Below are 288358 nucleotides of genomic sequence, written 5' to 3' on the forward strand. Positions count from 1 at the left end.
GCTGTAATATAGGGATCCCTGATGTGTGTCATGGGAACCTAGTACGTTTGTAGCCGGTGGAAGGGAGGTAGTAATCTCAGGTTGAAACGATGGTTCTCAATAGTGGAGGCTCACACGGTCCAGTGTGCGGCCGTGTCCTGGGACCGGAGTCGATGCGCTATGCTCCCGCAGTGCCCGCCGTGAGCACCGGGAGCCGCATGCAGATGACGTCACCAAAGAGGGCTGGAAGTCAGCCGAGAGTCAGCCACGGAGACGAACAGAAAGCCGGATGGAGTGGGGGAAGTGATGTGCTCGCTTCTCTGGAGCCTCCAGTTGCCACAACTACATGTTTCGCTACGATGTAGCTTTGTCAAAACTGGTGGGTGGAGCTAATTTAGCGAAAAAATTATCTTAATGCCCCAGCTGCTCTGTTTCCTCCACAATGCACCTGTGGTTATACCCCTTAAAATATTTTGAATGGTAAATTCCATATTTTGCTCGCTACTATGGAAATCGGGTCCTGCTAGAGTCAGGCTGGAGAAACTCCAGAGGTCCAGCAGCTGCTAAATGGCATGAATGATGTACCGGCCGGGGGAGAAAAACACATTGATTCAACATTAGCTGTGGCGTTACACTGTGTAGAGGCTCAGACTCTTCCGGAAGCCCTTGAGGCCCAGCTCTTCTTAAAGTCCAACAAAAGGTATCTCACGTATAGGCTACTACATAAGATATGGTTCAAAGCAAAACAACTACAAAGAGTGTCAGGATTTACTAGTTACTGCCCCATCTGGAATAACAATACTTACCTGGAACTGGCAAAGCTGCAGTGTGGCTAACATATGGTGTTACTCACCTCCATCACATTTTAAGCAATGGCAGGTTGCTTTTGTTTGCCCAGATGCAAGCCAGATATGGATTGTCAAACAAAATTTACTTCCCCTACCTTCAATTGCAGCACGCCAATAAAGCGCAAGCATCCTTAGAGCAGGCGGTGTTATCTCCCACTCCTCTTTTCAATATGATGCAGCAATCCATATCCACTAAGGGGGTCATCTCCAGGTGCTATGCGATGCTGCTGCCAGAGTACCAGGAAAATGTTCCCAACACGGCTATGGAAAAATGGGTGGAGGATGTAGGTGATATAGATCAATGTAACCCGAAGACTGTCCCAACTATATATATTAATGCGGGTTCATCAAACCCCACTTAAATTGTTTACTCTTGGACTCTGCCCAGACCCATTGTGTACGAGATGCAAGGGAGCTAATGGGGACCTGATACATCTCCTTTTGGCGGTGCCCAAAGTTGCACCGCTTTTGGACTGGCATAGTAAACACCATTAACCATACTTTTCAAGTAACTGTCTCTCTTGGCCCTAAACCTTACTTATTGGGTATATTGGATGAGGTTATAATGGACATATATGTCAGAGAGGCGGTGTCCAGAGCACTGTTCCAAGCCCAAAAGTTGATCTAGCAACATTGGATCTCTCAAACCTCTCCAACTTGATGCAGTTAGCCAACATGGGATTAACTTTCAGATATGAGCGCTTGATATATCAGCATAGAGGAAACCCGATCCGGTTCAATAAGATCTGGGGGTGCTGGCTGGCTACCCCTGACTTGGCTCTATTGGACCTAATTCTTGATAGGCTCTTATCCTAAAGTGGGAACTCAACCGCTCAGTAATGTCGTCCCCCCCTTGAATGAGTTTAATTTAAACTACTGGGGAAGAGATAAGATCAGAATGTCTTCATAAACCGTATCTAGGGATGCATACACTGTACACTGTGAGATATAATGACGAATGACATCTTAGGTTCAATTTCGTTTATAAACCTGCTTTGGCTATGTACAAGAACATTATTCTACTTTGTATTCTGCAAATATATTGTATAATGTAATACTTCAGGATTGTGTGTTATTTTTTGTACTGTTAAAAGTTGTTAAAGTGGAGTTCCGGCCTCAGAAACGTTTTTGCAATAAAAATACTCCCGGGACAGTCAGGGCTAGTACATTTCATAATGGATAGCCTCTGAACTGTCCCAGGTCCCACTTACCTTTTAGAAGAAATACTTACCTTGAAAATATATTTTAAAGCGCTGCCATCTCAAATGTGGGCAGCTGAAGCCAGGGCGTCCTCTTCGGTGTCCTCTTCGGTGTCCTCTTTGGTCCCAGAATGCCCTGCACCGGCCCCGCTCGTCACTTTCGGGGCATGCCCAGAAGCTGTTTAGCAGGGAATGACGCGTCTCCACCGGAAGTGACGAGCGGGGCCGGTGCAGGCGCATTGATTCCTGGGAGTGATGACGTTCAGCTCCCAGGAGTCAACGCAAGAAGGATGTGACGGCGCGGGCCGTGGCCGCAGAGGGAGGAAGTGGAAGAAAGGTAAGTATATTTTCTTCAATATCAAGGTAAGTAATTGAAAAAAAAAAAATTGGGACTATCCATTTCTTTTTTAGGTGACACTGAGCAAGCGGATGGCCCAAAGTGGATTTTGAGGCCAGAACTCCGCTTTAATAAACTTTATTCTGATTTTAAAATTATATACTGTATATGTAACATTTAGTGTATGTTACATTTTGTATATATAACATTTAGTGTATGTTGCATTTTGTAAATATTACATTAAGGGTCCATTCACACTAGCGCGACTTGTCAGGCGACTTGGTCGCCTGACAAGTTGCGGTTGGTCGCTCGCCATTGAGTAGTACAGGACCAGTTCTAATAGGAGCGACACAAGTCGCTCCGACTTAGAAAAATGGTCCTGTACTACTTTGGGGCGACCTGGAGGCGACTTGCATTGACTTCAATTATATGAAGTCCGTGCAAGTCGTGCCGAGGTCACTGTGCGCGCTGTGCACCGCGACTTCACAGGTCACCCCACAAAATCCTGTCGCGGCAGTGTGAATGGGCTGTTAGTGCATGTTCCATTTAGTATATGTTACATTTAGTGTATGATACATTTAGTATATGTTCCACTTAGTGTAATTTACATTTATTATATGTTCCATTTAGTATATGTTTAATTTACTGTATGTTCCATTTAATATATACTCCATTTAGTGTATGTTCCATTTAGTTTATGTTACATTTAGTTTGTTACATTTAGTGTATGTTCCATTTAGTATATGTTACATTTAGTATATGCTACATTTGGTATATGACATGTTCCATTTAGTGTGTGTTCCATTTAGTGTGTGTTCCATTTAGTATATGTTACATTTAGTATATGCTACATTTGGTATATGACATGTTCCATTTAGTGTATGTTCCATTTAGTGTGTGTTCCATTTAGCGTGTGTTCTATTTATTGTACGTTTCATTTAGTGTATGTTCCATTCGGTGTAGGTTCCATTTAGTTTATGTTCAATTTCGTATATGTTCCATTTAGTGTTCCATTTAGTATATGTTACATTTAGTGTATGTTCCATTTATTGTATGTTCCATTTATTGTATGTTCCATTTAGTGTATGTTCCATTTTGTATATGTTCCATTTATTGTATGTTCCATTTAGTGTATGTTCCATTTAGCGTATGTTCCATTTTGTATATGTTCCATTTAGTGTATGTTTCATTTAGTGTATGTTCCATTTATTGTATGTTCCATTTATTGTATGTTCCATTTAGTGTATGTTCCATTTAGTGTATGTTCCATTTATTGTATGTTCCATTTAGTGAATGTTCCATTTAGTGTATGTTCCATTTAGTGTATGTTCCATTTAGCATATGTTCCATTTAGTGTATGTTCCATTTAGTGTATGTTTCATTTAGTGTATGTTCCATTTATTGTATGTTCCATTTATTGTATGTTTCATTTAGTATATGTTCCATTTATTGTATGTTCCATTTAGTGTATGTTCCATTTAGTGTATGTTCCATTTAGTGTATGTTCCATTTAGTGTATGTTCCATTTAGTGTATGTTCCATTTATTGTATGTTCCATTTAGTATATTTTCCATTTAGTATATGTTCCATTTATTGTATGTTCCATTTATTGTATGTTCCATTTAGTGTATGTTCCATTTAGTGTATGTTCCATTTAGTGTATGTTCCATTTAGTGTATGTTCCATTTAGTGTATGTTCCATTTATTGTATGTTCCATTTAGTATATTTTCCATTTAGTATATGTTCCATTTATTGTATGTTCCATTTATTGTATGTTCCATTTAGTGTATGTTCCATTTAGTGTATGTTCCATTTATTGTATGTTTCATGTATTGTATGTTTCATTTATTGTATGTTTCATTTAGTGTGTGTTCCATTTATTGTATGTTCCATTTAGTGTATGTTACATTTTGTATATGTTACATTTAGTGTATGTTCCATGTATTGTATGTTCCATGTAGTAGATAGCGGATTATGTGAATGAGGCAGAGTAGAGGATGATGGTCGGTGTAGGAGATCGGTGCTGTCCTTGGTGCTGATCAGGGTTAATACTCTGTCTCTTCCTATGTGTGTGTTGGTGCTGAGCTCCGGGCGTGTCTGACCTCCGTAGGGATGCAATGAGAGATAGGAGGATCCTGATGTATGGTCCTCCTCCTCCCTCTATATCTCTCTTCATCCTCCTCCATCCACCCACCTCCCCACCCCCCTCCCCAAAAAAAAGCATTGGAGAAGAGCAAGCATCAGTCCTTCCAAGGGGGAGAAATAACGGGTCCCACCATCCCCATCCCCCTCCAATCATCCAGATGGGGACTATGCAGAGGCAGTGACAGGAGGAGGCCCCGGGGAGAACAGACTCCTGACTATTGTGTAAGACGGACTGCACACAGCCAGAGCCATCGCTGTGATTAAAGGTAAGAAGAGATGAGCTGCAGGGTGATCCATCCTCCTCTGATCCTCATCCATGTCTACAGCTTGTCTATGGCTCCTTCTACCTGTGTGCTGCCATGGTGGGATCCATCCATCCATCCATCTCCTGGATGATGATGATGTACAGTCACAGTCTGCATTGTGTGCCTGGCCAGGTTATGTGCAGCTATAGGCCTTTCCTTCCTCCAAACAGGACTGTGTAGGATTTTCTGATTGAAAATAGAAATCCAGCCACATTATTTCTAAGATATGGATTGTCAATGCTAACCTGCTACTGAGTACTGACCTTCATAGAATAGATCTGATTGCATGCATTCTGCAGATAAGGCAATGGCACATAAATATGCCCAATCATCCCCATGTACAGATATTCTGCTGATGGCTGATCACACATCAGGTACAGAGGTAGAGGAGACAGCAAGATGGACTCAGAGGGATGCAGCAAAATGGAAGGATAACAGCAGGCTGGGTTGGATGACAGATGGGTGAAGGTTAATGCACAGCTGCAGAGAGGGGGAGATCTGTTAGATTTCTTGTATGATGCCTGGGTTTAAAATGTAACAATCCCATCATGTGAAAATACTACTGGATAAATCCATAAGAAACATCAGACAGTCAGCCATAGCTTGTACAGCTTCATCATCAATCCTGTAAACAGCGCAGAGTTAGAAGAAGTACAACTTCTGGCTCTGCACCCCTCATTAACTCTTTAAATGGCACAGAATTGTCCTCCATGGGGTCTTTTTTTACTTGGAGGCTGTCATTCCAGATTTGGCCATGAAGGGGCACTAGAGGCTCATTCTTAAACAAGGGGGTGTGGTGTTGGATTGTGACTACACATAGCTGTTTGGACCACATAGGGGTGTGTGTGTGTGTGTGTGTGTGTGTGTGTGAGAGTGTGCACGTTTGGGTTCAATGGACTGAATGTCACTGGCGTGTTCATGTATGTGTATATGCATATGTCCATATGTGTTCATGTATGTGTATATGCATTTGTCCATATGTGTTCATGTATGTGTATATGCATTTGTCCATTGTGTTCATGTATATGTATATGCATTTGTCCATATGTGTTCATGTATATGTATATGCATATGTCCATATGTGTTCATGTATGTGTATATGCATATGTCCATATGTGTTCATGTATATGCATATGTCCATATGTGCTCATGTATGTGTATATGCATATGTCCATATGTGTTCATGTATATGTATATGCATATGTCCATATGTGTTCATGTATATGTTGTGTATATGCATTTGTCCATATGTGTTCATGTATGTGTTGTGTATATGCATTTGTCCATATGTGTTCATGTATGTGTATATGCATATGTCCATATGTGTTCATGTATGTGTATATGCATTTGTCCATTGTGTTCATGTATATGTATATGCATATGTGTTCATGTATGTGTATATGCATTTGTCCATATGTGTTCATGTATGTGTATATGCATATGCCCATATGTGTTCATGTATGTGTATATGCATTTGTCCATATGTGTTCATGTATGTGTATATGCATTTGTCCATATGTGTTCATCTATGTGTATATGCATTTGTCCATATGTGTTCATCTATGTGTATATGCATTTGTCCATTGTGTTCATGTATATATTCATGTATGTATAGGACATGGGTGGGGTTTTGACTTGTGATTATGGTTATGATAGGGTGGATTTTATCACATGCTGCCATATTTGTAAACAAATAGGTTTGGTACATAAAGCCGTATTAAACCCAAAACCAAAATGTAAAATACTGCAGTGCTATTAAGAGTTAACAGCACCCCCTCGCGTTTCTTTTAAAGCAGCGCATTTTGTTTGCAGCGGCATGTGGGTACGGGAACACATGGGATTTACACACGTTTCTGCACCCGCACAGATTGAACCTAGCCTAAGCTGCAATATAATAAATGTTTATTCTGCGTTTCATTCTGCTTAATTTAAACCCCCACTGAATGACACTTAACTTTGCTAAAGCACTGTGTATCATAAACAACTGACATTTATGTCTAAATAAATTACACCTTTGACCTTTGTTTAGTCCATTGCTGCTGATTTCCTGGGGTGCCTTCCTGTCTATATGTGCACCAAACATTGTTGCATGGCACTTCCCAGCATGCCTGGGTAATGTGTGTTGAAACTTGTAGTCTCCACTAGAGGCCAATGTGGCAACACAGGAAAAAATGAAGAGACAGGTACATGTCATTGTCGCTGTATGGGCTCATTCCCATAGGGGGCAGGCTCTACCACCCCTCTGAAAAGTGATTTGGGGTAGATTGCTTTTTCATAGGGGATTGCGGTTTAGAAGGTGAAAATACCACCTCCAGAATGCCAACTATTTATTTCAACCCCAAGGGGGATTTTAATTTGAACTACATTGCTGAAACTGCCATAATCGCATTTGGCCCTCGGTTACAGTGCAGGTCCATTGACATAAGTGGGGGAATTTGACAGGTGGTGTTACCTATTAAGCTCGACCTGCTTAATTAAAATTGCACTGTGAAGTAGGGATCAAATAATGTATTGAGGGCCGATCTGCACTTTCCCCGATATTCCCCACCAAGGTGACCGATATTGCCGATATTTCGGGAAAGTGCTTGTACTGGAGTGATGCCTGTAGCTAGAGGCATCACCCCGGTACTGGCATCCATAGCCGACAGTCGGCTGTCTTGTAATAACAACCGATGGGGCTGAGAAGCCGCTCGTCTGTCATTACAAGGAGTGGGAGGGGTGCCCCCTCCCCTCCTGCCGCCTTCCGCAGCTCATCCGGGTCTCCCATTCAACCCTGAGACCCAGGCAACCAGCCTGCACGGCAGACGAAGACCCGATCAAAGCCACATTCGGCTCTGATCGGGTCTCCATGCAAAAACCCGGAAGTGATGTCATGACCTCACTTCCGGGTACTCTGCGCCAGATTAAAAAAAATGACGGCATTTAAAACAGCTAAACTTGGCGTTCTGAATGCTTTTAAATGCAGAGGAGGGGTTTGGGGTCTTTTAGACCCCCAGATCCCTCCACAAGAGTACCTGTGAAAGAAAAAAAATTATTTTTTTTAAATGTACAAAAATATCGGCCAATACCGAAATGCATTGACCAAAATATCAGTATGGCCTCTTTCACACAGGCGTTCTGTATGTCCGTATATCACCCCATCCGTTTGCGGGTGATATACGGACATAATGCATGTCAATGGGATTGCGGATGTCAGCGGATGACCATCCGCTGACATCTGATTTGCATCCTTTCAGTTCTGTTCTTTGGAATGGAACAGAACCCTATTTTTTCTTCCGTTTAAAAAACGGAAAGGACGCAAAATCGGATGTCAGCGGTGTCATCCGCTGACATCCGCAATTCCATAGACATACATTATGTCCGTATATCATCCGCAAACGGATGGGATGATATGCGGACATACGGACCGGATGACACAAGTGTCATCCGTGCCCGTAAAAAAAAAAAAAAAGTGACTGAACGGACGACAAAAAAGGAGCGGCCGTGTGAAAGAAGCCTTTCGGTAACGAAAAACTGATATGTCGATCACTACTATGAAGCATCATAAACAGAACTGAGCAGCAGCCATGTCCACTTGTACGTAGTCAGTTTGGGGTGGTAAAAACACAGATCAACCACCTGTTTTTATTGCCCCTGGTCACCTGAGTGAACTTACCATACACTATGCAATCTGATTTTACAAACTCCTTTGGCTCTAACAAAATTTACGTAATGTAAACACCTGTACGATTGGATAACAATTGTTTGGATTGTGTAGGTTTGTCCTAATATTACATAGTTTTGGTAACTTTAAAGTGAATTGTACAATCAAATTATATTGTGTATGGCCGCCCTAAGGCCTGATTCACACCTATGAGATTTTCAGTGCATTTTCAGTTTTGCAGAAACACACTATAATCCATTTACCATGATTTCATATGGGTCATGTTCACATCTGTGCGTTTTTTGTAAAGGGTCAGGGACCTTTTTGCCAGCAGCAGGTTGCTTTTTTGAATGCATTTCTGCTGCAGTTTTGCTGATTTCCCCTGCATGACAACAGAAATCTCCAAAAAAGGCAAAAAGCATCAAAAACGCATGTCAAAAAACGCGGGAAAATGCATCAACTGCAACTTGCATAAGTGTGAACCTAGCCAAGTGCTTGGACAATGGACCTTTGTGGCAGGATGACTTTATATACTATGATCATCATATTCATTTATTATGGTAAAGATTTATATAACATTTTAGTGACTAGGTTTGCATAAACTTTGTCAATAATTTATATCAATCAGCTGTATTTCTCTTGCTGTTCTGACTACAGCTACCTGAATTTTGATTGGTTGCTATCGCTAACGGCGTTGTGTAAATCACCGATGTCTTGTGAAGGGTCTTATTGAATGAAATATTTGTAGAATGATGTATATATGAGGTCTCAGCGGAAATCTATATCAATATGCTGTGGTTGCATCATTCTCATTGTTCATATGCTTTCGGCTTTACGCATGTGTTTGTTAAAACAATCAGTTGTGTTTTTTGTTTTTTACAATTTACATAGGTCATTGCTGCTTTTCTTCATTCATTATTTGTTTTAATTTTGAAAGCAATGATGTGTGTGATGTTGTTGTATTTGTACATAGCTTGATCAGTGCCCCCTGTACAAGTCTGCCTTCTGAGACTAGCTCCTAGTGTTGTAGAAAAGATTTCTGGGACTAGATCATGGTGTTGTAGAGCAGATTTCTGGGACTAGATTATGGGGTTGTAGAGCAGGTTTCTAGGACTAGATCATGATGTTGTAGAGCAGGTTTCTGGGACTAGATCATGGTGTTGTAGAGCAGGTTTCTGGGACCAGATCATGGTGTTGTAGAGCAGATTTCTGGGACTAGATCATGGTGTTGTTGAGCAGGTTTCTGGGACCAGATCATGGTGTTGTAGAGCAGATTTCTGGGACTAGATTATGGGGTTGTAGAGCAGGTTTCTTGGACCAGATCATGGTGTTGTAGAGCAGGTTTCTGGGACTAGATTATGGTGTTGTAGAACAGGTTTCTAGGACTAGATCATGGTGTTGTAGAGCAGATTTCTGGGACTAGATTATGGTGTTGTAGAACAGGTTTCTAGGACTAGATCATGGTGTTGTAGAACAGGTTTCTTGGACCAGATCATGGTGTTGTAGCACAGGTTTCTAGGACTAGATCATGGGGTTGTAGAGCAGGTTTCTGGGACTAGATCATGGTGTTGTAGAACAGGTTTCTTGGACCAGATCATAGTGTTGTAGTACAGGTTTCTGGGGCTAGATCATGGTGTTGTAGAACAGGTTTCTTGGACCAGATCATGGTGTTGTAGAGCAGGTTTCTGGGACTAGATCATGGGGTTGTAGAACAGGTTTCTTGGACCAGATCATGGTGTTGTAGAGCAGGTTTCTGGGACTAGATCATGGTGTTGTAGAATAGGTTTCTGGGACTAGATCATGGGGTTGTAGAACAGGTTTCTTGGACCAGATCATGGTGTTGTAGAGCAGGTTTCTGGGACTAGATCATGGTGTTGTAGAGCAGGTTTCTGGGACTAGATCATGGTGTTGTAGAGCAGGTTTCTGGGACTAGATCATGGTGTTGTAGAACAGGTTTCTTGGACCAGATCATAGTGTTGTAGTACAGGTTTCTGGGGCTAGATCATGGTGTTGTAGAACAGGTTTCTTGGACCAGATCATGGTGTTGTAGAGCAGGTTTCTGGGACTAGATCATGGGGTTGTAGAACAGGTTTCTTGGACCAGATCATGGTGTTGTAGAGCAGGTTTCTGGGACTAGATCATGGTGTTGTAGCACAGGTTTCTGGGACTAGATCATGGTGTTGTTGAGCAGGTTTCTGGGACTAGATCATGGTGTTGTAGAGCAGATTTCTGGGACTAGATTATGGGGTTGTAGAGCAGGTTTCTGGGACTAGATCATGGTGTTGTTGAGCAGGTTTCTGGGACTAGATCATGGTGTTGTTGAGCAGGTTTCTGGGACTAGATCATGGTGTTGTAGAGCAGGTTTCTGGGGCTAGATCATGGTGTTGTAGAGCAGGTTTCTGGGACTAGATCATGGTGTTGTAGAGCAGGTTTCTGGGACTAGATCATGGGGTTGTAGAACAGGTTTCTTGGACCAGATCATGGTGTTGTAGAGCAGGTTTCTGGGACTAGATCATGGTGTTGTAGAGCAGGTTTCTGGGACTAGATCATGGTGTTGTAGAACAGGTTTCTGGGACTAGATCATGGTGTTGTAGAATAGGTTTCTGGAACTAGATCATGGTGTTGTAGAACAGGTTTCTTGGACCAGATCATGGTGTTGTAGAGCAGGTTTCTGAGACTATATCTTGGCGTTGTAGAGCAGGTTTCTGGGACTAGATCATGGTGTTGTAGAATAGGTTTCTGGAACTAGATCATGGTGTTGTAGAACAGGTTTCTTGGACCAGATCATGGGGTTGTAGAGCAGGTTTCTGAGACTATATCTTGGCGTTGTAGAACAGATTTCTGGGACTAGATCGTGGTATTGTAGAGCAGGTTTCTGAGACTATATCTTGGCGTTGTAGAACAGATTTCTGGGACTAGATCATGGTGTTGTAGAACAGGTTTCTTGGACTAAATCATGGTGATGTAGAGCAGGTTTCTTGTACTAGATCGTGGTGTTGTAGCACAGGTTTCTGGGACTAGATCATGGTGTTGTAGAGCAGGTTTCTGGGACAAGATCATGGGGTTGTAGAGCAGGTTTCTGGGACTAGATCATGGTGTTTTAGAGCAGGTTTCTGAGAGTAGATCATGATGTTGTAGAGCAGGTTTCTGGGACTAGATCATGGTGTTGTAGAGCAGGTTTCTGGGACTAGATCATGGTGTTGTAGAACAGGTTTCTGGGACTAGATCATGGTGTTGTAGAATAGGTTTCTGGGACTAGATCATGGTGTTGTAGAACAGGTTTCTTGGACCAGATCATGGGGTTGTAGAGCAGGTTTCTGAGACTATATCTTGGCGTTGTAGAACAGATTTCTGGGACTAGATCGTGGTATTGTAGAGCAGGTTTCTGAGACTATATCTTGGCGTTGTAGAACAGATTTCTGGGACTAGATCATGGTGTTGTAGAACAGGTTTCTTGGACTAAATCATGGTGATGTAGAGCAGGTTTCTTGTACTAGATCGTGGTGTTGTAGCACAGGTTTCTGGGACTAGATCATGGTGTTGTAGAGCAGGTTTCTGGGACAAGATCATGGGGTTGTAGAGCAGGTTTCTGGGACTAGATCATGGTGTTTTAGAGCAGGTTTCTGAGAGTAGATCATGATGTTGTAGAGCAGGTTTCTGGGACTAGATCATGGTGTTGTAGAGCAGGTTTCTGGGACTAGATCATGGTGTTGTAGAACAGGTTTCTGGGACTAGATCATGGTGTTGTAGAATAGGTTTCTGGGACTAGATCATGGTGTTATAGAACCGGTTTCTTGGACCAGATCATGGTGTTGTAGAACAGGTTTCTGGGACTAGATCATGGTGTTGTAGAACAGGTTTCTGGGACTAGATCATGGTGCTGTAGAGCAGGTTTCTGGGACTAGATCATGGTGTTGTAGAGCAGGTTTCTGGGACTAGATCATGCTGTTGTAGAGCAGGTTTCTGGGACTAGATCATGGTGCTGTAGAGCAGGTTTCTGGGACTAGATCATGGTGTTGTATAGCAGGTTTCTGGGACTAGATCATGGTGTTGTAGAGCAGGTTTCTGGGATTAGATCATGGTGTTGTAGAACAGGTTTCTGAGACTATATCTTGGCGTTGTAGAACAGATTTTTGGGACTAGATCGTGGTGTTGTAGAGAAGGTTTCTTGTACTAGATCGTGGTGTTGTAGAGCAGGTTTCTGAGACTATATCTTGGCGTTGTAGAACAGATTTCTGGGACTAGATCATGGTGTTGTAGAACGGGTTTCTGGGACTAGATCATGGTGTTGTAGAACAGGTTTCTTGGACTAGATCATGGTGTTGTAGCACAGGTTTCTGGGACTAGATCATGGTGTTGTAGAGCAGGTTTCTGGGACTAGATCATGGGGTTGTAGAGCAGGTTTCTGGGACTAGATCATGGTGTTGTAGAGCAGGTTTCTGGGACTAGATCATGGTGTTGTAGAGCAGGTTTCTGGGACTAGATCATGGTGTTCTAGAGCAGGTTTCTGGGGCTAAATCATGGTGTTGTAGAACAGGTTTCTTGGACCAGATCATGGTGTTGTAGAACAGGTTTCTTGGACCAGATCACGATGTTGTAGAACAGGTTTCTTGGACTAGATCGTGGTGTTGTAGAGCAGGTTTCTTGGACCAGATCATGGTGTTGTAGAACAGGTTTCTTGGACTAGATCATGGTGTTGTAGATCAGGTTTCTGGGAGTAGATCATGGTTTTGTAGAGCAGGTTTCTGGGACTAGGTCATGGGGTTGTAGAGCAGGTTTCTTGGACTAGATCGTGGTGTTGTAGAGCAGGTTTCTGGGACTAGATCATGGTGTTGTAGAGCAGGTCCAACTCCTGTAGAGAACAGACTGTCAGGTGTACAGAAGTGGTGTGTAGCCTGTCCACTAGCATTGCACTCTGTACATAATAAGAGCTGCACACTAATTTTCAATATGGCAGCTCCAATGGGGTGACTTTTTATGGAAATTGGTAAAATGCATTTCCTTGTTTTATTGTTACATGTCAAATGCTAATTCCATGGCACAGCTTGTTTATTTGTTCCCTAAGGCCCCTTTCATACGGGTGCCTCCAGTTTGTCTCAGCAGGGGATTCTTAACAGGATCCTCTACTGAGTCAGATCAAAAGGAAAACAGATGCCATACATGTGACATCCATGTCTGTTCCGACTCTGCTGTTTTTTTGTTATTCATTGATCATGAGGGAAAAAGTGACCCATATAATCCCTATATTCCTATATCCCTATTCTATAGGGATACATTGCAGTCCATTTGTGATTGGTCTAATTACAAGTCAAAAACGGACTGATGGAATGCCCTTGTGAAAAAGGGTATGAAACCCAAAACCAAAAATGTAATATTTTGCATCTTACCAATCCTTCCATGTGGTGGCTGCATTAGTTTTATTTTTTCCCCCTCTGTGTTCACCTGGTGATCTGGCCAGTAGCACAACTCTTGTATTAGGCCTCACGCCCACTGAACGTGTTTTCAGCTATTCCTAGAGGCATCTGGCATTTTTTTCCTGCCTCTAAACACCCCAACATGTTAGCCCATATGCACACATAGGCTTTTGGAGGAGTTTGGTGGCAGGGGGGAAAATAAACTGCTAGTGCTTTCAGAAGCAGCAGAGTTTTGGCAAAAAAAAAAAAAAAAACGCTTTCCACTTTTAAACAAATGTAAATGTGTTCAAATGCTCATTAAAGCGGAACTACGCTTTATCTGAACACCGCAGACCAAAAACACAATTTACTTCATTTTTGTTATTCAAATCAAACTCAGCCATCCATCTATGTCTCCATGCTTTATTTTGATGAGAAATCACTTTGAAAAACATCCCTCTATCATTTCTGGCTGCAGCCATCTTCAGTAAGGAGAGATGATTTATGTACCATTTACTTCCTGGAATCCATCTGCCCTTAGCTCATGCATATAGGCAGGAGGGTGTGCTTAGCTCATCCATCAATTCCTTCCCTCCTGAAGACTCCTGGGATACCTCATATCATTTGCCTAGGCATGGAAAGATAGAAGTAATTGTAAAAAGGCAAAAAAAAGTTTAAAACAAGTAAATAAGATATGCTTTCTTATCTAGTTACTAATGCTACCCGCATGAGTATTACAAATCAATGTTGATTGAGAGAGTGAAGTTCCACTTTACCTCTAGGCATGTTTAGTGCTTGAGCATTACTTAATTTAAATAAATTGTTATTCTGGCTAATCAAATAAATTAGCGCCCAAACATTTTACGCCTGTAAAATGCGCATAAACGCGGTACACACTTTTACAAGCGTTTTTTCTTCTGCCTAAATGCTACTGCCAGGCGCACAGGATTTTAGCAGAGGGGGCAAAAGGTCCCGTGTGCATGAGGCTTTACACTCTGGATGAAGGAGCACAGGGGGCACAGCAGTGTCAGTCTGGGAGGAGGGGAGTGTTAGATGGACTAGTAGATATAAATACACCAGCAAATTGAAGCCAAACTCCAACTAATGCTAGGTTTACATCTACACGTTTTTGTGTGGGTGCATTTTCAGAGGCACAGCAGCCCATTCATTTGAATGGGCTGCTGTACCTACAGAAAACCCAAGGATAAAGTCCCTGGTCCTTCTCCTAAAACGCAGCTGCAGCACCATGCGGTTTTGTGCATCTAAAAACACGCTGCATTTTCTGATGTGTTGAGGTGCCATTAAGAACTAGTGCCCCCCTGCACATCTGCTAAACAGCAGGGTATTTTGGCTGTGGGTGGGGAAACATGTGCGATTTACATGCGTTCCCGCGTATGAACCTAGGCTTATGCTTTATAAGAAATTAAAGCAAGAGCTTTGGTTATATAGGAATAAAAGTTTTACACAAATTAATTATGTATATATATATCTATATATATATCTATATATATATATATATCTATATATATGTAAAATTTTAAATATTTGCTGTTTGGATTTAATACCAGTTTAATGTGACCATACACAGGCAGATCTTTCATTGGGATGGAAATAAAAGATTTAAGATCCGCTGAGCTCCCTGTTTGCCAACTATTGCTGAGCACATCTGATGTTTATTCTTCCTAATGTTACTTTTCTGAATACATGGTTTGTGCAGTATGTGGAATTTGTGTCCAGCATGCTGGAAGATTTATTTTAATGGCAAAGTCAGTTTTCCACTCTCTTCCACCCACTAGTAATCACTCGGTCATTGAACAATTTGCAGCTCAGTTGTCACCTGCAAAGCTTGACGTTTCAACATAGTAAAGTACGGTAACTAATCAGAAATCCCATAACTGGTGAACATGGAACTGTAATCTATTTTCTGTACCATGTCCATCATTATCATTCTTTGCACTGCCTTCAGATACACCTGTGATGGGAGAAATATAAGGCCTGCCCCTGCTAACCTCCTCCTGAAAATGCTACTTTCCTGGCAGTGCCTGATTTATATACTTCCTAGTCATTATCCTAGAACAGAAAAAGCTAGAGAAAGGTTTGGATTCCCTATTACTGTACTTCAAAAAGGTCAGAAATGGCAGAATTTCTTTATTTAATCAACTCAGAGTTTGCATAGATCATTAGAGTTTATTTTATCCTTTAAATAAAAATGTTAAAGTGGTTCTAAACCTCTAAATAAACACAAAGCATATCCCTCTATAGAGTGTACATGTCTCAATCCAGAGCACTAAGTGCCATTTCTGTCTGCTGCTTCATTCCTCTGCTATCAGCATGAATCACTTCTGGAAAGTTTTCCTGATACCAGTGTTAATTTTGGCATCGAGTTATAGTCTTTTGACTAAAATGCCATTTTAGTTTTAGTCCCATTTTAGTTATCTGCAATTGTTTTAGTTTTAGTCAAATTTTAGTTGACTAAAATCTCCAGTACAGTTTAGTCTAATAAAATAATTATAGTCAACTAAAATCAAATGTGTTTAGTTAAATTGTAATGCATTATTTAAGTATTTCTATAGAATTTCCAAACTCCTTATTTACTCCTGGAGTAAAAAAAAAAAAATCTAATATCACGTTATTTATGGTATTAAGGTTTGAACAAACTCACAGATACAGATTTAGGCACTCTGGACGGTCTGAGGAGGCCTGTAATGCACACAGTGCTCTGGACATGGATAGTCTGAGCGCAAACCTTTAGACTGAGCAATGGGGGGGGGGGGGGGGGGGAGGGGGGGCGTCAATGCAGAGTGCCCACAGCATTGCCCCCAATCAATTGCAGAGTGCCCACAGCATTGCCCCCTATCAATGCAGAGTGCCACAGCAATGCCCCCAATCAATGTAGAGTGCCCACAACATTGCCCCCAATCAATTGCAGAGTGCCCACAGCATTGCCCCCAATCAATGCAGAGTGCTGCCCACAGCATTGCCCCCAATCAATGCAGAGTGCTGCACACAGCATTGCCCCCAATCAATGCAGAGTGCTGCCCACAGCATTGCCCCCAATCAATGCAGAGTGCTGCCCACAGCATTGCCCCCAATCAATTGCAGAGTGCCCACAGCATTGCCCCCAATCAATTGCAGAGTGCCCACAGCATTGCCCCCAATCAATTGCAGAGTGCCCACAGCATTGCCCCCAATCAATTCAGAGTGCCCACAGCATTTCCCCCAATCAATTCAGAGTGCCCACAGCATTGCCCCCAATCAATGCAGAGTGCCCACAGCATTGCCCCCAATCAATTCAGAGTGCCCACAGCATTTCCCCCAATCAATTCAGAGTGCCCACAGCATTGCCCCAAATCAATTCAGAGTGCCCACAGCATTGCCCCCAATCAATGCAGAGTGCCCACAACATTGCCCCCAATCAATGCAGAGTGCCCACAGCATTGCCCCCAATCAATGCAGAGATGCCAGCGTTTCCCCCCGCGAGACCCCCCCCCCCCATGCGACCCGTACACTTACCTCACGGCAGCTTCTCTTCAGTCCCCGCGTCTCCTCACTCCTCCCGCCTCCTCCTCGGACCTTGGCCAATGGCATGGGGTGGTTTTCCTTTCGGCCAATCAGGCTCCCTGATTGGCCAGGAGGAGGATCCGTGTGACAATAGCAAATTTTCATTCGCTATTGTCACACAATGGGCGAGCTCTCGGGGCGCACTGCTCACTACCTTCACCGTCTTCACGCGGCTGCGCGGTCTCAACTTGTGCTGCGCCGGACCGTCAATTAGACTGCGCAGCCGCGCATGCACGCAGCTTAAAGGGAACATTGCTCTGGACATGGATAGTCTGAAGTGGAGGCCTGTAATGCATTGCACACAGTGCTCTGGATGGTGGTCTGAGGAGGCCTTTAATGTACACAATTTTTTTGGACAGTGGTCTGAGAAGGCCTGTAATGCTTCACAGTGCTCTGGACGGTGTCGGCAATGCTACACATTGCTCTTTATGGTAGTCTGACTCTGAGGAGGCCTGTAATGCTGCATAGTGCTCCGAATGGTGGCTGTAATGCTATACAGTGCTCTGGATGGTGGTCTGAGGAGGCCTGTAATGCTACACAGTGCTGGATGGTGGTTTCAGGTCTTTGGGATGGCCTGTAATGCACAGTGCCCTGGATGCCAGTGGTCAGAGGAGGCCCAAAATTCACACACGGTGCTCTGGATGGACAGTGGCCTGAGAGGAGGCCTCGGGCCTGTAATTGTAATGTACACTCTCACAATGGGTGCTCTCTGCTCTGGACGGTCGTCGTCGTGACTCCGGAGTGGGACTCTCATCGGGACTCTGGAGGACTGTAATGCACAGTGCTGCTGTGGACAGTTGTCTGAGGACTCAGAGGCCTGTAATGCTGGCTGCACAGTCGTTTGCTTGCTGGGAGCAGAAGCAGGCAGTGCTCTGTGGAAACTGGAAATTAGTTCACGAGGGTAAACATACCTGCCTCACATTTTGATTTTGTTCACATTTAGTAATGAAAACAGAATTGATTTTTGTCATAGTTTTCGTCAGTGGACGAAAATGTGGTGTACTTTTCGTTTCGTTTTCGTCACTGTAAAAATGCAGCTGAGGAAAATTTTGACGAAAACGTTTTCGTTGACGAATCTAACACTGCCTGACACCAACAGAAAAATGGTGACAGGGGAGGGACCTCCAGCAGATTGACAGCTTTAGCTCTGTTCCTGTGTTCTGTATGAAGGGGAGCGTGTCTCTTTCATCCAATCAGTTCTCAGAGCGCTCCTTACTGAGCTCTGCAGAGTGTAACTTCAGCTCTCTGCCCCCTTTTTTTTCTGAACTCTTAGACAAGCTTATAAATTCAGGACGTAGAGAAGCGAAGACTGCAGATAAACAGGTATAAATTATATGTAAAAAAAAAATAATATTTATAACATTCTGGAGAGGACTGTGAGCGTGTTGGATCCTGAAGTGGTGCCTTTGGAGAGTTTTAGCTCAGTCTTGCCTGAAGCGTTTAACTGCACCGTTTGGCTGCATGAGAGGTAGCCAAATCTTTTTGGTAAGAGGCTGCATAATTCGAGTGTTGGTGAAGGATTCTTCTGTATATCCTTTCATCACACAGCCTATGCCTATCTTTTTGGATTAACTGCATCCACTTTTTGGGATTTCACATTTTGAGAGACTTTAATTTCACATGTTTCACTTGCTTACTTATACCCCCTTCCCGCTCACGCCAAGTTTCAGCTTTCAGCGCTGTCGCCTTTTGAATGACAATTGAGTGGTCATGCAACACTGTACCCAAACAAAACTTTTATCATTTTTTTTCACACAAATAGAGCTTTATTTTGGTAATATTTAATCATCTCTGGGTTTTTAATTTTTTGCTAAAGAAACAAAAAAAGACCGAAAATTTAGAAAAAAAAGATTTTTTTCTTTCATAGTTTGTTATAAAATTTTGCAAATAGGTAATTTTTCTCCTTCACTGATGTGCGCTGATGAAGCTGCACTGATAGGCTGCACTAATGGGCACTGATGAGACGTCACTGATATGTGTCACGGATGGGCACTGATGAAGCTGCACTGGTGAGGGGGCACTGATGAGGGGGCACTGATAGGAGGCACTGATAGGCGGCACTAATAGGCAATGGTAGGTGGCACTGATAGGTGGCAATGATGGGCACTGTTTGGCAGCACTGGTGGGCATTGATAGGTGTCACTGATTGGCAGCACTCATAGGTGGCACTGGTTGACCGCACTGATTGATGGGCATAGATTGGGACTGTCCCTGTAACAGAAGCTGGTTACTGGCTTTCTTCCTTTCTCCGAAGGACTCAATGATCACAGAGGGCACCTGTGGCGCACGAGCAGCGCGATCATGGGAGGACGTCTATAGAGGCCCTCCCGGCACTGGAAGCTCGTGCTGTAGCTGGCTATAGTGCGGGCAAAAAGTGGTTAAAGAGTTAGCACTGCATTTTTTTTTTCTTACTATATGATTTATTTGTATGGCCTACATATTGTGCTAGCTGCTATGTGCTTAGATTTTGGGAGGTCCCATCTAAGCGCTGGTTTATAAATTGTATTTTTTTACAGGTATAACTAAAGCCGGGTACACATGGATCGAATGTCGGGAGACATTTTCCATTTAAAAAATAAATAAATAAAAAAAGCAACGTCCGACATTCGGCTTGTGTGTATTTCGTTCTGTTGGATGTGCATGCTGGAAAACCAGCAGCTGACTGACCCCTGATCAGAGGTCTCAGCCAATGGCAGGGAGCGCTGATAGTAATGTTCTGGCGGGGGGGGGGGGGCATCCCACTTTCAGAACACAACTGATCAGTGGGGGAGATCGCGTTACTAACTTTGCATAGTTCACATAGTTGGTACAGCGGCTCTGACCCACTGGGTTGAACTGCGTATCACCTGAGGATGGTCCCGTCACAAGGTATAGTACAGTATGCAAGGGTTTACAACCACTTTAAGACATGAAGAAATCAGAATATATATATATATATATATATATATATATATATATATATATATATATATATAGTATATAGTATATCTTGTTTGCCAGTGCCGGCTGAGTAATGTTTTTAGTGTTGATGCAAAATGATGACGCTGTGTCTAGTATTGTATTTATTTTTACAAAGACTTGGAGTGTGCAGATCTCTAGAATTTTGGCCTCCGTGGAGATAATAATTTATGTGTATTTATGTGGCTAAGGGTAGAAATGCTGAGCACTCACAGGCTTGGATCAATGTTTATTGATTATTAGTAAGAAAACATTAAGTGACAGATAATATGAAAGCCTAGAAGAGCTTAGAGTGGGCGGGAGGAGAGAGACTCCCTGAATGATGAGGTTACACCAGCAAGCTTCCCATGTAAGCTCTTCAGCATGGGTGGGGGTCCTTTACTAAATCAATTACTCCATGCTCTGTTTTGTTCTCTGCTCTGCAATGTATAAATTTCTGTCCGTAGAAGACTAAAAACAGTCTGTAGAGGAAAAGGATGCATGTTTTGAATCCAGAGATCTCTACCCCATGTTAAATAACCGCTCCAAAAAGTCGATCTACAAAGGCTTTGGATTTGCTGGTGAACATTGGGGCTGGCAGTTGGTTGACATTAGAGAATGGTCAGATGAACCATCCGAAAGCCCCCCGCCACCCTGTACCTACAACTCATGGCTCAGCGAAGTGTTCCAATTTGTTCTTAACAGTGGATGGAAGATGAGAGCAATAGCAGCACTGGTAATCACAGATGGGAAGGGGCCAATGGTGCTCTCAAGGATCATGACATTTGGTCAGCTGTCATGCTTGTCCCGCAAACATGAAATTGTTCACTAATCTAACTGAAAACAGCAATCGGCAGCTTAAAATAAATCTGACACTAACACTTAATATGACACTAACGTAGGCAATTTCAACTAAACATAAAGAATGCATAGGTAGAGGTGAGAAGATCCGGAAATATGAGCAAGTAAACTTAAAGTGGTTGTAAAGAGGGTTCCAGTGGCAACCTGTGAAGCTCTGGTGAACTCCATGCCCTAGAGGGTTAAGGCAGTGTTGGAAAATAATGGTGGCCACACAAAATATTGACACTTTGGGACCAATTTGGACATTTTCACCTAGGGGTGTACTCACTTTTGTTGCCAGCGGTTTAGACATTAATGGCTGTGTGTTGAGTTATTTTGAGGGGACAGCAAATGTACACTGTTATACAAGCTGTACACTCACTACTTTACTTTGAAGCAAAGTGTAATTTCTTCAGTGTTGTCACATGAAAAGATATAAAATATTTACAAAAATGTGAGGGGTGTGCTCACTTTTGTGAGATACTGTAGGTACACAAAGTAATTTTAACAGCAGGAGGGGAGGAGAGGCACTGACCCCAGCTGACAGGCAGTGAGGGGAAGAGAGGAGAGACAGTGAATGACGGAGGCACGTAAACTGACCACAGGGTCAGGGTTTAGCAGTCATGATAAACGTGGTCAGTTTACAAAGGGGGGGGGCAGCACCAGGCAATGTCAGCCAGGTCAGGTAGGTAGAAGCAAATCAAAGCAAAAATGGTTTATTCTTCAATTGAATAAATGAACAGACAGTGCGATGGGGAACAGATGTCCAGGTTGACGCGTTTCACGGCTCACATGGCCGCTTACTCATAACCGTTATAAACGGTTATGAGTAAGCGGCCATGTGAGCCGTGAAACGCGTCAACCTGGACATCTGTTCCCCATCGCACTGTCTGTTCATTTATTCAATTGAAGAATAAACCATTTTTGCTTTGATTTGCTTCTACCTACCTGAGTGCGGTTCTTCTACCTTAACCTTGCAAAACTTCCGGATGACGGGTCTTACCAGCACCAGGTTAAGTGGACACACCTGAGCGGCTTTGCTTTTCCCCATTCCTAATGTCAGCCAGGTATTTTAGATGACACAAAGGGGTTTATTTACTACTAGAGAGTGCAAAATCAGTCACACATCTGCAGAGACACAAATCAGCTTCTAACCTCAGCTTGTCGAATTAAGCTTTGGCAATAAAATCTGGAAGCTGCTTGATTTCTCTGTAGAAGTGTGACTGATTTTTCACTCTCCAGCTTTAGTAAATAAACCCCAAAGCAGTGGCGTACTAACGGGGGGGGGGGGCGGTCCGCCCCAGGTGCCACGCACTGGGGGGGTGTCAGGCTGCTCGGAATATCAGTCAGTGTGAAGGAGCTGCACCTCCTTTAGTCCGCGCTGCTCGCGGGGGCGGCGGCCGGCGTGAAGAAGGTGAGCACTGAGCAGCCTCCTTCTGTGTGACTGTCTGGACTGGAGAGGAGATGGGACAGCTGGATATAGAGGGATTCATCTTTCCGTATTTCTCCTGCTGCCGTTGAATGGCTGATTCTCCTCTCCCTCCTGCAGTCAGTTAGCGGCAGCAGGAGGAATATGTAAAGATCAAATCATCTATATTCAGCTGTCCCATCCCCTCTCCTATACAACTTGCTGGCCCCCTAGTGCTCTCCAGCCCCCCCTCCCCCTGCTCTTAACACCCCCCCCTGCTCTTAACACCCCCCCTGCTCTTAACACCCCCCCTGCTCTAAACACCCCCCCCCTGCTCTAAACACCCCCCCCTGCTCTAAACACCCCCCCTGCTCTAAACACCCCCCCTGCTCTAAACACCCCCTTGCTCTAAACACCCCCTTGCTCTAAACACCCCCCCTGCTCTAAACACCCCCCCTGCTCTAAACACCCCCCCTGCTCTAAACACCCCCCAGTGCTCTAAACACCCCCCTGCTCTTAACACCCCCCTGCTCTTAACACTCCCCCTGCTCTTAACCCCTCAGTGCTCTTGCCCCCCAAAGCGCTCCTTAGCCCCCCAGTGCTCTTCAGCTCCCCGCAGTGCTTTCCATCTCCCCCTATGCTCTCTGGCTCCCCCAGTGGTCTCCACCCCCCTGTGCTCCCTGCCTCCCCCTCAGTGAGTTCCAGTTCCCCCCATGCTCTCCATCCCCCTGGTTTTCCCTGCCCCCCCCCCAGTGCTCTCCACCCCTGCGCCTTCCAACCCCCCTACAATGCTTTTCAAACCCCTCTTAATTCTCTCCAGTCCCCCTCCGCGCCCTTCAGCTCCTCCAGTGCTCTCTGCTTGCCCTGTGCTCTCCGACCCCCCTAATGCTCTTCTATCTTCTATCATGTCTGCAGTCTCTGACCTTCTTTTGTATCATGTCTGCAGTCTCTGACCTTCTTTTGTATCATGTCTGCAGTCTCTGACCATCTCTTGTATCATGTCCTCAGTCTCTGACCATCTCTTGTATCATGTCCTCAGTCTCTGACCATCTCTTGGATCATGTCCTCAGTCTCTGACCATCTTTTGTATCATGTCCTCAGTCTCTGACCATCTCTTGGATCATGTCCTCAGTCTCTGACCATCTCTTGGATCATGTCCTCAGTCTCTGACCATCTCTTGGATCATGTCCTTAGTCTCTGACCATCTCTTGGATCATGTCCTCAGTCTCTGACCAACCATCTCTTGTATCATGTCCTCAGTGTCTGACCATCTCTTGTATCATGTCCTCAGTCTCTGACCATCTCTTGTAATATGTTCACAATCTCTGACCATCTCCTGTATCATGTCCTCAGTCTCTGACCATCTCTTGTATCATGTCCTCAGTCTCTGACCAACCATCTCCTGTATCATGTCCTCAGTCTCTGACCATCTCTTGTATCATGTCCTCAGTCTCTGACCAACCATCTCCTGTATCATGTCCTCAGTCTCTGACCATCTCCTGTGTGTTGTCTGCAGTCTCTGACCATCTCTAGTATCCCGTCCGTAGTCTCTGACCATCTCTTGTATCATATCCTCAGTCTCGGATTTCTCTTGTATTGGGTCCGTAGTCTCTGACCATCTCTTGTATCATGTCCTCAGTCTCTGACCATCTCTTGTATCATGTCCTCAGTCTCTGACCATCTCTTGTATCATGTCCTCAGTATCTGATTTCTTCTGTTTTAGGTCCGTAGTCTCTTACCATCTCTTGCATCATGTCCTCAGTCTCTGACTATCTCCTTTAGCATGTCTCCAATCTCTTACTCAAACTTAAACACATTGATAATAGTATTAGCTATCTGTCTATGCCAAAGGTAGGACTGTGCAGGGGAGGCAGAGAGTGCAAAAGGGGGAACTGTGATTAGAGAGACAGGGGGGGGGGGGGCAGACTGCAAAGGGCACTGTGATAGGGGGGCTGGGAAATTTGTGCAATAAATATTCTTGGAGACATTACAAATTTTTGCGGGTGTTTTTACATTTTAAAGTGGGGGGGGGGGGTGCCAGATATAAGATCCGCCCCGGGTGCCAAATGCTCTAGGTACGCCACTGCCCCAAAGGGAAAATTACACAGCACAAGCACTGTGCTATTACTAATGCTTTAAAGGAACAAGATCCATTATTATTATTTTTTTTCTTTTTTACGGTTACAAAAATTAAAATGTCAGATTGGGCTCTCTCATACCAATAGAAGCAGAGCCAGAGGACCCAGGCCAAGCTCAGCTTTTCCAGGATACAATGCCAATATCTCTGAAATCACTGATATTCCACATGGTGTATCCAGTGAAGGTAACCTCTGCATATCATTTTTTTAAATTTTACAACCATTTCAAGCAGCTTGTACAACATTACGGGCTCATTTGCTCCAGAATACATGCTTTGACATGCACTGATCATGTGCTTTGCATTTTTGCATGCACTGCTATGTGGTTTTATATGTAGTGCTGGGTTAATTTTTTTGCTTTTTTAATAAAGACATTGTTATACTTTCACTAACATATACTACAAGCAAGTCACAATATGCTGCAGCATGATAAAAAGCTGCCTGCATCATTTGTTTGCAGCACACACCAATGCAGAACTGAAAAAAATATAAAATAAACATTTTTTAACTTGTCCATGTATTAGTAATGCGTTGATGATCCATTAAGGTTAGTGTATTCTGACAGCTGCGGGTACTGCTGTCAGGATACAATGTCCCGGTAAGGGGGGGTTCCTCCATCCACCTCGTTTGTGTGGATAGAGGAATCTGTTTTTTTATTTTGTTTTTTTATTTTTTCAGCCTATTTATTTGAATGCAAAAAAAAAAAAATGGCCACCCCCCCCCCCCCCCTTCATGACCAGGCCAGGCCATTTCTTGCTCTTTGGCACTGTATTAACTTAACTAACAATTGTGCGGTGATGCAACGCTGTACATAAATTAAATTTATATCATTCCCCCCCCCCCCACAAATAGAGCTTTGTTTTGATCATATTTGACCTCTGGTTTTTTCAATTTTTTTGTGCTATAAACAAAAAAAAGGACAATTTTGAAAAAAAAAATATTTTATACGTTCTGCTTTAAAACATATGCAATAAAATGTTTTCAAAAAGTATAATTTCTTCATAACTTTAGGCCAATATGTATTCTGTTACATATTTTTGTTAAAAAAAATATATCAGCGATATTGCGGCGGGCAATCTGACACTAACTGACACTTTGTGGGAACCAGTAACACTAATACAGTGATCAGTTCTAAAATTATGCACCGTCACTGTACTAACAAGACTGGCTGGGAAGGGGTTAAACATCTAGGGCGATCAAAGGGTTAAATGTGTGCCTAACCAGTGTTTTTGTATTTACTATGTGCTGTTTTTACTAAGGGATGTGCTGACAGAACAGTACTCTGTATTGTTTACATAGGCAGAGCTCTGTTCTGTGTCTCTTCTCGCTGATCAGAGGGTGCTGGCGGACATCCATTAGCCAGCACCCGCTGATTGGCTAGTGCTGTGTGTAATCACAGCACAGCTGTGGTGCGCATGTACGCTTACACCCCTAGCCAGAAGTGCCGGAATACAAACTAAGTACATTATCCGGTGCAGGAGAGTCGCTCTATCGCCGTACTCCTACGTGAGGCGGTCAGCAAGCAGTACTCCTACGTGAGGCGGTCAGCAAGCAGTTAAACAAAAAAGCGTATTCTGCATAAATGCAAATTTAGCTGCCGCCATGGATACGTATCATTAAAAACAGAAACACTTTTAAAACATCCAATCAAGTTTACATTTACCGTAGCTGATCTACAACATTTTAGAAAGATTACAGATTCACTCTAACGGGTTCACACTGAAAACGCGGCAATTCCCAAAGTCTTTCCCGCATCACATCAATGAGAACCGAGTCTGGCAGGTAGTTTGTGTTTGTTTTTTGTTTTAACTGGATGGACATGCGTCTACATTTTTAATAAGTATTTCAAATGTGTCTTTTGGATCACTGAGTTGAGTCATATTTTTTCCATTTCAATTATCCAGCTATTTGTTTACTGTCTCAGACTTATTATGATCTGGTAGATTTGTATACATACCTCACTTAAATGATTGTAAACGTTTGTTTTTTGTAAAAAAAATAAATAAAAAAAATAAAGGGTTTTGCACAGAGCATCCCTGATCCTCCTTTTCTGGGGTGCCCCAGCGGCGCTCCTGGCTCCTCCTCTTCATCGTGTGCCCCCACGGAGAGACGCTTTCCATAGAGGCACCAATGCGGGTACGCTCATGAGTCCTGCTGCTGCGTCCATTGACACAGACAGTGGGACTCGGCCCTGCCCCCCGCTCCTGTGTCACTGCATTTGATTTAGCAGCCACAGAACCAATGGCTTCTGCTGCTATCAATCTATCCAATGAGGACCCGAGACAGCAGATTGAGCTGCTGGGCACGTGCTCGTCGCTGAAGCGTCTGGGTTCAGGTAAGAATAACGGGGGGGGGGGGGAGGGTCTGGGGGGCAACTTCAACCAAGAAGGTTTTTCATCTTAATGTGTAGAATGTATTAAGGTGAAAAACCTTGAGACTTTACAACTCCTTTAAAGTTTAACTAAAAACATTTTTTTAATGTTTTGTCCACAGGCAGGCTCTTTTTTGGAAAAGAGACATGAAATGTTTCTTCCTGCAAAATTAATTAAACTTACATGCTTTTTGCAATCCTCTACATAATATAAATGGAGCTGTGCATGCGCAGCCCGTTTACATTTCTGGCATAGGGCCATTGTGCCGGGATGAATGACTCCCACGCATGTGCGGGAGCTGAAGACTGGACTTGGAAGAAGCCAGATAAAATAATTTTCAGGTGTCAGGGAACCCCTGCTCAAAATGATATCTACAGCTCACAATACATTAGTGTGTTTAGTAAGTTGTAGGTATATTATAAGAATAAATCATGTGGCATATTAGGGTATTTGACTCCACGGGTAGATCACTTTGTAACCCTCTCCATGCTCTATATTAGGGGTCTTCAAACTTTCTAAGCAAAGGGCCAATATACTGTCCTTCAGGCTTAAGGGGGGCTGGACTGTGGCCAGTGGGAGTAGAAACATCCTTGGTATCAGTAAATTATGTTCCATCATTGATTTTAGAGGTTTGAATAGTGCCCGATTACTGGTGTAAGTTGGAGGGATAGTGCCCCATAGATGTTGTCTATACGAGGAATAGTAACCCATTACTGGTGTAAGTTGGAGGGATAGTGCCCCATAGATGGTGTTTGTGCGGGGAAAAGTGCCCCATTACTGGTGTAAGTTGGAGGGATAGTGCCCCATAGATGGTGTCTGTGCGGGGAATAGTGCCCCATTACTGGTGTAAGTTGGAGGGATAGTGCCCCATAGATGGCGTTTGTGCGGGGAAAAGTGCCCCATTACTGGTGTAAGTTGGAGGGATAGTGCCCCATAGATGGTGTCTGTGCGGGGAATAGTGCCCCATTACTGGTGTAAGTTGGAGGGATAGTGCCCCATAGATGGTGTCTATGCGGGGAATAGTGCCCCATTACTGGTGTAAGTTGGAAACTTAGAGCCCCATAGATGGTGTCTATGCGGGGAATAGTGCCCCATTACTGGTGTAAGTTGGAAACATAGTGCCCCATAGATGATGTCTGTGCGGGGAATAGTGCCCCATTACTGGTGTAAGTTGGAGGGATAGTGCCCCATAGATGGTGTCTGTGCGGGGAATAGTGCCCCATTACTGGTGTAAGTTGGAGGGATAGTGCCCCATAGATGGTGTCTATGCAGGGAATAGTGCCCCATTACTGGTGTAAGTTGGAAACCTAGTGCCCCATAGATGGTGTCTGTGCGAGGAATAGTGCCCCCTTACTGGTGTAAGTTGGAGGGATAGTGCCCCATAGATGGTGTCTATGCAGGGAATAGTGCCCCATTACTGGTGTAAGTTGGTGGGATAGTGCCCCATAGATGGTGTCTATACGAGGAATAGTGCCCCATTACTGGTGTAAGTTGGAGGGATAGTGCCCCATAGATGGTGTCTATACGAGGAATAGTGCCCCATTACTGGTGTAAGTTGGAGGGATAGTGCCCCATAGATGGTGTCTATACGAGGAATAGTGCCCCATTACTGGTGTAAGTTGGAGGGATAGTGCCCCATAGATGGTGTCTATGCAGGGAATAGTGCCCCATTACTGGTGTAAGTTGGAGGCATAGTGCCCCATAGATGGTGTCTATACGAGGAATAGTGCCCCATTACTGGTGTAAGTTGGAGGGATAGTGCCCCATAGATGGTGTCTATGCAGGGAATAGTGCCCCATTACTGGTGTAAGTTGGAGGCATAGTGCCCCATAGATGGTGTCTATACGAGGAATAGTGCCCCATTACTGGTGTAAGTTGGAGGGATAGTGCCCCATAGTCCTGGGTTTAGTAACGCTTTCAAAACAGGACTTTCTATCCCACACAGGTAATTTACTGAAATTTGAATAAAACTGGGACAAGTACAGTAGAAATGGATAGTTTAAAGTGAATGCAAAGTTATACTTTAAGGGGGAGAACCCTTACTTTAAAACTTTCTTTATTTCATCTCTGTGCTATCATACTCTAAGGAGACTATGCATATCTGCTATAAATTAAATTTAAGATGGTCTTTGAATAAAATGTTGAAAATGAAAAAAAGCCCTGCATGCTGGACCTCAGAGAAGATCTACAGCGTGCATTATATTATATAGTTGTAAGATTTACCTGCATTGTATACAGTAAAACCATTGTGATATATGTGAGGCTGTTGTGAAATGCAGGAAAAGCAAAATAGAAGTGTTGATTCTCTTGAAGCATTGCATGCTTGTCGATATGATGCTGTTTTAGAATGATCAATGTTCCAGTATAATTCCCCTAATTAAATAAGCTTGCTTGCTACTGATGTCTTCTTGGCAACGCCAACCTGTTATGCATTAATCTGCCGTTTCCACTGCATGAAGATATTATCTTTGTGCTGTGTTCTTGCAAGCAAATGGGGTTATGATGGTAACATTTTCTTGGAGATGAAAATCAAATATTGTACCGTTGCGGTACTGGAGACTCAAGGGGTTAATGGATGAACACATCAGGGCCATATCTGCCACAAAGATCTTGCAGGTCAATGCCTCGGGCAGCAGAAAGATTGGGCAGCACCCATGCACAACACTGACATTGGGATTTCAGTTTTCCTTTATTCTTGTTTTTACTGCCTGCTGCTGGAGAAGGAATGATCTGCTCTTACCAGAAACAAAAGGGTAAGGGAGGGCATAGTCTGCTAAGAGAAATGATGGGATGATGGCAGCTTGTCTTTCCCAGCAAGGTGGTAGTTGGTGGGCTGTGATGTTCAATGACAGCTCTACATAGAAACAGGCTGCATGATGCCTCCAACAGAATATGCTTATCTTCATGTTCAAAATAATCAATTAATTCATCACACCGTCATTTCATAATCTTAAAGCCTAGGCGCAGCCAAAGCCAGGAAGAGAAAATCAGCACAAGGGGCACAACTCCTCCCCCACCCTGCCCCTGCCACTGTAATCCTCTGGTGCAACGGGCTTTAATACAACAAACAGTTTGTCATTGGCTCTCATCAAGAGACCTTGATTATGCCGACCCTTTCTGCTCAGCTTCAGCATTCATAGAAGCGGTACTACAGTTTCTATAAATGAAATGCAATCTATGAATGGAGGCTACGCCGATAATTGAAAGCTCCGTCCCCTCCATTCATAGATCATGTTCCAATCCATTAAATCTGTAGTACAGCTCAAGGAATGGTTGAACTGGGTGGAAAATGTGGGGATAGTCAAGCTCTCTTGATGAGAGCCTGTGACAGTCCAATAGTGGTATTAACCCCAACCCCACCAGAAGATTAAGGTGGCAGGGTGGGGGGGATGTCAGGATTGAGGAAGATTTTCACTAACAGAACAGGAATCAGCACAAGGGACACATCCTACTGACGTAAATCATTTCCCTGGTGCTGATTTTTTTTTTTTTTTGTGATTTTGCACTTAGGCTTTAGATTTCAATATGTTTATTCATTTTGCAAGAAAAAAAAGGCACAAAGAGGCTTACAGTTAACAAACATAGTATAAGATAACATAGAATAACACTAAACAATCGACATGGTCAGCAGAGGAGTTTAAGGCAGTGACATACACATCTGAAAAAACACATCACTGCCATCCGGGCCGTGCACTTAGGCTTTAATTATATGACCAAAATCTCTCCTATTTTTCTAGGAGCACAGTTGAAATTTTTTTTACTTGTGTGTAATCAGGGCTGCCGATAAGCGGGTACCACCAGTCCTTCTGTATCAGTTCAGCAGGGGAGCCCCAGCAGCACGGGGAATTGGATCATGGACTGACTGTCCCCATCCTGGGTGATCAGAACAACAGCTCAGGATTAAATGTAGGCAGCCCTGCCCTGATGGGATGGTAGCAGATGTGGAATAGATTCTTAGAAGGGTGACCTTTTACTGTGGTCAATGGCCGGCCCCAGCAGGTGGGCTCCCACATTCTGAAACAGAACCCAGGTGTAGCAGTGTCGATTTTGCCTGATCAGGGTGGCAAAAGTCAGTCTCTGGCAGTTCTATAGCAGCCTAGTCTGCTATACAGACAGCACAGCAAACAGGGAAACTTTTCTCTCTCTCTGTATGTCTTCAGCAACTTACAACCGCACAGAGGTCCTTTCTTCTCACTTCTTCACATGAGACAGTCCTCCTAGACTTGTAGTCGTGCTCCCCCCCCCCCCCCCCCGGTTTGGACCACTTTCCTGGGGACTACATTACCTGTAAGTACGCCTGAAACACCTGAGGGTAATTGGTGGGTTTATTTACTTCCAGGTAGCAGTTACAGCCAATCACAGTTTCCTTCTCTCCCTGGAAAAGGAAACAATTTTGGTCCCAACTGGAAAATCCGGACTATCTCCTTTTTATACAATTTAATAGGTGGGTGGCAGCACTCAACACCTAAGGACCGCTGCATGACCATTTATACGATATTGAAGAGAAGCGTTTACCTAATATTGCTTTACATTTCAATGAATGTCATGCCGGTGAAACTTAAGTGCTATATATTGGGGGGGGGGGGGGGGGGGCTGGGGACAAGTTCAATATCCTGTGTAAACGGGATGTTTTCTGGATTTTCCAGCCTGGATTACACAGAGCGGGGTTCTCGCGCTTACCCGGTGGCCGCTGTCATACAAAGTCCTGACAGCAGCCATCAATAAGCTATCATAGGAGGCAGGGCTTCGTATGACAGCGGCCGCCGGGTAAACGGGAGATCTTCCCACGTTGGGCCCCTCCACACCTCCCACTATCAGGCCCCGATAGCCCGAAGTTGTCTCTGAGACAACTTTGGGTGAATTAATTCTGTACTGGGTGGCGGGCCCCCTTTCCTGCCGGGCCCTGGGACCATGTCCGAAGTGCCCAACCGCTCAGTCCGCCCCTGGACAGGAGCCAATTACTACAACCGATCCCCTGTATGGCTCTCCCTGCAGCAGCTGAAAGCCGGCTGTTCCTCTTCCCTCCTGCCGGCTTTCAGCTGCACCAGGAAGAACAATGTAGGGGATCGATTTCTATAATTGCCCCCCAACCACCACACTGATCACCCCCTCCTGTCCATGATCCAATTCCCCCCCGCTGCCACCGGAGCCCCCTGTGTGCCCCCCCCCCCCCCCCCCAGCACTGCAGGCTTCCTCTATGTTGCACCAACTTTCAGCTGCTGTAAAACTACAGGGGATTCGATGTATTAAAGGCCCCCACCCCCCTCCTATAGATAACCTTGTTGTTGGGCCCCCTCTGTGTGCTCCTCCATCAGCATTTTCGGCTTTCTGTCCTCTCGAGGGATTGCTTTAGGATGAAAAGCGGGGAAGGGGCCAGTAAATATGTCATATTTCACATAATTTTCTGAATGAACACAGTGAGTGATCGATACTGTGTAAACTGTGTTTACTATGCTTCAGTTAATGAATGAACATGAGCCTCTGTACAGAGCGCTTCTTGTTCATTCATCTACAGTGTAGCTAAGGGTGCAGAGAAAGAATTTGGGATCTCTGTCCCCTGGTCCCCTTCTCTGTCTCAAAAGTGCTTTTTAGACCCCAGATATTTCACCCAAGCCCCCCAACAGCATTGTGAAAATAAAATGGTAAAAAATAATCTAGAAAAACGATGGGCACAAAATCTCTGGCCGATGCAGTGCGAATAAGCCATTGGATCATGCAGCTGGAGCTGCCTATTACTTTATGGGGATGAAGGGGCGTTACAAACACAACCACAGGTCCTAATTTGACAGATGCGCAGTGATGGTGAGTGGCCCTGATTGCACACGGTCTGTTCGGGGTCGTACACTTGCACTCACATGGCTGTCAAATTAGGACCTATGGTTATATTTTAGCATAACATAGGCTGCCAGCACACAGCTCCACCCACATAAAAAAAAAAAAATATATTTACATATTGTAAAGGCCACAGCGCCCGTGTGGATAAGTCCCAATACCTCATTCACACAAAGAGCTTTATTTTTTTTAACTAAATACAGTTTTATATTTTATATTTAGCAGGAACTTTGTAAGTTATGTTGTGCTTGTGCCAACTAATAATGATTTTAATGTATTTTTAGCAAAAATATAATTTTGATATTTCTGGGGGGTGAGGACCTATCAGGTGTCAGATTTATAACAGCCCTGATAGTAATTCCCCATCTTATGGGTGACTATAAGAAAAATGGTTCTTAGTTCCCTCTCTTCCCTCAGTCTGTGTATAGAGCTGTTTTGTGTTCTCCCCTAACTGTTACAGTGTTAGGCTTAATGCGGAACTTCACCCAAAAAGGGTTTCTGCTTTTCCTCCTACTCTCCCCCTCCTTTGACATATTTGGCTCATATTTTTTTTTTTTGGGGGGGGGGGGGGACAGGTACTTGGTTTTGACAGGTACTCGCTCCCAATTCATATGACAGCGGTGATCCACCAGAAGTTCTCACCCCTGCAGCTGCTGACTTTTAATTTTGGCTGAGAGCGCTGATCGGGAGCCAGTCAGCAGACGTTTTTCGGTCATGATCCTTCAATAGAAGGCAGCCGGCTTTTGTCAGACCGCCTGCTGTACACATGGGCTGAATGTCTGCCGGTTTCTATTGAACCGGCCGATGCCGGCTGACATTCGGCCCGCAATTACTAGGCTTTAGACTATATTCACAATATTCTGCATGGTAAAACGCAGTGTTTTACCATGTGGGAAGCTTTCAGCACAGGCTTTAGAGCACTGCAGAAAGAATCACAGCCCTGACTCTCAGAATAGCCAGTCTGACTGCTCCTTAGGGTCACCGGGGGACAACTGCAGCATGGAGGTGAGTATGTATGTTTGTTTTTTTATTCACTCCAAATTTCTCCTTTTTGCCCCTTTTACACGATCGGACTGATCAGGCCTGCCTGTCCGTTTTTCATCCATTCTCCTCTATCCATCCATCCATTCTCCTCTATGGAAAGGCGGATGTCAGTGGAGATGTCTGCTGACACCCATCTGTCATCCGACTTGACAAGATCCGCTGGTGATACGTTCGCCACCAGTGGGTCAGATCAGATGGGATCGGATGAAAACGGACATGATGTCCATTTTCATCCAATCTCCCCAATGAGGAGAGCAGGACTCTGACAGGTCCATCTCTGCACAGTGAACAGAAACACACCTGTCATCCGCCTGCTCAGTGGGGATAAACGGAGCGATCCCCGCTGAGCTAACGGCGTCCGCCGAGGGGATCCGCCCCCCGTGAGAAATGGGCCTTTATCATAAACAGTTATCAGAATACAATATTTCTTTTTTGCAATAGTGACCTTTTACACTTTTTGTAATAAGTACATCAATGGATTGATTTTTTAAAAAAATATTAGCCTGGTGTGTGGGGCTGCATTCTGCTGAAAAGTGAAGACTCCCTGCTGTGACTAGAAATATTGATGGTGGCATCACTACTTAAAGAAGAATTCAAAGAATGGATACTTTATACAGCTTGGACTAATGTAACTATGTGTATACCACATCTGGCCGAAGCCCCTGGAAGCTGGATATCACCACTGTTCCCAAGCTGAGTGGCTGGCATGCTGCATTGTAAAAATAGAAGGTCAGCCACTCAACACGGGCACCAATTAGAGAATACTTTGCATTTTATAAATGAGTGCAAAGTTTTTTTCTGAATGGACAAGGTGGAGAGGTGGGGCAGTGACATCATGCTGTCCATCTGGTCCAATTAGAGAATGCTTGCATGTAAAAATCACTTAAGTAGCAGTGTCTATTTCAGTGATTTCCAGCTTCCAGGGAGATTGGCCAGGTATGGTATATACATAGTTACTCCAAGCTGGACCAATGTATCTATGTATATGTAGTGTCTCCTGCTGAAATGGGTAGAACATCAGCCGGTTGAGATAGAGAGACCTACACCATCTCCTGAAAGAGGGACTGAAGGGGTTAAGCTAGAACCAGCTGACAACCCTGAAGTGCCAAATGTTGGAGAAGATCCAATCCCCTCCACCCAAGATGAAGGATAAAGAACTGCTCAATAGTTTAGAAGAACCAGAGCCTGGTTGTAGTTTTTGGCGCCTGGAACGTGAGCCTGAAACCATAGAAAACATGTATTCCAGGCTTAAAACTATCTACCCAAGAGACTAACATATGACACCTTTGGAGAAAGTTCTGATGAACTTATTTCTACAGCTCAGCATTCTAGTCAAGTGCCAGCCTCCTCTACCGAACCCTTTGGTGGAGGATGACCCTGTTCCACCCTCTGACACTTCTGGGTGGGCCACTAACCTGTTATTGGCCTGCTATCAAAATGATTTAACTTTGTCTGATGACTTGCACAGTTTACTGTTTGAAAATCCCTCTATTAGTCAGCTATTTGCTACTGTAGGTTCTGGTTAACAGAATTATAATTTACAATTCTTTTTGAGATATTACTTAGTAACTCCTTTAATGAAGGTATAATCTGTCTTTGAGGACCAAAGACTTTCAAGTGGGGGGATGATGTCGCTGGAAGCGGACTACCATTATCTGACACTGCAGACATTCTCTGCTCTCTCAGACTGCCTCTATGCTCCCCTAGTGTTTGTCTTGGATTTCATGCATCATACTCCTAAGACTGGAAGAAAAACATTGTGGGAACTGTAGTCTTCTAAAAGGATATTACTGCACTGGTGAACTGTTTATGAACTACACCTCCCAGCAGGCCATTTGCACCAAGGGAGAATTGTGGGAGAGACTATAAAGGGATCTGCTGAACAGGCCCATGCTCTCTTGCTTCCTGGGATCCATTGTGTGTGCATCGGTCAGAAAGAGAGAGAAGGGACTGAGCCTACTGCACGCCACCCAGCTGTTTGCAGAATCAGCCCAGGCAGGACGGATGACACTCGGTACATCGCGAACATCCCTGCAGCATCACTTATCGAGTTGGAGTCGGCGGGACTCACTGAAAGAGCAGAGCACAGCCATCTCAGTGTCTCATAGGGTGGAGAGTTTGCCGTTGCCTGTTCTTCCAAAACTCATAAGAGGGACATCGGGATTGGTGAGAGAGCGCCTGCTCAAAGCCCAGCTCCCAGGTGTTACAGTTTCTCTTAAACACTGAACACAGACATTCTACACTTGGACATGGGCTGACTGGCTAATTTTGGCCCAGGGGACAAGTACAATCCAGAGGCCCATGGTGCAGCAACTCAGCTCCCCTCCCGCTCTCCCTCTTCCTGGCCTCCACCTGACCTGCATCGCAGGCTAAAGCTCTGCTCCAGGTACTCTCTACACACTGATGCCAATGCTGGGTTCTCAACCTGGCCAGCAGGGGGTGGCTGGGGGGAGCTGGGGCACCTCGGTCATGGCTAGCCGGGGAAGGAGATTCTCTGATGGGGCATGGAACCGACCTCTGCTTGGACACAGTTTACACCATCCATGCCGAGGAGGAGGGGGGGGGGGGGATCTGCTCTCTATCCTTGTCTTCATCAAGTAGGTCACCAGCGGGGTCTTTTTACTTCTCTTTACCAGTAAATCCTTTAGGCATGTCTGTGCCTGAAGCGAAGCAGACTTTTTACAGGGCATCAGAGTAGCCCAGGGGGCAATTGTCCTCCCCTGAACTTGGATCAGTTAATGGATCATCATTAACCAGCTACCCTGCATTGCCTGTTTAACACTGTGCTACGCTGGGGAATCATTTGTTTTTTGAGCTCCAACTGCCGGTAAAGATAATAGCCAGGCCTTGCATTCTGAACATTGCTATCTCATTGCTTTTAAAGGGGACATGTCACTGGTATCTAGATTACCTCATCTCTCATTAGGATACAGGTACTATAGGCCGGCCCAGGGTTCTCCTTTAGCAGGAGTGTTCGAATAGCAATTTATAGCTTTCTGAGAGATTCATTCACTTACTGTAAGATACTGTGTATATTGGTTTATTTACTTGTTACTATAACCGGGTATTAACTGTTCTTTAGTGTTATTTCAACTGAGCCTTTGCTGTTTATCCAGGGCCTAGTGGATTAATACTCTTTTCAAGCCTTCTATTTGAGTAAAGCAAAGCTAAAAAGTTAAACATTGTGTCAGTGTGTTATTTAAAGGTATACAATTACACAACATGTCTGAACCTAGAGTGTCAGGAGGGCTGGTTGGTTTACAGGGTCAAAGCGGCACAGAAGAACATACAACTATAAGCAACCCCCCAAGGGGACTGTACTACATATAAAATATCAATACCTCAAATTCCTCTTTAACTTATCCCATAGCAAGTCTGAGCAGTTATGTGATTATCTGGAGAATTCGCAAGTTGTCCAATGTAGGTCTAATGATCTATAAAGCTATCTAGAAACAATGAGTGCTGCAAACATTTCTAACTCTAACATTGCTAATAAAAAAGATACAGGATAATGTTTTTCCTCAAATTTTCCAAAAAAAAAAAAAAGTAAGTACAGTTATTGCATGATATGGGTATTTGGAAGCCAGTACCCCAATAAAGTAATAACATGTCGCACCATATAAACTAAAACTACATATCTATTATACCATATATAACATATCGTTTAACCGCTTGCCTACTGGGCTCTTTTACCCCCTTCCTGTTGAGGCCAATTTGCAGCTTTAGGCACTGTCACGCTTTAAATGACAATTGCGCGGTCATGCTATACTGTACCCATACACAATTTGTACTATTTGTTTCACACAAATAGAGCTTTTTTTTGGTGATATTTAATCACCACTGGGTTTTTATTTTTTGTTAAATAAACAAAAAAATACCAAAACCTTTAAAAAATATATATTTTTCGTAGTTTTTTTTTTTTCTTCATTGATGTACGTTGATGAGGCTGCAATAATGGGCACTGATAGGCTGCACTGATAGACACTTATTAGGCGGTACTGGTGGGGACTGATGAGGCTGCACTGATAGGCGGCACTGATGGGCACTGATGAGGCGGTGCTGGTGGGCACTGATGAGGCTGGTGACACTGATGGGCACTGATGAGGCAGGACTGATAGGCAGCATTGATAGGTGACACTGATGAGGAGGGGCTGGTGGGCACTGATTGGCAACACTGATGAGCACTGATTGGCAGCACTGGTGGGCACTGATGGGACTGCACTGATAATCAGGACACTAATAATTAGTGCTCTGATTATCAGTGCTGATGTCAATTTCACACAAGCCAGTTATCTGTTCTACTTTCCTCTCCTCACACGGTCATCGTGAGGAAAGGAATTGCCGATAACCATCTTGTGTTTATATCCACGATCAGCTGTGATTGGACACAGCTAATCGCATGGCAAATAGCCAGTGATTGGCTCTTTACCCTGATCTGTGTCCAGAGGACGCAGCTATCACAGAGTGCGCCACCCGCATGCCCCAGTGGGTTTTTCGGCGGGCGTGATCACAGGAGGACATGATATGATGGCCTCTCAGAACTGTAGCCATTATTTGCCTATAGCACGGTCAGCAAGTGGTTAAAGAAACCCTTTCCTGAGAGAAACGTAATAGCTTCTCTTAGGGTTCTTTCACACATGTGTTGAAAATAGACGGTTGGGCTGTGTTTTTAACACTTTCCGAATGGCAATAAATGTCATACAGAATTGTTACATTAGGGAGTGGATGGAGCGTTAGCACTGCTTCGTGTTGCTGCGAGGCAACTGTCCCTATTCACTTATATTAAAATGCACCTCAAATGTTGCAAAGCATCAAAATTGATAATTTCCCATTTGAGCCTTGTAAAAAAAAAAAAAAAAAACAATACACGGGCGTTTGGGAAGTGTTGCCTGATGCAAAATGAACGCCTGTAAAACACATAAATGCTCATTAACGCTATAGGTGCGTTAATGTGCTTTTAGCCTGCTTTAAAATTTAACGCAAAGTTATAAGAGCCCCTACCAAAAATGTTCATTTTCTGGTGGTCAGGCTGAACCTCTTGCTTCATTTATCTGAAGCTGACGTGGCCTGCTGGGACATTGTATTCTGACAGCGGGACTCTCTGCTGTCAGAATATGCTGATCAATGAAAATTTTCAACCAAGAGTTTTCCAGCATGTTCCTTTCAACAAAAGTTGACCAAACGATCAACTTCTGTTGAGTGGGGATGGCCACACACTGATCGAAACTCACCCGGTCCACACTGAACCAGCCAAATTAAGGCTAGCTTAAGGCTAACCATACACATTAACCACTTGCCTACAGGGCATTTTCACCCCCTTCCTGCCCAGGCCAATTTTCAACTTTCAGCGCTCTCACGCTTTGAATGACAATTGCACGGTCATGCTACACTGCACCCATATGAAATTTTTATCATTTTTTTCACACAAATAGAGCTTTCTTTTGGTGGTATTTAATCACCTCTGGGTTTTTTATTTCTTACAAAAAAAAGAAAAAAGAGAAAAATTTTGAAAAAAAAAGTTTTTCTTATTTTCTGTGAGTAAATTTTGGGCACTGATGAGGTGGCACTGATGAGGAGGTACTAATATGCGGCACTGATGAGCACTGATAGGTGGCACTGATAGGCAGCACTGATGAGCACTTATGGGCACTAAGAGGCGGCACTGATGGGCGGCACTGATTGGCACTGAGAGGCGGCACTGATGGACACTGATGGGTGGCACTGATAAGCACTGATGGGCGGCACTGATGAGCACTGATGGGCAGCACCATCAGTGCCCACACTCAGTGCCCATAGTGCTGCTAGTCAGTGCCCATCAGTGCCTAGATGAGCAGGCACTGATGGGCACTGACTGGCAGCACTATGGGCACTGATTGTGGGCACTGATGGCGGGCACTGTGGGCACTGATGGTGGGCAGTTATGGCATTTTATTTCCTCTTGTGTAATCAGGGCACTGGTGATCAGTGCCCTGATTACATTTCTCTGTGTCCCATAACCGCTGATCGGCTCACCTCTTCCTCACACGCAGTCTCTGTTTGAGGAAGGAGAGCTGGCAATGAGAGATGATCTCATATGTTTACATTTGAGATCATCTCTCATTGGACGTTCCGATCATGTGGCAAATGGCCGCTGTGATTGGCCATTCACCACGATCTGTGATTGGCTGTGTCCAAGGGACACGGCCGACACAGATTTTCCCCGATGCGCGCTCGCGGGAGAGCGCGGGGAGCCTGTTACTGGGAGGCCGTTTAAAGACGGCCTCCCGGAAATTAGAGCCCGCGCTGTAGCCGTCTTTCGGCTATAGCGCGGGCGGGAGGTGGTTAAAAGAGAAATCACTTGATTCCCTCATCCATGATGAACAGCATAGTTGAAGAAGTCTCCCCTGTCGGCTATTGTAGTCAGACAGCTGCAGCACTTGTGGCTGTCTGAATACCAGAAGAGTGACTACATCTGACTGGATGCAGTCACTGTTCAGCCAACAATTTTCCATTTGAAGTTTGTGGATAGGGCCACCCACAGTTTGAATTCTAGATGATTCAGCAGGAATCAACCAAATTTCAAGCCGTATGTGGCCAGCTTTAAGTTCAGCTTTCCTGACCTACTGTATATACTTGTTCCCGGACATGGACCACAGGCAGACAGCCCACATTTCCTTAATAAGGTTAGCAGTAACTACCCCCTTCAATAAAAAGAGGTTTACTTTAAACTAGAGGAAAACTATACACTAATTCACTAATCAAACACAGTCTGGCATACAGTTTGTCCACCAGTATCCATAGCCCATACCCAATAAATGTATTATTATTACTGACAAATCACAATTCATCAGCACATACTGAATCAATAACTAAGCTAAAAAAAAAAAAACTGAATATACTCAAAAATATACTCAAATATTTACTGAACTGTGTCTAATAGGGATCGACCGATTATCTGCAAAGCCGATTATCGGAGGGGGCCTATATATCGGTATCGGCCCCGGAATGGACGATATTACCGATATTCCAAATATTATATATCACCCGGGTATCACTTACGGCAAGTGGATGAGAGATGCAGATCTGCTAATGTGGAATTGCTTATATCTTTTGTACACATTTCTAAACGGAATTATGCTATGTGACATCATTTTACCCTTACATGAGCATCACCACCTAATGGTTGGAGGAGGAGAAGACTAGTCGCGGACCCTAACATAGGATGTACAAAATATCGGCCCTTATCCGCTGATACCCATGCGTTGTGACCAATATATCGGTATCGGCCCCAAAAAAACCATATCGGTCTATCCCTAGTGTCTACCAATTGCCCCAATTTGCCTGTAGGTGTCATGTACTGTAGGTAAAGGACATGTTGACATTTCCTGCTTTTTGGGTACTGACTCTAAATTAGCATTTTAGGTGTTTTATTTCATGGCTCCATAAACTGTATAAAATGCCTGGTAACATAATTAACACCAAAGGTACTAATAAATGTGAACATTTGCAGTCACACCTGCTTTGTGGGAAATCATCGTCAATTAAGCTAGCTCTCTACTTCATTGCACCTCTGTTTGACAGATCACAAGATCCCAAAGACAGGCATTCATCTTCTATTCAGGCTGAAATAGGATAGATTGTACCGTGCTTGTCTTGTGTCTATGTGCAGCTTAACTATTGAATTTCCATTTCTTAAAATAGCTGTGTATGATTTTGAAGGATTATAAGATGCTGTACTTGTACTTCAGAATATCCAGGCTTATTCAGTAAGGCAATGAGCAATGTGCAAAAAGCAGCAAGCTGTTATGTCAATGACAACTTTTTTACAATGTGTGCATTATACATTGGGTATTAGATTCTTTACCCAATGACATTTTATTCCTATCTCCAGCTGTGTCTGGAATTCTATAATATGTTTATATGCACACCTGAGCTGATTCCTGAATAATATAAAGCAGTAAAGCCATAATAAAAAAAACATTCACTTCTATACAAAGTCCTGAAGCAGGGATATTTTGGGAAAAAAAGAGAACTTTTTTTTGTTGGAAATTGGCAAATGTCGTGCCCATTCACAAGAAAGGTAGTAGGGAGGAATCGAGCAACTATAGACCAGTGAGTCTGACATCAATAGTAGGCAAATTAATGGAAACCCTATTAAAGGATAGAATTGTGGAACATCTTAAATCCCATGGATTGCAAGATGAAAAACAACATGGGTTTACTTCAGGGAGATCATGTCAAACAAATCTTATAGATTTTTTTGACTGGGTGACTAAAATAATAGACGGTGGAGGTGCAGTAGACATTGCATATCTAGATTTTAGTAAGGCTTTTGACACTGTCCCACATAGAAGACTTATCAATAAACTACAGTCATTGAGCATGGACTCCCATATTGTTGAGTGGATTAGGCAGTGGCTGAGTGACAGACAACAGAGGGTTGTAGTCAATGGAGAACATTCAGAACAAGGTCATGTTACCAGTGGGGTACCTCAGGGATCTGTACTGGGACCAATTTTGTTTAATATCTTCATAAGTGATATTGCAAAAGGTCTCGATGGTAAGGTTTGTCTTTTTGCTGATGACACAAAGATATTTAACAGGGTTGATGTTCCTGGAGGGAAACGCCAAATGGAAAAGGATTTAGGAAAACTAGAAGAATGGTCAGAACTCTGGCAACTGAAATTTAATGTGGATAAGTGCAAGATAATGCACCTGGGGCGTAAAAACCCAAGGGCAGAATATAGAATATTTGACACAGTCCTGATCTCAGTATCTGAGGAAAGGGATTTAGGAGTAATTATTTCAGAAGACTTAAAGGTGGGAAGACAATGTAATAGAGCAGCATGAAATGCCAGCAGAATGCTTGGATGTATAGGGAGAGGTATAAGCAGTAGAAAGAGAGAAGTGCTTATGCCGCTGTACAGAACACTGGTGAGACCTCACTTGGAGTATTGTGCGCAGTACTGGAGGCCATATCTCCAGAAGGATATACAGTGGGTACGGAAAGTATTCAGACCCCCTTAAATTTTTCACTCTTTGTTATATTGCAGCCATTTGCTAAAATCATTTAGGTTCATTCTTCTTCCTCATGAATGTACACATAGCACCCCATACTGACAGAAAAACACAGAATTGTTGACATTGTTGCAGATTTATTAAAAAAGAAAAACTGAAATATCACATGGTCCTAAGTATTCAGACCCTTTGCTGTGACACTCATATATTTAACTCAGGTGCTTTCCATTTCTTCTGATCATCCTTGAGATGGTTCTACACCTTCATTTGAGTCCAGCTGTGTTTGATTATACTGATTGGACTTGATTAGGAAAGCAACACACCTGTCTATATAAGACCTTCCAGATCACAATGCATGTCAGAGCAAATGAGAATCATGAGGTCAAAGGAACTGCCTGAAGAGCTCAGAGACAGAATTGTGGCAAGGCACAGATCTGGCCAAGGTTACAAAAAGATTTCTGCTGCACTTAAGGTTCATAAGAGCACAGTGGCCTCCATAATCCTCAAATGGAAGACATTTGGGATGACCAGAACCCTTCCTAGAGCTGGCCGTCCGGCCAAACTGAGCTATCGGGGGAGAAGAGCCTTGGTGAGAGAGGTAAAGAAGAACCCAAAGATCACTGTGGCTGAACTCCAGAGATGCAGTCAGGAGATGGGAGAAAGTTGTAGAAAGTCAACCATCACTGCAGCCCTCCACCAGTCGGGGCTTTATGGCCGAGTGGCCCGACGGAAGCCTCTCCTCAGTGTAAGACACATGAAAGCCCGCATGGAGTTTGCTAAAAAACACCTGAAGGACTCCAAGATGGTGAGAAATAAGATTCTCTGGTCTGATGAGACCAAAATAGAACTTTTTGGCCTTAATTCTAAGCGGTATGTGTGGAGAAAAACAGGCACTGCTCATCACCTGTCCAATACAGTCCCAACAGTGAAGCATGGTGGTGGCAGCATCATGCTGTGGGGGTGTTTTTCAGCTGCAGGGACAGGACGACTGGTTGCAATCGAGGGAAAGATGAATGCGGCCAAGTACAGGGATATCCTGGACAAAAACCTTCTCCAGAGTGCTCTGGACCTCAGACTGGGCTGAAGGTTTACCTTCCAACAAGACATTGACCCTAAGCACACAGCTAAAATAACGAAGGAGTGGCTTCACAACAACTCCGTGACTGTTCTTGAATGGCCCAGCCAGAGCCCTGACTTAAACCCAATTGAGCATCTCTGGAGAGACCTAAAAATGGCTGTCCACCAACGTTTACCATCCAACCTGACAGAACTGGAGAGGATCTGCAAGGAGGAATGGCAGAGGATCCCCAAATCCAGGTGTGAAAGACTTGTTGCATCTTTCCCAAAAAGACTCCTGGCTGTATTAGATCAAAAGGGGGCTTCTACTAAATACTGAGCAAAGGGTCTGAATACTTAGGACCATGTGATATTTCAGTTTTTCTTTTTTAATAAATCTGCAACAATGTCAACAATTCTGTGTTTTTCTGTCAGTATGGAGTGCTATGTGTACATTCATGAGAAAGAAGAATGAACCTAAATGATTTTAGCAAATGGCTGCAATATAACAAAGAGTGAAAAATTTAAGGGGGTCTGAATACTTTCCGTACCCACTGTAGATACTCTAGAGAGAGTTCAGAGAAGAGCTACTAAACTAGTACATGGATTGCAGGAAAAAACTTACCAGGAAAGGTTAAAGGACCTTAACATGTATAGCTTGGAAGAAAGAAGAGACAGAGGGGATATGATAGAAACTTTTAAATACATAAAGGGAATCAACTCGGTAAAGGAGGAGAGCATATTTAAAAGAAGAAAAACTACCACAAGAGGACACCGTTTTAAACTAGAGGGGCAAAGGTTTAAAAGTAATATGAGGAAGTATTACTTTACTGAGAGAGTAGTGGATGCATGGAATAACCTTCCTGCAGAAGTGGTAGCTGCAAATACAGTGAAGAGTTTAAGCATGCATGGGATAGGCATAAGGCTATCCTTCATATAAGATAGGGCCAGGGACTATTCATAGGATTCAGATATATTGGGCAGACTAGATGGGCCAAATGGTTCTTATCTGCCGACACATTCTATGTTTCTATGTTAGAACCAAATGTTTGACATGTGCATAGTGGAGTCGCCTGACAAGTCGCGCTAGTGTGAATGGGGTCTTACACTCGTTTTTCCCAGAGCTAAGGGAATGTGCTGAAGCTTCCACAAAATCCTAACTTTTCCAAATTCATTAAATGTAATTTGTGATATTTTTATACAATAATCATTTGGATAATTTCATGGTTGTACGGTTATCCAGTATAGAACTATAAGTCTCAGCATGCAATGACATGCCAGCTCCAAGGGTGGACTCATTCAGCACACAGCATGTTTGGGATTTAGTTTCATAGACCTATTGGTTGTCTATCAACCTGCTGCAGGGTATCTGTCAGGATGGAGAGCAGGGAAGAGCCCAGTAAATGTGTCATTTACCAGCCCCTTCCTTGTCTTAATGAATAGAGTCAGTGATCGGTACCGATTACTGACTCTGCTTTTTTTTTTTTAATTCATTCATAGCTGAGGCATAGTAAATTTACTATGCATCAGTTTGCAAATGAATAGGAAGCTCTGTACAGGGCTATTCCTGTTCGTTCATTCTGTGCAGCTCAGGCTGCAGAGAAAGGGACTAATGAATCTGTCCTCAGTCCCTTTCTCTGTCTTAAAACGTAGACATCATGGGTCTGTTTAGACCCCTAATATTTCACCAAAACCCCCCAACAGGGCTCCTAAAAAATGTGTTAAAAATAATAAAAAAATAAAAATGGTCAAAAAAAAAAATAAAACAACAAAAATAAAAAAATACTTACTCCAGTGGCAGAACTACCAGGGTTGCAAAGGTCGCATTTGTGACTGGGCTCTGGTGCTCCGCCACCATGGGGGACGCCAAGAAGGCAAGAAGGTGGCCCGCTGCGGGACCATAATGAAGGGTCCCATGATGACACTAAAGGGCTCCGGGATCAGTAGGAAGGGGCCAGGGGTACCCATCATGGTTTCTTGCACCGGGGCCCTGAAGGTTCTAGTTATGCCTCTTATATGGTATATTTAATTTGTTTGTGGTGAAAACATTATTTTTAAATATTGTGATGCTTTTTTGCATTAGTATTATTATATTTATTTATATACATTTATATATTTATTTATAGATATGTATTATTATTATCATTATTATTATTATATGTATAGAGCTTGTCAAATAACAAATGTTCTTACAAGATGACCCACAAACTGGAAAGTAAAAATGCAGGCATTATCTATTGTTGGATAACTGGGGTGCAAACTTTTGAAGGCACCCAGTTCTCTGTCAGCTACGACAAAGAAAACTGATTTCGAAAAGCTTGCACGCCAAAAAAATATTTGGCTGGCCAATAAAAAGTATTGAATGTTTTGGTTGTCAATGGCTAACACAAATCAGCACTTTACTGCCAGCAAAAGAAAGAGGTTGTTTTGAGGTATAATTTTAAATCTACATTTTAAATTACATTTTTAACTGGTTGCCGACCACCGCAAGTACATATACTGCGGCGGTCAGCAGCAGCCAGGCAAAGTGACGTATGGGTACGTCACTAGCCTGTAAGCCAATAGGGGGCGAGCGTGCGCCCCCGGAGGCGCGCTCCCACCCCGGCTCATTCACAGACACCTCCGTGCGTGTGACCAGCGGACCCGATGTCCGCCGGTCACTCGCGATTGTCCGCTGTGAAGGGAAAAAGGCAGGCGGCTAATATAAACAAAGCCGCCTGTCATTCTTCCCTGTGTAACAGCACAGATCTTAAGGTCCTGCTATGTAGGGCCGTTGATCTGTGCTGTTACATGTAAAGCCACATCCAATCACAGTTAGAAACACGCCCCTAGGGACACACTTAACCCCTCCTTCCCCAATAAAGTTAACCCCTTCCCTGCCAGTGTAATTTTTACAGTAACAGTGCATATGTATAGCACTGATTACTGTAGTAATGTCACTGGTAACCCCAAAAGTGTCAAAAATGTCAGTCAAGGGTCCGATCTGTCCGCTGCAATGTCGCAGTCCTGCAAAAAAAAAAAATCGCAGATCGCCGCCATTACTCGTTAAAAAAAAAAACAACAAAAATGACAAAAATCTTTCCCGTAGTTATTAAACGCAATAACTTTTGCGCAAACCAATCAAAATACGCTTATTGTGATTTTTTTTTACTAAACATGTGTAGCAGAAAACAAATTGGCCAAAAACGTTTAAAAAAATTTGATTTTTACATTTTTTGGGGGAATTTCATATAAAAAATTTTGAAAAATATTGTTATTTTTGCAAAATTGTCGCTCTTTTTTTGTTTATAGCGCATGATCAAAAAATCGCACAGGTGATCAAATACCACCAAAAGAAAGCTCTGTTTGTGGGAAAAAAAAGGACGTCAAATTAGTTTAGGTACAGCGTCGCACGACCACGCAATTGTCCGTTAACATCACGCCAAATAGGCTCTGGTCAGGAAGGGGGTAAAATCTTCCGGGGGTTAAGTGGTTAAGTTCACATTTTTTGTTGTACTTTTTTTTTTTTAATTTTCAAAGACAAGGATATGTAAAAAAAATCAAGGTCTTTTTATGTTGACTGTATATGGAACTGATGTCTATTCTGGATTATCAGATGTTGCCTGTGTTACGTTAATGGTATTGCCATAAGAATGAACAATGCCGTGAGTTCTAAACAATAGATTTTTCTTTATATTGTTAAAGCCAATTGCTACACTGTGCCTAGAGCATGCGGCGCTATGTTGAGACACAGATCCTCTGCATGGCATGGATCACACAGTTTTCCAGGGAGGAGGTGTCCCCTTGCTGTGTGCATGGATCACACAGTTTTCCAGGGAGGAGGTGTCCCCTTGCTGTGTGCATGGATCACACAGTTTTCCAGGGAGGAGGTGTCCCCTTGCTGTGTGCATGGATCACACAGTTTTCCAGGGAGGAGGTGTCCCCTTGCTGTGTGCATGGATCACACAGTTTTCCAGGGAGGAGGTGTCCCCTTGCTGTGTGCATGGATCACACCGTTTTCCAGGGAGGAGGTGTCCCCTTGCTCCTGTGCATATAGCAGTACACTCATACAGGCTCGTTTAATAAAACAATGCAAAGACCAATGATTTGCAATCTAGACTAACCTGTCAGATTTTTCCCATAATCAGATTCAAGCATAGAGATTGGTAAAGGTTGATATCAGCAATTGCACTTTGCATATGTCTGATTGCACTTTCAACTTCACACTCTTCAAACTCTGAACCTAACGGAGATGTTTAGAATGGTGGCACAAATGCAGAGCTGCTGACACAGCATGCTGATATTCTGAAACACGTGCTCTCACGCACCCCCCCATTTATTACCACTTAATGCGTCTTTTCCCTCCACCCATCTCCCCAGGCCAACTCCCTTACCAGCCTTCCAATTATGGTCCGAAATCCTTGTGATAGGAGTACAGGGCTGCCTGGCGGCATTCTATGATTGGATGAGAGGAACATAGTCATAGACCTTGATTGGCTGTTTAAATGTCCCATATGTGTTCTTATTGGAGGGTGTCACCAGCTCACGTTGCATAGTGCTGTTGAGAGGCAAGGAGTGACTGTCCGGAGTCTTGTCGCTGCGAGGTCAGTCCAGGGGGAGGCAGACGGCTGGCGAGCATCTTTTATTTATAGTGTTTGGGTGCTCTGCTCTTTCTCTTTGGCTCTCCTCGAAGGGGAAACTCTGCAAAATTCCTCCCCACTCACTGAGCTCCAATCATCTTGCACCTTTTCACCACACCTACCAATAACAGAACACCTCACTTATAAACAGCCAATACTAGCACTTTGCCATTGGTGGGCGTAGGGGGTACTGTGTGCTGATTGGTAGAAAAGAAGCCGGGCACAGGTGTTGCTGAGAGATGTTGGGAGGCAGAGCGATGTCTTTTCTCAGAGATATGAAAAGCAAGTTCATAAAAAAAAAAGTAAAACTTCTTTATTCTCTGATTGGTTCTAATGCACATCTGCACCTGTCAGTGCGTATAGAGGGGGGTACAGCAGAAATAACCCTTTCACTGCTATACAGAAGCTCATACGTCTCCCACTTGTCACAGCGGCAGTCTTCGTTGCCCCCTTGACCTTCAGGTCTTGGATGAATAGACTCAATGGGACACTGGGAGAACACAGTAAAAAGTGGCTTTACTGAGATTTAGACAAGGAGCACTCGGCCATCGTCTCTCAGCAGCATTTGTAACAACTGACAAAACAGTGGGGGATGGCTCTTTAAGAGTAATTGGCACTTAGTGTGAAGATTGTAAGAATATGTCACAGGCGGTAGTCAGTGGCAATGTCATCATGGTGAAAGCATGTACTCAGCAGTACAACCTGCAAGAAGAAATCATTCAAAATATGAACGAGTGCCGCGAAACAACATTAACACCTTCTAACTGGCTTTCTGCTAAAGGCGGCCATAGTATGCTTGTCCTAGTGGGGTGTATCACTTGTTCAGACCCAAATTTATACCTTTTACTGCTCTGCAACAAACCCAGACTGCCAAGTCTTGGTGTCAAACTTCATAGCAAAGGGGCACATCCTTAGGGTGAATGAAGAGGCTGAAAGAGACAGTTTGCCCACTTTTTGTCGCACTGACGATTTTTATACCTTCACATCAGTCCCTACCTTCAAGGAGCTTACAATCTAAGGTCCCTATCCTGCAACACAAGAGCATTGACTAAAATAATCAGAATCTGGCTTGATTGCTCAACCAGCCAGGCTGGTAGACCCTAGAGCAGTGATGGTGAACCTTGGCATCCCAGATGTTTTGGACCTACATTTCCCATGATGCTCATGCACTCTGCAGTGTAGCTGAGCATCATGGGAAATGTAGTCCAAAACATCTGGGATGCCAAGGTTCGCCATCACTGCCCTAGAGCCTTTTATTACACAAAGGAATGTGAGTGCACCAATCCTGTCAAGCCTGCTGCTCTAGGCCACAACCTACACTCACCGGCCACTTTATTAGGTACAACTGTTCAATTGCTTGGTAACACAAATTGCTAATCAGCCAATCACATGGCATCAACTCAATACATTTAGGCATCTAGACATGGTGAAGACGATTTGCTGAATTTCAAACTGAGCAACAGAATGGGGAAGAAAGGGGATTTAAGTGACTCTGAACATGGCATGGTTGTTGATGGCAGACGGACTGGTCTGAGTATTTCAAAAACTGCTGATCTACTGGGATTTTCATGCACAACCATCTCTAGGGTTTACAGAGAATGGTCCAAAAAAGAGAAAATATCTAGTGAGCGGCTATTGTGTGGACGGAAATGCCTTGTTAATGACAGAGGTCAGAGGAGAATGGGCAGACTGGTTCGAGATGATAGAAAGGCAACAGTAACTCGAATAACCTCTCATTACAACCAAGGTATGCAGAATACCATCTCTGAACGCACAACACATTGAACCTTGAAGTAGATGGTCTACAGCAGAAGACCACACCGGGAAACACTCCTGTCAGCTAGGAATAGGAAACAGAGACTACAATTCACACAGGCTCACCATAATTGGACAATAGAAAATTGGAAAAACGTTGCCTGGTCTGATGATCCTTCGATTTCAGCTGTGACTATCAGATGGTAGGGTCAGAATTTGGCTTAAACAACATGAAAGCATGGATCCAACCTACCTTGTATTAACGGTTCAGGCTGGCGGTGGTGGTGGTGAAATGGTGTGGAGGATATTTTCTTGGCACACTTTGGGCCCCTTAGTACCAATTGAGCATCTTTTAAATGCTGACCATGTCCATCCCTTGATGACAACAGTGTATCCATCTTCTGATGGCCACTTCCAGCAGCATAATGCACCATGTCACATAGCTCAAATCATTTCAGACTGATTTCTTGAACATGACAATGAGGTCACTTTACTCCAATGGCCTCCACAGTCACCAGATCTCAATCTAATAGAACACCTTTGGGATGTGGTGAAATGGGAAATTCGTATCACGTTCTGCCGACAAATTTGAAAATTTGCTATCATGTCAATATGGACCAAAGTCTCTGAGGAATGTTTATAACACCTTGTTGAATCTATGCCATGAAGAATTGAGGCAGTTCTAAAGGCAAAAGGGGGTTCAACCCCGTACTAGCAAGGTGTACCAATTAAAGTGGCCGGTGAGTGTATATTGGCCATGTAGAAAATCAGCACTGAGCAGTGGTATTTGCAAAATAACTTTGAGGCCTGAAATTTAGGTAAGTCAATTAGTGGCTCTTCCTAAACACTCTTCCTCTCCCCTTTCCTTTGGTAGATACCATATTTAGGTATTTATCATCTGGTTAGTATCAGGGGCAGAAAAATTTAGAGGATTCAAAAACATGTCCAACAAAGTCTTAAATTGACAATTTGGATATGGTTTAAGATATATTTATTTAGGCCCTATGTTTAAAGAGAGTTTCCATATCAACAAGAATATCAGAACTCTTTTATGGATACAGAGTGGGTTTTCCCATCTTGGATCCACTACAATATACTATTTCTCTTTTTTTACATGGTATAGTGCAATCAGTTGTCAAAAGGCAAGTGTGAAGCCATGAAAAAAGTTGACTGATGGTGACTGAAGTTCAACCAATACTCAATGATGGTAAATACTCTTATGCATACATCTTATATAAATATATTTACCATGGTTGAAAAAAAATGGTTGCAATGCTATGAGGTAGGAGAATCATCAATATAGAAGGACAACTTAAATTTATATTTAACTGCTTGCCGACCGCCGCAAGTAGATTTACTGCGGCGGTCAGCCCCTGCCAGGCAGAGTGACGTTAATTAACGTCACTAGCCTGGGAGGGTCTGGGGAGCGAGCGCGCGCCCGCGGAGGCGCGCTCCCGCTCCCGCGCGGTCACGCACCCCCCCCGCGCGTGTGACCAGCGGACCCGATGTCCGCCGGCCACTCGGCGATCGTCGGGGGAAGAGGGAGAATGTCAGGCAGCTTATGTAAACAAGCTGCCTGTCATTCTCATCGCTGTAAAGACACTGATTACTCGGATCTAGTATGTAGATCCGTTGATCAGTGTCCATACAGCTAGAGCCACAGCCAATCACAGTAAGAATCACGCCCCTAGGGACACACACAGCCCCTCCCTCCCAAATAAAGTTAACCCCTTCACTGCCAGTGTATTTTTACAGTAACAGTGCATATGTATAGCACTGATTACTGTAGAAATGTCACTGGTAACCCCAAAAGTGTCAAAAATGTCAGTCAAGGGTCCGATCTGTCCGCCGCAATGTCGCAGTACCGCAAAAAAAATCGCAGATCGCCGCCATTACGCGTTAAAAAAAAAAACAACAAAAATGACAAAAATCTTTCCCTTTGTTAGTAAACGCGATAACTTTTGCGCAAACCAATCAAAATACGCTTTTTGCGATTTTTTTTACCAAACATAGGTAGGATAAAACAAATTGGCCAAAAATGTTAAAAAATTTTGATTTTTACATTTTTTTTTTGGGGAATTTCATATAAAAAAATGTGAAAAATATTGCTATTTTTGCAAAATTGTCGCTCTTTTTTTGTTTATAGCGCGTGATCAAAAAATCGCACAGGTGATCAAATACCACCAAAAGAAAGCTCTGTTTGTGGGAAAAAAAGGACGTCAAATTCGTTTAGGTACAGCGTCGCACGACCGCGCAATTGTCCGTTAAAGTCACGCAGTGGCGAATCGCAAAATACCCCCTGGTCTTTTAGCAGGAAAATCCTCCGGGGCTTAAGTGGTTAAAAGAAACAAATGAAAAACAAAAAAAAACCAAGTCGCCTGGCAAGTCGTAATAGTGTGAACCGAGTCTAAACGTGACTTGGTCTTTCTCAACACCATGTAGGCAAAGCACTGTACAAAATGAGTCAGGTCTGGTGGTGCAGTCTTCATGGCATTTCCTACATTGGAGCGGGGAACCCTGAGTGGGGAGACCCTTATGCCAATGTAATATTCTGTGTGCCACTTGGCAGTTTGGTATTGTTTTCGGCTGACTGAAAATCTCACCAGGGGAGTGGCTTGATCCAGTGGATTTACACCTATTGGATGGATAACTTAACTGAAGCCCTTTTTCTTCTATTTTTTAGTCTATTTTATTGGTTTTTATATAGATAAAGAGTTAAAAACTTGAAAGTCCCAACTTGCGCAGGAGAGGTAACTAGTAGGTTCACATACACAATACAATTAACAGTTACCAAAAGTCTAACGGGATGGCTCACATGCCAGTCCACAATGCCAGAATTCATGAGATAGAGCATCTCCTCATAATAGAGACTCCCGGATAGCCATGGCAGATTTAAGAGGGCCTTAAGCAGGCTCCATGTTAGATAGGGAAACATGTTCAGGGGCCCAGCCATTTTGCCCATACAATTATTGAACTTTTTCTTCCTGTCCCTGTTTTCAGAGGAATCCTGGGATAGAGGAAGAGTTGAATTAATTAGACATTTTCAGAAGAGTAGAGAAGGAGGTGTTGCTTTTTTCCAATGCATAGTATTTGATTTTCTAGTATAAAAGAGTAACAGACCCAAAATCGTTCTTTTGGCTACAGTGGGAGCCATGAACTCTACCAGGCCCAGTAGACACAATTTCACCTACAGGGTAAGGCAAGCCTAGTGAACTGCATTGATTATGTCCACTAACTCTGTCCAGAACCGAGGAAAAAGAAGCAGTTCAAAAAAATCTGAAAAAAGTCTCCATCTGGGTGGCCACATCTCCAGCAGGTGTAGGACAGAGCAGGGTTTAACCTGTGCAGCCTATGGGGAAGCCCTCTTGTTTTAATGGTTGCTGTTTCCTCTCAAAATAATGATCTTTTTGGGTACCTTGTTTGGTGTTAGCTGTCGTAGTCATTGCTCTTAAAAAATAAAGTGGCTATTTCAGTTTACTTTGTGTAAGTGTGAAATAAATTGTAGCTTAAAGTAAGTAACTCTTTTATTTGTCCATGCATTGTAAAGTAAAAGGAACTATGGCCATTTTTTATAAATGCATCAGCACTTACAGTTTTCCCTTAGTCCCCTTGCAAAGTTATACAAATATCTGTTGAAGCTGCTTTAGGTCATGGCTTGGCAATGATGCTGCACTGCTCCTGAATTCAGAGCACAGGCTGTGCCTGCTTGCACTATAGCAGGGGTGTCAAACTCAATTTCATCAAGGGCCGCATCGCCATTATGGTTTCCCTCAAAGGGCCGGTTGTATCTGTAAGACTATGTATGCAGAGTTCAGGAGGGTGCTACATAACGGAGTGCAGGGTTCAGGAGTATGCTCTGTACAGATTGCAGAATTCATGAGTGCGCTACGTGCAGAGTTCAGGAGTACGCTACTTGCAGAATGCAGAATTCATGAGTGCGCTATGTGCAGAGTTCAGCAGTGCGCTACATACAGAGTGCATGGTTAAGGAGTGTACTGTGTGCAGAGTGTAGAATTAAGGAGTGTACTGTGTACATGCAGGGAGATCCTTGGTCATCATCTGTTCCTGCCATGAGTGCATGTAGGGCAGGCACGTATATGTGAGAGCCGCGAGTCGCCAAGAGGAAAGCTGTCCTTGTAAACACATAAGGCTTCTGTGTTTACAAGTGATAGTGGTGAGCGGGGAAGAGAGGACGGGAGCCAGAGGTGGCGGAATAGAGTTTCGCTATGTTCTGGCTGAAAAAAAGCCCTGGCTGCAAGGCCCACATGAAATGGCCTGGAGGGCCGGATTCGCCTCCCTGGCCTGGTGTTTGACACATGTGCACTATAGTGTTGTAGGGGGCATGGCTGTTAGCATTGTCAGTGCTTATTCACAAGCTTATAGCTTTTCAGTCAACACCTGTCCACACATAGTCCACTGCTTTCTGGATGAACAGCACCGCCTGTGTTGCTGAAACCTCCCCTGTGATGTGCAGTGTCTGTAAGGGGGAGCACGTGAGACAAAAATGAAGGAGGATTTAGCTCACTCAAGGAGGGTAAAGGAAGATTTTGGTTTACTTTATGTGGCTTGTGCGTTACATAGTAACTGTGTTTGGGACTTGTTTAGATGGTCATACAGGAGCCTTTAGTTGTTCTTTAAATCCTCCCCTGCCCAGCAGTTTATACTCACCTATGCTTACTCCTGCGCTACTCTTTTAGGTTTTCAGGATCAGGAAAAGATAACTCTGCACAACCTCCAAACAGACTTCCTGTAGCTCACAGAGGGCTATGAGCTCCGTTCCCACCCCTGAGTAATAGCGACAGGCCATTCATGAGGTAACTAGCTCTGTCACATGAGAAATGACAGTGAGACACATGCTCACTCATTCCCAAAAGAAAGCACCTAGTACTTCACTTCATTTCTGGCAGCTAAACTGAGTGGCGTGGAAGCAAGGTAAGGTAAAGCATGTAAGCAAAAAAGGTAGTAGGTAGGAGGTTTTTCACCTCCTCTGTGTTTCCCTCCTCATCGGGCACCAAGCAAGGGTCACATGAGAGGCTTACCCCAAGGTGGGTTTTTCTGGGCTACTAGGCACTTGATATAGGGTTACTTTTCTACACATGGGGTACCTACGTTTTGTGCTGTCTTTATCAATGCCCTATGTCAAGGCTGAGGTTGCCATGGGGGAATACTTGACCTTAAGGTGGATCTCTACTCTCAGAGAATAAGGTACACCATGTACACTGACAACGCAACTGTCCTCTAGTTAACTCTCATTTTCCCATGACAATGTACACCTTCTCTGTAATCTACATTTAGGAGGGACATGCTAAGCTCTGTCCATATCCACCAGCATTTTTCACTCCTACTCCCAAGTAGTGGAGTGGGCCCTGCCATGCACTCTGCACGGGTTCCACACTTGCCCTTAACTCCTGAACCTCCATACCTCTGTACAGGTTGGTGAACTCTGTGGTGCTAATCCGCTCAAGTTGCCCTGGGAGACAGACCACTGGTGGAAAGTATGCCGACAACATCTCCCTCGCTGCTAGAGGCTGTGCCACCTATAAAAGGTACACGCTATCGACAGGCTGCTTGTTAAACTTCCGTTACCCTAGGTAACCACTTGTGTCTTCACACTACTCCACTCCACACCGATATATTCATAGCCCAATGTGTTAAGACTGAGTGAGCTATGTGTGTTCCAGTTATTTGCAATACACCTTTTAAGTAACTTCAGACCAGGCAGGGACAACGTTTCAATATTTTATTTAGAAAAAGTGCATAATTAACATTCCAAAGTTCAACATACAAGTGCAAGGTTATTCCTACATCCCTACTCCCAGCTTCAAGCTTGTGCTGCCACGACATACCTGCAAAGGTGAAGTCAAAGGACTCACAGTCCTTTAAAGGTACTCTCATGCAGATGTTAAGAGGCATTCTTGAGTGCTGGTGTCTTCGAGGCGAACCCCAGGTTTCCGATGATTTTACATCCCAATGGTGATAGGTAATCAGTGTGCTCAATAGTGATATTTTACTTGTGCCTAGTTGCCAGTAGGGAGATCTGTGAACCTATGTTCCTTGGTCTATTGTTGTAGGGTGTTAAGCCCCGTACACACGATCAGATTATCGAAAGATCTGTCATCCGTTTTTTTGTGGCATGCTAGTCTGATGTGGAAAGTGAAGAGGTTTTTTTCATACGAATTTTCCCGTACGACAGAATTCTACTTCAGAAGTGATGTCATGTGTTGGATTGCTTTGTATGTGTTCTTTCATCTCTGAGCATGCCTAGTCTTGCTCTTAAGATTTTTTTCCGTCGAAAGCTGTACTAATGAGACGAAAATCGGACGTTGTTTTGGCGGACAATAAACATTTTATAGCCTGCACATCAGGATTTTGTCAGCCGAAAAGTCGGAGTCGGCTGTCGAAAGCACCATACTTACAATCCGAAAATCGGCAGATAGGTCGTCGGACGAATTTTCCCTTCCAAATTTCTTATCGTGTGTACGGCGCTTTACTCTGGCTTTTGGAAGGAAGGAGAGCTAGAAATAGCAGTGCAGAGGTCTGTTGGATTCTCTGGGACAGGAAAAGAGCTTTTACCTGGACAGCACCCTTATTGTACCAGACAGAAGTCTGGTGATAAAAGTAATTAGCACTACAGACTCTTTGGATTTCTGTGTTCAGCAGCTGCCAAAGTACTTTCAGCAAAGTTTTCGTCTGCAGGATATTTAGCTCCTTTCAAACAGTTGTAAGAAAATGTAGCACAGAGCTGAACATTTCCCATGAAAATCATGAGTAAGTATTTGGAGGTCCGCAGACACATTTTCCTGGTTAGTAAAAGCACTACATGGAAATGCTGCCACCGCTCTATAGGAATCTAAAGACATGATATAATATTGCACAGTACCCCCAGATTTTACCTGCCATTGGTAGGACAGTGAGCAAGTGGACAGATTAGAAAGCATCTCCTGGCTACTAAATCGAAAGACAGAGCAGCGAGAATAATTTAAACCCTGACTTTATCTGTGCACTGCCTATGCTCCGTTGACCCATTTTTTTCCTAAATCCCATATAATTATCTTAAAACCAGACAGTACATCACAAAATCTGACTACTGGGACAAAATCCAGACAGACGGATTGCAATCCAGACAGAAGCTACGCCTAAGCACATGGAAACTAGTCTACAATTGACACAAACCAGAAAGATTAAGCATCTTCTAATATCCTCCGTATTAGGCAGGCTAGAGACATCAATAACAGCCACATGTGCATACATGTCTTACATTGTCTTTTTGGGTAGTGTCTCCCATGAACACGGGTACTATAGTTACACATGCACATCTGTTTTGGGCAGTAAGGAAAGCCGTGTACAGTCAGTTCCAGTGCTGCAGTAATTGCCAGGTGAGATATTGGAACCCTCCTGATCACTGTGTTCCCCCAAGTTACCTGTTAGAGGCTGCGGTGTTCTGCCCCCAGGGGTGTTGATAGAATTTTGCAAGGCCAAGTACATCCTTGGACACACTGAGAAGAGGAATGAGGCTCATTTTGGGTGTACTTTAAAGCGGAGTTCCGGGCAGAGAAACGTTTTTTTGTTGAACATACCCCCGGGACAGTCAGGGCTAGCACATTCCACAATGGCTAGCCTCTGATCTGTCCCGGTTCGCACTTACCTTTTAGAAGAAATACTTACTTAGAAATTTTCTTCCACAGCGTTTCCATCTTGGTTGTGGGCAGCTGAAGCCGGCGCGGTCCTCTTCTCTGTCTTCTTCCGCGTCTTTGTGTCCCAGAATGCACTGCACCGGCCCCTCTCGTCACTTCCGGCGCGGCGCCGCATTCCTAAACAGCTTCTGGGCATGCCCAGAAGCTGTTTAGCAGGGGAATGCGGCGTCGCCCGGAAATGACGAGTGGGGCCGGTGTGGCGCATTGATTCCTGGGAGCTATGACGTTTAGCTCCCAGGAATCATCGCGAGGCAGGAAATGACGGGGTGAGCCTCGGCGCTGGAGGAGGAAGCTGTCATAGGTGAGTATTTACGATCGTCAATTAAAAGGTGAGTAAACAAAAAAAAAAAAATAACTATCCAATTCCTTTTCAGGTGCGGCATACCTAGCGGAGGGGCACAAAAAAAAAAAATCTTTTTTGTGCCCGGAACTCCGCTTTAAAGTCGATGTGGCTTAAAGGTGCATGGATAAACAAAACCTGTGCCTATTCCCTCCCTCCCTACTCCCCGGCACAAAGATTAAATAATGGGTGTCCAACCTTTTGGCTTCTCTGGGCCACATTGAGTGTAGAGAAATTTTCTCGGGCCGCATATAAAATATGTACTATAGTTAAGGTATATAAGTAATAAAATGCCGCCGCGCCCTTCCCGCGCCACCGCGCCCCCCCCCCCCCCCCCCTCACTAATTTAACACAACTAGAGGATGATGAAATGAAATGGAATCAGTATACAGAGGTTTACTTCTTCTGAGAGATAATAAAGGAACACTCTAACCACCATGACCACTTCAATGATTTGAAGTGGTCATGGTGGTAGGAGTCAGAAGCACTGCATATGCCCCCCCCCCCCCCTCTGAGGCAGTCTCTGCCTACCGTTAGTTGGAAGCTGCTGTGACCGTGCCCCCCGACCTGACTTCCTTCCTCCCCAGCAAAAAAAAAATTGTCAGGTGGCAGTGGGCCGCATTGCTTGAGGTTCCGGGCCGCAGGTTGGACATGCCTGGATTAAATAATCTTTATACAGACAAATTATGCTTTACATACAGTGCCACTAGTGAGAGACTCAAAGTCCTATTTAAAAGTCTCATTAAAAAAAAAAAAAATCTATGAGCTATTCTGTACACAACCCCCCTTAATATAGTTAGGACTACTTAGCAACCAGCAGACCAGGAATATGTATTGTACAATAAAGCATAAAGAGTGCATGGGTCAGAAGTCTGCAATATATAAAGAAAAGGGGTCAGGTGTATGTGATGTGCAACATGGTATTTTTAATGGAAGGGTCAGGACTATGTAATACACAGAGTGTAGTGGACAGAAGTGTGTAATGCACAGAGAACAAGGGGCATAAATATGTAATGCACCGGATGCAGTGGTCAGGAGTACAAAATAAACAGAGTGCAAAGATTATGCATACCTAATGCATGGGGTAAGGGGTATATCATGCACAGAGCATAAGTGCATGGAGTATATAACACAAAGAGTGCAGAAGAAAGGAATACATAATGCACAGAGCGCAGGGGTCAGGAGTACATAAAACACAGAGTGAAGCTGTCAGAGATACATAATGCACAGAGTGTAAGGGTCAGAAGTACATAAAACACAGAAGAGTGGTCAGGAGTATGTACCGCACAGAGTGCAGGGGTCAGGAGCACATTATAAACAGGTTGCAGGGATCAGGCGCATGTTAGGAGTCAAGAACATGAAATGTAAACCCAGTGTACACAGTGCAGGGGTCAGTTTGTTTGGGTACAGCGTCGCCCGACCACGCAATTGTCTGTTAAAGTAACGCAGTGCCAAATCGCAAAATAGGGCCTGGTCATTGAGCAACCAAATCCTCCGGTCCTTAAGTGGTTAAACGTAACCATATTACTACACTTAGAGGCGCCTCTCTTTTTTTTTTATAGTTGTGATGTGACGCTACTTGTATATCAAGACATCGCTTGTTTATCATGTCAACATTTCAAAAAAAAATTTTGCTTGTCTTGCAAAACACTGTCAAACCAAGTTACTCTCAAACCAAGGTTTTACTGTATATATATGTGTATGTCAATTTAAAACAGTTTAGTAATATAAATTATTTATTTTTACTTGGGATTCCAAAGGCTGTTTTTTTTTTTTGAACACGTGACTAGCAGCAGAGAACTAGAAGCCCCCCCTGCTTATGTTTCCCTACAGACAGTCTGGGAAAAAGCTGGATTATGTGACAGCTGTATATAGATTAGGAAAAAGGTACTTTGATTTTTTTATTTTTTATTAAAATAATTACAGTGCCATCATCCACATACAGAAATAGAAGGGACAATGTAAATGAAACCGTGTGTGTTTAGTATCACTTTAAATTGAAAATGAAGGTAGAATAATACAATACAGTGAATACAATGAAGCATGTTCAAATACACGCACACTGTATTCATCTGCAATTGTATCCTACTAAAAACAAATGTACCATTCTGTAAAGTGATTAGTTTGTCTGCTTTTGCAGCTCCGGCTGCTGCATTCTTAACCAAATTAGTAGGGAACCAATCTTTGCATCCTTCCTCCATCACTCGAGTGCTTCCATCAGCACTATAGGTTAGGTGTAGGGAGGAGGTCTGATAAGAGTTATGGCCCATACCCCAGCTGTACAGTCAGGACAGCAACAATCGCAGCAATATTATTGGACAGGGGGAAGTGTTGTGGGGCAGAATTTAAAAAACTGCAGTATAGTGAGAGTAGAACATACAGCATGCAATAGGAGTTTACATTCAGTGGTCGTAAAACAGCGCAGAGAATGCACAGCAGAAATATATGTAGAATCAGGACCATTTCACAGCTCTGCTGTAATAAGCCTAACATGTCTATCAAGTAATCAATATGATTGTAAGCTCTAACGAGCAGGGCCCTATGATTCCTCTTGTTCCAAATTGTATTGTAACTGTAATGTTATGTCTGCCTTCATTTTGTTAAGCTCTGCGCAAACTGTTGGCGCTATATAAATCATGTATAATAATAATAATAATAAACCCTTTTTTTTCCACGTAAACTAAAGTTTTGTCATGGTTGCCTAGCCTAACTCTGTTGCTAAGATCAACCCAAATGGAGGCTGCTTACATTATCACTAATTGTAGAGCATGAGAGAGTTCTTTCTGTGTTGTCATTCCCCCAGAGGAGCCTGGTTGGTCAGATTATGATGATGTAAATGGCCACCATTTTTGTTGATTTTTGCAAAAGGTAAAGCAGAACTCTGGAGAAATTAAAAATCCTTCCTTACAGTTGGGCTGCCCCATACTGCAAGGGTTAAATCTTTTTTTTTACATTGGGATCCCCTTACATAGGGGATCAGGAAAAGCAGTTTTACTTACCTGATCCTTCCCTTTCACAGGGTCCTTCACTCTGCAAGACTGGTCCCCAGCCTCTTCTTCTCTATGCTCTGGCCATTGGATGCCCCTGACATCATCAGGACGTGAAGACTCAAGGGAAAGTCCACAAATGGTAGATTTGGTAAGTAAAATTGCTTTTCCTGTGCCCTAGACCTAAACAAATATTTAAAACTAACTTCCAGGTATTGAAAGTTTTGCATTGTTACATTGGTCCTCCATGTTCCATAAATAGAAGAGCCCTCTGGAAGCTGGAAACCACCAGTAGGTGCAGCTTCAACACTAATTGCCCTTAGCTTTCCAGGTCCTGAGCCAATTGGAGATCATAACATCACCAGCTCACCACTCTATGTCCTCCAATCAGAGAACAATTTGCATTCATTGAGAAGATGCAAAGTGTTCTCTGAATGGCGCCCGTGTTGAGTGAGTGACATGCTGTATTAACTGCTTGCCGACCGCCGCACGACTATTTACGTCGGCAGTCAGCCCCTCACAGGCAAAGCGATGTAGGGCTACGTCGCTAGCCTGTGAGGCTCTAGGGAGCTCCCGCGCGCCGCCGGAGGCGCGCTCCCGCGCGGTCACGGACCCCCCCCCCCCCGCGCGTGTGCCCGGCGGACCCGATGTCCGCCAGGCACTCACGATCGTCCGTTAGAGCGGGAGAAAGGCAGGCGGCTAATGTAAACACAGCCGCCTGTCATTCTTCCCTGTGTAAGAATGGAGATCAGACGGTTCTACCATGTAGGACCGTTGATCACTGTTCCTACATCAGTAGCCACAGCCAATCACAGTTAGAAACACGCCCCTAGGACACACTTAACCTCTCCCTCTCCAATACAGTTAACTCCTTCACTGCCAGTGTCATTTTTACAGTAACAATGCATATCTATAGCACTGATTACTGCAGTAATGTCACTGGTAACCCCAAAAGTGTCAAAAATGTCAGTCAAGGGTCCGATCTGTCCGCCGAAATGTCGCAGTCCCGCAAAAAAAATCGTAGATCGCCGCCATTACTCGTTAAAAAAAAAAAACAACAAAAATGACAAAAATCTTTCCCTTTGTTAGTAAACGCGATAACTTTTGCGCAAACCAATCAAAATACGCCTTTTGCGATTTTCTTTTTTTACCAAACATATGTAGCATAAAACAAATTGGCCGAAATGTTAAAAAATGTTGATTTTTACATTTTTTTTTGGGGGGAACTTCATATAAAAAAATGTGAAAAATATTGTTATTTTTGCAAAATTGACGCTCTTTTTTTGTTTATAGCGCATGATCAAAAAATCGCACAGGTGATCAAATACCACCAAAAGAAAGCTCTGTTTGTGGGAAAAAAAGGACGTCAAATTTGTTTAGGTACAGCGTCGCACAACCGCGCAATTGTCCGTTAAAGTCACACAGTGCCGAATCGCAAAATAGGCCCTGGTCAGGAAGGGGGTAAAATCTTCCGGGGCTTAAGTGGTTAACGAAGCAGCGGGGCAGTTGCTCAGCGCATGACCTGGAATCTAGCAGTGATTATTTTAGAAGCAGTGCATACTACAGTGATTTCCAGATTTCAGGATAAGCACATGCATGCTTTTGTTGGCGCATGCTGGACTTTGCAAGAATATCCATACCTGGGATTCAGCTTGTAGTGTGGGGGCAGCCTCACTACAAGGCACAACTTTTTAACTTTTCCTGGAGTTGGGTTTTAAGTTAGACTATGGCAAAATCTTTGAATGACCTAAATCCTTCCTAATGCTTTGCATAGTCTTATTAAAGTATAAAATAATGGGTCAGCCCCTCCCTCATGCAAAATATTAGCATTTTACCCTTAAAAAAAAAAAAAAAGCGGTGTAAAGTTTAAGCCCACCCCCCTCTCTCTCCCACCCCCCCTCTCGTGAGATCTCAAGGGTTTATGCTGGGACCTGTAGTCCTTAAATTTTGGAGGGAGTCACATCCATTAAAAAGGAAGGAGTGGGGCAAATTTACATAGGAGGGGGCACCCAATTTTAGTCTTGCCTAGGGCAGCACAAAGCCAAAATACACCACTGCTAAAACCCCCACGTGAACAGGAACAGAGCCAGAAAGTATGGTAGGTGGACCTCAATGTTGGAGTATTCAGGACATGTAAGAAGCCAGGGGCTGACACAGCCACCCAGGATCTAACTATAAATAATATATAATGTTTGGGTGGACTGACCCTCTAAATAGGGCTGTAAATCCAATCATGTCTTGTGGATGTAAAAAAGCTACTTGAAAATTAGAGTATGTTATCCAACAAGCACTGAATGCAGTACACAGAATAATCAGGACTTGATAGAACAACGGGCTGACCCTGAAAACCAGGGACAAAAAAAGAGCTGTCCCTAGAAATCAAGGTCTTTCGATGACTATAAAATCTTCTCTGCAGTCTGGTAACCTGCTATTTGCTGGAGAGAAAAATTATAGCAGCGTGCATCAGGAAAATAGAAGATTGCACTGCAGCACCCGAATGTCAAATGAAAGAATTATGTGCCGTAGAGAAGAACAAGGGCTGGGCATCAAACAATGAAGTTTTTTTGTGTGTTTTTTTCTTTTATTTTGCTTTTCCTTTCTGACAGAAGAGATATCACTCTGCCTCCCAACATCTCCCAGCAACACCTGTGCCAAGATTACAATTCACCAATAAGCACTTCGAACCACCATGTGCCCACCAATCCAGTTGCAGTTAACCAGCCTAATGTGCACTGATTGGTAGGAGTGGGCAGGAGCTAGCAGCTGATTGGCTGCTGTTTGTGTATGGGGGGAAATTTGCAAGGTTTCTGTGTCTGGAGTGAAAATCCAAGTGCGGAGAAACATTGGGCATGCAGTGTTAACCCCTTCAACCAGTGCTGAGAGGAAACAATGCATATACTGCTGTTTTACAGCTAATAGTGCACCAAGCCAGACGGGAACTAAACTCCCGACAAACCGATGACACATTTCTAAACAAGCACACACACGTAACATATATGTTAACAAAACTTATATTAAAGCTTAACTCCGGGGACAGGGAAAAAAAAAACTTCCAGTGGTGCCCCTCCGTACTGCAAGGGTTAAATGCTCAGTAGGTCTAGATGTTGAGGGTTAAGCTGTAATACTTACCTTATTCCTTGCTCTGGCAGGCTTCCTTCGCGCTGTTCAGCTGGTCCCCCACAGCTTTTTCTCAGGGGCACTCTGGCTGGTGATCACATGCTGACTTCTTCATGTACAATGCAGGGCCAATATCCAGCATTGTAGGTGGGGATGGTGAGGGCCCACCCATAAACCCGAAGTGGCGGAGAGGTGAGGGCCCACCCATAAACCCGAAGTGGCAGAGAGGTGAGGGCCCACCCATAAACTGAAGCAGCGGAGAGGTGAGGGCCCACCCATAAACTGAAGCAGCGGAGAGGTGAGGGCCCACCCATAAACTGAAGCAGCGGAGAGGTGAGGGCCCACCCTTAAACTGAAGCAGCGGAGAGGTGAGGGCCCACCCTTAAACTGAAGCAGCGGAGAGGTGAGGGCCCACCCATAAACCCGAAGTGGCGGAGAGGTGAGGGCCCACCCATAAACTGAAGCAGCGGAGAGGTGAGGGCCCACCCATAAACCCAAAGTGGCAGAGAGGTGAGGGCCCACCCATAAACTGAAGCAGCGGAGAGGTGAGGGCCCACCCATAAACCCGAAGTGGCGGAGAGGTGAGGGCCCACCCATAAACCAAAGCGGCTGAGAGAAGAGTGCCAACGTCCTGGGAAAGCAAGACTTACCAGCATTTAACCCTTGAAGAACATTTCCAGTTCAGCTTTAAAGAATCAATAAACTCAAAATACAAGTTCCCTTTACAAAAAACAGATACTAAGGTTATAAATAAATATTTTTGTGAACGCGTACTTATCTGTGCAAACCAAAGCATTAGTTAAATGTTAGACTTATTGTGAAGAGCACCTGTAGTGATGTACTATGAAGGCAGCCATTGCTGATACTTCTTGTTGCCTGGCTTTCATGCTCATTTAATGACTTCAGTACTTTCAGAGTATGGAGGTCTGGAGCTCTTACCCAACTCTGACTTTCCTGATTTGCATGCTTGTTCTGCATAAGTGACTCAGAAAGTATTAAAACCTTTGGGTCTGCATTATGGCCAAGTAACCCACATTTTCCCAAATCTGTCTGCAATGGTAGCCTCTGCATTCTTCTAAACCTAAGTAAAAGTATATTTTAGTCTGACACAGATCTCAGTGAATAGCAATTGAAAACCAACACACTGAACAAAACAATGGCTACTCTGTTATGGCTCAGTCAGATGAGATGCTTCATGTCCAGGTGTTTTTTTTTTCCTGCAGCTAACCTAGGACTAAACAAGCAATTTGAAATCCTCACGACTAAAGGGATCCCCTGGGGACAAAATCATGGTATATTACCAATGCAGGGATTGTTGAGAGTTTGGGCTCATGAAACCAATTATGTGGGGGCCTACCTAGAATGGTAAAAAGAAAAGAATTATCTTGTAAGAAAGTAATTCATCTCATCCCTAGAGCAGGGATGGGCAATTAATGTTCCCAGGGTACCACATGAGAAACTGGGATTGTTGTGGAGGGTCAAACCTGATTCTGTCCATTATTAATATTGGACCTGGGAAGGTCTGTAAGTAAATAAACATAGAGAAAACAAACACCTGGCGAAAGGAATAGTAGGTATGAAATAGGTCATGAAATAGGTCTCCTTCAGATGGGCAGTCAGGGGGTGGAAAAAAAAAGGCAGCTGAGTCACAGTTTTAACACCCTCCTGGCCACCCACCCGAAATGTAAAATAACAGCCAGACAACTGTTCACCTGCTGCAGCCATGGAATTTTTTGTTCAGGTGCAGAGTTTGGCAAGTGGCACGGCTTTTCACATTGCCTATTGAGTTCAATGGGGCATCGCCACAACCGTGTGCAATGCATGCAATTGCAGCATGGTAGTGTAGCATTATAGGATAAAGTCAGGCGCCGAGAAAGTGATATAACACCTTCTCACTGCTTGTTGAATGCCCTTTAAAAAACACTGTGACTGTAAGGAAAGAACCTGAGATTGGTACAGGTGGATGTCACGTACCCGACTGTGGAGTCAGAGATGATGAAGGTGGCCTCCTGCGGAATTCCCATCCAAGCACCCCTGATAATGGAGACAGGGACTGCTAGGGCAGTGGAAGGGTGCAGGTGCCAGGAAAGTGGAGTAGTGAACTGAAGATTGGAAACACAGGAGTCCTTCCAGTGGTAGTAGGGAGTCTGGTCACAAGCTATGTTCAGCAGCAGCCAGGCGAACAGGTGTAGGGTCAGGATCAAGTTCAAGGTCAGAAAAATGCAGGAGTCGGTAACGTGCTGGCAGCGAGGCACAAAGGCAGTAGGTGGAGACATGGTCAGAAATTCAAGCTGAGGTCGGTAAGTGAACAGCAGACATAACTGAGGTGATCCAAGAGAGATGTCAGACATAACTGGGTCAGGAACAAGGTAAACAGACTTTCAAGAACCAGGTATACAGGAACCAGAACTGAAGACAATCCAGCAATGAGGCCAGGTAGACTTTCAGTTTAAATAGGAAGCCAGGCGCCAGAATCTGTGGACATGTGCGCACGGATGCGCCAATGCTCATGCGCGTACGCATTCTGGTCCTTGCCTGTCTAGTGAGGCTTCTATGCTCACAATCTTGCACATGCACATAAGAATGAGCACCTGCAGCACAGAAATGAGCATTCGCCCTACAAGATCCCTGATGGGATTTCTGCAGATCCTCATCTGGAATGGTGAACAGGTGCACGGCTCCTGGGTTGTGCAGTGTGCAGGTGCTAACAAAGGAAGAATTTGACCAGGAAGCAGAGTGGTGGGGAGCAACATGACTTCATCTAGGCAATGCTCTCCTGCCGTAATTAAGCCTCCCCACTGTACCAATCAGCTCCCCAGGTTCTCTACTTCCAGTTCTTGAAGCTCTCCACATGGACATCTGTCAGGAAGCTGACAGGCTTAGGGAGACATGCTGACAGTCGAGGCATCGAGGGCCAGATATGGACAGCCAAAGGGCTGGATGTAGCCTTGGGGCTGCAGTTGGCCCAGGTCTGCCCTAGAGGATAGCAGATAAAACACTGGGGGCCCATTAACACCAGCAGGCGCCCATTAGGCATTGGTGAATGTTAGGTAGGGGTGGCGTGATGCGTTGTTTCTTTTTGTTTTTTTAAACTTTACTGAAATGTCAATAATGACATTTTAATTATTTCTATGCACTACAGCACTTTGCAATGCAGTCTAGCGCATCATAACACGCTACATTGCATAAAAAATGTCTTGGTTATGCATTGGGGTCACATTGGGCATATTGTGTGAATGGGCCCTAATATTTTACACATTGTGGCTTAAAGCTGAACTGCAGGTAAACAAACAAAATACACAGTTAACATACATATATGGAAGCTTTGTATTTCTGTTCATCTGGTCCTGAGATTTACACAAACCTTCCCGACTTTATAGCTAGATTGGTCACCTGACTTTTCTCAGCCGCAGTTGAAGACGCACTGTAATCAGGCAACACCTTTCAAGCTGCTTACATACATAAAATGTTTAAATTAGCACTTACTTATGCTGCCCTTGCTATAGCAACGTATTCTGCCTTTTGTCAGTCTGTCAGTCACCCTATGACACTTTTAGGGTTCATGCACAAGGGGCTTTAATAGGCATTTTATATGCCTAGTATCATTTCCTGGCATTTCCTGGGCCTCCATGTGTTGTGTACAGCCTGCCATACAAGTGAATGGCTGTGTGTGGCCATGTTCCTGCTAGCTGTGCATCTCTGCACCAGTGTTTACCTGCACCTGTGCATCCAATGTAACTTGGTTACTGTCTATTAAGCTTCAGAAGCTTGAAGCTCTGTGTGGGAGAGGGCCTACATATTATCAGGGACAGCAGAGAGTTGTAATGATCTGCACAAGCAGACCAAACTCAGTCTGCTCCCTTCTGTCACTCACATAATGCTGCAACCCTCACAGACAGTGGGCTGACACCCTGGTGGGCCAGCAGGTGGGAGGGAGTGTTTAATGTCCAGTAGTGTCAAAGGATTAAAAAACTTACCAATAAAAAGTACAATTCATCGCTATACAAGGGCAGCATCAGTAAGTGCTAACTGTTTTTTTAATCTGTTTAGGTAATTTTTTACAAGGTACACACAACATAGTACAAAATTACCCACGCAGGAGCAGGGCCATACAAAAGAAGTGCACTCACAAAAAATAAATGAAAAGCAAGCGGTAGAGAGAGGGGCCTGAGTGCAGATTCCATTGCCAGGTAAGGAACGTAATGACGTCACAGCTCCTGTCTCCTCCCATTTATTTTAAATGAAATGCTCTTTGGATATATTTTGCACTATAAGTCTCCCCTCTTTTTATACATACACCATTGTCTGAGATTAAAGGATAGCTAACCCGAGGCTTGTGGTGAGATCTGACATGGATGTGTGGAGGTTGAGGTGCCCATCGTTGAGCCTACGGTCTGTTCCTGCACAGTGCAGCCGTGTAGCGGGATTCGGGTGGATGAAGGAGACCCTCTATCTCATGCTGTTTATGATCTCCTATAACAGCCTTTCTCAACCTTTTCAAGTCAGAGGAACCCTTGAAATAAATTTCTGGTCTTGGGGAAACCCTACTTAAAAATAAAAATATACAACTCATGACACATTAGTGTGACTTGTCATCATTGGGAAGAATTACCCCCTTACAGATAGCTAAAAGGAACATTTGGGAGAGGCAGAAATTGCCCATTGCTCAAGGAACCCCTAGCAACCTCAGGAGGAACCTTAGAGTTCCACGGAACCCTGGTTGAGAAACCCTGTCCTATAATATAGAGATCATGATGATCCAGTAAGAGGCTACGTTTTTAATGAGCACTGGTGGAGCACGGATGCACTTCGTGATTTGATTATTGATAAACACTGGGAGCAGTAAGTGCGGGTTCACACTAACGCGGCACGACTTCGGGGCGACCTGTGAAGTCGCGTGCACCGCGACTTCGGCGCGACTTGCACGGACTTTATATAATGAATGTCAATGCAAGTCGCTCCGATGTCACCCCGAAGTAGAACAGGAACTACTGTCTAAGTCAGAGCGACTTGAGTCCGTAGCAGTGCATGGACCGCGACTTGTCAGGCTGACCAGTCGCCTGACAACAAGTCGCGGTAGTGTGAATGGGCACTGAACCTTCATCTATTTTTGTTTGAAAAACAATAAGGACACTTTGTGACACTTTGAGTTAATTTGTGTTTTGGACATCAATTTCATTCACTATATTGATGTTTTCATTATAATCAGATACTTTATTCAGATTTTATATCTGAGGTATATTACACCTTATGTTTAAAAACAACATGGACTCGGGGTGTCAATTTGTGTTTTGGACACTGATTTCATTCATTACAATGCTAATATTATAATCAGATATTTTTTATTTTTTAAATCGGAGTTACATTGTACATTGTGGATTTATTTATCTCTTGGGGTTCATTTGCGTGAGAACTTACCGTATTTTCTGGTATCAGAGGGCGCAATCTATTTTACATGTTTTTTTCTTTTTTGCTCTTTTTCCAGCAATCAGGAATTTGAAAAGTGCAGGAGTCTGTTCTATGGTTTTTTTTTTTTTTTAGCACAAGGTTTATCCTATATACATCATAAAAAAAGAAAGCCCAAAATAAAATAAACAAACATAACAAGTTAACAAAAAGTAAATAAAAAAAACAAAACCCCAGTGAGGAATATGAAGACGGTACAAAGACTTGAAGGCTCAAGTATCATACAAAGGAGTATATCATGAGAAACAGAGCATTGCAACCCTGAGTAATACACTGCAGCATCGCCTGAAACTCCAGTGCGGCCGTGAGGGTATCCTCCAACCAACAAGACCAGATTTTCTGGAATTTATGGGGGCATCCCCTATTAGAATATGTATCTCTGTAAAAGGGGCAAATTAGTGTTAATCAGCGGCATCCAGAAAGACAGTGTGGGAGGGCAAGTTTGTTTCCAGAACATTGTGATTGCTTTACGAGCGTGAAATAAGAGGAGGCTAATAAGGTTTCTCTTGGCCACTGCCATAGCCAGCTGTTCCACTAGTCCTAGAGGACAATATCCTGGGTTGAGAGGTATAGTTTTATGTGTCGTGCGACCAATCGCTGCCAAGATGTCTTGCCAATATTGCACAATAACCAGACAGGTCCAGAAGACATGGAAAAAAATCACCAGATTGGTGCAAACATCTCCAACATGTTGGGGAGAGTGAGGTGACCATTTTATGAAGTCTGTGCAGTGAGTAAGTACTAACTTTAATCCACGTAAGCAACTGTTAAGTATTGTGCTCCCACTGCAAAATGTAGGTAACATGATGTGCTGGAAAGATATGGACATACAAGTATGTGTTCTTGATGCCCACAGAGGCTGGAAAGTCTCCCTGATGGTAGGAAGCTATGACAGACCTGGTGGATCCTGTGCAACTTTTTCGACTCTAATTAGGATATTTAAAGCCTTAAAGCGGAGTTCCACCCTGAAAAACATTTTTTAGCTAAAAATACCCCCGGGACAGTCAGGGCTAGTGCATTTCAGCAACGATAGCCTCTGAACTGTCCCCAGTTTCACTTACCTTTTAGAAGAAATACTTACCTTGAAAATGTCTTGTCCAGTGCTGCCATCTCAGGTGTGGGCAGCTGAAGCCGGAGCGTCTTCTTTGGTGTCCTCTTAGGTGACGTCGGAGTCCAGGAATGCCCTGCACCGGTCCTGCTCGTCACTTCCGGGGCAGGCGCGTCATCACTGCACAGCTTCTGGGCATGCCCAGAAGCTGGTTAGCAGGGAATGATGCGCCTGCTCCGGAAGTGACGAGCAGGGCCGGTGAAGGCGCATTGACTCCTGGGAGCGATGACGCTCATCTCCCAGGAGTTAATGCAAGCAGGAAGAGACGGCACGGGTCGCGGCCGCAGAGGGAGGAAGAGGAAGGAAGGTAAGTAAATTTTCTTTAAATAGCAAGGTAAGTAAATCAAAAAAAAAATTGAAACTATCCAATTTTTTTTCAGGTAAAAAAAAGAAAGCGGATGGTGCAAAGTTGTTTTCGAGGCCGGAACTCCGCTTTAAGATCTAAAATTGGTTGAGCGCCCCTTCTGATTTTGGAATAGTGAAAAGGTTGGCATAAAAACCTTGAAACCTTTCTGCTTTTTGAACAAGGACAAATAACTTTGGCTCAGAAGATCTACAGTATATGAGCAACATTGAGGTTTGCTAGTCTGTGCAGAGACAGTGGCAGGTTGAACAACAAGTGGGCCGAGAGCAGCAGAACTCTAGTTTGTAGCTCCTGAAAACCACATCTCTTACCCAGGCATCCAAAATGCTTTCTGGCCAGGTGTCTGCAAAGGCCAATAGACATTGGGGCGTACGTCTACTGTTTTGCAAACCAGAATCTCAGCCACAAACTTCTCTACATTTTTACAGATAAGAGACTTATTCAGGAATTAAGATGTTGAATCAACTGTCTACGCAGGGCCAGGGCTATCTTACCGAATGGGCATGCTGGGCAGTTGCCCGGGGGCCGCTCTTTCCCAGGGGGCCCCACCTGCCCAGTGGCCCAGCTCCAGCCAAGCATTAGTCCAGATTCTCGAGTGTATCCCACCGCCGAACTTAGCAGGTGGCAAGCGCCTGTCGGCCCTGCACTGCTGTTAGGCCACTTGAGCCATGCAGAGGGAGACCACAACTTCAGGAATGTCTGTCCGCTTCCACTGGGAACAGGCACACATAGGACAGTCGAGTCTACTCCCGTCCGTGTGTGTGTGTTCACCGGAACCAGCCGCCGAACTTGGAAGCTGTCATTAGCCTGGCACTGCTGTACCAATAAATATCGCCTTATTGATAATTTGCATTTTTATTCTCGTGGGTGATTGTGTAGGCAGGGCCGCAGTGCACTGCATTGCCCGGGGCCCTTTAATGCTCTTAAGATGGCACTGCGCAGGGCTGAATACATAATCTGTAAGCAGACAGCATATATAATTATTTGTTTAATTCTATCAATTATTTAATTCCTAAGGGTAGATGCGAAAATTGGGCAGGCTGGTAGGGGCCCCAGTGCATTACTTTTCCCAGGGGGCCATGATGCTATTAAAATAGCCATGCGCTGGAGTAACAGACTAGGGAGGGGGCGGGAGCGGCTGGCACTGGCTCTCAAATGTGTGCTGAAATGTAGAGCCACATGCCAATCAAGCAGCAGGTAGATCCTAAAAATAATGTGAAGATCCTTCTCAAATTTGGTGTGGCGCTGCCACATTAGTCAAAATTCTCCTAGTACCACTATGCAGTCATTGTTAAAGCAGAACTAAAGTCTCCATACTGACCTGTCCAATGCGGGCGCCTGCATCTTCATCTAAGTGCTGGCCTTCGGGCCACTTCATTGGCTGGCATGGGATGCCATCACTTTAGTTCTGCTTCAAGCTAGCATACAGCCTGCCCCCCCCCCACCCCCCTCCATCGCTGCCCAACCACTCTGCTTACAAGGAACCAAATAACCAGGACTGATTGACAGCACTTATCTCTGGCAGCAGGCTTTCCAATCAGGTCCGCCTGTCAGTTTTTCAGGCGGACCTGATCGGATGCTCCATGTACCTCTATGGAGCAACGGATGTCAGCGGAGACATGTCAGCTGACACCCGCTGCTCTCGGATCCGATCCTGTCCATGAAATCCGGATGGATAGAAACCCTATTTTCCATCCGTCTGAAGGATCAGATCGGATAAGATTGGATAAAAACGGGCAGGCGGGCCATTTTCATCCGATCTCCCAAAGAGGAGACTGGGGATCTGACAGTAAGCGGAGACGGAGCTGTCATCTGCCTGCGGATCGATCCTCGTCAAGAAAGACGAAGTCTGCCGGATCAATCCCCGATGAGGAAAACGGATTCCGCCTGGCGCACCACTCATGTGAAAGGACCCTAAATCTTTATTAAAGTGGTTGTAAACCTCAAGGTTTTTCACCCTAAGGTATCCTATAGACCTGAGTCCCACTGTCTGTGTCAATGGACACAGCAGCGGGACTCGGGAGCGAGTCCTCACAGGTCCTCCCAGGGAAAGGGGCTTTCCATGGGGGAGCCAAACAAAGGGGAGGGGCCTGGAGCGCTGGTGGGGCACCCCACAAGAAGCATTGCACAGAGCAGGTAAATATAACATGTTTTACAACCCCTTTAAGACCCCCCAGGGACCAAGTGCATGGTCCGTTCACTTGGTCACCTGGGGGATTTACTAAAGATTTTTAATATGTGTAATATGAACTATATATTAGATGACAAGTGCAATCTGCTTGTGTGCTAATTTACCTATTACATTCTATGGTTATATCCAAATTTAAGATAGTGGTTTTAAGAAATGTTAAATCTCGACTCACACTTTTATTCATGTAAGAAAAATCATATTACCTTAAGTACAATTAAATCTCAAAACAGAACGGGGACTGGAATTTTTGGCATTTTTCTACCATTGTATGATTGATCAATTGCACCAAATGGTACATTTGCATTTCATGTACCTAGAAGCATCATTTCAATATTAACCAAACCATCTCATGTGTGTTTTTAAAAAAAAACATACTAATTCCTGCATAGATGACGTCTTCAGTGTTTTTATCCAAGAACCATTGTTGTCCTCAATATTTCTTTCAATTATCACTGTGGTGTGCGTAATCAAAGCATTTGCATAGAAGTAGAATAACTGACAATAACACATCGGCCATCAGTATGATGTAATATTAAAAGCCACTACACAAAAGCACAGACACATCCAGGGATCTAAGCACAGATAGTAACACACCGTTAAACACACACACACATAGTACACATCTCTTTCTTGGTGCTGTCAGTGCTATCTTTAGCTCTGACTTCATGCACTGCTGCTAGGATGCATCTCCCTGGTAACGCCGCAGCGTGCTCTATCCCATAATACTCCCATACACTCACTGTTAGGCAGTCATGTGACCTACAGGAAACAAGCGCAGGAGACAGCGCATCCCACAGGGGATAGTGCCTCCATAAACCACAGGAAAAAATCACTCCTTACTCACAGATCACCAAATACACCTAATGCGACAGGTTTACAAAGACAGATACAAGGAAATCTGCATTATTAAAGCTTCCCCACAATTCTCTAAATTCTATCATTTTTGCACAACACATTTATTAATCGCTAATAGAACAAATAAACTGGGGCACTCCTCTAATTATGGAAAAAATATGTAATTCAACATTAAATCATCAGTGTTCACAAATCAATATTAAAAATGTGAAAAAAAAAAAAAAAATGTGATCCACAAAAGTAAAAATGATGCATAGATATAGTCCTGTAAACAGTTCATAAATAACACTTCATATGTGAAAATCCAAACAAAGGATCTATTCTTAACGGGGCTTAACAGTGTCATAAACAGGACACAAAAGGAACCTCTACCATATTTATTTCACCGCTTCTTACCAGACATGTATGATCTCCAATGATAGAGATCTAACTCGCTTGAGGTATATCCAGAAAATTCATCAGCAAGAGGGAGACTCCATCCGTTCCACTCCCAATCACAGAAGCCACCCCAAAGTGTTAAATAGATGGAAATCGCCCAGTTTTCACTCCCGACATGTGCAGAGAAAAGGAAGACTTCGTAGTGTAACACGTTTCATCGCTAATGCAGCTACATTTTAGGATTTCACCAAATGCAAACTTTAAACGCTGTCTCCATTATTTATTTATAATTTGTATCACCACGAATTCTGTATGTCATCTTGATTGTTTAATAAATCATATTGGTATGATTAGTGAGATACATCTTTTACTACACTCTAACAAAAACATAATCCTTTGTCTTCTTATACATATCACAATTTAACTATTATATACCACCAGTGCCAGGACACGGTCACCTAGAGCCCAGGGTGAGCATGCCAAACTGCGCCCCCCCCCCCCCAAGATGTATGAGCATTATTTGCCAGCAAAAATCCCCCACCCCAAAAAATGTAGCACTCATTTGCATAATCACCCCCCCCCAAGCATACATTCCCCCCCTCCTTCCAGTGCAAATCTTTGCCCCTTCATACCCCAAATCCCCCCAGTACAAATGCCCCTCCAGAATAAAAAAAACCCTCCTAGTACAAATCTTCTACCGCCTAAATTTACTCACCAAGTACACATCCTCTTCCCCTTGCCCATTCTTCCTAGCACAAATCCCTCCCCTTCCCATAAATTTCCCCTCCTAGCACAAATATCCCCCCCCCCAATCATCCCTACTAGCACAAATGCCCCCCCCAATCATCCCTACTAGCACAATTGCCCCCCAAATCATCCTATTAGCACAAATGCCCCCACCCTCAAAAAAATCCCCTCCCTCCAACATATCTCCTCCTCAAACACAAAACTCCACAATCCCCTCCTCCCTTAAATTACCACTCCTAGCACACTTCCCCAAACTCACCCTTTCCAACACAAATCCCCTCAACCCCCTACGGTGCCCTCCCATCTCACATGATACCACAATGCCCAGGGCAGCTGCCCCTCCTGCCCACCCCTTGGCCTGGCCCTGTATACCACAATATGTCACCATACTGTACTGCAGGATTTCTCAACTAGGGTTCCCCCAGAGGTTGCTAAGGGTTCCCTAAACAATGAGTAATTTCCGCCTCTCAGATAAAATCCCACTGACACCATTGATCTTTTTAGCTACCTGTAATTATTCCCAATGACCAAAAGTGTAAGGATCATTCTTTCCACTGACCAGCACACTAATGTATCATGAGTTGTAGATACAGTAATTTTTAGCAGGGGTTTCCTGACACCGGAAAGTAATTTCAAGGGTTCCTATGTGTTGAAAAAGGTTAAGAAAGACTGCTATACTGTACGGCAAGTTATTGTACTGTATATAGCATTATTCTCCTCTATATAAATAATCGGGTTCCTCTACAAAAACATATTATTATTATACAGGATTTATATAGCGCCAACAGTTTGCACAGCGCTTTACAATGTGAGGGAAGACAATACAGTTACAATACAATTCAATACAGGAGGAATTAGAAGGCCCTGCTCGTTAGAGCTTACAATCTAGAAGGGAGGGTCAAGTGAAACAATAAGGCAATAACCGTGGGGATGGGCTGATGGAGAAAATGGAGGTATAGTTGTTAGGTGTGGGTAGGACAGGCTTCTCTGAAGAGGAGGATTTTCAGAGATCGCCTAAAAGCTAACAGAGTAGGAGATAATCGGACAGATAAGGGTAAGGAGTTCCATAGGATTGGAGAGGCTCTGGTAAAGTCCTGGAGGCGAGCATGGGAGGAGGTGACAAGGGAGCTGGCGAGCAGGAGGTTTTGAGCAGAATAAAGAGAGCGATTAGGTTGGTATTTTGAGACCAGGCTAGTGATGTAGCTGGGGGCTACGCTGTGGATGGCTTTGTAAGATGTTGTTAGTATTTTGAATTTAATTTGTTGGGTGAGCGGAAGCCAGTGGAGGGCTTGACAGAGAGGAGCAGCGGACACTGAGCGATTGGTAAGGTGGATGAGTCTGGCGGCAGCATTCATGACAGATTGAAGGTGGGATAGCCTGTGTAGAGGTAGGCCAATGAGAAGGGAATTGCAGTAGTTGAGGTGCAAGATGACCAGGGAGTGAACTAAGAGCTTTGTTGTGTCTTTGATTAGAAAGGGGCGTATTTTGGAGATGTTGTGGAGGTTGAGACGGCAAGATTTGGACAGCGATTGGCTGTGGGGCTTGAAGGAGAGTTCAGAGTCCAGGACAACCCCTAGGACCTGGGCATGCGGGGATGGGCTGATAGTAATGCCATCGATATTGACAGAGAAATTAGGGGAAGGGGCACGTGGTGGAGGAAAAAGTATAAGCTTGGTTTTGGCATGCGGGGATGGGCTGATAGTAATGCCATCGATATTGACAGAGAAATCAGGGGAAGGGGCACGGGGTGGAGGAAAAAGTATAAGCTCGGTTTTGGATGGATTGAGTTTGAGGAAGTGGTGTGACATCCAGACTGATATATCAGATAGTAAATTAGTGATACGTGAGGAGACTGAGGGAGAGAGCTGAGGGGTGGATAAATAGATTTGGGTATCGTCAGCGTAGAGATGGTATTGGAAGCCGTGGGAGGCTATCAGCTGACCCAGAGAGGAGGTGTAGATGAAAAATAGGAGGGGTCCAAGAACAGAGCCTTGAGGGACCCAAACAGAGAAGGGAAGAGGAGAGGAGGAAGTAGAATTGTACATAACGCTAAAGGTGCGGTTGGATAACTAGGAAGATAACCAGTGAAGAGTACAGTCATGGAGACCAAAGGCATGGAGTTTTTTGAGGAGGAGGGGATGGTCAACCGTATCAAAGGCAGCAGAAAGATCCAGAAGTAGGAGTACAGAATAGTGTCCATTGGTTTTGGCCGTTAGTAGATTGTTTGTCAGTTTTAGGAGAGCAGTTTCAGTGGAGTGTTGAGGCCGAAATCCAGACTGAAGGAGACTATTCTTGGCAAGGTGGTCGCACAGTCGGTTGTAGACCAGACGTTCAAGGAGTTTGGATAAAAAGGAGAGCAAGGAAATAGGGCGTAGGTTGTTAAGATTGGTTGGAGCCAGTCAGGGCTTTTTAAGTATGGGGCTGACTAGTGTATGTTTTAGAGAGTTGGGGAAGGTGCCAGAAGAGAGGGAGAGATTGAAGATGTGGGATAGAGAGCGTAGAATAGGGCCAGAGGGTGAACATAGCATTTGCGAGGGAACAGGATCTAGAGGGCAGGTGGTTAAGTGGACATTAACAAGTCGTTTAGCAACCTTATCTGTAGTGGCTGGGTTGAATGAGGGAAGTAGTGATCGCATCTGTGGGCATGAAGCGTAAAGCATGGAAGGTATCTGAACAGCAATGATCTCCTTACGAATTGTATCAATCTTCTGTTTGATCTCCTGGGCAGTGAGTGAGTCAGTGGGAGGAGGTAGTGGAGGATGGAGTAGAGAATTAAAGGTAGCGAAGAGTTGCCGGGGGCGTGATGACAGGCTGTTAATGAGAGTGATAAAATAGGTCTGCTTGGCAGTGTGGAGACTGGAATTTTATTTTTCGAGGGCAAATTTATATTGGTTGAAATCTTTCTCTATCTTACGCCATAGGCGCTCAAGAGCACGGCTATGCTTTTTCAGACTTCTAGTGTTATCTGTTTGCCAAGGTTGAAGGGGTCGGGGCCTGATTCGGTGTGTAGTGAGGGGGGCCAGTGTGTGCAGGGAGGCTAAGAGTGAAGCATTGTAGACAGAAGTGGCTAGGTTGGCACAGGACAGGGTGCGATTTTGTCATAGAGGTGGTCGGTAGCAGAGTAGAGAAGAAAAGGGTTGAGATGGCGTAGGTTTCTGCGGGTAACTGTACGGTAGCTGGAGGGAGAGGAGGTGGAGGAAAGGGAGAGAGTGAAACTAATAAGGTAGTGATCAGAGAGAGGGAAAGGATTGTTTGAAAGGTTTTGTGGAGTGCATAGGTGGAGTCTGGAGAAGTGAGTCCAGAGAAGACCACTTTGGGATAGGGCAGCAGAAGACATAGTGTCAGATTTGTGAAGCCAGGTTTCAAAATGGATTAAATACATTATTTTCCTCAAAATTCTACAAACAATACCTCCTAATGACAACGTGAGAGAAGTTTGTTTGAAATCTTTGCAAATTTATTAAAAATAAAAATCACATGTACATAAGTGTTCACAGCCTTTGCCATGACACTCACAATTGAGATCAGGTGCATCCTGTTTCCACTGATCATACTTGAGACATTTCTACAACTTGATCAGAGTCCACCTATGGTAAATTCAGTGGATTGGACATTCTTTGGAAAGGCACACACCTGCCTATATAAGGTCCCACAGTTAACAGTGCATGTCAGAGCACAAACCAAGCAATGAAGTCCAAGGAATTGTCTGTGGACCTCTAAGACAGGAATGTATGGAGGCACAGATCTGGGGAAGGGTACGGAAAATTTTCTGCAGCATTGAAGAGCACAGTGGCCTCCATCATCCATAAATTCAAGAGGTTTGGAACTACCAGGACTCTTCCTAGAGCAGGCCGCTTGGCCAAACTGAGCAGTTGGGGGAGAAGGGCCTTAAGTCAGGGAGGTGATCAAGAACCTGATGGTCACTCTGACAGAGCTCCAGCATTTCTCAGGGGAGAGAGGAGAAGGCACTAGGACTCACAGACTATGAGAAACAAAACTCTCTGGTCTGATGAAACAAAGGTTGAACTCTTTGGCCTGAATGGCAAGCATCATGTCTAGAGGAAACCAGGCACTGCTCATTACCTGGCCAATACCATTCCTACAGGGAAGGATGGTGGGGCCAGCATTATGCTATTGGGATGTTTTTCAGAGGCAGGAACTAGGAGACTAGTCAGGATGGAGGGAAAGAAAAATTGTAGGGAATTGGGGCATAGGTTGGGACTTTAAGGGGTACCGTCATGAAACTAATAAATATAATAGATAAATTATATTTGAAAATATATTTTATTAATTACATATACTCCCCAAAAAGGGGGAGAACGAAAATAGACAGAAATTATTACAAAAAATCATATAGACATATATATCACTAACAGACATATATACTTATTAAAATGTCAAAGCAAAATCACATCCTTGAATATGTGGGTGGAATCATCAGAGGTTACAGCTGGGCCAGGGTATACCGGTACCAATATGTATCTCTCTAATAGATCCATGTCCCACTACCCGACATGTTTCGCGGTAGAAACCGCTTCCTCAGGGGCACAAGGGATAGAGCTTGTAGTAAAAGAACTGAAAAATGATAAGGAGGATACAAAATACAAAATTAGTAAACATACAAATATCAAAGTTACATATTTAGAAATTCCATAAGGTGATAGTTCGAATATCAGTGTGTGTCAAGTATGGAGCAATAGGCAAAAGCCTCTCCAACTTATGACATATACACGTCACGTATTCGATCACATACTTCAGAGTATAATACATGCATAATAAATTGACCTACATTGGCATACAGGCCGAGGCAGACGTGGACAATCCCACCTGTGGGGCTGATGGTATTATATCCAGGGTAGGCTGTGCTGGAAGCCAACTATGTCACCCTGGATGGAGGGAAAGATGAATGCAGCAATATACAAAGACATTCTTGATGAAAACCTGCTCCAGAGTGCTCTGGACCTCAGACTGGGGTAATGTTCATCTTCCAACAGCATAATGACCCTATTCACACAGCCAAGTTAACAAAGGAGTGGCTTTGGGACAACTCTTTGAATGTCCTTGAGTGGCCCAGCCAGAGCCCAGACTTGAACCTGATTGAACATCTCTGGAGAGATTTGAAAATGGCTGTGCACTGACGCTCCCCAACCAACCTGATTGAGAGGTCCTGCAAAGAAGAATGGGAGAAACTGCCCAAAAATAGATGTCCCAAGCTTGTAGCATCATACTCATAAAGACTTGAGGCTGTAATTGGTGCCAAAGGTGCTTCAATAAAGTATTGATCAAAGGCTGTGAATACTTACTGTATGTTCCTGTGATTTATTTTTTTGTTTTTTATTTTTAATAAATTTGCAAAGATTTCAAACAAACTTCTTTCGCATTTTCATTATCGGGTATTTTTTGTAGAATTTTGAGGAAAATAATGAATTTTTTTTTTCCAAAAAGCTTTATTGAATAAAATACACATGAGAAAAGTGTACAACAGTTGGATCATTCCGATCAACATTCTCGGTGATCCAATAATAACTAAGGTATTAATAAACCGCAATTACATAGTGTCATAAGTAACACAAAAAGTTTTTACGAATGAAAAGGAACAATCTTATATTTTGGAAGTAGCTGTATGTGAAGCTCTAGTGAAAAAGATATAACAGGGGAGCATGCCAGCATGCTCCCCTGGGTGGGGGAGGGGGGGGGGAAGAATGGGTGGATATTGGGGAGGGAGAGAAGGGGGGGGGGTGGGTGTAGAGACAAGCAAGGGTCACACGCTGTTAAAACAAGAGAATATTTACCCCAAATGGATGTACGAGGGGATAAGCATTTGTCGGAATTAAGTAGTTTTGTCTCTTAGAATTAGATCATAATCTGAGTGAACGCTACTGTGTTTTTAAATGTTTGCCAAGGCTGCCAGATCTTGGCAAATTTGACAGGAGTGTCGTGTGCAATTGCGATAAGTTCTTCCATCTCAGATAATTTTTCAACTTGCGTGAACCATTCTCTGATAGAGGGAGTTGCCGCTGTTCCCCAATGCCTTGGAATACATAATCTCGCAGCATTAATTAGAAATGTTGTCAAGGATTTATATGATGGAGGATTGTATTGATGATGTAGGTGTAGGAGGAAAGTACTTGGTGAGAAGTCAACCGGTATGTTAGTTATTTGAATTAGTATCTTGTGCATATTAGACCAGAAATCAGCAATAAGTGGACAGGACCACCATATGTGTAGTAGATCCCCTCCAGGTAGATGGCATCTCCAACATTTGTCATTAGCGATGAGTTTAGCTTTGTGTAGGAGGTAAGGTGTGCGATACCAGCGTGCTATTAGTTTGTAATTATTCTCCTGTGTAGTAACATTGATTGACCCTTTGTGAACTATATTAAATATCGTCTTCTATTGGCTAGGCGTTAGGTTCACGTTCAAATCCGATTCCCATTTACAGCAGAAGAGACCCTCATCAGTCTCGACTCCATCCCAGAGTAAAGCGTAAATTTTAGAGATCAAGTGTGATTCTGGTTTAGCGTCAAGACATAGTTTCTCAATGGAGTTATTTCAGTCAGGTTTCCAACTTTTCTGATAAATGAGGTGGTGAAATGACGGACTTGAACATAATCCCAGAACGAGATGTGCGCGGTTGGTGGAAGAGTTTTCAGAGTTTCATAGGAAAGTGTAGTGCCTTTATCAATAAAGTGTGAGATTCTTAGGGATTTAGATTGTATAGACTGGTAAAGGTGTTGGTCACTAAGCCCTGGTAAAAAGTCTGGGTTGTTAAGTATGGGTGACATTAGACCCGGGTTAGTGGATATTTTACTTGTAATGCAAGTGTGCTGAAAACATTTGAGAGTAGCTCCAATTAGTGGGTGATTTGAAACATCTTGTGGAACGTCTTTTTGCTTGAGCCACGGTAATACAGAAATGGGAACATTGGAGAATGAGTTCTCCAATATAACCCAGTCTTTAGATTCAAAGTGTGTGTGCCATTCAACCACTCTTTGTAAATGACATGCTTGAATAATGAATTTAATCCATTTTGGAGCAATGCTGTAACATGACAAAATGTGGAAAAAATGAAGCGCTGTGAATACTTTCAGGATGCACTGTATATCATATATATCATTATAAATGGTTCTCCCTAGACCTCAACATTTACAGTAGAGGTCTACTTTACTTAAGGAGTTATGAATGTTCACTCAGTAAATTGTTTCAATATTCACTTCAATTATCCAATCATGTGTAGTTGAAATTACTAATTACAGTCGCTTAGTGTTTAGCACTCCTGCCTGACAGAGGTCTTGGTCAGGACACCATCTGTATATTATTTGCATGTTCTCCCTGGCTGGGTTTCCTCCGGGTACTCCAGTTTTATCCCACACATCAAAGACATGCTGGTAGGTTAATTGGCTCCTGTCTAAATTGCCCCCAGTATTTGTATGTATGCATTAACATAGGGACATTAAATTGCAAACTCCTTGAGGGCAGGGACTGATGTGAATGTAAAGTATGTAAAGTGTTGCGTAAATTGTCAGAACTTTTTAAATAAATAAATACTCACTTCTCTACCAAAGAATTTACTTAATTTTACGCACACATGTTAAAATGTGCATTTTTGGCAGGAAAATTACTTAAAGCTGACCTAAACCCTCAAAAATACTCACCTCCATCTTCCAGCGATGGGGAGGTTACATCCCTCACCTGCCACTGTCTTCTTCACTATTGATTGGACTATTGGTTTTCAGCCTATTGATTGACCAGTGGTGGAATGACATCATACAGCACACGGGAGAAGTCGTTCCGGCACAGCATGTGCAGCTTCATGTACATTCAGTAGAAGACTGTGAACATGTGAGGCAGGCAAGTGATTGCTATTGCAAAAGAGACATAGCATGTCTCTTCTGCAATAAAATGCCACCTGCTCGCAGTTTTTAAAATTAACTTCCCCTTTAAACCCCCCCCCCCCCCAAAAAAAAAAAAAAAAAAAAAAACATTATACATTTTATGAAAGCAAAGGCCCTGTAGAATAAAAAGAGGGTACTTTTTTGCAGTCACACAATAATTGTGCAACTGTGTTGTGTGTAGTAAATAGATAAATAATATATCAAGTCTTAAAATTCTGTCCACAAAACAGCAATAAATTAGGGCACTCAAAATTATTAAATGTGTGTGCATGGGGCACATGAGGTGATTTTATTTTTATTTTTTTTAATATACTTTAATTTTTTTAATTTTTTTAAGTTTTTACTTAACTTTATTGCTATCACAAGGGGGGTAAAAAGCCTTCTCTGTGATAGCATTGGGCAGGTGACAGATAATCTTTAGGGACCCCCAATGTCTCCCCTGCTCTCTGCTTTGGCTGATCAACCACAGACTGTGCTTGATCTGTGGTTTACCCAGCTGTGCAGCAGGGGTTTAAACATTTAAAAAGCTCTACACATGGAAGTGTTTTAAGCCAGGCGCATCATTGATCAGATGTTCCTCAATGTCCTTCCGCTAATCAGGCACGTGCAGAGGGGGCGTGGAGGGTTCTTGTGCACCTGCCCCTTTGCCCCTTGATGCCCAAAGTGCCCTTTTGTCAAGGCAGACATCCCAAGTCTCCCACGAGGTGCTGGAGTCTCCCGCATTTGGGCTGCGGCTCCCTGACACCTGCAAGTGCCGCGGGATGTCCCGGCTGCCCGGCTGTCAGCGTATCCCCGAGTCAGACCGGGTCAATGCTTCCTGTATAGTTCCGGCTCCAGCTTGTCACAGGCGGAGTGATATAAAATGTAGTCCCCCAGTGAGAGAAGACATACAGGAAGCATTGGCTCTGCATGCTTCCTCCAGCGCCGTTCATCATACTAAGGTGTTGATGTGTCTCAGAGGAGCCAGCATTTCCTGCCAGCAGTACTAGCCAGCAGTAACCAACAGCAGTACCCACCAGCAGTAACCACCAGCAGTACCGCCAGCAGTACCCGCCAGCAGTACCCACCAGCAGTACCAGCCATCAGTACCCACCAGCAGTACCAGCCAGCAGCACCTGCCATCAGTACCCACCAGCAGTACCCACCAGCAGTACCTTCTTTATTATTCTGTATAACAGAGGAAAAAAAAGTCTTCAGGTTGGCCCAACTTTTAAACTTAAAATAGTCTTTTCTGTTCTGTTTCTGTTTCAAAGCTGCATCACAGCATTTTTCTTCCATATCAATACAAAATCGTCCGTATCGTTACGCGTATCAGGAAGGAATGCGTCACGCTACATTGCTTTATTGATATTTTGAGCACAGCCCTATTTAAAGCCCGGTTCTCTGCGCCCCTTTTATACTTTGAGCACCTGCCCCTCCCCCTGCTGCTAATTACCCTAATATTTTTTACTATGATCCTGCCGGCTACTGCACCTGTGACCTTGTTTTAATCACTTTAAAGTGAAAGAAAACTCCCATGCATGACTTTTATCTATAGGTAAGCCTATAATAAGTCTTACCTATAGGTACTGTAAGTATCTCCTAACGTGCACCATTTAGGAGATATTTACTTTTGATGCAGCCTATGACATCACCTGGCACATGTTCTCTGAAGGAATGGCAAACTGTGGCATTCCTTTAGAGTCCTGTGCCGTGAACGGTGGCTCCCATGCGGGAGTGACTTCATCACGACTCTGGCCACTCACACAGCCGAAGTCCGCAAAACCGGAAGGAAGACCGGATCAAGATGGAAGTAAATTTAGCGGTGACAGCGCGCTGCTGGAGGGCTTTGTTCTAAGGTAAATTTCACATAATTTGCTAGTATGCATACTAGCACATCATGGCTTTAATTGTTGGATTTAAAAAAAAAACTAAAACAAAAAGTAATTTACTACCGCTTTAAGGCTGGACATAACAGTTACACCCAAGATCCTGAAACGGATAAACAGAAATGTGCTTTTCACATGATTGGAAAATAAAAAGTGAATATTCACACAATTTGTTGTGTGAACATTTTTTACTCCTTTAGACCTCTTTCACATGGACCTAGCTGCTGACTTGCAATCAGAGGTGGATTGCATTGTCAGCATTGGCTGGCCTGAAGGTAGTATGCTATCTCCTCTATGCCTGTTTGAATAGAGATTTCACACTGAAGTTTATCTTCCCCGTAATACATTGCACATGGTTACATCTCATGGTGCTCATTTTGGCCCCTTGGCCATTGGCAGTGGCTAGATAATTGCAAGAAATGCTGGAAAACACTTCTTTCTCTCATGGAACCAATAACATCCTACCTGCAATACAAAGTAAGAACTTCTTACATTATTTGTAACATACACTTCTCACTGGCTTTCTTCCCTTTTCTGGAAGGACTGATGTAGACCACTAATTCTGAATGTCCAAAGTCTGAGCCCCCTTAGAGTTGTGCTCCTTGGACTTCTGCCCATATTATTACCCTATTATGATCCAACATTTTCACAACCCGAATATGCAGAGTTAAAGCCTGAGTTTGGTATCATGCAGGGACATTTTAGCTTTTTGTAATCAGATAAAGTCATGCCATTGAAGAGCTTGTTTAGACATACAGAGAGTCAAGGAAATTGGTTTCCATGACAAATGTACAAATATAGTTGAAACTCTGCAATGTATTTCTGAGCAACAGAACTGATGTAAAAAGACTCAACATAACAGATGTTAGTCATAGAAACCAATAAAGTGCTTGCTTTCATTGTCTAGCTTTTACCACAGAAATGTCTTCTAGGTCTACTTGCTTCTATTCAGGGTAGAGAAACAGGTTCACTTTAATGCTGGGTTTTGGGGTGGATTATTCTCACCTTTCCCTTGCTCACTTGCCATGGCAGTCAGTAAGGAAGAGAAAAATCGAGTACATCCGGTTATGAAGGAGCATTTGATTACTTCCTTTCCTCTCACATAACAGTGCTGGTGCTTGGTAATTGGCTACTTAGGCTCCCAGGGTGATTAAAAAACATAGCTTACGCAGGACTTTTTCTTCTTGCACCTGCAGTGTGCATTATTTTCTAGTACAACAGTCGCTTGGCTATATACTTTCAAATAGTTACAAATTATAAACACGCAGTAAACAAGCTTTAAAACAAACCCTTCCTGACCTCTGGACCTGTATGTACTGTGGAGTAATTAATCCTCAAAATTTTCTGCAGACGTACTTTCTCTTTCATTCAAGGCAGTTGAGCTCATTCTGCCCTCACCTAATTTCCAAACACAGAGAAGTAGTAGTAATTCATTGGAAGAGCAGCACACAGAGTGAGTACTGAGAACCCACATGGATGGCTCTAACGTTTGAAGATGAATTGCTCCACAGTGTCTGCAGCAATAGAGATCAGAGAGGACTTGTTTTAAAAGCTCATTTACTACTTGTTACTGTGACAATAAACTCTGGTTTAAAAAAGAAAAATTCTATTCAAATACGTATTCTTTACTCAAAAATACACCTTCTGTTCAGCCTCCTCCAAATCTCCAAATTGCTTTTTTTTTTGCTGCTGTGATCCATCTTCCTGTTAGAGGTTGACTACATTAGTTCTCCATGGTTCTACTGTGTGTAGGAACATATCTACTCCTTCTTGCCTACTTGCTAGCTGGGCTAGGGACTATGGACTAAGGGATGTGTAGTGTGTAGTGCCCGTGATCCCAAATAACGTGCAAACAGAAAGTGAGGGGAAAAGGAGAGGTTATGGAGCTTATGAAAGATGTTACAATGATACAGAAAGAGTCAGTAATAGTAATAATATCATGAAAATCATATTACAGGGCCATTAAAGTGGAGCTCCAGGCCCCCCCCCTCCCCCAACAAAATAAAAAAAATCAAAGTCAGCAGCTACAAATACTGTAACGGCTGACTTTTAATATTAGGGCACTTACCTATCCAGGCATCCAGCAGTGTCCTCACCAGAGTGGATTCTTCAATCGGCTATAGGGTGCTGGTGCCGCCATCTTAACTAAGGGAAACCAGCAGTAAAGCCTTGTGACTTAACAACCAGTTAACTACTGCGAATGTGCAAAGCGTGCTGCGCTTTGTATATGGGCCACAGCCGTCTGGGACTTTTGAAATCTCCCAGAAAGCTGCGGGGACAAACTGAGCTAGAAGTGGGAGCAGTTAGCTGTCAAAACCAGATATCCGCTCCCCCCCCCCCCCCCCAAAGGTGCCAAATGTGGCAGCGGAGGGAGGGAGTAGGCAGACATACACAGCTTCCCCGTTTGGTTGGAGCTCCACTTTAAGTAGTGGATGTGTTTTGATGATTTTTGGAGAATAAGGATATTGTCAATATCACTTTAAGTATATATTAATACTCCATACTGCTATTGTCCATAGCTTGGCCACAGATTGACTTTAAACTAGGTTTTTGGTGAATCTTTCAGTATTGCCTATAGGCACCCTTAGGCTGATCATAATGAGTTGGATAGCTCAAGTGCAGGGACCTGCTGCATGTCACCTAGAGTAAGTGCCTGGTGTTTAATACTTCCCTTGCCTGCATAGAAGACAGATTGAATAAATCAGTAGAATTTATTTTACCCCACATCGATTTAAAGCAGAACTTCTGTCAAAAGCAACAAGATAAAAAAAAGAATAGCCCATTGAAGATAAAAAACAGCTTTTGCTCCAATATTCACTTTCAATCCAGAGATTTATTCTGCAGTTTATTCTTTCTTCCACTAGATGTAATCATTCTCATGGCCGGCATCATTCAGCCCAATCCTCTGAGCCCAGGTCATCTTAGACCCACCCCAGCCCGTGACTTGACAGTGAAAGGAGACGTAACACATAGATGACCTTATCTCTCCGTCACTCTGCCCTCTGCTCTTATCAGCATGTTTCTTGACAGCACATGAGCTGATTGTCTCCTTGTATGTGTAGCACCCTCCTAGGTAGGTGCTAGGCAGGGGAAATATAGTTGCTCTGTCTGCTTATCAGGGGAGCCTGATTAGTAGTTAGGCCTGGTGCATGTGTCCAGGGTGTGATTCATCTGGGCTGAATAGGGAAGCCTGTTGGACAGTGGAGGAAACCCAGCCAGTGACAGGAAAATATAGTTGCTCTGTCTGCTTATTAGGGGAGCCTGATTAGTAGTTAGGCATGGTGCATGTGTCCAGGGTGTGATTCATCTGGGCTGAATAGGGGAGCCTATTGGACAGTGGAGGAAACCCAGCCAGTGACAGGAAAATATAGTTGCTCTGTCTGCTTATCAGGGGAGCCTGATTAGTAGTTAGGCCTGGTCCATGTGTCCAGGGTGTGATTAATCTGGGCTGAATAGGGGAGCCTGTTGGACAGTGGAGGAAACCCAGCCAGTGACACACAGGCTTTTGTAACTATCTCAGTGGGTTGGCAAAAACAGTGGTGCATCCTGGGATACGTCATAAAAGCCAAGGACACATGTGACAGGGGTTCTTTGGGCGGGAATCCAGGTCCCAGGAGGAGGGTGACGGCTGTCTCTCATCATGTTTGCTGTGGATGGTGGTCACAGGCAGTAGGCCTAGTGGACCAGAAAGTGTGGCTGAACCCAGAGGTCCAGTGGAAGCCGACTGTGGAGGTGAAGGCAGAGCAACTCTGGAAAAAAAGTGTCTGTGAGTACAGGGAAGCTTGCCAAAGGGTCTGCCCAGGAAGGGGACCACTCCAGTGGCTAGAGTCAGCAGATGGGGTTGTCAGCACAAAGGCAGTGAGAGTAAAGGGGGTGCCAAGTTGTTAACCCTGAAGAGAATATTCAAGCGGGAACAGTCAATTTATCTTCACTTCAGTGGCAGGGTGAAGCAGCGGCCTTGCTGCATTCTGCAGTCAGTTGTCCTCAGAATTGTGCATAGTTACTATTTGGAGTATCCCACTCATCCCTTCTCCCGTCCCATTTCTAAATAAAGCACAAAAAACAAATCCCCTGGACTGATCATTGACTGAGCCAAGAACTTTGAATGCCGTTTATCTACTGTCAGTTGCTAGTGGTAACCCAGGGGACCTGAGAAGTGTAATTCTCAGCAGCCCTCAAGGGGGCAGAGCTACATATGGTTTCTCCTCTGACACTCCAGCTCTGCTGTACAGGGGCTGCAAGAGACTGATACTGGGTCAAAGTCAGGCACTTACACCTTGATTTTAAAAAGATGAACAAAAGATGGGGTTTTTATGGACCAATAAGAAAGGACGATCACATATATATTTTTTTAAAATAGAAAAAAATATTTATTTATTCCAAAACAAGTAGAACATACATAGACATATATATATTAACCACTTGCCGACTGCCTAATGCCGATCTACGTCGACAGTCAGCCCCTCACAGGCAAAGTGACGTAGGGCTACGTCACTAGCTTGTGAGGGTCTAGGGAGCGAGCGCGCGCCCCCGGAGGCGCGCTCCCGGGTGGTCACGGACCCCCCCGCACGTGTGACCAGCGGACCCGATGTCCACCGGTCACTCGGCGATCGGCGGGGGAGAGGGAGAAAGGCAGGCAGCTTGTGTAAACAAGCCACCTGTCATTCTCCTCGGTGTAAAGACACTGATCACACGGATCTACTATGTAGATCCGTTGATCAGTGTCCTTACAGCTGAAGCCACAGCCAATCACAGTAGAAAGCACGCCCCTAGGGACACACACAGCCCCTCCCTCCCAAATAAAGTTAACCCCTTCACTACCAGTGTATTTTTACAGTAACAGTGCATATGTATAGCACTGATTACTGTAGAAATGTCACTGGTAACCCCAAAAGTGTCAAAAATGTCAGTCAAGGGTCCGATCTGTCCGCCACAATGTCGCAGTCCCACAAAAAAAATCGCAGATTGCCGCCATTACGCGTTAAAAAAAAAAACAACAAAAATGACAAAAATCTTTCCCTTTGTTAGTAAACGCGATAACTTTTGCGCAAACCAATCAAAATACGCTTTTTGCGATTTTTTTTACCAAACATAGGTAGCATAAAACAAATTGGCCGAAAATGTTAAAAAATTTTGATTTTTACATTTTTTTTGGGGGGAATTTCATATAAAAAAATGTGAAAAATATTGTTATTTTTGCAAAATTGACGCTCTTTTTTTGTTTATAGCGCGTGATCAAAAAATCGCACAGGTGATTAAATACCACCAAAAGAAAGCTCTGTTTGTGGGAAAAAAAGGACGCCAAATTTGTTTAGGTACAGCGTCGCACGACCGCGCAATTGTCCGTTAAAGTCACGCAGTGCCGAATCGCAAAATACCCCCTGGTCGGAATGGGGGTAAAATCTTCCGGGGCTTAAGTGGTTAAAAGGGTATAACAACAACCAGCATGTATATGTGAAATACACTGCTAATAGGAGTGCCGGTGCATCTATAGCAATAATATAATGGTCTCTGTTTAATAATGTTCTAATGATTACAGAGCTGCATTAATGCACGTCTTTTACATCTGCCTAAAAATGTTCAGCATTTTTCTGATGCCTGAATAGGCTTTTGAATTTAGTTTGCCTCTATTCATGACATTTTTACAATCTGCATAACATATGCAATCCAATTATCTTTAATTCCATGAACCTGACATAAATTCATCTCCTGCATTTATTCTAAAGAGAAAATGATTTAACATATAATCCAGTGTATTTAAATCTCAGAGGACATGCTCAGCAAATATCAAGAAAAGGTACATGCAACCACAAGAGAAAGATTCCTGCCTGGTACTGTTATTATTCCAGGGACAGTCTATGCTGATCCTCTCATAGATATCACCAGGATTAGGAGGCTTCTGCAGCTGTTACTGATCCTTTAACTTATCCATATTAAAGCTAAGAGATGTGCTTTCTAGAAGACAAAATACACATCCCATACCTACCTTCCCTGCCTGCCTACCTTGAGGGCTCATTTACACTAGCGGTCAAACACTAAAATGAAAAACCCAGTGGTTGAGCAATGTTTTTACCCCCCAGCCCCCAGGAGCAGGGGGTGTACACATGCTGTGGCCTTGATGCAGTCACAGCAGGAATTATATGGCAGAACTCGGTGAAGGTAAGTACAGTATCTGACAAAAGTGAGTACACCCCTCACATTTTTGTAAATATTTTATTATATATTTTCATATGACAACACTGAAGAAATGACACTTTGCTACAATATAAAGTAGTGAGTGTACAGCTTGTATAACAGTGTAAATTTGCTGTCCCCTCAAAATAACTCAACACAGACATTGATGTCTAAACTGCTGGCAACAAAAGTAAGTACACCCCTAAGTGAAAATGTTCAAACTGGGCCCAAAGTGCCAATATTTTGTGTGGCCACCATTATTTTCCAGCACTGCCTTAACCCTCTTGGCCATGGAGTTCACCAGAGCTTCACAGTTGCCACTGGAGTCCTCTTCCACTCCTCCATGAGGACATCACAGAGCTGGTGGATGTTAGAGACCTTGTGCCCCTCCACCTTCCATTTGAGGATGCCCCACAGATGCTCAATGGGGTTTAGGTCTGGGGACATGCTTGGTCAGACCATCATGTTTACCCTCAGCTTCTTTAGCAAGTTGAAATACTGCCCTGCGACCAGGGAAGGACTGGGCCAGGGGACAGGAGGGTAATTGCCCCCTGGGCCGCTCTGATGCCCCGTAAAAAGGCTGCATCGCTTCTGCCACAGTCATGCCTAAAGGATTGCTGGGGAAGAGAAGTAAAAAGTCCCTGCCTCTGACCTACTGAGTGCAGGTTGAAGACAAGGACAGAGCCCATCTGAACCAAATATGTTTATCTTGGTCTCATCAGACCTCAGGATATGGTTAACCACTTCGTTATAGTGCATTTTCACCCCTTTCCTGCCCAGGCCAATTTTCAGCTTTCAGCGCTGTCACTTTGAATGACAATTGCGCCTTCATGCTACACTGTACCCATATGAAATTTTTATCATTTTTTTCACACAAATAGAGCTTTCTTTTGGTGGTATTTTATCACCGCTGGGTTTTTTCATTTCTTACAAAAAAAAAGAAAAAAGATTTAAAAAAAAAAAAAGGTTTTCTTATTTTCTGTGAGTAAATTTTGAAAATAAGTAATTTTTCTCCTTCACTGATGTGTGCTGATGATGTGGCACTGATGGGCACTTATAGGCTGCACTGATGGGCACTGATGAGGTGGCACTTATGGGCACTGATGAGGTGGCACTGATGTGGAGGTACTAATATGCCGCACTGATAGGCAGCACTGATGGGCACTGATAGGCGGCACTGATGAGCACTGATAGGTGGCTCTGATGGGCACTAAAGGTGGCACTGATGGGCACTGAGAGGTGGCATAAATGGGCACTGAGAGGCGGCACTGGCAGGCGGCACTGATGGGCACTGACGGGCAGCACTCATGGGTGGCACTGATGGACACTGATGGGCAGCACAGATGAGCAGGCACTGACTGGCAGCTCTATGGGCACTGATGGTAGGCACTGTTTTTTTACTTTTCTGTATTAAGGGCACTGATGATCAGTGCCCTGATTACCTGTCCTAGGCTTCCCTTTGAGGAGGAGCCGCTGATCGGCTCTCCTCGCGACGCACTCTGACAAAAATATGTGGCAGAATACAAATTGGCCTAAAATTATGAAAAAATTTGATATAGCAGAAAGTAAAAAATATTGTTTTTTTTTGTGTTTTTTTTTTTCAGAATAGCCGCTCTTTTTTATACTTTATAGTGCAAACAATAAAAATCGCACAGGTGATCAAATACCACCAAAAGAAAGCTCTATTTGTTCGAAAAAAAGGACATCTTTTATTTGGGTACAGCATCACACAATTGACAGTTAAAGTAACGCTTTACTAGTTAAGGGGGAAAACTATCCGGTCCAGAAGTGGTTAAGGGGCTGGCCATCAGAACTAATGTCCCCATTCGAAAAAGTCCCCTCTTTACTTTTCTGGGGAACAAACCAGAATTTGGGATTTTCTTTTACTTTCCCTTTCAATGATAATGGTAAACAGGACAAACAGAGAGGACGAGTCTCTCTAACAGGGTCACAGACAGAAATAAAAACTGACAGGGGTTCTAATCCCTTTCCACTCTATCCAAAGGAAACAAAAAAGTTTTGCCTTTAGTTATACTTTAACCACTTGCCGACCGCCGCACGACTATCTACAGCGGCGGTCAGCCCCTCACAGGCAAAGTGACGTAGGTCTACGTCGCTCGCCTGTGAGGGTTTAGGGAGCGAGCGCGCGCCGCCGGAGGCGCGCTCCCGCTCCCGCGTGGTCACGGACCCCCCCGCGCGTGTGACCGGCGGACCCGATCGCCGCCGGCCACTCTGCGATCGGCGGGGGAGAGGGAGAAAGTCAGGCAGCTTGTGTAAACAAGCTGCCTGTCATTCTGCTCTCTGTATGAGAGATGATCACATGGATCTACTATGTAGATCCATTGATCACTCTGTATACAGTTGAAGCCACAGCCAATCACAGTTAGAATCACGCCCCTAGGGACACACACAGCCCCTCCCTCTCAAATAAAGTTAACCCCTTCACTACCAGTGTATTTTTACAGTAACAGTGCATATATATAGCACTGATTACTGTAGAAATGTCACTGGTAACCCCAAAAGTGTCAAAAATGTCAGTCAAGGGTCCAATCTGTCCGCCGCAATGTCGCAGTACCGCAAAAAAAATCGCAGATCGCCGCCATTACGCGTTAAAAAAAAACAACAAAAATGACAAAAATCTTTCCCTTTGTTAGTAAACGCAATAACTTTTGCGCAAACCAATCAAAATACGCTTTTTGCGATTTTTTTTACCAAACATAGGTAGCATAAAACAAATTGGCCGAAAATATTAAAAAATTTTGATTTTTACATTTTTTTGGGGGGGAATTTCATATAAAAAAAAGGGAAAAATATTGCTATTTTTGCAAAATTTACGCTCTTTTTTTGTTTATAGCGCGTGATCAAAAAATCGCACAGGTGATCAAATACCGCCAAAAGAAAGCTCTGTTTGTGGGAAAAAAAGGACGCCAAATTCGTTTAGGTACAGCGTCGCACGACCACGCAATTGTCCGTTAAAGTCACGCAGTGCCGAATCGCAAAATACCCTCTGGTCGTTTAGCAGCCAAATCCTCCGGGGCTTAAGTGGATAACTGGTTTCTGTTTGACTTGTCCTTTTTTTTTATATTTGTGTTAAAATTCAATTTTTTTTCTCTTGAATGTGACTGGTTAGCAATACTATTCCAATTAACATTATTATGTCTACTTACCTCTCAAAAACTCTTTAGAACACAGAACACTCCACAGAAACCTCTCACCTGGTAGTTCACGTGTTGCTTAGATACATTTAGCAATTTCTTTACAAGTTATTTTCTTAACATAAGATCACACCACAATGCTACAATGTAAACAACATGATGCCGTGGATAAAAATGTTACTAAAGTCACACCGATCTGTTACAAGAAAATGACACTTTATTTTATGCATTCCACTGTACAGTATATATTGACAGCTATATAGATTATGTAACGTGGCTAGGTAAAGTATACTTTGTAGATAAAAGTTAATGCCCGGTACACACGATGCGTTTTTTTTCTGCTCAAATGAAAAGAGTAACATTCAGCTCTGGTCGGAGCCACTGTACTAACAATCTGACATTAGTACAGCGATCACCCCCGCTGAGCTGATGTGTTCTGACAGGGGGACACCCAACCCACCCCCCAGAACACTCCAATCAGTGCTCCTATTGGCTGAGAGTGCACATCAGGAGCCGATCGGATTTCGATTTTCCGGCATGCACGTCCAACAGCAGACAGGCTGGCATACACACCGGCCGAATGTCGGCCATTTTTGTTTTGAACCAACCAATGGCGCTTGGCATTCTGCCCGTGTGTACGGGGCTTAAGAAGTATATTCCTAAGAAAATAAGCACTTCTGTCCTATTGCTGTAGATTCAAAAAACAGTTCCTATGCCCCATTTGGGCATAGATGTAGAACAGATATCACCAATGACAAAGCATAAAAGGATTGCACAATGATACCACCTTCTGCCATTAAAGCTCAAGATTCTTTATGATATGCTTTCTCAACTTTTTTTTACCCCAGAAGAACCCTTGAAATAATTTTCAGGCCTTAAGGAATCCCTTCTAAATCCAATTCATTGTTGGTCAGGGTAAAATACCCCTTACACTGTGGTTAGTGAGAAGAATGCCCCCTGAGCCCTTGTTCAGATTGATTGTGGCTTTAAAATTGTGCGACTTCATCTGAATTCACATGATTTCAAAGCTGTATGTCAGTGCGACTTGGAAGACATCTGTGATGCTTCATACACAGATGTCTTTACAAGTCGCACCTGAAATCGCCAAAAGTATGGCACTGTTTTGGACACTGCCATTGCCGACAATAGGGTGCGACTTGTCATGCGATTTGACCTGTTAAAATGCATGACAAGTCACTCTGGTGTGAACAGGGGCTTAAAAAGGTTGTAAACTCATTTAACTTTTTTTTTTTTTTTTTTACAACCTGAAAGACAAACACATAATGAGCTAGTATGCATCGCATACTAGCTCATTATGAAATACTTACCTTACAACGAGCCCCCGCCGTGCCGCTCACTCACTTGTATGACGGGCGACATGTTCAGTCGCCCGTCTTCCGGGAATCTGATTGGCCGGAGCCGCGGTGACGTCACTCCCGCGCATGTGCGCGGGTGCTGACGGTCACGGCACGGGACTCTGAAGGAACGGTACCAGCGGCCGTTCCTTCAGAGCGCATGCGCCAGTGACATCACCGGCTGCATGTAAGGTAAATATCTCCTAAACGGTGCATGTTTAGGAGATATTTACAGTACCTATAGGTAAGCCTTAATATAGGCTTACCTATAGGTAAAAGTTACAGAGGAGGGTTTACTTCCTCTTTAAAGGAGAAATACAGCCAAAGCTCGTTTGACTGTACTTCTCCTGTGGACCACACGAGTACAGTCGGTTCTGCACTCCTGTGACCCATTTTCAGCAGACAGTGGGCTGAATCCTGCTGTCGGCTGGGGTCCCAGAGCTGGTTCAGGCAAAGGAAAAATCGTGACCATACGGTCAGGATCCACCCAGGAACTTGGAGCGCACCTGGCTCAGCCTCTCAGTGAGCCACTGAGAGCCTGAGCCGACTGCTCCCGCCCCCTCCACCGCCCAGCGCTTTAGTGCGGGGGTGGCTGAGCAGACAGCAATGACTGACAGTCAGCAGCTCTCGGCTCATGGAGAACCAAGCAATCACTGGTCTTTGATCACTCAGTTCTCAGTCTTAAAGCCGGTGGGGGACAAGTGCAGCATCCATCTAGGTAAGTATAATTTTGAAAAAAAAAACATACTTCTCTTTTAGATAGTGATGAGAATGCAAGGTCTCTACAGACAGCCAAAAAGATCACTGGTTTCATGCAGCTGGCTTTTTTTGACATTTTTTTTTAATCGAATGTGGCAAAGTGAACAAACAAAAGAAAAATCTTCATCAAATGATTACAATGACTCTTCAAATTGTAGATAAAAAAGAGGAAGAGATAACCCCTACCAAATAGAACAGGACTTTATAGGATATGGTGTTGTTGCGGAGATGAGCACATACACATTATAACGTAAATTTATTATTTTTTTTATACAAACATAGTTTCAAATCTCCAATTAGATGTAAAAACATGTATACAAAATCACAGCGCAATGGCTTGAATTATTACACATTTCGTGTAATAATTACACAATGCGTTTCACAGAACACTTTCTCTGCTTCTTCAGGGAACTTTAATGTATATCTAAATTATTATGAAATTTGAAGAAAAAAGAACATATTATACATCCCAAATTTATTAGGAATCAAAAACGTATTTCCAGCAGACAAGTGAATATCTGCGCTCACCAGTTTTGCCACAACATAACTGTTAGGACCTCCAGACGTATATGGTAGAACCCGGGTCATGAGATGACCATCTGGCCTCCGGTCGAAATTCCAGGGCCAGGTCTGATGGACACTGGACCATACACACGAGAATCGGGCAGACCAAATTATTGCCCAATTTCTGTAATGAGAAGATTCTTCACTAGATGGGCATATATCTATGCTAATGGGCCACTGATTAACCCAAACTACCTAACAAAGCAAACACGCATATCTGTAAAACAATATACCACCTATACACATTCACCCTCATCAATCCACATCCATAACGACATACAACCTGAACACGCACAACCTAAATCTATATTCATCCATACAAGCAAACAAAACCAAATCCTGAGCCATCTGCATCTCTCCCACATGCCCCACACACATCCAACAACCACACACTGCACCTAATACCTCACTACATCACATATCTCCATCCTACACCTCCCTGCACACAAGGCCACCACAGCAATACCCCCACACATCTACAGTTCCCATCCACCCCAGCCTAAACATTCACCAAATTCATACTATAAGTTCAGCTCCATGTACTCCTATAACCCAAAGAGATCACCCCCCCCCCCCCACCCCCTGAACAAGTCAGTGTTCTGCGAAACGCATTGGACCTTAATGTACTAATGAAGCTATCAATGCATGTACTGAAAATGTGTAATAATTCAAGCTGTTGTGCTGTGGTTTTGTATACATGTTTTTTACATCTAATTGGAGATTTTAACCACTTAAGCCCCGGAAGATTTTACCCCATTCCTGACCAGGCCCTATTTTGCGATTCGGCGCTGCGTGACTTTAACGGACAATTGCGCAGTCGTGCGACACTGTACCTAAACTAATTTGACATCCTTTTTATCCCACAAACAGAGCTTTCTTTTGGTGGTATTTGATCACCTGTGCGATTTTTTGATCACGCGCTATAAACAAAAAAAGAGCGTCAATTTTGCAAAAATAACAATATTTTTTACATTTTTTTATATGAAATTCCCCCCAAAAAAAAAGTAAAAATCAAAATTTTTTCAAATTTTCGGCCAATTTGTTTTATGCTACCTATGTTTGGTTAAAAAAAATCGCAAAAAGCGTATTTTGATTGGTTTGCGCAAAAGTTATCGCGTTTACTAACAAAGGGAAAGATTTTTGTCATTTTTGTTGTTTTTTTTTTTAACGCGTAATGGCGGCGATCTGCGATTTTTTTTGCGGTACTGCGACATTGGGGCGGACAGATCGGACCCTTGACTGACATTTGTGACACTTTTGGGGTTACCAGTGATATTTCTACAGTAATCAGTGCTATACATATGCACTGTTACTGTAAAAATACACTGGTTGTGAAGGGGTTAACTTTATTTGGAAGGGAGGGGCTGTGTGTATCCCTAGGGGCGTGCTTTCTACTGTGATTGGCTGTGGCTTGAGCTGTAAGGACACTGACCAACGGATCTACATACTAGATCCGTTTTATCAGTGTCTTTACAGCGAGGAGAATGACAGGCAGCTTGTTTACACAAGCTGCCTGACATTCTCCCTCTCCCCCGCCGATCGCCGAGTGACCGGCGGACATCGGGTCCGCTGGTCACACGCGCGGGGGGGGGGTCGGTGACCACGCGGGAGCGGGAGCGCACCTCCGGGGTGCGCGCTCGCTCCCTAGACCCTCACAAGCTAGTGACGTAGCCCTACGTCACTTTGCCTGTGAGGGGCTGACCGCCGACGTAGATCGGCGTTAGGCAGTCGGCAAGTGGTTAAGGTTCAATGCGTTTCACAGAACACTTTCTCTGCTTCTTCAGGGAACTTTAATGTATATCTAAATTATTATGAAATTTGAAGAAAAAAGAACATATTATACATCCCAAATTTATTAGGAATCAAAAACGTATTTCCAGCAGACAAGTGAATATCTGCGCTCACCAGTTTTGCCACAACATAACTGTTAGGACCTCCAGACGTATATGGTAGAACCCGGGTCATGAGATGACCATCTGGCCTCCGGTCGAAATTCCAGGGCCAGGTCTGATGGACACTGGACCATACACACGAGAATCGGGCAGACCAAATTATTGCCCAATTTCTGTAATGAGAAGATTCTTCACTAGATGGGCATATATCTATGCTAATGGGCCACTGATTAACCAAAACTACCTAACAAAGCAAACACGCATATCTGTAAAACAATATACCACCTATACACATTCACCCTCATCAATCCACATCCATAACGACATACAACCTGAACACGCACAACCAAAATCTATATTCATCCATACAAGCAAACAAAACCAAATCCTGAGCCATCTGCATCTCTCCCACATGCCCCACACACATCCAACAACCACACACTGCACCTAATACCTCACTACATCACATATCTCCATCCTACACCTCCCTGCACACAAGGCCACCACAGCAATACCCCCACACATCTACAGTTCCCATCCACCCCAGCCTAAACATTCACCAAATTCATACTATAAGTTCAGCTCCATGTACTCCTATAACCCAAAGAGATCACCCCCCCCCCCCCCACCCCCTGAACAAGTCAGTGTTCTGCGAAACGCATTGGACCTTAATGTACTAATGAAGCTATCAATGCATGTACTGAAAATGTGTAATAATTCAAGCTGTTGTGCTGTGGTTTTGTATACATGTTTTTTACATCTAATTGGAGATTTTAACCACTTAAGCCCCGGAAGATTTTACCCCATTCCTGACCAGGCCCTATTTTGCGATTCGGCGCTGCGTGACTTTAACGGACAATTGCGTGGTCGTGCGACACTGTACCTAAACTAATTTGACGTCCTTTTTATCCCACAAACAGAGCTTTCTTTTGGTGGTATTTGATCACCTGTGCGATTTTTTGATCATGCGCTATAAACAAAAAAAGAGCGACAGTTTTGCAAAAATAACAATATTTTTCACATTTTTTTATATGAAATTCCCCCAAAAAAATGTAAAAATCAAATTTTTTTAACATTTTAGGCCAATTTGTTTTCTGCTACCTATGTTTGGTAAAAAAAAATCGCAATAAACGTATTTTGATTGGTTTGCGCAAAAGTTATTGCGTTTACTAACTACGGGAAAGATTTTTGTCATTTTTGTTGTTTTTTTTTAACGAGTAATGGCGGCGATCTGCAATTTTTTTTGCGGGACTGCGACATTGCGGCGGACAGATCGGACCCTTGACTGACATTTTTTACACTTTTGGGGGTACCTGTGACATTACTACTGTAATTAGTGCTATTCATATGCACTGTTACTGTAAAAATGACACTGGCAGGGAAGGGGTTAACTTTATTGGAGAAGGAGGGGTTAAGTGTGTCCCTAGGGACGTGCTTCTAACTGTGATTGGGTGTGGCTTTTCATGTAACAGCAGAGATCTACGGTCCTACATAGCAGGACCGTATGATCTCTGCTGTTACACAAGGGAGAATGACAGGCGGCTTTGTTTACATTAGCCGCCTGCCTTTCTCACGGTGTAACCGATGATCGCGAGTGAGCGGCGGACATCAGGTCCGCCGCTCACACGCACGGGGGTCCGTGAGCGAGCGGAAGCGGGAGTGCGCCTCCAGCGGCGCCCCCCCCCCTTCCCAAAACCCTAACAGGCTAGCGACGTAGTACTACGTCACTTTGCCTGTGAGGGGCTGACTGCCGACGTAGATAGTCGTTAGGCAGTCGGCAAGTGGTTAATTGGAGCATTCGGTAAAAGTTGTTTATACTGCAATTTGGGTCGCAATCCGAACAACGAACAATTTGTCTGAATATTTATTCGGAACGTAACGAACTGCACATGTCTAGTTTTACTAACACATGTCAAAATTACAAAATTGTTTTACCCATAGACACGAGTGGGTTAATATCAATGCCAGAATTTTACGATTTCTGCCAGAGTGTGCAAACTTTTGAGCACAACCAGAGATACAGTAACCTAGGGCGTGTAACTAGTTACATAATTACATAGTTAGTCAGGTTGAAAAAAGACACAAGTCCATCTGGCTCAACCAATAAAAAACAAAAAAACAGTAATGAAAACCCAACCATACAATACCATATACACACTCCTATACCTGCAGTTGATCCAGAGGAAGGTGAAAAAAACCCAGCAAAGCATGATTCAATTTGCTACAGCAGGGGAAAAAAATTCCTTCCTGATCCCCCGAGAGGCAATCGGATATTCCCTGGATCAACTTTACCTATAAATTTTAGTACCCATTTATATTATGTACACCCATGAAAGAATCCAGGCCTTTTTTTACAGCAATCTAGTGAGCTAGCCAGAACCACCTCTGGAGAGAGTCTATTCCACATTTTCACAGCTCTTACGGTGAAGAAACCTTTCAGTATTTGGAGACAAAATCTGTTTTCCTCTAGACGTAAAGAGTGCCCCCTTGTCCTCTGTGTTGACCTTAAAGTGAATAACTCAACACCAAGTTCACTGTATGGACCCCTTATGTATTTATACATGTTGATCATATCCCCCCTTAATCCCCTTTTCTCAAGAGAGAATAAATTCAGTTCCTTTAATCTCTCCTCATAGCTGAGCTCCTCCATGCCTTTTACCAGTTTGGTTGCCCTTCTCTGCACTTTCTCCAGTTCCCGATATCCTTATTGAGAACTGGTGCCCAAAACTGAACTGCATATTCCAGATGAGGTCTTACTAATGATTTGTACAGGGGCAAAGTGATATCTCGCTCTCTGGAATCCATGTCTCTGTTAATACAATAAAGGACTTTGCTTGCTTTGGAAACCGTAACTTGGCATTGCATTCCATTATTAAGCTTATGATCTACCAGAACACCCAGATTCTTCTCCGCTATGGATTTCCCCAGTTCTACTACCCCTAGCTATATTTGATTTTGATTCCTGAATTCCCAGTCAAAAACTATTCCACTGCTTCCATTTTCAGCCAGTAACAACTTCTAAATCCTTCTCTTGACCTGACTTTGTTGGTTCCTTTACTAATAATTTATTTCCATTTATATTATAACAAAGGGGTGTTGGGTATAGGGAAATAGTTTTTTGGAGTGCCAGCTTTCTAGTTTAGGGTTCATTTATTATTAAGAGTTTGGGCAGCAACAAATAGGAAATATGTCCTATTATTTCTCTACAGAGGTTTATGTAGGTTGCCATTAAATGTTATAATTATGGAGGGATCTCATGATTTACATTCTGTGTCGCTGACCTTCAGTTATTATAGCAGAAGTTGTTGTATGTTCAGTATATCAGTGCCGAACCAAACAGCAAAGCAAAGTGACATCCTTTGTAAAAATGGAGAATAGACAATATTTTCAGCTTTGCATTATTATCCATTGTAAAAATAAAAAAATCTTCTCACAAGAGTCGAGTGACTCACTGGCCAACTAACAACAGTCTCCAGGGTATATGATTGCTGCTGGTATAGAAATAGCTCTTGTCTCTAACCAGGTAAATGCTTGCTGCCTGCTAAAGTGTGAGCGTTTCTCCTGGAAAGGTAAATGCTGATGGTGCTTACATCTGGTGTGCCGGTTCATTCACAGTTCCTCTATATAGAAAGGAATAATCGGGTATATATAGCTACATACAGTATAATTGGGACAAGCGTCACATGCTTATGCCATGTGCAAATCACATGCTGCAAGTATAGAAACGGGTGAAACTGGCCTGTAGTATACAAATATAAATTCAGTAATCTTTAGATTAAGAACATTTTTAGCTCTGCTAGGTACAGATGCAAAATTATTATCAAAGTTTTGGACGCAATGACAGGTTCCCTTGATGGCCCTTTCCTCCTAGCACTTAAAGTGACACTAAATCTTCATCCTTATTCTTAAAAAATAATCCATACACATCCTCTACATAAAGCTGAGCTTCACTCAAAAGGGTAAGTTCCGCTTGGCTTCCCCCCCCCCCCCCCCATTCTGCCACATTTGGCAGGTCATTTTCTGGGGAGGGGGGAGCAGGTATGTAGTTTTGAAAGGTACCCTAGGTGATCTGAGCAGAAGTTCTCCTCTCCCCCTGTAAAGCCGCGAGTAGTACAGCCGGCTGCCCTCCGTTAAAGAGGTCGTAACCCTAAAAAAATTAAAAAAGATCCTGTTCCTTTAACCTTTTCATTGCCAGAGTCATTTTCGGGCCTGAAGATTACACAAAACCCCCAAACATTATATGTTTTCTGAAAGCAGACACCCAAGAGAATAAAATAGTAGTAGTTCCACTATTTATGTCACATGTTATTACTGCAAAGGTCTGGGGAACGCAAAATTTCATTAAAAAAGACACTAAATTAAATTCTAGGGCAAACAAATGCATGAAACTACCCTTTTTTTGGTAAAATATAAAAGACAAGGTTAAACTGAGTAGATAGATACCCAACATGCCAAACCTTAAATTTGTGTGCGCCCACGAAATGGCGACAAACTTCAGTACCCTATATTTTCTATAGGTGACACTTCAAAGGCCCCCTATAGGTATCAGTTTAGTGTTAAGGAGGACTTCTTGTGTTAGAATGATTTCTCTCCCTCTGATGTGCGCGGTGATATGTACCATGTGCATTGCAGTCGGCGTTTTCACGCGTAGGCGCCCCCGATGTATGCGTTTACGTTCGTATGTGTGTATATGTGGTCGTGGGGGGCCTCAAAAAATTGGGGAATTTTGTACCAGGGGTGTGTGATACCCAAATGCTTTCACCTGACAGGCAGGAGTCTGCCTGTCAGTTTTACACACAATCCTGTTGGTTGCAGCCACCGGATTGTGTGTGAAACCCCCTGCTGTCGGGTCCGTACGACGTATGGACCTGGCAGCAAAAGTGTTAAAGCAGGTTAAACAGCATAGTGTTTGTGCTTTTAATTTGTCCCTTTCTATGCTGTAAAAAACCTGGTTGATCCTGACTGATCCATGATACCGTGATCTGCCTCCGTCATCTTGCTGTGTTAGAATCTCTTCTCTATTCGCCTGCTGGAACCCTTGGAAATGTCTAGGTGTCTGGTACTTCCAGGTATGAGGAGAGCATTTAACCTTCTCTGCCTCCTCTTACAATGAAATGGGTGAGGCTTGAGCGGCCAGTCACTAGGCTTAGCACTGTCATGTGCTATTATTATTATTATACAGATTTTATATAGTGCCCACAGTTTACGCAGCACTTTAAAATATGAGAGGAGGGAAAATGGCAGCAGTTTGGGGAAAGGAGGCACACAGGGGTCCCAGACAGCAGGGGGATGCAGAATCGCAGATCCTAGAACCGATCCTTCCGCAGTGCAGCCAGAGGAAGGAAAGAACATTAGAAGACAGCAGGACTGCACAAGAGTCACAAGTGTCAGGAATAAAGCAGTATTGCTGGCCCTCCTGCTCGGCAGGTGCCCAGGCCCCCCTTTTGAATTGACAAGGACTGGGCCCAGTACAGGAGGGCTGGCTGTACTGCCTTATCAGTGGCCCTGTCTGACACTATGAAGTTGAAGTTAGGTCAGATATAAGCAATCCTTCATGACCACGCTGTACTGATGCAGCCACAGTACAACAAGAGGCAAAGGAGGGGGTGACAGGTTTACATCATTACCGGCCAGCTAAACAGAGATTACAAGGCGCATTATGTAAAGAAGCTTTAAATGCATTCATATGTAAATATGTAGAAGTATGAGGAGCTTACACGTCACCAGAACAGAAGATGTTTAAAATGAAGGCAGTATAGAGAGAGGAAAGATATTCAAACACATGGCTGACCTCCTGCATGTATCCCAACAATGGGTAAAGCTGGATCACACTTGTCTGTTTTCCACCATTAATATACATTTCATATACAAATACCATTTACTGCATGTGCTTAGAAGTGGTTCATGTAGCTTTCTCAAATGTTTTCATGCTTCTTCATGTGTTTTTTCAGCAAAAGGCATGAAGATGCATAATAACGCACATGAACACGCACTCAAAACACATGTGCATGTGTTTGTTGGGGTAATCCAAATAATTTTAAAACCTAGGTTTAGTCAAAATTAAAAAAAAAAAATATATATATATATTAATAATCAGCACAAGGGACAGTAGTTACATTTAATTTGAAGTACCCCTTTGTGCTGTTGGCTAGTCTGTTAGTTGAAATCCAAAGTTCTCTGATGCTGCCCCCCCATCCCAAGCATACCTCTGCAGCCGTAATCTTGCAGTACTACAGAGGTTAATACGGCGGCTGAACCTACAACAAATAGTGCCAACTATGCCCACCCATTTTGCCCCCCTCTTCTACTACAGCTTCTATCAATAAAACATGAACATCTATGAATGGAGGATGGGTGGAGAAAGGGTGCATTCACATGGTATAATGCAGGTCTGCAATGCATGGGAGTGCACTGTAGTAACGTTAAAGGGGAATTTCAGCCTTATTCCCTAAACTTAAAGCCTTTCCTATTTCTCTCTTAGGTCCCAAGCGATTTGGAATGCAGTTTTGCAATTGTGTGAAAATTGCTGCAAAACATGCTTGAAAAATCACACCTGGCTAGTGCCAGAATTTGGTACATGAGCTTCTTTGGCAAGAGAAACGCACATAGGGCAGCCCATTGAAAAGTGGGATGTTCCGTGAGCAACGCGCTGAAACGCTTGTAAATTGTGCAAAAAAGTTGTGAGCTGGACTACATATTCCCGATATGTGAAATGTGAACGTAGCCTAACCTGTTATCCAGGGCTGTCCTCAGTTCAGATAGCCAACAAATCCAGCATTGTCCTTGTTAGCTCATCCACATCAAGAGACAGGTATAAGATGATTTACGACCCTTCAATTGCTAACTCTCCCTGTATAGTGAATTCTCTCTCCTCCGGCCAGGAGATGCGGCGACACAGAGCACTTAAGCAAAGCGTAGACACATCTAATTTATTTCAAGTTTCGCTCATATTTAAGGGAAGTTTTGAGCGGCAAAAACTGCTTTAAACTGGTTACAATTCATGGGTCAATTTAAATATAGAATATATCTCACAGAAAACAATACATGAAAAGGCCCTTGTGTTCCCTATACATCTGTGTCAATATGAGGTGTCTTGTGTCTGAAATTGTGTTTTGTGGGAGAGCCGATCCGTCTGTGTTCAGCTGTATGATGTGTTGACATGTAAGTAATTGTCAATGAGTTCAGGTGTTGTCTGTCATCTCTATGTGAAGCCTAACTTGTTAAGTGTCCAAACGAATGAATGGAGAGGTGTTTTAAATGTAAATACCTATCAATGTCTTGTCGTCTATATGCAAAATACAACTGCCAAGGGACCAGGGTGTATGAATGAGGTGTGTCAAATGGCTCGTTAATGTCATTTGCAAGAGCCCACATTCCATTGTAGAATGGGCCCTAGCTGAAATGTATCAAAATGAAATATAATATTTTAGTAAGGCACGGTGATACACTCTTTCAGTCCTGCTGTGATTTACTGCTCATGTCGCAGCCCAGGTTCATCTTTCTCTCCGACGTCATTGAGAATTCAGCTGCCTCTTACCGGGAAGTCAGGCCCCCATGACGATTCTAGGACAATATCCCCCCGGACAATATCCCCCCGGACAATATCCCCCAGACAATATCCCCCCGGACAATATCCCCCGGACATTATCCCCCCGGACAATATCCCTCGGGAAACATCCCCCCTGGACATAATCCCCCCTGGACAACATCCCCCCTGGACATAATCCCCCCTGGACAACATCCCCCCGGACAATATCCTCCCTGGACAATATCCCCCTAGACAATATCCCAACCCTAACCCTCTAACCCTAACCCTAACCCTATGTCCAGGGGGATGTTTTCCGGGGGGATATTATCCGGGGGGGTGGTGTCCCGGGGGGATTATGTCCAGGGGGATGTTTTCCGGGGGATAATGTCCGGGGGGGATATTGTCCTGATACCCCCCATGACATATGCCAGGACCTCTCACTTGCTGCTCTGAGTCCCTGCTCCTGCAACCTCCTGGGATATGTGACTTGCACATCCCAGGAAGCTGCGGGAGAAGATACCCATCATTTGTTCCAAGGTGAAAATAATCTGTAAAAAATGGCCATATCAGATTGTGGAGGGAGATTGTGGGGAGGAAAACTCTCTTTTGAGACTGAAGGTCCAAGTAAATCTCATCCCAGTGCACATCTACATTGCACTGCCACGTATTTACATTTAAAATGCATCTCAGTGCGCACAATATGCAGATTTTCCGTAGATTGAGATTAATTGCATACCACGCTATCGTGTGACCCTAACATGTTAGCTTATATTCTATATGGGTATGGGTACTTTTCTACATTTTTGTGAACATTTTAAGGAGTTATTTTATGTAACTGTTATTTTACAGGATAGCGGAAGTCTCAGAGACAGAACATTTTTTAAAAGTATCAGTGACTTTATGCTGAACTTTTTGTCTTGTTTGTTTTTTCCCTGTTTTTCAGTGTGCTCCATTTACTTTTGACTTTCTAAAGCTTCCACCTGATTAATCCTTGATGTTAAGGTTGCTCTGCTGTGCACAACAGTACCCAGCCCTTGTAAGACAAGACATTTTAGACACACCTGACTAAGTAAAAATCTAGATAATAACTAAAATAAAATAATAGTAATAAAAAAGTATAAATAAATGAAATCTTATCTCTCTCAGCGTTCCAACTCAAGAACAAGGCATGTTGCCTTATGTCCTACAGTATGTCAGATCACACCAGAACATTGTGTTGATGTGCTCTGAAAAAAAAAGGACATGTTGCAGACAGTTATGCTGTAGCACATCGCATCTCACTGCAGTGCATAGAATTGTATTGGATTGTAAAAATAAAGAAGGAAAAACGTAAACATTGCAATGCATTTTTACAACACATTGCAGTCCACAGCATTGTGCATTCACACTGCACACCAGAGCTCATGCATTCTAACGCGCTGCTGCTGTGTGGTGTGAATGAGCTCATGAGTGCTAGGTGCAGGGCTTAGGAGTGTGTATTATGCAGGGTGCAGCGCTCAGAAGTGTGTATCATGCAGGGTGCAGAGTTTAGGGGTATGTATCACAGGATGCCGGACTCAAGAGTGTGTATCATGCTGGGTGCAGGACTCAGGGGTGTGTATTATGCAGGGTGCAGGACTTAGCAGTATGTATTATGCAGGGTGCAGCGCTCAGAAGTTTGTATCATGCAGGTTGCAGGGCTCAGGAGTGTGTATCATGCAGGATTCAGGAGTGTGTATCCTGCAGGATGCATGGCTCAAGAGTGTGTTTCATGCAGGGTTCAGGGCTCAGGAGTGTATGCATCATGCAGAGTGCAGGACTCAGTAGAGTGTATTACACAGGGCTCAGGATTCAGGAGTGTGTATTATTCAGGTTGCAGGACTCAGGAGTGCATATCATGCAGGGTGCATGGCTCAAGAGTGTGTTTCATTCAGGGTTCAGGGCTCAGGAGTGTATGTATCACGCAGAGTGCAGGACTCAGTAGTGTGTATTACACAGGGCTCAGGATTCAGGAGTGTGTATTATGCAGGGTCAGGGCTCAGGAGTGTGTAGCATGCAGGTTGCAGGGCTCAGGAGTGTGTATCATGCTGGGTGCATGGCTCAGGTGTGTGTATCACAGGGTGCAGGACTCAGGAGTACATATTGTGTAGGGTGCAAGGCTCAGGAGTGTGTTTCACGCAAGGTGCAGGGCTCAGGAGTGTATGTATCATGCAGAGTGCAGGACTCAGTAGTGTGTATTACACAGGGCTCAGGGCTCAGGAGTGTGTATTGTGCAGGGTCAGGGCTCAGGAGTGTCTAGCATGCAGGTTGCAGGGCTCAGGAGTGTGTATCATGCTGGGTGCATGGCTCAGGTGTGTGTATCACAGGGTGCAGGTGCAGGACTCAGGAGTGCATATCGTGCAGGGTGCAAGGCTCAGGAGTGTGTTTCACGCAAGGTGCAGGGCTCAAGAGTGTATGTATCATGCAGAGTGCAGGACTCAGTAGTGTGTATTACACAGGGCTCAGGACTCAGGAGTGTGTATTGTGCAGGGCACTTGGTTTAGGAGTGTGTATCACACAAAGTGCAGGGCTCAAGAGTGCATATGTCCCAGAATGCAGGGTTTGGGAGTGTGTATCATGCAGGGTGCGGGACTCAGAAGTACATAACACAAAGTTCAGGGCTCAGCAGTACATATCACGCCGTCAATTATCAAGTACTCAGTAGAAGATTTGAAGAGAATAGATCTTTTGGACTAGAAGTGAAATCTAATGGACTAAGTCACACATTGGCTTCTTTGGAATGGACTGTCAATGAACCTTAAAGCGGTTGTAAACTGTGGCTGGTTTAAAAGAAAAAAACCTGTAAGGCAATTGTATTGCATACTAGCACATTATGAAATACTTACTTACCTTAGAACTAAGCCCTCCAGCAGTGCGCTATCACCACTGAGAGGGCTGACATCTTCTCCCCGATCTTTCTTTTGGGTTTGCACGCTCCGGCTGTGTGATTGGCCAGAGCCACGATGACATCACTCCCGCGCATGCGCGCAGGAGTCCTCGGTTCCAGCACGAAGCTCTGAAGTTCAGGCAAGTTATGCTGGACCTTCAGAGCGCATGCGCTGGTGATGTCACCGGCTGCATCCATGGTGAATATCTCCTAAGTAGTACACGTTTAGGAGATATTCATTTTACCTACAGATAAGCCTTATTATAGGTTTACCTGTTGGTAAAAATCACAAAGCGGGCTTTATTACCACTTTAATCCATGTAAAAATGGATCCTGCACTATTTTTTTTTAAATGCAGCACACTGCAGTGCAAAGAACATACACATCAGTGTGTTGTTGTGCTGTAGGGCAGGTGTGTTGCAGGGCACTGTAGATACCTCTGGGTGCAATGAAAACCACAAACCACAACACACATATACACTATATTACCAAAAGTATTGGGACGCCTGCCTTTACACACAAATGAATTTTAATGGCATCCCAGTCTTAGTCTGTAGGGTTCAATATTGAGTTGGCTCACCCTTTGCAGCTATAATAGCTTCAGGTTTTCTGGGAAGGCTGTCCCCAAGATTTGGGAGTGTGTCTATGGGAATGTTTGACCATTCTTCCAGAAGCAAGGTCAGGCACTGATGTGGACGAGAAGGCCTGTCATGGAGTTTCTGCTCTCATTCATCCCAAAGGTGTTCTATCGGGTTGAGGTCACAACACTGTGCAGGCCAGTCAAGTTCCTCCACCCCAAACTTGCTCATCCATGTCTTTATGGACCTTGCTTTGTGCACTGGTGCGCAGTCATGTTGGAACAAGAAGGGGCCATCCCCAAACTGTTCCCACAAAGTTGGGAGCATGAAATTGTCCAAAATGTCTTGGTATGCTGACGCCTTAAGAGTTCCCTTCACTAGAACTAAGGTGCCAAGCCCAACCCCTGAAAAACAATCCCACACCATAATACCCCCTCCACAAAATGATTTGGACCAGTGCATTGAGCAAGGTCCATAAAGACATGGATGAGCGAGTTGAGAGTGGGGGAACTTGACTCTCCTGTACAGAGTCCTGACCTCCACCTGGCAGAATACCTTTGGGATAAATTAGAGGGCAGACTGCGAGCCAAACCTTCTCATCCACATCAGTGCCTGACCTCACAAATGCACTTCTGGAAGAATGGTCAAACATTCCCATAGACACTCCTAAACCTTGTGGAGAGCCTTCCCAGAATTGATGAATCTGTTATAGTTGCAAAGGGTGGGCCAACCCAATATTGAACCCTACGGACTAGACTGGGATGCCAATAAAGATCATGTGCATGTAAAGGCAGGCGATCAAGACAAATTTTCCAACAAGCTCGTTTGACAGAAGTCGATCATTGGATCATTAGGCCACACATGGATTGAAAGGTGTCTGCTCTCTGTTGAACCGGCCAGATTTTAATCCAGCTATGACCAGCTTTAGTTGTCATTGTCCTTAGTATGTCCAGCACTATGTTACTGTGTACTGTATATCAGTAATAGTATATCAAGCTACAAATCTCTTCTATTGTCAACATCAACAACGTGCTGTCTACATGCTGTCTACATGTTGCCTATCCCTGGAGGCCACAAACGTTTTATTTTTGTTCAGTCCCTGGTGGTCCAGCCTACAACAAGGAGCATATTAAGGAAGGGCTGAAGGTTTTCAATAGCACAGTACTCTTTATGGCATTTATAAAACATGTATATGCAGTTCTCCTTATTACAACTATGACTGACATTGTTTATAACACCTAAACTCCAGGCAAACAGCTACATACACAATGTAAATATGTACAAACTGATGTACCTGCCAAAGGGTTTGCATTGCTAGCAATCCAGTCTGGAGGTTTACACAGCCTTGCCAGACAGCACAAGCAGATTGGTAACCTGACTTTACTTTTCAGTGGTTATGCAGTGCAGCTTTTCTGCCCCTGGTCTGTGATTGGGCAGTGAAAGAGCAGCAGCAGACTGCTGATGTCATCTCTCTGAAAACACATCAGATCTCAATGGGGAAAAATATTATACTGGATATCTATACTGATATGGACTGTGTAATGCGTTAGTAACGAAAGGATGCCACATTGTTTGATGGAAATGAAGATTATCAACCTACAGAGGGCCAAACTCAAAGACTCCCCGAAAATCAAAGTGAAAAAGTGATGCAGCAGACTAGTCCATTTTGCTAAAATGTCATTGCAGGACCTCAAAATGGTACTCAGTAGATTGTATGGCTCCCCACGTGCTTGTATGCATGCCTGACAACATAGGGGCATGTTCCTAATGAGACGATGGATGGAGTCCTGGGGTATTTCCTCCCAGATCTGGACCAGGGCATCACTGAGCTCCTGAACAGACTAAGGTGCAACCTGGCGGTGTCGGATGGACCCAAACATAATGTTCCAGAGGTGTTCTATTGAATTTAGGTCAGGCGAGCCTGGGGGCCATTCAATGGTATCAATTCCTTCATCCTCCAAGAACTGGCTGCATACTTTCGCCACATGAGGCCGAGCATTGTTGTGCACCAGGAGGAACCCAGGACCCACAGCACCAATGTAGGGTCTGACAATGGGTCCAAGGATTTCATCCCAATACCTAATAGTAGTCAGGGTGCCATTGTCTAGCCTGTAGAGGTCTGTGCATCCCGCAATGGATATGCCTCCGCAGACCATCACTGACCCACCACCAAACTGATCATGCTGAACGCTGTTACAGGCAGCATAACGTTCTCTGCGGCATCTCCAGACCCTTTCACATCTGTCACATGTGCTCAAGGTGAACCTGCTCTCATCTGTGAAAAGCACAGGGTGCCAGTGGCGGACTTGCCCATTCTAGTGTTCAATGGCAAATGCCTATCAAGCTCCACAGTGCTGGGCAGTGAGCACAGGGCCCACTAGAGGACGTTGGGCCCTCAGGCCACCCTCATAAAGCCTGTTTCTAATTGTTTGGTCAGAGACATTCACATCAGTGGCCTGCTGGAGGTTATTTTGTAGGGCTCTGGCAGTGCTCATCCTGTTCCTCCTTGCGCAAAGGAGCAGATACCGGTCCTGCTGATGGGTTAAGGACCTTCTATGGCCTTGTGCAGCTCTCCTAGAGTAACTGCCTGTCTCCTGGAATCTCCTCCGTGCTCTTGAGACCTTCTGGCAATGCTACATATTGATATGCCATCCTGGAGGAGTTGGATTGCCTGTTCAACCTCTATAGGGTCCAGGTATCTCCCTCTGCTACCAATAGTGACACTGACCCTAGCCAATAGCAAAACTAGAGTAAAACAGTCAGAAAAGATGAGTGGGGAAAAAATGGCAGTGGCCTCCACCTGTAAAACCATTCCTGTTTTGGAAGTCATCCCATTGATGCCCATCTAGTGCACCCGTTGTTAATTTCATTAATACCAAAGCAGCTAAAACTGATTAACAACCCCCTCTGCTACTTAACTGACCAGATTAATATCCTGGGAGTTTACTTGACTTAATGCTATGCTCTGATTAAAAAGTGGTTCTTTCATTTTTTTTAAGCAGTGTACATGTGCATACCTTTGTGGCCTCCCTGTTTCAGTATAAGTCCTGATGTCCAGTGAATTAGAAGAGGCTGATACTAAGGTCCATGTACACCAATGTGCTAACACATATTATTGCATGTAATGTACATTTGTGTTCTGTGGTGATGTTCATTGTGAATGACACCCCGTTGCATCTTCCCGGCACACCTCCATTGCACTTGCCAAATGTAGTTCAGGAGCAATTTTTGATCCGTTGTGATGGATTAGGCAGCCCATTCACATTGGATTTAACATTTTTACTTCCACCAAGGAAACTATTACTTCAGAGGCAGTAACCACATGACCAGACAAAACTCACATTACAATCTGATTGTACAATCAACTGGATTTACCAAAACTACAGTCTATAATATGAGCACCACCCAAACTATCCAATTCTTTTGTTTCCAATTAGTGAGGCCCTTGTACTATATTGTATGCTGGTTGATAGATCTAAAGGAGATTTTACAATTAGATTGTAATCTGTGTGGTGAACTTATAAGACCCCCGAAATCTTCATTAAGAGTACCTTCTAGGGATCGACCGATTATTGGCAATGCCGATATATCGGGGGCCGATATGCACTTTCCCCGATGAGGTTTCCGATATTGCCGATATTCCAGGAAAGTGCTGTACCGGAGTGATGCCTGCAGCTAGAGGCATCAGCCCGGTACCGGCGTCCATAGCCAACGGTCGGCTGTCTTGTAAGGACAACCGATGCAGCTGAGAAGCCGCTCGGCTGTCAGTACCAGGAGCCAAACTTGGCTGTTTTAAATGCTTTTAAGTGCAGAGGAGGGGTTTGTGGTCTTTTAGACCCCCAAATCCCTCCACAACTGTACCTGTGAAAAATAAAAAATATATTTTTTTAAATGTCCGAAAATATCGGCCGATATCCGATGACCAAAAATATATAGGTATAGGTATCGGCACTAAAAAAACGATATCGGTCGATCACTAGTACCTTCCATCTAAAAAGTACTTATTAGCCCCTTGTAAATGCAATAAAGTAAAAAAAAAAAATGTGAAAAAAATATAACATAAATGAATATAATAAAAACGAATAAACTAAATCGCCCCTTTGGTAATGCACTTATGCACGTGAACATGCACATAGGGTACACACATGTACAAAAACAGTGATTGTGCAACACGTGTTGTGTATTAGCATACAACCTGGAATAATAGGAATGATTTTTGGGGCATCATTTACGGTTAACTCTAAGGACTCATTCTGATGTGTGGAAGCCCTTGCCATCCCTCTGAAAAGCAATCTGTGGTGTATGAATGTGATGTGGAACCTTAATTTGTAAACTCTGTGGTGGACAGCTTTTCAGAGGACATTTGACAGGTGATGAGGACTCGAGGAGGCAATAAAATACCTCCTCACTGCCTGTTTTAACCCTGAAAAGGCCAACCCACTGTGGTACAGAGCAGCCTCATTCACTTGAATGGGTCGTGTTCAGTACTGCCCACCAAATGCAACAAAGGGTTTAATATTTGCTGCAGCCACGGTGCTTTGTATATGTGGGCAGCACAGTGGCTAGGTGATAGCACTTCTACCTAGGGTCATTGGGTCAAATCTCAAACTTAACACTCTTACATGTAGCTTGCATAGTCTCCTTGTGCCTGCATGGGTTTCCTCCTACACTCCAAAGACATGTTCGATTTTCTCCTGTCTAAACTGGCCCTAGTACGTGTGTGTATCAATGTGAGTTGGGGACCTTAGATTGTAAGCTCCTTGAGGGCAATGACTGATGTGAATGTACACTATAAGGGCTATTTCACACTAGCAGACCGTTCAGATCCGCCTGTCCGTTTTTTTGGCGGATCTGAACGGTCCCCCCATGCATCCCTATGGGGCATCGGATGTCAGTGGAGACATGTCCGCTGACATCCGATCCGTCAAATCTGGACGGATGGAACCCCTATCTTCCATCCGTCCAGCGGATTTCCCCCATAGGGATGCATGGGGAACTGACAGCTGTGTCTCCGCACACATCGCGGAGACACAGCTGTCATCCTCCTGCTCAGCGGGGGATCGGCGGACGGAGTGTGTGAAAGGGGCCTTAATGTAAAGTGCTGTGTAAGTTGTTGGTGCTGTATAAAATACCTTTAATGATGATCATGTGTACAGCTATGGGAGGCAGCATGTCTTTGTTTAATGGGGTGGTAAAACCTTGGCTTGACTGCCCCCTGGCTACATGTCTGAAGAAGCCCTAAGTAGATTACCTATGAGAGCTTTTACAGTGTCCCCTACTGATAATTTGGGGTATTGAAGTTTTGCGACGTGTTTCTGGCGCACTCGGTTTTTTTAACATATCTGGTAGATGTAACTTGACATTGTCTCATTTTGGCAATATCTTACAGAAGATCTGGAGATTTTATTGTCTTAGAGTGGAGAAAAAAATTATTGGAGTGTGCTTTTTTACTAGATTTGATAGTTGTGTTAATGTGTTGTGACATAAAAATTGCCCTGCCATGCTTTTCGTTTTCTGCTGTTTTGGGATTGAAAGTGCCTTTTCATGTGAAAAAAAAAAATGTTTGAGCAAGGGTATGCCCAACGGCTCTGTTTTTGTATGTTTTTTTTTTCAAAAATAATAAAAAGAATTTTAAAAAAAAAAAAAAATGTATTTCAGCACGTTTAAAAAAAAAAGAACCTTCTCAGTGAAAGGGTTAAATATCTGTGAAGATGAATATTTTTTATTTATAGACTTTATCTATTTATAGGTTTATTTATAATTATACAATATAAAATATTTATAATATACATATGTTATTAATATACTATTTGTAATTAATATGTTATTATTATATTTATATAATCTATCATTTATATTTATAATATACATATGTTATATATATATGTAATTAATATATTATTTTTATATTATATTTGAATAATCTATCTTTTCTAATAAACGTTATATATATATATAATTATTATTATATTATATTTTACTATATTTATACAATCTATAATATACATATACTATATGTAATATGTTTAATTCATATATTATTATTATTATATAATATTTATAGTAAATTTGATATTTAGTCTAAAATGTATATATATAATATATGATATAAAATAATATGTATATTATTATATATATAATTAGTATATGATTATATAAATATTTTATAATATATTGATTTCTATAATCTATTTATAGATGTATGGTCCAGCCTATTGCTTTTACTAATCAGGCTACAAGCTGAGTCCATGCCATGAACGGTCCCATAGTAGTAATGTCCAGAACACATTGCCATCTCCGGGGACACGTGACAGCTGCAGACTCCACATCCTAATTGTCCTTTACCTGGCATGTGGCAGAGCTGTGCGCTGGTCCCGCCCCCTCCCCTCCCGTCCCCTCCTGACCCCTCCTGTGTATGGCTACATCTCCCTCACTCCTCCCCCTCTCTCCACTTGCATCGCGGCTATCTTCTTGCAGCCCCGCCCTGTGCCATGACGTCAGAGGGGTGCAGGCATAGCTGCTGCGCTGAGCGCTCCCCTTCACCTTCAGCGTTGATGTGACATCCCTATGGCGGCCGGGGACCCGAGCAGCCTCCATCCCCCTGCCTGGGCTGCTGATTGGCTGCCTGGGATGATGGATGGTCACAACTGATGAAATAATAAGGGGGGGGGGGGGGTTGATAAGTATGGCTCAGTGTATGTATTGTATGGAGAGTGGTGGGTGACAGCGCTGGATGGAGGGGAGATGCTGTGTAAAGGAGGCAGTGTAGGTGACTGTGCACCCACCATAGGGATGGGGAGGACACACACAGGGCAGGGACGTGGGCTGATCATGGGGCAGTGTTGGGGGGGTTATAGGACACATCTCTGAGGGTGCAGAGGTTATTTTTTCCTGGACTTATAAGACACACACTATACAATCTGATTGTACAATCGCCTTAAAGTGGAGTTCCACCCTAAAATGACACTTCTGTCCATCTTCTTGGTCTGGGTCACCTTAAAAAGAAATGGATAATCACATTTTTTTTTTATTTTTACTTACCTTGGATTAGAAGAAAATATACTCACCTTACTTCCTCTTTCTCCCTCGGTGGCCGCGGCCCGTCGTCACTTCCTGGCTTTGCAATGATTCCTGGGAGCTGAACGTCATCGCTCCCAGGAATCAATGCTCCTGCACCGGCCCCGACGTCAGTTCCGGTGCACGTGCGTCATTCCCTTCTAAACAGCTTCTGGGCATGGCCAGAAGCTGTGGAGGGATGACGCTGCAGAAGCGGAAGTGACGGCGGGGCCGGTGCAGTGCATTGTGGGACAGAAGAGGACCCTGAAGAGGATCGCGCTGGCTTCAAGCTGCCCACACCTGAGATGGCAGCGCTGGACAATACTTTTTCAAGGTAAGTATTTGTCCTAAAAGGTAAGTGCAACCCGGGAAAGATCAGAGGCTAGCCATTGTGGAATGTACTAGCCCTGACTGTCCCGGGGGTATTTTTATGTCATTTTTTTTTTTTAGGTGGAACTCCGCTTTAAAGTGGTCGTATACCCTAAAATAAAACCCTGCAAGACAATGGCATATTGTGCTAGTTTGCCTCACATACTAGCACATTATAAAATACCTTATAACAAAGTCACCACTAAGGGGCCTGACCTGTTCCCCTCTTCCAGGTTTGCAGGCTTTGGTACTGTGAGTGGCCGGAGCCGCGAAGATGTCACTCCTACGTGTGGGGGCCCTTGGTTCCGGTAAGAAGCTCTGAAGTTCTGGCACAATATGCTGGATCCTAAAAAGCGCATGCGCCGCTGACTTCAGGGTAAATATGTCCTAAACAGTGCACATTTAGGGGATATTCATTTTACCTACAGGTAAGCCGCCTTATAGCCTTACCTACAGGTAAAAATAACAAAGCAGGGTATACTACTGCTTTAAAGCTGGGTAAGCACAGATCAAAATTCAGGAGGTCTCATTCCTGGAATCCCGGTCTTACAATTGGCTTCTGTCTATCAGGACTTCTGGAAAATCTTATTTGATCAGTGGCCTGCAACCAATCAGCGGCAGCGCTTATTAATATATTCTGACAGCGGAGAGTCCCTACTGTCAGAATACAATGTCCCAGGAAGGGGGGGGGGATTCCTGCATCCACATTGCTTGTGTGGTGTGGATGCACGAATCTGTTTTTTTTTTGGTTTAGCCTGATTGATGGCTAAATAAAAAACAAAGCAGTAGTAAACCGCAGTTGGTGAAAAAAAACATTATGAGAAACTTACCTTAGAACTTAGGGCTCTTTCACACGGGCGATCCGATCAGATCCGCCTGTCAGTTTTTTTAGGCGGATCTGATCGGATCCTCCATGCAGCTCTATGGGGCAGCGGATGTCAGCGGAGACACCTCTGCTGACACCCGCTGCCATCCGTATCCGATCCTGTGCTGAAATCTGGACGGATGGAAACCCTATTTTTCCATCCGTTCAGGGATCGGATAAAGCGGACAGGCGGTCCACTCTCATCCGATCCCCCATAGAGAGCAGCAGGGGCTGTGACACCTCCCTCTCCGCACTGCAAGCGGAGACGGAGCTGTCATCCGTCGGCTCAGCGGGGATCGGCGGATCGATCCCTGCTGAGCAGCACGGATCCGCCTACGGAGGCGGACCGTGTGAAAGAGCCCTAAGCCCTCCAGTGCTGCGCTGTCACGGCTGAGAGGGCTGATATCTTCCCCGGTCTTCATTCTCTGTTCGTGGCCTCCGGCATGCGTGGGAGCTTCCGTTTACGGCACAAGCTCTGAAGGTCATCCAGTAACGGCCTCCAGCAGGCTCCACCCACTACATGCTGCCTTTAGAAAACCACAGGAGGGGGCAGAGACAAGACCAGTCACCCTGCACAAGAAGAGGGATCAGCAGTGACCGGTCTTTATTAGAAGAAGCTCCTGCACAGAAGTGAAGTTTCACACTGGATTGCTACACAGACCTGGAAGAAATACACAAAGCACTCCAAGATTCATATAATAATAAACGTTTCTTGTATTTAGACAATAGTTACCTATCTAGGAAATAAATGGTAGATCTACTGGGGCTTGTACAATGAGATTGTAAAGTGTATGGCCAGCCTAATGGTGGTTATTCACACTTCAGTTTTAATATTTGATTGATGTGCAATTCAGAAACCGATCAAATAGCCATACCATCCCCTCTGATTAATTTATTTAGGATTTGTTCAAACTGAGCCAATCGGCCAGAGTGGAGAATTACTGATTGTGTTGCAACAATCGACAACATTTAGAGGATTCAGTCATTAATTTGATTAAATTATGAAGTTGCCTGGTGGATAAAGACATACGATGAATGACTTACGATCATATCTTCAATCTATTGATTGTGTAGCATATCGATCAATTGTGTTGTCGACTATAGATTGATTATTCCTATTGGGAGATGTTGATTGAAAAAGAAATCCATCATTTATCAAAATGTGTATGGCCACTGTAAGAATACACCCAATGCGAAGCAAATCATCAAAGATGAGTATAACATGGGAAGGAATGATGGGGGGTGTAGTACATTGACATGTATGAGGAGGCAGATCAGAGATACGTATATATATATTAGGAGGGATGTTGGGGGGATTTAGTACATGGACAGGTATGAAGATGCGGATCAGAGATGAGTATATACTTGAGAATGGATGATGGCAGTTGCAGTACATTGACAGGTATAAATATGCAGATCAGAGATGAGTATATACATGAGAAGGGATGATTGGGGTGTAGTACATGGACAGGTATGAGGAGGCAGATCAGTGATAAGTATATATACAGAATGGGATGATGAGGGTTGTAGTACATATACAGGTATGAAGATGCAGATCAGAGATGAGTATATACATGAGAAGGGATGATTGGGGTGTAGTACATGGACAGGTAAGAGGAGGCAGATCAGTGATAAGTATATATACAGAATGGGATGATGAGGGTTGTAGTACATGGACAGGTATGAAGATGCAGATCAGAGATGAGTATATACTTGAGAATGGATGATGGCAGTTGCAGTACATTGACAGGTATAAAGATGCAGATCAGAGATGAATGTATACATGGGAAGAAATGATGGGGGTTTAGTACATGGACAGGTAGGAGGAGGCAGTTCAAAGATGAGTATATACATGAGAAGGTATGATGGAGGTTGTAGTACATGGACGGGTAGAAAGATGTAGATCAGAGACGAATGTATACATGGGAAGGGATGATGGGGGTGTAGTACATGGACAGGTATGAGGAGGCAGATCAGAAATGAGTATATTCTCAAGAAGGGATGATGGGTGTTGTAGTACATATACAGGTATGAAGAGGCAGATCAGAGATGGTTATGTACATGGGAAGGGATGATTGGGGTGTAGTACATGGACAGGTATGAGGAGGCAGATCAGTGATAAGTATATATACAGAATGGGATGATGAGGGTTGTAGTACATGGACAGGTATGAAGATGCAGATCAGAAATGAGTATATAAATGAGAAGGGATGATTGGGGTGTAGTACATGGACAGGTATGAGGAGGCAGATAAGTGATAAGTATATATACAGAATGGGATGATGAGGGTTGTAGTACATGGACAGGTATGAAGATGCAGATCAGAGGTGGGTATGTACATGGGAAGGGATGGTTGCGGTGTAGTACATGGACAGGTATGAGGAGGCAGATCAGTGATAAGTATATATACAGAATAGGATGATGAGGGTTGTAGTACATGGACAGGTATGAAGATGCAGATCAGAGATGAGGATATACATGGGAAGGGATGATTGGGGTGTAGTACATGGACAGGTATGAGGAGGCAGATCAGTGATAAGTATATATACAGAATGGGATGATGAGGGTTGTAGTACATGGACAGGTATGAAGATGCAGATCAGAGATGAGTATATACATGGGAAGGGATGATTGGGGTGTAGTACATGGACAGGTATGAGGAGGCAGATCAGTGATAAGTATATATACAGAATGGGATGATGAGGGTTGTAGTACATGGACAGGTATGAAGATGCAGATCAGAGATGAGGATATACAGGGGAAGGGATGATTGGGGTGTAGTACATGGACAGGTATGAGGAGGCAGATCAGTGATAAGTATATATACAGAATGGGATGATGAGGGTTGTAGTACATGGACAGGTATGAAGATGCAGATCAGAGATGAGTATATACATGGGAAGGGATGATTGGGGTGTAGTACATGGACAGGTATGAGGAGGCAGATCAGTGATAAGTATATATACAGAATGGGATGATGAGGGTTGTAGTACATGGACAGGTATGAAGATGCAGATCAGAGATGAGTATATACAGGGGAAGGGATGATTGGGGTGTAGTACATGGACAGGTATGAGGAGGCAGATCAGTGATAAGTATATATACAGAATGGGATGATGAGGGTTGTAGTACATGGACAGGTATGAAGATGCAGATCAGAAATGAGTATATAAATGAGAAGGGATGATTGGGGTGTAGTACATGGACAGGTATGAGGAGGCAGATCAGTGATAAGTATATATACAGAATGGGATGATGAGGGTTGTAGTACATGGACAGGTATGAAGATGCAGATCAGAGATGAGTATATACATGGGAAGGGATGATTGGGGTGTAGTACATGGACAGGTATGAGGAGGCAGATCAGTGATAAGTATATATACAGAATGGGATGATGAGGGTTGTAGTACATGGACAGGTATGAAGATGCAGATCAGAGATGAGGATATACAGGGGAAGGGATGATTGGGGTGTAGTACATGGACAGGTATGAGGAGGCAGATCAGTGATAAGTATATATACAGAATGGGATGATGAGGGTTGTAGTACATGGACAGGTATGAAGATGCAGATCAGAGATGAGTATATACATGGGAAGGGATGATTGGGGTGTAGTACATGGACAGGTATGAGGAGGCAGATCAGTGATAAGTATATATACAGAATGGGATGGTGAGGGTTGTAGTACATGGACAGGTATGAAGATGCAGATCAGAGATGAATATATACAGGGGAAGGGATGATTGGGGTGTAGTACATGGACAGGTATGAGGAGGCAGATCAGTGATAAGTATATATACAGAATGGGATGATGAGGGTTGTAGTACATGGACAGGTATGAAGATGCAGATCAGAGATGGGTATGTGCATGGGAAGGGATGATTGGGGTGTAGTACATGGACAGGTATGAGGAGGCAGATCAGTGATAAGTATATATACAGAATGGGATGATGAGGGTTGTAGTACATGGACAGGTATGAAGATGCAGATCAGAGATGGGTATGTGCATGGAAAGGGATGATTGGGGTGTAGTACATGGACAGGTATGAGGAGGCAGATCAGTGATAAGTATATATACAGAATGGGATGATGAGGGTTGTAGTACATGGACAGGTATGAAGATGCAGATCAGAGATGAGTATATACATGGGAAGGGATGATTGGGGTGTAGTACATGGACAGGTATAAAGATGCAGATCAGAGATGGGTGTATACATGGGAAGGGATGATTGGGGTGTAGTACATGGACAGGTATAAAGATGCAGATCAGAGATGGGTGTATACATGGGAAGGGATGATTGGGGTGTAGTACATGGACAGGTATGAGGAGGCAGATCAGTGATAAGTATATATACAGAATGGGATGATGAGGGTTGTAGTACATGGACAGGTATGAAGATGCAGATCAGAGATGAGTATATACATGGGAAGGGATGATTGGGGTGTAGTACATGGACAGGTATGAGGAGGCAGATCAGTGATAAGTATATATACAGAATGGGATGATGAGGGTTGTAGTACATGGACAGGTATGAAGATGCAGATCAGAGATGAGTATATACAGGGGAAGGGATGATTGGGGTGTAGTACATGGACAGGTATGAGGAGGCAGATCAGTGATAAGTATATATACAGAATGGGATGATGAGGGTTGTAGTACATGGACAGGTATGAAGATGCAGATCAGAGATGGGTATGTGCATGGGAAGGGATGATTGGGGTGTAGTACATGGACAGGTATGAGGAGGCAGATCAGTGATAAGTATATATACAGAATGGGATGATGAGGGTTGTAGTACATGGACAGGTATGAAGATGCAGATCAGAGATGGGTATGTGCATGGAAAGGGATGATTGGGGTGTAGTACATGGACAGGTATGAGGAGGCAGATCAGTGATAAGTATATATACAGAATGGGATGATGAGGGTTGTAGTACATGGACAGGTATGAAGATGCAGATCAGAGATGAGTATATACATGGGAAGGGATGATTGGGGTGTAGTACATGGACAGGTATAAAGATGCAGATCAGAGATGGGTGTATACATGGGAAGGGATGATTGGGGTGTAGTACATGGACAGGTATAAAGATGCAGATCAGAGATGGGTGTATACATGGGAAGGGATGATTGGGGTGTAGTACATGGACAGGTATGAAGATGCAGATCAGAGATGAGTGTATACATGGAAAGGGATGATTGGGGTGTAGTACATGGACAGGTATGAGGAGGCAGATCAGTGATAAGTATATATACAGAATGGGATGATGAGGGTTGTAGTACATGGACAGGTATAAAGATGCAGATCAGAGATGGGTGTATACATGGGAAGGGATGATTGGGGTGTAGTACATGGACAGGTATGAAGATGCAGATCAGAGATGAGTGTATACATGGGAAGGGATGATTGGGGTGTAGTACATGGACAGGTATGAGGAGGCAGATCAGTGATAAGTATATATACAGAATGGGATGATGAGGGTTGTAGTACATGGACAGGTATAAAGATGCAGATCAGAGATGGGTGTATACATGGGAAGGGATGATTGGGGTGTAGTACATGGACAGGTATAAAGATGCAGATCAGAGATGGGTGTATACATGGGAAGGGATGATTGGGGTGTAGTACATGGACAGGTATGAGGAGGCAGATAAGTATATATACAGAATGGGATGATGAGGGTTGTAGTACATGGACAGGTATGCAGAGACCTTAGTCTAGCACGTGGAGGGAGGGGCCATTCATCATCCACATAGGATGGCTCCTCCCCCAGACAGACAGCCTAGCGCTTCCTATGGACACACAGCAGAAGGCAGGAGAGGACAGCGCCGGTCCTGTGAGCGGAGATCAGAGCTGTGATGGATGGGATGGAGCGCTGATCGGGCTGAATGCCGGCTGGTGACCGGCCATTGAGTGCTCGGTGCCGGTACCCCGGGAACACAGGTCAGTCCTCCCCTCCCCCCCGTGTGTGTACCCTTCTATAATAATCTACATCACTGACATGACATCATACTGAGCCGAGCTCCGGCCATGCGGTGTGTGCGATGTGTATGCCTCCTCTCATCACCACTGCCGAGCATCGATGTTTATACAATGACATTCCCCTCCATCCACCGCACTGTCTACATTGTTTTCTTACCTTTGTTACCACATCTCACCGCTTATACTTTGTCTGCACTCAGGGATTTGTAGGAAAACAAGAGCATGTCTGTGTGTGCTCCAGGCTGCAGGAACCCTTTATCATCATCATCATCATTATTATCATTATTATTATCATCATTATTATTATTATCATCATCATTATCATTATTATTATTATTATTATCATCATTATTATTATTATCATCATTATCATTATTATCATTATTATTATCATCATTATTATTATTATCATCATCATCATCATCATTATTATTATTATTATTATTATCATCATTATTATTATTATCATCATTATTATTATTATCATCATTATTATTATTATTATCAGCATCATCATCACAATTATTATCATTATTATTATTATTATTATTATTATTATTACTATCATTATGTCACATTACATGATGCAGAATGACACAGGAACACTGACAGGATGTATTTCTTATATTAACCATTTCCTGGATTCCTAGATCATTCACCATGTGGGGGATAGATAGATAGATAGATAGATAGATAGATAGATAGATAGATAGATAGATAGATAGATAGATAGATAGAATGATGAATGGATAGACAAATGGAAAGATGAGTAGGTAAATAAATAAATAGATAGGTAGATACATTAGATATAATAAAACAAATGGATAGATAGATAGATATAATAAAACAGATAGATAGAATGATGAATGGATAGACAAATAGAAAGATGAGTAGGTAGAAGAAAAATATCAAAAAATAGAACAAATAAATAGATATATACAGTAGCTATAATAAAACAAATGGATAGATAGATAGATAGATAGATAGATAGATAGATAGATAGATAGATAGATAGATAGATAGATAGATAATGGGTAATTAATAGATTTAGTATACTTTGTTTACCAGCCTATGATTGATACCCCCCCCCCCCCCCCATGTATACCATGGTGTATAATGTATATGTATTGCCTATTTAGGTCATGGTTTGGAAGGGACCCAGCCGTGTGGATGTACATTACCCGTATATCATCCATTCATTGTACCTGGTATGGACTCTATAGTATGGGGATGAAAGCAGTTAGTGCTAGGTGTAATGTATTTTTATTATAGACAATAAATATGTATGTTATATAAATGACAGAGTGTAAATATTATGCATGCTTTATGTTTGTAAATATTACGCATGCTTTATGTTTGGCACAGTCTGTAGGTATTCGGTGGAGGGATGTTTATGTTTTCATGCACACTCTTCTTTCTTATATATGTGCCAGTTGCTGTTGTTGATGTGCTGATTATAGTTTATGTTTGGGATGATGGAATATATTTAGGGAAATAACTGTAATATAATCATTATTGATCTGTACTGGAATAATAAAGCGGTTTTATGATTTAATCCATATGGTAGGAGTAGATGGGTAGAGGCTGTGGCTGTTCTCTGCACACAGTATAGTAGACAGAGCCGGTTAGGCAGTCTGTTGAGCCATTGCTGGGGGGGATATTTAATGTATGAGTCCTCACTTCTCTAGTGGTGAATGATGTAATTGTCATCTTCTAAAGCCTGGGTGCAGCTCGGGTGTAATGGATGGGACCGGCAGTCAGTGGGTAGCACTGGATGCTGCTGGGACTGTCTGATGGAGAAGAGAGCCGGTGCTGCAGATGGTAAACACACTGCTGTGTATGAATGGAAATCTCAGTATTAGTGGAAGGCAGCTGGTGCTCAGCATGCTGTGTGCTTTACTCCACATTTTCCCTTCACACACACTGCCTGTGGATCTGAATATTGCTGCTGCCATCATTTATATGAAATGTATCCATGAATGCTGTTTGGATTATGCTTGATCAGGGCTGTATCACGGGGGAAACCATAGCAAGGTGTTATGGCAGCATTGTCCAAGCAGCGGCATAGGCAAACCAAAGCACAGTGTGCAAAGGACTGTAACCCCCCTAGTATCCAATCATCTTTTATTGTTCTGACAGTTCCTAAATTCTGACAGGATGCTATGCGTTACTGCACGTTGTGTGCCTTCCTTGCTTTTTGCTGCCTAGTCGAATATCCTAGAAAAGATTTTGTTGATTACTTTGCTCACCAAGTATTCATTGGAGTGGTTTGAAAAATATGATTTTGATTTTTAGCTGAGAACAAATAAAGTGAAAAGGAGTATTGAGAGTGACATTTTTTTTTCTAGGTGAATGTATAACCAAATTTGATATGTGCCTCCCAATGGTCTCGGGATAAAAAAAATTCATAAAACCAATAAAAATATTAAAACAGAAAAAAATGATGGATCATCTGAATGGAATTGAGGGTCTGTGCACTTAGGATATTAAAGACAGCATAGACACATGTAAAATGTTTACACAGAATCCATACAATGTTTGATGCCTATTGATCATCCTGTGAATCAGTACTCCTTCTTTATATTGCTGTGCGTGATGTGTTCTGAGTTATATTTCATACTGCACAACAGTATCTGTACATTGGGACTTCTCTATAGAGACGGGGGATCTTCTCAGGCAAAGATTTGTTCAGTTTGGAAATATTGCCCCAGTATGAAAATGTATGTATAAAGTTTGTATTATTTTCTAGATAAGCAGAGAGCGTGCTTCTTATTGAGTGCCTACAAACCAGACCCTTTCTATTTAAATACAAGGAAGGCATCTGTGATAAATAACTCGTTTTTGCCATTGCTGCTTTCTTTGGGCATGTATGGGACTGACTGTAAAAAAAAATATATATATATATATATATATATATATATATATATATATATATATATATATATATATAAGCACTACTGACTGTTAAAAAAAAAAAATATATATATATATATATATATATATATATATATATATATATATATATATATATATATATTATAAAACAGTAGGGAGGGAGTAGGAGAAAACCTGGGTGACATTCTTAGCCAGGATTAAGGATTTAAGGACTGACTGTTAAAGAGAAAAAAAAAAAAAATATATATATATATATATATATTATATATATAAAAGGACTGACTGTTAAAAAAATAATATATATATATATATATTATAAAACAGTATGGAGAGAGTGAGTGAAAACCTTTATGACATTCTTAGCCAGCCCAGACTACTGGTCCACTTGGCATACCCATTAATACATTTTGTCCTGACTTGGTACAACCAGTGCCATCAGACAGTCCAGGTATGTTCTAATCATCCTACACAGACACTGCTTATGGTTTTCTATTGGTGTTTCAGGTACTGTAACTGAAAAATATCTGTAAGGTTCGGCAATGGCTGCTGTTGTCGCTGTTAGTGCTGCTGCATTGGCTAGCACTGGCAGACGTTGGGAAACCATGATGCAGTGGAATGTCCTTGCTTAGTACTACTGTCACTGGCATGTTTCTCTGTAGACGTTGACGACATTTTATTTTAAATGACAGGTTGCTTACTAAAACATAACAGCAATGGCATGTGCAATTATTTTTATTATTTTATTTATTTGACCATTTGTGTTTATAATGGGTGAGAAATAACGGACGCATAAAGTGCGTTACATGGCCAACACTTTAGGCGAGAGATGTCATTGTGACCGGAAAGTTAATGTACATGAAAATGTAGACTGCTTATGTCTGTGTGCAATTTTGTTGAAGAAAAAAAGATCGTCGACCGGTCACTGTTTGGGTGTTGGGCTCTTTAGTACCTAGGGTTGGTGTGCAGTCATTAACCACTTCTGGACCAGAAGGTTTTACCTCCTTAATGACCAGGCCATATTTGGCGATACAGCCCTCTATTACTTTAACTGACAATTGCGTTGTCATGTGACGCTGTACCCAAAAAAAAAAAAATTGATGTCCTTTTTTTCCCACAAATAGAGCTTTATTTTGGTGTCATTTGATCAACTCCTGCAGTTTTTATTTTTTGTGCTATAAACAAAAAAAATAGAGCAACAATTTTGAAAAAAAAAAAAGCAATATTTTTTACTTTCTGCTATAAAACACGGCCAGTTAAAAAAATGAAAAAAATTTATTATTTTCATCATTTTAGGCCAATATGCGTTCTGCTACATATTTTTGGTAAAGAAAATCCCAATAAGTGTATATTGATAGGTTTGCGCAAAAAGTTATCACGTCTACAAACTAGGTAATAGAGTTTTGGCATTTTTTTTCTTACTAGTAATGGCGGTGATCAGCAATTTTTTAGTGGGACTGCGATATTGCGGTGGACAGATTGGACACCTAACCGAACACTTTAGAGGGAACCAGTGACATTACTACAGTAATTAGTGCTAAAAATTTGCACTTTTACTGTACTGACACTGGCAGGGAAGGGGTTAACACCAGGGGCATCAAAGGGTTAAGTGTGTCCCTAGGGGATGCTTTCTAACTGTGTGGGGGATGGACTGACGAGTTGAATACAGAGATCCGTGTTCCTAAATAGCAGGAACACAAGATCCCTGTGTTCATCTCTGAAAGAACGGCGGCCTGCCTTGTTTACATTGGCAGACCTCTGTTCTGTCTCTTTTAGGAGCAATCGCTGGTGGCCGGCGTACATCGCATCTGCCGAACCTGCTGATTGGCTCCCCCTCTGGCCAATCAGCGCATGCGCCCTCACTGGCTATTGCACGAAAGGACATACAGGTACGTAATTTTGTGCAATAGAGCTGATTTGCCGCAGTATGTATACTGCTGGCCATTGGCAGGTGGTTAACTAACCACCCCAAACTGTGCCTATATAACACCTGCTTGTCTGTAGAGTCCTATCACAATTCTTTGTCTTCTTATAACACAATGGAGCTGATTTACTAAAACTGGAGAATGCAAAATCTGGTGCAGCTCAGCACAGTAACCAATCAGCTTCCAGCTTTTTTTGTTAAATTAAACAAGCAGAAGTTAGAAGCTGATTGGCTACCATGGATGGCTGCAGCACATTTTGCACTCTCCAGTTTTAGTAAATCAACCCCACTGAGTGGGAAGTAAGGAATACTGACAGTGAGCAGTTCATACTGAGAATTATAAAATGCAATGACTTATAAATGATGATAATGACTTCATGGCACTGAGCGGCAAGATTGCAGCCCCCAATGCTCTGATCAGTACTGAAATGAAGTATGCAGTATCAGCCGTGCTCTGGTGATGCTTTTATATGGAGTTGCATCTGATAGTATAACCCATCTTGATTGATTGCCATCTCGATGGGAAAAGGTGTATAGATACAGAGAGGATGGGAAGGCATGCAAAGCAGTATGTCCTAGCCATCTGAGGACACTGGGAACCAAAAATGAAGTAAACTTTTTGATGTATTTCCCCAAAGGGTCACTGATTTGCACATAGTTTGATTTGTTTTTTAATTCTACCACAGCGACAAGTTGACATGTATATTTCTACTTCTCTGTTGTAATTTCTATACACCAGCCATTCTCAGCCAGGGTTCTTCAGGAAGTTGCTAGGGGTTCCTTAAGCTGCGGTTGGTTGACTTCCCATCTGATGGTACCTGCGCAGTCCCAGGTCCAATGCCAGTTGGCAGAGCTAGCGGCGATACCAATAAGCTTTATAGCTGTCTGTTAGGCTCCATGTACACGGGACATTGTTAAAAGTCCCTTTGAATGCTGGAATTTTTAGGATGTTTGAAACGTCCGTTAGGTCGCGTTTGCACCCGCATTCAGCGGGCGTTTGCGTTTAGAACCGTTCCTAGAGGTCAAAAAAATGATTCCCCTTTAAAATGGAAAAACGCGAACGCTAAACGCGGGTCATCACATTCGGTCGCGTTCATTTGCGTTCGGTCACGTTTTTGCGTTTGAAGCGCCGGGAAACACAAATGTCAAATGACAAATGTCCCTGAACTCAACTGCCTGCAAATGACTGTAAACGACCCTGTGTACATGGACAGATAAGATAACATGTAGGTGGGTTCAGGGGCTTCTGAAAAAAACGTCCAACTGCTCCTAAACGGCCATTTACAACGTCCCATGTACATGGAGCCTAAGGGTGATACTCTGAGCACCAATGTGGGGAGGTTCTTCCTACTGACCACCAATGTAAAGGGGCATTATCTTCCTACTGACCACCAATGTAAAGGGGCATTATCTTCCTACTGACCACCAATGTAAAGGGGCATTATCTTCCTACTGACCACCAATGTAAGGGGGCATTATTTCCCCCACCCCCCAATGAAACAATTATAGAACAGATCCTTGAAAATAATTTCAATGGTTCCTTTGGAATAAAAAGAATAAAGGCTGATGCACATAAAGGTAGTTCATGTCATTGTTAGGTTACGTATAGTGTTGGGTATTTCAGCACCATGGACAGAACACTGCATTAGTGTGCTCAGAGTCCTTGTTCAGCCTGGCTAAGGCAGCTGTATACTAATCTAATCTGTAAATCAGTTTAGTAAGCAATGCGGCATTGCATAGTAGGCAGTTACTGTGTTATGTAATATGAGTTGTCAGTTTTCATAGGTAAACCATATGGCAACATATAATATACAGTGCACTGGTAGTAGTCTGTATTTTGTGTTGCGTTCCCACAATTTTGATAGCAGAACCATGATACATTGATGATTGGACATAAAACCTACTACCCTTAATACCATTTGACTCTAAGAGGCCCACTGATGCAATTTACTGACCATGTATTGTATAATGTGGTTAAAAAAAGACTTTCAAAGTAACCTGTCAGAATAGAAATATGGCAGTTGTCATGGCTGATGCATATTCTGGGGCTCAGCCTTTTCATCTTAGTAAGTTACTCACCCACAGCAAGCATGCAGCCGCTGCTAAAATGTTGTGACATTTCGCTTGGATACAACTTGTATCAGATCAGAGAGTCACTTACTAATAAAGAAAAGAATAAAACCTTCTCTTGTAGACAATTTTCGAATTTATGTCCTGCCAGGTTACCATTCAGCACTGGGGACAACATTTCTGGCACAATCAGGAAACTACGTATTACAATAGAATTCCACACTTCTGACCAATATGTTATTGTAAAGGCACAGCCAGGAAGACGGAAATTCAAAAATGTCATTGATTACCCATTTTAATCCTTTTGCTTTTGAAAATGTTTTTGTAGATTGTATTGTTATGGAAAAATTGCCTGGTATTAGGATCAGCTAACGGTTGGGAATGCTTTCAGGTACTATATTCCACAAACTTTACTTAAAGCGGAGTTCCACCTCCCCCTCCAAAAATTAAAAGTCAGCAGCTACAGATACTATAGCTGCTGACTTTTAATATTAGGACACTTACCTGTCCTGGAGTCCAGCGATGTCGGCACCGCAGCCGATGTTTCCGTCGGGTGCTGCCACCGCCATTGCTGGTAAGGGAACCCGGCAGTGAAGCCTTGCGGCTTCACGGGCGGGCACCTACTGCGCATGCGCGAAGCGCGCTGCGCATTCCTACTGGCTTGGCGGCGGAGGAGGGGGCCAAGCTTCCGAGGGATGGCGCTGCGGCGCCGTATCCCGGAAGTGGGGAAGGGTGCCTGTCAAAAACAGGTACCCGTTCCCCCCTCCCCCTGAAAGGTGCCAAATGTGGCACCTGAGGGGGGGAGGAAACAAAAAAGCGGAAGTTCCACTTTTGGGTGGAACTCCGCATTAAAGCCTATCTATCCCCCCCCCAAAAAAAAAAAAAAAAAGAAAAATGTAATATATTGCAGCTTACCAGTCCTTAGATGTGGTGGATGCATTTTTTTTTCTTTTATTAGGCTTTTCTCCTTTCTTAGTCTACAAAAACCTTCCCCTGTCCTCATCTTCATTACATAGAGAGGCAGTATCCTGCAGTTCACAAAACATCGCTGGCAAAGCTGATAACATTGTCTGAGCGTTCAGTTCATTGTACAGGAAGTTACAGGGACAGTAGAATTCTGGCAGGATTATCAGGTATTTTTCTGTACTTGCAGAAAATATTCTTGGTCTGAAACGGGAAAATATATGCAGCCACCGCATCTAGGAGCTTGTATGCTGAACTATATTGCATTTTGTTCTTGGTTTTAGATATCCTTTCAGAGATACACAATATAACAAACAATATTGTGCTAATTGCATTATTCCATAGCTACCAATCGAATTTCACCTTTTGTCTATGTAGGAGAAGTAGGATCAAAGTCAAAGGATCACTGATGTTGGACGAGAAGGCCTGGTTTGCAGTCTCCACTCTAAATTATCCCAAAGGTGTTCTATCAGGTTGAGGTCAGGACTGACTGTGCAAGCCAGTCAAGTTCCTCCACTCCGAACACGCTCATCCATGTCTTTATGGACCTTGTTTTTTGCACTGGTCCAAATCATTTGGTGGAGGGGGATTATTGTGTGGAGTTGTTTTTCAGGGGTTGAACTTGGCTCCTTAGTTCTAGTAAAAGGAACTCTTAGACAATGTCATGCTCCCAACTTTGTGGGAACAGTTTGGGGATGGCCCCTTCCTGTTCCTACATGACTACACACCAGTGCACAAATCAAGGGCCATAGAGACATGGATGGATGAATTTGGGGTGGAGGAACTTTAGTGGCCTGCACAGAGTCCTGACCTCAACCCGATAGAACACCTTTGGGGTGACTGCGAGCCATCAGTGCCTGACCTCACAAATGCGCTTCTGGAAGAATGGTCAAATATTCCAAAAGACACACTCCTAAATCTTGTAGACAGTGTTTCCAGAAGAGTTGAAGCTGTTATACAGTAGCAAAGGGTGGGCCAACTCAGTGGTCAAACATTCCCATAGACACACTCCTAAACCTTGTGGACAGCCTTCCCAGAAGTGTTGAAGCTGTTATAGCTTCAAATCATTTGGTGAAGGGGGGGGGGGGGGTTGTGGTGTGAGGATGTTTTTCAGGGGTTGGGCTTGGCCCCTTAGTTCCAATGAAGGGAACTCTTAAGGCGTCAGCTTACCAAGATCTTTTGGACAATTTCATGCTCAGAACTCTGTGTGAATAGTTCGGGGGTGGCTCCTTCCTGTTCCAACATGACTGCACACCAGTGCACAAAGCAAGGTCCATAATGACATGGATGAGTGAGTTTGGGCTGGAGGAACTTGACTGGCCTTCGCAGTCTTGATCTCAACCTGATAGAATATCTTTGGGATGAATTAGAGCTGAGACTGCGAGCCAGGCCTTCTCATCCAAAATCAGTGCCTGACCTCACAAATGCGCTTCTGGAAGAATGGTCAAACATTCCCATAGACACACTCCTAAACCTTGTGGACAGCCTTCCCAGGAGAGTTGAAGCTGTTATAGCTTCAAATCATTTGGTGGAGGGGGGATTGGGGTGGAGGGTTGTTTTTCAGGGGTTGGGCTTGGCCCCTTAGTTCCAGTGAAGAGAAATCTTAAGGCGTCAGCATACCAAGATCTTTTGGACAATTTAATGCTCCCAAATTTGTGGGAACAATTTGGGGATGGTCGCTTCCTGTTCCAACATGACTGCACACCAGTGCACAAAGCAAGGTCCATAATGACATGGATGAGTGAGTTTGGGCTGGAGGAACTTGAGTGGCCTGCACAGTCTTGACCTTAACCTGATAGAATATCTTTGGGATGAATTAGAGCTCAGACTGTGAGCCAGGCCTTCTTGTCCAAAATCAGTGCCTGATCTCACAAATGCGCTTCTGGAAGAATGGTCAAACATTCCCATAGACACACTCCTAAATCTTGTGGACAGCCTTCCCAGAAGAGATGAAGCTGCTATAGCTGCATAAGGTGGGCCAACCTAATATTGAACCCTACGGACCAAGATTGGGATGCCATTAAAGTTCATGGCGTGTAAAGGCAGGCGTCCCAATACTTTTGGTAATATAGTGTATGTGCAGTAACATTACATTTGCAGGATCTTTTCTTTTTCAACCATTTATATACATCTGGAGGTGAGCAACAAGAACAGACAGTTTGATGACTATATAAATCTACTCTAATAAAAAATCAAATGAAAGACTATTCAGAGAGCCAGTGCATTTCAATGGTGGAAACCTTGCCTGACCCTTTCATCAGGGCTTGAGATACTGTATAGGGAAGAATGTATGTGGAAAATATATAGATTACTATATATCGAATACTGCTTTAGTTGGTGCAATACTTGCCAGCATCTGGTTGTAGCAGTTTGATAAATAGGGCAAAGTAAAGTGCTGCTACACTGCAGGTCGTCTGCTTAAAAAAAGTCATAAAAACTGTATTGCCCTCCCAGCAAACACAATGTTCCTTGTTATAGCTTGCCAAAAGAACGTAGAAAGGAAGATGCTGATTGGTGTGTATTAGGAGCACAGACAGCTCTTTTAGTATGTTTGGTCACTTGGGCCTCCGCTTTGTGTCCTGACGCTGACCCCTGAGTTTACTTATGCAGTGAAAGGTTTAAAGTAAGTGTAATTGCACTAAGAAAGCATTAGTGTTATAAGAATTACAGGGATTAGTTTTATGAAGCATATATTACTCCCCAGTAGCTGCAGTCATAAGTCTCCGCCAGCCTTTGTGAGGTTAGCATTTTTTGTGAAATCCCCAAGATTGCATTATACACTTAGAAGAGATTACTAGTAAGATTTGAGGCTTTCAGACTGATAAATTTAAATGAGTTAATGGAATTCAAGTACAGTATAAAGCATGTTGCAATAGTGTACTGTATAATATGATTACGGTGTTCAAATAACAATTGTACTGTGATACTGTGCTGTAATTGTATTATCGGAAGATTACACATAAGCAATATAATCACTTCTAATACGACAACTGTAACAGCAATATTTCTGTGACCTGCCTTGAAAGATCCAGATTAGTAGGAGAGATGTGTATATTTACCGAATTTAAAAAAATGATTTATGGAGATTCGGTTTTAGCATATCCTAATCCTAGCACTATATAATGTTCGATTAGGTAATCATTTGTTACCTTGATGCTTTAGGCTTCGTTTCCAATATTGCGGCTACAAAGTCGCGCTACTTCTAGCGCGACTTTGTAGTCCGACTTGTTTACGGCTTCTTCTGGGGACTTCAATGGCACTGAAGTCGCCCAAAATGTAGTGCAAAAACGATTTTTCAAGTCGCTGCAGTTAGAACGGGCCAAATTGAAATGAATGGCTTTTGACTTGTTGTGCAACTTGACATAGTTAAGATGACAAAATGATGAAAAAGTATCTGTTTGTTCCATTGGAAATATCAAATATCCATCTAGTAAGTAAGATGTATTTCATCAGTTATTATTGTTTTAATGAATTGGCTTAGAAAATGTATATATTGTATGTCCTTAAATGTATGAATAATGATAGTAACCTTGTGCTTATTCTTTTTGTTTTAGGTTCATCGCTAAGAATTTAGCAGATATTTCTAAATTGAATTCTATATCTTGCCACATGAATTATAATGGCATGCCTACATGACACCCGCACCCCTTCTCCATCCTTTGCCAGTCTACTGATAGATGGACCAATCCGGAGGTTGGACACTGATACGCCACCTGGATGCACCCCAGAGCAAGAACTAACCCCCACACAATGTGTATTGCGTGATATGGTGCGGACAGAAGTCACTCTTCCCCATGAGGATTCATCCTCTCCTCTTACACACAGTGTTCCTCAAGATCCACAAGAACCCGAGGACAGAGGTGGTGGAGGAGCAGCAGCAGGCCTGGGAGATGACAGGCCATGTCGAGCTCTTGGGGAGGGACGCATGCAGTGTCAGGCTGGAGTTGGGTTCTTGGGTGGACTTTTTGGCTGTCTGAAGCCAGTTTGGGCTATGATTGGAAAAACCTATTCTACCGAACACAAACACGAAGAAGGTAAGTGGAGAAATGCAAACATGGAGTGGACATTAAAGTGGTTGTAAACCCTTCTATATACCTAGTAAAGTGACTGGCCTCAAATGATACACAGAGATTAAACAAAGCCTCCTACATAAGTTGTACCTTTGTCTCTACATCTGTTCAAAATGCTGAATTATAAAGCTTGTCTGAGAGTTCAGAAAAAAGGGGATGGAGAGCTGAAGTAATGGACCATACACACTATAAGATTTTCTGAAGACTTTTTCCTTAACAGCCCATTCAGACTGGCGCGACACGACTTGGTGGGGCGACTTCGGCGCGACTTGCACGGACTTCATATAATTGAAGTCAATGCAAGTCGCCTCCAGGTCGCCCCAAAGTAGTAGAGGACCCTTTTTCTAAGTCGGAGCGACTTGTGTCGTTCCTATTAGAACGGGTCCTGTGCTAATCAATGGCGAGCGACCGACCGCGACTTGTCAGGCGACTTGGTCGCCTGACAAGTCGCACTAGTGTGAATGGACTCTTAGACTTACCAAAACCATATAATATGAGGTCAAACCTAAACATTTTCAATTTGTATGCAATCTGGCAGGCCCTTGCACTACATAGAAAAGGTAAATCTGAAGGAAATCTAACCACAAAAGTTGGATAGTGTGTATCCAGGTTTACACTCTGCAGAGCTCAGAGAGGAGACCTCTGAGAGCTTACAAGGAACAGAGCTGAAGCTGTCAGTCAGCTGCAGATCCCTTCCCTGTCACCTTTTTTCTCTTGGTGTCAGGAAAACTTGTCAGAAGTGACCCGTGCTTAATAGCAAGGGAATGAAGCAGCAGACAGAAATGACACTTAGCGCTTTTAATTGAGACGAGTACACACTAAAGAGGGAAATGCTTTGTTCATATTTCATGTCTGAGGTTTACAACCACTTTAAGTATTAAACTCCAAGTGTATTTTGCCTAAAAAGAAATGGTGCAATAAAGGCTGATTGACAAAATAAAATCTAGGGATTCTGACTGTCAATCTATCTTCTGTATGTCTCCTAATGGACTAGTTACCTAAGAAGAGCATGAATGTGATTACCCATGCAACCTGAACAAAATACAAGACCTTCCCTGAAATTGGTCTCCTAGGACCTTTTGTGTGACAAGTAAAATGAGCGTTTGTGGTTTTTTCCTTTCTCCCTTTTTTTTTATAAACATATTCTTTTATGTTATCTGCTTCCATATATATGTAGTATCATTGTATGTGAAGAGGCCAATGTAGTCTGATCAGTTTTTCTAGCCTTTACATTTTTCTCTTAATTGAGAAAGTCAGTAAAATAGTATCTTACACAGCTGTGACCCAGAATAAAGAGATGTAACATTTCATTACATTCTCTTGGTGTTCTCTAAATTGCTTCATTGTAGGTCACAAATGTTCTTTGCTGCAAATACTAAATAGGGATCACAATGACAGACCAGCTTAGCAGAAAGCATCACTGCACTCCATCGTCTAATGATCGCAGTACCAGGCTTATTAAGGATGCTATTAGGGTGCAGAGACTGGTGTAAGAAGAACTTTATGGTTTTCTTCTTTCTCCTGGTGGGGTAACATCTTGAGTTTATGATAGCTTATCACTAGTGGAACAATAGGGACACCAAGGGATTCCATCACTTTGGAGGGATTTCTACTAAATTCCTGTGTTTGCAAAGGGACCGAGAGTAAAGGGAAATCTTGTCCATAGGATACAGATGTCAAAAAAAGAAGCTGACGGGTTATTACCCTGCCTTACGCTATCTAAAATGAAAAAAAAAAAGGGTTTAACCGGTCGCCGAGTGCCGCAAGTACATATACTGCGGCGGTCAGCCCCGGCCAGGCAAAGTGACGTACCGGTACGTCACTAGCCTGGGAGCCAATAGCAGGCGAGTGCGCACCACCGGACACCTCCGTGCGTGTGACCGGCAGACCCGATGTCCGCCGCTCACTCTCGATCGTCCGCTGTGAAGGGAGAAAGGCAGGCGGCTAATGTAAACAAAGCCGCCTGTCATTCTTCCCTGTGTAACAGCACAGATCTAACGGTCCTGCTATGTAGGACCGTGGATCTGTGCTGTTACACACACAGCCACATCCCTGCACAGAAAGAAGCACGCCCTTAGGGACACACATAGTCACTGCATCTCTAATAAAGTTAACCCCTTCCCTGCCAGTGTCATTTTTACAGTAACAGTGCATATGTATAGCACTGATTACTGTAGTAATGTCACTGGTACCCCCAAAAGTGTCAAAAATGTCAGTCAAGGGTCCGATCTGTCCGCCGCAATGTCGCAGTCCCGCAAAAAAAAACGCAGATCGCCGCCATTACTCGTTAAAAAAAAAAACAACAAAAATGACAAAAATCTTTCCCTTAGTTAGTAAACGCAATAACTTTTGCGCAAACCAATCAAAATACGCTTATTGTGATTTTTTTTTTTTTTACCAAACATAGGTAGCAGAAAACAAATTGGCCAAAAATTTAAAAAAATTTTTGATTTTTACATTTTTTTGGGGGAATTTCATATAAAAAATGTGAAAAATATTGTTATTTTTGCAAAATTGTCGCTATTTTTTGATTATAGCGCATGATCAAAAAATCGCACAGGTGATCAAATACCACCAAAGGAAAGCTCTGTTTGTGGGAAAGAAAGGATGCCAAATTCGTTTAGGTACAGCGTCGCACGACCGCGCAATTGTCCGTTAAAGTCACGCAGTGCCGAATCGCAAAATACCCCCTGGTCAGAAAGGGGGTAAAATCTTCAGAGGCTTAAGTGGTTAAGCTTTAGTTCCACTATAATGCAAAACCCTGTAGCTATTGTGCTTCCACACCCTTTGTTTCCAGGCATTCTGAGCTCTCTATTTTCCTTAGAACAGTCCTTTCTGTGCAGTAGACACCATACCTGTTGTCCCCAGACTACCATAGTGGATATTGGGTGTCAAACACATATAAAGTGTGCAAGAATCCCTTTTGTGCCAGGCCATTTCCCTTACTTTAGATTTTTGCGGACGGTGCACACAGCTGCATAGTACTGACTCCCAAACATGATCCCTTCCACTCTGCTTCTCTCCTGCCATGATTAGCTTCTACTTTCCCTTTCCTGGCAACAATCAGTTCCTTCTCTGCCTTCATCACCATCATTGCCACAAACAGCATCTGTTTTGTTTTCTTCCCCCATCACTGCTGCAAATAGCTTCCACTGCACTTTACTTCCTTGCCTTGACCATAATCACCTACCGTTGTGTCCCATGCTGAGCTGCCACTCTGCCTACCTTCCTTGTGGTTCTATAGCCTCCCTCCTAGAAATCCTATGCCTGTCCTTCTAGTGGTTTATATGCAACTGTTGCTTGTCCTCTTTCTCAGCCATGACCAGCTTCTGCTCAGCTTGATGAATTTCTTGCCCAGGGACAGTGGGAGATAATTGTTGCTGAGAGGTGGAGAAGCAGAAGCTAGCCATGGACCAGGAAAAAGGAAAGCAGTGTAAGAGACATCATGGGCCATGATACCTCTTACACTGCTTTCCTTTTTCCTGGTCCATGGCTAGCTTCTGCTTCTTCACCTCTCAGCAACAATTATCTCCCGCTGTCCCTCCTGTCTCCCCAGTCTACAGTTGGCCTGCTTTCTCTCCTCCAAGCCATGATTACGCCCACCGCCACCACTCGTTCAACCATCCTCTGCCTGTTATCTCTATGCCCTAAGTTCAGCCTCTGCATAGTCCCATCCTTCTCTCCCCATTCAATTATTGGACCATTTGTGCCTTCTTCCTCTTCAATTGATGATTTCTTAATCCAGGTCAACATGTTCCTGCTCTGCCTGGGCTAACAACGTTCTTCTGTTAGCTAAAATAATTTCTCCTGTCACTTCTCCCCCCCCCCCCCCCTTTACCCACCTACCATGCTCAGCTTCTCTCTATGCTCTCCTTCCTCTTCATTTTCCAAGCTCACAATCAACTGCCATTCTGACTCCTCTTTCTTTTTTTTTTTTTGTTTTTTGTTTCAATATGTTTATGAGAAAGATTTTGCAATGAGGTACAAGGATGCCTAATGCCTCGTACACACGCAACGATAGTTGGCCGTGAATTCTCGGCCAACGTCCGATCGGCCGATTTTCGGCTTGTTAGTATGATGCTTCCGACAACCGACTCCGACTTTTCGGCCGAACAAAATCTGGTGTGCATGCTATAAAATTTTTGTTGGCCGTCAACAGAACGGCCGATTTTTCGTCAGTCAGTACAGATTTCGGCAGACAAAAATCAGATGAGCAAGACTGGGCATGCTCAGAGAAGAAAAAACACACGGAAAGTAAACCAGCACATGACATCACTTCTGAAATTGGCTTTTGTTGGCCGATAAAATTTGTGTGCAGTCTAGAGCACATTTCAACAAACACAACAACACTAGACAAAAGACGGCCAATCGGTCGGCCAACAATCGTTGCGTGTGTAGGAGGCATAAGCATAGGCAACAGTAATTCAAACAAAAAGTACAGCAAAGTCAATGAGTGCATAAACCAATTGCCATGCAGAACATTACAATACAATAAAGGGTTTAAGGGCATGCAAAGTAAAACTCAGGCGCCTAAATTAGCTATATTCCTCGGCTGAAAGTCCATACATGCCCTTCACCCACATGAGTAATTCTAACCTTATAGGGTCCCTGAAGTCTAGGGGAGCCCAAAGACAGGGGTGGGGCAGCCCAAGAGAACCACCGCCCCAAAGAAATTTCGGTAGAGCCAAGATAGTAAAGGGAGAGAAAAAAAGAGCAAAAAGATGGGAGATAAATGATGAAAGGGGGAGAAAAAAAAAAAAAAAAACAGACATTGCTTGTGTACTGGACTGGTACTATGCATACTCCGCACCCAAGCAGACCCGAGCCACCCAAGGTACATCGACTCCTCTTTCTTTTAACATGGTCCACAATCATCAGCTCTTTAGCCGGGTCTTTCATCCACCCATAGTTCGCAATCATCTCTTCCTGCTCTTCTTGCTATACCATTGATCCACCTAAGTTCTCACACTGCCATATGATAAGGTCATTTTGCACTCATGGACTGTGCATATCAGCCACAAGTTGACCAAATATTACATTTGCAGTTAACATATTGTCAGATTTTTATTGTCTGCATATTGAGGTGTTATTAATGACTCTGCTTGAAAACAATTCAGCCTAAATGAACAGGTTCATAAAAGGAAACAAGCATGGGAAGCAAGCACACCAGCCTAGTGCATCACCGTAAGACTAATGAATAAAATAAATGCCAATTGACTCACAAAGAAACATAACCAAAGGCATGTAACAATTCTCATCAAGCCACTGGAAGCGTGTCCATCCACCAGGGTGCAGTTTGTGCGTTTTAAGGACGATGCCCTTTTCCTCAGAGCTTCTTTGTGAGTACATTGGCATTTATTTTTTTTATTAAAGAGTCTTACGGTAATGCACTAGGCTGGTGCTATTTCTTTCTATGCTTGTTTTGTAGTATTGGTTCTCCCCGAACTGAAGAAGGCAGCAAAGCAAATCCAGTGCGTGATGTTGAGGTCATCAGTGGGGGATACTTATGGCACTTTTCCACTGCAAGTACCGGCTCGGCCCTGCTTGGCCCGGTTTGCTTTTCCACTGCTGGTACCGCATGGTACGGTGTTGGAACATTTCGGTGCAGTACGGTATGGTTTGCTTTTCCACTTAAGTAGTACTAAAGTTAAGTGGGTGGGATAACAACGATTCTCTGACCAATCAGTGGCTAGTAGTGACTGCATGCAAAGGATTGTGGGATATGGTACCGGGTATGGTACCTCTTGGAACCACAATCGAGGTGGTACTGTTTTTGAGAGCCATACCGTTCGGTTCCATGCAGTGGAAAAGCGCCGCTGTACCGTACCGTACCGAACCGTTCCTACACCATAGATAATAGAAAAGTGCAGCACTTTCTATTATCTATTGTTCATTGGGTTTTTATCTATTTTACCTATGTGTCAGCTGCTATTTATTTTATTTTATTTTATTTTATCGTGTGCGTGCGCTGATATATCTCTGTTTTACGTTCCTACACCGTACCATGCGGTACCAGCAGTGGAAAAGCACAAAAGCGAGCCGAACCGTTCGGTTCCATGCAGTGGAAAAGCGCCATTATACATATCTATACTGACAAGATTGCAGAGGATCCTGCCCTGAGCTTTTGTGTGGACTATTGTGTCTTCAGGGCCTTCTTTACATGTAGCACTGACAAAAGTTCTGCTTATGTTCATAAAAGGACTCACATTTGCTAGTTTATTTGTGTAATATAAAGAGAGAAGCCCTCTTGTTCCTTTCTCCCACATGTTTCTTCTTGTACTACCCAGGTCAGCACCAGTATTTGCTACATTATATATTTGAGAAAATGCAGGAGTAATGCATGTCATCAGTAAACAGAGCGCAAAAGTGACGATAGCTAGTGATTCCTAGAAATAAAAAAACATATAGGGTTCTCCTATAACTGCTTTGTGTTTCTGTATTTCTGTTTTTATTCTGTGAAGACTCTTGGGAAGTGCCATTTGAAGAGATTCAGGACCTACAGTGGGTAGGCAGTGGAGCTCAGGGAGCCGTCTTCCTGGGGAAGTTTCATGGTGAAGAAGTGGCTGTGAAGAAAGTCAGAGATATAAAAGAAACCGATATCAAACATCTTCGGAAACTGAAGCACCCCAATATCATCACCTTCAAGTGAGAAAAAAAAAAAACTACTTATATAACAATTCAAAAACAATTCAGAGATGAAATCACTTTGTTGTTTTATAGCCTCTCAATAGCATATTAATGTCATACCACCCTAACCCTATCACATCCTGAATAAACAAATAATAACTAAAGGCAGGAATCCAATACAAGTGGACCGCTCAGGTGAGATGTGACTCAGGTGCAGGTTGGATCCGCCATCCAGATAGTCAATCAATCACAGACAAAGTAGTGACTGCACTCCGGTATAGTTGAAATCAAAGAATGGAGTGTTTTATTCTTCATCACAGACATCAATATATGACTGGAAAGACATGGGACAGGTAATTGGTTGACGCGTTTAACGACTAATCCAGTCGCTTACTCATATTCATACCAATGGGTATGAGCAGAGTTGTACTCGAAACCCATACTTGAGCAAAAGTACAAGTGCTCGATCAAAAAGTGACTTGAGTAGAAGTGGAAGTGCTCTATCAAAAAGTGACTTGAGTAGAAGTACTAAAGTATTCAACATTTTTTGTACTTAAGTATTGCAAGTAGTTTTTTTTTAAATTTGCTACTCAAGTACTGAAAGTAAAAGTACCAGTATTTTTAAAAAAAATTTGCTACTCAAGTACTGAAAGTAAAAGTACAAGTACTGTGTTATGTAGTTATTAAAGAAAGCCAAAAGTTTGAACATCATATTGTTTTTTATTATTTCAAATGATTAACCTAAAGGACAATCACAATTCCTTTGGCTGTAACTTTTTGTAAACAAAAACAGATAAAGTATGTCCCTCCCTTCCCCCCTTTAAAGCATCCCTCCTTCTTTTCCCTGCATGTTTTTTTTTCTCCACAGCTTATTGGTGCGCAAAATCATATATAAACCAATGTGATATACAACAATATATTCCAATAATGAAATAAAGGAAGAGTGTATGAAATCAAAGTCAATAAAAAGTTCAAAATATTGTGAATCTTCAAGTATATATATATATATATGTTACAAAACAAGATGAATATATTTTCAACGGTGCAGGAATCAAACAGGTGCTATTCCAAATAATAGGTGCAGACTTCCACCACAATTTTTTGAACTTCCTGAAACCTGCCAACTACTGTTCTGGCAGTGGTAATTTTTATAATAGTAACGAGTAACTATGCAGCACAAAAAAAAAATAAATATCTTAGTAGAAGTATTGAAATCATTGAAAAAATGTAGTGAAGTAAAAGTGGAAGTAGGAGACAAAAATTCTACTCTAGGAAAGTACAGATAACGCCTTTCGGTACTTAAGTACAGTAGTGAAGTAGTTCTACTTAGTTACTATACATCTCTGGTTATGAGTAAGCGACTGGATTTGTCGTGAAACGCGTCAACCAATTACCTGTCCCATGTCTTACCAGTCATATATTTATGTCTGTGATGAAGAATAAAAGACTCCATTCTTTGATTTCAACTCTACCGGAGTGCGGTCACTACTTTTTCTGTGGTTGATTAAATAATAACTAAAACCTGCTTGACGTGAACTCTTTCAACTTTTGTATCTTAAACCTGTCAAGCAAGGGATGTACCAAACCCGTCTAGGAAACAAATCAGGTAAGTATATTCACACTGTACACCCCCTGTGCAGTGTGAATACACTTGCTTGATTTGTTTCCTATATTCAAAGAATACATTGACTTTACTTATCCTGGATTATTACTGTTAATAGAGCCTTTTAAAAATCGGAACATCATAGGCTATCATTGCTGTAGATGTAATTTGAAAAAATGTGACCTGCAGTCAAAAGGCTGTAAGTTTTTTTTCTCTGAACAAACTACTCCTGTCCATCATTAGACAGGAGGCCTACTTTGCATTCTACTGAATGTTTTATCTCTCAAGAGCAGCTTCTGTATAGCAAAGCAAGATGCAAACACAGAGTCAGGAGGCTGCAGGTCAGGATGCTTTAAACATGTTGGCCTTTTTCATAGGCCTCAGAGACAAACATTAATACATAATTTATACTAAAAATGAAGTTATATTTTAATTCCAAGGACTTTGATAAATATTCCCTTGGACTGAAAGATTGCCTTATAGTGGAAAAATAAACTAAACTGAATGGAATACCATAGTTCAGTTGATTTGATTATTCTCTAACTTCTTCAGATAAAGAGCAACTCACCTAAAAGGCATTTTTTCACCCTGGGTGGAATGGATCGAGGTGTGATCCCATGCTAGGTCCTTACTGATGGTCTGGACCTTAGTGTTGTAATATCACACCATACCCAGCACAGGTGTGATAGGACTAACTTTCTCTAGATGGTAAATGATACAACAGTTGTGTATCTTCCAACTGGGAGGATTGACTCCTCCACAGAAGTATGCAGAGAACGTATTAGTTTGGTAGAAACGGCATATTGGTGGAAAGGTCAAACCAAAACTCACAGCCATACCAGATCGCTAAAGTCCTCCAAACGTAGTATACTACAGATGTGTGTTGCCTTTGTGTTTCAGTATGCTTTAATATAAGTTCAATTTTTTTACAAAGATGTGTGCAGACTCAGTGGTATTACAGTTAGGGCATGCTATAATACTTACAATACTTGAGAAGGAAAGGAGGAAAAGACAAGCTGTCACTTTATTTGGAGAATTCAGGGAAAAGTGCAGTTATTTAAAAGGATACACAGAGTTTTTCTGCCTACCTACACTGTATGGCCAAACGTTTTAGGACACATGATCATCACACCTACTATACAGTATGTCCAATAGTATGTGGAGACCCCTCCAAATTATGGGTAATCCAGATTATTTTTAAGTTTAGTTGTTTCTAATGAAGGGTACTGGGAATGCAACAGCATTCAAAGACATTTTAGACATTTTTCAACTTCTAATCTTGTGGATACAGTTTTGGGAAAGCCCTTATATTATTACAGTTTGAATGTGCCCCTGTGTACAAAGGCAAATACATGATTACATGGTTGGACCGGCTTGGCATGGAGGAACCTGGGAGGCCTGCACAGGGCTATCAATCCCACTTAATACCAATTACGAGCAACATCAATACCAATTACGAGCAACATCTGTAAACAAAAAGAAACAAAAAAAGGGCGCATAGACCTAGCGCATTATCCTCAATAATATGGCTTTATTTGTAAAACATAAAAATGGCTACTCACAAACAGAAGTTGAAAATAATCATATCAAACTCAATCGCTCGAGTGTCAGGAATAGTCCATGTATGTGTCCATAGTCCTGTTAAGATGACGGCCCAGGTGGCTCTGAGGAAGAGGCTAAGCCTCCAAAACGCGTCAGCCGTCATCTTAACAGGACTATGGACAAATACATGGACTATTCCTGACACTCGAGCGATTGAGTTTGATATGATTATTTTCAACTTCTGTTTGTGAGTAGCCATTTTTATGTTTTACAAATAAAGCCATATTATTGAGGATAATGTGCTAGGTCGGTGCGCCCTTTTTTTGTTTCTTTTTGTTTGTAGTACTGTTGGACTACCCCAGTCTTTTTAGGGCAGCAAGACTCTAGCCATCCGAGACACCAAATGTGAGTCCTGTGGGAAGTGCGGTCGGGGAACTTGGATTCTAAGCGCAGGAGAAAGGTGGCATCACCATATCTTTTTTGGAGCATGTACAACATCTGTACCTGACCTCACAAATACTCCTTATGCTGGATGGGTGCAAATTCCAACAGATATACTCCAAAAATTATGGAATGCCTTCCCAGAAGAGCATAGGCTGATATGGCCCCATTCACACTTGCGAATGGGGCCATTAGCGATTAGATTTGGGAGACCCAGCTTCCTAACTATTCACAGCCTCTCACATGTAATCGCTCAAGCAGCAATTATCTGTGAATGATCAGCCTTGGACACAGACTGTCTATGTCATGGCCACAAATAGCTGCAGTAGCTGTCAGCCTCCTATTGCTTTAATGGGGCTTCCAGCCTCAGCTAATTGCTGGGAATCCCTACCCGGTCTCCTGAATTTAATCACTAATAATCAGATTCGCAGGTGGAAAAGGGGCCTTTCGCTGCAAAAAGGGGTTTAACTCCATATCAGTGCCCATGGTTTCGGAATGGGTTGTCCAACAAGCACATAAAGATGTGATGGTCAGGTGTTCACCAACCTTTGGCCATATACTGTACTAAGATAAAGGGGGGATTTTAACAGAATTAGTATAATTATTTAGATGTGGAATTACATTTAACTTTGTGGTGATACATTCCTCCGGGAACTGCAGTGTTTGGAATGCTATGTGGTAATTGCACACTATTATGTTTGAAAAAAGGAAGCAGGAAAATGCGTCATTGTATATCAACACTTTTTAAAGATAACTTTACCACTAAACCTGGTAATTATAGTACTCTTAGTTGATGTGTATAAAGCATAAGCACAGTTTGCTGCCCTTAAAGAGTAACTCCACTTTTGTTGAGTAAGGATTTTAACAAACTTCTGCTTCTGTTTGACAATGGTTTTCAATACTGATTCTGCCTCATTCATAATAATCACCTGGTGCATTCTAAGTAGGCAAATATACAGCTATTCTTGATGACAACTGTGTTTGCCAGTTACAGTTGTAATACATTTATAAACATAGCCTCCAATAATCATTAAAGCAGAAGGTGAAGGGAGTCCAAGAGTCAAAGCACAAAGGGGAACAAGAGTAGGGTTTAGTTGTAGGGCTGAGTATAGCTGAAGTAGTAAGTGGTGTCCAGCATGGTCCTTTTACTGTTCATGTTCATTTGGTCTCCATGTCTCATGGTCTCGACTACATCTCCAAGAATGTAACCTGGCTCATCCCTGAGGTAATGCTGGAGGGCAGGAAGAGTTCAAAGAACCCAGACGTGGATCCAGCCAGTTTGAGATGGGAATGGATTCCACTTCTAGACACTGAAAAAGCACTAGAAGTTGCTCAGGAGTGGATAAGAGAAAGATGCTTTATGTCCTCACTTGTAGGTAGCTAAACTCAGACAGATTATTATTATTGTACAGGATTTATACTGTGCCAACAGTTTGCGCAGCGATTTACAACATAAGGGCAGACAGTAAGTTACAATACAATTGAATACAGGAGGAATCAGTCGGCCCTGCCCATTAGAGCTTACAATCTAAGAGGCAGGGTCAAGTGATACAAAAGGAAATAGCTGTGAGGGATGGGCTGATGGAGAAAATAAAAGTACAGTTGTTAGGTGGGGACAGAATAGGCTTCTCTGTACAGAAGGGTTTTCAGGGATTGTCTAAAAGCAAACTGAGTAGGAGATAGTCGGACAGACTGGGAAGGGAGTTCCATAGAATTGGAGAGGCTCGGGAAAAGTCCTGGAGGGGAGAATTGGAGGAGGCAACAAGGGAGTTAGAGAGCAGGAGGTCTTGGGAGGAACAAAGAGAATGATTAGGTTGGTATTTTAAGACTAGGTTAGTAATGTAGCTGGGGCCGAGTTGTGGATGGCTTTGTAAGTTGTTGTTAGTATCTTGAATTTAGTTTCTTGGGTGAGTGGAAGAGGGATTGACAGAGATGAGTAGCAGACACCGAATGATTGGAAAGATTCCTACCTGTCAGATTGAGCCCAAGAGGGGTTTGCACTCTCAATGTTCTGATGAGAAAAGTTGCAGGGTCTGCATCGCTTTCAAAGTAATTAACCATTAGGGAATATCTCACCAAAAATGAAATTTGCAGAGGATGCCTGAAATCTGACTCGTATCTTAGTATAGACTTTTGGGAAAATCGGTGAGCCAATCACACAAGCAGGAGATTACATTTATATAGATATATATATATATATATATATATATATATATATATTTTGTACAGAACACCTCCAGGTGGCTGTATTGCATTGAATTTTACAGAAAATGACAGAGCTGCAGATTGAAATGGAAAGGTAATTTTTAAATAACTTTTAATTACAAAAAAGCTTGGGTAGCATTTGTATATTTGCTATAAGCAATTGTGTATGTATGCATGCTTTATTCAACAAAGGTGGAGTTCCCCTTTAAGTTAAAAAAACCCTGAGATTACAGGGTGCACAGAGCATAAATGAGAATTCCAGGGCAGGGCAAGTTTCAGCAAAGGAGACTGGAGAGTACATACAGTTTATCTGCTCCTGAGTAATGTAACATCATCATGTCTCATGTTCCCCTGTTACGAGGTGGAATTTGTTGTGGTCATACAAGGGGTTAATGATCTTGTTGCATATTTTGCTTTGTAGGGGTGTATGCACGCAGGCTCCTTGTTACTGTATCTTAATGGAGTTCTGTGCTCAAGGGCAGCTTTATGAAGTGCTTCGTGCTGGAAGGAAAGTCACCCCCTCCTTACTAGTGGATTGGTCCATGGGTATAGCTGGGGGAATGAACTATCTTCATCTCCACAAGATTATCCATCGAGATCTCAAGTCACCAAAGTAAGTAGTGATTGTGGAAACTTGCTATACTGTGCTATAATGTGTACTTGGCTAATCATATCATATTTGTATCCAACAGGCATAGATAGCTTAAAATAATGTAAAATATTCAGTCGTCAAGTCTCTAATTATGCTCCCCATTACCATGGTCAATTTGTGCACAATCGTTGAAAAAGATAATCCCTATGACATACATCCCCCCAGTTAATATATGGACTCATATTGACTCATCCATGGGACACCTGGGTCCATGGCAGAATGGGGTCAGAATGGGGTCAGACCTGCAATCGCTGCAGACCACAGAGAGGCCTCTGCTGTTTGTTGCTGAAATAAATAGAACTTTGCTAACCATAAAAATCTTTCCCATGCAAAATAAAATACCTTCATAATAATGTCACTGCATCCACATTGATTCTTGACTTAATTAACAGCTGAGCTTGTAGCACTTGCCTCAGGCCTTCTCAGCATTCAGTAACGCAACACTTTATTCTCTCCAACATCACACTGATTCACAAGGGTTTCTCCATTCCAAATCAAAACTGACAAAATATTCCCTATGGAAGGACCGATACATTGTGGTGTCCTTATTCAAAGTATAAGAACCCGGCTGGCAGGATAGTGGGCGATGTATGCGTGTCACCCAGGTTTCTCAGCTACACAGGGTGAGGGGCTCCAGGGTTTATGGCTGATGTGGAAGAAACAAACTTTGATGTTTTCTTGCATCTTAATAATTCACCAAGGTCCTTGAGCCTGGAACCTTTGTAGAGCATTAGCTGGCATAAAGCCTCCATCCCTATGTCCACATCCTACCTGGTATCTAGTTTCAGATGTACACAAACCTTTTTATATGTGAGCTGACTTATTCTAGAGTCCCTCTCCCCCACTCTCTGTGCTGTGGGAGTCTGCTGCTTGGTGAAAATCCTGACTGCTGACATAATACCTTTAGTCTCTCTCTCCCACTCTCTGTGCTGTGGGAGTCTGCTGCTTGGTGAGAATGCTGACTGCTGACATAATACCTTTAGTCCCTCTCTGCCACTCTCTGTGCTGTGGGAGTCTGCTGCTTGGTGAAAAGACTGACTGCTGACGTAATACCTTTAGTCCCTCTCTGCCACTCTCTGTGCCATGGGAGTCTGCTGCTTGGTGAAAAGGCTGACTGCTGACATAATACATTTAGTCCCTCTCCCCCACTCTCTGTGCTGTGGGAGTCTGCTGCTTGGTGAGAAGGCTGACTGCTGACATAATACCTTTAGTCCCTCTCCCCCACTCTCTGTGCTGTGGGAGTCTGCTGCTTGGTGAGAAGGCTGACTGCTGACATAATACCTTTAGTCCCTCTCTGCCACTCTCTGTGCTGTGGGAGTCTGCTGCTTGGTGAGAAGGCTGACTGCTGACATAATACCTTTAGTCCCTCTCTGCCACTCTCTGTGCTGTGGGAGTCTGCTGCTTGGTGAGAAGACTGACTGCTGACATAATACCTTTAGTCTCTCTCCCCCACTCTCTGTGCCATGGGAGTCTGCTGCTTGGTGAAAAGACTGACTGCTGACATAATACCTTTAGTCCCTCTCCCCCACTCTGTGCTGTGGGAGTCTGCTGCTTGGTGAGAAGGCTGACTGCTGACATAATACCTTTAGTCCCTCTCTGCCACTCTCTGTGCCATGGGAGTCTGCTGCTTGGTGAGAAGACTGACTGCTAACATAATACCTTTAGTCCCTCTCTGCCACTCTCTGTGCTGTGGGAGTCTGCTGCTTGGTGAGAAGACTAACTGCTGACATAATACCTTTAGTCCCTCTCTGCCACTCTCTGTGCTGTTGGAGTCTGCTGCTTGGTGAGAAGGCTGACTGCTGACATAATAACTTTAGTCCCTCTCTGCCATTCTCTGTGCTGTTGGAGTCTGCTGCTTGGTGAGAAGGCTGACTGCTGACATAAAACCTTTAGTCCCTCTCCCTCACCCTCTGTGCTGTGGGAGTCTGCTGCTTGGTGAGAAGGCTGACTGCTGACATAATACCTTTAGTCCCTCTCCCCCACTTTCTGTGCTGTGGGAGTCTGCTGCTTGGTGAAAAGACTGATTGCTGACATAATACCCTTAGTCCCTCTCTCCCACTCTCTGTGCTGTTGGAGTCTGCTGCTTGGTGAGAAGGCTGACTGCTGACATAATACCTTTAGTCTCTCTCTCTCACTCTCTGGGCTGTGGGAGTCTGCTGCTTGGTGAAAAGACTGACTGCTGACATAATACCTTTAGTCCCTCTCTGCCACTCTCTGTGCCATGAGAGTCTGCTGCTTGGTGAGAAGACTGACTGCTGACATAATACCTTTAGTCCCTCTCTGCCACTCTCTGTGCCATGGGAGTCTGCTGCTTGGTGAGAAGGCTAACTGCTGACATAATACCTTTAGTCCCTCTCTGCCACTCTCTGTGCCATGGGAGTCTGCTGCTTGGTAAAAAGACTGACTGCTGACATAATACCTTTAGTCCCTCTCTGCCACTCTCTGTGCCATGAGAGTCTGCTGCTTGGTGAGAAGACTGACTGCTGACATAATACCTTTAGTCCCTCTCTGCCACTCTCTGTGCCATGGGAGTCTGCTGCTTGGTTAAAAAACTGACTGCTGACATAATACATTTAGTCCCTCTCTCCCACTCTCTGTGCTGTGGGAGTCTGCTGCTTGGTGAAAAGGCTGACTGCTGACATAATACCTTTAGTCCCTCTCTGCCACTCTGTGCTGTGGGAGTCTGCTGCTTGGTGAAAAGGCTGACTGCTGACATAATACCTTTAGTCCCTCTCTGCCACTCTCTGTGCCATGGGAGTCTGCTGCTTGGTGAGAAGGCTGACTGCTGACATAATACCAAAAAGGTACATGTGCTGCCAGTTTGTTTTGTTCTTGGACTGTCCTGGGTGTTTTTGTCTCATACATGGTTTACTGCTCCCAAAAACAGATAAAGCGAGTGCCATGGCTGGGCAGGAGAGGGTTAATAAATTAGAGAACAGTATACAAAATATACACATTTAAATGTTGCGCATTGTAAATTAGAGTAGCTTTGGATAGAGTTTACATTCTATAACTGTTACCATGGTTGCCAGATTCGTGTTGCCAATTTTATGTTCATTCAGGTCATCTGTTCATTAGATGGAAGAAATGTTGTGTTTCCATTTGGCAGGTTCCTTATTTTGTGCATATAACCCAATGTGTACCCTTACAGTACAGTTCTGTGCACTAGTGAAAATCTTTCTCTGAAATAGTTTGCAGCAATCAGTGGTGATATGATATACTGTACATAGGATCTATGGCTCATGCTGGCATTTGTTACAGCACTGGTCTCTGTCTTCTGTGTGGGTGGGAAGTGTGAGTATAGCACGCATGTTGCCTTGGCACATATTAGCTCTCATATTAGCGGGCACCTCTGTGCATTGAGCGGATGGGTCATGTGAGCTATATAGGAGGTTATTAATCAAAGAATCTGTAGGAAGATTTTTTCTTGTTGCCCATAGAAACAAATTCCTTATTTCATTCTCCCACACTGCCATCATAGAATGCAAGGTAAAATCCGCTTACTGTGGAAGAGCAGTTCTTCCCTCAGAAACAAAGACAAAAGTACAGTTTGTTTTTACTAAATAAATATTGTGCATCGATACTGTAAAATTTACCTGAAAGGAGACCAGTCATGTTTTACCTGCCAAATGATTTGTATTTCAATCCATCCAATTGTGCTGCCCTGTTCAGCAAAGAAAGGGACTTATTTTTTTTTTCTTGCAGTTAAGTAACACTTAGAGGTCTTGTCCCTCCCCCAGCCTGTGACTGGGCAGTGAAAGGAGAAGCAGCAGACTGATGAGCTCATCTCTGTGTCACTCTGCTCGCTCATCCTATAAGCATGTTCCATGTTATCACTTAGGCACTGCAGCACAACAGATTACTGCTTCTCCTGTACAGCAAATGAAGAGAATAGATTTTTTTCCTTCTATAGTTAAGTAACAGTTACAGGTCTTGTCCCTCCTCCAGCCTGTGAATGGAAAATGAAAGGAGAAGCAGCAGGTTGGTGAGCTCATCTCTGTGTGACTCTGCTCCCTCATCCTATCAGCATGTTCCTTGTTAGTACTTGAGCACTGCAGCACAACCGATTGCTGCTTCTCCTGTACAGCAAAAAAAGAGACTTGTTTTTTTTTCTCTGCTTCAGTTATGTTACACTTACAGGTCTTGTCCCTCCTACAGTCTGTGACTGGACAGTGAAAGGAGAAGCAGCAGATTTAAGCTTATCTCACTGTCCTATTTCATCCTATCAGCATGTCTCATCTTAGCACTTGGGCACTGCAGCACAATTGATTGCTGATTCTCTCTCCCCCAGTCTGAGCTCTGCAATACAGACTGCAAGTCAATGATACCAAGTTCAGTTCAGGTATTTACACTGATTGTTAAAAAATACATTAAAGTGGTTCTAAAGGCAGACAGTTTTTTTTTTTTAACCTTAATACATTCTCTGCATTAGGGTAAAAAAAACTTCTGCATGCAGCCAAACCCCCACCCACCCGGCCCTCCCCCATACTTATCTGAGCCCCATTCTCAATTCAGCGCTATGCACAAGAGAAGCAGCTCCCTCTGCTTTCTCCCTACTCCGTGGACACACAGAGCAGGGCTTAGGAGCGAGCCCGCACAAGTGCCCCAAAGCTAGCGGCTTACTATGCAGCACATGCTTGCATTCCAACTATGTGGATACAACAATCTGCCCCAGCAGTTACACAATGGCTTGCGTGGGTGAATGAAAATGAGCAACTAAGAGGATCTTCTTTCGCCCCCTTTCGGGATACAACCGAGGAACATAAGACCAGATGGTTGCACTTGAATCTTTTTAGCTTCTCATATGAATACCTGACTTACTCTTGTTCCACATAAGGGATTGATACCTTCATTGAACCTACTACCCTAAAAGCTCCTCAAGTGGTGATCTCCCTTCCCTACCTCCCCTCTACTTTTTTTTTTTTTTCTTTTTTTTTTAACCTTTCTTCCCTATCCCTTTCTTCCCCTCCTTCTTTAGAATATATTCTCTTACGTCCACATCTTCTCTCCCTATTGTTTACATTAAAATTAAACTGTTGCTGGATGCTCACAGATTCAAGCTTTTACTAATACATATGTATACCATATGGGAATAATTAATGGGTCTGGTGCTGCTAATTACCAATGCAGAGGTAGATATGTTGTTAAATAAATCTTATTAATTGATGGTCTGTCTCTTCCACAACTTCCTATATCCAAATATTAAGTACTCAAAGGTATGTGATACCAATACACAAATATTAAAATTGGCTAGTATAAAAATAAATATATAGTGCTATAAAAATATGTTAAAAACAATGGTGCTAAAATAATTAGTGTCAATATACATTAAATAATTCATAAAGGGTTATCCTACTCATAAAGTGACAATGTGTTGTCCACGGTGCTCCACAAAACAGTGCAATGGTGATCCTATACAAAGTGCTATAAAATCACAAAAAATGCATGTATAAAGGATATTTTCTAGTCCTTATGAAAATATTCAATTAATAAAGTGACAGGTGCTCTTCAAAGTGCTCCAAAGTGATCCGTGATAATTTTATTAAATGCGGCTGCTCCTGATGACGTCATTGTGACGAAACGCTTACTGCGGAGCCACGAGCGTCTTTTCGTCACTTCTGGCTACTTCCGGTTACAGGCCGTGGAACACACGAGACCCGAATTTCCTGTTTGAATTACCAAAGCCGCACTGTTTTTACATTGTAAGTAAGTGAGTAAGTGCTTTTATTTGCATTTAATAAAATTATTCAAAATTGGTACTCTATGGGCTGTTGCTCTTTATCTTTTCATGGAAACGAGCACTAAGAAGGGGAACTAAGGTGTTATATGATTATGGACCCTGAGTCGGCTGATCTGGTTGAAGCCACCATCCTGACAGGCCTGGGAACCCCTTGAGGGGACTGAGCTCTGGTGAGTGTGGGACTATCGGGGGAGCACGACTAGTGGAAACCATTTTTATCACGGATCACTTTGGAGCTGTACTCAGTGTCTCTCCCCCTTCCTACAGCATGTCTCCCCTACCTTACACAGACAGGAGGACTCGAGGCATAGCAGGTCTGGAGGAAGGAAGCTGCAAGATAGTGATTGGTTGTTTACATTGCCATTCATCTTGGCAACCAATCACTGGCTTGCTTACCTTTGGCAGTTCCCGCCCTCCCTCCAGAACTGTCCCGCCTCACGCTGTCGGCTCTGCAAAGAAAGAAAGCATGACAGCTGAAAGGAAAACAGGCTGATAAATGGCGCGACCGCTGCGGTCCGGCAGGGGGAGTGATGGGGGTCGGACTCGGTCCGCGGGCCGCCATTTAGTGATGCCTGTTCTATAGGATCACTATTGCACTGTTAATTGTGGAGCACTGTGGACAGCATATTGTTACTTTATGAGTAGGATAACCCTTTATGAATTATTTAATGTATATTGACACTAATTATTTACACCATTGTTTTTAACATCTTTTTATAGTACTATATATTTATTTTTATATTAGCCAATTTTAATATTTGTGTATTGGTTTCACATACTTTTGAGCACTTAATATTTGGACATAGGGAGTTGTGGAAGAGACAATCAATTAATAAGATTTATTTAACAACATATTTACCTCTGCATATGGTAATTAGCAGCGCCAGACCCATTAATTATTCCCATATTTCAATACTTTCCTTTAGGGTGGGCAGCAACACCATTTTTATATTTTGATTAATTTCTTATCAATTTGCACCCTTTGCGCCTGATTCTATTTTATTCTTTATATATATACCATACCTTTCTTCCTGTAAGTAGTATGCTCTGAGACTGTCCAGGAATGACTTCCAATTTCGAGACACACCATGTTTTCTCAGAGACCTTGGTATTGACTTTTAATGCATGTCTTTACCATGTTCAACAAGAAAATTTATTTTCTTACAATGGACATTCCTGGAAACCTTACCTCCACATGTTATTGGAAAAAACGGATAGTTTCATATATAAAACCATGTACTTTCTTGTCTATTGCATATCCTTTAAATAAATAAATAAAAAAGCAGCTTACTATGGTGGGCACTCCGCATTGAGGAGGAGCCAGGAGTTTCGGTAAGGGACCCCAGAAGAGGAGGATTGGAGTTACTTTTTGCAAAACCATTGCACAAAGCAGGTAAGTACTGTATTTTCTGGCATATAAGACTACTTTTGAACCTCAAAAAAATCCCCCAAAAATGGGGGGGTCGTCTTATACGCCGAGTATAATATCTCCAAGGTAACCTAAGTATAAGTATTACCGGTAGATGAAAATTAGGGGGGTCATCTTATACCCCCAGTCGTCTTATACGCCGGAAAATACGGTATAACATTTTTGTCATTTAAAAAAAAATATATGGATTTACAATCACTTTAAAGAATGTATTATTAAATATCAATCTGCATAAATCTGTGCCATTTGTATCTGCCTGGAGTTGATGATATGGTATGTATTATTTGTTGTCCCATGTTTAGCTTTATTTTCTTGTTCAGATGAGGAATCTGGAACTAAAGGATCCATAAATTCTGAAAGTCAGCTAACTACTTACCACTATTTATATTTCAGTGCATGCAAAATGTCTTAAAGTGCTATGCTTCTCTAGTGTATTATATAACTACAAATTTATGTACTGTACATAATTTACCTATGTACTAAAATTGAATAGTATTTCTAATATTTAGGGTATGCCTATGTCATGTTTATTCTTTTGTTACCCACAGCATGCTGATCACCTATGATGACCTAGTAAAAATATCAGATTTTGGTACTTCCAAAGAGTTGAGTGACAAGAGCACTAAAATGTCCTTTGCTGGTACAGTAGCTTGGATGGCACCAGAGGTCATACGCAATGAGCCTGTCTCTGAGAAGGTGGACATCTGGTGAGTGACTACACGATGAATCATAATCCGGTCATCTGCTTTTATCCTGTTTACAGGGTTTGAATCCACCAATCTCCTTTTTTTTAGTTAAATTCTTTTATTAAACAAATAGTCCCCCCCCCCCAAATCCCTAATGATACCAGTTGGCATACCAGTCTTCTGGTATGCTGATAATATAAGTATGCAGGTTGCCAGCTGCATTAATACCAGCCCATATGCCATTTATCAATAAGCTGCTTTTAAAAGAGGTTGGTTCCTTTTGGGATTGTTCCTCTATACTGCAAAGAAATCATTAAAATATTTACCCACACTGAAACATTACTATAGCATTGGTACATATGGTTTTCAGAGATTCCTTCAATTGGTTAATTTATCCTTAAGGCTGCATTCACATGTCAGCATTTGGATCGCGGGCAGAATCGCCGCGATTCCGCCCGCGATCCGGAGATTATTGCAAATCGCGGGACGCCTGTGCGTTGCCCGTGATTTGCAATAGCCCCCCAAACGCTGAGCGATGTTGCCGCGATTTCCACCTGCCGAATCGCGGTAACATAGCACAAAAAAAATCGCGGGACACAATACGCTCCAAAGAAGCTCTTGTACTTTTTTGGGCGTAATGCGTCCCTGAGATTTTTTTTTTGCGCGATGTTACCGCAATTCGGCAGGCGGAAATCGCGGCAACATCGCTCAGCGTTTGGGGGGCTATTGCAAATCACAGGCAACGCACAGGCGTCCCGCGATTTGCAATAATCTCCGGATCGCGGGCGGAATCGCGGCGATTCTGCCCACGATCCAAATGCTGACATGTGAATGCAGCCTTAGGTTCAACAAAAATATTGGAAAATATTTATATGTACTTGAGAATTCATTGTTTGATGTTTTGTTTAGTATGTAATTTTAATTTTCTTATGGGAGTGTGAATTGCATATCTGGGTGTTGTGCACCATCCCACTTATTATACTGGATGAAGTGGAGCCCACTTGGTGCATACATCTGTGAATGTAATCCATCAAAATCAGCACATGCAGCTCACCTCTTGATTGCTTTATATATATATAAAATAGATGGAAGTTCAAGCAAATCTACACTGTATCTGAGCACCACAAACCAAAAACACTAGTCAATTAATTTTTAATATTCAAAGCAAACTCCCCCATCCATCTATGTCTCCATGTTTTATTTTGCTGTTCAGTCACTTTGAAAATTATGTGAATCAAAACTAAAATCTCATGTGCAACATATGAGGAAAGTGTTAGTGCAAAATATGTGCTAACATAAAGTGCCTGTGTTCCAATAAATTAATATATATCAATAAATATTAAATTTCTCTAGCGCTCATTGACAGACGTAGTCCTCGGTGATACACCACCTTCGGGTTATGTTGCCTCCACAGGAGCAGGACTAGACAGGAAATTAAAAAGCTCTGGCCACACCCTAGGGGCAGTCCCAGAGGGTATATCCTCTCTCTCTCTGCCTCAGCAAATCAGTTATTTTCTGTCTAGTTAGGAGTAAGGTCCTAGATACCTTGCTGGGATCTTAGGTCCTGGCAAGAATTTTTTTCTTAAAGGATTGTTAGACAGCTTTTTTTCTCCAGTGTTCCTGTGAGATCTTCAAGCAAGAAAGCTGAACTGGGCGACGGGCTGGATGTTGAGATCCGGTGGTCACCCCAGTTCAGCCTACGAGCGCGTGCAGGCCATAGCTCCGCGCTGGGTTGGCCGCGACAAAGTCCCATTAAAAGGACTGAACCCGCGAGTTAAACGTCTCGCTGAAACGCCAAAGACCATGAGTCACGGCGTCCGTATCGGTCGACAGCCCTCCCGCCCCGGTGGAGAGGGGTACTGTCAGGAGTTGGTGCCCGCCTGGTTTCCGGTATGGTGAGTAGTATGTTCCCCCTTTTCCCTGACGGGTTTTGTGGTGAACGCGGGCCCCTCTCTGTATGGTAAGAAAGAGTCCTTTCTATCCTATAACATGTCACAAATCCTCCTACTTTGAGTGTGATTTTATGTGTGCAAAAGCCAGGAGGCTTGGTTTGGGAGCTAACAATCTATTGTATACATGTTTAAAAGATGTAATCTGTGGCATTCTGGGAATCTTATGGGTTAAGTATAAGCTACCTACCAGTCAGAAGCCACGGACATGTAGACTGCCTTCCAAATCAGATCTCCAGCTATTAGCAGGCCTCCCGAACGGCCATGCGGTCCGCCAGGGCCGGTACCGCCAACCACGCCATATCCCCATGAAGAGAGAGTGTTGTGTGCCCTGCAGCACACCGCTATTCAGTATAGGCCGCCGCCATTTTTTTTGCTGGATCGCACGAGCCGCCATTTTGGCGTAGCCTCGTGTCTCCAGCATGGGGGCGGCCATGTTTGAGGTGATCCTACACCTCGTGGAGCTTGGGGGGAGGCGCCGGAAGGCGTGCAGAGGGGCGGAGCCGCCTCCTTTCTTCCTGGGCAGCCAGCCAAAAGACTTCCTGTTTGTCAAGACAGCGCTGTAAGCTGTTGCAGTTTAACTCTGAGCATCAAGTGGTGAGCCTGGGGGTCTATCTCTCTCTCTCTCGATCTATAGGGATCCCTAGCAGGTAACACTAAGGGGCTTTTTGTGGCGCTGGGGGTCAGAAAAGAAAAAAAAAAAAAAAAAAGTTTTTTTCTTTACTTTTGAATTATATTATCCAGGAAGTAACTGGAGTTATTATGGACCCTGCCACACATATTCCCCCACCTGTTTCCCTCGAGGGGGCCTCGGGACCCGCCGGTGCACAGAGTATAGAGTCATTTACGGCAATTTTGGAGTCTATGGTGGCTCGGGTGGAGGCGGCCTGTCAGGGACGGGGGTCAAGGAAGCGACCCCCGCCTACCCCTATACTATCTGACACCTCTGACTCAGATTCAGAGATGGTCACGGCAGTTGCAGGTTCCTCTGCAAGGGCTGTTATCCCAGGTAAAGCCCCCTCAGACAGTGAGGAGGACGCTTCTTCTCTTGCTATAATTCAGGAAGAAGCATTGGTGGACGCACTAGTTGTGGCAGTACAAGAAACCTTAAAACTTGAGGCTTTACCGGCAGAGGCAACTGAAACAGAGAGGCCTTTTGGGACTAATAAGCCCATCAAGACGGCGAAGGCTTTTCCTGTACCTAAATGTTTCGGTAATCAGATTAAAGGAGAATGGGAGCATTCTAAACGTACTTTTACTATTTCCAAGCGTATTGCTAGACGCTATCCGTTTGAGGAATCCATCATTAAGAAATGGACGGTACCACCAGTCGTGGATCCGCCTATTTCCAGGCTGAATAAAGCCACGGTTATTCCAGTGGAGGACACTTCGTCCTTTAAGGATCCGGTGGATCGAAAGATAGAAGCAGAGTCCCGCACTATCTTTTCTCTGATAGGGTCAGCATTTAGACCAGTAATTGTTATTGGTCTAGTTTCCCAGACACTTACGGAATGGGCGAAAATGGTACGCCAAGATCTTAGGGGAAAAGATATTCCCCAGGAGACATCTGATTTGATGGAACAGATCATACAAGGGCTACGGTTTATCTGTGACGCAGCCTTGGACACTACTCCCTTGTTAGGGCATGCATCTAAGTTAGCAGTGATCCTCAGACGTGTGCTGTGGTTAAAATGCTGGTCAGCTGACCTAGGTTCCAAAAAGACCTTGACCAATCTCCCTTTTCAGGGGAATCGTCTATTTGGGGCCAACCTAGATGAAATCATCAAGGATGCCACTGGGGGCAAGAGCACTTTTTTGCCACAGGCTGCAAAAGCTAAGGAACCTCGCAACAAGCGAGGACCTTTCTTTACCGCCCATAAAGGGCGCCCGGCTGGTACTCCCGGGAAAGGCAAGACTCCTCCAGGAGGGTTCAAGAAGGGCTGGTCGGACAAGCAGAGGACCAACCCAGCCAAACCCGAAGTAAAGGAGTACACAGCCTGAAGGTGCGCCCCCACCCGGTTTCAGGGTGGGGGGACGTTTTCACCGGTATTCAGGACATTAGATCGAGCATCAACCACTACTACCGGTGCGATTCTTCCCTTCCAACATTTAAGTACCACAGGAAGCGGTAGTTACCGTTCCCTGAATAGATCTTTTCCTTTACCTTTTCCTAAGATTAGTCCCGATACCTCACAGGAATCGGATCTGATTGACCAGATAGGCCAAGTAGCCTCTAGTCGGGTGACTTCGGTCCCTGAGGTTCAACCAGAAAAGATCACCTTTCCTGATAACTATCAGGTATCTGATAAATGTGTGGAAACAGAAAACGACCAGACTTTCTCGGATGGTCGGGGCCAGATAGCTCTAGGGACGCCTGGTTCAGATCCAATCAGCGCCAGTGGTCCTAGAAATTCTAGGCTGGCCTCCTCAAGCCGGCCTGGCCGACTTGGACATGTTAGTCGCAGACGTTCCGTGGGAACTTCGTCTCAGGGAGTGTCTGTGGTCTCAAGGACCAATTTACCTTCGTGCTTTACAGTCGCTGGTTTTAATGGCCTGGCCATTGAGACCCAAGTACTGAAGGACAGAGGTTTGTCTACTTCAGTCATTCCTACCCTTATTAAAGCAAGGAAAGCGACTTCCAGCAAAGTCTATTATCACACATGGAAGACTTATATTGCGTGGTGCGAATCTTTAGGATTTCCTCCACGTACCTATTCGGTGTCTCGAATATTGGCCTTTTTGCAACAAGGGGTTGAGCAGAAGCTAGCCTTGAGCACCATCAAGGGTCAAGTTTCAGCATTAGCAATCTTCTTTCAGAAACCTTTAGCTACCAAATCCTTGGTGCGGAATTTCATCCAGGGGGTGCGGCACCTGGCTCCTCCAGTCCGCGCGCCCTTACCGCCCTGGGATCTTAATTTGGTTTTGTCGGTTCTACAGAAACCTCCCTTTGAAAACATCAGGGAGATTCCCTTGCTTACTTTATCCCAGAAGGTGGTCTTCTTGGTGGCTATTACTTCTGCTCGCAGGGTGTCAGAACTGGCTGCATTATCATGCCAGTCCCCATACCTAGTGATTCATAGGGATAAGGTAGTACTTCATCCTAAGCCATCTTTTCTTCCTAAGGTGGTTTCAGATTTTCATCTGAATGAAGATATTGTACTACCTTCCTTGTGTCCTCAGCCCAAGCATCATCGGGAACATGCGTTGCATTCCTTAGATGTGGTTCGGGCAATCAGGGTATACCTGAAAGCTACGGAATCATTCCGTAAGACGGATTCACTTTTTGTGATCACGGATGGCCCCAGAAAGGGTTTGCCTGCATCTGCCGCGACCATTGCCAAATGGATTAGACAAACGGTGGTACAGGCTTATTCTATTAAGGGTCAGAGTCCTCCGTTCCCTGTTAGGGCGCACTCCACTCGAGCGCTCAGTACTTCCTGGGCCTTTCGCCATCAGGCGTCAGTGGTCCAGGTATGTAAGGCGGCCACTTGGTCGTCGGTACATACCTTTACAAAATTCTATAAAATTGATGTGACGGCATCGGCGGATGCCTCATTTGGCCGCAAGGTTTTGCAGGCCGCAATTTGAGGAGACCGGTGGTCTACCTCGAGGGTTTTTTTTTTTCTGTTTGAAAAAAAAAAAAAAAAAAAAATTTTCTCTTTTTTGTTGAGTCTCATCATTAAGGATGAGCATTGTAAACGTCTAGTTGGCACCGGTTGGGCCTTCTAGATTGGGATTTGATTTCATTTTCCCACCCCTCAGTTGTGATACTGCTCTGGGACGTCCCGAAGGTGGTGTATCACCGAGGACTACGTCTGTCAATGAGCGCTAGAGAAAAATGGATTTTTGTAAAATCTTACCGTAAAATCCTTTTCTCTTAGCTCATTGACAGACGTAGTCCCCGCCCCTCTGTTTTTTTGAGTTGGGTTGGGTTAAAATCTCTAAAGACTGCTTTTTCACATAACTGATTTGCTGAGGCAGAGAGAGAGAGGATATACCCTCTGGGACTGCCCCTAGGGTGTGGCCAGAGCTTTTTAATTTCCTGTCTAGTCCTGCTCCTGTGGAGGCAACATAACCCGAAGGTGGTGTATCACCGAGGACTACGTCTGTCAATGAGCTAAGAGAAAAGGATTTTACGGTAAGATTTTACAAAAATCCATTTATTCATAAAACCCCCAACTAATTATATGCCAGTGAACAATTGATGTGATGCGATAAAGCAAATTAATCAAGATCAATATATATATATATCCGAAAATCCCAAAAAATTCAGAAAATTTTTTTTTGTGCAGGTGCAAAATCAAAAACAAAAAAAAAAATCAAAAATCTTGTAAAAGTGCAATGCATAAAAAGAAAAAATTCACCAGGTTAAATAATGCAATATCAATTGCTACATTTAATATTTATTATTTATAGATATATATTAATTTATTGGAACACAGGCACTTTATGTTAGCACATATTTTGCACTAGCACTTTCCTCATATGATGCACATGAGATTTTAGTTTTGATTCACTGAATATCCACTATTTAAAACACTACACAAATAATTATTATTAAGAATTATCCACCATTTAAAATAATATATAATTAATTATTTTTAATAATTCATTAACAATTCATTCAACAGATATTGCGCCTAATATATTTCTTCACTGTTCACATAGCCTGCTATGGATTAATTGCTGCATCTCTGTTTATTTATTCTTAAAACACATTTTTTGCAATTTTTGTACACAAGTGTCCTTGGCGCTGGGTCTTTAATTACTTTGAAAATTATCCCCTAGCATTTCTGGCTGTGTCCATCTTGAGTAAGCGCAGATGATTCATGTAGCATTTACTTGCTGGAATCCATCTGTCTTTAGCTCAGGCAAGCACACAACAGGGTGTGCTTAGCTGAGAACCTCCTCGCTAAGACTCCTGGGATGTATGACATAATGTAGTAAGTAACTTAAGAATGTAAAATAAAGTTTAATACTTGTAAATATGATATACTTTTCTATTTACTGAATAATGCTAACATCATAAGGATTAAAAATAGTCAACGTTGATTGAGAAAGTGGAGTTCCTCTTTAATCAATATAAAAATGGTAGTGCCCTCTACTTATCTGACATCTAAACATTAAAAAAATCTTCACCACTTGGTTGGACCCTTTAACAAAGTTTGTGGCATAAGAACATTGCGCTGGTTTCCATAGTAGCAAATACGATTACAGTTGTGTTTCTTTCTTTTAATTTCATGCTGATTAACATTACTAGACTGCAATCTGACTTTGTTTAGCAGCTATAAATGAGCTTTTTCCATTATCTATCTTGTAGAAATGTACTCTCATTATACATAGCCCCACCAATACTTACTAAGATTAACTCAGAACTGAAATATCTTTATGTAATGCAAACACTCTGAAATTGCAAGTTCGAAATTACTCACGCATACATACAGTTTATATATATATATATATATATATATATATATATATATATATATATATACTGTATATATATAAAATCTGTGTTACCTTTTCCCCATATTTCGTATTACTCATATGCTTTCTTGTCTAGTCTCTTCATTAGCATTGGTGGGAAGTGATAAAGGGGTGCTACTATCGTAGGAAAGTGATATATTATTCATCCATTTACTAGAGTCCCCTGTAGGAAAAAATGTTTATTCTTTGCCAGGAAGCAGCATGTAACAGGGCTGTTGTATCCAATCTTCACCCTCTCCTGCTCTTTTTATTTAGGCAATTGGTTACTTAAAAAAAAATAAAAAAATCATCTGCCAACAAATAAGAAGGGAGAACACAGGACTGAACCTGCTTTATGTAGTGATGGCCTTTATGCAAATATAGGAGCATAATGATATACTAAAAAAAGGCGTCCTCGACACACTTCAACTAGCAGAGCTGAAGCCAAGAGGTCATTGTGTATCCTTGGTCCTGCACTGTGCCGGCCTGACAGAAGGAAGACCTGGAAAAGCCAAAAGACACCTAGGTTTTACAAGTGTACATGCATGAACTATTTTTAATTTGCAATATCAGAAACTTTGCATTGAAAAACAAAACTCTGGTTCTGCCTAAATTGCATCATTGTAATGGCCTATTAGGTGTACGGCATGTTTTTTTTTTTTTTTTTTTCAAAAGCTTTATTTAACAAATGCATACACATGGCAATGAAAGTCATTAACATAGCAATGTAGTGGATAATGAAGACAAAAACGTCAATTACATGTTCGCTTTGTAGCGTATAGATCATCTGAAAGGAATTATAAGGTGAGCAAATATCTAGTGATGTGTTTCCTACAACCCTAGAGATAGGTAATTAATTAACATTCCAAGTATTTGGAGCCAGACCTATAATGGGGTCATGATAGCAGGGAGTGAAACAAAGTAATACATGTGAGGGATATCCTCCAGTATTGAAAATTGGCATGTGGGTGTTGCTGTCTGGTCTAATAAAAGCCTATATGGAAGTGGGTATGTTTATACAGTATCTGAGGTGTATACATCGTTTGGATCTTTCTAAACGTGGGATTGTGTTGGTGTCACAAAGAAGGGAAAAACGAGAGGAGCCCATAAGGTATATGGGGGTGGGGGTAAAAGAAGAGGGGGTAAATTAAATGTAGGTAGGTATATGGGTGGGGGATATGGAGGAGAAGGGAAGGGAATGCCAAACGTGGTAAAAAATAAATAAAAAAATGAGGATAAAGGGAAGAAGGAGAGAGAAAAGGATTAGGGAATCCATCCTATATGGCATGTTTTACTGTTACTTTGGTTCCTTGTAACTGTGGGGTCAATTAACTAATGGGTATTATATGCTATGTAGCACTATTCCCTTGGGAGCTGCTGGTTAAGGGTTCCCCTGGGTTACCATTAGCAACAGCATGACATAAACTGTACTTCACTGGAGAACAATCTTCAGGGCCCTTCCTGGCATCCCCTTTGTTTCTATTATTCAGGGTCAACTGCACGGCACCCCCTTTACTGTTAAACTTCCTGTGTGAGCTAGCTCCTTGATCCCCTGACTTCTCTGGAGTGGTCCCCTCTCCTAGGCAGACCCTGTGGCAAATCCCCAAATTCTTCTCTGAGAGACTTTGCCCCCAGCTCCACTGTCAGCACTCTGGATCCTCTGCAGCTCAGCTCCACACCTGGTTCACTAGGCCGACTGCTTGAACCACTTTCCTCACACTTGCAGGAGGAGAGACAGCCATCTGCCTCCTCCTGGGACTCTGCTTCCCGCCAAAGATGCCCTGTCACATGTCCCCTCCGTATTTATGGTCAATCCCAGGATGCATTGCAGGAATGCCCTCCCACTGGGACTGCCATAAAACATGATGTGTCACTGGTTGGGTTTCCTCCACTGTCCAACATGCTCCCTCATTGGATACAGTGGGGACACTCCCTCAGACCCAGTGAATCACCCCTGGAAACATGTGACAGGCAAACTAATAGATCAGGCTCCCCTAATAAACAGCAGGAGCAACAGATGCTTTTACCTAGCACCTACCTACCTAGGAGGGTGCTACATCTATATTTGTGTCTTTTTGGAAATATCGAATGTGATAAAAGATAATAAAAGAGTCAATTCATCAAAATATTGAATTTGTAGTAGATACCACAAATTCTGTAAATATATGAGGTAAATACCACAAAAAATGAACATAAATCATTAAGGCTCCGTTCACATGTAGGCGTTTTGGGGCGTTTTTGGGGAGTTTTTCTGCTCTAGGATCAGCTCTCAAAACGCCCAACAAGACAAATCCTATTCATTTCAATGGCCCCTGTTCACATCTGAGCGTTTTGAAGCTGTAAGCAAAATGCCCAACGCTCAAAAAAGTACATGAGCTTCTTTTTGGGCAGATTACAGGCGTTTTCCATTGGTTTCTATTCAATCTAAAAACGCCTGCACAAAAAACGCCTGTAAAAACGCCTGTAAATCGCGGTAAAAATCGCGGTAAAAACGCACGAAAACGCTACGCTCAGGTGTGAATGTAGCCTTAAGTCAATTCACACATTTGTTTATTATTTCATGGTACAAGCAGTCGATATTTTAGAAATATTCATAAAAAACATTATCTATAAAAAAATAAAAATGTGCCCTTGGACTTTAAATGAGGCACAACACGTACAACGATTGAATACATACATAATTGCCAATTTACTAATGAAGAAGTACAATTCTCATTATAATACATAAGAAACACATAAAATGATAAACTGATTTGTAATAATTCCATGACAGTATTTCATACATATTTAAAATATTCCCATATAAATACATGATTGGATTGAAGAGTGTATCCTAAAACTAAAAATTGTGGATGGGGGAATCCTCCCTGCTGAGCTATTGTATTCTAACAGCGGGGAGACTTCCCTGCCATTAGAATACACTGATCAGCCTTGCTGACTATAGCCTGCGGTGCTGATCGAGCCGAAAAAAACAGACAGGGCGGTTGTACAGAGGTCGGTCTGCATATCGACTTCTTTACAAGCAAAATGCCCATACACGGATTGAAATTCAGCTGGTCCCTGCTGAACCAGCCAATTTTCGCTCAACGTATTTATGATGTTTTCAGAATTTCATAATATCATTCATAGAAAATCTCCCTCAGTGATGGGCTAGGTTCTTGTGTGTGTTTTTAGTATGTTTTCAGATCTGCAGAAATGCACCACAAGCCGTTAACATTATTTCCAATGGGTCCCGTTCACATCTATGCAGTTTCCTATGTGTTTTTGGAAAGGTGCAGGGACTTTTTTTTTACATGTAGCACAGTGTACTTTTCGCTCCCTAGACTTTTATGGTACTGCATAAAAAACACATAAAAACATATATACCTTTGGGGCATTTTTGTTAGGGTTATGTGTTTTAACAGCCAGTCTCCTCCTGCAAAAAAATTCCCAAAAAACACAGAAGCGTGAAAACACATCAAAAACACGCTGCAAAAATGTATTAGTGTGAACCTAGCCTTAGCATGTGAAAAAACTGCAATAAAACATTGTAAAAATAACACCAAATTTACATGGATGGATGGGTGAGTTTGCTTTGAATATTAAAAATGACTTAAATAGCATTTTCAGTTTGTGGTGCTCAGATGCAGTTAGGTTTTACTTTAAGAGAATAAAATTGTCACCATTATCAAATTTGTCCATAGGGAAAGGAAATGGATTTTCACTTTTAAAGAAGAACTCCCAACATATATAACAGAGCAGTTTAAAACTCCAACTTCAACGTATAATCAATTTTTGTATTGGGCCCTGAAGCTGGAATAGATATTAATAAGCTATTTTCACTCCTTCTGTCTACCTCTGTACATTTTTGGCTAAAGTCAGCGAGAGAACTAATGGGGTTTATGGGAGCAGGGGTTGTTTAGAGAGAGTTAGAAGACTCTTTGTAGTTTTTAAAACCTAGAACTATCTCACTGTTCTCTTTTTTGGTTGTATTCGTTTAAAGCTAAATTACATGCAATTCCAGGTATGGATACTTTTTACATAGTTACATTGGTCTAGCTTGGATAAAAGTAACTATGTATATACCATTAGTAGAAAAAGACGATCCACAACTTCATACATGCTCTTAAAGCGGTGTTCCAGCCTCCCCCTCCAAAAATAAAAAGTCAGCAGCTACACATACTGTAGCTGCTGACTTTTAATATTAGGACACTTACCTGTCCTGAAGTCCAGTGATGTCGGCACCGCAGCCGATGTTTCCATCAGCTGTCGGATGCTGCCGCCGCCATTGCCGATGAGGGAACCCGGCAGTGAAGCCTTGCGGCTTCATTGGCGGGTCCCTACTGCGCATGCGCAAAGTGCGCTGTGCATTTAGATTGGCTCGGCGGCGGGGGAAGGATGAGGGAGCCAGACTTCTGAGGGATAGCGCCGCCGCGCCGTCTTCCGGAAGTGGGGAAGAGTACCTGTCAAAAACAGGTACCCGTTCTCCTCTCCCCCCTGAAAAGTACCAAATATGGCACCCGAGGGAGGGGAGGAAGAAAATGAGTGGAAGTTCCACTTTTGGGTGGAACTCTGCTTTAAATATCTTCAAAATGTTTGGTAGTCCATAAAAGACACTTGTAGTTACGGCTGATGTTAACACGTTTTTAGCATGTCGGCCTTGTTGGTTGTGAACAAAGCTGACATGGCTAAAACGCGTTAACATGTATGTGCTGTGCAGTGTAAGAACATGTATGCAGTTGCCAATCATCTACTAATACTAATTGTGCTTGCAGCTGTACGACTGCTCATCCTGCACCCAACAGCTCCAGAGTTTTTTCTCACATTCTAGGGCAGTAGCACCTCATTCTTATTTTTTGTATATACCATACTTGGCTGATGCCCCTGGAAGCTGGAATTCACCGAAGTAGACACCACTACTCCAAACATTTCCTGATTGGACGAGGTGGAGAGGCAGAGCAGTAATGTCATGCTCTCCACTTTGTCCAATCAGATATTGATTTGCATTCATTCAGAAAATGCAAAGCATTCTGTGAATGGTGCCTGTACCAAGCAGCTGACCTCCTGTGTTTAGAATGCATCAAGGCAGGTGCTCCTCACAGGACCCAGAAGCCAGTGAAAATCTTTGGAGTAGTGGTGTCTGTCTCAGAGATATCCAGCCACCCAGGTATGTTATATACACATAGGCGTTCACCTGGGCCTGTGCCTTGGCACACCCTAATCCACCCCATGCGCCTTGGCATATAATCCAGTGTGCAGAAGTATGTGGGGCGACCTGTGCATTGACACACACTACACACCCCAAGTAATCTATCCTATTTCATCAGCAGCCCTGCTCGCTGCATTATCTCCTTGCATTGCTGGCCAGGGGCATTTCTGCCTGTGAGTTGGAGGGCGAGTGCACTGTGCTGTGCCAATCCTGTAATATCTCACTCACAGTGAGATATTGAGATATACGATTGCCAGTGCCTGGCACAGTGTTCTATTTGAACAGGACAGAGGAGGCTGAATCTGCTCCACTTCACACCCCACCCCTGCTGTGTCTACCTTCACCCCCCCCCCCCCCCCAACCTGAACACACTGCTGTGAAAGGGCTTGCGATGGAGGCGGCAGATTTAATTATAGAGCACACAGCAGCTCTAGGTCCTGGCTGCCTGAGCCTAGGGGAGACCAGCCTGTGGCCATAATTGGTGATTGCAGGTATGATGAAGACCCCCCTCTCTCTCTCATCCCAAACCCCCCCCCCCCTCTCTCTCTCTTACTCCCCTCTAGCCTATGCGATAGGAGCAGAAGTGGGAGCGGGTACCTGTCAAGATTGGGTACCCCCTCCCAGAAAGTGCCATTTCTTTACCAGGAGTCGGGGAGGAAGCCTGTTTAGGGTGGAGCTCCACTTTAAGCATTCAGGACAAGGAGTAAATCTAAGGGGTCTATTTATAGAAATCTCACTGGATGAACATCCCAGACATTTCCCCTAGCTGGTATGAATTGTGATGTATTTTATGTGATAGTCAGCTACATCTAGTATCCATAACACAGTATTTTCTTGATTAAGGTATTTCAGAAAAATACCACATTGTTGCCACTAGATGGAGCTGGTGATCATAGGAAATACACATATTAGGCAAATTATGGTGATTATTCCTGATTGTCAGACAAATGCTTGTGACATTCATCCCATGTTCTTCTGTTACAAATAGACCCCATAGTGTTTTCTTCAAAGAAAGGGTTTTTGTTTTTCTGCAGTTACAATGGGATTACATTTTGTAAGCTTTTTTTATTTATTTTTTAATAACTACATTATGTCAATTCAGATGCAAACCGTGCTTACCGGAGTTTTTTTTAATTACCCAAGAGTCTTTCAGCACCAGAAACAGTAGTCTCCAGATCTAAACATCACGTTTGATTGGATTACTGCTATGTGAAGACCTGACTGCTGACTCAATAAACAATTAGTGTACCTGCTAGCAGTGCTGAGATTTTGGTTGTGTTGATGTAGTGACATTTCATGCTCTGTATACGGCATGCTTGAGATTTGCCAGTTTCGACGCAGGTTGCAGTCTAAGAAAACCTCTCCTATGGGAAAACAGAGCATGTCAGACATCTGGCTGGCTGGCTGCCCAGGCAAAGGGTCCAGGGAGCCCAAGACTCGGTGTTTCCACTTAATTATATTAGTCATTTTTTCCACTAAGTGTGGCAGAGCAGGAAATAGGGAGTTGGGGAGGCAGAGAAGGGAGGAAGAAGAGCATTTGGTAATGCCCAGAGGTCGTTTGGAAAAACCTTGGTATTATTTTTAACCTCTTTTGTTGAACAAGGCATTAACCATCGCCTTCACAGATAATTAGTGGGACTGGCTTCCATGCAGCTCTAAAGACAAACAGCCACTATAGATGTGACCCTCAGATGGTGCCTCCTGACATGTGTGTCTCAGATGCCAGCCTTTCAGCAGATACTCATCATCTGGATTTAGAAACACATGCTCTGCTTGTCAAAATGAATATATATTCGTAAACATAAAACTATATTTTGTCATTGGTATATTGAAAATTCTATGGAAAATTGGACATTAAAGGCATATTCATGTCGAAAACAAAAATTAAACCTTGTCATGCATGCCGGGAACACAAGAGAGGGCTTCAGTGTTTCATCCGGGTGTTGCTCCATTTTTCCAGTAATCTGATGTTCTGGGAACCCCTATTTCTGAGCTTTTTTAATACAGGAGATTCCCAAACACACCCTCTATAGGCCTATTGTTGTCTCTCACAAACATAAAGTCTGTACATCTAAATGTCAGTACTAAGACATTTATCTCAGTCACATGATAGACTCATAACTGAGGTTTGAATCTGATTGGTGATGCACCAGAGAGATAGAGTTTGCACAGAACAGGAATTAAGTCGGCCATACATGGCTCAATGCATTAGACATGTGCATGTTGTTTAGATTCGATATACTAGTTATTTCATTTCCTTAAATTCAGTTGATTTGTTCAATTCGTATTTGGGATTCATTTTATGTGTTTTTCAAATTTTCTTTGAAATCACTGATTTTTTTTCGATTTGAAACATTCATATCGATAAATTTTGAATCGGTCGAATTGAAAACTTTCGTTTTTTTTTTCCGATTCGAATGTGGCAAAGTGAACAAACAAAAAATCTTTATCAAATGATAACAATGACTCTTTACATCTCTTTTGACTTAACAAAAACAGCATTATTTCAAAATGGTACTCTAATAACACACAGTCTTTATTTTCAGGAATATGTTTACAGTTCTGTAAATTTGATGTAAAATTATTTTCAAATTTCAATTTGAATTTCTGAAACTTGGATGAATTTTGTTTCGGTATTCGGAGCATTCGGTAAACTTCGTTTATACCAGGGATATGCAAACTGTGGCCCTCCAGATGTTGCAGAACTACAAGTCCCATGAGGCATAGCAAGACACCCAGAGGCAGAGGCATGATGGGACTTGTCGTTTTGCAACAGCTGGAGGGCCACAGTTTGCTTATCCCTGGTTTATACTGTATTCGGACATATTCGAATCTCCGAATAATGAAAAACTAGTCCGAATATTTATTCGGAAAGAAACAAACCGCACATGTCTACAGGGCCACGTCTACAATACATTTCTGCTCCTCCAGATTCCAGAGAGTTCCACACATGTGTAGTGGATTTGTCTGCTTTCTGAATCAGCCCATAGATGATTTTCTTTTCTTCCACCCATGGCTCCATTTCCCCCGTCAACACAGTAAGTGGGGCAATGCCTCCCGCAGCACTACTGTGAGCAGAACACCAATAATGCTAGTGGCTCTACCCACCGGCAGTAATCACATGTAAAAAAAATCTGACAGGCTGGTTATACTCAAATCAATCGATGGACAAACTTGTGTACAAACAGCCTGCCCATAGATGGATCAAATCTCAGCCAGTTCCACTACACATGTGTGGAACTTTCTGGAATCTGGAGGAGCTGGAGTGCATAGAACTAAACAGGTAAACCGAGTGCAGATTTTGACTTCCTCACAGCAGACTGGTTCTACTTGTTACATGCGTTTATTTATCATGAGAGAAACATAGAGGGTGCCATTGCTAACCTGTCACTGACTTTCCTGATCATTACACTTTACTTATTCTGGGTCACTGACTCAGTAACTGCTGAAACCAGGCAACTAGCATTTTCAGGTCAGCAATGGCAGTCCCTGGTATTTCTCTTTAAAGCCTCTGAGTTTGACAGCAACCCATATGTAGAGCCTCTCAGATGAGTGCCTTATCCATCAAGATGTTCCAGCTCTCTCTAATAGCTTCTCGGGGGGGTGGAAGGATTCCAGAATTTGTACAGTTTTACAGACCCCCCCCTCCTTTCCCGGTGATATCACCAGATGGCATTGCTGAGAGCCAGCTTGAAGCACTAAACTAAAAAAGTAATTTATCAATAAGTTTGACAGTTAATGTCAATTTCATAGTGGTACTAATAAGTTAAGAGTTTTGAGGACTTAAACTTAAAGTAATTGTAAACGATCAGCTTGTGAAACAACCCATTCATTTTAAAATAGAAATAAAAGGCAAAATATTTTTGAATAGATATAGAAATACATTATAAATACCCTTTTTTTAGTGAATACCTTTGATGAGGAAAAGGGAAGCAGCCATTTTATTTATCAAACATTTATTTATTAATATCAAACATGGATTTATGATTAAGCAGATATATCGGATGTATATGTTGTGAGAAGTCATATTGTATAACAGCTGTTGTATTCAAAAGCCATTTACAGCTCCAGCTGTTAAGATTGCTATCTCGACCCTTGAAGACCTGTTTAGCCAACAAGCTTTGGAAGTGACACGTCTATGTTAAATGTCCAGCCGCATATCAAAGAATGTCACCAAAGACTCAGATGTGACTTTAAAGAAACTAGATAGCTAGGTTCCACCCACTTTAGAATGTATACATTGTATTAACCACTTTACCACCGGAGGATTTTGCTGTCTTACGTCCAGGCCACTTTTTGCGATTCGGTACTGTGCGACTTTAACTGACAATTGCGCGGTCGTGCGATGCCGTACCCAAACAAAATTTACGTCCTTTTTTTCCCACAAACAGAGCTTTCTTTTGGTGGTATTTGATCACCTGTGCGATTTTTACTTTTTGCGCTATAAACAAAAAAAGAGCGTAAATTTTGAAAAAATAACAATATTTTTCACATTTTTTATATGAAATTCCCCCCCAAAAAAATGTAAAAATCAAATTTTTTTTACATTTTTGGCCAATTTGTTTTCTGCTACCTATGTTTGGTAAAAAAAATCACAATAAGCGTATTTTGATTGGTTTGCGCAAAAGTTATTGCGTTTACTAACTAAGAGAAAGATTTCTCTCATTTTTGGTGTTTTTTTTTTTAACGAGTAATGGCGGCGATCTGCGATTTTTTTTTTTGCGGGACTGCGACACTGTGGCAGACAGATCGGACCCTTGACTGACAATTTTGACACTTTTGGGGGTACCAGTGACATTACTGCAGTAATCAGTGCTATACATATGCACTGTTACTGTAAAAATGACACTGGCAGGGAAGGGGTTAACTTTATTGGAGAGGGAGGGGTTAATGTATGCCTGGTGCTTACTAACGTGTGTGGAGGGAGGTGACTGAATGACACAGGGACAGATCGCATGTTCAGCTATGCTGAACCCTGCAATCTGTCTCTGTTTGTCACTTAGACAAAGCGGGCGGATCTCCAGACTCGATTCCCCGATGATCGGGGAAGAGCGGCGGCGATCGCCGCTGCTCCTCCCCTGGCCCGACTCCCGCAGTGACTGAAAACAGGGGGAGCGAGCCTCCGGCGGCGCGCGAGCGCTGACCAGAAGGGGAGGAGTCCAGCGACGTAGGTCTATGTCGCTGGACGGAATCGAGCCACTTTGCCGCAGTACAGTCCCAGTGACTGGTCGGCAAGTGGTTAAGGGCCCTAACCAGTTAGAGCAATGTTTATTGCTCTCCAAACATGTACCTACATTTTTGTCTAAATAAATATAATTTTCAATCTGGCTTCAACAGTCAAAATGTTACTGAAACCCATAAGTTTTGGGGTTTCCCTTACACCTTTACTCTGCTCTCAGCGGCATAAGAGCTGGTAGGAGGAGAAGCAATGGCACACTGTTCTTCCCAGTGAATGGCTGCGCAGGGAAGGCATGTCAGGACATGATGTATGATCAATGAAGGAGAGCATACTGATTTCCCAGCATAAGTAGAGGACTGACCACAGTGTGCTCTACTGCTTAGTGTGGCCAGTTTTTATTAGGAAAGCAGAGAGGCTGGCAGGAACACCAGGGATTTCACACAAAGAGAACAGGATACTTTCTCATACAAGTACATGGTACAGCAGCCACATATCAGGAATATGAAATGTTGTGGTAACAAACGTATTAAGCCAACCATAGGTGGATGAAACTTTGTTTGGTTCAGCAGGGACCGGCCGAATTTCATTCCATCTGTTGGCAGGCTGGTTGTATACAAGTCAATTTCTGGATGGACTTGTGTACAACCATCCTGTTGGAAAATGTTTGCTCAAACAGTGCCATCTGCTTTAGCCAGCAACACTGATCAGTGTATTCTGATGGTGGGGAAGCCTCCCTGCTGTCAGAATAGCTCTGCGGGAGGGATTCCCCCATCTGCATCGAATGTGTAGATGGGGGAATCCATTCATTTTCTTTTGTTTATCCTGGTGGTTGAATGAAAGAATATGAATCATGTATGGCCTGCCTTAGGAATTGTCTGTAATGGCTTGAACACTCCCTATTAAATTTCAGATGGCTACACTAGGACCATGTAATTGCACCAAGTATGAGCTGACATATTCATTAGGCACTAATTGACAGGTAGATATGCTCCTAATGAGGTTGTAAGGTTTTCAAATTCTGCTAACGTTGAGCAAACTCTTCTGTGGCGGGATCTTATCTAGTATTTTGTTGCCAGTATTTGCAGAGCATTTGGTCATGTAAGACCAAATGACTGTTTTGGGTCTAAATATCTCAGTCATGCTGACTGGCTGTAGACTGCTGCATTATGCCAACAAACACAATGGGGGTCATTTACTAAAGGCAAATCCACTCTGCACTACAAGTGCACTGCAAGTGCAGTTGGAAGTGCAGTCATGTAGATCTAAGGCCCCTTTGATACTTGTGCGACTTGTCATGCAATTTGGGACTGCAAAATCACATGACAAGTCATTCTCCATTATTTCCAATGAGTAACATTCATATCTGTGCGACTTGAAGTCACACCAACTTCAAAGTGCACGATTTTGATGCATTTTGAGATCCAAAGACATTCAAGCCCAGTCAAAATCGCTGCAACAAAGTTGTGGCAAAATCGCTGTAAAAGCGACTGCACTTCCAAGTGAACTTCCAAGCGCACTTGCAGTGCACTTGTAGTGAAGAGTGGATTTGCCTCTAGTAAATAAAGCCCAAAGTCTGCCAAGTTTCTGCTAGGGTTGATAACCCTCAGTTTTATAACTGCTGTTCGGGTCTTTAATTGCTTTGCAGAATGTTTGGTTTGGGCGCTCTTCATAGAAATCTGGACTTTCCCTGTGTGCTGTGCCTCATTGTATTTGAAAGTCTCTGCTATCAATGAATTAAAGCCGCGTCCTGTTCTGTGTTTTAGGACTACCAGCAACAGCCATGGAAATAATGTGATTTTTTTAAACAGGTTGTAAAATCTTTCAGGGAGATAACAAGCACCTCCAACTATGGCCTCTCACTGCAACATTCAAGACGCCCCAATGATAACAAGCAGTTGTTTATGGTCGTCTTTTCACCCAATTTCGCATTTGTGGAAAGTGACAGTTTGGCCTCATGCACACAAGGGCGTCTGAAAAAACAAGCTGCAAAGCTATTTCTGACGCCAGGAAAAAGCGGCGTCAAAAACGCGCTTTCAGGCCCCCATGCACACAGGGCGTTTTTGCAGCTGCTGTGGAGCATCAGACAGTTTTTTTTTTTTTGCAGCTTAAAAACGCCCCTTTATGTTATTCTATGGCCTCATGCACACACAGGCTTTTAGGAGCTCCAAGTGGCATAGGCGTTTTTAAGCTGCAAAAAACCCCAGGACCAGTGCGTTAAGCTGTAAAAACGCCCAACGCTGCTAAACGCCCCTTAACGATGTATATCAGCTTTTAGCAGCGTCAGGCATTTTTAAAATGTGAAAAATGTGAATGGTCACAAATAGAAGAGGGTTGTGTTTATTTAAGAACGCTGCTAAGCGCCAACGCGCCTAAACGCACATTGACGCCAATGCAAATGCTGCTAAAGGCGCTGCTTTTTCCTGGCATCAGAAATAGCATTGCAGTTCCTTTTTTCTGACGCCCTCAATGCGTCAATGCACGTTTAGGTGCGTTTAGCCGCGTCTGGCATTTTTACAGCTGTAACACTGGTCCTTAGAACGCAGGCCCTGGGTTTTTTTTTGCAGCTTAAAAACGCCTATGCTACTTACAGCTCTTAAAAGCCTATGTGTGCATGAGGCCATAGAATAACATGGAGGGGCGTTTTTAAGCTGCAAAAAAAAAAAAAAAAAAAACGCCTGACACTCCTAAAAGCAGCTGTAAAAATGCCCTGTGTGCATGAGGCCTTTATATATTTTTGTCTATATCATTAACATACCAGTTAACAATTGGGTGACTGTCCATCTTTGTTTGCATTACTATGATCCCTTCCCATATCTTCGTTTAGCTCACACGCCTTCCTTTTCTTTGTTCAGCGTGGTAGTCATCAGCCCACTTTAATCAGTGAAAAGAGGGGGTCATTATCACTGATGCGCAGGGCCAGACAGTGTTACTATGGAAATGGGTGTGGGATTAGTGTCCATCTGTCATTGTATGGCCCCTCTTGAAAGGGCTCCATCACATATTATCCCAATGCGGCTGGCATACAGGCACACATACTTGCACGCACGCACTTAGTCCTCATCTGCACTAAATAGGCTTCCCAGGAACATGCTGCAGATGGGACCTCATTTCTGGCCGGCTCTTTTTAATCAAGGCAGGGATGAGTCATTTTTTATTAGGAGCTGTAAATAAATCTACTGAAAATAAATGCCTAATGGGTTTGATTTCAAATTATTCCGAAAAATCAAAAAGATTTATTTATTCAAAGCTGATGCTTAAAGCACTATCTTTTATATAAATGAAATAATTAGGGCAGGACAGGGAAATATTCAGTTTTACAACCCGTATCAATTATTTATCTTGTTCCATTGATAGAACAGATTTTGGTTCTGGGATATGTAGTGGAGAAAGAGGGACGTTCCCTTTTCTTTCCAGGCATCTGATTTACTAAGGAAAGTAAAGTGGGGTGAAAAAAATGAAGTGAATCAGTGCTAACTCCAACCATCCAGTTATGGCAAGGGAGGGTCTATTTGTTAAAATTCCATGAAAGTTTGTGTTCACGTCATTTATTAGCACTTTATCTGAACTATATGGAGATAAAAAGCACCATTTAAACCAATAATATAGCTATTAAAAAATGTAAGGTTTTTACACAGAACGAACATATAGGTACCTGAACCTGTCTTTATATCAGCCTCCTGTAATCACCTGTAAAGCAGAGCTCAGACTAGAGAAAAGAAGGGCAGTACTTTGAGCCAATGAGGGCTCTACTGCTTTTGTACAATGCTGTCAGTCTAACACAGGGAACATGTTTACAGGAGAATAGAGCACAAGGATGACTTCATCAATGAAAAAGTGAAAAAACAAAAATACTGCGCTAACTGAAATAAGCTGATTGCACAAACAACGGACAAAAAAGTTGATAATTTTGGTTTATTGGTTGACTTCATCAATGTCCTGCTGCTATGTAATTATCCTAGCACAGGTAGGCGTAGGTCCTGGACCAGGCTGTTTCAGAACAATGCAAGGAAGTCTGCATGGAGGTCCAGGATTGGGCTGATGCCTAAATCATAAATCCATTGGCAGATAAAATAATTCCCCTATACATGTTTAAACTGTATATTTAGCTGTTTGCCTGGAGTTCAGCTTTAAGTAAATTGGACCCATGCAGGTAGCTAATACCAAATATAACTTCATGTAGCACACAGATGACCTTATTTATTGGAGAGTTCCTATTGCTAGGTGCCAAAACACATATAAACCAATCAGAACTCTCTAAAGGCAGAATTATAGATGTAATCTGGTTGGTTGCTATGGGTTATTGCAATTAAAGAGAATCTGTGAGCAGAGAAGTGTGAGAGCAGCCATTGCTGACTCGTTGTTTTAAATATACAGGGTCAAGGTTACATAGTTACATAGTAGGTGAGGTTGAATAAAGACAATAGTCCATCCAGCTCAACCTGTGTAGGTGTGTGTGGCTGTAGTCATCTCACATAGCCCTGAATGTTCTGATCCTTGAGATGTACGTCTAAGAGTCTTTTGAAAGCCACCATACTTCCCGCAGAAACCACCTCTTGTGGTAGAGAATTCCACAATCTTGTAGCCCTAACAGTAAAGAACCCCCCCCCATGTTGCCTGAGGTTAAAACGCTTCTCCTCTAATCGCATTGTATACCCTCGAGTCCTCATGCAATCCCTTCGACTGAATAGCTGATTTTCTATGCTGAGATCACCATTGAGATATTTATAAATTGCTATCATGTCCCCCCTCAGACGTCTCTTCTCCAGGGAGAATAAATCGAGCGATTGCAGACGCTCTTCATAATTAAGGTCCTCCAATCCTCTAATTAGTTTAGTTGGCCTTCTCTGGACTCTCTCCAGCTCCAACACATCCCTCCTGAGGACTGGCGACCAGAACTGGACAGAATACTCCAGATGCGGTCGGACCAGAGTTTTATAAAGTGGAAGGATTATAGTTTTATCTCTGGAATACATCCCTTTCTTTATTCATGCTAATATTCTCTTGGCTTTGGCAGCTGCCGCTTGACATTGCATGCTTTTGCCTAATCTATCATCAACCAAGACTCCCAGATCATTCTCCATTTTTGATTCCCCCAAGGGTTCCCCTCCTAACGTGTATTGTGCTTTTATGTTTTTAGTCCCTAAGTGCAATACCTTACACTTCTCCACATTAAACCTCATTTGCCAAGTCGTTGCCCACTCTGTTATTTTGTCCAGGTCATTCTGTAGGATTTCTGCTTCATGCTGTGCAGTTATTGCCCTGCCCAATTTTGTGTCATAATGATTCTGAATTTACTGCCTAGTGAATCACTGACCTGGAACAAACATGCAGCCAGTGAAGTCTGAAAAGTGTAAACTCCTGTGCTACATGCTTGCGTGGGGTCAGTGACTTACTAAGTAGAAATCAGATGGCAGCCTTGCACCCAATCCCCAATGATGATTTTTTTTTTATTATTCTTTTTTTTTCTATAATTATTATTATTATTATTTAATTATCATTGATTAAGGCCGCGTATCTCTTGTCACTCATTTTTACTGAATCGGTAGACTCCAGTCCCAAAATATTATTTGAAAAATGTCTCTGAAGTCCTGAAGTTCTCCCTGAAATATTTAACCAAAGGGTGCTTTCCAAACCCATCTTCTAGCATGCAGTAAGTCTGTAGATTCCATTGAAGGTTGGAATCATTGGTGTTTTTTTTTTCTATTTGTAGAACATTGAGGAATACACCACAAATCACCTAGCACCATCTAGAGGTAGCTAAAAGACACTGCACTATAATTATTAATGTTACTATCATTCTGTAATACTTGAATTGTAATTACTGAAGTCAAGGTGCAGCTGTTCAGGTCTGCACTATATTAACACAATATCTATGAGATGAAAGAGTATTTTAACAAAGTAAAAATATTCAAATTATATTGCAACAACATTTTATTATCACTCACCTACAGTAACCTCCTTCTTTGCTTCACCTGCATTGATAGAGCTGAATCAGGCTCATTAAATGAGACGGTTTAGAGGGCAGTAAGGACCTGTAAAGTGCGGTAATCTATAACCACGCAACAGAAAGCATCTGTTTACTGATCTCACCATAGGAAATGGAAACCTGATTAGTTGCAATAAAATACATTATCGATGTTGTTTGCACTGCTTTATTGAATAAGCTGAAATTGTGTTACTAGCCAGTTTCAATCACTGTAAGCATGATTTAGGGCTCATTTGGTGAATACCTGCTGGGATTTCCAAAGAAGAGAGGTATAGGACAGAAGCTGTAAAGGTGTGATTTAGAAGTGGTGACAAGGAAGAAAACATTTGGGTTGAAAGATATAAATATTTCAAGTCTTTGATATAGCGCTTGATACTTTGAAATACAAGGCAGCTCTTTTAGTTGATCAAATTGATCTCCAACTCACTACAACAATGGCTCACTAACATAAAATCATCATCAGAAAACCGCTGGCCCGAGAATCATTCAGGTTACAAGATTGTCTTTAACATGCGAACAAATAAAGAAATCTATCGAAACCACAAAGCTTCTTGTTAATGTTTGATAAAGGCTCCAAGATTATTTGATATTGTGAGTATAAAATATATATTTGCTGTTTTAGCAAATCTATGTTGGCTTCACTTACTATGCTATGCCAGAGCGTTCAGGTTTTCTGATATTAGTATCAGATATATCCTGGTGCATTTAAAGGAGCATGATAAAATGTTATTAAATCAACAAAATAATTTTGTAAAAAATTAGAAAGTAAAATAAATCCATATTTTTTATGTATCAATTTATTATTATTATTATTCTGTTAAACCTTTGTCTCTGTAAAAGAAACCAGCTTACTATGTTACTACCATGTCCAATCCGGTTTCAAGTGAGGGATTATGGGTAAAAGCCCAGGGCAGTAGTAACGATGGCCCCTGTACTCTAGCTGTATCTTCCCTGGTCCCCCTGAGATCCATCCGCTTGACCTTCCATAAGTGTGAGTGGAGTCATTTTGTGCATATGTGTTGTCCTAATGACTAATGAGTCACAGTATGAGACTCGCTGTTCCATAAGGATTTTCCCTGTGACCTCTACTCCTGGTGATATCATAGACAATCATTTATTTTACCAGATCAACACGCCAAGCCATTCTCTTCATGGTATACAACGAGAACAGATAGGTGCTAGTATAATAATCTATTTAATCTAACATCTGACCATAAACATGAGATGACCGCTGCAATAATCTCATATCTATTGCGGCAGCACATCCAGCTAACCTATTGCTCTCAAGAGGAAAAAAAATTGATCATATTGGTCTAAAGACTTCTTCCAATCATTGTTGCACCCCTCTCCACTCACGCATATCTAGGTATACAATGCCAATGCTGCCTGCAGTGCCGGGACAAAGCCATACAGCTCACAGTTCAAAGATGCAAAACAGTGCCCCCCTCCTTCCCTTATGGTTAGGATCAGGGCACCTAAATCCCTGCAAAAAAACATTGCACCCAGGGCAGCCGTCCCTGCTGCCCACCCCTTGTCCCTGCCCTGGCTGCCTGCCTGCACCTCCATTGCCCTCTACTACCTCTCCTCTCTGCTTGGATATAAACAGGAATGCTCTTATGCATTAAATGTTAACTAGCTGCAGTGCCACTAAGAGAAATGCCTTAGGCCATGGGTGTCCAACCTTTTGGCTTCTCTGGGCCACATTGAGTGTAGAGAGATTTTCTCAGGCCGCATATAAAATATATACTATAGTGAAGGTATATAAGTAATAAAATGCCGCCGCGCCCTTCCCGCGCTGCTGCGCCCCCCCCAGCACTAATTTAACACAACTAGTGAATGACCCCCTCCGCCTCTGCCTACAGTTAGTTGGAAGCTGCTGTGGCCGTGCCCCCAAATCTACTTCTCCCCCCCAGCAAAAAAATAAAAATTGTCAGGGGGCAGTGGGCCGCATTGCCTGCGGTTCCAGGCCGCAGGTTGGACATGCCTGCCTTAGGCCCTGTGTATCATGAAATTAAAAATTCCAAAACTTTCAAGAAACAAAATATCATGTAAATAAATAGTGACTGATCACATGTGAGTGCGCAGGCACCTGTAGCTGGATGCCTGATGCTCCAAAAGCTACAGGAGCTTTGATTGAGGCAGACTTTAATAATAATACTTATAAACACTCAAATCAATCATTTTGTAGCGTATTTTAAGCATTCTTTTTAGCCTGTAAGAACTGGTCTCCTCCCCCTGGTGTTTTCCATTAGTTAAAACAAAAATGCCAGAAGCTTGAATAGATTCAGTATGTAAAACACTTGAAATGCACTTCTGAAAAGCTCATATGCAAAAAAATAAATGAAATGAAAGTCGCTCTGCTCATGTTTGAATGCAGAAATGGTATCAGATCATACCTACATTACCAGCTGTCCTCATATGTCTCAGACCAGCTTTACGTCTTGATCTTTTGTACTTTGCTTGCCTTTCTTTTTGTTTACTTTGCAACTATATGCAGTAGGAAGATCAAAGTTGCGCACAGTGGTTGTATGCAGCGGCGTATCTACCGTGAGGCAAACAAAGCATTTGGCTCTTTTCAGGGGGTGGGGAGGCGGCACAGTCCCCTGGCCACTCTCCCTGCCCACTCTCCCTGCCACTTCACCCCGCTGCACTGATCCCCCCCCCCCCCCTCACAAACCTAATGCCCTAAAGCTGTTGGCTTCCCTCCTCTGCCCTCCCGCCGACTTTGGAAGCTGCAGGGCAGCAACAGAGGGATCTGTTTTCTCCGCTCCTCAGTCCCCCCCCCCCATCTTCCTGATCGCCGGGCGCCCCCTCCATGCAGCCGCTGGCCGGCTCCCCCTCCTCCCCCTCCCGCTGGCTGCAGCCGCTGCTAGTGTGGGAGATCACTGGATGGAGAGTGGGGGGTGGCTGGTAGACATGTGCTTACCAGCCCCCTTCCTTTCCTAAAAGAATGCAGACAGCGATAACAGTACTGTATTTAATAATCACAGCTTACTATGTGTCAGTTTGTGAATGAAATATAGTAAACCTACAGACTCCTATCTCATTTATCCACAGCTCAGGCAGCAAAAATATGGACTGTCTCCATTCCCTTTCTCTGTCTCTAAAAAGAGACATTAGAGGTTTTTTTTTTAGATCCCTGATGTCTCTCCAAAGCCCCCCCCCCCCCCTTAAAAAAAATTAAAAAAATATATATATTGTTCCTGTACAAAAAAAATTAAGTTGTAAAAAATGTTTAAATTAAATAAAAAACATAGTAAGAGCCCTTTCACATGGGTGGGCTCTGTAACGTGGATCCTCCTGCTCAGTGGGGGATCTGTCCACTATGCAGAGCAGACAGGGACACAGCCCACTCTCCTCTATGGAGCGGTTGGATGGAAACGTACCGCCTGTCCATTTCTATCTGATCCAATCCACAAGACAGATGGGGAATAGATCCCCCATCTGTCAACGGACAGGAAGGGGTAGGACAAATTTAGATCGGGGCGCGCCTGATTTTAGTCTTGCCTAGGGCAGCACAAAGCCAAAATACACCAGTGGTTGTATGTTTAAAAAAGTAGGAAAGGCTATATCAATTCAATGGAGTAAATTAGTCCTGGAAAATGTTCCCGTGTTGACCATATTTACAGCTAGTCCTTTAAAATACTGCAGAGATATTGAGTTACACATCTGAAGTGGGAAAAAAGTAAATACAGGCAGTCAACTTCTTCCTAATTTTAAGGTAAGAGTGATGAGAGAGATACTACAGAGTGCTCATCTTGTTTCTTACATTTTTTTTTTTTATGTAGTGACCATAAAAAAAATGTATGTAAATTATGTTACCGTTGTATTAGGAATGGCGTCATTTCTATTTAATTTCTGTTTTTGATCAGGTCATTTGGAGTTGTCCTATGGGAGCTTCTGACGGGCGAGATTCCCTACAAAGATGTGGATTCCTCAGCTATCATATGGGGTGTTGGCAGCAATAGCCTCCATCTTCCTGTACCATCAAGCTGCCCCGATGGATTCAAGCTTCTCTTGAGACAGTGCTGGTCAGTATGGTAGAGTGGGCATTCCCCCAACATGCCTATAATAACAGTTACTCTTTAGGCCCTTTCACACTTGTTCGACTTGTCCTGCGATTTGGGACTGCTAAGTCGCATGACAAGTCATACTCCATGATTTCCAATGAATCAAATCTGTACGACTTCAAGTCGCAACGACTTCAAAGTCCTGCACTGCTTTGGGCCGATTTTAAGGCATTTTGAGGTCCAAAGACATAGGCATTGCTTCAAGTCCAGTCGAAATCGCGACAAACTTGTGGTAAAATCGCGGCAACAAAATCGCAGTAAAATCGCACGACTTTTAGGTCACACAAGTGTGAAAGGGGCCTTAAAGAGCTGATGCACACAGAGGGAATGAATTACAAAATATGCTGTACGCAGAAAATATGCTCATACGAGTGCATGTGTAAACACAAGTACCTGTGTCTACACATACCTTCAGAATGCGCAAGTTTCACGTATATTATATTTTGACCCATGGGGGCAAAAAAAAATCAAAAGATCTGCATTGCTCCACCTGTTGTCATAAAATGAGGGATAACCCCCCCCCCCCTTTTTTTTTTATTTTTGTCTTTTATGATAGAGACAAGACATACTTTGTGTTTTAAGACCCTGTAACCAAGATTACACTCATAGGTGTTTCTTCTCAGACACAGTACAGGATAGCACATTACATTGTTTAGTCCATTGAACATTCTTACCCACTTTTACATGTTCCATATCCTATCATTGTATTGTCCATAATATAAAATAAAATCCAAAATATCAGGGACAATCGGAACCCATCATAATGACCACAGAGGGTATGCAGACTTAGGGACTCAAGCTCAGATTTCGAACCAATAGTCTTCCTGAGAGATGTAATAAATGCTTTACCTCTTTGCCATCTACCAAAAAAAAACAAAGTATCAGTTTTGGGTGGAGGACTCTTTAATTCACAAAAAAGTTTGGTAATGTCCTCACATTTACTATTATACATGGGGGGGGGCTGTTATTTTGTTCTTGGCAACAAATTATACAGTTTTTTGTTGTTGTCCTAAAGCTGAGCTGCAGGTTTATTTAAAAAAAAAGGTAAACAAAATCTTGCAGTGGGGCCCCCGCACCTCAATGCTTGTTAGATGTAGTGGTAGGGGAATAGGATGTAATGCTAACCTTATTCCTCGCAAGCTTCCAATGCTCTCCTCTTCTCTCTGATGCTCTGGGGTGGGGGTCAGGCACTTACTGCCTTCACTTACAGTACAAGATTGCTGGTCCTGCATTGTATGTGATGACATCAATGCATGACCATTGGACAGAGTACCAGCAATGCATGACCATTGGACAGAGTACCAATGAGAAGGAGCTTTGGGGGACTGGTAGCATGGCTTGGTGGAAGCCTGCCAAAGCGAGGAACCAGGTAAGTATTGCAGCTTATTCCATAACCTCTAGACATAACAAGCTTCAACCCTTGCAATGAGGGGACACCCCATTACAAAGGGTAATATTTTTAAAATTCTGGAGTGGGGCTTTAAGTCTATAATTTATTACTCTTAACTTAATATTAATATTCTATCTTAAACAGGAACAGCAAGCCAAGAAACCGACCCTCTTTCCGGCAAATTTTACTACATTTAGATATTGCCTCTGCGGATGTCCTGTCCACCCCACAGGAAACCTACTTCCAGTCACAGGTATGTGATTGTACATTCACACCTTGCATTTTGGTGCATTTTTTCATCTGACGCATTTTCCAGGTGAATCAATAGAAACACTTTACATCGCAGTTTGCCTTGAGGTACCATGTACTCTACTTTGCACATCATTGTGCACTGATGTGTACAATGATATCCATTACAACGCTTGTTGACACGTTTTTATGCATTTCCATTGATTTTATTCTAGCCTGTATTTGTTTTTAAAGTTTAGGTTTTAAACATGACAAATCGGGTGTATTGGACCCATCATAGAACTATTAGTGTCAAAAAAAGAAAACATAACCATAGTGATACAGAAATATTGTGAAGTTTTTTGTCTTTTATAAACCCATTTTTAAAACGTCTGTAAACCTTATAGCACTTTTGTTTGGATGCCATTTGCTAACTCTATATGATATCCATATCATCCAAAACACTGAAAACATTTTCTTTGGTTTAAATGGAAAACACAAACACATAATCACATTCAGTGCATCTGGAAAGTATTCACAGCACTTCACTTTTTCCACATTTTATGTTACAGCATTATTCCAAAATGGATTAAATTAAATATTTTCCTTAAAATTCTACAAACAATACCCCATAATGACAACCTAAAAGAAGTTTGTTTGAAATCTTTGCAAATGTATTAAAAAAAAAAAAAAAAAATCACATGTACATGTAAGTATTCACAGCCTTTGCCATGACACTCAAAATTATGCTCAGGTGCATCCTGTTTCCACTGATCATCCTTGAGATGTTTCTACACTTTGATTGGAGTCCACCTGTGGTAAATTCAGTTGATTGGACATGATTTGGAAAGGCACACACCTGTCTATATAAGGTCCCACAGTTAACAGTGCATGTCTGAGCACAAACCAAGCCATGAAGTCCAAGAAATTGACTGTAGACCTCAGAGACAGGATTGTATTCAGGTACAGATCTGGGGAAGGGTACAGAAAAATTTCTGCAGCATTGAAGGTCCCAATGTCCACAGTTGCCTCCATCATCCATAAATAGAAGAAGTTGGGAACCACCAGGACTCTTCCTAGAGCGGGCCGCCCAGCCAAACTGAGAGATTGAGGGAGAAGGGCCTTAGTCAGGGAGGTGACCAAAAACCCGAGGGTCACTCTGACAGAGTTCCAGCATTTCTCTGTGGAGAGAGGAGAACTCCACCAATCAGGCCTGTATGGTAGAGTAGCCTGACAGAAGCCTCTCATCAGTAAAAGGCACATGATAGGCCACCTGGAGTTTGCCAAAAAGCACCTGAAGGACTCTTGACCATGAGAATCAAAATTCTCTGGTCTGATGAAAAAAAGATTAAAACTCTTTGACCTTAAAGCGGAGTTCCACCCTAGTTATACATTTTTTTATAAAAATACCCCCGGGACAGTCAGGGCTAGCACATTCCACAATGGCTAGCCTCTGATCTGTCCCGGGTTGCACTTACCTTTCAGGAGAAATACTTATCTTGAAATTGTCTTCTCCAGCGCTGCCATCTCGGGTGTGGGCAGCTTGAAGCCAGCGCGATCCTCTTCCGCGTCCTCTTCGGTCCTCTTCCTCCTTCTTCGGTCCCACGATGCACTGCACCGGCCCCGACGTCACTTCCGGGTCGCGCGCGTCATCCCTCCACAGCTTCTGGGCATGCCCAGAAGCTGTTTAGAAGGGAATGACGCGCGCGCCCCGGAACTGACGTCGGGGCCGGTGCAGGCGCAATGATTCCTGGGAGCGATGACGTTCAGCTCCCAGGAATCATTGCAAAAGCCAGGAAGTGACGAATCGCCGTGGCCGCCGAGGGGAGGAAGAAGGAAGTAAGGTAAGTATATTTTCTCTAAAAGGTAAGTGAAAAAAAAAAAAAAATTGCGATTATCCATTTGTTTTTCAGGTGACCGGGAGCGAGAAGATGGAGGTAATTATAAATTTCGGGTGGAACTCCGCTTTAATGCAAGCGTCATGTCTGGAGGAAACCAGGCACCGCTCATCAACTGGCCAATACCATCCCTAGAGTGAAGCATGGTGGTGGCAGCATCCTGCTGTGGGGATGTTTTTCAGCATCAGAAACTGGGAGACTAGTCAGGATCAAGGATGAATGCAGCAATGTACAGAGACGTCCTTGATGAAAACCTCCTCCAGAGTGCTCTGGACCTTAGACTGGGGCGAAGTTTCATCTTCCAACAAGACAATGACCCCAAGCACACAGCCAAGATAACAAAGGAGTGGCTAGGGGACAACTCTGAACGTCTTTGAGTGGCCCAGCCAGAGCCCAGACTTGAACCCGATTGAACATCTCGGGAGAGATATGAAAATGGCTGTGCACCGACGTTCCCCATTCAACCTGATGGAGCTTGAGAGGCCCTGCAAAGAAAAATGGGAGAAACTGCCCAAAAATAGATATGCCAAGCTTGTAGCATCATACTCAAAAATAATTGAGGTTGTAAGTGGTGCCAAAGGTGCTTCAACAAAGTATCGAGTAAGGCTGTGAATACTTACTGTACAGTATGTTTGTTTTCGTGTTTAACTTTAAATAAATGTGCAAAGATTTCAAAAAAACGTATTTCACATTGTCACTATGGGGTATTGTGTGTAGAATTTTGAGGAAAATAATGATCAATTTTGGAATAAGGCTGTAACATAACAAAATGTGGAAATAGTGAAGCGCTGTGAATACTTTCCGGATGAACTGTAGGTGTGAATCCAGCCTTATATTGACATTTTCTGCTGGTAGAGTAAGCAGTACAGATTGAATGATATTATTTCAATTGTTTTGGCCTGTACTGCTTTCCAATTTTGCAGTCTGTATAGTGCATCCAGTTATTGTTCAAATCCCTAGCATAGGACAATAGACTTATCTTTAGTTCTGTGGAGCCCAAACAAGACAAGAAGCCCTATACAAAACAGAAGTCTGTCCTTCTCCACAGTACGACTCTCTTGGCATGAATAGAGGCAACGAAGCCAGGATATTATACAATAATCTTTTAATGAGAGCCAGAGCTCCTGTACATTAGTATTATTTTCCCTTGTTTAACCCATTTAAATGCGTATGCATATGACTACGTATTTTAATGGAATTGTTTGCTGATTCATGAAAGAGGCTCAATTATAGATAGTCTTAAAAATTATATTTGTATCAACAAAAAGCAATTTTAAAAAAGGAACTAATGAGGTTGTTGCTGATCATTACAAAGTAACCGTATTGACTTTATCAAATGTATGAGGGAGCCACAACTCTACACTGTCAGTACTGTGTTAGTTCTTACAGATGAGGCACCCTCCTAGTTAGGTAGGTGCTAGGTAAAAGCATCTGTTGCTCCTTCTGCTTATCAGGGGAGCCTGATCTATTAGGTTGCCTGTCACATGTTTCCAGGTGTGATTCACTGGGTCTAAGGGAGTGTCCCCGCTGCATCCAAGGATGGAGCTTGTTGGACAGTGGAGGAAACCTAGCCATGGACACATCATGTTTTATGGCAGTCCCAGTGGGAAGGCATTCTGCAATGCATCCTGGGATTTTCCATAAATACTAAGGGGACATGTGACAGGGCGTCTTTGGCGGGAAGCAGAGTCCCAGGAGGAGGTGGACGGCTGTCTCTCCTCCTGCAGTGTGAGAGGAAGGTGGTCTTAGGCAGTCGGCCTAGTGAATCGGGTGTGGAGCTGAGCTGCAGAGGATCCAGAGTGCTAACAGTGGAGTTGCTGGCAGAGTCTCTCAGGAAAAACAGTATCCGTGAGTACTCGGACTTGCCAAAGGGTCTGGCCCAGGAAGGGAGACCACTCCAGTGAAGTCAGGGGATCAAGGAGCTAGCTCACATGGACAGTGTCATAGAAAAGGGGGTGCCATGTAGTAAAAGCCCTGAAGAGTAGGAACAAAAGGGGGTGCCAGGAAGGGCCCTGAAGATTGTTCTGCAGTACAGCACAGTTTATCTCAATAGTTCATTAACTACCTCTTCACCACTACTGACAAGATGAAGCAGCGGCCTTGCACCATTCAGCAATATTCAGTCGTCCCAGCAGATTGTGCATAGTTATTTAAGTTGGAGCAGTGTTTCTCAACTCCGGTCTTCAGGGCACACTAACAGGCCAGATTTTAAGTATTACCTTGGGGAGATGCAGACTAGAATACTGCAATCACTGAGCAGCAAATGATATCACATGTGAAGCATTTCAGTTTTCTTGCAAACCTGGCCTGTTAGTGGGTCCTGAGGACCGGAGTTGAGAAACACTGAGTTGGAGTATCCCACTCATTTCCTGCTCCTATCCAAGTTCACAATAAAAACACAAAACCCAAAGCTACTGGACTGTTTCCTGACTGAGCTAAAAACACTTGGGAAAATGTTGACCTGTCATGCTGTTGCTAATGGTAACCCAGGGGAACCCATAACCAGCAGCTCCCAAGGGAGTAGTGCTACACATAATATGGCTTGGTTCCTGACATCCTCTACATCAGCCTTTTTTAACCAGGATGCCCAGGCACACTGGGGTTCCTTGAGGTTTCTTCAGGGGTGCCTTGGCAAAATGCCTAAAAATTGCCCAAAAATTGTATACAAGCCGGCGTGTGGATGAAGCCTTCCTTTTAGTTACTCAAACCCACAGGTTTTCATTGTGCACCATTACAACCTTCTAGCTGCCGGCATCCTAACTACCAATCAGTTGATAAGGAGGATGTCAGTTGCCTGCATAGCACCTATGTTTGACCCTCCCCTGCCCCTCTTCATCAGCAGTGGGGTCACATTAGCTGAGTGATGGAGAAACATTGGAAACTAGTCAGTATCAGTTTGCAAAAGTGTATTTGCTTTGGGAGAATAAATTACCTCTAATGTTGGTTGTCCTACTTGGATTTTGCTGCATTATGTAAACATTTTAGAATGGGGTGCCTCGAGACTGTCCATCATTTTTAAAGGGTGCCTTGTCTAAAAAAAGGTTGAGAAACACTGCTCTACATCATTATTGTGTCAAGCACAGGGTCGGAGGGATGAACCACAGTGTGCAGAGGGGGAACAGGTATCCAAACACCCCAATGATTCTGGTGTAACAAAGAGAGAAGTGATCAGATTCATGGGTGGGGGGGACAGGGGACAGGTAAGTATTGGTTCTCTTCTTTTAGCCCTTGTTCACACCAATGCGATGTGTCATGCAATTTGACAGCTTAAAATCGCATGACAATTCGCACCCTATTTTCTGCAATGGAACTGTTCAAATCAGACTTTGAAAAAGGTTCCTGCACTACTTTTCTGCTATTTCATTGCGACTTGCATTGACTTCTGTAAAATGAAATCACAAGCTGCTATAAAATTGGAAATCTATACCGCACTGATCTGAGCTGAAGTAGCGTGATTTTTAAGCTGCATTGGTGTGAACCAGGGCTTAGAGTGCTTTCCCGCTGCTTCTTTGACAAAATGCAGTAAAAACACTTATGTGTTCTTGCCACATTTTCTGGACTCCTGACTCCAATCATGCACCTGTAAAACTTGGACTTGTGACTAAAAAAACGCACCTTGGGTGCGATTTTGATGGTTTTTGGTGCATTTTCTATAGAAATCAACGGGAAATGCTTTTTTTGGTGCACTTTTGAAAATCGCACCAAGGATGCAACATGCAGGACTTTTAAAAACGCACTGCACCTGCAGTACACTGGTGCAAAAAGATAAATAGGATTTAAAGGGATACATTTTTCATTCATTTTTTTTCCCGCCTTTTGTTACCCCAAAAACACATAAAACATGGATCAGTGTGAAAGACCCCTTACATGGAGCTCTGTTTTCTTTAATTCAGCCTTTTTCAACTTTTTCAACACAGAGGAACACCTAAAATAACTTTTCAGTCTTAGGGAACCCCTGCTGAAAATGACTATAGCTACAACTGATGATAGACAAAAGTATTGGGACGCCTGCCTTTACATGCACATGAACTTCAACGGCATCCCAGTCTTAGTTCGTAAGGTTCAATATTAACCACTTGCCGACTGGGCACTTACACCCCCTTCCTATCCAGGCCAATTTTCAGCTTTCAGCGCTGTCACGCTTTGCATGAAAATTGCGCAGTCATGCTACACTGTACCCATATGAAATTTTTATTATTTTTTTTCACACAAATAGAGCTTTCTTTTGGTGGTATTTAATCATCTCTGGGTTTTTTATTTCTTGCAAAAAAAAAAGTAAAAAGACAGAAAATTTTGAAAAAAAAAAAAAGTTTTTCTTATTTTCTGTGAATAGATTTTGAAAATAAATAAAATTTTCTCCTTCACTGATGTGCGCTGATGAGGCGGCACTGATGGGCACTGATAGGCAGTACTGATGGGCACTGATGAGGTGCCACTTATGAGGTGGCACTGATGAGGAGGTATTAATATGCCGCACTGATGAGTACTGATAGGCGGCACTGATGCGCACTGATAGGCGGCACTGATGCGCACTGATAGGCGGCACTGATGAGCACTGAGAGGTGGCACTGCTGGGCACTGAGAGGCGGCACTGATGGGCACTGAGAGACGGCACTGATAGGCGGCACTGATGGGCACTGATGGGTGACACTGATGGGTGGCACTGATGGATACTGACGGGTGGCACTGATCAGCACTGATGGGCAGCACCATCAGTGCCCATAGTGCTGCTAGTCAGTGCCCATCAGTGCCTAGATGAGCAGGCACTGATGGGCCCTGACTGGCAGCACTATGGGCACTGACTGTGGGCACTGATGGCGGGCACTGTGGGCAGTTGTGGCATTATTTCCCCTCTTCTGTAATCAGGGCACTGGTGATCAGTGCCCTGATTACATTCCTGTGTGTTCCCTTACCGGTGTTCGGGCTCTCCTCTTCCTCACACTGCAGTCTCCGTGTGAGGAAGAGAGCTGGCGATGAGAGATGATCTCATATGTTTACATATGAGATCATCTCTCATTGCACGGCCCGATCACGTGGTGAATGGCCGCTGTGATTGGCCATTTACCACGATCTGTGATTGGCTATGTCCAAGGGACACGGCCAACACAGATTTTCCCCGATGCGCGCTCGCGGGAGTGCGCGGGGAGCCTGTTTCTGGGAGGCCGTTTTAAAGACGGCCTCCCGGAAATTCGAGACCGCGCTGTAGCCGTACTTTGGCTATAGCGCGGATCTGAAGAAGTTAAGTTGACCCACCCTTTACAACTATAACAGCTTCAACTCTTCTGGGAAGGCTGTCCACAAGGTTTAGAAGTGCTATGGGAATGTTTGACAATTCTTCAAGAAGCGGATTTGTGAGGTCAGGCAATGATGTTGGAGAGAAGGCCTGGCTACCAGTCCTCGCTCTTATTCATCCCAAAGGTGTTCTATCGGGTTGAGGTCAGAACTCTGTACAGGCCAGTCAAGTTCCTCCACCCCAAACTCGCTCAATTATGGACCTTGCTTTGTGCATTGGTGCGCAGTCATGTTGGAACAGGAAGGGGCCATCCCCAAACTGTTCTCACAAAGTTGGGAGCATGAAATTGTTCAAAATGTCTTGGTATACTGACGCCTTAAGAGTTCCCTTCACTGGAACTAAGGGACCAAGTCCAACCCCTGAGAAACAACCCCACACCATAATCTTCCCTCCACCAAATGATTTGGACCAGTGCACAAAGCAAGGTCCATAAAGACATGGATGAGCGAGTTTGGGGTGGAACATCTTTGGAATGAATTAGAGCGGAGACTGCAAGCCAGGCCTTCTCATCCAACATCAGTGCCCAACCTCACAAATGCGCTTCTGGAAGAATGGTCAGACATTCCCATAGTAACACTCCTAAATCTTGTGGACAGCCTTCCCAGAAAAGTTGTAGCTGTTATAACTGCAAAGGGTCGGTCAACTCAATAGTGCACCCTACGAACTAAGACTGGGATGCCATTAAAGTTCATGTGTGTGTAAAGGCAGGTGTCCCAATACTTTTGACAATATAGTGTATATTAGTATGATGGACATTAGGACAGTGAGGTCATTAGGAAGAAATACCCCCTTACAGATAGCTAAAAAGATTAATGGTGTCAGTGGGAAATTATCTAAAAGGCAAAATTTGCTCATTGCTCAAGGAACCCATAGCATGCTCTGGAGGAACCCCTGTGGTCCATGGAACCCTGGTTGAGGAAACCTGTTAATTTGACGACAGAGTAATTTTATTAGCATATCCATTATAGGTTAGAGAATTGAGCCTATAAAGTGTGTAACTGGAAATAGGCGAATTAAATGGATGGAGGATAGCCATAGCCAGAAGAAGATAATCTAATGACTGAGCAATACCTACCCATGGTCCTTGGTATAGCTGGGTCACTGTCATATCTCATACAACAACGTCTATTACTCCAGGCTTTCATTGAAGGTTCCGTAGCTACCTTTAGGCCTGCTAAGGTTTCAGCCTGTATAGGAGGAGTGTGTATAGTAAGCTTCTACTATGAATGTGCAAAGTTTTCAACCAGCATCCAACATTTTATCCAAATCCATCCTTCAGCTTCAGTTTGTGGAAGTTAAACACAGAGAATACTGACTGTCACTCTAAACAAGCTGCTAGCAGGCTTCGGTAAGCACTGATTCACAGTACAGTAAAATGTACTATTTACCTATTTTTTTTACTTTTATTGAAATGTTTCAGTGTGACATTTCATGAATTTCTATGCACCACAGCTCAGCCACAATGCACATAAATGCTATCAAATCAAAGCTATGGGTGAGCTGCAGTTGCAGGATGGAAAAACGCTGACATGTTGCAGATTTCTACACCACAGCTCACTCAAAGGCTGCTTTCAAATGTGAACAGGGCACAAACAAAACAATTGTTTTTGGCGTGCTTTAGTGGAGACCAGCGTTTTTTTGGTGCTGGAAATCGCAGGTCTTTGCAAGGACATACAGAAAACACTATTTGTTTTACAGCCTTTTCCGGAACTGAATTCTTTTTTAAATAATTCAACAAAGCTGAAAGCTTTGCAGATACTTTGTAAAACCTTGCTGTACAAAGTGGTCTTTCATATAGACTGTATTCATAAGGTCTTTAATACGCATTTAGCAGGTTTCAGCATCACCCTTATAAAAGGGTACCTTTGAGAATGCAGACTTGTTTTTAGATGTGCAGGGTCTGGTGCTGCCATCCGGATCTTTATTCTTTTCCTAGTGAGTCACTGATATAAGGAGGCATGCAGCTTGTGAAGTCTGGCTCCATCTATTTCTTCCATGTCTGTGGCTCTAAAGATAGTAAATGCAGGAAAATGATGACAATCTGTATCCTTAGAAACCTATGTAAATCTAGCTTGGAGAGGCTCCAGCAGCAGATGAAAGAACTGAAAATAGGAATGAGAGATAAAAAGAAATGCTGCTGTAATCTGTACACTATATAATGTGAGTACATAGCTGTGTATAAAGGAAAGCGGCCACCATAGCTGGTTTCTCTAACCGGGATAGTGGTGGACAGAGTCACCAAAGGGCCCCTGTGCAAGACCAATGTTTAGCTCCCCATTCAACTACAGTAAATGTAAAAAAACTTACATGCTTTGTAATGATTGGTACATAGATAGAGGGAGCTGAGCCTAGGTCTGTAAGACAGTCGGAGGGGCTCCAACACCAATCTGACCCACATCTGCTATAAATGGGCCCCTAAGTCCCAAGTGGCCCTTGTGCAGCTGTACAGTGTGCAAATGGTATACATGGAGCATCGTACCCTTTGCACCATTGGTGGTCTCATTCAAGGTAGCACACTAATGCCGCACCCCAGAAACCTAGCAAATTATGCCAAATTATGCCGTCTTTTCTGCTATAAATGGGCCCCTAAGTCCCAAGTGGCCCTTGTGCAGCCGTACAGTGTGCAAATGGTATACATGGAGCATTGTACCCTTTGCACCATTGGTGGTCTCACCCAAGGTAGCACACTAATGCCGCACCCTAGAAACCTAGCAAATTATGCCAAATTATGCCGTCTTTTCTGCTATAAATGGGCCCTTAAGTCCCAAGTGGCCCTTGTGCAGCTGTACAGTGTGCAAATGGTATACATGGAGCATCGTACCCTTTGCACCATTGGTGGTCTCATTCAAGGTAGCACACTAATGCCGCACCCCAGAAACCTAGCAAATTATGCCAAATTATGCTGTCTTTTCTGCTATAAATGGGCCCCTAAGTCCCAAGTGGCCCTTGTGCAGCTGTACAGTGTGCAAATGGTATACATGGAGCATTGTACCCTTTGCACCATTGGTGGTCTCACCCAAGGTAGCACACTAATGCCGCACCCCAGAAACCTAGCAAATTATGCCAAACAGATGATGTATCTTTACATGTGTACATGATACAATATGCACTTTCAATTCTAATTTCCTACTTCTTGATTTACAGGCAGAATGGCGGGAAGAAGTGAGACTACATTTTGAGAAAATTAAGTCTGAGGGGACATGTTTACAGCGCCTGGAAGAGGAATTGATAACACGTCGCCGCGAGGAACTCAGGTGTGGTTTTGAATAAGAATGTAAGACAGCTAATTACTTCTCACTTGACAGGGTAAATTTTGATTTCTCAGCAGTTTCCCTCATTACATCATGTTTTTGTTCCATGACAAATGGAAAAGGAACATAACCTGACAAGTGAGATTCAGTCTTCTTGTTCTTGATATATGAAATCAGCCTCATGGGTCTAAATGAGGAAAATGTTTTGGAAATATGGTGTAAGTCCATAATACGTATATGAAAACTGCACTGAAGGCAAAATATCTTGTTGCCTATAGCAAACATTAAAATATATAGATATGCCAATATACCTCAGCGGTTAATAAGGGCAGAAACTAGACTTGATGGTTGGATATAAAACATGTATTTATTGTATCAAATAACATTACAAAAGAGTTAGTTACTCATAGTTGCCACACAGTGCACCAATAACTTCCCTTAATACACAACTAAAAACAATGTCACCCAATATGTACATCCGGACTGAATGAACTATGTGTGCTACATACCACTGTGCAGATCACCGCTTGTGTACAGTGGGGATCGAAAGTTTGGGCACCTCAGGTAAAAATTTGTATTAATGTGCATAAAGAAGCCAAGGAAAGATAGAAACATCTCCAAAAGGCATCAAATTACAGATTAGACATTCTTATATGTCAACAAAAGTTAGATTTTATTTCCATCATTGACACTTTCAAAATTACAGAAAATAAAAAAAATGGCGTCTGCAAAAGTTTGGGCACCCTGCAGAATTTATAGCATGCACTGCCCTCTTTGCAAAGCTGAGACCTGCCAGTGTCATGGATTGTTCTCAATCACCGTCTGGGAAGACCAGGTGATGTCAATCTCAAAGGTTTTAAATGCCCAGACTCCTCTGACCTTCCCCCAACAATCAGCACCATGGGATATTCTAAGCAGTTGTCTAGAAAACTGAAACTGAAAATAGTTGACGCTCACAAAGCTGGAGAAGGCTATAAGAAGATAGCAAAGCGTTTTCAGATGTCAATATCCTCCGTTTGGAATGTAATCAAGAAATGTCAGTCATCAGGAATAGTGGAAGTTAAAACAAGATCTGGAAGAACAAGAAAAATATCAGACAGAACAGCTCGCAGGATTGTGAGAAAAACAATTCAAAACCCACGTTTGACTGCACGATCCTTCCAGAAAGATCTGGCAGACACTGGAGTTGTGGTACACTAATACACTATAAAGAGATACTTGTACAAATATGGTCTTCGTGGAAGAGTCATCAGAAGAAAACCTCTTCTACGTCCTCACCACAAAAATCAGCGTTGATCTTTGCAAATGAACATATAGACAAGCCTGATGCATTTTGGAAACAAGTTCTGTGGACCGATGAGGTTAAAATTGAACTTTTTGGCCGGAATGAGCAAAGGTACTTTTGGAGAAGAAGGGGCACAGAATTGAATGAAAAGAACCTCTGTCCAACTGTTAAGCATGGGGGTGGATCAATCATGGTTTGGGGTTGTATTGCAGCCAGTGGCACAGTGAACATCTCACGAGTAGAAGGAAAAATGGATTCAATAAAATTTCAGCAAATTTAACTTGATGCCATCTGTGAAAAAGCTGAAGTTAAAGAGAGGGTGGCTTCTACAAATAATATAGATATAAGATAATGATCCTAAACACACCTCGAAATACACGGGGGATTACATCAAGAGGCGTAAACTGAAGGTTTTGCCACAGCCTTCACAATCTCCTGACCTCAACATAATTGAAAATCTATGGACAGACCTTAAAAGAGCAGTGCGTGACAGACAGCCCAGAAATCTCAAAGAACTGGAAGACTTTTGTAAGGAAGAATGGGCAAAGATACCTCAAACAAGAATTTAAAGACTCTTGGCTAAGGGGGAAGTACAAGATATTAACTCTGCAGGGTGCCCAAACTTTTGCCGACGCCATTTTTTTGTTTTCTGTAATTTTGAAAGTGTAAATGATGGAAATAAAATCTAACTTTTGTTGACATATTATAAGAATGTCTAATCTGTAATTTGATGCCTTTTGGAGATTTTTTCATCTTTCCTTGGCTTCTTTATGCACATTAATACAAATTTTTACCTGGGGTGCCCAAACTTTCGATCCCCACTGTATAGCAGGGGGGGGGGGGGGCGGGAGAGGAAGATTCCCTTTAAAAAAAACACCAGAGTTTCAGCCCACATAGGCCCCGGGGCTCCTCTTGAATAGAACATAAAGCAGCAGGCACCACTAACAAAAGCAAATCAATGGAAAGGGAATCTTTCTTCCCCCCCGCCGCTTGTGTATAATGGGGGGTGGCGGGAAGGGGGGGAGAAAGATTCCCTTTCCATTGATTTTCTTTTGTTTTAAAAGTAAACTGTCACTTTAGGAACAAATATAAGGAAGGCCCCCTCCATGGCTTGCAAAAAATTTGGGGGAGCATACCCATGTATTTCTAAAGCTGGTGCAGCTATGAACCAAAAGACATGTATATTAAAAAAGAATAGCGCACACATGCAAAAGAAATTATTACCAAATTTGAATACAATCCATAAATAAAAATGGGGATTTGGTCCCACCATATGGCCATATAGTGCTCAAGCCCATCACTGCATCAAAGTACCCCATTATCAGTGGGTCCTACACTATCCATGAAAAAGAGATGAATCCAGCCTTTCTAACCCTTGGAGATAATACTCCTTGCTGGAAAAGATGTGCAAATGCACTACAGGGGACTCCTCCTATATCCACTTGATAGTGGACACTGATAGAGTACAGGTGTGTGTGGGGTGGGGCGGGTTGCTCAACCTCTGTAGTCTGGTCAGACCGAATACATAATAAACAAGCAAAAAATTTGGGGGAGCATACCCATGTATTTCTAAAGCTGGTGCAGCTATGAACCAAAAGACATGTATATTAAAAAAGAATAGCGCACACATGCAAAAGAAATTATTACCAAATTTGAAGACAATCCATAAATAAAAATGGGGATTTGGTCCCACCATATGGCCATATAGTGCTAAAGCCCACCCCTCCATGGCTTAGCCCTGTATTTAAGAAGAATAGGAGAGGAGGCACGTTATCTCGATGAAGCTATGCGTGGACGTAGCGAATCGCATTGACGTCACAGATGCCTCACCGTACCCTTGGAAGAGTAAGCCCTATTGGACATGCGCATGATCTGTGAACCCAGAGGAATACCCCAGATAGCAAGTCATCACTAGCGGCGATCAGTGCACTTCACGATGCACAGGTGGGTCAGCAGAGAGAGGACCTAGGGAACCCAGTTATTAAAATCTCCTGTCAGCCTGGCGGACGTTCTGTCACCCTCATCTGGACACTTTTGTCGGGCACACAGTAGATAGGAGCTGGAGCGGAGACGGACAAGTATGATCACCCGCCCTCTACTGAATCAGTAAGTTCAAACCGTCCTGACCAGTTTGGAGGATTGGCAAGGTAAGATGGCTCGCTCCATTAATCCTGTGTTTAGCCGCAAAATTGGGGAAAGGTGAACTTTAATGCCATGCTTTAAAGGGGACTTTTGAGAAGCGCTCTATCCATGGCTGAACTTTATTGCAGGTAGGGATACAGACATTTACAACTACCTATTAACTTTTAGATGGCTGGTATCCAATCCTGATCCCTGCAGTCTTTTTTTAATGCGCCCATACAGAATCAAGTCAGATAGGCTAAGTTAGCCATCTATTTCCAACATGGTTTACATACAGTAATGGTGCCTGCTGCTTTAAGTTCTATTCAAGAGGAGCCCTCGGGCCTATGTGTGCTGCAACTCTGGTGTTTTTTTAAAGGGAATCTTTTTTCCCCCCTTTGTTATATACAAGCAGTGATCTGCACAGTGGTATGTAGCACACATAGCTCCTTCAGTCCAGACGTACAAAGTGATATAAGAGAAAGAAGAGGGAGATTTGGGTGGAGAAACGAATTAAGATCACATGCAACTGAAATGCTATTGTAGTTGTTCATATTTCTTTGTCTAGTAGCAAAACATTTTGAATGGCTAAACCACTGGTGTGATATAGTCAAGGTACTTCCACTGGTAATCCTCAAATCTCATTGAGATCCCCTGGTCCACACAATAATTGACTCATTCCTACCTAAGAATGAAAAAGGTCTGACCACTAGATATACCACCTGTCTGTACAGTCTCTCTTCACGCACCCCCTTCACACTACTTCTTTCCTTTTTCTTACTGAATGGAGAATGTAGGACTCTATATACTGTAAACAAGAGAAAAATATGCATAGAAAAGGCTAGTAATATCCAAGAGATACTAAAGCACATCCACAGGATGGCGTTGTACTGTATGCCTGATGTGACTAACAGGTGGCACAACCACAATGGTTACATTCTCTAACAAGTTTTTCAAAAATCAGTTTTTTTATTTTTACATTTTTTAGTGGTGATGGGTTAGCACACCTGTCATATTTGTATTACTGTCTGTGTCCCGGGGAGATATAACTTATCTGTTTCTCCTGGTGACTATTGTCTCTAGTAAAGAAAGTGATGGGAAATTATAACTTTTTGAGTCATCACCAGATAAGAGTGGTAAATCTTCCAGCAAAGATACTTTATCTGGTGACAACTATATAAAAGTGGATTTGTACTCACTTCTTCCTATGTCTACAGTACAGGAATGAATGAAAATCTTCCTAGTGGGACACAGTTGGCAAAAAAATGAAAGTAAAACTGACAGGGGTGTAACCATTCCATACAGTACACAAAATATAAATGTTTTTCACGTTTGATATACTTTACAGTTTTATGTATCCTAATGTAGATCGCATGTTTACCTTTTTTCAAGGCATGCTCTGGATATTCGAGAACATTATGAACGCAAGTTACAGCGGGCGAATACACTGTATGTGGAACTGAATTCTCTTATGCTTCAACTGGAGCTAAAGGAGAAGGAGCTTCTCAGGTGGGTAAAGAGCAATTTGAATTTCTTTGGAAATTAAATTATATTTTACAAAGTAATGACATACTATGAGTTTAACCACTTAAGCCCCGGAGGATTTTCCTGCTAAACGACCAGGGGGTATTTTGCGATTCGGCACTGCGTGCATTTAACGGACAATTGCGCGGTCGTGCGACGCTGTACCTAAACGAATTTGATGTCCTTTTTTTCCCACAAACAGAGCTTTCTTTTGGTGGTATTTGATCACCTGTACACTTTTTACTTTTTGCGCTATAAACAAAAAAAGAGCGTACATTTTGCAAAAATAACAATATTTTTCACATTTTTTTATATGAAATTCCCCCAAAAAAAATGTAAAAATCAAATTTTTTTAACATTTTCGGCCAATTTGTTTTATGCTACATATGCTTGGTGAAAAAAATCGCAAAAAGCGTATTTTTATTGGTTTGCGCAAAAGTTATCGCGTTTACTAACAAAGGGAAAGATTTTTGTCATTTTTGTTGTTTTTTTTTTAACGCGTAATGGCGGCGATCTGCGATTTTTTTTTTACGGTACTGCGACATTGGGGCGGACAGATCGGACCCTTGACTGACAGTTTTGACACTTTTGGGGTTACCAGTGACATTTCTACAGTAATCAGTGCTATACATATGCACTGTTACTGTAAAAATGTTGTGTGTGTCCCTAGGGGCGTGCTTTCTACTGTGATTGGCTGTGGCTTGAGCTGTACATAGTAGATCCGTGTGATCAGTGTCTTTACACCGAGGAGAATGACAGGTGGCTTGTTTACACAAGCCGCCTGACTTTCTCCCTCTCCCCCGACGATCACCGAGTGACCGGCGGACATCGGGTCCGCCAGTCACACGCGCGGGGGGTTCGTGACCGCGCGGGAGCGGGAGCGTGCCTCCGCGGGCGCGCGCGCGCTCGCTCCCCAGAGCCTCACAGGCTAGCGACGTAGACCTACGTCGCTCTGCCTGTGAGGGGCTGACTGCCGCAGTAAATATACTGTGAGCAGTCGGCAAGCGGTTAACTTGACAGTTTTGTTTGATGAATGGGTATCTATTGGATATGTCAAAGGCTAAGATGCATTTATGCAACAGTGTTACTCTAAGACAGACTTTTTTTAACTAGGGTGCCTTCAAGTTTGTTCAGGGGTGCTTTGGCAAAATGCCTAATAATTGCCCACAAATTGTATGCAAGCCAGCAGGTGAATGAAGCCTGCCTTTTAGTTACACAAAACCACAGGTTTTCACTGTGCACCATTACAACCTTCTAGCCACTGGCATCATAACAAACAATAATGTCATCTGTTAATAAGAAGGACATTGGGTGCCTGCACAACATCCTTATAGCCCCTTCCCTGCCTATCTCCGTCATCACTGGGGTTACATTAGCTTAATGAGGGAGAGAAACTGAGGGAGAAGAGAAATATTGGATTACTAATCGTTATCAGTGTGCAAAGGTGAGTTTGCTTTGAAAGAATAAATCGCTTCTAAAAGTTATAATCCTACCACTTTATAAAACTCTGGTCTGACCGCATCTGGAGTATTCTGTCCAGTTCTGGTCGCCAGTCCTCAGAAGGGATGTGTTGGAGCTGGAGAGAGTCCAGAGAAGGGCAACTAAACTAATTAAGGGATTGGAGGAACTTAATTATGAAGAGCTTAGTTTACAATCGCTTGATTTATTCTCCCTGGAGAAGAGACTCCTGAGCGGGGACATGATAGCAATTTACAAATACCTCAACGGTGATCTCAGCATAGAAAAAAAACGATTCAGTCGCAAGGATTGCATGAGGACACGAGGCCATACAATGCGATTAGAGGAGAAGCGTTTTAACCTCAGGCAACGCAGGGGGTTCTTTACTGTTAGGGCTACAAGACTGTTGAATTCTCTGCCACAAAAGGTAGATACAGAGGGAACCATGGCTACTTTCAAAAGACTCTTGGACGTACTTCTCAAGGATCAGAACATTCAGGGGTATGTAAAATAATTACGGCCATACACCTACACAGGTTTAACTGTGTGGACTATAGTCTTTATTCAAACTCAACTACTATGTAACTATGTATATGTAAAAGTTGGTTGTGCTACGCATGCGGATGTTGCTACCTTCTGCAAAACTATTAGTTTCGTTTTTTACATTTTAGAATGGGGTGCCTCGAGATTGTGCAACATTTTAAAGAATGCCTTGAATGAAAAAATGTTAATAAACACTGCTCATTATCATGTTGGAATACTGCCCTGCGGCCCAGTCTCCGAATGGAGGGGATCATGCATTGCTTCAGTATGTCACAGTACATGTTGGCATTCATGGTTCCCTCAATGAACTGTAGCTCCCCCGTGCCGGCAGCACTCATGCAGCCTCAGACTATGACACTCCCACCACCATGCTTGACTGTAGGCAAGACATGCTTGTCTTTGTACTCCTCACTTGGTTGTCGCCACACACGCTTGACACCATCTGAACCAAATAAGTTTATCTTGGTCTAATCAGACTACAGGACATGGTTCCAGTAACTGTTTGGGGGCTTTCGTGTGTATCATCTTTAGAAGAGGCTTCCTTCTGGGACGACAGCCATGCAGACTAATTTGATGCAGTGTGCGTATGGTCTGAGCATTGACAGGCTGACCCCCCACCCCTTCAACCTCTGCAGCAATGCTGGCAGCACTCATACGTCTATTCCCATAGACAACCTCTGGATATGACGCTGAGCACGTGCACTCAACTTCTTTGGTCGACCATTACGAAGCCTGTTCTGAGTGGAACCTGTCTGGTTTAATCCCTGTATGGTCTTGGCTACCGTGCTGCAGCTCAGTTTCAGGGTCTTGGCAGTCTTCATATAGCCTAGGCCATCTTTATGTAGAGCACCAATTCTTTTTTTCAGATCCTCAGGGAGTTCTTTGCTATGAGGTGCCATGTTGAACTTCCAGTGACCAGTAAGAGAGAGTAAGAACGATAACACCAAATTTAACACACTTGCTCCCCATTCACACCTGAGACCTTGAAACACTAACGAGTCACATGACATCGGGGAGGGAAAATGGCTAATTGGGCCCATTTTGGACATTTTTACTTAGGGGTGTACTCACTTTTGTTGCCAGCGATTTAGGCATTAATGGCTGTGTTGAGTTATTTTGAGGGGACAGCAAATTTACACTGTTATACAAGCTCTACACTCACTACTTTACATTGGAGCAAAGTGTCATTTCTTCAGTGTTGTCACATGAAAAGATATAATAAAATATTTACAAAAATGTGAGGGGTGTACTCACTTTTGTGAGATACTGTAAGTCCTATACCTTTGTTAATTTTATCAATATTATTATATGTAATAAATGTCAAATTAATCTGTAGTGGTAAAGAGGGAATTTTCCACAGGAGTATAGTAGAAAATGAAACTATAGGAAAGCTGGTTATGCTCCCAAGAGATTTCATTGAAGTACATTGCATTGCATGTCTAGTGAAATGCTTCTGTTATTTACAGGAGAGAACAGAATATTGAGAAAAAATACCCACCCATTCTGCGACAGCAACCCCGGCCATCAAGCACTATGGAAAAACTAATCAAGAAAAGAAATGTACCCCAGAAATTGTCGCCACATGGAAAGAGGTCAGTCATCCCACAAGTCATTCCTCTGCTTATATGTGATTTGTGACATATCAGTAATTAAAAAGCATATCCACGGAATACTGGAGCTCTAAGAAAGATTTATATCACTTTGGGTATTAGTATATGTTAGTCTCTACCTTCCACTGCATCCAAGCATCTAGAAAACCCCTTACATGCAGTTATTTACAGTGCTTGATGGACTAAAATGCATCTACATAAATCAAGGGATATTTATTTTTTTCCTGGAAAGCCAACCTGTCTTGGAAGTAAAACAGTTCAGCTGAGCTAATTACCGGATAGTAGTCGCCATAAGTTTTCATATCATACCTTTGTTGTTGGGATAATTATCTGACAGCATCATCAGAACTTCTTTGAACCTCCTATGCAAATACCACTTTCTAAAAGTCAATAATTGCATAGGCATTGGCAGGCCCAAATGTAACAATGCTGTGGCCTGGCTATATGGGGTATTTCAGAGGGCTCAGTAGTATGTGTGGTATGGTAAGGGGACTTATAGAAAACTGGAATCGCATTGTTTTATTTGGAACCTTTTTCCTTCCCTCAGGTATTCAGTTTTGATGGGATAAAGATATGCGTTTAAAGATTTTCCTTGTAATGCCAACTTGTGATAAGAATCTGGTATTGTCTCTCAGGTCCGGTTCACACCGATGCGATGCGGGAAGGCTGCGAACTCGCAGCCTGTTCCCGCATCGCACACGCACCCCCGGCAGTTCACACTGCCATATGCGATACGCTGGGGGTGTCAATGTAATCTTAACGACACCCCCAGTTTGATCGCATATCGCAGTGCGATCGTGCAGTTCGCACAGGATCGGATCGCACAAGTGTGAACCGCTGTGCAATCCGATCCTGATGCGGCTGCAAAAATGCCTCCTGTGCGTGTTTGCTGCGGGTGCGATGCGAATTTAGCCATACAGTTTGTATGGCTAAACTCGCACCGCACAGCCGATCGCATGTAATGTCGGAGCAGTGCGCTCCGACATTACATGCGAACCCCGCACACGCACAAGTGTGAACCGGGGCTCAAGCTGAAAGCACAGTGATTTCAAATAATACTAAAGATTTGTTCACACAATAGCTCATGTAACAACTCTAGAAATTGTATTTCCGTGGGACCCACTGGGTAGCATATCCAATATATTGATTATATTTGATTTTTTTAACAACAAGCCTCAGTGCAGTAGATGTGAAAATACCCTTTCTTTAAGTATTAACATGCGTTCTGAATGATTGTGTTACTAATTACAGAGTACCACAAACAGCGTGAACCACCCCAAAATGTATTTCTGTAGTTGGACTAAAGTCCACCAGTCATTTCAAACATCAGCATGTTATCTCTATTACCAACCAAAACACTTCTGCAAATATTGTCTGTCTCACAGGGGAGATCTACTAATACTGGTGCACACAGAATCTGGTGCAGTTGTGCATATGTACCAATCAGCTTCCAGGTTTTATTATCAAAGCTTAATTAAACAAGCTGAAGTTAGGGCTCTTTCACACGGTCCGCCTCCGTAGGCGGATCCGTGTTGCTCAGCGGGGATCGATCCGCGATCCCCGCTGAGCCGGGCGGATGACAGCTCCGCTCTGCTTGCAGAGCGGAGAGGGAGGTGTCTCAGCCCCCGCTGCCCTCTATGGGGGATCGGATGAGAGCGGACCACTTGTCCGCTCTCATCAGATCCGATCCGATCCGATTACTGAACGGATGGAAAAATAGGGTTTCCATCCGTCCTCATTTCAAGCACAGGATCGGATGCGGATGGCAGCGGGTGTCAGCGGAGGTGTCTCCGCTGACACCCGCTGCCCCATAGAGCTGCATGGAGGATCCGATCAGATCCGCCTAAAAAACTGACAGGCGGATCTGATCGGATCGCCCGTGTAAAAGAGCCCTTAGAAGCTGATTGGTTACTATGCACAGCTGCACCAGATTCTGTGTGCACCAGTTTTAGTAAATCTCCCCCACTGCGCTTAGATTGTTAAGTCACTGAGTGCTGTTATGGGGGGGGGGGGGGCCATAGCACATTTCCTCATAACTGGAACTTGGGGTAAAAAGAGGTTCTGACAGTGCTATCAGAAAGATTTTTCTAAAAATAAAGGTATGATATAACACCATGGGGTGACCTCTATTCAGCACTCATCTTATTTTCTTTTCCCAGCAAAAGTACAATTTAAGGCTCCTATAGATGAATGATGGGGCTAATGCTATGATCCAACTACAGAAAGATGTTTTTCCTGTCTTGAATAGGCATGCATTACTTTCCTACATCATGTCTGCCATTATTATGGATTTAATAATATGCAGTAACAATAACAACATACCAGCCGAAATTATCCTATAAGATCAGATAACTTGTTCCATTGGCAATGGTGGCTTAAGCAAGTCAGCTGAAATTTCCCAATTCAGCCAAAAACATATATAAGTCTGGTATATTTTTACAATCTCTGTTGGATTTTGGTGGGCATTGCTGCATTGTTTTCTGACCTACATACTGCAGACAATGACGAAACATGTACCCAACCATGTGGGTTCTAATTTTTAATGGAATCATCAGTAGGGCTCCATTCACACCTAGATGAATCTGCACAATTCTGCCAGTGATTCCAAATCGCTGCAAAAGCGGGACGTCTGGGTGTGAGTGGAGCCTAAGATTTCTCTCTCAGTTTGCATCAGACATTTTTTGTAGCAGTAATCTGGAGAAGTGAAACATTAGTTAAGGCAATATTATTATTTTTTTTTTTGTTTTATTTCCAGGCCTGATATTTTGAAATCTGAAGTGTCCAAAGACTCTGTCTTGTCCCCCTCAACACCATCTGGTTGCCAGAAACTGCCACCTTCTCCAGGACGTGGTCGTCGGGGAAAGCCTCGTTATCGTAAAGCAAAAGAGATGGTCAACCTAAGGGCAGCAGTGACTCCAGAGCCAACGCCACAGAGTCAGCCACCCCCTCGTGACCCACACCCCTTATCTTCTTCCAGTCCTGACCTGCTTTGTACCCCTTTGGAAGCAGAGGCTCGTAGAAGCAGTCAAAGTGCAGAATGTTCTCCAGTCCGTTCACTACCTGGACCACCAAGCCCTGACTCCCCCTCAGGAAGAACCTCTGGGGGAAGAGCAGCTAGAGGTGGACAACATCTGACGCCAGCAGCAATGCTCTACAGAGCTGCTGTAACTAGAAGCCAGGTATTTATATTTCAAACTGCAGTTCCATAACATGGGATGTTGTTTGGGAAGGTTGCAGTTCTCTGACCCTTAAATAAGTAAGCAAGAAAGGGTGGGCGTTTACTGGGATGTGAGAGTGGCTGCGTGTATGTTAGTTGTGTCTGGGTGGAACAGTGAGGAGTCTTGAAGTTGTCACATATAGTAGCTGGTGTGTATTAGGATAATGTGTCTCAGCCCCTAAACAGTATTCTGGTATAAAAAAAAAAAAGAAAAAACAACAATGCCCAAGGGACTTTGAGAGACACAATGAAATTAATAAAAAATAAAATGTATTCAAAATACATAACCTGAAAAATTAAAAATCTAAAATTTAGAACATTACAATATGACTTTTAGTTCATAAGAGTGAAGTTCTTGTACATTATGTGTAAAAACAACAAAAGGAGTATGGGACTTTAATTGAGGTCAACTGGACATAAGAGTTTATTAAATAAATACATGTAATATAAGAACAATGTTACATAGGCACATCCAGAGATAAAGCACACAGTCGATAAAATGATACATAGTGAATCCAAAATAAATACAACATTTCTAGGACCAAACATGGATCATTTAAGAATATAATGAATACAATAAGACATCAGATCTCTGTATGCACACAATCTTTAAATATATCACAATTTATTGAAACGTCTGAGTATTTGTAGGCTCGATGCGTTTCATGGACCTCTGTCCATTCATCAGGAGCTTGAATGTAAATTGTATGTCTAAAAATGAGAGTATGGGTTATAATAATATACTTGTATAAAATCATGAACTATAATGGGGGATATAATGGAATGAACACTACCTAAAGCAGTGTCATAGATCCACGAGCAATCCAGTATAGGAAAAAGAGACCGAAGTCGATCCAGGGAATGCCTGACCCGGGGCTGAGGCATGGATAACATCCAGCACACTGGGGCAACAGAGAAGAGAGGACCATAGATGGAGTGAAAGGCAAATTAAGAAGCTCCAAGGGTATCACTCCAGGAAGTGATAATGAAGGCACATTGGCACCAAACGCAGTCTGAAAGTGTATATATAAATTAATTAAATAAATATACTGGGAGAATCAATCTTGAAATACAAGTAAATAATGAAGTGTATATAATCAGACGAGTGAGCCCAGGGAAAGTGCCTAAGAAGAAACCACCAAGAAAAATATCCAAATAAGAGATAACAAATGAAGTGCATATGAGAGATGCATGTGAAGACCAAAGTGGGTCGAAAGGGAAAGAAAGTGGACTGGAAGTGAGAGAAGAAAAAGAAGCGAATCCCCTAATAAAAAGGTGTGGGGGGGGGTGCCAAAGAGGGAGTGCTGGAATAAGAGTGACGATTAATGCATAAAAAGGGGTGACCACAGCAAGGCATGCGCTAGTAAAGTCAAAGTGACAAGGTGATCAGTAAACGTGCATAGTAGGCAGAGATAGTGAGGCTTTGTGAAAAGGTATTGCCAGAAATTCCAGAATATGAAGAGTGTAAGTGAAGGTAATCGCTGATCCAGTCCAGGCCGTGTGGCCCAAGGCGCCGGAGTAGGTCCACGCCAGCGCCATGCAAACCGTCCATGAAACGCGTCAAGCCTACAAATACTCAGATGTTTCATTGAATTGTGATATATTTAAAGATTGTGTGCATACAGAGATCTGATGTCGTATTGTATTCATTATATTCTTGGGTGATCCATGTTTGGTCCTAAAAATATTGTATTTGTTTTGGATTCAAAATGTATTGTTTTATCGACTGTGTGCTTTATCTCTGAATGTGCCTATGTAACATTTTTCTTATATTACATGTATTTATTTAATAAACTCTTATGTCCAGTTGACCTCAATTAAAGTCCCACACCCCTTTTGTGTTTTTTACATATATATATATAGGGATGGAGGCAACTAGACACCTTTTGCGGCAAATTATATATACTGCTTTCTCGTTCTTGTACATTATGTCTCAACGAGTTTCGTGAGACAACACTCGCTTCTTCAGGAGAAATAAAAGCTCATATATCGGCAAGGAGAAATCAGGTCTTTAGAGAAGAAAAAAAAGGGGGAAATTCCAAAGGTGTACTTATGGTTCAGGGAAATGCCAACTGGTCCACACCGTCCTTTCTGGGAGTTGTGGGGGGGGGGGCAAGGCCAATCACTGGAAGATCCCAGATGTGGGGAAAAGTCGCTATGAAACTGAGAAAACAAAAATAACCCATAAGGTAAAAAAAAGGAAGGTGACATACAAGATAAAGTGAAAAAAAAAAACCCCTGTTATTATTCTGTTATTGATGTGAAAAAAGAGAGATGGGAAAAATAGCAAGTCCCCAGCATGTGGCACATCTCCAATGTTTACACTCCTGAAGGATCCAACAGATGGATACCATCAGTGCAACTGACACACCACAGTGCCAACGCCCATATGATACTTCAGGTACCATTACTATGTGTACCTTCTCAAAGGCCCAACATTAGAGATACACTATGTGGGCATGAGGTCTTTTCTTTTGACACTTGTATCTATGGAGCCTCATACTAATGTCTGTAGACAACACGGAAATGTAATTCTAAACAATTTGTTTGTTTGTCAGAAGCGAGGTGTGTCCTCTGAAGAGGAAGAAGGCGAGGTGGACAGTGAGCTGGAGATGGAGAGGAAACAAAGGTAAGTGATCATGGTCTTGAAAGGTGGTAAAAACAAGCCAGAGGTTTGGATTTTTCCCCACTCTTCTGGGCATTCCACCTAAAGTGTGCCAATATAGTAGTTTTTGTATGACAAATTTTTACATACTTATTGGGGTTGATTTACTAAAGGCAAATAGACTGCGCACTTTGCAAGTGCAGTTGCCCCAGAGCTTAGTAAATGAGGGGAAGTTCCACTGACTTCCATCATCCAATCATGTGCAAGCAAAAATGCTGTTTTTTTTATTTTCCTTGCATGTGATTTGTAGTCTTTGCAAAGTGAAGCTTCACTTCATTTACTAAGCTCTAAAGCAACTTCACTTGCAAAGTGCACAGTCTATTTGCCTTTAGTAAATTAACCTCATTGTGCCATCATTTTAGCACCCTATTTCATATACAGATATAACGGAAAATTTATATCAAATACTTACCGTAATTTTCCTTTCCTGATGGACTCCATGGCAGCATACGTATCGGGTTTGGCCCCGCCTCCAAACCTACCCATAGGACCTCACTCCCATAAATCTTTGCTCCTGTTCAGCACACGTGTTCTGTAACTATCCTCCACAGAAATCCGGGAGGGAACTCCTGCTGCCATGGAGTCCATCAGGAAAGGAAAATTACGGTAAGTATTTGATATAAATTTTCCGTTTTCCTGACAGACTCCATGGCAGCATACGTATCGGGAAATAACTCGCCGTACACACAGGGTGGGCAGGTGCTGAACAGAAAAGTTTAATGCATTTTGTCAAACAGACAGGACTTGCAAACCGAAATTCACAGAAGAAAGAGCCGCTGGCTCAACACAGTAATGGGATAAGAAAGTGTTAATAGAGGACCACGACGCTGCTCTGCAAATGACTTCAGGAGCCACATGTCTGGATACTGCCCAGGAGGTAGAGATGCTCCGCGTCGAATGAGCTGTAACTACTGCTGGAGGGGTCAAGCCCTTAGCCCTATAAGCCCACTGGATGGTCTGGATGATCCAAGAGGAAATGGATCTCGTCGAGGCTCTTGAACCTTTGTTTTTTCCATAGAAGGTAACAAAGAGATGTTCTGATTTTCTGAAAGAGGAAGTGGCATCTAAATATTTCTTAATACACTCTCCAACATCCAGCGGAGGAACCGAAGATTCTTCCTCTTCCTGTCTAAAGGTTGGTAATACTGTTTCTATGTTTTCATGGAAGACAGAGGTCCTTTTTGGTCTCGCATCCAGCATGGGGATGAGCACCACTCTGTCAGGAAAAAAGGTTAAGAAAGGCTCTTGTGTCCCAAAGGACCCAATTTCCGACACTCTTTTTGCTGAGGTTATAGCTACCAGAAACACTGTTATCAGTGTAAGCTCTCTTATGGTCAAGGAATCAGACATGTCTTGAATCTGACTCGCCAGGAAATCCAGAACTAGTGGCAGATCCCACATGGGAAACCTGGGTTTTCTCTGAGGTCTGATTCTCACTGCCCCTTGGAAGAACTGACGAATTAGGGCATGAGTGGCCCAGGAGATCCCTGTAAAAGCGGAAATAGCCGAGACCTGGACTCTGAGCGAACTCACTGATAGAGGCAAATCCAGTCCTGATTGGAGAAAGCTCAATACATCCTGGATCTTAATTGAAGATTGAGGATCAGGCCTTGTATTCAGTTGTGCAGAAAATTTTTCCCAGATTCTCTGATACACCCTGTTCGTTGAGCTTCTTCTAGCACTAAGTAATGTCGAGATTGCCGTTTCTGGACAGCCTAAAGCCTGTAACCTCCTCCTCTCAACATCCAGACCCTGAGATGTAAACGGTCTGGGCACGGATGGAGTACAGACCCCTGGGACAACAGATCCGGTCTGAAGGGTAGCGAGATTGGGTCTCGGACACTGAGTAGTGTCAGAAGGGGAAACCATGGCCTGTTCGGCCAGAAGGGAATCACCGCCACTACCTCCACTGGCTCCGACCTGAGTCTCCGAAGGAACTGCAACACAATCGGAATTGGTGGGAAGGCGTATGCCCTGTGGAATCTCCACTGATCCGAGAGTGCATCTATCCCTGATGCTTGTGGATCTCTGAATCTTGAGTAGTACTTCGGCAGTTTGTGATTGCAGGGGGAGGCGAAGAGGTCTACCTCTGGAGAAAGCCCCAATGTTAGGATCCAGTTGAACGTTTCCTTGTGAAGGGACCACTCGTTGTTGTCCAGATCCACTCTGGACAAGAAGTCTGCTTTGACATTCTGGACTCCTGGAACATAAACCGCTGAAAGATTCGAGAGATTTTTCTGTGCCCAGGACATAATCGGCTCCACTTCCCTCAATAGGGACCAGCTGCGTGTTCCCCCTTGTTTCCTGATGTATGCCACTGCTGAGGTGTTGTCCAGGCGCAGCATGACAGGTTGGTCTTTTGTCAGGTGAGCAAATGCTCGAAGAGCTTGGAATGCTGCTCGGAGTTCTAGTATGTTGGATACTATTCCTCGAGTGGAAAACTCCCACCTGCCCTGTGCCACCTCCGACAGACAGTGGGCACCCCAGCCTATGTTGCTGGCGTCCGAGGTAACCACTACCCACGGAGCTGGCCTCAGAGAGTGGCAGTTCAGCAGGTGGTCTCTGCATAACCACCAGGGGAGACTCGCTCTCATTGAAGGGGTTAAGAAGATGCGTTGATCCAGATGCCACGTATCCCATTGCTGAAGGAATCCCTTCTGAAAGGGTCTCATCCTCCACAGGGCCCACTTCACCATGGGGACTACTGCGACCATAGTCCCGATCACCTTCAGGCATTGACGTGCCTGCAGATGAGAGGATGAGAGGGCAAAGCGAATCCTGTCTCGAAGAGTCCCTATCTTTTCCTCTGGAAGAGAGATAGTCGCCTTCTCTGTGTCGAACAGAGCGCCCAAGTAGATCAGGGACTGAGTTGGAATCAGGTGACTCTTCTCCTTGTTGAGTAACCAACCAAACTTCTGGAGAGTGGACACGACCTGCTCCAGATGAACTAATAGTTGGTCTCTGTCTTGGGACAACAGGAGTAGATCGTCCAAATAGTGGTGAAGACGGATACCTTTCAATCTCAGTAGGGCTACCACGGCCAATAAGATTTTTGAAAAGGTCCGTGGAGATGTTGAGAGCCCGAATGGGAGACAGATAAACTGAAGATGTAATCCTCCCACTTCGAACCGGAGAAACCTTTGAAAATCTTCGTCCACAGGGACATGAAAGTAGGCGTCTTTCAAGTCGATGGACACCATCCAATCTGCCGGCTGGACTGACTGCTGTATGGACAACAGGGTCTCCATTTTGAACCTTTCTTTTTTTATGAATTTGTTCAAGAAGGTCAAATCTATTACTGGTCTCCATGATCCGTTCTTCTTTTGGACCAGAAAGAGCGGAGAATATATTCCTTGGCCTCGCTCGGACTCTGGAACGGAGATGACAGCCCCTTGAGCAATGAGAGCTTCGACGTAAGAAAACAAAATCTGACGCCTTTCTTCTAGGCATGGTATGGCAGTAGGCAGGAACCTTGAGCCTGGCCTCTCCTTGAAGACCCACTTGTGGCCTGAAGACACCGTCCTGACGGCCCAGGGGTCCTGAATCGAAGCCGCCCAGACATGTCGGAAGGAGCGTAGACGCGCACCCACCCGACATGTCTGAGCGGGCCCACCTTCAAAAGGACTTAGTGGGCTCACGGTCCCCCGAGGAGACGTTCTTTGTCGTCTTCCTGGAAGACTGTCTGGATCTCCAGTTCCGGTTGAACTCCCGACCAGGTCTATAAGAACGAGCTTCCCTGGCCCGGTCAGGCACAAATTTTCTGGTAGGCTGTCCTTTCTTGACGTTGAACTGGCGCCGATCCTGGGGAAGAAACCCAGACTTACCTCGTCAAGTTTATTCCCGAAAAGGGAGGACCCCTCAAAGGGAATACGGCACCAAACTTGCTTTGATGCCGGATCCGCAACCCAAGGGCGGAGCCAAAGAGCTCTCTTAGCTGTGACCGAGGACAGCATAACTCTTGCCAATAGACGGATCAAGTCTATGGAAGCCTCCCCAAGGAACGACGCGCCCAGCCTAAGCTCCTGGATTGGAGCGCTTCTGGCCACCTCCTCCGAAACCGATCTGACCGATTCGTCTACCACATCAGCCCAAGACTCCATGGCTTTGGATAGAGCAGCCAAAGCCAGGACTGGTTTACAGGCCATACCTGCTGTAAGGTAGATTCTCTTCAAATCAGAGTCCATCCTTCGATCCAACGGGTCTTTAAATGAGACCGTATCCTCTAAGGGAAGGGTCACGTGCTTGACCAGTCTCATGACTGCTGCGTCAACTAGGGGAGGAGACTCAAGATGTTTCACATCATCCTCTTTGAAGGGGTAAAGTTTAGCCATCTTGGATACTAAGGAATTCTTTCGTTCCACCTTTTTCCACTCCTCCAAGATGATTTCACCCAACTCTCCCAGGAAGGGAAAATTAACACGCTCCTTATTGAGCTGTTTAAAGTACTTCTTCTGCTTGGGAGGGGGAACAGCTGACTCTTCCCAATTTAAGGTCTCTCTGACCGCTTTAACCAGGGAAGGCACCAAGGTATATTCAAAACCCAAGCAGGGATCTTCATCTTCAGAGTCGCTACCCGACAAGAGCATCGACTGATGGCTTGTGTGGGCCGACTCGAAATCTTCCTGTACCTGTAGTGCTACAGGGGAAGGGCTTGGGGAAGCCGTTGCAGTGTCTTGAGAACGACTGACACCCAACTCTGCCAAAGAGTCCTTTACCACTCTCTTGACCAAAGCCTCAATGCGTTGATCGGAAGTATCCCTTTCTCCCGCAGCCTGGGAGAAACATCTGTCACAGAAAAGCTTCCTCTCCGGGACACTAGCGCCACAGCCCCTGCAACCTGCTTTGTCAGGTCTCTGTGCGTGGCTGGCTGAAGTGGACGCTTTACGATGATGTGAGCCCGAACGGGACTTTCCAGTAGAGTGCCGGTGGCGAGAGCTTGAGCGCCTTTCACTTCTTTGAGAAGAGTGCCTAGTCTCTGAACGAGGAGGGCTGTGAACAAGAGAAAAAACAGAAAACACAGACAGGAAGCTAGGAACACTTGAGTTCCTACCCCCACCCCCTATAACCCACAACCCCACCAAGAAGCCCCAAATACCTGTTAGGGGCGGGCTGACCACCGGAGGGCAAAGTAGCTTCCATTCTGATGCTGACCTACAAGAATGAGCCGGACAGCATGTCAGAAAAACCAGCAAAGCGGGGGGGGGGGGGGGGGGTTGCTCCCAAACTGGGGCCAGTACTCACCAGGAACCAAGGTTAGCAGGCAGAGCGGCAGCGCACATCAAAATGACCACAAAAACAAACGATTTTCGTATGTGTAACACCCAGTATCAGCAGTGTGTACAAACACAACACTGCTGACAGCTCTGGGGTTTAAATATGGCGCCTGGTGACGTCATCAGCGATCGCCACCGACGCCAGCTTACTGCGCATGCGCCGTGCTTACACTGCGCATGCGCGAGAACCAAGCCTCGTTCCCGAGGCGCCGCACATGCGCAGTAGCGCGCACCGGAGGCCGGTCAGGAAGTGAATCGCTGACCGGCCCCGGACCACTAGCCACCAGGGAAGGCAGGAGAAAAACCAGGTAAGACATAAAGGCACGAGCAAGCAATAATATAAACAAAATAGCTGCCATGGAGGACTTTGTACTCACGGACCGCAGATCACCAGGGATGGATGCACACACCGGACTTGTCTCATTCTTAGGGTACCGGCCACCCGCAGCAGCTGGGCTTTTTGGCCAAGGCTGCATACATCTTCGCCCCTACTCCATACCCCGCAGCAGCTGGGGCTTATTGGAGAGCTCCATCCCGACTGGTAGAGCCATCCATCACCCGGAATCCATCTTCAGGTAGGATATCAGGTAATCCTTTGGAGGACAAAAAAAGAACACGTGTGCTGAACAGGAGCAAAGATTTATGGGAGTGAGGTCCTATGGGTAGGTTTGGAGGCGGGGCCAAACCCGATACGTATGCTGCCATGGAGTCTGTCAGGAAATAGGCTTTTCCCATAGTGGCTATCAAAAAGTGCATTTTATTCAATAATCTTTAGAGTTTAGGGATCTAACTAACTAATAGACTTCCTATAACATAAAGGAACCAGAAACAAATTGCTGTATTACTAAGTAAAAGCACAATACAACAAGCACAATAATTCAAGACTCCATGCACATACACAATACACAATTTAGAATAATAATGTCTACTAATTATTAATCAAATGAAATATGACACATATACACTATTCACAGCCAGCTAGCACCTCACATACTCTCACCCTGTGCTCAGACCTATGGGAAGTAGCAGAATTTGCCAATATACAGCCTATGAGTGGCTGTCCATCAGTTTTCTATTAGATTTACCAAAACCATATAATATTAGATCAAACCTAAACACTTTCAGTTTGTATGTAATCAGCAGGCAGTCCCTTTCACTGCATAGTTCAAGGTACATCGAAATTAAATTGAATAGGAAAATTGTATAATGTATGGCCAGCTTTTTGGGGCTCTTCTCCTAAAGTGGTTGTACACCGCTAGGCTTTTTTTTTTTTGTGAACCTGAAAGGTACAGCCATAATATGCTAGTATGTATTGCATACTAGCACATTATGTTAAACTTAGCTTAAAACAAACCCTCCTGTGCCGAGAAGTCAGCGTTGCAGGGGCTCCCATCTTCACCCATCTTGTTTCCGGGTTCGCGGACTATGGCTCTGTGACTGGCCAGAGCCGCAATGACGTGCAGGAGCCACTGTTCACAGCACAGGGCTCTGAAGGAATGCCACGGGTGGCCATTCCTTCAAAATGCATGCGCCAGTAATGTCACTGGCTGCATGTAATGTAAATATCTCCTAAACAATGCACAAGATATTTACACTTACGTATAGGTAAGCCTTATTATAGGTTAATATTACCTTTCGGTAAAAGCAAAAGATGGAAGTTTGCTTCCACTTTAAAAGGGTGCTAGCACATCCCCACGGCAGTATCTTACATTAAGCAACCCTCTCAAAGCTACAGAAGCAGGCTTCAATATCTTCTCCAGAGACAGTTTCCGTAATGTGCTCTGCAAGAGCTGGTGCGGAGTAGACATCAGCTCGTGCCACCATCTGTCCCTCTATCAGGGCCTGTATCTGCTGCTGTAGAGACAGGTTCACTTGCTGTTGTACCTTTATACCTTCAAAGAGCCCTGGAGGGCTTTAGTCAGTTGTTGCATCTGCTCAGCAGTTAAGCAGGTTGTTTCTTGTTGGTTAGTATTACCTGTCTTTAATTCATTTATAGCTGTGCATGACACCCACTGACAGATACCATGCTGTGCAGAGGGAGCTTGATGAGGCAGTGTGGCTTCCACATAGATTTGTAAATACATGCCACTGACACCTCTGCTTTAAATACATAGTGTTTAAGACACTCAGGTGTAGTAAGTTCCAAGGTTTATTTACAATAAGTTAAAAATGAATACTAAAGTATAAAAACCACACGTATGTATAGGAGGGGGAGGCACAGTCCTAAAAGAGTGCAACTGGATGGATGATGAGCAGCTATAGACACAAAGTCTGGATCTCTGTGCCACTGGCTGTTAATGGGAAAATGGCTCTGAGAGCCCAGTACGCATGTGTAGTGCTGTGGCTTCCTCGTTCCCGGTGTCAGTGGCCGATAGATGGTAATATCCACCTAGAGTCCAGGGTCAAGGGGACTCGTTTTAAGGGACCTTCCTCTTCCTCAGCTGACTTTTCTGTACTGGCTTTTGGCATCGATACATGACAACTTGACATGTTAAATATTATTGAATAAAAGCAGTTTTCATATAAGGAGCTTCTAGAATTTATAAACCTAATTAACATTTCTGCCAACATTGGATTAGGGAAGCAGGTATTACACAGACCAGGACCTGGCACTTTAAACAATGTTATGTCTGTGCCTGCTCCTTCTAAACATCATGAGTACACAGAAGATGATAGGCTCCTACTACATACATTATAGGAGCAGAACCTGTTCCAGGTCTGCTTAGATGTGATATGTCAAGCAAATTCTTCTTTCAGATTTTTGCTCGTTTTCCTGTTTTTTTTTTCATATCTTCAGAGATATGGTGAACATGTTGTAAAACCTAAAGTGTCCTGCTTAGTTAAGTATATTGATTGTTTCATGGTCCTGCACAGGTGGCAAGCAGGGATGTCCCAGCATCAGTCTCCAAGTTCAGAAAACCTATCAGATGGGGAAGAAGGGAACACTACAGACCTCTCTCACAGTGTCACCCCTGATGTGCTCAGCACCAACACAGATGAACGTCCAGATGAGCGTTCAGAAGACCTCGCGTCTCAAAGCTCAGAGCCTCCATTGGATCTCCTGACCCAGTCTGATGGCCTGTCTGAAAAAGAAGCTGCAGTGCAGAAGGTGAAGTCACAGCTTAGCAATGAACAAACAGCAGCAGAGGTGAGCTATAGGAAAAAAAAAAAAGTATGGTGAAATGATCCATGGATATAATGCTGAATTTCATGCAGATATAAAAACATTGGTTAATGCAGTAATATAAAATGGATGCAAGTACTAGATTTCATATTGTTAGCCTCCTGTATTCTCCTACTAGCTTGGCTTTGTGACTGGTAGAGGGAGGGCCAGCACTAGGAAGCAATAAGGCTCTATTGCTCCATACATGTGTTTACAGGGAGCATGCTACCCGGAGTAGAGTAGAGTGAATATAATAGCTCAACAACTGGTATGCTATGCAGCTGCAGCACTAAGAGGATCCAGAGACTGAAAGGATCTGAGTTTCAGCACCCTAGGTGGTGATTTTATTGGCTGCAGGATATTAAGGGTACTGTGAACAGCTTGTTGTTACTCTCCCAGATCAAAAGACTGACAATATAGAATTACATATTTTTGGCAGTTCTCTTGTACTATAACTAGAAATCATAGGATGCTGTAAGAAAATTAAATGGGATCTCAAAGAAAAAAAAAAGGAACATCCACAGCCCGCTTCTATAACATTGACAGCCAGGGGCCTATTGGATACATAAAGCTGGTTGTTTAGTGATGGTGATCAGTTTAAAGCAGACGAATCATGCCCATTAAAAGAGAAATATGGCCAAAGCTTTTTTGATTATACTTCTCTTGTGGGTCACAGGAGTGCACTTGTGCTCTACTCTGACCCAGAATCAGCCGATTGTGGCTAAATGGGTTGAAAAAGACTTTTATAGTTTATATGTTTTTCCTGTACTTGTGTACTTTGTTTTTCTCTCAAATGAGAATTAATTTCTAGAGTGTGTACTAATATAATTATAGTAAGAACATTCAATTGGAGGCTGTATTTAGGCAAAGATGTATTCAGGTCTGAATATTCTGTAAATAGCTAATATGTCAACTCTACATAAATATAGTAAATACATATATTCTGTACTACCTGGAAATCAGCTGAATTCAGCACCCAGTCTTTCTCTATAGAGGTTGATAGAAATGTCTAGTTGAGTTGTAAGCATCTCCTTTTATACATTAAATTAAATATGAATTCCTGTTGTAAATGGTAATTTTTCTTTGTGTCCACAGAATGTCGTTCTGTACGACGACTCTGACTGCGACAGCGCCGAACTTGACCATTCGCTGACTGCAACGACTTCATGATTCCAGAGTAAAGATACCTCCTGATTGTATATAAAGGAAATATTTATATAAATATTATCTATAAATATAATACATAATATGTGAATAGACTGAGCCACACCCCCAAACCCACACATCCTTCATTTCTCACCCAATGACAACACATACACAACCCTTCGCTCACCTAGCAGGGGATCAAAAGGTTGGAAGCACTGGGAATAAAAGCCTGCACACCAAAGCAGACAAAGACTACTAAATGATGAATCCTTGCTTATTAATGGGAGTTAATGGGCACTGAATGAAATGTTACTGCTTTTCACTGTACAGCTACAGGGGGTGGTGTGGTTTAATCTCACAGATTACCTCCTGTCATCGAGGACCCACGCCAGGTCTTTAAAATATTACTGTTAAGTAGGAGTGGTTCAGTCCCTGTGGAACTCAATTTAAAGGACCACTGTAGTTTAAATTTAAAGTGATCCCATATGAAGTGTCATCTTGTAACATTCACAAATGTTTTTACAAAATGAAATGTAGATATTTAAAACTGCATGCCTAATTTGTCTTCTGTACTCTCCCACAAGAGGAGAAGAGGCTCGCCGCACTCTGTGGACCTCTACTGTATTGGCATACATATAGAAAAAAAATCCTCTACTGAAAACAGAGTAACTTCAGTTCTAGCAAAGTCTAAATTTTTTCTTATGCATTTGTGAATGTTCTTTTAGGAACAATGAATACTGTAATTTAGCTATAGCTGCAGCTGTTTTTAGAGGACCACCACATGTGCATTGCCTTTTATATAATATATATTAAATATAAAGGGCAGAGCCTGCAGAAGGAGTCTGTCAAAAAAAATACTAGAGGCAAGTCATGGGTGTCCATAACTGCGACCCTAATGAAATGTCTGGTTGGAGCTCACTGGGGGGTTGCATTGTATCAGCAAGCTCATACCAGCTTCCTGCCTTAAGCCTGGTACACACTACACAGCGGGACAGAAAAACAAACTGACAGCTGCGGTTGGATTCACTGTACTAACATTCCAAAGTTAGTCAATGATCTCCCCCGCTGAGCTGTTGTGTTCTGACAGGGGGGCGGCCTCCTTGCCAGAACACTCCGATCAGTGCTCTCTGCCATTGGCTGAGGGCGCTGGTCGGGAGTCGGTCGGCTGCTGGTTTTCCAGCATGCTCGTCCGACATAAACACGGGTCAAATGTCTCCCGACATTCGGCCCGTGTATATGGGACTTTACGCCTGTTGCTGTCGACAGCCTGCCACCTTGTTCCTGGCATTTGTGTCTCTTCCCTAATATCACTAGTTGTGGAAAATGGTGGCTTTCTATCAGATTTCAACAATACTGGCTTCCTAGCTTCTAGCAATCAAATCATTGAAAATAAGGTGAAAGGTGATTCTGTTAACCTCCATTTCAGATTAATTTGCATAACTAAATTTTTTGTTTGCTTTAAATCCAGAAATGTATTTGGTTGAAAGCTGATTGAAAACAACAATGCATAATGCTGTCCACACTTAGTAATATTCAGGCAGTTTCAACCATTTTCAATAAGCTTTCTATTGCAAAGATAAGCAAACGGAAAATTACCACCAGAATTTTAAATAATTTCACAGTGCTGATGGAAGCTGATAGTAGTAGGTTAATAAAATTGTTGAATATCCGCGCTCTCAAAGATTAGCAGCCAGCATTAACCACAATGTGATAAAAAACTATAGACAAAAAATGCAGCACTCATAGAATAACATATGGTGTAAATGAATATATGAAAGTCCACTTCAAGCTGTCGAAATGAGTTGTATAGTCCATCGACAACACCCTTAACGTGTGACAATCCGTCTATGAAATCACAGGGACAGTGAAGACCTCCACCACACACAAAGTAGCCTGCTGGCCTCTTACCAGATGGGTATGACCACCGCTCTCACAATGGTCACACAACGCTTGTTGTTATAAAGCTTGATAATCGACCCTGAAAGCCTTCCAATAGGTGCTCCCAATTCAAATGTCGGATCCCAAAGTAGAAGTAGCCAGGCACAGTCACTCCCAAAAGTAAAAAAACAGGGGGAAGACCATGGTGAAGTACGTTTTCACAGGTGTATGTTTATTGAAAGTAAAATGCACTCACCAGATACATCATCATAAAACAGCCTTGAATCAATAAAACCACTGTAGCAGTAAAGCACTTCCAGCTTGTGACGTCGAACCATGCTGAAGCTCCGCCTACATGTTTCGCAGCCAACTGCGTCATCAGGGGGGGCTATACAACTCATTTCGACAGCTTGAAGTGGACTTTCATATATTCATTTACACCATATGTTATTCTATGAGCACTGCATTTTTTGTCTATATGATAGTAGTAGGTTGCAATCAAAAACTGGTGGAAAATAGTTAAAGTTGTGAGAGAATTGTGCTTCTTAGCGGAAACCTAATTAAACAGTTGATTGGTGGAGTGGTGGAGAACCCTATTTAAGCACTCCAATACTTTTCCGCTATTCTTCTGGGACCAGGGTGGAGCACTTCTGTATTCCTTGATAATCACATCAGGACCAGGGCAGAAAACTCCCATACTACCCAGGTGATCCCCTGAGTAGCACAGTGAAGCACTCCCATACCTCCCAGGTGATCCCCTGAGGAATAAGGTGGAGCTTTCCCATACGTCCCCCATGATCTCCTGAAGACCCCAGTTAAGCAATTCTTATACTTGCCTAATGATCTCCTGAGGCCCAAGGTGGAGAACTCCTATACTTGTCACCTGAGGATACCATACTTACCCGATGAGTACCACAGTGGAACACTCACATATTTCCCTGGTAATCTCCTGAGGAACTTCCCTGTCAATCCCCTAAGCACCCCAGTGGAGCACACCCATACTTCCCTGATCCACTGAGGACCAGGGTAGAGTCCTCACATGCATCTCTGATGAGTGCCTGAGGATCAAGGAAGAACACTACCATACAGTACATGGCAGATGATCCCATAAAGACCAGGGAGGGGCACTCCCATACTTCCCAAATGACCCCCCGAGTATCACAGTAGAGCACTCCTATGCTTCCCTGATGATCACCTCACTTGGCCTCTCACCTAGTGGGGCTCCTTTGTGGCAGTACAAACTACACAGGCAGTATGCCTACCTTGGACATCTAATAATGTTCACAGATTTTTGTGTAAAAGTTTGCACGCCTTTGCAGCACTTGAGATATTTGATACTTGGGTGCTTGTATAATTAATACGTTCTTATTTTTATTGTCCAGAAGCCTGATGTATATAGAGAAAATAGAACTTGCTATGTGGCTAGGGGCACATTTAAAACATGTAAAATGCCCAATCTAATGTTTGTTTTCGATTGGGAATTGGCTAAGGACACAACCTAATGTGTCTAGATAAAAGTTACATATTTCATCAATTCGTTGCATGAATTGTATGTATTGTTCATAGATAGTGTCTATAAGCCAGTGACTGAACATTCTGCTGCTTCTGGAACAATGCAAAGTATACTGTTGTAATATATATCCTACATGTACTACTTCCGTAGGCTGCTGCTATTTCACTACTGGTGATATACTGTGAGCTACTATTGTGGGATTAAGGGCAAAGTCGGACAGACGATTTTACATACAACTGAATGGTAACCAGGGATAGTCCTTAAGTATCATACAAGTTTTGGCTGTAGTGATCAGCTTCCTAAAATGCTGCATGCACCATTTTTGGCACGTGATAGATGGAGGACTCCCAAAAACTGAACTAATACAAAAACATTCAGTACTGCCTTTAGAATTGCCTATCTGACATTACTGGTAATATACACATCATGGTATAAGTAACTCTTTAATCTCTTTCTCATTGTATTTGGCATCAAGCCTCACTGTATATAGTTTTCTTGAGCAAATAGTTTTTTATGACTGTGTTGCAGGGTTTCTTACTTGGAGATTTTCCTGTAACAGCACTTCTTGTTGCAGGCTGACAACGTTGACCCAATGCTGTGTTGTCAGCTTGTCGCCAGTGCTCCTTCAGTTGACCGTTGAGCTGCCTATCAGGTCTGTCATAGAGGCAGAACACCCAACTGAAGGAGTGCTCATGGCAGGCTGACAATAGGAAGTAGTGTTACTGTCAGGATCTTCATGTGAGAGACCTTGCAAACACAGTCACTAAAAATTATTTGCTTAAAGTTAAATTCCAGGAGTTCAGCCAATATGAGTTAAGTCCAACGAGGTGTTCGCCACCTCCTTGACTTTTCTCTGTTATTTACATCTAACAGGTTTATGGTGTGGAGGAGAAACTCGGGACTCCGAGAGGAAAGACACACACACCTCAACTTTGCCTGCCCATTCACAGAAGTCTTTGTATTTTGTGAATGAGTACATATAAAACAAAGGCTTCTGTGATTGGGCAGATGGAGGAGAGGGGCAGGCATAGCAGCTGCATCCACTCTGCTGCTGAGGGAGCAGATCAAAGCAGCTGAATTCCTGGAGTTGAGCTTTTTATAAACTGTATACAGTACATGCCATATAATGTGAAATATGCTAAAAAAAAGGTATAGGGTTTATATATACCCTAAAGTTGTCCTTTTAAAAACACTTTGACTGTAAATATATTTTCGTATGACTGTCAGATACATTCATGCATTTTAGTAGAATATCATAAGCAATCATTGCAGCAGTGACACAATAACTCTTGCAATGGAAATCAATGACAAAGAGACAATATTTCATATTCTGAATGAGATTCAAGAATTTGTTACTTTCTCTACAAAATTCATGATGTTAGCTGTCACACAAATGCTATCCCGATGTGTATATTTGCCCATAAGTCCACTTTTAAAGGAAAACACTAAAACACACAAATCATTTTGTGTTTCGTAGAGAGTATTTAGAGAACCTTGCACATGTAATTCTATTTACCTGCGGAGCCTTGTTGTGCAGATCAATCACAACAGTGTTCCCCCAGTGATCTCTTTCTTGCCAATTGCGTGTCTATTAACGCATTTTTTTTAAAACCTTCTCTAATAAAGTCATAAAGGGGAGAAGCCTGCTGGAGGAGTTCACAGCAGAGTTCCGGAGGCAAATAAACATTGCCCTCTATTTTGAGTTTTAGGGGTTATCCGTTTCTACATTGGTGATGTCAAGAGGACAGTTTTTAGCTGGTTTCTATGCAGCAATCTAAAATGTATTTTTCGTATGCCTCAGGGTGAAATGGTATTTGATGACAATCGCTTGAAAGATATTTTGTTAATGTAGCATAATGAGGTACAATGGGTCACTAACTCTACTGTGAAAAGGTATTTTATAGGATTCACAGCTGGCTATCTAATGGTGGTTACAGCAGTTAAGAAAAGTTAAACTGGCAGGGGTCTTGAGTATATTTATACTGTTAACTTGTTATGTTTTCTGGGAGGTTTTGATCTGAACTATATAAATTAGTATATTCATTCCTTGAGAAGTGTATATACTTCATTTCTATTTTAAGCATGACTTTGATTGTAAAAATGTTAAAGTTAAAAGATGCCCTCAAAGTGGAATTAGCTTTTGCAGCCATCTGTAGAGAAATATATATATATATATATATATATATATATATATATATATATATATATATATATATATATATATATATATATATATATACATATATTTAACAATTACAGTGCATGATACTTAGCAATTCACTTGAATGGTGCCTCAGTGGTGTCATTAGTTCATAGATATAGTGAGTTGATGTGCACAGAATGGCTGATGCCACTGAATTTAGACAACAGGTATACAATATTTCACCGTGAATGTACCCATCTGTAATTAACATTAGTTGTCCACACTATATAACTAATGTTTTGTTACTGTACAGGTTACAGACAGAAAGGGCTTCCTCCTCACATCACAGCCATATCCACAGTGCTTAGTGTTCTTGTGTCTACAAATAGGTAGAATATTTATAGATGTGTTTGTGAATGTTACAAGAAGCTCATTTACATAACCGAAAATGTTTTTTTTATTTTTATTGAACCTTTAAAAAAGTCATTTTGTGCAGCGGTCATCTTGTTAAGAGATTCTTATTGGTGCTATGCTCTGTAGATGTTTCGCATGAAGCGTTTCATTGAGATCCAGTAATACGTCCATAAAGGGTATATGTCCTGCAACTGCCACATTTAATGGAGGCTGACATATTGTGGGTTGAACGCGTTCAGACTGTCAGGGCACTTTATGATATACTTGTTGCAAATTTTTGAAACCCAGGAACAAAAATATGATATATTGCAGCTTACCGGTCCTGTGTGAAAAATCTTGGTTGATCTTGCCAGAAGAGCAGCGTTCTTGTATTTCCTGTGCAATGAACTGATAGTTGAGAGATCAGCTTTCTCGGCTATCCTCTGTGAAATACAAATCTCCTCCTCCCTATGGTAAGGAGTTGAAAAGAGGAGGAGGCACTTGTAGTACGAATCAGAAATGCAGCCTAGGGTGACAACTCTAGGACAGGTGTGTTACTGGCAGGAGCACGAGGTGACCATAATGCCTAACAAAAGCAAACTAATTGAGCCACCATATCTAGGGACAAACTGCAGTATATAATTTATGTTTCTGGATTTTAGATACGCTCTAGGCTTCATTAGGTTAGCTCACAAAATGGTGTCATTCACATTCTCATTACTGATCGGTGTATGGCTCCAAGAGATATTTGCTAAAACAGCACCCACATGTTGAAAATGTACGTGGACTTCAGATCTCATTGTTAGCTATTTCTATTTGAAAACCGTTTTTATATTTACGGGGCAGCATGCACAGTACACTAAGACTAAGTACTGTCGCAGTGGGCACTATGGCCTATTAGCAACACAGGCCAACAGGGCATATTTGCCACAGTTGTGGCACTTTGCCACAAAGGATAATAAGGTGGATGTTTCGATGACACCTTCTTGCAGGAACTAGGCCAACAGAGCATTCCTCAGCACAGGGTGCTATTGGATGGCAAACTGTTCAAGGTGCTATGCTTGTATATTAAACTTGGGAAAGATACAACCAAGACTTTACAACATGCGTTGAACAGTGCTGCAGAGTTGTAGCAGCCAATCAGCTTGCAGCAGTCTAAATTCTAGCCGGATGCCATGGCATATAGTACTCCATTGGTTTGCTATTAGTGTATATTCACAGAAGAATGAAGGCAGGAGTTGTAAAAAAGACTTTACCAAGAGTAAGCTCACGTTCTTTTTTACATTGTCCCATTTGGTTCTAGACTATCCCTAGTTTACAACATTGTAGATCTGAGTATCAGTGGGAATAGTAATTAAAATCACCAATGCAAGTGAAAAACTGACAGTTGAGAAAACATTGCCTTTGTTTAGCTAATATAGAACTAAACCACATCTGCTGCTTTAATAAAGTGATAATACATATCATATAGATGCCATTCAGGTATAGGCATTCAAGGAGTGCCAGGGCATATTAACCACATAAGGGGTTCAGCTCAAATCTTGGCTTAAAATAAGCATTCCCTAATATTGTTTTACATAACAAAGGACATAAAAAAGTCTGTCATCGAAAGATGCTTTGTTTGACTGATATTTGTTTTTATCAAATACGTATGACATATCAAAAGGGCTATGGCTGTAAGTGCAACTGTGGATTTTTCGGGTCAGTAAACCAGCAGTCTATGTGAAGCTTCAGATATTTCCACCTAATGACTGACTTCACATCACTTTAAAATTATCACAACATAAACTTTTCTGCTATCATACAAAAGTGTTGAAAGTCCAGTAGCAGGCCTGTCCTCCTACGGCCCATTTAAGAAGTCTTATACTACATCTTTCTGGGTATGTCCATAGTCTGAAGATCTGTAGGAAACTCAAAACTGAAATTCAGTTTGCATGTGACCATATGGGTTCACCTGCTTATCACTGCTGGCATTCACAAAACGCCTTGTATTTTTTTTAATGAATAAGACATTGACTTATTTAACGAGGTGGGACGGCAATGTCACAAACTTCACCTCTTTTAATCAGAGAATGCCTTGTATTCATAAAAAAAAAATACAAAAGGGGCTTTTTGTAATTGATGGTGATGCTGAGCAAGTGACCCCCTCAAGTCACTATGCAGAAGGTAAACTTCTTGGCATAGGACCCCGAAGATCACTGTTATCACTGTAATAGCGCTGATAAAGTGATTGTCACCTTTTAAAGCGGTCCCTCAGGTATGAGATATGCATACTTATATTAGTTCAAGCTAAACCATGTATGTATGCAATAGAAGTCATACCTAGACTTTAGCTTTAGTTGGGTCAAACTACCACAGAGACAGATTCCAGCTTTGTCAATACATGTACAGCCATCATAAAGCTCTCTAGCATGCAAGGGGCTCCATCCTATAGTGCTAGGAAAATACACTGAAGATCCCTTAAGGGAAATCTGTACCGAAAGTATAGAAAAGCTGTTACTGCTGACCATACCTTCCAAAAAGGCGTATTGCTTGGCTGCTATGTTAATCCAGTGGCTTTAATACTTAAAAAAAAAAAAAACTGAGCTGGGACAAGTATACAGTTCATAAGGTTGATGTCACTCAGCATTGGCAGTCCACATATATCTTACAGTACAGGTTTTATTTAACATTAGGGCAAGGCATGTCGAAGTTATACAAAGACACCGCACCTCTGAGGTAAGTTCTTTTCTTTCTAGGTTCAGTGGAGATTAGAGATGGTATTAACTTACAGGAGGTTATATATATGACAGTTCAAATGGAGCTTTAAATGGATGGCCACCACTATCCACACAGATTTAGGTGAGCCCACTATGCAGTACCAGTAGCTCTGTTCAACTTGTGCTGAGTCTGGATGAGCTAGGACCAGAGACATAAGCATAGTCTCTGTGTACATGAAGCCAAACAACATTCTTTCTGGCAAGGGTGAAAGCTAGAATGTAGGTTATAGATATTGTAAAATACCACACTCGGCCCCAAACTAAGAACTTAGCACTCTAGAGAATGCAGTGTTGCATACGTTGCTTGGTATGGTGTACTGGGCCAAAATATCCTTCAAATGAAGTATATAGAACCATTCCATCTAGAATGTAGCTACCCTAGAACTTGTGATAAAGAATGTATTTATTACATAGACCAAAGAATAAAATATATTGCAGAAGACAAAGTGTAGTTTGAATATTAAAGAGTTACAGCATGTAAAGACACATGATCATAATATATATGAAGATCTTATGTGTTTGTGTATGGATGGAATGTAGACTGACCGGGATAAACTCTGGTCTGCAGGTGCATGAAGTAATTTCTTTAATACATATATTTAAATGGAGATTCTAATTATAGGGGAAAAGATATACAGAGGGATCCATCTTAATTATGATCACTGAAAAGAGTTACATTCTCCATCAAATGTGTTGCCATAAACTGAAATTCATGAACAAATTTACCATTAAACTTCCAATTCAAGATTACAAATGAATAGTTGTACTGCAGTAAAGCGTGTTGGAAAGATAGGAACAACCAATCATATGTAATTTTTCTGGTGCTGTTGAGAAAAAAAATAAACAAGCATTTGGATGCTTTGGGATAAAGAACATTGCAAACACTCTGTACATCACTTGGTTATTGAATAAGTGATGAGTGCTATCATCTTTTAGATAAATGAAGTTCTACCTGTATTACTAGGGGCAGGACAGAATGCTTCTTTATGACAAATAACCACATTTTCCATTCTGTATCCTACACTTGCATCCTATATCTTTCTGACTGCACCCTGGCTAGTGCTACTCTCCTTTACGTCTTCAGAAAAGACTTGTAAACACATAATCTTAGAAGATTTTGAAACACTCCCATAAGGCTGAATTCTTGATGTTCAACTCACAGTGCTAATCCATACCAGACTGGTGCATCTTAGTGTGTATGTATTACAATAATGGCAGGACCTTCATGCTGCCGTCAACCTTCCCTTCACATTACCTATTAAAATCAAGAATTTTGTATTTAAAATGATATGGGCTACTGTCATTTTTGTTCGCTTTTTATGTGACTTGTAAATGTAATGTCAACAGTGAAAGTTAAGTAGTTAAAGTGACACGACACAATATCCTTATTCTCCTGAAATAATCCATACACAGACACTATCCTTTAATTTATTACTTTTCATGAAATTGTTTCCTACTGTGTTTTTCTGCCTCCTTGTAATGTCCTCTGTAAGATTCCAAACTTCCCCTTTTCTCCCTCAATTCTGTTTAAAACAAGTGGTGCATGTTAGTTGTGGTCAAGTACACTGCTCTGTGTACACTACAAATCCCATAGTCCATAGTTCCTAGTCCATCTTGGCAGCAAGGAAGACAGGATGGTTACATTTCTACATACAGTGGGACCAGGAAGAACGAATAAAGCCACCCTCTAACAGGAATTTGTATTACAGCAAAAAAAAAAACTGGAATTTGTAAATTTGGAAGTTTTGTGTCACTTTTAGTAAACCATGGCTATGGGGAGTAGGCGGCTGTTCTTGCAATACAAAAAAATGGGTTTAAGGGATTTCAAGAAAACATTTCCTTGGTTAAAAGGCAATAAATAAGACATGGTAATGCATGGTACAGGATGTTCCTGCTACTCTTTATTCTTATGGGCCTTAAAAAGTACATTACTTGACCCAAAAACATTGCATGCAGTATTTCTCTTTCATTTATTAAAGGACATGGCCAGATCAGTAGATGGTGACCAGCAGGTTATTGCACCACCTGCAAGGGAAAGAGGCTAGGTACAATAGCAAAAAAGCAGAGAACAACTCACCGGAGGCCCTCCATCTGCAACACTCATATCAGTTTTTTGTTCCTGCTGACAATTTCTGTCTTCAGTCAAATGCAGGCCAGATATAAAGATCCTGGTAGTCTCCCCAACACTGCTTTGACGCATGCAGTTTCCTGCCTGGGGGGAATTGGCTGGTACAGCTTTGCACCGCAGTAGTGTAGCTCAGACAATTTTTGACTCTCATTGGGTACATACAAAGGATGCTTGATTAGACAGACAAAGTTTTTTTTTTTTTTAAATAAATATTACTCATCAAAAGGGCTAAGGCTGTAAACACAGCTATGGATTTTTTCTGGTCAATAAACCAGCAGTCATCTGAAGCTTCAGATATTTCCACCTAGTGACTGACTTCACATTAATTTATTATTACGACAACATAAACTATTCTGCTACCATACAAAAGTGTTGGAAGTCCCATAGCAGGCCTGTCCTCCTATGGCTCATTTTAGAAATCTTACACTACATCTTTCTGGCTATGTCCATAGTCTGAAGATCTTCTTTACAGGATGTCTCCAACTTACAAACTGACCTCAATGCACTGTTTCATTGGACAACTATGGGGCAAATGAGGTTTTAATGTTTATGAATGTAAAGTTATGCACTTGGGAGCTAAGAATATGCATGTTTTATACATACTATGAGGAGTACAATTGGGGGAATCCATAGCGGAGAAGGATCTGGGTGTTCTGGTAGATCATAAGCTTATTAAAAGCAAGCAAAGCCAGGCTGCGGTTTCCAAAGCAAGCAAAGTCCTTTCTTGTATTAAGAGAAGCATGGACTCCAGAGAGAGATATAATTTTGCTCCTGTACAAATCATTAGTAAGACCTCGTCTAGAATAAGCAGTTCAGTTTTGGGCACCAGTTCTCAAAAAGGATATCGGGGAACTGGAGAAAGTGCAGAGAAGGGCAACCAAACTGATAAGAGGCATGGAGGAGAGATTAAAGAGAAATATGATCAACATGTATAATACATAAGGGGTCCATATAGTGAACTTGGTGTTGAGTTATTCACTTTCAGGTCATTACAGAGGACAAGGGGGCAATCTTTACATCTAGAGGAAAAGAGATATAGTCTCCAAATATGGAAAGTGTCTTCACAGTAAGAGCTGTGAAAATGTGGAATAGACTCCCTCCAGAGGTGGTTTTGGCCAGCTTAGTAGATTGCTTTGAAAAAATGCCTGGATTCTTTCCTAGGTGTACATAGTATAACTGGGTACTAACGTTTATAGGTAAAGTTGATCCAAGAAATATCCTATTGCCTCACTGGGGATCAAGAAGACATTTTTTCCTCTGCTGTAGCAAATTGGATCATGCTTTGCTGAAGTTTTTCACCTTCCTCTGGATCAACTAGGTAAAGGGTTGTGTACAGTATATGAGATTGTATGGTTGTGTTTTCTTTTTTGTTTGTTTTTTATTTTTTTTATTGGTTGAGCTAGATGTCTTTTTTTCAACCTGACTAACTATGTAACTATCTGTAGGTAACTTAAACCTGAAGTTCAGGTATGATCTTTATTGCATAGTTACATTGGTCCAGCTTGGACCAGTGAAAGTATGTTTATCCCATACCTGAGAGACCACTGAGGCAGGGGGACAATCACTATATTAGTTGCTAGAGGAGTTGTCAGCGGCTTAACCTGCACATGAAAAGAGGCTATGATGGCCCCTTTTAACCTCTTCCCGACCGCCCCGCCGCCTATTTACTGCAGCAGTGCGGCCCTCCTGCGCAAACCGACGTAGACCTAAGTCGGTCGCGCGCCTGCAGCTCGCCCTGCCGGTGGCGCGCTCCCGCCCCCATTCGGCAGCGGGGATGCCGATGCACGGGCAGGCAGCTCCGATTGCCACCTGACACCCGTGATCGCTCCCCGCTGAGAGAGAAGAGCGGTCAGCCGTTGTAAACACAGCTGACCGTTCTCCCTGGAATGATTACAGAGCGCCTGTGATCCTTCTATATAGAAACACAGGTCTCTATGATCATTTCCCTCCCCTAGGCTCACATTTAACCCCTTGATCACCCACAGTGTTAACCCCTTCCCTGCCAGTGTCATTATTACAGTAACAGTGCATATTTATAGCACTGATTACTGTAGTAATGTCACTGGTCCCCCCAAAAGTGTCAAAAATGTCAGTTAGGGGTCCGATCTGTCCGCCGCAATTTCGCAGTCCCGCTAAAAATCACAGATCGCCGCCATTATTATTAAAAAAAAAAAAATCAATAAAAAGGACATAAATCTTTCCCGTAGTCAGTAGACGCGATAACTTTTGCGCAAACCAATCAAAATACGCTTATTGTGATTTTTTCACCAAAAATATGTAGCAGAAAACAAATTGGCCTAAATTTTTTTAATTTTCATTTTGAGAATGTTATATAGCAGAAAGTGAAAAATATTGTTCTTTTTCAGAATTGTCGCTTTTTTTTGTTTATAGAGCAAAAAATAAAAATCGCACAAATGATCAAATACCACCAAAAGAAAGCTCTATTTGTGGGGAAAAAAATGACATCAATTTTATTTGGGTACAGCGTCGCATGACCACGCAATTGTCCGTTAAAATAATGCAGTGCCGAAACGCAAAATATGGCCTGGTCATTAAGGGGGAAAATCTTCCAGTCCAGAAGTAGTAAAGGACGTAAGGGAGACCATTAAAGCTGAGGAGCCTCCTTCTACATCCACTGTCCCTTATGCACCCACAAGCGTAACAGGTCCCCTAAGGTTTTCCCCTATGATTCCTTCTTGGGTGATTTTATTTACAAAGACTAGACACTTCCAGCTAAGTCTTTTACTTAATCTAAACATTTTGCTGTACAATACTCTTTTGAGGAAGTGTTTGTAAAAAGCAGAGATGTATAGTAACGAAGTAGAACTACTTAAGTACTGTACTTAAGTACCGAAATGCGGTATCTGTACTTTCCTAGAGTAGAATTTTTTTCTCCTACTTCTACTTTTACTTCACTACATTTTTTCGATGATTTCGATACTTCTACTCAAGTATTTTCTTTTTGTGCTGCATAGTTACTCGTTACTTTTAAAAAAATTACCACTGCCAGAACAGTAGATGGCAGGTTGCATAAAGCTCAAAAAAATGTGTATAATGTCATTTGTAAATCAGCGCATACGAAAATAAAGGCTGTGTATAATAAAAGCTGCTATACCAAATCTTTCCAATAAAAAGAAAATATGAAACAAACAAATAAATGGTGCTACAGCGCTTTAAGTGCATCAAGAAACTACTAACAAACACAACTTGGCTGTGCGAATAAAGTGCCTGTGCAATCGATATAATATCATCGTTGCCCCCAGTGCCCTGCCCACACTCCACACAGTATCAAAAATAAAGTGACATGAATGTGCTAAAGCCTAAATGCAGTGAAAATAATTATTCCCACAATGGAACAGTAAATTCCATTCATATAAAATATGACAATAAATCACAATAAAATAAGTTATGAAATAAGTTAGGTCAGGTGCGTGCAACAAGTTGAAGTGTGTAAACCTATCTATAACGAAAAGTCCATAAATGAATTCCAGTGTGCAAATCTAAAGTGTCACTTCACTTGTCAGATGCTTCCACCTCCTTCAGTGCTCGAGTGACCGACCAACACACTTAATGGTGGTGGCACTGGTGGATAGCGTCTGGGTGGCACTGGCACTGACTGCACTGGTTCAAAAAGCCATATATATTTAATTATTTCAATTCTCAACCTCTGCTCATAAGATATTGATAACTTAGGTGATGAACTTCTTGGCGGCCCTGGCAGGATGACGGGGACACCGGCCACTTCTGGAGCCGAGCCGATGTGATTCCCCAACATGTGACAAAGTGACAGCCAGGAGATCTAGTGGCTAGTAGTGCTCAACAATACCGCTTTTATATATAAAAATGAAATAAAATATACTGACTCACAATTTAGTAGTAGGTAGCGTGTAGCAGTAGGCAGCACAACTCAATTCAATCAATCCCACGGCCTCGCTCGCGCCGCGGCCCACGGAATCACTGTCATGATCATCAAGTTAAGACCGCACTGGAGGAGCCGTGCTGCCGTCTTCCCGCTCGAGTTCTCCGCCTCTAAACGTGTTGTGTGTCACTCAGACTCCACCCCTTAGGGCACTTAGTGAGAGGAGTTGTGACGCGGGCGGCGGGACGCAGGAGCAGGACTCGGAGCATTTTCTTCGTTATCTCATCTTCTTCTCTATGAGGTGAGTGAGGTGGACCGTGGAGAGGGCCTAATCCTTGCCATGGCAAATGTGCCATTTGAGAATCAAATAATCAATATAAAATATTAATATATTATATACACATGGGTCATGGGTGGCTTTTTTGAACCAAGAAGAGTGAGACTGACGGCTATGATGATTATCCGACCATCCATGGTCCATAAGTGTTGTGTTGGTGGTGGTGCCTGTGCTTCCTGCGGCCTGCCTCTGCCTATGCGGCTGTGCGGCTGTGCCTGCACTGCAGTGGCCACTGGCAGTGGCACTTGACTTGAGCAAAGCAAATGAGCACTACTAGTGTGAAGGACAGGTGGTGGAAGCATCTTCTGACAAGTTCTTATAATGAAAATAATATAGACAGCTTTTTGAACCAGTGCAGTGCCAGTGCTACTAAGGTGAGAGGCAGAGAGAGAGGCTATCCAGTCCACCACTTTACTTGAGCAGATCACAGAAGAAAGGTGGAAGCATCTGACAGCAAGTGACAAGCACTTCTTAGATTGCACACTGGAATTCAGTTATGGACTTTTCGTTATAAAGTTTAGTTTACACACTTAAACTTGCACCTAACTTATTCACAATCACAACTTATTTTATTGTGGTATTGTCATACATATTTTATATGAATTAAATTTACATTGTGGGAATAATTTGCACTGCATTTAGCACAGACATGTCACTTTATTTTTGATACTGTGGGCGATGATTTTGAATACAAGAAGAATATATATATATATATATATATATATATATATATATAAAATTGCAGGCACTTTATTAGCATTTTTAGCACAGCAACTTTGTTAGTAGTTTTTGATGCATTTTTCACTTTAAGCGTTGTAGGTTTGATGAAGCTGGCCTGGCACATCATCATCAATTGAGCAAATCAAATCAAACCGCGATTAAGAAGACTGCGCATGCTCCTGTTCTGCCTTTTGATCAGCTGAAAAGATGGACGAACCAAAAACACCACCTTCCACCCCTGGCCCTTCAACTTCAAGTGATCTGCCTGGCTGTGAGAGTGAGGAAGCTCAGGAAGGAGACCACCCCTGGCTTTAAAAGGTGGATACTTTAAAAGGGGAAGGGAGGGACATACTTTATCTGTTTTTTGTTTACAAAAAGTTACAGCCTAAGGAATTGTGATTGTCCTTTAGGTTAATCATTTGAATAAATCATTTGAAATAATAAAAAACAATATGATGTTCAAACTTTTGACTTCTTTCTTTAATAACTACATAACACAGTACTTGTACTTCTACTTTCAGTACTTGAGTAGAATTTTTTTTTCAAAACTACTGGTACTTTTTACTTTTAGTACTTAAGTAGCAATTTTTTTGAAAAAACTACTTGCAATACTTAAGTAAAAAAAATGTTGAATACTTTAGTACTTCTACTTAAGTAACTTTTTCTGCGAGCACTTCCACTTCTACTCAAGTCACTTTTTGATCGAGCACTTGTACTTTTACTCAAGTAGAAATTTCGAGTACTTTATACAAGTCTGGTAAAAAGTGATATTATCCACCCAATCTCTAGGCTGAACAAGGCCACCATCATTTCAGAGTCTTCTTTCAGGGATAGAAAGCCGACAGCACTGCTCGTTCCATGTATTCAATTACGAGAGCCTTGATCTGCCCAGTTCTCACTTCTCACGAAATATAAAGGAATGGCGCCTCCTAATAATAATTTTCTACATATGTTGATACAGCAGCCATTCGTTTTTGGTAAACCAAAGCTGTAAAAATTAGAGAAATTTGAGAAACTGTATCTCAAAGTGCTAGGTACAATAAATGAACAGTAAGTATACCTATGTGATAAAAAGAAATACTGTAAATTAAGTAAGTAACAATCTAATTCATGTGAATACAGAATAAATGTGTTAATAAATAATATACTTAAAAAATTATTAAAGTGCTTGGTTAAAATAAATATAAAAAAGTCCAATGAAATTTCCTGAACTGCAATTCCACCAAAGTTGTGCCAAAGTGCTCAAATGGATTTTCTTGTTATAAGGTGCTGGTGCTTAATAATCCTTCACCCATTGATATAAGGGTCACTCACCAGACGGCTCGGGGCCTCTAGGACCCAACTCGTTTGTTATATATTCCAAACGGGATATCCTCCTTGGCGATAGGATGGACTCCCTAGATAGCCCCCTGGGCTCACAGTGGAGGTAACAGCATTAGTCCCACAATGAGATGATGTGAAAACGTCCCCCAAGAAAATAGAATAGGTGATTGCGCAATACCGCTTTTTTATAAAGTTAAAAGTGCACACAATTGTATTACTCACATTTAAAAGTGCCTATGCGGCATACAATGACAGGCAGCACAAAAGATATCCGGAAGGCCGCTCGATTCCGGTGTGCGTTCCAAACAAAAGGCGTAAGTGACGAAAAACCGGAAGTGATGGCCTCTGAGTCTACCTCAATGCATTTCGCAGGGTTGCGTCATAATAATTTAATAATTTTTAAAGTATATTATTTATTAACACATCCATTCTGTATTCACATGAATTGGATTGTTACTTAATTTATTTATTTTTATCACATAGGTATATTAACTGTTTATTTATTGCACCCAGCACTTTAAGATACAGCGCCACAAATTTCTCTAATTGTTACAGTTCTCACTTCTGCCTCAGGCTGTTACAACAAGGTTTGGCTATAGAACAGATTTCTCCCGCTTATGTGGACTTGGCAGATCACATGATTCAAGGCCTACAATATCTTTGCAATGTGGTCTTGGACTCAGGTGAGATGGTTTGGCTGCCCCAGCTGTTGTGTTGAGAGATTGGCTCATAACTGTGGGTCTGTAGATCAGCCCTCCCAAGAAGCCTTGACTGAAATATCTTTTGCAGGGGGACATTTCTTTGGTAATTCTTTGGATGAGATTCTTCCCTGGTCCAAGACTCACACTTTTCTGCGCATAAGTACATTTTACATGGCCAAATCTCTTCTACCAAAGTCAAATCCATAAAATCCACTTCTTCTCCAGGATTCAGGTATTCTTGGGAAAACAAAAAATCGAAGTCCACTAATAAGTCCTCCTCTGCATCATGTGCACCACTATTGTATCATCAAGGTGGGGGGATGTCTTCTATTCTTTGCAGGCCGATGGCTATCGATCATTTCAGACAAATGGGTTCCAGAAGGCTATGAGATAGAGTTCCAGTCATTTCCTGCAGAGCATTTTTTCCTTTAAACTTCTAGAAAAAAGCAACCACCTTACTTCTGGGTTTGCAAAGTGTGCGATGATTTCACCCAAAGCTGCTCCTGAATGTGTTTCATCACTCGATCATGACTTCCTCTGGAAGATCCCCTTTCCACCTCTAAAACACCTTCCATGATTGTTGAGGAGAATAGTAAAAGAAGGTATTCCTGTGATACTGTTGGCTCTGGATTGGCCATGCCAGGCTTGGTTCGCAAAATAAACTCAGCTAGTTGCCAACATGCTATGGTGTCTTCCTCTTCGCCTGGAACATCTGTCCTAAGGGCCATGCCTTCACCTTGCTCTACGGTTGCTTTAACTGCATGACTGCTGAAACCCAGGTTCTAAAAGAGAGGGATCTGTCTTCGTCTGTCATATCCACAATGCTTCGAGCATGGAAATCCACCTTTTGAGTAGGGGCAACGCTTATATCCAATCGACCTTTACAATGTTTTACATTACTATTAATCTAAGAAACAGATTTTGCTGATTGAAAGAAAATTACCTAATCAGTGAACTGCAGTCCCTTTACCATCCAATCACAGCCTTGTAAATTGTATTGTCTGCAGCGGAGAGAAGTGTAGCCCTCTTTAAAGAGGGGGTTATGAGAAATGCTCCCCCCCCCCCCAAACAAGATAGTGTGCTAACCCTGTAGGTACAGTATATAATAGAACCAGAACTTTCTCTAAGTGGAAAAGTGGGTTTCAAAATATAGTTGTCAGTGTCTTCACACAGGACAGAAGGAAATCCCTTTCTGAGAATTAATTAGTAATCAAAACAAAGTAATAAGGAGCAAAAGAAGAGCAGAGGCACCGCTAAAATGAATGTTGCAGCAAAATCCAGTTGCAGGGACCTCTGATGATGCAACGTCTGTCTTTGTGTTGGAGACCTGAAGACAAGATCAGCAGTCACATGGGTATCCTCCAAATGTTGTCCAACCAGCTTGGAATGGAACTTCTCGCTGGCAGGAAATGTGATGTGATACTGGACCTCAGAGCCTGCCTATCTATTCTGCGCTTTAGTCCCTTCCTGGAAGTTTATTAAATAACAAGAGCAGTATATAAACTCTATTGAAATAAACAGATTCACTTACTAATATGCAGAAAGATGACCACTTTATACATACAGTAGCACAGACCTAGCTATCTGGTACTGGGCATGTGAGATAATAACAAAACAGGGCAGAGATACACTGTCGCAAGAATTTAAATATACTTGTACTCTCAGCAGCTGTAGTTCAACCATTAGATCATAGGAATACTTGCATAATAGTCTCTTTTGGTCCAGGATTTAATAGCATGGACAGGAGATGTGGTTAAAACTTTCTCTCTCCTCTTCCTCCTTCCAGGGTTTCCAAGCCAACAATTCAGGAAGTGCATACATAATATTTTTACAGGCATTTACAAATTCAGACAGTAGAGGGCAGTAGATCGTTAGAGAAATAAATGGTCCGGACCTTGCATGATGTCATGCAAGACTGTCTAAGTGGTTGAACTAAAATGTTAAAAAAATTGCAATCCATCAGTATTTTTTATGCTTGTATATCTCTTCTGTAATAAATCAAACTCCCCTACCTGTTTGCATTCTCTTTTAAAAAGTACACTGAACTACACCTGTGTAGCTCAGTGTACATTATCACACAGTCCTTTACAGTTGAAATAAATTAACTCCCACAAATCTGCAATAGTTACATCATTCCACGTCAGCCAATCAAGAACAGCTGAACACCCAGCACCTGGAAGAAGCCAGTTAGAACATGCCAGTGAGGGACCTTGCAGACATCAGATCATTGCAGTGGAGATATGCATTGTAGAGTTAAGTTCTGCTTTAGAAGAATTTTTTTGGAAGGTTTTGGCTGCTCATTATCTTGTTGGTGACCAGTCCCCCTCAGGGCCCTCACCACCTCTTGTGGTTCTTCTGCCTCTAAAGCCTCTGTAATAGGACCTTGATTGAAGAACTTGGACCTCCACCAATAGGAAATGTCCATGTCACATAGGCATATGGTGTTTTGAATTTTTTGTTTTTATTTGTTTTTGTGATCAGCTAGATGGGGTGGGAGGTAGGGGAGGTAGGGGAGGAATGGTCTTCTTGCACTGGTCAGAATTAGACATTAAGCAGTGGAGCTCTCTGTCAAAGCATTTATATATTTTAGGGCTCGTTCACACCTGAGATTGGTGGGTTGTTAAACTCTGCGTTTTACCCCCCCCCCCCAACTGCTACCCCCTTTAGCTGCGGAGGCAGCAGCCAGGGATATACACATGGGAGTTGCCTCGGTGATTGGTTGCTAGAGGGTCCTAACAACCAACCACCGGCTTGTGGGGAGGGGGGGGGGTAGAGAACACTGGAGTGTGGGGGGGGCGGTGTGAAGGGAGGCAGAGGCAACTGTTTTGGGGGGTACAGGACACTACTGGGGGGGCAGAGGATACTACAGGGGGGTGATGTGAAGGGGGCAGAGGACACTGCTTTTGGGGAACACTACTGTGGGAAGATTGGGGCAGAAAACACTGCTATGGAGGGAAGGAGACACTACAGTGGTGGTGGGGGGGGGGTAAATGGGCACAGGACACTACATTGGGGGGGGGGTACAGGACACTACTGTGGGAGATGGGGGCAGAGGACACTACAGTGGGGGGGGGGTGATGTGAAGGGGACAGAGGACACTACTGTGAGAAGATTGGGGCAGAAAACACTGCTATGGAGGGAGGGAGACACTACAGTGGAGGGGGGGTGATGTAAATAGGCACAGGACACTGCATTGGGGGGTACAGGACACTACTGGGGGAGGGGGGCAGAGGACACTACAGTGGGGGGGGGTGATGTGAAGGGGGCAGATGACACTACTATGGGGGAGGGTGGCAGAGGACACTACAGTGGGGGGCGGGGTGATGTGAAGGGAGCAGAGGACACTATGTTGGGGGGAACAGAAGGGGGAGGGAGACGGGCAGAGGACACTACTGTGGCCCATGATGTGAAGGAGGGCAGAGGATACTACTGGGTGGTGATGTGAAGGAGGACAGAGGACATCACTGTGGGAGAGTGATGTGAAGGGGGGCATAAGAAAACACTGTGGGGGATAAGGTGAAGGGGGGCAGAGGACACTACTGTGACACACTATGTGTGTGTTCTTCATGCTTCAGGAGCTTCATCGTTTTTTATTTTATTTTTTTTTTAATTTTTTTTTTTTCTAAAGGGCGCTGCTTAGTACAACAACCCTCTCGGGATCTTTTCTTTCATCCATGTTGTCCAGGTAGTTATTAACCTTTACACAAGCATTTACACATCATTTGTGAGTAAAATTAGCAATTTTGGGCACATCTTTTTTGCCCAAAAAAATTGGACCTTGCCTGAAAATGGGCATGTAGATTTCTCCAATCTTTGGAGTACCACACAGCTTAGGCATAAGAGCAAGCAATTCATGAATTGTATTATTATTTGCTGATTGGAAACTAATTTGCTGAAAGAGATGAAATTCAGAAAACACATTCACTGATTTGCTCATGACTAATAATATGGTTGTAAGTTATTGGTAACTATTAGTTGACATTAAAGTTGCATATTAGTTGCATAAAACATGTTTTTCTTGCTTCTTGAGTCTAAAAGTGAAAGCTGCACAAAATAAACTCTTCAGAGTAATGTTCCTTTGGTTCAATCAGGGTAATATGTGGCTGCATAGCATAGTCTATATGAGACTCTATAGCAACAGAGAGTCAAGTTGAAGATAACTACTTCAGCAAAACAGTTCATAACACAACTACTTGAGATTATCATGTTTAAAAACCATGAAATGGCAAAATGGGACTTTTGCGGCACAACCATTGTTCTATTAAAAAAAAAAAAAATTATTAATTTCTCTACAATGCCATAGTGTTACATAAAGCTTTTCACGATACAGTACAAAACCAAAATGATTCACTAATGACAATGTGATGCATCTTGTCCACATGTAATGGTCTTTAAGGCTTAATGGGTTTCCTGGACTTTGTCCACTTCCTCAGGAGCCATTGATACATAATATGCACAGCATGCAATAGAATAATGCACTTCTTAATCATTTCATATTCCTCCTATCATCCATTGTCTAAAGAATCTCAAAAATGCTACGATCCACAAAAGGGTGGGAAGCAGGACCCACCGATGGAGCCAAGGGTGACCATCCCATGCCCACACCTCCCAAAGGGACGTCTCATCTTCCTTACAAGTTGGACATACAGTATATTGCAGAAGGCTAATCAAAGGATAGCTATATATAGAGCAAAACAATCCATTCCAACAGTCTAACAATATATATATATAAAAGTGTTACCTTAATAGTGTGGCAAAACGCCTTTGCTGCTTTTTATATCGAAAAAAAGATACTTTCCACTTTATCCAGAGAATAGGACTCTTTAAAATCTATATAAAATATAGCATGAAATAAGTGCAATGAAGCACAATCAAATGATCACCACAAAAGAGTATCCAGACTATGCAATTATTATTTAATTGAGCTTAAATTTCCCTCACAGGCTGTTTTAAATTGTTTATATGAAGAGAATGCGGTAAAAGTGTGGTATATAGCCACTCAAATTTGCAGTACACAGCATATTATAATGCCAAAAGGCCCAAGGACTGTAGTCCTATTTATAAGAACTCTAAATATTATTATATCATTTCATTTCTGTTGGTAGGTAGATGGTGGGTTTAAATGCTGCCAGGTGATATGTTATATGGTTTCTGTTGAATGCTTTGTTAAACTACCCCTTCATTGTTTGGCCAATTAAGTTCAGAGTGTGCGAGGAGGGGGTGGGATTGTCCACTGGATGGAGCTGGGTGCCGGAGCTGGGCCCAGTTTACTGGGCACAGGACACCGTCATTTTGTCTTCAGGATGGTGTTTATGCGACTGTCCTTCTTGACATACACACCTCTGGTCACTAGAGGGCACCGGCTCCTGCCCGGGTGAGCTTGTGCTATTTGGGCATGCAAGCGTGCGCACTACTCTTGGAGGCACTGGCGGCCATTTTGGAAGTGGCTGGATCCCCGGCCGGTATCCGGCTGGCTAATGCCGTCAGCTCTGGCTCATTAGGGGGACCCTACTTATGCGAGGAGGCACCCAGCTGGCATTCTCTTTCTTCCATTTTGTTGGATCTGAGGATAATTTGGTGACAAAGGTGGCGAGCTGCTCTAGGTATATTCAGAGATGTATAGTAACGAAGTAGAACTACTTCACTACTCTACTTAAGTACTAAAAGGTGGTATCTGTACTTTACTAGAGTACAATTTCTCTTACGTCAACGCAGTACCCACATCAGAGAAAGGAATCTTACATGCACCGTAAAAGAACCCACTGGGCAACAGAAAAAAGCAATGCTCAACAGGAGCAACAGCCCAGGAAAGCAAATACCAACAGCCAGGGACCCAGAAAAAACTCAAGGGTCCATTATGGCACTGCCGCACTGAGAACCTTGCGGCCAAAGGAAGCATCAGCTGATGCCAGAACATCTACTTTGTAGAATTTGGAAAAAGTGTGCACCACGACCAAGTCGCAGCCTTGCACACCTGGGCCACCGAGGCCCGATGCCAATAGGCCCAAGACGCACTCACAGATCTAGTAGAGTGCGCCTTAACAGGGAAGGGTGGAACCCGTTCCTTCAAGGCGTAATCCTGTTCAATGGTCTGTCTGATCCCTTTGGCAATAGTCGCTGCAGATGCAGCCATGCCCTTCCGAGGTCCCTCAGGAAGGACAAAGAGTGAATCCGTCTTCTGAAAGGATTCCGTAGACGGCAGGTAAACCCTGATCGCCCTGACAACATCCAAGGAATGCAGAGCAACCTCCTTAGGATGCTTAGGCTTCGTACAAAGCGAAGGCAGGACAATGTCCTCATTAATGGGGAACTCAGAGACCACCTTAGGAAGAAAGGAGGGATGCGGACGCAAGACCACCTTATCCCGGTGAATCACCAAGTACAGAGAACGGCAAGATAACGCTGCCAGTTCCAACACCCTGCGAGCCGAAGTGATCGCCACCAAAAAAGCAACCTTCTTAGACAGCAGAGGCAACGATATCTCCCGGATGTTTTCAAAGGGAGCACGCTGTAACACGGACAAAACCAAGTTCAAGTCCCACGGAGGTAAGGGCTCCTTCCTGGGAGGAGCCAAATGTCGCACACCTTGAATGAAGGTGCGAACCAGAGAATGAGACGCCACAGGGCGTTGGAAAAGAATAGCCACTGCGGACACCTGGCCCTTGATCGTGGCCAGCGCCAGGCGCTGGTCCACACCAGCCTGGAGAAAAGCCAACACTCTCGACACCGAGTACGAGCGAGGGGAGAACCCCCTAGACTTACACCAGGCGAAATAAGCCTTCCAGGTACGGTAATAGATTTTACCAGAGGAGGTTTTCCTAGCCTTGACAAGGGTAGGGATGACCTCAGAGGAGAGACCCCTGTCCCTCAGGACCTGGGTCTCAACAGCCAGGCCATTAAAGCCAGCGACTGTAAAGCAGGATGGAAGATCGGACCCTGAGACAGGAGATCTTCCCGCATGGGCAGCCGCCACGGAGGCGCCACTGCCAGGTTAACAACGTCGGGATACCAGGACCGGCGTGGCCAGTCCGGAGCCACCAGAATCACCAGGTGCGGTTCCGAAGCTAACCTGCGGAGGAACCTGGATAGCAACTGAATCGGAGGAAAAGCATACATCAGCCAAGGGGCCACTAACGCAACCGAGGCGTCCGCCAGCGGATCGCGCGTTCTTGCCACGAACCTTTCCACCTTTCGGTTTAACCGAGATGCGAACAGATCCACGTCCGGGGATCCCCACCTCGTACTCACCATTTGGAAGACCTACGGGTGCAGGGACCATTCCCCCTGGTCCAGGGTCTGGCGGCTCAGATAGTCGGCCTGCCAATTTTCCACACCCGGAATGTGAACTGCTGAGATCGCCGGGACATGAGTCTCGGCCCAAGACAGAATGTCGGCCACCTCCCGGGCCGCCCGAGCACTCCTGGTGCCCCCCCGGTGGTTGATGTAAGCCACCGCGGTAGCATTGTCCGTCTGTACCCGGACAGGACGGCCCCGAAAATGAGTTTTATCGCTCGCAATTCCAGCACATTTATCGGGAGGGAGGACTCCTCCTCCGACCAAGTGTCCTGGGCTGACAGGTTGCCCAGGACTCCACCCCAGCCCGACAGGCTGGCATCCGTGGTAATCACCGTCCACACCAATGGACGAAAGGACTTGCCTTCCGCCACCGACGGGGACTGGAGCCACCACAGAAGAGCCAATCTGGTCTGACGACTCAAGGAGACACTCAGATCCAGGGACTGAGGCAGTCTGTCCCACCTGGCCAGGATCTCCGGCTGGAGAGTCCGCGTGTGAAACTAAGCAAAGGGTATCGACTCGAAGGCCGATACTATCAGCCCCAGGCCCCGCATACAGGTCCTGAGTGACAAGGACGGGTTGTCCCTGAGGGACCTGATCTCGTCCTGCAAGGTCCGGAGCTTGTCCTCCAGCAAGAACACCTTTGCCTGAGCAGAGTCCAGAATCATTCCCAGATAGGGAAGACGAAGCGATGGAGACAACGTCAATTTCTGAACGTTGATGGTCCATCCGAACTCCTGGAGCGTCTGTACTGTAGTGGACAGATCGCGCACTAGGTCCTGGCTGGCACGTGATCTCAGAAGTAGATCGTCTAGGTAACCCAAGACCGCAATGCCCTGAGCCCTCAGCAGGCCCAGAACCGGCGCCAGCACTTTGGTAAAAACCCTTGGTGCCGAAGCGAGACCGAAAGGTAAAGCCACAAACTGGTAGTGGTCCTCTGCGATAGCAAACCGAAGGTACCGCTGATGACCCTCGAAAATGGGGATGTGCAGGTACGCATCCTTGAGATCTATCAAGGCTAGGAATTCCCCTGGGCCCAGGGAGGCCACCACCGAGCGGAGAGACTCCATGCGGAATTTTCGAACGCGCACAAAGCGGTTCAGCGCTTTCAGGTCCAGAATAGGATGCACTTTGCCCTCCTTTCTGGGCACAGTGAACAGATTGGAATAAAACCCCCGAAACCTGTCCCGATGAGGCACCGGGACAATCACCCCCTGAGCAAGAAGGTCCTGAACCGCTCGGTGCAGGTCCTGCAGACGCCCCGGAGGCAAATGAAGATGTGAGGGAAAGAATCTGTCCGCCGGCCGGGAAAGGAATTCAATCTTGTACCCTGATCGAATGATTTCCTGAACCCACTTGTCCGATATCCGGAGCAGCCAAGGCTGGAGGAAACCGCGCAAACGTCCCCCCACCCCTGAAACGGGTGAGGGCGCCCCTTCAGGCAGAGGCGGACTGACCCGCTGAGCCGGCATTGCCCGACTTCTGCTTACCCACCCAGGGCTTCTTCTGGCCGCCCTGGGCCTTGAAGGGCTTGCCCTTGGATTGGTTCCAAAAGGCACGAAAGGACCCCTGATTGGATCTAGGTGCAGAACCCCGCTTGCCTCGAAAGGACTTGTTCTTCGGGTTCTGGGGTAGCATGGTGCTCTTGCCCCCCGTGATGCCTTTCACCAGGGTATCCAACGCCTCGCCAAAAAGGCGAGAGCCAGCATAGGGAAAGTCAGCAACTGTTTTCCGCGAGGACTGGTCCGCCGACCAGCTCTTCAGCCATATCAGTCGCCGGTTAAGTACCGAGACACTAGACAGGCGTGCTACTAAGGGGGCCTCATTTAAGGCCGCATCCCACAGATACATGATTCCCTGGTGGATTTGATCCACCATTTCCAGTCGGGCAGGCGGAACATCATCAGACACGAGGTTGCTACTAAGCACCTTGGTCCAATCAGCCACCGCCTGAGCCACCAAAACGGACGCAAAAACAGGTTTGAGCAATGAGCCCGCCACCATATAGGAATGGCGGGCCAGAGACTCCAACCGCCGGTCCGTGGGATCCCAGAAAACCGGGGAATCCTCCGTAGGAATCAAGGTAGCCTTGTTTAACACAGCCACAGTGTGATCCACCTGTGGGGGCACACACCACCGTGATTCCGTAGCCGGTGCAAAGGGATAAAGCAATTTGAACCGACTAGGCACCAGGAATGGACGTTTTAAAGTGCGCCACATCTCATTAACAGTGTAATGAAACCCAGCTGGGCATGGAAACACCTGTGCCGACTTGCGGGTCCTGTGCGTCCCAAATGAGGACACAACGCCCGGAGGACTGGGCTCATCCTCCAAATGCAGTGTTTCCTTCACAGAAACAATTAATTCATCCATGGTTGCCCGCTCTTCAGGCGACCCCGGGGAGGAGGTATCAACCCCCTCCACCTCTGCCTCCCCCTCAGACCCCAGCGGGTCTAAGGATGAGCTGGGCCCTGAAAAGGGCACGCTCGCAGCACACATATAACCATTCGAATCAGAGGACAGAGACAATCTGGGCCTCTTTTTAGCAGCACGTTCAGCCATCAGCATTTCCATGTTTGACACCAAGGTCGCCACTACAGCGGCCAAATCAGGTCTCAGAGGGGCCACAGGAGAACTGGGGACCCCCGCTAGAGATGGGGGGGATTTGCTGTCCTGAGAATCCATTGCCCAATGTGACAAAAAACAACAGTGCAAGAAGTTTGTACTGTCCCTTTAAGAGCGCTGCGGAGTGCGCAGCCCACCGCTACAGCTACAGTGACAAAGACCCCCAAACAGGAGAAGAAAAAACTAAACCAGAAGTGACAATACAGAAAGATACTGAGAGCGATAACCTGCAGAGCTACGCAGAGTGTTGCCACCGCTGTCCTGCATCAGAGGAAAAGGAAGTGCTGCTAAAGTAGGCAGAACTTATAGTCTACATGACCCAGGGAAAATGGCTGCCCCATAGGAATTGCATGTAAGGCTCCGCCAAAATGGCCACTGAACATGCGGCTGGAACGATCGCTCTGCGACCGCAAAATGGCGGCGGATGGTGCCAAAACCAGCATGTAGTTTGCCCATAAAGAAGCCAAACATGCCTGCCCATACTTAAAATGGCAGACCGCGCGGATTCGCCCGCTGCGGTCGCCACACACTCAGTCTGCACCCCCACAAACACCGAAGTGATACAGGGAAGGGGACCCCCAAAAACACACAGCACCGCAGCGCATGTACAAGCGATCCCCGCAGGGACCGCACCAGGGAGGCACACAGGCACAGACATGGGGAACACACAGCAACACAGACTGCCACCCCAGACAGAGGCCCCACACAGAAGTACTTACCTGTACCAGATGGCGTTGGGAGCCTCTCAGAACGGAAAGCCGCTGTCCTCATCTGACAGGGAATGCCGTTAGCCAGGGACATTGCACTGCAGAATCGCAGATGCGTCCAGTGAGGTAGCCACCTCACGGCTGCATCCCTACTGCGAACAGGGATGGGTCGTTCCTAATGCCAGGGCGAACCATAGCTGAACGCTCGATGGCGGGCTGGGGGTCCATCTGACCCTCTGCCCTGAAGAACCAGGGCGGTCAGTCCGAATCCCAGCACCGCATGATCCATCTTCTTCCGAAGAGTCGACTAAAACTAAAGCTGACAAAATAAACAGCTAGTAAAGTAAGAAAAAAACTGACATTTTCAAAGAAAATCAAATAAAAGATTTAGATAGGCTGAGACGGTAGCCCCAGCACAGGGAAGCCTAACTACTCCTGACACTAGGCAGATTAAAACTGAGTTGGGAGTGGTCACTGCAGGGGGGTATTGACCAGATGGGACAGCCCCCATGGGTGTGTATATGCTAATGCCTTTTGTTTTTGACTAAGTCTATATGCCTAGCTACTCCTGCGGAGCGGAAGTCAATACCCAACAGTGATGACTTAGAGAAGGCGGCGACTGTCGGAGGACTCAGAGAAAGGAATTTTACAGGTAAGATTTTACAAAAATTCTGTTTTTTTTCTCCTACTTCCACTTTTACTTCAGTACATATTTTCGATGAGTTTAATACTTTTACTCCGATATTTTTTTCATGTGCTGCATCGTTACTCGTTACAATTATAAAAATGTTACGAATCATTTCATTCCAAACCCGTACTGCCGCTGACTTTTTTTACTCGAGTCTCACTGTCTCTGAGACTCACAAGTCACGACCAATCCCGGCCCCATGCAATGCCTCAGGGCAGAGCCTCGCCGCCTCTGCCCTCCCTCGGCTCGGCCCCAGTCCCGCCTCCCGCTCGGCTCTCAAGTGAAATGGTGGTGGCGAGAGAGGAGAGACACCTGCCTGTGGAGTGATCTCTCTGGGCCCTGGCTGGGGGAGGGACTGTGAGTTACTAGAGTCTAGACTACTAGACTGTCTCTGGGCACTGTGCAGTGCGGCCGCCCAGCGCGGGAGAACTGGATGGAGGTAGGAATATATTCTTCTTTCAGCAGGGAGGACTGGACTGGGGACTGTGGAGAGAGAGGCTGGAGGACTCGAGACAGCCTAAAGTAGGAGAAGTAAGAACTGTCTTGAAGTCAAGTCACTCACTAAGGGGATCGGATCTATTCAATGGGGGGAGGGACCTGCCCTCGCCTGCCCTACTCTAAGGGGGATCTAGGCCTGCTCTAAGGGGGCTCTATAATGGGAGGGGGACACAGGCCTGCTCTAAGGGGAATCTATAATGGGAGGGGGACACAGGCCTGCTCTAAGGGGAATCTATAATGGGAGGGGGACACTGGCCTGCTCTAAGGGGAATCTATAATGGGAGGGGGACCCTGGCCTGCTCTAAGGGGGATCTATAATGGGAGGGGGACCCTGCCCTGCTCTAAGGGGGATCTATAATGGGAGGGGGACCCTGGCCTGCTCTAAGTGGGATCTATAATGGGAGGGGGACCCTGGCCTGCTCTAAGTGGGATCTATAATGGGAGAGGGGCCCTGGCCTGCTCTAAGGGGTATCTATAATGGGAGGGGGACCCTGGCCTACTCTAAGGGGAATCTGTAATGGGAGGGGGACCCTGGCCTGCTCTAAGGGGATCTAAAATGGGAGGGGGGCCCTGGCCTTTTGACTACTTTCTTTAATAACTACATAACACAATACTTGTACTTTTACTTTCGGTACTTGAGTAGTACATTTTAAAATAAACTACTTGCAATACTTAAGTACAAAAAATGTTGAATACTTTAGTACTTCTACTTAAGTGTGGTGCTTAAAGAGCACTTCAACTTCTACTCAAGTCACTTTTTTGATAGAGCACTTGTACTTTTACTCAAGTCTGGGTCTCTAGTACTTTATACATCTCTGGGTATATTTTTTCTAATGATCGGTCTCGGTCTGTTATAATTAGGGATACATCAGTGAACAGAGCGTGTTTATGTTTTACAGATACTCTGAAATATTTCTAATCCACCTACCTAATATACAGAAAATACTGGGCTATTTACTTGGAATCTGTAGTGCCATGAGCATGTGTTTTTGATGCTTAAAGCGGCTCTTCGGTCATTTTTTTCATCTTTCCATCCAAAAAATCCTCTGCCCTTGTTGTTTTAACTTTGGATAGTAAAACATTTTTTTTCTGCCAGTAAATCCAGGAAGTGAACAGTCAGCAGCTTCAGCTGCCCACAGTTAAAATGGCTGCAGCCAGACTTAGTGGAGGGAGATTTCTGCAGCATATTTGGCAAGTACAGAATCACAGTATACATATATAAAATATTATGCAAAGTGGTTGGTGGGAATGGCAAAGATGTTTTTATTACAGAGCAGACTGCAGTTCCTCTTTAGGGTACGCTTTAATTTAGAGGCTGTAATTGAAAATATAGGCCTGTAGCATCCCAATTTAAAACAGCCTGTAAGGTAAATATAAACTCACTGAAATACTTAATACATAACCTGTATACTCTTTTGTGGGAATAATTTGATTGTGCTCCAATGTGAACTTATTTCATGCTAAATTTTATATAGATTCTATAAAGCTCCATTATCTGGATAAAGTGGAAAGTATCTATTTCCGATATAAAAAGCAGCATAGGCGTTTTGCCAAACTAATAAGGTAACACAGATTATATATAGTAGTGATCGACTGATACCGTTTTTTCGTTGCTGATACCGATATTTGGCCGATCGCATATCGGTATCGGCCGATATTGGCCAATATTTTCACACATGAAAAAAAACTACCCACAAAATCAACAGAAATCTCTTAATAAACATGTTAATCTTTATTTATTAACATTTTTAACATTAAGTGCTCGTTCTTCACACCTTAACTGCATAAAAACTGATATGAAAACTTAAATTCCAGGGACATATGCTTTGCATTTCACATCCTGATTGTGCATGAATGCATAAAACTGACTGCACTGCAGTAACATATTGCAGTGTGTGAGTCCACTACTGCAGCACTTGTACGATAAAAGTGCTGCAATAGTGGACTCACACACTGCAATGTGTTACTGCAGTGCAGTCAGTGCAAAACAGCTAGAAAAAAACTAGGCAACAACAGCTACACAAAATACACACACAGAGCGGATTGGATGGACTGGAGTCAGTAGAAGAGGACTACCTCTGCAGTAAGGCACTGACTGCAACTAATGCAGTGCAGTCAGTGCAAAACTGCTAGAAAAAGAGCAAGGCAACAGCTACACATGTCACAGTGGATTGGACTGGACTGGAGTCAATGGAGGACTACGCTCTGCAGTAAGGCACTGACTGCAACTAATGCAGTTCATTCAGTGCAAAACTGTTAGAAAAAAGCTAGGCAACAGCTGGACAGTGGATTGGATTGGACACTTAGGAGTAGGGCACTCACTGCAACTACAGCAGTGAGTGCAAAACTGCTAGAAAAAAGCTAGGCAACAGCTAGACAGTGGATTGGGTTAGAGTCAGTGGAATACCTCGGCAGTAGGGCACTGACTGCAACTAATGCAGTTCAGTCAGTGCAAAACTGCTAGCAAAACTGCTAGAAAAAAGCTAGGCAAAAGCAAGACAGTGGATTGGATTGGACTCTTAGCAGTAGGGCACTCACTGCAACTACAGCAGTCAGTGCAGAGCTGCTAGAAAAAAGCTAGGCAACAGCTAGACAGTGGATTGGATTGGAGTCAATGGACTACCTCTGCAGTAGGGCACTGACTGCAACTAATGCAGTTCAGTCAGTGCAAAACTGCTAGCAAAACTGCTAGAAAAAAGCTAGGCAAAAGCAAGACAGTGGATTGGATTGGACTCTTAGCAGTAGGGCACTCACTGCAACTACAGCAGTCAGTGCAGAACTGCTATAAAAAAAGCTAAGCAACAGCTAGAAAGTGGATTGGATTGGACTCTTAGCAGTGGGGCATTCACTGCAACTACAGAAGTCAGTGCAAAACTGCTAGAAAAAAAGGTAGGCAACAGCTAGACAGCGGATTGAAGTGCAGTGGAGTGGACACTACTCTTTTCAATACTCCAAGTTAAGTAGAACAATATTATAATGCAGAAAGCGGAACATTTCAGCATGTCCATGGTCACCTGTTAAAGGTCTTCTGTTTTGTTGAAACAATGCTGCAACTTCATTAACATGCTAAGGAGTGGAGGACAGAGGAGCAGAGAGAGAGAGGTATCTTCTAGCATGGGAAGCAAGTATTTTGTAGCGTGCCTCACTTTCTCTCCACCACTGAAGAGGATGACTTCTGTCAATTACGGCTTCTTTCAAATAGAGATGAAGTTCATTATCCAGGCTCATTGTTGCAGATTCAGAAGAAATTGAATCCTCCGCATTAGGCCCCAATAAAACACAGAAAATGTCCTGATCAATTTGACGACAAAGAAACAGATTCTCTTCTGTTCGTTGACGTATTTTTGGACATTTGTCTGTTTTTCAGCATACTGCTCTTCATAAAAGTAGTGTTCTGGACTTTTCTTTTTGGCAGGAACCTCCTGCACCTCCATATCTTCTGTCACCCATTGTTTCGCCTTAGCCAATACATCATCAGAAGAGAAAGCATGGTTCTTGTATCAAGGATTCAAAAGACTTGCAAGCCCACAACACTGTGGTGGGTGGGTGGCTGGCTTGCAGGAATAGTCTGTGGTGGCTGGTTGAATGGCTTGGTGTCACCCTGCTATGGGTGGCTGGCTTGCAGGAACACTGTGGTGAGTGGCTGGCTTGGTGTCACCCTGTTATGGGTGGCTGGCTTGCAGGAACACTGTGGTGGGTGGCTGGCTTGGTGTCACCCTGTTATGGGTGGCTGACTTGCAGGAACACTGTGGTGGATGGCTGGCTTGCAGGAACACTGTGGTGGGTGGCTGGCTTGCAGGAACAGTCTCTGTGGTGCCTGGTTGGCTTGCTTGGTGTCACCCTGTTATGGGTGGCTGGCTTGCAGGAACACTGTGGTGGCTGATTGGTTGCACCCTTTTATGGATGGCTGGCTTGCAGGAACACCGTGGTGGGTGGCTGGCTTGCAGGAACAATCTCTGTGGTGCCTGGTTGGCTTGCTTAGTGTCACCCTGTTATGGGTAGCTGGCTTGCAGGAACGCTGTGGTGGCTGGCTGGATTGGTGTCACCCTCTTATGGATGGCTGGCTTGCAGGAAGACTGTGGTGGGTGGCTGGCTTGCAGGAACAGTCTCTGTGGTGCCTGGTTGGCTTGCTTGGTGTCACCCTGTTATGGGTGGCTGGCTTGCAGGAACACTGTGGTGGCTGATTGGTTGCACCCTTTTATGGATGGCTGGCTTGCAGGAACACCGTGGTGGGTGGCTGGCTTGCAGGAACAATCTCTGTGGTGCCTGGTTGGCTTGCTTAGTGTCACCCTGTTATGGGTAGCTGGCTTGCAGGAACGCTGTGGTGGCTGGCTGGATTGGTGTCACCCTCTTATGGATGGCTGGCTTGCAGGAAGACTGTGGTGGGTGGCTGGCTTGCAGGAAGACTGTGGTGGGTGGCTGGCTTGCAGGAACACTGTGGTAGGTGGCTGGCTTGCAGGAAGACTGTGGTGGGTGGCTGGATTGGTGTCACCCTCTTATGGGTGCCTGGCTTGCAGGAACACTGTGGTGGGTGGCTGGCTTGCAGGAACACTGTGGTGGATGGCTGGATTTCAGGAACAGTCTCTGTGGTGCCTGGTTGGCTTGCTTGGTGTCACCCTGTTATGGGTGGCTGGCTTGCAGGAACACTGTGGTGGCTGGCTGGCTGGCTTGCAGGAATACTGTGGTGGGTGGCTGGCTTGCAGGAACACTGTGGTGGGTGGCTGGCTTGCAGGAACACTGTGGTGGGTGGCTGGCTTGGTGTCACCCTCTTAAGGGTGGCTGGCTTGGAGGAACACTGTGGTGGGTGGCTGGCTTGCAGGAACACTGTGGTGGGCAGCTGGCTTGCAGGAACAGTCTCTGTGGTGCCTGGTTGTCTGGCTTGGTGTCACCCTGTTATGGGTGGCTGGCTTGCAGGAACACTGTGGTGGGTGCCTGGCTTACAGGAACACTGTGGTGGTTGGCTGGCTTGCTGGAACACTGTGGTGGGTGGCTGGCTTGCTGGAACACTGTGGTGGGTGGCTGGCTTGCAGGAACACTGTGGTGGGGGGCTGGCTTTGGGTCACCCTGTTGTGTGGGTGGCTGGCTTGGTGTCACTCACTCACCCTGGCCTGTTGTGGCAGGTAGCTGCTGGCTTGCTGGAACACTGGTCACGGTGGCAGGTGGCTGGCTTGGTGTCATCTGTGTGGCTGGTTGCTTGGCACCCTGTTGTGGTGAGTGGCTGAGGCCAGGGCCTGTGGGTGGATGGATGGCTGGCAGCGTGACTGAATCGGACTGCTGCTGGCTGTAAGATGAGGCTGTGGGAGGCGGTCTTAAGTGCAGTGCACGCAGTGAAATGGCGTCACATACGGGCCGCTCAGGCGTGGGAGGCGGTGTTAGAAGGCAGGTGTACGCGCAACATACGGAATGACGTCATGAAAATATCGGCAATAACGGTAAATCAAAAGGCCGATTCCGATATATCGGGGAAAGTGCATATCGGCCCTCGATATATCGGTGTTGCCGATAATCGGTCGATCTCTAATTTATAGTATCTCACAAAAGTGAGTACACCCCTCACATTTTTGTAATTATTTTTATATATCTTTTCATGTGACAACACTGAAGAAATTACACTTTTCTACGATGTAAAGTAGTGAGTGTACAGCTTGTATAACAGTGTGAATTTGCTGTCCCCTCAAAAAACTCAACACACAACCATCAATGTCTAAACCGCTGGCAACAAAAGTGAGTACACCCCTAAGTCAAAATGTCTAAATTGAGCGTCAATATTTTTTGTGGCCACCATTATTTCCCAGCACTGCCTTAGCTCTCTTGGGCATGGAGTTCACCAGAGCTTCAGAGGTTGCCATTGGAGTCCTCTTTCACTCCTCTATGATGACATCACAGAGTTTGTGGATGTTAGAGACTTTGCGCTCCTCTACCTTCCATTTGAGGATGCCCCACAGATGCTCAATAGGGTTTAGGTCTAGAGATATGCTTGGATAGTCCATCACCTTTACCCTCAGCTTCTTTAGCAAGGCAGTGGTCATCTTGGAGGTGTGTTTGGGGTCGTTATCAGGTTTGAATACTGCCCTACAGCTTAGTCTCCAAAGGGAGGGGATCATGCTCTGCTTCAGTATGTCACAGTACAAATTGGTATTCATGGTTCCCCCAATGAACTGTAGCTCCCCAGTGCCAGCAGCACTCATGCCAGACCATGACACTCCCACCACTATGCTTGACTTTAGGCAAGACACACTTGTCTTTGTACTCCTCACCTGGTTGCCACCACACACGCTTGACACCATCTGAACCAAAAAAGTTTATCTTGGTCTCATCAGACCACACGACATGGTCCCAGAAATCCATGTCCTTAGTCTTCTTTTCTTCAGCAAACTGTTTGCAGGCTTTCTTGTTCATCATCTTTAGAAGAGGTCTCCTTCTGGGATGACAGCTATGCAGACCAATTTGATGCAGTGTGCGGCATATGGTCTGAGCAATGACAGGCTGACCCCCCACCCCTTCAACCTCTACAGCAATGCTGGCAGCACTCATACATCTATTTCCCCCAAGACAACCCCTTGGCTCCGTCGGTGGGTCCTGCTATTCCCCCCCCCCCCCTTTTGTGAATCTGAGCATTTTTGAGATTTTTTAGATAATGGATGATTGGAGGAATATGAACTGATTAAGACATGTTTGCTGATATTTGGTATTCTATTGCATGCTGTGCATATTATGTATCAATGGGTCCTGGGTCCTGAGGAAGTGGACAAAGTCCAGGAAACGTGTCGAGCCGCCCCCCCCCCTTTTTTTTGGATCTTAGAACGTTTGAGATTTTTTAGACAATGGATGGAAGGAGGAATATGAAATGATTAGGAAGTGTTTGCTGATATTTGCTATTCTATTTAGATCACATGCTGTGCATATTATGTATCAATGGCTCCTGATGAATTGGACAAAGTCCAGGAAACGCATTGAGCCTTAAAAGACCATCACATGTGGAAAAGATGCATCACATTGTCATTATTTTTATGGTTATGTACTGTATCGTGAAAAGCTTTTATGTAACACTATGGCATCTTAGAGAAATTAATAAAATATTTTTGTTTTTTTTTAAATAGAACAAATGTGCCTCAAATGTCCCATTTTGCCATTTTATGTTTTTTAAACACGAGAATCTCAAGTAGTTGTGTTATGAACTGTTTTGCTTAAGTAGTTATTCTCAGCTTGACTCTCTTTTGTTATAGAGTTTCATAGAGACTATGCTATGCAGCCACATATGACCCTGATTGAACCAAAGGAACATTACTCTGAAGAGTTTATTTGTTCAGCTTTCATTTTTAGACTCTGCAAGAAAAGCATGTTTTATGCCATCCAGAATCTGTTTTGCATTATTGCTTCTAACCTTGCACCTGGTTTATTAAACTGAAATTTACAATTTCTCCCTGTCTGAACATTCAGGTGAATATCTATTCCACCAAACTTGTCATCTACGAACAGTATCAGCCATGTCAAACAATGGTGATGGGAGTGCAGCGCTTACCCACGCAAGAGCCACTGGAGATGATGGATTCTCTGCTCTGCCATGATTCTATAACAGGCTTGGACCCCACTGACACCTGGTTATAGGTTGAAGACTGAATAGGTGGTTGGAAATAGTCCAAATAAATATTCAGTGCTTGAAAAGAGTCCTTAAAGTGATCCAATTAAGGTGCCAAGGTGCCAAATAATTAAGGTGCTTGCAGAGTGATATGGTGCCCCTCAAGGTTCCCCACTCACCAGATTGCAGATAATAATAGACCTTCAAAATTATTGCACATTGCCTGGGATCTTTACAGGACCAGAACTTCTCCTATGTAGCCTTGGAACTTTTTGGGTCAGCTTCCGCTTCCACCGTTAAACAAAAGAATGGCCATACATGGTGAAGTAAGTATGAACAATTTTTATTCCCAAAAAAATGTTCAGATGGGTACTCACAAGCATAAATAGAACTCAGGCATATACAGGGAACTCGTGTGGCGCCGCTCTCGGCGTGCGTTACACACACAGGAAGTTCCTGACCGGAAGTGACGTTTGTTTTGGTCCGCAATTTTTATATAATGGTTCTAATGATTTGTGCATATCATATTATTAAAATATTAATTGTCCCAATATTCATAGGAATATAGTATAGGTTTTTCTATTATTATAATTTGTTTATTATTAATATATTTTTTAATGTTTATCTTTTTAATTCAAGATTGATTTTAACGATTTTTTTATATTTTTATTATCATTATTAAACTTAGTAATAAAATTGAATAATCAGATAATGAGAACACAATAAAATATTCATATTTCTGATATTTTTAATATTGTAAAACAGCAGGATTAACAATGGGTTAAATAAGCTTTGTGTACAGGAAGTGATGCCCGGACGTATCAATCGTTCATGAATATTATAGATTTATCAATTAAATAACAAAGGTTATAGATGAGTAATTCCACTATAACAATGCCATTGGATAAGTTATATGGTTTACGATTGATTGTTAAAGTTTAAACAATTAGATTCCGGAAATTAGCATCGAGAGGCTACGATATAAAGAGCCTCCGCTAACAGGAAGTGATGTCTTTGAAGACGCTGTATTGACGGCGAAACGCGTTGACGCACTTCCGGTTGCGGACCAAAACAAACGTCACTTCCGGTCAGGAACTTCCTGTGTGTGGAACGCACGCCGAGAGCGGCGCCACACGAGTTCCCTGTATATGCCTGAGTTCTATTTATGCTTGTGAGTACCCATCTGAACATTTTTTTGGGAATAAAAATTGTTCATACTTACTTCACCATGTATGGCCATTCTTTTGTTTAACGGTGGAAGCGGAAGCTGACCCAAAAAGTTCCAAGGCTACATAGGAGAAGTTCTGGTCCTGTAAAGATCCCGGGCAATGTGCAATCATTTTGAAGGTCTATTATTATCTGCAATCTGGTGAGTGGGGAACCTTGAGGGGCACCATATCACTCTGCAAGCACCTTAATTATTTGGCACCTTGGCACCTTAATTGGATCACTTTAAGGACTCTTTTCAAGCACTGAATATTTATTTGGACTATTTCCAACCACCTATTTTGTTTATTGTGCACTAATATATTTATCTATATATTTATTTATTTGTTATTGCTCAGAGATTTTTTTAGCACATAGCACTTTTTTACATTTGATCATACAGTGTGCACTTTATAAAATATTGAATATTGTATTTATATCACAGCACTTTACACTTTATTTGAGCTAGCGCTGCATAGAATTCGTTTTTCATCATATTTTCCTAAGACTTTCTTAGTGTCTGCAGCAGCTGCCCATTATTGCATTTATTCTTATTTAAATTTTCACGTTGTGTAGCGCGGGTTTAATTTTTGTTTTTCACATAGGTTGAAGACTGCTCATACCTGTGTAACTTAAGCGTTAATATGCTCCCACTATAATAGTGCACAAAAAGTAGTCCACAGGCATCTGGATGATAGATAAAATAAGTATATTGTAACAAGGCAGGTCAGCTCAATGCATAAACCAATAGGTAAGCAACCAAATACATTCAAGTATGCTGAATTTAGTAAGGTGAACCCTGGCCTATAATTTGACAAAAAACGATATTGCGACTAACCATATATTAATTGGTGACAAATATAACTACAGTACCTATCCAAAAAAATGTCCTCAAGTGTGCTCTGCACATACAACCCTTTAGGAGGTGGGTGTAAGCATTCCTAACAAGGGGTACCCCTGGAGGTGGCTACAAAATACCTGGTGCCTAATTGTCAATATTAGCTGGCTTTCTTTGAGGCTCTTCTATAAAGTGGTGCACGTGTAGCTGTCCCTTTAAGGGTATGCAATGGATGGCTGATGGGCTCCTAAGTAAAGAGAAGTCTCTAATGCATTAACTGTGTGCAGCAAGGGATTGGATTAAGCTTTGTATTTCAGCTCCCTTCTCCTGGCAGGCAACAAGCCGATTCTATATGCTTGGCTGTCAGTTGTCCCAAAAGTCTCAGTCCTCATGATCAGGTCCTTCCAATCAGGTCCTCACTGGCTCTCCCTGACTGTAGGCACATGTGGCAATGGGTCCTTCCAGCTTTGGGTCCTAGCATTGTTGGAGAACATGCAGTGCCTTAGTCCTTGATCTCTGGCATAGGTACAGACACACCTGCCTCTTGGGACAGGCCTTTTGGCTTGCACCAGAGGAATTTTTTATTCCGGCTGGAAGGCCTGCCTTGGTTCCTCACATGGCACCATTGCACTTTCCCCACTTCCCTTTCCCCCACTTCTTTGTTCGTTTGTCCTTTTCTTTGGAGTTCGTCACCTGCACTATCACCTTTGTTTTCCTTATTTGCACGACTGGAGTGTGTGGGTCCTTGGGCCCAGCCTTGAGTCTTGGGAGGGGGTGGATATGGCCTTTTGGCTTAGTTCGCCCTCTCTCATGGGGTCTCCCTTCGGGGGAGCTCCACTTAGTACTTGGGGTGGGCTGTTTCGGCAGTCCCCCTGAAGAACGGGGTCAGTTTGGTTTCGGCCGACTGACCACAAGTACCTTAAATCCCTGTCAGGAGTCTTGCGCCCCGGGGGATCGAAGTTTTGGGTCCTACCTCTTCGGAGGGAAGACCATACGTTTTCGCGCACCCTGTGCTTTTTTGTGTTCTCACTTTGTGTGTGTGCACCTTTTTATGCACCGGGTGGAGTCTTTTGAGTGTGTTTCACACGCTACGGGCTTTAAAAAAAAAAATAAAAAATAGGTACAGACACAGTGATAGGTCTGCCCTCTCAGTCCACCTTGGCAAAAACTCCAATGGCTACCCTTCTTTGCACAGTCCCAGCAAAGGCCACAAGTCTGTACAGCTTGGCTTCCTCCCGCACATGACCCAGATCTCACCAGAATTGCTTGGGAAAAGTTCTGTCTCTCCTTCTTTGTGGTGCAAAGCATTATGATCCTTGTAGTCCACAGCCTATTCATCTCTATTAACTTGCATTGCACTGTGCTATTTTAAGGACTACAGTTTCCAGTATACTTAAGCCTCCTACACAACAGTAGTTTTTTTCGTTCAACCCAGCAGAGCTGAACGAAAAAAAAATTAAAGCTCATAAGGAGCCACTGTACTAACTATCCAACATTAGTACAGCGATCTCCCCTTCTGTTCTATTGTGTTTTGACAGGGGGACCCCTGCCAGAACAGTCCGGTCAGCACTCTTAGCCATTGGGTGAGAGTACTGATCAGGAGCCGATCCACAGACCTTCTTTTGGCCTCTTCAACAGAAGCCGACTCCAGTACACACGGGCCAAATGTCGGCCAGTTTCTATTTAACCAGCGGATGCCATCCGACATTTGGCCCCGTGTGTACTAGGCTTTAGAGTCCTCTTTCCACTGTTTGGCTCAGGTCCTCTGCTGCCAGGAGGGAGGGGGGCAGGAGCCAGTGGGGGGCTGCACACAAAGCCGCTCTGATGCTGCCAGGAGGGAAGCGAAGGGTGAGAGGAACACAGCACGCGGTAGGAGGTGGGTAAGTGGAGAATTCGAACAGCTGACAGGCCACACTGTTGTTTTTTAAAAACATTATTGATACAAAATACATTTTCTAATGATACAGTTTACTGTTTCATTTCAATCTATGGTTATAAATTCATTTCTAAAAACTACCAAATACAAAAGATGTAGAATTTCCCTTCTTAGACTAGTATTGCTTGTGCACACAAAACTCTAGAACTCTCTTTCTCTGCTAATGTGATTGGCTTACGGCTTTTATCAGAAGTCTGCACACCGTTAGGTTTATTGCAAGTACAGTAGGCATTTCATCTTTGGTGACGTGCTAGGAAAGCAAAGTTTCTCTTATATCCCCGGAGAGATTGTATCATAGCAGACAGGCCCTCCCATTTTGCACTCAGTTTGATGATGTTGCAGTGGCTTGTCTCAAAAGCTACAGAACAAAAGTAGGTAAGAATTTATAATTACATTTGCAATGTGCGTACCTGACCCGTAGAAGATTACCCCTGTCCAAACAAAAGTTGTTTTATGTTAAAGTAAACCTCTACGGAGAGAAATACCGAGGCTGGCACTGGTTACTAACTTCCAGCTGTGTTTGTTGAGTAGATGTAAACCCTAACTAAATCACATATAATTGGCTAAAGTACTGTGTAATAAAAATGGTCATTTTTTTATTTTAAAAAAATCCTTTTTTTTTAATCCTCTCCTGGTATTTCAGTGATTTCCTGCAGCTTCTTTGCATCAACTTCCTTTCTCAGGGTTTTCTGATTGTATCAATAGTGGACCATGCCTGCGTAATGTGTGTTGAAACATCTACTTATAGTCTTCATCAGAAACCTATGTAGGTAGATATTGCAGAACTTGCAGACGCACAATTGGTAGATAGGGACAGAGCTTTTTCCCCCTATAGCAAGAAGTACCTATACAACGACCTTCGTGGCAGGATCACCAGGTTGTGAAAGCTAAAGATTTAAAAATATTGAAAATAAACATGAAATGTCATTAACATGTCAACGCATAGGACCCATTGACACTATGCTTGTGTTGGTAATGCAGTAAAGCAGAATATTTTTGTGCATTAAGGCAGCTCATTCATTTTGAATGCATCTGTGCAGTGTGGTGTGCAGTATGCAGATGTGTGACAAGAATGACACTCCAATATAATACACATGATATCATAGATTGACTTGTATTGCAGTGGTTGCACAGCATCAGTGTAAGTGGGCCCTTATATGAGATTTTACTGATGGGCTGTACATACTCATTGAAGCAAAACAGTCAGAACTTCTGGTATGCAAACTAGTCACAGCTAGGCTTATTCAAAAATCTCAATAGTTAGTGTTTCCATCCTTAATTATTAAAACGGTGTATGCTCACCTATAAAAGATTTATAATTATTCTTTTTTTAAGCTTCTTTTTAGTTTAAAGATGACTCTTGGAGCTGAGAATGCCTCTGAGGTCTGACAATTGCAGCTTTGTTAGCTGTATGAAATGCTGATAACACACTTTTTTCCAGCTTCCAAATAACGAAATACTATCAGACATAGTTCCCTGTAGGCATTTACTTAAAGTGTTCCTAAACCCAGGACCCTACATTCTCTATATCTGGTCTCCCATAGTACACAGAAAATGGAAATGCAATCCTTTTAGTAATTATAAACCGCTAAGTACCTTTTCTTATCAGTATATAGTAGTCCTATGGCTTCAATCAGTGTCTGGTCAATCATTGATTAAAGCTTATAGGAGAAGTTTTTATTCTGCTCTGACTGTCCTATGAGGCTGCATGACCCATGACTTTCTGTCTGGACACGGCTGATTGGCCCTGTGCTGATCATATGCACACTGCCAAAAAAAAAAAAAAAAAACCTCTAGCAATACACACTAAACTGAGCATGTGTAGAGTGCCTTCAAGGACCTGTAATATCAGCACATGGATTTGGGGCTGTAAAAGAAAGGGAGGGTCAGAGAAGACAGGATCAACCAGCCTTTGTACAAAATGTGGCGGATTAACCCTTAGGTTCCACAGTGAATATAACAAGCATGCTTTACTGCAGATACAGACTGATTTTACTGTTTTGGGTTTAATAACACTTTAACCTTCTTAGTGGTATTCCCGAGCGTGGCTCGGGGTTACATTTCAGAGCCAAAAGCGGTAACCCCGAGCCACACTCGGGATACCGCCAGAAGCATCGCTGGATCCTGTAAGCAGGGTTACTTACCTTGTCACCGGGATCCAGCGATGTGTCCCGGCGGTGTCTCGCTGCGGATCTTCCTCCCGATCCTCTCCGTGCCCTGGCTTCCGTCTCCTGCGACGTGACATTCGCAGGGGGGTGGAACCGGCGGAAAATTCAAATGTAAAAACACACCAAACACACTGATACTATTCAAAATAAAAAAAAAAATCATATTAGTTTGCCCCCCAGTGCCCTTTCCTGCAGTTTTACTGTACTTTTTTTTATATATATATATACGTAATTCTTGTGAGTGAGCAGCCCAAACCAACTGTATACATTATATATATAATAAATGTATACAGTTGGTTTGGGCTGCTCATTCACAAGCATTACATGCAAAATAATGGTACCGCTTTCAGCACCTAAAATCCAAAAGAATCATACCGCCAGGGAGGTTAAAAGCCCACTAAAGCAAAAAATATTTTATTCTGGTAACTGTATGTGGCAAGTACTTTTAATGATAGAGGGAGCTGAATGGTACTTTAAAATCTTTAAGAAAGCTGCTTGAAGTAGGCTAGAGCCCATGTGAACTAGGCCTATAAATTATAGGGACTTCAGTAAAGCAATCATGGCCTGCACCTTATTTTCATTCTCTCCATTTCTACAGTCCTTTACCACCAGCTAATTTATCAATTTATTAGCACTGCTTCAAGCCCCTTCTTCTTCACACCTGTCCCTTTCTTTACTTCCAATTGACAATTCAACAAACATGAGATACAGACACTCTTTAATTAAAGTGTATGTAAACTCTAAGGGCTCTTTCACACTATGTGTAAGTCAAACAGACTCCATTTATCTCAGCGGGGGATCGATCCGCCGATCCCCCGCTGAGCAGGAGGATGACATCTGTGTCTCCGTGCTGTGTGCGGGGACACAGCTGTCAGTTCCCCATACATCTCTATGGGGAAATCGGATGGGAACGGTTTCCATCCGTCCAGACTTGACGGATCGGATGTCAGCGGACATGTCTCCGCTGACATCCGATGCCCCATAGGAATGCATGGGGGGACCGTTCAGATCCGCCAAAAGAACGGACAGGCGGATCTGAACGGTCCACCTGTGTGAAAGAGCCCTAACAATAAACCTCCCTTTTTTGCTTCCTGTTAAATATATTAGAAAGTTTTGGTATAACTGCTTGAAAAGTGCAAAATATGGAAAATATTTTCTATAATCACTGTCATTTTCTTTTTCTGGCTTTCCCTCCTGTCAGCAAACCAATGGGTTGCTCTGCCCTCGACCCTAGATAGGATCACCCCTCATTAGAATTTAACCACTTAAGCCCCGGAGGATTTGGCTGCTAAACGACCAGAGGGTATTTTGCGATTCGGCACTGCGTGACTTTAACGGACAATTGCGCGGTCGTGCGAAGCTGTACCGAAACGAATTTGGCGTCCTTTTTTTCCCACAAACAGAGCTTTCTTTTGGCGGTATTTGATCACCTGTGCGATTTTTTGATCACGCGCTATAAACAAAAAAAGAGCGTAAATTTTGCAAAAATAGCAATATTTTTCCCTTTTTTTTATATGAAATTCCCCCAAAAAAAATGTAAAAATCAAAATTTTTTAATATTTTCGGCCAATTTGTTTTATGCTACCTATGTTTGGTAAAAAAAATCGCAAAAAGCGTATTTTGTTTGGTTTGCGCAAAAGTTATTGCGTTTACTAACAAAGGGAAAGATTTTTGTCATTTTTGTTGTTATTTTTTTTAACGCGTAATGGCGGCGATCTGCGATTTTTTTGCGGTACTGCGACATTGCGGCGGACAGATCGGACCCTTGACTGACATTTTTGACACTTTTGGGGTTACCAGTGACATTTCTACAGTAATCAGTGCTATATATATGCACTGTTACTGTAAAAATACACTGGTAGTGAAGGGGTTAACTTTATTTGAGAGGGAGGGGCTGTGTGTGTCCCTAGGGGCGTGATTCTAACTGTGATTGGCTGTGGCTTCAACTGTATGCAGAGTGATCAACGGATCTACATAGTAGATCCATGTGATCATCTCTCATACAGAGAGGAGAATGACAGGCAGCTTGTTTACACAAGCTGCCTGACTTTCTCCCTCTCCCCCGCCGATCGCAGAGTGGCCGGCGGCGATCGGGTCCGCCGGTCACACGCGCGGGGGGGTCCGTGACCACGCGGGAGCGGGAGCGCGCCTCCGGCGGCGCGCGCTCGCTCCCTAGTCCCTCACAAGCTAGTGACGTAGCCCTACGTCACTTTGCCTGTGAGGGGCTGACCGCCCACGTAGATAGTCGTGCGGCGGTCGGCAAGTGGTTAAACAGTTAAGGTTAGCCCCAACCCCTCCCCCAAAAAAAGTTCCCCTAAGTAGCAAAGTGATGGAACATCAGGGAGGGATGTTATGCTAAAATTGTAGTAAGGATAAAAAACAATTTTCCAGCTTCCTGGCTCACCTTTCATGTCAGCACACCAATGTGAATTAGCTAGCACAAAGAAGACAACGGAAGGGAAAATAATACAATGCAAGAATATATTTATTCCAATGACAAGGCGGAAGACACAATTGAAGCATCAATTGCTCTAGAAATGGGGTGTCCAACCTGTGGCCAAGGATGGCTATGAATGTGGCCCTACACAAAATCGTACTCTTACTTAAAATGTTGGGGGTGTTTTTCAAAATATTTTTTGTAAAAATGCGTTTAAACTTAATGAACACATGGATGAAGAAAAATGTGACAGTATGTCTTTAGTGGACTTTTATAGGTTTTATCTTCCCAAAGAAATATATCCCACTTTTCACAATCACGCCCCTTTTCATGTCATCAGTTTTTGGCAGCACTTATATTTGTGAGCAACTATTTTCAAAGATGAAACACACAAAAGGCGAAATTAGAACCAAAATATCTGATGAGCCCCTTGAGAATTAATTGAGAATTGCTACTACAACCATCGAACCAGAAATGGATGTGTTAGTTTATCAAAAACAGCAAGCAAAGACTTTTCTTGTATTAAGTGATGTATGGACTCCAGAGAGAGAGATATTATTTTGCCCCATAACAAATAATTAGTAAGACCTCATCTGGAATATGCAGTTCAGTTTTGGGCAGCAGTTCACAAAAAGGATATCAAGGAACTAGAGAAAGTGCAGAGAAAAGCAACAAAATGGATTAAGAGGCATGGAGGAGCTCAGCTATGAGGATAGAATAGAGGAACTGAATTTATTCTCCCTTGAGAAGAGGAGATTAAGGGAGGATATGATCAACATATTTAAATCAATAGGTGGTCCATATAGGGAACTTGGTGTTGAGTTATTCATTTTAAGGTAATCACAGAGGACAAGAGGACACTCTTTACATCTGGAGGAAAAGAGATTTAATTTCCAAATATGAAAAGGTTTCTTCACAGTAAGAGCTGTGAAATAGACTCCCCAAAGAGCTGGTTCTGTCCAGCTCAGTAGAATGCTTTAAAAAAGACCTGGATTCTTTCCTAAATGTACATAATATAACTGGATACTAACATTTATAGGTAAAGTTGATCCAGGAAATATCTGATTGCCTCTTGGAGGATCAGAAAGGAATGTTTTCCCACTGCTGGGAATTGGATCATGCTTTGCTGGGGTTTTTTGCCTTCCTCTGGATAAACTGTAACTATAGGATTGTGTATATAGGATTGTATAATTTTACTCCCCTTTTATTGGTTGAATTAGATGGACTTGCGTCTTTTTTCAACTATGACCATGTAACTATGTAAAACAGAATCAAATATCACGCTAGCTTTTTGTTGTCCTCTTACTTTTATAATATAAAAATGTTTTTTCTTTCCCAGATAGGTACATTATCTATATCAGTGATCATTAGCTTGAGATCTGCTCTTTCTTTTCATCAGAAATCCTTATTGTTAGTATATTTTATGTGTGGCCCAAGACAATTCATTTTCCTCCAATTTGGCCCAGGAAGGTCAAAAGGTTGGACAATCGTGCTCTAGAAGGACCTGCTAAGACATCAACCTTAAAGTGGCAAATAAAGGTGTTGGGAGAGGCCCAACTAGATGCTCTGCACCCAACTTCCACTGGCATCTTGATATAGAAAGCCATTTTTGAAAGCAGTTATGAAAATTAGGCCTCCATTAAAACCACTTGCTCCCAAATGGGACATAGCCTTGGCTCTCAGGAGCTTGACGGAACCTCCATTTTTATTTTTTAGCCACATTCTGCTTCTAGTGGCTCTTTATTTTGATAACTGCTTTTCTTACATCCTTGTTTCAGCTAGAAGGGTCTCCAAATTACAGGCTTACTCTTATAAAGAGGCTTCAGAAGGTCAGGAAAGGGAGGGGGGTAAGCGAGATCCCCCCTCCCCGAACCATACTAAGCCACGTGCCCTCAACATGGGGGGGGGGTGCTTTGGGGCAGGGAAGGGTCCCCCCCCAAAGCTCTTTGTCTCCATTTTGATGGGGACAAGGGCCTTTTCCCAAGAAACCTGGGCAGTGGTTGTGGGGGTCTGTGGGCGGGGGGCTTACTGGAATCTGGAAGCCCCCTTTAACAAGGGGGGCCCTATATCCAGCCCCCCTGACCCCACCCTTGGCCCTGCCGTCTCCCCTGACATCCACCTTGAAACAAACTGCAACTTTGTCTTCAAGTGCATACAGTAGTAAGGGAGCAGTTGGAGGCGGAGTAAATACACAGCTGAGCTACACACTTTTACCAGCCCCAAATACACCTGTAAATAAGGCCTATTGCTTATTTAAACTTTCAAATTTGGTGGTAAAATGTCTACAATTGAGTTTAGTCTCAGGTGGATGACTGTGTTACATCACACCACAGTTTGCACTATTACCATCAGCATGCGCCCAGAGCCCTTATAAGGTACTCAGGCACTTCCTCCTGCCCTTTTGCCATAAAGACTTCACTACAGGATGGTCAACAGCTGGGTTGCTGTGTATCCTTCAGACTCACGTACCCCATTTCGACACTGTACTCAGTGAGTACTGGACATGTGAAGTTTGTTTTGGTCTAAATCTAAATTCAAACAAATGTTTGGTTTTTCTGATATATCCAAATCTCCAAATGACAAGTTTAGTTTCGTATACTCTTTTTCAAATGAATTTCAAATTTTTGGAACAATTAGAATTTGAATCGATCTAAAATTGATGGACCGATCTGAATTCTGTGTGAAGAATAGCTGCTTGTTAAGGTGCGGGCTGGCAAGCCTACTGCCCTGTCCTTAGCAAATTCTGACAACTAAATGTAAACAAAAGAATTATTGGCAATTGAAAATTCAGGGAAAAAAACTGTGTGGGGATCCCCCCATCCATACCAGGCCCTTCGGGTCTGGTATGGATTTTAAATGGAACCCCAAGCCAAAATAATTTTTAAAAAAAAAATGGTGTGGAGCACCCCCAAAATTCATACCAGACCCTTATCAAGGCATGCAGCTCGGCAGGCCAGGGATGAGTGAGCGGCCTCTCCTCTCCTGAATCATACCAAGCCACATGACCTTACCATGGCTCCCCCGCAAGCACCTTGTCCCCATGTTAATGAGGACAAGGTTCTCTTCCCCACAACCCTGGGTGGTGGTTGTGGGGGTCTGCGGGCGGGAGGCTTACTGTACAGGAGTGTGGAAGCCCTCTTTAACAAGGGGGCCCCCAGATCCTGCTCCCCCCATGTGAATAAGTATGGGGGATAAAAAGTCCCTATTCATTTACCAACAAAAAAAAAGTAAAAGTTAGCAAAAACACAAAAGCTTTTGGCAAGCCCTTCATTAAAAAAAAAAATATGTAAAAACACTGACCCGAATGGGAAAAAAAAAAAAAATGCTGCCCACATCTAATAGATAAACATAGGAGTGGAGGTTACCAGGTGAAGTCACCGTGTATCCCCGCCCCCATTTCTATCTGTCATTTGGGAATGACACTTGCTTAATGACAGCTAGACATGGGGCAGGGTCACTCGGTGACACCACCAGGTAACCACCTCCCCTGTGTTTACCTGCCAGATGGTTGTGTCCCTGGATGGGAACAGTTGTGTTTGGCTAGCGGTGGGGTTTTTGTTTTTTTTTCCGCTTGGGTCAGCGTTTTTATGTTATATTTAATGAGGAACTTGTCAAAAACGAATGTTTTTATTAACTCTTTGAGATCTTTTTGGTGAATGAGTGGGGGTACTATGTACCCCATCAGGGCTGCCGATAGCAGGGAACCTCTGGGCCTCCTGTGGGGGCCTGGACCCATCACTTTGACAGGGGGGGCTGGTCAGCTGGCAGCTTCAAGTTTCATATTGTAGTAGTATACACATACAGTCCGAGATTACAACATAATCCTGGACTCCCCCAGAAATGGGCTTTGTCCCACACTCCCACACGTCACATGGGTGGCAGCTACAAGTCCAGTACAGTGATTCTTTACTGGACATGTTTAAAGAGGGTTTGCGATTCTCTAAGTGGCCCGAAAATAAAGAGTTTGCCAACATCCCTTAGTGTACTGATTTGTTGGGGTTTGGTGCCTCAAACCAAAAGAGAATTGGGACTTTATGGACAGATAGAAATGAAGATTTCAATATGTAAAAATTAAGCAATTTATTAAAAAATTATATTAAAGAGATTTACACATGTCCTGTGTGTTGGGTTAAAGGCCCATTGGTGAAGAGGTGAAGAAAGTATCAAAGTTAGTGACATAGGTGAAATGGTGACATTTTTTAGAACATTTTTCTCTGTTGTTCCATGAATGTGGTCAGGCTTGGAATTCCGCAGAGAAAATATCCGAAAAACATCCAACGCGTTTCGGCTTGGTTACAATAATATGCCTTTATCATATATATATATATATATATATATATATACCATCAGAAGCAGCACAAAGTTCCCGGTGCGATTTGGGGATCAGAGGGAAACAGCCTTCATACATGGATCAGGCAAATTAATGATATGTATGTATCCAATCACACTGCACCAATGGAAATGTATCCCTCGGTTTGCATATGTGTTATCTGAATATATTTTGCTGTAATTGCAGATATGGTGACTATTCCTTGACAAAGGCATATTATTGTAACCAAGCCGAAATGCGTTGGATGTTTTGTGTAAATCTCTTTAATAATATTTTTAATAAATTGTTTAATTTTTACATATTGAAATAATCTTCATTTCTATCTGCCCATAAAGTCCCAATTCTCTTTTGGTTTGAGGCACCAAACCCCAACAAATCACTTTACTGGACACGTAGCCGCTCTGTGGAACAGAAACCCATTCGCTCTCTCTTTGACTGTGAACTGCCCCAGGTAAACAAAAGATCACTGTCCGAGAAGCCTCCAATTAGGGCTAGCGTGCTGCGGCCAATCAGCTATTTTTGCTGGACTTGGCATCGTTGGTGTGTACTCCAGAAAGCTGCAGCTGGACAGATTGGTCCTCAATGTCAGGTATGTGAGCAGACAGTGGCTGATTTACAGCTTTCTTAAGAGTGTGGGAATCCTGGGTGCTCATCTGAGCAGAGAAAGCAGAAAGCACTATGTCGGCTTCAGCTTTAATCCTTGCCCGGCTCAGCAATAATTAGTGCAGTATCTCAGCAACTAGATGTCCTATATTTCCAGGGACAGTGTGCAATAGAAAGAAGGGCATTGTAGAGGGGGGCACTGTATGCAGAAGTGGCATAATGTGGAGGGGGGTGGGGGACAATGTGTACAGGGAATGGGGTCATGTGCCCAAAAAAGGGGCAGTGTGTACATGAAGTAATGTGTGCAGGAGGGGGCAGTGTGTACAGGGAATGGGGTCATGTGTGCTGTGCAAAGCGACGTAGGTCTACATCGCTCGCTCTCAGGAGGCTAGGGGGAGCAGTATGGTCTAGTCTCTGAAAATCATGTGGAACAAGAAGTTCCCCAGAAGATGGGTGGGACTGAGGATTATGAAGAACTGTGAAGGGTACAACCACGTATGAGGGTCAAGAACAACAATGCAAGCAGGAATGAGAGTCCAAATAGGACACTGCTCCCAAACAACAGCTGCTACCAGAATGTAGGTAACCCAGACAAAACTGGGATGATGCACCATAAAGTGCAGCACTATTAAAAGGGGGAAGAAAGGCAACTAATAAAGATGCTCAACTCAAGGATTTCAACTGAAGCCTACAGGGAGTGACCTGAGCACCCGAAAGCTGATGGGGTAGACTACCAAAGGACCCAGCTGGATGAACAAAGATCCCCTCAGTTGTGGAAGTGGGAGGTGCACCTTTATACATGTAGCAAGGTTTCCAGGCCTATGGCCTGATGTGGGTCTGCCATTAGTATCGGTAATCTCTCCAGCCCATGTGAGCTGTGACCCTGGGTGTGACAACTGAAGCAGCATCAACTTCAGCATCTTTGTTTGTGGGTTTTATTGGAATTAGGGGATGGGAGAAGGGAATGAGTGGGATACTCCTTGAGGCTTAAACTAATCACAATTGGGACTTTTACTTCTGAAATGTCAGTTGGCGATTCCTTGATGCCAGCCGGCGCCAGCCAACGCTCACTGACACTGAGAATATTCTGTAAAACAGAAGAAGTGCTGAATCCTCGACTTATACTCCAGAAGATCCAAGGCTGAGAACTGTAAAACTCCTGACACTGTTGCACTGGGAAAGTCACTGAATACTTTCCCCCGCCTGGCACAGCATGAGGTAGTATTATAGTAAAACTCTTTATAGCTGTCACAGTAACTGCCACGCTCTGTACAATTCAGGGTCCAAACTGCAGGTGCCCCCTTTAACCTCAAACTCTTCAGGGTCCATTGACTATGTACCCCCTCTGTAGCTTCAGGGTCCTCAACCTAGGTACCCCCTTTACAGCTAGCTGACACTGGATCCCAGAACCTCTTCCAGAGGGGTCCCCTCTAACTTCAGGCAGTCAGGCAGACCCCCAGGGGCAATCCTCAGTACTCATGACCTGTGTAGGTTTTCCTGGGATTGGACCCCTCTCTCTTCCTCTGCAGGCTCTCGGCACACCGGATCCCCTCAGCTCAACTCAGCAATCTCTGGACACTCAGGCAACACCCTGAGACATCCGCCTTCCTCAGACAGGAGGAGAGACAGCCGCACTCTCCTTCCTGGGACTCTGCTCCCGCCAAAGACACGCACTTCCCCCCAAACTTATACCCACTCCCAGAATCCTTTGCAGCATAATCTGCCTTCTGGGGTAGTTACAAGCTGGGATGTGTCCCCTGATTGGGCTTCCCACACTGCCCTATGAGAAGCCTCTCACAGGAGCCAGTGGGGATACTTCTCCCCTCAGCAGGCACATCTGGAAGCCCTGACACCCTAGCTAAAAAAAAATCACAGCCCTGCTGTTAGGCAGACAAGGCCCACTATACATTTGCCTAGCACCTACTAGTAGGGTGCTACATACAGAAGGCTGAATAGTTAGACCAGGGGTCTCCAAACTCTGGCCCTCAAGTTGTTCAGGAACTACAATTCCCATCATGCCTAGTCATGTCTGTGAATGTCAAAGTTTTACAATGTCTCATGGGAAGTGTAGTTCCACAACAGCTGGAGGGCCATAGTTTGAAGATTCCTGAGTTAGTCCATGCAGCCTGGCTTCGGCTGAGTGAGAGTGCCTATGTGCCACAATTGGCGTAGTAGAAGAAAGTAAGGGATTGGGTTACTCTTGCCCCTCAGAACAGGAACATGGTCTAACCACTAGTGGCATTTCAAATGTATCAAAAATGGGTAGGAAAGAGAAATAGTGAATGAGCGGTTACATGTACACAGTAGTGCACCTGGCCATTGATTTGCACAGACTACAAATCTAATAGCCACCACTGCTGTTTGTGCACAATGTGTGAATGCAGCATGCAGCGTTTAGATTCTCCTGCAAGAATCTACCAATTCTCGCTTGCAGTCCCCCCTACTCTGAAAGGCTACATGCAGATGAGCGGGCAGGGGCGGCCGCCAGCGAGAATTCTTGCTGACAGATCTTAATGATAACTGACAGATTTGTACTTAGTGGTTACATGTGAATAGAGCCTCTGACTGACCCTAAATGCAGACAGTGTTTGTCCAGGGACAGTGTTTCTGTGGAGTTTTCTGGCCACAGCTAATCGGTTTGTAGTAGCCATTGCACAGAGTGCAGCTAAGTCCAGACACAGCTTTTAACTGCCTCTGAACACAGCAAACGATATGCCTTTGGCTGCCCATGTAAAGGCAATGTGCCAGTGAAGTCCTGAAATTAGAGAACACCATCAACCTATTTGGTAGCATGCCTGTTATCACTGGAGTTACCTACGGTGGGAAGAGGCCACCAAGTAGTGGTCTCTTCTCTGAAGGTAGCAAAGCTCCAAGAGGGGTCCAGGATCCTACAGGGTATTTCCAGTTGCTGTAGACAGGCAGTAGATGAGACCAGACGATCTATATGGTGCTTACGCTAGCAATAATAGCAGGAAACAGTGTATAGTGCACACAGCATTCCAACTAGCAAATTTTATCAGTGCTCCATTTTTCTGCCTTAATAGTTATCACAGTAAAACTGACAGTGGTGGTAAATTAGAAAATCCACACAATGGCACAGTAGTGGGGCAGCTCCTGATGCTTTAGCCAGACCAGTCTTACTCATGGAGTCTTTAGGGACAGGTTCATCCTAGAGGCTGTGCCATGGCTCTGGGTCCAGAAAGAACTCAGCAGCCAACACTGTACACAAAGGTCCAGAAACTGCCACAATGCAGAGCCCAGTACCCAGAAGACACTTTTCAGGTTAGCCCCGCAATCTTCCAGTCCAGCCGCCCAAGATATTGAGGATACACTAATTAGGACAGCTGTGTAGAGATCAGCTCAAGCAGCAATGTGGGAATCTTGATTGATATTCTTTCCTTGGTGAAAAAAAACCTGGCAAAAAAAAACCCAAACCTTTTTTTTAGCAGAGCTGAAGGAATCCAGCCTTCTGGGACACTAGCAAAAGAAAATGGAGGCATATTTTGTAGAGGAGGGTTTATACAGGGCTGGCTTACACTTTTTACCAGTGTACCAACCTCCTGTAGGCAGCACTATATCCCAACTAACTTTGAATTCCTGTATTCCTTAAAAGATAATAGAGAAGGGGTAGGCATGCACGCAGTGGACCATGCAGCCACCTGAGACTCCCGCTCCGCCACACATAGGGCATTCAGTGCTGATTACAGCTGCTACTAGGGACCCAGCCACCCGAAACCAACCCCTACCGGATTGCTGCACCTTGGACACCCTCCCATGGAAAAGAGGAAAGAAAAATCTGTGCTTACACAGCCCCAGGTGGAACAAGCACCACAGCTCCACATACAGAGTCTACCACGAGGTAAGCAGAGGAGCAAGGAGCACAGCCACCAGGATCCTCACTTTCTGAACAGGGTGAGCACTACCCTGGCTGTACACAATTTGAAGATGATTTCCCAGGCAGAGACTCCCCTCACAAGCTCCTCATTAGACAGAGCTATGGGGGAGATCATAACTAGCCAGAGCAGTCATATTACAGGCCCTGAGATGCATACATTGCTTTCTCAGCCTCCTCAGCCAGAATACTCCGGCGACCCTAAAATACTAGTAAAATTTTCAGCACTCTTTGATCAACTCTTGGAGAAAGCTAGTAAACGCATCACCACTGAACTTAAGCAAGAATTTAAAGACCAAGGTGACCTAATTAAAGTCATTGAAACTAAGCTGGAAGCTATGGTCTCCAGGACAAATCAGAATACTGACTGAATTACCTAATTATATGCCTAACTGGAAGAAGCCCAGGTGAAAATCGACCTGGAAAAGGGGTCATGGCAGTACAATTTTAGGATTAGAGGCCTTCCTGAGTCGTACACGGATACTCATGCAGCAGTGCTGGAACTGATGCGATCCTTACTTATGAGCCAAACCACAAATTGAAGTTGGATCGGGCCCATAAGACCCTGACTTCCCTTTGCACCAATGAGCTGCCCAGAGACATCTTTGTCAAACCCAATTTTTAAAAGATTAAGGAATGGATTATGCAGAAGGCCAGAGAGGTCTCTTTAGATAGGAGGTCATGATATCCAGATTTTTGGAGATATATCAACTGCCACAGTCCAGAAAAGACAGACTTTTAAACCGCTTCTAAAACCTCATTAGGCATGGGGGGTTAAATACTGCTAGATGTTTCCACTTCGTCTGTCGTTTTTTCGTGGCAATACACACTCGTTCTCTACTTTTGCGGATGGGGATTCCCTCTTACATCAACTGGGCCTGATCTTAACTTCTCCAACCACACCGCCGCAACATTAATCACCTCATTCTGAAGACAAGATCTGGTCGGAGGCTGCTGCCCCTCTTCCACTGCTGTGACGCATAACTAAAAGCCACTCCAAACATTCCAGACCACCTGATGGGAATATTGGTTATCCATTCCACCACATACTTTTTTGATTTAAGGGCCCCCACCCACATTCGGCCTTTTGTGAATTATTGGCCTTGTGAATTTTTTATATTGTTTGCTATGGAGTTTCTATTTACATTTGAGGACCAATGTACATCACAAAGGTCCCCAACCTTCACAGCAGCCACTTTTTCCAGGGATCGGGGAGGTGGGCTATTCACAGAGTCTGTCCTCACCCCCTCCTTCACATCACAGCCCCCCTTTACATTACAGTGCCCCTTTACAGTGCAGTCCCCTATGCATTACAGTGCCCCTTTACATAAATGTAACAAAGACCGCTCTGTAAAGGGGGGTACTGTAATGTAAAGGGAAGCTGTGATATAAAGGGGGCACTTTAATGTAAAGGGGGACTGTGATGTAAAGAGAACTGCACTGTAAAGTGGGCACTGTGATATAAAGGGGAGTGCACTGTTATCTGTATCTAATGATTACAGTGCCACTTTATAGTGCAGTCCCCTTTACATTGCAATGCCCCTAGAAATCACAGCCTCCTCCATCACAGTGCCTTTGCAGTCCCCCCCCCCCCCCACCCCACTTTCCCTATCCTCTGTGATGGAAATTAATGGAGTATGAAGCATAGAAATTCTCTTGGTGCACTGAAAACTTCACTGCGCTGAAAAGCACACTTGTGGATATTAATATGCGCCAAGTGCCATTAATCCCTTGTCAAAAAGTACAATGTACAGCTCTTCTGTATAACGAAATCCTATCGCGCTCCGTGACAAAGAGAGAGACAGGCAAACGCTATATCACTGTCGATGTCCATAGGAGCAGTCCTGCCTAAGGCAGCGCTCTTGTTTATTTTATAGTCAGAGAACAAAAGGGGTTTAAAGGGGAGGTGGCGTCAACGCAACCAATTACTCACATGTATAGATTCAAAAGATCAAAGGGGAGTGTATGTTCATGAACAAACGGAAGCCGCGTGCCTGACTTTCCCGCCATTGAGTACACGAGTGACCATGCACTATTGCTAACAATGAAACCCACCTGTATGAAAAATGCCCGCCAAACTCTATACAATGGAACTAGCATGTATCTCATTAGCGTTGCTCTGCTAATACATGTGCATGAACTCCCATCATAACCTGTTAGAGTGAATCCTATATAATATAGTTCATAAAAACCATATTTGATACTGATTATGCTACTATTCCAGTGAATGAGACTATATCTGCAAAGAAAATAGCAGCAGTATTTCAATCATGCGGCTTAAGTATAATAGAAAGCTACCAGCCATTATTCCAGCAAAAGGGCAGATATTATCAAAATGATAAGAATTTTCACATCACAAACATATCTCCACCAGTAAATACCAGGGTCCCGGCTGGCCGATATACATTTGTGCGATGGAGTTCACCTAGATCCTGACTGGCACTTGCTCGTTCATGTAGCCGCTCAGAGTGCCCACCGATAGGTATGATCAGGCAAGTAGCGTGCAGTCTCCATTTAATGGAAGGTTTCCACAACTACAGGTCTTTCCTCGATGCCTGTTAAAGCCATTTTCACTGTGCATAGCAATTACCGGTAAACCGACACTGGGAGACATAATGGCAATTTAACCAAAAACACATCTTAAAAATGTCCACACAAATATTAATAAAATTTCCACAACAGCCCCTCCTCTTTGCCATATGCTCCCATGTGTCCCTCAATGAATCTTAATCTTCTTCTTTCAAATAAACAGAACAGTTCTCATACATAAATACAATCCATTTCAAAAAGTTAAAAAGAAAGATAACAGGTCAAAAGGAAACATATGTTGACACATAGGTTCCGTTCTTTGGGAGGTGACTCAGAGGGAGGACATGAGGTGATGGGAAGCGTTGATCGTCAGTTGAGCTGGGATCCTTGGCATCTGATGCAGGGGAAGGGTTTTGGGGCGTCTTGTGGCACTAAGAATGTGGTCATCTGCTCGGGCTTGGATGACTCAGTCGACCAGACAACACAATCATTTCACCATGGCATATAAGAGGAATGGAAACAAAAAAAAATATTTATATAGATGATAGGTCTTCTCAGAGAGCATCTGTAGCATTTCTCTAAAATAGATGTGTGGTCTAATCCCCTTATTATCCAGAGAGTGCGCAATCCTATAAAGATCTTTGTCAGTCCACCAGGTAAACCAACAAGGCCGTTGACCTGGAGGAAAACGAGGATTATTAAAGAGAGGAGCTACTGGAGTATGAGGGTATTTTAGAGGGTACAATTTACATGCTATGTCCCAAAGCCGTAGGGAGTTGGACAAAGATGGACACATGACTGCTTTCTGTTCTCTCGGGGATAGCCATAGCAAGAGATCTAATGGGACAGCTGGACTAGCCTTTGCCTCCAAGTGAAGCCACTCAGGTCTGTAAGTCTCATTAAAGATTTGATATAGCTGGACTATTTGTGCCGCCTTATAATAGCGCAGAAAATGTGGGACACCCAGCCCACCTCTTCACTTGGATCTATATAACGTGGACCTGGCTACCCGACATCCCCCTTATTCCAGGTAACTTTAAAGATTAAAGACTGTAGCTGCTGGAAAAAAACAGATGACACGGAATGGGGGGGGGGGGGAGGGGGTCTGAAATAGTACAGTATACGCGGAAGAACCGTCATTTTAACCGCTGCAATTCTACCCAGTCAGGAAAGATAAGTCTGCCAAGTTTTCAGGTCATGTTATTTTATTATATCTTTTAACGTGACAACACAAATTTGCTGTCCCCTCAAAATTACTCAACAAACAGCCATTAATGTCTATACCGTTGGCAACAAAAGTGAGTACACCCCTAAGTGGAAATGTCCAAATTGGGCCCAATTAGCCATTTTCCTTCCCCGCTGTCACGTGACTCGTTAGTGTTATAAGACATCAGGGGTGAATGGGAAGCAGGTGTGTTAAATTTGGTGTTATCACTCTCACTCTCTCATACTGGTCACTTGAAGTTCAACATGGCACCTCATGGCAAAAAAAACTCTGAGGATCTGAATAAAAAAATTGTTGCTCTAAGTAAAGATGGCCTGGGCTATAAAAAGATTGCAAAGACCCTGAAACTGAGCTGCAACACAGTGGCCAAGACCATACATCGGTTTAACAGGACAGGTTCCACTCAGAACAGGCCTTGCCATGGTCGACCAAAGAAGTTGAGTGCACGTGGTCAGCGTCATATCCGGAGGTTGTCTTTGGGAAATACAGTCAGGTCCATAAATATTGGGACATCGACACAATTCAAATCCACCACAATGGATTTGAAATGAAACAAACAAGATGTGCTTTAACTGCAGACTTTCAGCTTTAATTTGAGGGTATCTACATCCAAATCAGGTGAAAGGTGTAGGAATTACAACAGTACCTCCTACTTTTTAAGGAACCAAAAGTAATGGGATGATTGGCTGCTCAGCTGTTCCATGGCCAGGTGTGTGTTTTTTCCTCATTATCCCATTTACAAGGAGCAGATAAAAGGTCCAGAGTTAATTTCAAGTGTGCTATTTGCATTTGGAATCTGTTGCTGTCAACTCTCAATATGAGATCCAAAGAGCTGTCACTATCAGTGAAGAAAGACATCATTAGGGCTGAAAAAACAAAACAAACCCATCAGAGAGATAGCAAAAACATTAGCAAAACAAAAAATTCCCCCTGGGGGGTGGGACTTTAAGGGCAATCACACTTCCAAATGAGTAAAACTTATAATTTTATTTTAACAAGATAAAATAGATCATGAGATCAGACTATACAAAAGATAGAAACAAGCAAAATTTACAATGGTGCGAGGACATAAATAAAGTTACATGGATATGAAGCCATGAGTGAGGCATAAATTTACAGATATACTGTGGGGGTATACGATAAAAGATAAAGAAATCCTCCAACACAATTTGGGTTGGAGGATTTCTGGAGAGGATTGTACACAGTCTGCAGTGTGGGATGGGCTGCAGCCTCATAGAAGAAGTGTTGCTGATCTTCTCCAGCTTCTTTCAGCCACTCTGGCTCCATGGACTCTCTCCAGATACTCACTATTTGAACACTGCTTGACCATAGAGGAAGGCCGTTGCCAGACTATTTTGCGCCCTAGGCAAGACCAGCTACTTGCGCCCCCCTAAAAAAAAGAAAAAACATATTAAACATTTTAAAAACAGGGTCACTGCACTATGGGTGAGCAGGGTTTGAGGTAGAAATGCATGTCACTGAAATAAAAATTTCCCTGCATTGGTGGTTTTACTGGAAGGACAAATGTCCGTGTGTTTGTGTTCTCGCTGGAAGAAAAAAAATTTCCCTGCGTCCATCATATATGATGTGCACAAAAAAATTGAAGGGGCTTGGGTGGTAGGAAGCTGGTAGTGGGGTACAGGGGGGATGAAGATGACAGGGGGTGGGATGGGAGGAAGCCGACAGTGGGGATGAAGCTGACAGGGGGTGGGATGGTAGGAAGATGACAGGGGGAATGAAGATGACAGGGGGTGGGATGGTAGGAAGATGACAGGGGGGATGAAGATGACAGGGGGTGGGAAGATAACAAGGGGGATGAAGATGATGGGGTGGGATGGTGGGAAGCTGATGGGGAATGAAGATGACAGGGGGTGGGATGGGGGGAAGCTGATGGGCGATGAAGATGACAGGGGGGGATGAAGATGACAGGGGGTGGGATGGTAGGAAGATGACGGGGGGGATGAAGATGACAGGGGGTGGGATGGTAGGAAGATGACGGGGGGATGAAGATGACAGGGGGTGGGATGGTAGGAAGATGACAGGGGGGTGAAGATGAAGTGAAGTCTTTACGACCATCTCATTACTTTGTTTATCACATATCACTTGGCGACTTATTTTATCTATGGTCAAATCAACTGTTTGGAACATCCTTAAAAAGAAAGAACGCACCGGTGAGCTCAGCAACACTAAAAGAGCCAGAAGACCACGGAAAACAACTGTGGTGGATGATCGAAGAATTCTTTCTCTGGTGAGGAAAACACCCTTCACAGCAGTTGGCCAGATCAAGAACACTCTCCAAGAGGTAGGTGTATGTGTGTCAAAGTCAACAATCAAGAGAAGACTTCACCAGAGAAGAGTATGGAGAAGGAAAGGAACTGCTCATGATCCAAAGCATACCACCTCATCAGTGAAGCATGGTGGTGGTAGTGTCATGGCGTGGGCATGTATGGCTGCCAATGGAATTGGTTCTCTTGTATTTATTGATGTTGTGACTGCTGACAAAAGCAGCAGGATGAATTCTGAAGTGTTTCGGGTAATATTATCTGCTCAAATTCAGCCAAATGCTTCAGAACTCATTGGACGGCGCTTCACAGTGCAGATGGACAATGACCCGAAGCATATTGCGAAAGCAACCAAAGAGATTTTTAAGGGAAAGAAGTGGAATGTTATGCAATAGGCAAGTCAATCACCTGACCTGAATCCAATTGAAGATGCATTTCACTTGCTGAAGACAAAACTGAAGGGAAAATGCCCCAAGAACAAGCAGGAACTGAAGAGAGTTGCAGTAGTGGCCTGGCAGAGCATCACCAAGGATGAAACCCAGTGTCTGGTGATGTCTATGGGTTCCAGACTTCAGGTTGTAATTGACTGCAAAGGATTTGCAACCAAGTTTTAAAAAGTGAAAGTTTGATTTATGATTGTTAATGTCTCATTACTTTTGGTCCCTTAAAAAGTGGGAGGCACATATACAAACTGTTGTAATTCCTACACCATTCACCTGATTTGTATGTAAATACCCTCAAATTAAAGCTTAAAGTATGCAGGTAAAGCACATCTTGTTTGTTTCATTTCACTCAGAAGGAAGCCTCTTCCAAAGATGATGCACAAGAAAGCCTACAATCAGTTTGCTGAAGACAAGCAGACTAAGGACATGGATTACTGGAACCATGTCCTGTGGTCTGATGAGACCAAGATAAACTTTTTTGGTTCAGATGGTGTCAAGCGTGTGTGCAGTGGCGGTTCTACATTAAATTGCTCCCCGGGCAAGACTCCCTCCCGGCGCCCCCCCCCCCCCCAAAAAAAAAAAAACAACATGACAACATAACAATAAATGCAGAGTGCCACGGCATTGTTGCCCCCAGTAAATGCAGAGTGCCACAGCAATGCCCCCAATAAATGCAGAGTGCCACAGCAATGCCCCCAATAAATGCAGAGTGCCACAGCATTGTTGCCCCCAATAAATGCAGAGTGCCACAGCACTGTTGCCCCCAATAAATGCAGAGTGCCACAGCATTGTTGCCCCCAATAAATGCAGAGTGCCACAGCATTGCCCCCTTTCAGTGCAGAGCACCACAGCAATGCCCCCTTTAATGCAGAGCGCCACAGCATTGCCCCCTTTCAGTGCAGAGTGCCACAGCAATGCCCCCTTTAATGCAGAGCGCCACAGCATTGCCCACTTTAATGCAGAGCGCCACAGCAATGCCCCCTTTAATGCAGAGCACCACAGCAATGCCCCCTTTAATGCAGAGCACCACAGCAATGCCCCCTTTAATGCAGAGTGCCACAGCAATGCCCCCTTTAATGCAGAGCGCCACAGCAATGCCCCCTTTAATGCAGAGCGCCACAGCATTGCCCCCTTTAATGCAGAGCACCACAGCAATGCCCCCTTTAATGCAGAGCGCCACAGAAATGCCCCCTTTAATGCAGAGCGCCACAGCAATGCCCCCTTTAATGCAGAGCGCCACAGCATTGCCCCCTTTCAGTGCAGAGTGCCACAGCAATGCCCCCTTTAATGCAGAGCGCCACAGCATTGCCCCCTTTAATGCAGAGCGCCACAGCAATGCCCCCTTTAATGCAGAGCACCACAGCAATGCCCCCTTTAATGCAGAGCGCCACAGCAATGCCCCCTTTAATGCAGAGCGCCACAGCAATGCCCCCTTTAATGCAGAGCGCCACAGCATTGCCCCCTTTAATGCAGTGCGCCACAGCATTGCCCCCTTTAATGCAGAGCGCCACAGCATTGCCCCCTTTAATGCAGAGCGCCACAGAAATGCCCCCTTTAATGCAGAGTGCCACAGCATTGCCCCCTTTCAATTTAGAGATGGCATGCCAGAGTGCCACTTTTCAATGCAGAGCGCCAGCGTTCCCCCCGACCCGTCCGTGCACTTACCTCATAGTCACTTCTCTTCACTTCTCTTCGGTCCTCCCGCGGCGCCTCCTCCTCGGCCAATGGCGTGGGGTTTGCCTTTCGGCCAATCAGGAAGCGGGAGGACCCGCTCCCTGATTGGCCAGGAGGAGGATCAGTGTGACAATAGCGAATTTCCATTCGCTATTGTCACACAATGGGCGGGCTCGGGGGGGGGAGCAATGCTCTGCTCCTCGGCTCGGCTGCGGCTATTTTAGGCATGGGCGAACGGGGCTCGGGCGGTCCGGTACCATTTGGTCCACGGACCGGTACCAGTCCGCGGCCCGGGCATGCCGCCCCCCACGTGGTATGAAAAAATGCCGCTCCGGGCGGCTGCCCCGTTCGCCCGTGCCTAAAACCGCCACTGCGTGTGTGGCAGCAACCAGGTGAGGAGTACAAAGACAAGTGTGTTTTGCCTACAGTCAAGCATGGTGGTGGGAGTGTTATGGTCAGGGGTTGCATGAGTGCAGCCGGCACTGGGGAGCTACAATTCATTGAGGGAACCATGAATGCTCACATGTACTGTGACATACTGAAGGAGAGCATGATCCCCTCCCTTCGGAGACTGGGCTGCAGCACAATATTCCAACAGGATAACGATCCCAAAGACACCTCCAAGACGACCACTGCCTTGTTAAAGAAGGTGAGAGTAAAGGTGATGGACTAGCCAAGCATGTCTCCAAACCTAAACCCTATTGAGCATCTGTGGGGCATTCTCAAACAGAAGCTGGAGGAGCGCAAGGTCTCTAACATCCACCAGCTCCGTGATGTCATCATGGATGAGTGGAAGAGGACTCCAGTGGTAACCTGTGAAGCTCTGGTGAACTACATGCCCAAGAGGGTTAAGGCAGTGCTGGAAAATAATGGTGGCCACAAAAAAATATTGACACTTTAGGCCCAATTTTTTTATTTTCACTTAGGGGTGTACTCATGTTTGTTGCCAGCGGTTTAGACATTAATGGCTGTGTGTTGAGTTATTTTAAGGGGACAGCAAATTTACACTGTTATACAAGCTGTACACTCACTACTTTACATTGTAGCAAAGTGTCATTTCTTCAGTGTTGTCGCATTAAAAGATATAATAAAATATTTGCAAAAAATGTGAGGGGTGTACTCATTTTTGTGAGATACTGTAATTGATGTTACCCTTTAGGAATGTGTCATTAAATTCTATGGACAAGTGTCCCCTGGTTGTCTTCATGCCAAACATCTGCCATTGCTTGACTGTAATAGCTAGGTGGGGGTTTGGAGCACACCCAGCAATTATTCCTGTTTGCTGCCTTAGCCAACTGAAGGTGCATTTTAAACCATAGGATGGAATGCTGTTCATTACCCTTCCTAAAACTATAGATAAAAACGATACTCCTCATTATCATTCTTGGACGGAGTTGAGCAACTTTTTGCAGTGGCTGGCTTGGATCCAATTAAGCTTCAAAGAAGTCAGCGTTGTTAGCTGAACATGGTATGGCTCAGAATACCTTCGCCCCAATCCCGTCCTTTGACTTTTCCTCACAATGCCCCAGTCGCCTGGTTGAATAGAATGTACACCGGTTATCGTGTCAGGGTCCGGGAGAGATTTCCGAACCCTATGATGGACCTTTCGGAGCTCCCTTTGCCGGGACTTACCTACCCCATCAGTTGAGAATGTAAAAATGACAGCTGCTGAGGAAAGTACAATCCAGTCTTTGGTTGACTCCCAAACAAAACCTTGTAGAGTGATAACCCATGGGGCTGTCTAGGGGCATTCCTGATGGGGTAAAGAGCAACGGGAAGACATTCGGGCCATGGCTTTTTAAAAATTATATTCAGCCGTTCAACCTTACCGCTACTTTGAGGATGACTCTCGGTTAATGGGAAGCGCCTTACATACCTCTGCAAAGATCTGACCGGTGAATCCGCGATCCGACTCGATCGTTCCAGGCAGTGAGACAAATAGTGAGTGAGACAAACTATCTCAGACAGGATCTTTTTCGCAGTGGTAGCGGCATTGGCACTGTGAACAGGCCAAGCCTCTGGCTACCAAAAAAACATATCCACACAGACCAAGACACGCTCGTACGTTCCGCTCTTTGGCAAAGTGATATAGTCTATCTGAATGTGCTTAAAGGGATACTCCGGTTTAGGTGAGTGCCTTCTCGGTACCGTTACCGTTTTCAGATGCTGTAGTGAAGCCAGGGGCAATCCAATGCTCCTCCACCTGTTCACACATAACCATCTTTGACTGATGCCTAGGGTAATGAGCTGAGTGGGCCATCGTTGTAAAAAGTGATCTGGGTTAAACACCATTTACCATCAAGACCCAAAGATGTTGTCTGGACCCTGTGTAGCCCCCAAAGCTGTCCATCTCTTTTCCTGCATTTCCGCTTTGGACTGCAGTTTCTTAAATTCTTCTAGCGACACATTAGAGGGGATGGCTAGCATCAGGGTCTCTGTCACAGGACTCAGAGCACCTTCCTTAGCAGCTGTATCTGCCAAGGCATTTCCATTGGCTTCCATAGTCATCTTAGTAGTATAAGCCTTTACATTCAGAATGGCTCTCATGTGGCAAGCAGAAGGCAATGAACAGTTTGTCTATTAACTGTGCATGTTTCACCAGCTTCCCTGAACTAGTCAAGAACCCTATTGCCTTCCAGATAGGACCACAATCATGTAACACCCCATAATGTGTATCTCAAATCTGTATAGAGATTGATCCTCTGATCTTATGCATCTCACAGACTTTTGCTAGTGCCCACATCTCAGCTTCCTGTGCGGACTTATGGGAACCTAAAGAACCCTCTTCCACAATTTCACCGGTTGTAGTCACCGCATAACCCATGTGTGGCTTACCATCTAGGGTGTAGTACCTGGAACCATCGACATAAATGTTCTTAGTGTCTGGAATGGGGGTCTCCTTCACTCCATCAAAGAAAGGTAATCGTGTTGTTCCTCGTGTCCTACTAAAGATGGAAATTGATCAGAGAGAGATTAGTAAAGTTTTGAAAATGTTCTTTTTCCGCACCACCTTCTCCCCCCTCTTTCTCCTTAACAAGAAGAAAAGACGCAGGGTTCAAAAATAGTGCATCGTTTAAGAGTGAGGTTAGTAGGTGTTAGGAGGGCCACTTCATACCTAGTCAATTTAGCAGCAGAGAGGTGTCTTGTTTGGACCGGATTTAAAATCTCCAGCACCAAATAGGGAGTATAGAGTGTCAATGGGGAGTCCAAAACTATGTTACCTACCTTCTGTACAGCGCAGGTGGCCACAGCTCGTACACATCCCAGTGAGCCTCGGATGACTGGGTCTAAAGCAGCTGATAGGTACATGATGGGTCGCTACCTGGGACCATGTAGTTGGGTCAATACTCCGGTTTCATGGCCCTTGCTTTAAAAGGTAAAAAGGGGAGGTCATAGTTAGCCAGACCTAAAGCAGGTGCTTTGGAGAGTTCCTGGGTCAAATCCTGTAGGATTGACCAGTTATCAGAAAATTGAAAAGATGTTTGTGATGTTATTTTGTAAATTGGTCCTAGTTTGGATCAAACAAAGTTTGAAGGGAGGTCAAGATCTGAGCCACGAGAAGGAGCAAGGATGAACCTCAAGAGACTCACACCTTGCAATGTACGTCTTCGCCATACAATGATAGATCTTCCTAGAAGTAGATTTCCTAGCTTTTAAAAGCTTTGGAATCAGCGACCCAGATAAACCTCTATCCATCAGCACCTGGAGTTCAACAGACAAGCCGTTAAAGCCAGCGACTGTAAAGGAGGATGGAAGATTGATCCTTGGGACAGCAGATCCTTCCTGAGAGGAAGCTTCCAAGGAACGTCGGCGACCAGCCTCACCAGATTGGCATACCAAGCTCGGAAAAGCCAGTCCGGAGCCACAAGGATGACCAGAATCCTTTCCGTCTCAATCCTGTGAAGAGGTTTTGGCAGCAACTTGAGAGGGGGAAAGGCATGCATCAGCTGATACTGACCCCCACTAAGCCACCAGCGCGTCTGTGGCATCTGTCAGAGGGTCCCGAGAGCTGGCCACAAACCTCTGCACTTTCCTGTTCATCTGAGACGCCAACAGATCTTCTTCTGGAGTGCCCCAACAAAGGCACAACTGCTGGAACACCTCCGGATGGAGAGACCATTCCCCTTGATCCAAAGTCTGTCGACTGAAGTAATCCGCCTGCCAATTTTCCACTTTTGTAATGTGAACAGTGGAGAGAGCCGAAACAAGGTGTTCCGCCCATCGAAGAATGCCTGCCACCTCCAATGTCGCAAGGACACTTATGGTGCGCCCTTGGTGATTTATATAAGCCACTGCCA

The 288358-nt window shown here is 43.4% G+C and overlaps 1 protein-coding gene and 1 long non-coding RNA gene across 4 annotated transcripts; both read left to right on the top strand.

Annotated features, from left to right (window-relative positions):
* The first annotated feature begins 4497 nt into the window (after positions 1-4497).
* On the top strand, positions 4498-222335 carry MAP3K12 (mitogen-activated protein kinase kinase kinase 12). Of its 3 annotated transcripts, XM_082247686.1 has the most exons (15): positions 4498-4775; positions 61463-61581; positions 136007-136486; positions 142984-143167; positions 149362-149553; positions 157310-157468; positions 185088-185246; positions 186820-186928; positions 197239-197348; positions 202144-202260; positions 205743-205868; positions 208642-209065; positions 211662-211732; positions 219916-220189; positions 221300-222335. In XM_082247686.1, the coding sequence occupies exons 3-15, from the start codon at positions 136072-136074 to the stop codon at positions 221372-221374; spliced, it is 2415 nt and encodes an 804-aa protein (XP_082103812.1). In that variant the 5' UTR covers positions 4498-4775; positions 61463-61581; positions 136007-136071; the 3' UTR covers positions 221375-222335. The 3 variants fall into 3 exon arrangements, with proteins under 3 accessions (XP_082103812.1, XP_082103813.1, XP_082103814.1); XM_082247687.1 differs by lacking the exon at positions 61463-61581; XM_082247688.1 differs by lacking the exons at positions 4498-4775; positions 61463-61581 and adding an exon at positions 124286-124564.
* Positions 222336-225841: 3506 nt separating this feature from the next.
* On the top strand, positions 225842-226964 carry LOC309547563. The gene is made up of 2 exons (XR_014224974.1): positions 225842-225963; positions 226014-226964. It is a non-coding gene; the product is annotated as an uncharacterized lncRNA (long non-coding RNA).
* The last annotated feature ends 61394 nt before the right edge of the window (positions 226965-288358 follow it).

The sequence above is a fragment of the Pelophylax lessonae genome, assembly GCF_965119305.1.
Source record: "Pelophylax lessonae genome assembly, chromosome: 2".
In the NCBI taxonomy this organism is placed as follows: Eukaryota; Metazoa; Chordata; class Amphibia; order Anura; family Ranidae; genus Pelophylax; species Pelophylax lessonae.

Bases quoted from the DNA above. Each gene is read 5' to 3' on its own strand.
- MAP3K12 (XM_082247686.1), top strand. From the start codon at position 136,072: ATGGCATGCCTACATGACACCCGCACCCCTTCTCCATCCTTTGCCAGT. The intron at 209,066-211,661 runs GTATTTATATTT...TTTGTTTGTCAG, and splicing joins CTGCTGTAACTAGAAGCCAG to AAGCGAGGTGTGTCCTCTGA. The intron at 220,190-221,299 runs GTGAGCTATAGG...TTGTGTCCACAG, and splicing joins ATGAACAAACAGCAGCAGAG to AATGTCGTTCTGTACGACGA.